The following is a 228,625-nucleotide window of genomic DNA, read 5'->3' on the forward strand; positions in this document are numbered from 1 at the left end:
GTCCTCCTGTAGAGCAGCACTCACTGTTCCATAGAACTTTGAACTGATGGGAATATTCTATAACTGTTGTCTAATGTGGTAGCCACTAGCTACACGTGTAGCTGACCCCTCCTCCAGTCTGTGTTTTCTTGGACTATGCCTCCTTGGTGCTAAGTATTCAAACTATAACCATGGCACAGTCTTGTTCTTTTTGGTTTTTGTTTTTTTTTAATTTGTTTTATTATTATTATTTTTTATTTTTAGGGAGAGAATGAGGGAGAGGGGCACAGGGGGGGAGAGAGAGAGAGAGAGAGAGAGAGAGAGAGAGAGAGAGAGAGAGAGAAAGAAAGAAAGGATCTTAAGCAGGCTCCATGCTCAGTGCAGAGCCTGATGTGGGGCTCAATCTCAGGACCCTGGGATCATGACCTGAGCTGAAATCAAGAGTTGGATGCTCAACCAACTGAGCCACCCAACTGAGCCACAGCCTTTTTTTATTTAAAAAAGAAATTTTTTTAATGTTTGTTTTGAGAGCACATGTTTGCTCGTGACTGAATGGGGAAGAGGCAGAGAGAGTGAGGGAGGGGGAGAGAGAGAGACATCCCAAGCAGGCTCTGTGCTGCTAGCGTAGAGCCCAAATGCAGGGCTCTACCTCCCGAACCACAGGATCATGACCTGGGCCAAAATCAAGAGTCAGCTGCTCGCACAACTGAATGAGGCTTTCAGGCACCCCATCCATGGCACAGTCTCTTAGGCAGGCCCATTTGGTTTCACCAATCCTGAAAGCACTAACTTCTTCCTTGGGCACTTTTAAGATTGAACTTGGAATTGCTGATTTTGAGAGATTTGGTAGAGCTCTCACAGATCAACTCTTCGTGCTGCTCTGCTGTGAGAGTGACTTGATGGCAGAAGAGAGTGCTTATACCTTCTGTTCCTTAGGTTACTTGTGTATACCTACTCCTGAGGCTGACTCAGTAAGCATTTGTTAAATGGTTTTCTTTGGGAATGGTCAAATCTACTTATCCATCATTGGGACTGATTCCAGGAAATTCGTAAGAGAGGAAATACGCAAATTCCTATTTTGAGAGGCTTCAAAGGGGGAGGGAGATAATCATAAAATCTCTTTAAGGGGCTCCGATCTATTCAGTATTGGAGTTGAAGAAGGAACTAGTGTTGAGAGCCTGAAGATGAGGGTCCTTGGGTCTCCTCATAAACCCCAGGGTGTGCTCAGCATTGGACTGTTGGAGAGTAATTGATGGGTGGGGTCTTAGGAGAATGAGATGTTGGGGTTCATCTTAGATTCATTCCTCTGAGTCACAAGATGAGGATGATGAAGCTAGGAGGAGGATTGTTCACTATCGTTTGGGTGATTCACCTAGTGAAATAGGCCAGTTTGGGAAATCTGTTAAGGGTTGGATTTAGAACATGTGGGGAATGGAGAGAAAACAAAAGTGGGTGTGGGGGGGCTTTTCAGGTTTGTAAGGCTTATGTCGTCTTTTAGGGTGTACACTCGGAGTTCAGCGCCTTGGGAATTAGAACAGAAAAAGGAATGTAGCTGAGTTTACCCAACTCAGATTTAACTGCTCAAGGTGTCCATTCTAATACCTGTCCTACACTTCTCAGTCCATGAATTGGATGAAGAATGACAGAGACCAACAGAGGGTATTCGCTTTTGTCCTTTTTAACCATGTACAGCAATGGCCCCATATTTCAGATGAGACCATTGAGGCCAGAAAGTTAGGAAACAGTGAAGCACAGGAAGGGTGATCTGTTAAAGGCAGGACGGCCCTGCACGGGGTCTGGAAAGGACCAACTGGAAGGCGTTTGCCTGCTACCCTCCTCACCCCAGCACTTGGGCCACGTCCAAGAGCGATCTTAGGATGGCCTCAGGCAAGGTGCAAGCCATGCTCTCGGGCCTGAAGCCAATCTCGCCGCTCCCAGGAGGCCGTGCGGCTTGTCTCTGGCCCGCCCAATTCAGTCCTAGTCAGGTGCCCAGTGTTGGTAATAAAGGGCCAACATCCGGGCCTCTCCTAACCGACACCCACCATCGAACGCTAAAGAAGCCCCGGCTACCGAGCAACCGCCGGCGTCGGGCAGGCAGGCCCCGCCCCTGCCCGTGCCCTCGCTGATTGGAGGGTGACGTGAGCGCTGGTGAGTGATTGGTAGGCGGTGGCACAAAGGGGCGGGGGCGCGGCGGCGGCGGCGGCGGTGTGTTTCTCGTCAGTGCCTGCCGCGGCGTCGCTCGCGGGGCCGCGCCTCTCTGTAGGCCTGCGGGCGGGCGAGCCAGTGGACGAGACAGACGGGGAGGGCGCCCGGGGAGGGCGCCCTGGGCTGCGGGCCGCTGAGCGGGTTCGCGCTGCTGCCGCCGGCCTCCGCGGGCCGGAGAGGAGCGCCGGCCGCTCGGCAGCCGGGCCCCGCCCCCTCCGCAGCCGCTGCCCTGAGACCGGCGCGGCGCGACGCCTTGCCTGAGGAGTCTCCACTTTTCGTCCCTCCGCCGAAGCGACGCGGGTGTCCCGCCCCGTCCCGTCCGACGGGTGCTGAGCCGCCAGTCGCCGATTCTGACGCGGAGCTTGTGCACTACCCCCCAGATCAGGCCCGTACGTGTGGGTAGCCGGAGTTTATCCTGGAGGAGTACGGGCTGCGCAGGTGACCCAGTGGGCTTGGAGTGTGTACTTTGAAGGCTGGAGTAGACGTTGGCCTCCAAGGATTTCCAAGACCCACTAGAAAGAAGTTTAGAGTACAAATGCATTTAAGTGGTGGATATAATTCTGTAGCGTTATTTATTTATTTAAGAGCGAGCTTAAGCGGGGGGAGGGGCAGAGACAGAGGGGGGTGGGGTGGGGGAGAGAGAATCCCAAGCTGGCTGCCTGCCCAGACAGCAGGGAGCCTGACTGGGGGCTTAAAATCGTGAACTGTGAGATCATGACCTGAGCCAAAATCAAGAGTCGGATGTGTAGCTTCTATTTAAAACAGGGGTGTTTTTCACCTAATTAGTAAAAGGCAGTTTGTTAAAAGCCAGTGTTTTAAAAGGTTGCATAACATTTTGGATCTCTTTGTGTTGGGGGAAATTTTTAAAAGATAAACGGCTCTCCTCTGGCTAATAATCTTTAGAACAGGGTAAAGCTGATTGCTAGTGAAATTACTTACTTCAGTGCTATTATTGCCTTACCTATCTTTAACTTCTCTCTTATCTTTGGTAATGTTTTTTAGAACTTTTTCAGAAGAAAGAAATATTTTTGGAATGAATTTAGGAATTTTTTTTTTGATGCCATTACTCTTACTAGCTAAGTATGTTTTTTAATTGGTAAAAATTCTGGAAGTACTTTTTTTTTTTTCTCTACTCACCTGTTTTTTTTCCTTTTGCTCTTGTATAATTTAGCTGTTCACTTTCTTGCAACATTTCCCATCCTGTCTCTGAATCTTCATTGCCTTTCGTTTTCCAACAACATAGCGTTCCATAATATGTTTAGTTGAGAATGACCACACGGTTATTGTGTGTTAATACTGTTAGGTCTTTGGTCTGCTGGAACTTTTCATTTGCTCCTTTGCCATCATCTAGTCCTCCAGGCTGGCTTAACCAGATTTCATGGCCTCATTTTGTCCTCTGTTACTGTGATTTCTACTGCTCAGGAGAGGTATAACTATTTTTGAGTCATACATTTCAGGTTTTTTGAGTTGGCTGCATACGTCCCAACACAGGGCTTGAACTCACGACTCTGAGATCAAGATCTGAGCTGAGATCAAGAGTCAGCCGCGTAAGTGACTGAGCCACCTAGGCACCCCACATTTTAGTTTTGAATTTGGTTACCTGCCTTGCTCCTTTATGGATTTTAGAAGTTTCTCCATTGATTACGGCCCAAACTTACAGTAGGTGTCCCAGTGCAGTGTAGTGCTGCACTGGGTTGCTGTTTTTCCTTTAGCCCATAGTTGCTTTATCCATTCTCATTATAGATGAGGGACTTCCAAATCTGTTACCCTCCCCCAGCCCCAGCTTTTTTTTTTTTTTTTTAAGTCGTTCTTATTTTTGTTTAATGTTTATTTATTTTTGAGAGAGAGAGCGTGTGTGCGGGAGAGGAGCAGAGAGAGAGAGGGAGACGCGGAATCCAAAGCAGGCTCCAGGCTCTGAGCTGTCAGCACAGAGCCTGGCTCAGGGCTCAAACTCATGGACCTACAGATCTTGACGTGAGCAGAAGTCAGATGCCTAACCGACTGAGCCACCCAGGCCCCCCCCCCCCCCCCACCCCGCACTAGCTTGTTTATTATATTCAGGGTATTGTGGAAGAGTACTGTGGTGAAGGAAATGCTCCTTAGATCTTCTGTCTCTAAATTCCTTGGGCAGACACTGGTTACCCATGCCTTTATTTCTGTAATGTTCATTTCAGCATTCCTGACCTCTGACTTCTGTTGCTAGAGCTGCTACTATGTAGGTAGGAGTGCTGTTGATTTTGGGGAAACAGACACAGGTAATTCTTCAATACGCTGTTTAATGTAGCATGATAAGTATGTTTTTAAGAATACACATGTAACCCAGAAGCACATTATAAAAGCAGTTGGTTCAGAGGTTACGGGTTAGCTTCATAAAAAGTTATTTTTCCTAAAAGCATTTCAGTGTATTTAAGATATAACGAAACAAAACCTGAACAATACAGCCACTTATTTGGCTTATATTTAAGAGTAATGGCCTTTTACCACTACCACGAGCAATGTTACTAGCACAGTATTTTGTATTATCATATTTATTACTCATTGTTTTGATAAATAGTGTGATAGCACTCCTAGCATCTGTGCTTCCAGCATCAGGTTTTCTTTCTGTGATGCCATCTCTTTAGGATCATTAGCAGTCTTTACAGTGTAATTCAGGTTCCCTAATTGATTCTGCATCCAGTTACTGTTATAAAAATTCACCCTATAGCAGAAATCACTGTATGTGCATGTATGTTATCTGTTGGACAAACTTTGGTGGACTTACTGTGGAGTGAATCATAACAGGATTCTCATGGGAAAGCAGCATTCCCCCAAACTTTTGGAGCATATCCAAATATTTCTTCATCTCTAAAACAGGGATTATATATATATATATTTGTGTGTGTGTATGTGTGTGTGTGTGTAAAATAAATAAATATATTTTTTTATTTTATATATATATTTATTACAGATTTGTTCTAAGGATCATTTGAGAGAGTGAATATTCATTGCTGTTTCGTTGAACAAACTTATTAATGAGTACCAATATATGCAAAACACTGTGCTAGGTGATGGGGTGGCAAATCAGATGTGGTCTCCCCCTTAAGTAGCTTATTGTTTAGGAGAATAAGAAAGCCATGTAAAAAGTGAAATTGATTGTTCTGGGTACAATATATGATGGAGGTTGGGGTACAAAGCCATAAAAGGTTTTGTGGAATAGTTGCTATTTGAGCTGAGTCTTGAAAGATGATTAGGTGCTTGTCAGGTAGCCAAGTGTGGGGATGGCAGAGAGTAGAGCAAAGCAGGAGCAATGAGATAGAAGTGGATGTATTCTGAAGCTGCAGGTGCACATGATTAGAGGATAGAAGTACAGAGGTATTGCCAGGTGGGATGACATAGATGTATAAATAGAATGGGGCTGGAAGGTGAGATGTACGATCTTAGGGTCTTTCTCAGAAGTCTGAATTTTGTTCCTCTTCTTTTTTTTTTTTAATTTTATTTTGAGAGAGAGCGTTTGCAAGAGAGCAAGTGGGGGAGGGACAGAGAGAGAGAGAGACTTCCAAGCAGGCTCTGCACTTTGAGCACAGAGCCCGTTGCAGGGCTTGATCCCACAAACCATGAGATCATGACCTGAGCCTATATCAAGAGCTAAGATGCTCAACCGACTGAGCCACCCAGGGGCCCCTGAATTTTATTCCTACATACAGTGAATTTAATTTTGTAATTTTGTTCTATTGGCATTCTGTTCTGTAGAAGCCATCATAGGACCTGGAGCTAAGAAGTAACATGATCAGTTCTATACCAGTTAAAAAAATAACTATGCTCCACTCCATATATCATTAGGAAATGCAAATTAAAGAGATACCACTACACAACTATTAGAATCCAGAACACTGACAACATCAAATGCTGACAAGGATATGGAGCAGTAAGCACTCTTCTTCATTGCTGATGTGAATGCAGAGTGGTACAGCCACACTGGAAGACACTTTGGCAGTTTCTTATAAATCTAAACACATTGTTAAGATCCAGCAGTCACTCTCATTGGTATTTACCAAAAGAGTTAAAAACATAGCCACACAAAAACCTGCACACAGATGTTTATAGCAGTAATATTCATAATTGCTCAAGTTTGGAAGCAACCAAGATGTATCCTTCAGTAGGTGAATGGATAAATTGTGGAACATTTAGACAATATGGAGTATTCAGTGTCATAAAGAAATGACCTATCAATCCATGAAAGGACATGGAGGAAACGTAAATGCATATTACTAAATGAAAGAAGCCAATTTGAAAAGGCTACATAGTGTATAATTGCAGCTATATGATATTCTGGAAAAGGCAACCTATGTGGATGGGATTTGGGAGGGTTGTAGGATGAATAGGTGAGCCACAGGATATTTTTAGGGCAGTGAAACTATTCTGTATGATACTGTAATGGTGGATACACGTCATTATATGTTTGTGAAAACCAATAGAATGTACAACAGCAAGAATGAACTCTAATGTAAATTATGGATGTTAGGTGATAATGATGTGTCATTGCAGTTTCTTCAGTTGTAACAAATACACCATTCTGGTGTAGGATGCTGACAGTGGGGGAAGTGGTGCATGCGTGAGGACGGAGTATATGAGAAAATATATCTCTACTTTTTGTTTAATTTTGTTCCTATTACCTTGATACCAAAACCAGACAAAGATATATTAAGAACACTAGATCACTATTTCCTATGCATATAGATAGAAAAATTTTCAAAAAATATTAATCATATATAGCAACATATATAATTATACACCATATACAGATGAGATTTAGCTTAGGAATGCAAGGTTGGTTCAACATATAAAAACCAATGTTCTATTAAACACCATATTAATAGAATAAGAGACAAAAACCACATGATCATCCCAATAGACATTGGACAGAAAGGCATCTGGCAAAATCCAACACACTTCATGATTTAAAAAAAAAAACAAACAAAAAACAAAAAAAACCCAGTTAAAGTAGTAGAGTAGATTATGTATGGAAACCCCACAGCTAAAATCATACCTTTGTAGTGAAAGACTGAATGCTTTTCCCCTACAGTCAGGAATAAGACAAGAATGTCTACTCTCACCACCAAAATCCAACCCTGTATTAGAGATTTTAGACCAAGTAATTAGGTAAGAAAAGGTAGTAAAGAGTGTCTTACTGGAATGTTCAAGATTGGAAATGAAGAAGTAAAACATTTCTCTTTGCAGATGACATAATCTTTTAAGGAAAAAATCCCAAGGAATCCACTAAAAAATTACTGGAACTAATAGATGAATTCTGCATGGTTGCAATGTACAAGATCAATATATTAGAATCAATTTTTTAAAAATTTTTTAATTTATTATTTTTTAAAGAGAGACAGAGAGCAGTCGGGGAAAGGGCAGAGAGAGAGGGAGACACAGAATCCGAAGCAGGCTCCAGGCTCTGAGCTCTTAGGACAGAACCCAATGCAGTGCTCCAACTCACAGACCGAGAGATCATGACCTGAGCTGTAGTCGGCCGCCCCACTGACTGAGCCACTCAGGTGCCCAAATATATTAGAATCAATTTTATTTCTCTATGCTAGCAATGAACAAATTGAAAATGACACCAACAATAACTTCATTTATAGTAGCATCAAAAAGAGTATAGTTCTTAGGAATACTTTTTTAAAGCAAAACTCATACTCTTAAAAACTAGAAAACATTGTTGAAAGCAATTTAAGAAATTTAAATAAAGTGAAAGGCATTGCATGTTCATATTTATAAGACTTCATATTGTTGGGGCACCTGGGTGACTCAGTCGGTTGAGCGTCTGACTTCAGCTCAGGTCATGTTCTCACAGTTTGTGGGTTCGAGCCCCACATCAAGCTCTGTGCTGACCGCTTGCTCAGAGCCTGGAGCCTGTTTCAGATTTTGTGTCTCCTCTCTCTGCCCCTCTCCCACTCACGCTTTGTCTCACTATGTTTCTCAAAAATCAATAAATGTAAAAAAAAATAAAATAAAGACAATATTGCCAAGATGGTAATATTCACCAAATCTGCATACTTAACACAGTGCTTATTCAAAAGTCCAACTGGTGTTTTTGCAAAATAGACAAGTTGATCCTAAACTTCATATGGAAATTCAAAGGACCCAGGATAACCAAGAATCATGAAAGAGAAGAACAAATTAGAGAACTTACACTTCCTGGTTTCAAAACTTACTACAAAGGTGAAAAGACAACGTGGTACTGTTATAATGATAGACATGTAACAGATCAATGGAATAGAGTTGAGGGACCACAAGTAAACCCCCACATTCCCGGTCAGTTGGTTTTTGACAAGGATATCAAGACAATTCAATGGGAACAGAATAGTTTTTCCAGCAAATACTGCTTGGACATCTTGCAAAAACTTGCAACAACTTGCAAAAGAATAAAAGTGGATCCTTATTTTATACCATCTACAAAAATTCAAAATGGATAGATCTATATGTAAGGCTAAAACTATATAATTCTCAGCAAAATGTGTATCCAAGTAAATCTTTATTCCTTTTTTTTTTGTTTATTTTTGAGAGAGGAAGAGACAGAGCATTAGTAGGGGAGGGATAGAGAAAGAATCCACAAATCCAAATCCACATCCACACATCCAGGCTCCAGGTTTTGAGCTGTCAACACAGGGCCAGACATGGGACTTGAACCCAGGAACCACGAGATCATGATCTGAGCCAAAGTCAGATGCTTAACTGACTGAGCTGCCCAGGCACCCCAAAATCTTTATTACTTTGGATTAGGCCAGGCGTTTTTGTTTTGTTTTAAGTTTATTTATTTATTTAGAGAGAGGGAGGGAGAGAGAAGCCCAAACGGATTCTGCATTGCTCTACATGGGGCTCCATCTCATGAACCATGAGATCATGACTGGAGCTGAAACCAAGAGTCAGTCGCTCACCCAACTGAGCCATCCAGGTGCCCCTAGGCCAGGGTTTTAAAATGTGATGCCAAAAGCACAAGCAGCAGAAGAAAAATAGCCAAATTGGATGTCACTAAAATAAACTTAGGCTTTGAAGAACACTGTCAAAGTTAAAAGGCAGCCTACAAAATTACAGAAAATATTTGGAATCATGTATCTTTAAGAGGCTTGTGTCTAAAAACGCATTAAAAACCCTTTTACAATTCAGTAATAAAAAGACAACCAGAGTAAAAATGGACAAAGGATTTGAATACATTTTCTGAATATAGATATTTCTGTGTAGAAGGTATTCAAATAGCCAATAAGCATCTAAAAAGATGCTCAATAGTCTTAGTCATTAGAAAAAGGAAGTCACAATCACAATAAAATACTACTTTGCACCCACTAGGATGGCTTTAATCAAAAAAGCAAAAAAAAAAAAAAAAAGTATTGGCAAGGATGTGGAGAAATCAGTGTCCTGGGAATGTAAAATGGCTCAGACCCCTTTTGAGAACAGTTGGCAGTTCCACAAATTGCTAAATGTGGAGTCCCTACCTAACCCAACAATTCCACTCCCAGACATACATGGGAGAGAAAGGAAAACGTATGTCCACACAAAAACTTGTAATCCAATGTTCATGTAGCATTATTCATAATAGCCCCACATTGGAAACAAGCCAATATGCCCATCAGCTGATGACTGGATAAATATGTGGTGTATCCATATGATAGGATGGACTTTTATTCAGCTATAAAAAAAGAATGAAGTACTGATGCATCCTAAAATGGATGAACTTTGAAAACGTTATGCTAAGTGATAGAAGCTAATCACAAAATACAATCATAAAATCACACTGTATGATTCTGTTTACGTGAAATGATCAGAATGGGCAAAATGACAGAAAGTAGATAAGTGGTTGCGTAGGGCAGAGAGGGAAAGAATTTGGGAGTGATGTCTAAAGAGGATGGGGTTCCTTTTTGGGGTGATGAAAATGTTCTAAAGATGATTGTGATGGTTGTACAATTCTGTGATTGTAATAAAACCCAGTAAATTTTAGATTTTAAATAGGTGAATTTTATGGTGTGTAAATTATATTTCAATAAAGCCATTAAAAAGATATACTTACCTGTCCCGGAAGATGTGTATCACCTGTCCTATTAACTTCTCTCCTTACAAAGTTTTCACATTTCTAATAACTATTGATTTGATTATTCCTATTATCCTAATTATACACTTCTAATTTATCTTAGGACTTTGTTGCATTTGCCTCTCATATTCATTAGCCATTGTATGTTTGTGTGTAAAGATTATATCTAATGTCTGTTACCAGTATTGTCATCTCAGTGCTGTACTGATAGATAACTTCTGGAAATCCAAATGCTTATTGATTATTTAGTGAGTCTTATTTTTAAGGAACCTATTAACATGGTTGCTATGCTTTTCTTCAGTGTGATTCAAAGGTACAGTGGTATAAAGTTATATTTTGTATGGGTTAAAAACATAATTTACATGTTTTAGTAAAGGATGTGCATAAAATTTTCAAAGTCTTGCAGATATATACCTCCATGCTGAGTTTGCTGGTTTAAATATTATTAACAACAATAATATACTTGTTGAGTATGCACTGTATATAAATAACTGTGCTGAGCTTTAGTAAGATACAGAAAAGTATTGTAAATATACCTGTTCTTAATAATCTTACAATCTAGGCGTGCCTGGGTGGCTCAGTTGGTTAAGTGTCCAACTTTGGCTCAGGTCGTGATCTCACAGCTGGTGAGTTTGAGCTCTGCGTTGGGCTCTCGGCTGACAGCTCAGAGGCTAGAGCCTGCTTTGGATTCTGTTTCCCTCTCTGCCCCTTCCCTGCTCACGCTCTGTCTCTCTCTCTCTCTCTCTCTCTCTCTCTCTCTCTCTCTCTCTCTCTCAAAAAAATAATAATCTTACGGTCTAATTGGGAGAGTGGTTTCAGAGACAACCGTGAAAGGTTTAGGATTAGACAAATTAAGTAATAAAATGAATTCTGGGGCTGTCTGGAAGATTATGGGCCAGAGTTGTTCAGAGAGTATGACAGGATGAACTTTCAGATTCGCTTGTTAAAAAAATTATTCTTGTTTTTTAGGTACAAAACTCAAAACATGAACAGCATTACATATTACCAATGTTCAAAGCTGATTTGGCTAGAACTGGAATACGGTTGCATACCACACATTCCAGAGGAATTAGGAAAGTCAAAGTAATGGATAACAGAAAAGATCCTCCATTCTTCAATGAAGATAACCTGGGAACATTTTACTACAAACTTCCTTTCTGTGAAACCATGGAGCTCTTCATTGAAACATTGACTGGAACGTGTTTTGAGTTGAGAGTTTCACCCTTTGAAGCTGTTATTTCTGTGAAAGCAAAAATTCAAAGATTGGAAGGTACTAGTTTTTCTTTGTTTTTAGGGTAAGAGGATTACATTTGTTCATCAAGAGCATATAATAACTAACTTTTCTTATGGGGAAAATATCACACATGCATGGAATTAGAAAGAATAGGGTAGTGCACCCCCATCTATCCCTTACTTAGCTTTAATAGTTATCAATTTATGGTCTATCTTGTTTCCATTCCTACATTCTTCCCATCCGCTTCCCCTTCTACCAGATTCTTTTGAAGGAAGTCCCTGGCATCATGTTAATGGTGTGTAAAATAATATTTTAAAATAAATTTTCAACAGATTATGATGACATGCAAAATCTGCCACAACTACGTCACACTTACTTTCAACGGGAAATTGTAATTGAGTTCCCTTTTAGTGACCTTCTTTACCTACTTGTCAGATACTTTTCTTTTTTCAATGTGGAGATTTTCTAAGGGGTTTGGCTTATATTTTTGTAATTTGAAGTTTTCTTAGTATAGCAGGGATGCTGAATATTGTGCAGTGTCTCTTTGCTGTTTGCGTATTTGTGAAAGGTGTCATAGAGTACATTGTGTTAAAATTAGAGTCTTTTTTTTTGTACTTTGAAGATTCCTAAATTAAGTGATATTTGCCATTACAGTTGTTAAAATCCAGTATTGACTAGAAAATTAAGTTGTTCTATATAACACTAAATGGATCTTTGCTTTTTGAGCCAGCTGGAACTTGCTATAATTTAGAGGTAGTAACTAGCATTGCCCTCTAGTCCAGTTTAGGTTCAGAATTATAGAAGGATGAGTAGGATTGGAATTTTTTATCTTTATAAAGCCAAGAATCCTGGTATCCGAGCTTCTAAATATTTGCTGTGTCTCCACTAACTTCTATTAAGTTAGTGATCAGCTGCGTCCAGTGATCACATCAGTATATACACTAATGGTACATGAAACATTTTTCCCCCAAGTGATTTGCTGAGACATGGAGTCAGAATAGGTTATTTTGACATTGTTCTGCTTTTTTATTACGTGATGGTGTAATGGTATCTTTTTAGGAGCAGGAAGACAAAACCCTCTTGTGTTCTAAATAATCTCTGTATTTTCCCCCCTTTCATGCATTTTGAATAATCTCCATGCAACAAAAGCACTTTAGGGAGAATGTTACTTAGGTACTTAATATCAAAAGTAAATTTGAGGTTAGAGAGATTAGGGACTCATCCAAGGGAAATGTTTAGTTACTAACAGAGTTGGGTTCATAGCTAAGGTGTGGACTCCTTGTCCTCTGTAGGAGTAGGCATTGCCAGTGTAAAAACAGTGACTTTGTAGTTATTGGATAGTTGAAAACAAATAGACATTTATAAAACAGATAGAGTTATTGGGAAATTAAATGAGGTAATGTAAATATAAATGCAAATCCCACTGTCCTAACAAAATACCATAGACTGGGTGGCTTAAACAACAGGAATTTATTGTCTCACAGTTCTGGATCTGGAAAGTCTGAGATCAGGGTACTAGCATGGTCAGATTCTACTAAGAATCTTTCTGATTACAGACTTACTGACTTACAGATTTTCTTCCTGACTTAAAGACTCCCTTCTTGTTATATTCTCCTATGGCAGACAGAGAGAGAGAGCTCTCTGGCTTCTCTTCTTATAAGGGCACTGATCCCACCAGGAGGGTCTCACCATTATGACCTTATTTAAACCTAATTACCTCTCAAAGGTCATATCTCCAAATACCAGCACATTCGAGTTTGGGCTTTAAGATAACACATTGGGTGTGGGGACACAGTTCAGTCCATAGCACCTACAACAAGTTGTCAATAGATCTCAATTCCTGTTCCCATTCCTGACCCTCCTATCCCACACCCCTTTTCTTTTGTCCTAGTTGCCATACTTTTTTGTAACTTCTGCACCCATGGGCACTGACAGTCATTCTCTTCTTAAGGAGGCTTCAAGTAGGCATCTTTCATAAACAGTGAATTTTGATTTTTTTTCTGGGTTGTCTTTCTTTTTCTACCCAGGAAGACATTGGGGCTAAATTATCGGGTAAGACTCCCCAAGATAGAAGGATATGGAGTAGGGAGGATAGGAAGGCAGAGGTGACAGCACTCAGTTCATCCTTGAGGGAAGTGGCTCCTCTGTCCGACTGCTTTTCCTTTTTGGGTAGGTTTTGGTAAGTTCAGAACTAGAGCTTAGTAAGAGAAAGGAGGGTAGATGGGAGGGGTCTGCAGACAGAGCTCAAGGAATATTCTGGGTTAGGAACGATGAGGCTGTAGCAAGAAAGGAGCAGAACCAGCAATAGAACTTTAAATGGGCCTTGAAGGGACAGGAGCACTGAAGCCAGACTGCCTGATTTCATATTTCAAGTTGAGCAGATTACTTAACCCCTATTTATCTCAGTTGTGCTAATTTAAAACAGGAATACTGATAGTACCAATCTCAAAGAGTTGTTCTTAGGATTATTAGTTAATAAATGTAAAGCATTTAACATGTTCTTTATCAGGGGAAAATGGTCAGTCTGTGGAGATAGTGCAGTATGTACCCAAGGATATAAGAACTATGCCGTTGGGAGAAGATGTAATTTAGGTCTCTGAGTTTTTCAGAGGAAGCGAAATTTTTGGAGCTTTTCATTACCTAGAGCATTGGTATGCAAAGAATAGTACATACTTAGAGGATATGAAAAATAATCCAGTGGAATTTGGAAAGGAAAAATGTGCCAAGAAATGTAAGGGATTATTGTCATTTGGTTCTTTATTGCCGTGGGCAGTGGATTTCCTAGATTTACCATCCAGTCCTTGGCATTACTGCTGCCTAGTAAAGATTTCTCTTCTATGCATGGGATAGGATGATCTTCCCGGCCTTCTTATGAGTGTTATTAGTTCTGTGTTATTAGTTCTGACCAATGAACTATGTTCATTGTCTGTGTTATTAGTTCTGACCAATGAATTATGAATAGAAGTCTCCATTAGCCTGAGCCCCTGAGTAACTGTAGGGAGCAGAAGCACCCTGCTGACCTGCAGCGGACATGTCTAAGAAATCAATTTTTGCTTTAAGGCACTGATGTCTTTGGAGTGGTTTGGGGAGGGTTCAGCATAACTTACTTTATTCTGACTGATACAGTATCAAATAGGGATCATTTTTTTTTTCCCTACATAGATAACTGGTCTTCTAAATACCATTTATTGAATTACTCTAATCTTTTCTCACCAAAGTAACTTCATACCTGTCACGTATGACAGTTTTATGTGCACACTCAACTCTTTGGATCATCTAATCTATGTCTGTCTCTTCATATGCCAATATCACACTGTCTTATTTATTATAACTTAACAGGTTTTGATAGCTGATGATATCCATTCACATTAAGGATCATTATATGTCTTTAGAGAATTGACCTCTTTATCACTATGTAATGCCTCTCTTTATCCCTGATAACTTTACTTGCTCTGAAGTTTGCTCTGTCTACAATCAATATAATTATTCCAGCTTTCTTCTGGTGAGTGTTAGCATAATGTATCTTTCTCCATCCCTTTACTTTTCCCCCAGCTTTATTGAGGTACAATTAACAAATAAAATTGTATCTATCTCTATACTTTTAACCTATGTATTTAAACTTTGTATTTAAAGTGGATTTCTTATAGACATTATGTAGTTGGGTCTTGGTTTTTCATCCAGTCTGATGATCTCTTTTTTAATTGGTTTATTTAGGCATTTGATGTTTAAAATGATTATTTATATGGTTGGATTAATAGCTACCATATTTGTTACTGTTTTGTATTCATCCTCCTGGTTCTTTATTCCTTTATTTACACTCTTTTCTGCCTTTTGTGGTTTTAATTAATCCTTTTATATGGCTCTGTTTTCTCTCTTCTTAACATCAGTAGTACTTCTTTTTAACTTATTTTAGTGGTTGCAATAAAGTTTACAATATATATTTATAGAAAAGCCAAGTCCACCTTTCAAATAATGCTATACTTTTTCATGAGTATTGCAACTACTTAATAAAAACTATTCCTAGGGCACCTGGCCGGCTCAGTAGGTACAGCATGGGACTCTTGATCTCAGGGTTGTGAGTCTGAGCCCCACATTGGGTGTAGAGATTACTTAAAAACAAAATCTTGGGGTGCCTAGGTGCCTAAGTCAGCTAAGTGTCCGACTTTGGCTCAGGTCATGATCTCACGGTTCATGGGTTTGAGCCCTGTGTTGGGCTCTGTGCTGACAGCTCAGAGCCTGGAGCCTGCTTCAGATTGTGTGTGTGTGTGTGTGTGTGTGTGTGTGTGTGTGTATGTGTGTGTTTGTGTGTGTGTGTGTGTGTGTGTGTCTGTCTGTCTGTCTCTCTCTCTGTTCCTCCTCCACTCATACCCTCTGTCTCTCTCTCAAAATAAATAAATAAACATTAAAAGAAAATCTTAGAACAACCCCCCCAAACCTAAGTATTCCTAATTCTTCTCTTTGTCCCTTATCTCATTGTTATCATTCATTTCATTTATGCATAAGCCATAATTGTTAGTGTTATTATTCTGAACAAACTATTATCTGTTAGATCAATTAAGAGTAAGAAAATGAATAGTTTTTATTTTACTTTAGTCCTTCTTTGATACTTTTCCTTTATGTAGATCCAAGTTTCTAACTGTATCATTTCTTTCTGAAGAACTTCTTTTGATATTTCTTGTAAGGCAGGTGTATTGTGCCCAGTTTTTATTTATCTGAGAAAGTCCATTTCTCCTTCATTTTTTTTTCCTCCTTTACTTTTGAAGGATAATTTTATAGGCTACAGAATTCCAGGTTGGTTGTCTTTTTCTTTCAACATTTTATTATTAAAAAAAATTTTTTTTTAGTTTATATAAGTAATGTCTATACCCAATGGTGGGGCTTGAACTCATGGCCCTGAGATCAAGAGCCTTATGCTCCACTGAGCCACCCAGGTGCCCCATTTTTCTTTCAACATTTTAAATAGTTCCTCTACTCCTTGCTTATAGGATTTCTCATGAAAAGTTCCCTATAATTATTATTTAGGTTTTTCCTCTGCCTTCATTAAAGAGTTTTGTCTTGGGGCACCTGGGTGGCTCAGTCAGTTGAGCATCCGACTTTGGCTCAGGTCATGATCTCATGGCTTATGGGTTAGAGCCCCACATTGGGCTCTCTGCTGACAGCTGGGAGCCTGGAGCCTGCTTTGTATTCTGTGCTTCCCTCTCTCTCTGCCCCTGCCACTTGCGCTCCGACTCTCTCTCTCTCTCTCAAAAATAAACATTAAAAAAATGTAAAAAAAAACCTTTAAAAAAGATTTTTCTTTTTGTTTTTGCTTTTCTGAAGTTTGATATGATATGCCTAGGTGTAGATTTAAAATTTTTTATCCTGTTTGATGTTCTTTGAGCTTACTGATCTATGATTTGGTATATATCGTTAATTTTGGAAATTTCTGGGGCATTATTATTTTTCTTCTGTTCTATTTTCTTTTAGTATTCCAGTTATATGCCTTTTGAAATTTTTTCACAGTTCTTGGATGTTCTGGTTGTTTTCATTCTTTATTTTCTCTTTATATTTCAATTTGGGAAGTTTATAAAAAGAACTTTTTTTTTTTTTAAAGCAGGCTTCATGCCCAATGTGGAGCTTGAACTCACAACCCTGAGATCAAGAATTAGATGCTCTATTGACTGAGCCACTCAGGATCCCCTCTATCTACATTTCTTTAAGCTCAATGATTCTTTCCTTGCCATATCCAGTTGGCTGATAAGCAGGCCCATCAAAGGCATTTTTAATTTCTGTTATTGTTTTTTTTTATTTAAAATTTTTAAAAAATGTTTTAATTTATTTTTGAGACAGAGAGAGACAGAGCATGAGCAGGGGAGGGGCAGAGAGAGAGGGAGACACAGAATCTGAAGCGGGCTCCAGGCTCTGAGCTGACAGCACAGAGCCCTACGCGGGGCTCGAACTCACAGAGTATGAGATCATGACCTGAGCCGAAGTTGGACGCTCAACCGGCTGAGCCACCCAGGCACCCCTCTGTTACTGTTTTTTTTTAAGTTGAGTTCTAAGAATATTTTTTCCCTTAATTTTAAGTTTTGTTTATTTAAAAAATTTTTAAGTCATTTACATGCAAGTTAGTTAACATACAGTGTAATAATGGTTTCAGGAGTAGAATTTAGTGATTCATTGCTTACGTATAACACTCGGTGCTCATCCCAACAAATGCCCTCCTTAATGCCCATGACCCATTTAGCCCATCCCCTCACACAACATCCCTCCAGCAACCCTCAGTTTATTCTCTATATTTAAGCGTCTTTGATGGTTTGCTTCTCTCTCAGTTTTTATCTTATTTTTCCTTCCCTTCCCCTGTGTTCATCTGTTGTGTTTCTTAATACATATGAGCGAAATCGTATGATATCTTTCTCTGCCTTACTTCCCTTAGCATAATACCTCTAGTTCCATCCATGTTGTTGCAGATGGCAAGATTTCATTCTTTTTGATTGCTGAGTAATACTCTATTCGTGTGTGTGTGTGTGTGTGTGTGTGTGTGTGTGTGTATACATACATCTATACCACATCTTCTTTATCCATTCATCTGTTGATGGACATAATTTGGCTATTGTTGATAGTGCTCTTATAAACATTGGGGTACATGTACCCCTTTGAATCAGCATTTTTGTATCCTTTGGATAAATACCTACTAGTGCAATTGCTGGGTTGTAGGGTAGTTCTATTTTTAATTTTTTGAGGAACCTCCATACCGTTCTTCAGAGTGGCTGCACCAGTTTGCATTCCTACCAACAGTGTGAAAGTGTTCCTCTTTCTCTGCATCCTTGCCAACATCTGTTGTTTCCTGAGTTGTTAACTTTAGCCATTCTGACAGGTGTGAGGTGGTATTTCTTCACTGGATTATTGTTTCTTGGGTGTTGAGTTTGATAAGTTCTTTATAGAGTTTGGATAGTAACCCTTTATCAGATATGTCATTTGCAAATATCTTCTCCCATTCCATCTATTGCCTTTTAGTTTTGTTGATTGTTTCCTTCACTGTGCAGAAGGTTTTTATCTTGATGAGGTTCCAATAGTTCATTTTTGCTTTTGTTTCTTTTGCCTCTGGAGACGTGCGAATTAAGAAGTTGCTGCTGCCTAGGTCAAAGAGGTTGCCTGTTTTCTCCTCTAGGATTTTGATGGTTTTCTGCCTTACATTTAGGTCTTTCATCCATTTTGAGTTTATTTTTGTGTATGGTGTAAGAAAGTGGTCTAGATTCATTCTTCTGTGTGTCACTGTCCAGTTTTCACAACACCGTTTTCTGAATAAACTGCCTTTTTTCCATTGGAGACTCCTCCTGCTTTGTCTAAGATTAGTTGGCCATATATTTGTGGGTCCATTTCTGGGTTCTCTATTCTGTTCCCTTGATCTATGTGTCTGTTTTTGTGCCAATATGCCAATACCATACTGTCTTGATTACGGCTTTGTAATACATCTTGAAGTCCAGGATTGTGATGCCTGCAGCTTTAGTTTTGTTTTTCAGCATTTGACTATTCAGGGTCTTTTCTGGTTCCATACAAGTTTTAGGATTGTTTGTTCTAGTTCTGTGAAGAATGCTGGTGTTATTTGGATAGGGATTGCATTGAATGTGTAGATTGCTTTGGGTAGTATAGATTCTGTTATTGTTTTTTACTTCTGGCATCTACTTTTAATTCTTTCTTACACTTTCAATCTCTCTGTCTCCATTACCCATCATTACCCATCTATTTTTTCATGTTGTCTACTTTTTATTAGATTTTTATTAAATTTCTTAACATATCAATCAGTTATTTTAGTCTCCCTGTCCAATAATTACAAAATCTGTCATATCTGAGTCTGGTTCTGATGTTTGTTTTCTTTGTATATACTGTGGTTTTCTTTTACCATGCCTTGTAATTTTTGTGTTGAAACCCAGATGTAATGTATTAGGTAGTGGTAACTGAAGTAAATAGGTCTTTAATGTGAGTTTTTGTATTAAACTAGCTAGGAGATGGGGTTTGTTTAATGTTTGTTGTAGCTGTAAGTGCCAGAGGCTTCAAATTTCTCTGGTTTTCCTGTTTTGTCTCTTATCTTTGGGTTTCCCTAAGAACTCCTCCTTCGAAAGAATTTGTGTCTTATAATTCACCTATAACCTGCTGCTATTCTACTAGAGCCCTGTTAGTGTAGTGGTAAAGTGTTGGGGACCAGAAACCATCTATAGTCTTACAATTCAGTCTCAGTTTTCTGGTGGGCCTGTGTCCCTGGGCCATGACCTTCAATGTGTTTGTTAGTGTCTCCCACCTATAATCACTTGGGTGTTATAGGAAGACTAGAGGGGTCTGGATTTTCCTATCTCTGTAGATTTTGGGGGTGATGGTTTGCCTTCCTACTTTATGTCTCCAGTAGATCAAAGAAAAGTTGATGGTTTTCAATGTGCTCAGCTTTTTTTTTATTGCTTTAAGTATGGAAGTGGCAACTTACAAGCTCTTTACATGTAGTGTCTGAAACTGGAAGTCTCAATATTGTTTTAAAGGTAACTGATGAGGTTTTGGGGTGATGGTGGGGTTTGTGGGGTTGGGAGCCGATGGCCAAGAAAGAATTCTTGAAGATGTCCTTGGTGCAAGAAGGTGATCTTATTAAAGCATGGGGCGGCGGGGGGTGGCGCCTGGGTACCTCAGTCGGTTAGGCGTCCGACTTTGGCTCAGGTCGTGATCTTGTGGTCCGTGAGTTGGAGCCCTGCTTCGGATTCTGTGTCTCCCTCTCTCTCTGCCCCTCCCCCGTTCATGTTCTGTCTCTCTCTGTCTCAAAAATAAATAAACATTAAAAAAAAATTTTTTTTAAAAAAGCATGGGACAGGACCCAGTGGCGGGAAGAGCTGCCCTGGGGTTGTGCAGAGTGACTCCTTATGTACTGTGGAGTTTTGGGGGAGATAAAGTCAAGAGGAAGTTTCTTAAAGGGATTTCCACATGCTAAAGAGGATTTACAGATTACTGGAGGCCTAGCTGTTGTCAAGCTAAGGTTGTTTTTCTTTCTAGCAAAGCATTTAAGATAGTAGGGAGTTCCTGATGAGGCTATTGATGAGATATTTGTTAACTAATGGAGACTGTCAGGTTAACCTTTTGTTTTCTGTCCTTTCCTTTGTTCTTGGGCAGCCAGGAGTGCCTGAGGAATATCACACATATCCCACCTTGGGGGGCGGTGTTGTGCTAGCTTGTGCTTGGCCCTCAGCTTGCCTTATGGTACTCATCAGTAACCATTTATGATTTAAGATTTTTTCCAAGAACTGTGTTACCTATATCCTATAAGTTTTTAAGTTGACTTTCATTGTTATTAAATTTAAGTGCTTTTTTGTCAAAAATACTTATTCTGTTGTTTAAATAATATTATACTCAGGTGCTCTGCAGCCATAGCAATACATAGGATTAGATACATTTGATCATTTCTTGTAGTTTATACATACTCCGAATATTCTGACTAATAATATTGAACATGTTTTCATTGGTCTCCAAGTTTAGAAAACTCTTTCCATTTTTTCGTCAAGGTACAATTTATATATTATAAAATTCACCATTTTTAGTATTGTATTAGTTTCCTAGGGCTGCCATCACAAGGTACCACAAACCTAGTGGCTTAAAAAACAGAAATTCATTATCACACAGTTGTAGAGGCTAGAAGTTCAAAGTCAAGGTGTTGACATTGTTGGTTCCTTCTGAGTGCTCTTGGAGAAAATCTGTACAATGTTTTTTTGCCTAGCTTTGGTTTGCTGGCAGTCTTTCTTGTTCCTTGGCATGCAGAAGCACCATCCCAGTTTCCTTACTTATCATCTCCCTAGGTATGTGCATATTTGTCTCCAAATTTCCCTTACTTACTTACTTATTATTTTTTTAAGTTTATTTCTTTTGAGAGAGAAAGCACAAGCAGTGGAGGGGCAGGGAGAGAGGGAGAATCCCAAACAGGCTCCATCAGAGCCCAATGTGGGGCTCAGGGCTCAGACTCCTGAACCACAAGATCATGACCTGAGCTGAAATCAGATGCTTAATTAACCAACTGAGCCACCCAGGCACCCTTCCCCTTTTTATAAGGATACCAGTCATATTGGATTAGGACTCTCCCTAATGACCTCATTTTAACTTGGTTGCATCTGTCAATACCCTATTTCTGAATGAGGTCACATCCTAAGGTATTGAGGGTTAGGGTTAAGACTTTTAACATATGAACCTTTGGGAGATAGTTCAACCCATAACTCATACATGGTTTTATCATTATTGGCAAACGTTGCTGTCATGTAACTACCACCACAGTCAAGATAAAGAACAGTCCCATTGCTCACCAAAATTCTGTGCCTTTGTGGTTAACCTTTTATGTAAACCCAGCTCCTGGCACTTACTGATCTGTTTCTGTCTGTATAATTTTGCCTTTTCCAGAATTTCATATTAATGAAATCACACTGTATGTAGGCTTTTGAGTCTGGTTTCTTTCACTTATGTATAATACATAGTGCATTTGAGATTTATCAATATTGTTACATGTATCAATAATTTATTCTCTTTATGGCCAAGCAGTGTTCCACTCTATGACTATAGCATCCTTATTCTCAAATTTAGGGACATTTGGGTTGTTTTCAGTTCGTGGTGATTATGAGTAAAGCCATTATAAACTTTGAAGTAGTTTCATTTCACTTGGGTAAATACCTAGGTGTGGATTTGCTGAGTTTACAGTAAGTGTACATTTAATTTAATAAGAAACTGCCAAACTTCTTTTGCCAGAGTGGCAGTACCGTTTTGTATTTTTTGGGAGTAATGTCTAAAAGTTCTAGTTGCTCTGCATCCTCATCAGCACATGGTATTGTTTGGGTTGTTTTTGATTTTGTTTTTTGCAATTCTAATAGATACTGGTGATATCTCATTGCACTTTTACTTTGCATCTCCCTAATGGCTAATGATATTGAGCATCTTTTTCTTTGCTTATTGGTCATCTGTTTGTCTTTTTTCGTCAAGTGTCTGTTTAGTGCTTGCCCATTTTTCATTAAGTTGTTCGTTTTCTTACTGTGTTTTAAAAATCCCAGTAGTTTAAAATTTTTCATTATGGTTCTTAAGTTTCTTTGACTCCAAGTTATTCAGGAGTATATTCCTATTTCCATTATTAGAATTCAAAAATGTTCATTTTATTATTAATCACTAATTTAATTGCAGGTGGTCTGAATAAATAGAATACTTATGGTAAATAGAGTATTCTTACGTATAATTGTCTTTGAGTCTCATAGTAGCCTGGGGCTCTTTAAAGATTCATGTGTGGTATAGAAGAAACAGGAAGAAAAAACCTGAGGAGCTGAATTATTGTTGTAACAAGTTCCATTGTAACTTGTCCAGAAGTAGAATCAAACAGACTTCTGATTCTGGCCATATGGTAGAAACCCTTTTTAGTACAGAACACATAAATTCTGGGTAAGAGTTAAAAAAATTTTTTTCCCAATTTTTTTTCCAATTTTTTTCCACTTGTATTAATATAATGGAAACAATAAGAGGCCTGAAATGACAAAATGCAGTTTTGGAGCAGATGTTTGTTTCAAAAACATCTCCCAATCTCTGAAGACCCCACAGCCTTGAAGCAAAGGGGAAAGGAGAGAAAATCTGGTGTACAGTGGAAGGTTGGCTCAGAGATAAATACGTTCCCCAAATCCTGTGACCACCTTGGTTTGGTTTTGTTTTGCCACCTACTTTCTGGCACTACAAGATGTGTTCAGATCATCTTGTATATGCACTGCACTGTCTTAGAATCAGCCATTTCTCCAAAGAGTCCTGGTTCCTTTTATTGGAGTAGTATTAGAAACCAAGATCTGGGCATGACAGTCGATTTTTCAGGTACAGTAATAGAAACCAGAAGACATTGGAATATTATCTTTAGAAGGCTGAGAGAAATAGCAATCTCTATCTAGAATTGAGTTGGTCTTTCCAGGATGAGGACAAAATAAAGATATTTCCAGAAAAAACAAAACTTGCATTTTTAAACAGAAGACCCTTGCAAAAGGAACTGCTGAAGGATATATCTCGGAAGGCAAATGATCTCTAAAGGAAGTTGGTGATGTAGGATGGAATGGTTACCAAAGTGGTACACTTCTGGGTAAATCTAAATAAACATTTACTTAATAAAACAGTAATGTATAGAGGTTTGAAAAAAGCAAATTAAAATCCTGGTAACAATGACATTAAAAGTCAAGAAAGAGTTGTTTGCACAGTGCTAATAACGCTCTTAGCATTGTTCATGAAGAGGATAAAGATGTGATTAGCTCTAGACTTCATTTTATCAAATATGATAATTGAATTTCTAGAGTAATCACTAGAGATTAGAAATAGAGTTATATAATTTCCAAATGGTAGCAATGCCTTAACCTTCTTCTATTTATTTAAATTAATACATGAAAGAGGTAGGCAATTAAAGCAGAACAAGTGAAAGGCACACAATAAGATGGTAAAAATAAATAGGAATATATCAGTAATCCCAAAAATGTAAAACGTATTAAAAAAACCTCTCTAATTGAATGACTACAATTGATAGATTGGTTAAAAAAAAAAAAAACAAAAAAAAAAAAACCAAAAAAAAAAAACCTATGTGAAATGCTATTTACCAGAGACTCAATCTAAAATGTAAGAACCTCAAATGTTGAAAGGACTGAAAAAGATTCATTAGGCAAATACACCTGATGAAAGCTGGTGTTTCTGTATTAATAATTATGTAAAATACATTTTAAAGTGAAACATGAACAAATCATGTAGAGGGATGTTCATAGTAGTGGTGTTGGTTATGTTAAAATTCTAGAAAGGGACTGGTTAAGCAAGCAAGTTGTTTAACCATCTGACTATTGATTTTGGCTTAGGTCATGATCCCAAGGTCATGGGTTTGAGCCCTGCATCTGGCTCTGCACTGACAGTGTGGAGCCTGCTTGGGATTCTATAGTATATTGGGATCATATTCAGTATTATTTTTTATGTATCTTTTAAAAAATTTTTTTATGTTTATTTTTGAGAGAGAGAGACACACATACAGTGTGAGCGGGGGAGGGGCAGAGAGGGAAGGAGACACAGAATCTGAAGCAAGCTCTAGGCTTTGAGCTGTCAGCACAGAGCCCAGTGTGGGGCTCGAACCCATGAACAGTGAGATCATGACCTGAGCCAAAGTTGGACGTGTAACCGACTGAGCTACCCAGGTGCCTCTATATTTTATGCATCTTAAGTAAACTTCAAGCTTTGTGAGGGCAGGGTCTTCTTTCTTACTCACTTTTATATTTCAGCTCAAAGAATAATATTTGATATAGAATAGGCGTTCAGATATTTGATGAATGAATGAGAGAAAGAAATCCAGAGCGATGCTTAATACTTCTTAACTGTATCTAATTGAAAGGTTGGTTGTCTTCTGGTGTTATTTTCCTGTTTATGAAATTAAAATATGCAATCCTTTCTATGTATATACTGTTCCTTCTGTAATTCACTTTCATAATCTTCTTTCTTTTCTGTTTTTTGAGAGAGACAGTGTGCACACAGGGGGACAGAGCACAGGGAGGAGCAGAGGGACAGAGAGAATCTTAAGCCACCCATGCACCCATTTTTGCTTTTTCTGAAATGACTACATTTCCTACAGTGTTTTCAAAATTGCTTTCAAGATCTTTGTTTTAAAAGTTTGCGTGTCGGGGTGCCTGGGCAGCCCAGTTGGTTGAACGTCGGATTCTGGATTTTGGCTCAGGTTGTGTTCCCAAGGTTGTGGGATCGAGCCCTGTGTTGGGCTCCACACTGAGCATGGAGCTTGCCTAAGATTCTCTCTTTCCCCCCTCCCCTGCCCTTCTCCCCCACTCGTACTCACTCTCCCTCAAAAAAAAAAAGTTTGCATGTAATATATGTGCTTATCATATAATGTAACCTTAAGAATTAAAATAGTAATTATCAGTGTTGAATAGATACATGTGTATTTAATATTAAGAAACCAGGAATGGACATAATTTTTGGTGTATTTTTCTCTTTTTTTTTTAATATATGTTTTTGAGAAAGAGTATGAGTGGGGGAGGGGCAGAGAGAGAGGGAGACGTAGAATCTGAAGCAGGCTCCAGGCTCTGAGCTGTCAGCACAGATGTGGGGCTGATGTGGGGCTCAAACTCATGAGCCACAAGATTGTGACCTGAGGTGAAGTCAGACACTTAACCCGACTGAGCTACCCAGGCACCCATTGATTTTCTCATTTTAAAAAAGCAAGCTTTTTAAAAATTAATAAATTTTGTTAGAGCAATTTTAAGTTCACCAAAAATTGGGCAAAACATAGAGTTTCCAAATACAACCATGCCCACCCCCCAGCCTCTCCCATTGTGAACATTCCACACCAGTGTAGGGCATTTGTTATAGCTGATGAACCTACACTGACACATCGTTTTCACCTAAAGTATGTAGTTTGTATTAGGGTTCACTCTTGGATGTTTTACATTCTTTGGGTTTTCACAAATGTGTAATAACATGTGTTCACCATTATATTATTATATAGAATAATTTCATTGCCCTAAAAAATCCTTAGTGCTCTGCCTTTTTCATTCTTTCTTCCTTATAACCACTGGCAACCACAGTCTTTTTATTGTCTATTCCATAGTTTTGCATTTTCCAGAATGTCATATGGTTGGAATCCTACAGTATGTAGGCTTTTGAGATTGGATTCTTGACCTTAAAAGTAGGCATTTAAGTTTCTTCCATGTCTTTTCATGGCTTGATAGTTCATTTCTTTATAGTACTGAGTAATATTCCATTATCTGCGTGTACCACAGTTTATCCATTCACCTAGTGAAAGACATTTTGGTTGCTTCCAGGTTTGGATCATTATGAATAAAGATCCTGTAAATATTTATGTGAAGGCTTTTATGTAGGCATAAGTTTTTAACTTTTTTGGATGGACACCAAGGAGTGTAATTGCTGGATCATATGGTTAAGTGTATGTTTAGTTTTGTGAGAAACTGCCAAAGTGGCTGTACTATTTTGTATTCCCACCAGTAATGAATGAAGTTTCCTGTTGTTGCACATCCTTTGCCAGCATTTAATGATGTCAGTGTTTTGGATTTGGGCCATTCTAATAGGTGTATGGTAGTAACTTGTTTTAATTTGCATTTCTCTAATGACATATGATGTCGAACGTTTTATAAATGCTTGCTTGCCGTCTATATCTTCTTTAATGAAATGTCTGTTCCGGTCTTTTAACTCTTTTTTGTAAGTTTATTTATTTTGAGAGAGAGAGAGCGTGTGCGCACATGTGCCTGTGCAAGTGGGGGAGGGGCAGAGAGAGGAAGAGAGAATCTCAAGCAGCAAGCAAGAATCTCAAGCAAGGCTTGAACTCACAACCTCAGGATCAAGAGTTGCATGCTCTTCTGAGTGAGCCAGTTAAGTGCCCCAGAAGTTTTTAATTTTAATGAAATCTAGCTTATCATTTGTTTCTTTCATGGATCATGCTTTTGGTATTGTATTTAAAAAGTCATCATCATACTTAAGGTCAGCTAGGTTTTTTAGCATGTTATCATTTATAGTTGGCATTTTACATGTAGGTCTCCAGTGTATTTTGTTTTATTTATTTTTGAGACAGAGAGAGACAGAGTGTGAGCAGGGGAGGGGCAGAGAGACAGCGAGACACAGAATCTAAAGCAGGCTCCAGGCTTTGAGCTGTCAGCACAGAGCCCAACGCAGGGCTTGAACTCACAAACCGTGAGATCATGACCTGAGCTGAAGTCGGATGCTTAACTGACTGAGCCACCCAGGTGCCCCTCGAATGTATTTTGAATTAATTTTTGTGAAGGATGTAAGATTCGTGTCTAGATTAATTTTTTTTGCATGTGGATGTTCAGTTGCTATAGCACCATTTGTGGAAAAGACTGTGGGCTCCATTATATTGCCTTTGCTCCTTTGTCAAAGATCAGTTGACTATATTTATGTGGGTTTATTTCTGTTTATTACTCTGTTGGTCTGTTTATTCTTTCATAATTACCCCACTGTACTGATTACTGTAGCTTTATAGTAAGTCTTGAAGTCAGGTAGTGTCAATCCTCCAGCTCTGTTCTTCCATATTTAGTTGGCTCCGGAGCTTTTTGCCTCAGTTTGTTGATATCCATAACATAACTTTTTTGGATTTTGATGGGATTGTGTTGAATCTACAGATCAAGTTGTGAAGAACTGATGTGAATCCTCCTATCCATGAACATGGAATCTCTCTCCATTTATTTAGTTCTTCTTTGAAATCTTTCCTCAGAGTTTTATGGTTTTCCACATATGTGCCATATACATATTTTGTTAGATTTATACCTATTTTTCAGTAGATGCTAATGTAAATGGTGATAAATATATATATTTTTTAAGATACAGGTGTTTTTATCAAATAGTAATATATTTTTAATTTCAGATTCTACTTGGTCATCACTGGAATATAAATAAGTGATTGACTTTAGTATATTAACCTTGTATCCTGCAATTTTGCTCTAATTGCTTATTAGTTCCAGTGGTTTGTTGTTGTTGTTGTTGTTGATTCTTTTAGATTTTCTGCGCAATCATGTCATATACAAACAAAGACAGTTTTATTTCTTCCTTTCCAATCTGTATGTCTTGTATTTACTTTTATTGTTTTAGGTAGGGCTTTAGCTAGTCCTTGCATTAGCTAAGGACTTCCAGTACGATATTCAAAAGCAGTAGTAGGAAGGGGACATCCTTGCCTTGTCCGTGATCTTAGTGGGAAAGCTTTAAATTTCAAATCATTAACTTTATAGTGTTTTCGTCAAGTTGAAGAAGCTCCCCTCTATTTGTAGTTTGCTGTGAATTTTTGTCATGAATGAATTTTGGATTTTGTCAAATGCTTTTTCTGCATCTGTTGATATGATCATGGGATTTTTCTTCTTTAGCTTGGTGAGGTGGTAGACTACATTGATTTTTCAATGATCCACAAGCCTTGCATAATTGGGATATATCCACTTGGTAATAGTGCATAATTCTTTTTTATACCTGTTGAATTGATCTGCTAATATTTTGTTGAGGCGTTTTTTCATCTGTGTTCATAAGAGATATTGGTCTGTAGTTTTCTTTGTCTAGTTTTGGTATTAGGGTAATGTTGGCCTCATAGAATGAAAATTACGAAGTATTCTATCTGCTTCTGTCTTCTGCAATCACTTGTAGAGAATTGGATGATTTCTTTCTTTAAATATCTGGTAGAATTCACCAGTGAAACAATTTGTCCTCAGTGCTTTTTGTTTTGGAAGGTTATTAATTTTTGACTCTATTTCTTTAATAGATAAAGGCACATTGAGACTGTTTGTTTCTTGCGTATGTTGTGTGGACAGAATTGGTCCTTTCATCTAGACCATCAAATTTGTGGGCATGGAGTTGTTCATAGCATTCCTTTATTATTCTTGAGCTCAGATATTCTTTCCTTAGCTGTGTCCATTCTACTGATGAGCTTATCAAAGGCATTCTTCCTTTCTGTTACAGTGTTATTGATCTCTCTAGCATTTCCTTTTCTTTCTTAGAATTTTCATTTTTCTGCTTACATTGCCCATCTACTCTTACATGCTGTCTCCTTTATTTGTTAGAGCTTTTAGTTTAATAATCATAGTTTTTTTATATTTCCTGTCTGATAGTTCTTTGCTCTATGTGAGCTTCGTTCTGATGCTTGCTCGATCTCTTCAAACTGTTTTTTGCCTTTTAGTAGGCTTTGGTCTTTCTTGATAGCCAGACCTGATATGCTTGGTAAAAAGACTGCTGTTAATAGGCCTTTAGTAATATGTGGTAAAGTGTGGAGTAAGATGGGGCATAGGGAAACTTTCTACAGTCCTATGATTAGGTCTCAGTCTTCTATTGAACCTGTGCCCCTGGACTGAGGACTTGACGAAGGCCTGTTATTACCTTCCACCCTGTGCTTCTCCCCTGCTTTAGGTGGCACAGGAGGGCTAGACTGAGCTGAAGTTGAATATTTCCCTTCCTCTACAAGGAATGCTAGAGCAGGCTGGAGTTAGGTGTTTCCCTTACCCTCCCATGCAAGGCTAGAATGGATTGAAGTTATTTACTTCCTTTCCCTCAGGTCAGTTGGGTCTTATAAAACCCCAGCAGATTAGGCTGTGGTAAAATAGTTTCTCCTGAGGGGAAGAATATAATGCTCTGGCATATTTCAGACTAGTTACTTTTTCTCTCCCCTACTGGAAGCAGTAAGATATTTTTCTCTGATAGTCACTGTAAAAACCTGGTCAAGCTCCTGGAAGTAATACTCACAAAGTGTGGGGCCCACCATGCCTGGGTTTCCTGGAGTTTTTAACTCTCATACTTATCCACACTGAGCCTCCAGTAATTCATCAAGAATAGTTAAGGTTTTCTTTCTTTCTTTCTTTCTTTCTTTCTTTCTTTCTTTCTTTCTTTCTTTCTTTCTTTTTTTTTTTATGTTTATTTATTTTTGAGAGAGAGAGAAAGTGCGAGCAGGGGAGGGGCAGAGAGAGAGGGAGACACAGAATCTAAAGCAGGCTCTAGACTCTGAGCTGTCAGGAACAGAGCGTGATGCAGGGCTCGAACTCACGAACCACGAGATCATGACCTGAGCCGAAATTGGATGCTTAACTGACTGAGCCACCCAGGTGCCCCTATTGTTTATTTATTTGAAGGCTATTGATTTTGTATGTTAATTGTATATACTGTTAATTTATTGAATTATCTTTTTTTGTAATTTTCTCATAAATTCACTGGTGTTTCAGGTATATTATCTACCATATCATCTGCACTATAAATAGGTTCATTACTTTTTTAACTATTCTTTGGCCTGTCATCGATTTCTCTTGTCTAATAATAACTCTAATGCTGTGTTCAACAGATATATTGAACATCCTTGCCTTGCTCCTGATCTGAGTGGAAATACTTCTGGTATTTATTCATTCAATTAGATACTCTCTTTAGGTCTATTTGGTAGCATTTTAACATGTTAAGAGGATATCTCTCAATTCCTGTTTCCGTGTTTTTTAAAAAATATTATGAAGGGATATTGAATTTTGTCAAAGATTTTCTGATCTTCACGGTTTTTTTTTTCCCTCTCAGAAATGTTAATGTGATGATATTAATAGATTTCTGGGGTGCCTGGGTGGCTCAGTTGGTTAGACGTCCAACTTCGGCTCAGGTTCATGATCTCATGGTTCGTGGGTTTGAGCCCCGTGTTGGGCTTTGTGCTGACAGCTCAGAGCCTGGAGCCTGCTTCAGATTCTGTGTCTCTTCTCTCTCTGCCCCTCTCCCGCTCATGATCTGTCTCTCAAAAATAAATAGATTTCTTACTATTGAACCAACCTGCAGTCCTGAAATATATCCTACTTGTTCACAGTAAATTCTTCAATTGTGTTATTGGATTCGGTTTGCTAATGTTTAGATTTTTATATCAGTATGAATGAGTGATACTGGTCTGTAGGAGTTTTTTTATTTGTTTTTATTTTGTTTTTTGGTAAACTATTAGATTTAGGAGTTGATGCTATACTTGCTTTTTTAAAGAAATTAGGAAATTTTTATTTATTTAAAAAATTAAGACATTTTCATTCATTTTCAGTGCTCTGGAAAAATTTGTAGATCATAGGATTTATTTTGTCTTTAAAGATTTGGTTAATTCCTGTGAATCCATCTGGACTGGTGCTTCTTATTGTGTAGTAGTTTTTGAGTAACATTCCCTAGTTCTTTGGAAATTTGTCTGCTTAAGCTTTCTAATTTTAATGACATCCATTTTGTTAATCTGTTGTTCCCTAGAAAATTATCCTTGCCATTTATTTTTGCATATTTGTGATTTCCTTCTTTTTTTCTTGGTAAAGTTAATTAGCAGTTTATGTCTTTGCTAATGTTTGTTACAAACTGTTGTTTTTATTTATTACTATTCTATTTTTCTGCATTTTTTCATTTATTTATTTATTTATTTATTTATGATATTTATTTATTTTTGAGAGAGAGAGAGAGCGCGCAAAGCAAAGCGTGAGGGGGAGAAGGCAGATAGAGAGGGAGACACAGATTCCGAAGCAGGCTCGAGTCTCCGAGCCGTTAGCACAGAGCCAATGCGGGGCTCGAACCCACAAACTACAAGATCGTGACCCAAGCCGAAGTCGAACGCTTAACTGACTGAGCCACCCAGGCACTCCTTTTCTGCTATTATTTTTATTTATTCTTTTTTTTTCAATATATGAAATTTATTGTCAAATTGGTTTCCATACATCACCTAGTGCTCATCCCAAAAGGTGCCCTCCTCAATACCCATCACTCACCCTCCCCTTCCTCCCACCCCCCATCAACCCTCAGTTTGTTCTCAGTTTTTAAGAGTCTCTTATGCTTTGGCTCTCTCCCACTCTAACCTCTTTTTTTTTTTTTTTTCCCTTCCCCTCCCCCGTTTGTTTCTGTTAAGTTTCTCAGGATCCACATAAGAGTGAAAACATACGGTATCTGTCTTTCTCTGTATGGCTTATTTCACTTAGCATCACACTCTCCAGTTCCATCCACGTTGGTACAAAGGGCCATATTTCATTCTTTCTCATTGCCACGTAGTACTCCATTGTGTATATAAACCACAATTTCTTTATTCATCAGTTGATGGACATTTAGGCTCTTTCCATAATTTGGCTATTGTTGAGAGTGCTGCTATAACCATTGGGGTACAAGTGCCCCTATGCATCAGTACTCCTGTATCTCTTGGGTAAATTCCTAGCAGTGCTATTGCTGGGTCATAGGGTAGGTCTATTTTTAATTTTTTGAGGAACCTCCACACTGTTTTCCAGAGTGGCTGCACCAGTTTGCATTCCCACCAACAGTGCAAGAGGGTTCCCGTTTCTCCACATCCTCTCCAGCATCTATAGTCTCCTGATTTGTTCATTTTGTCCCCTCTGACTGGCGTGAGGTGATACCTGAGTGTGGTTTTGATTTGTATTTCCCTGATGAGGAGCGACGTTGAGCATCTTTTCATGTGCCTGTTGGCCATCTGGATGTCTTCTTTAGAGAAGTGTCTATTCATGTTTTCTTCCCATTTCTTCACTGGGTTGTTTTTCGGGTGTGGAGTTTGGTGAGCTCTTTATAGATTTTGGATACTAGCCCTTTGTCTGATATGTCATTTGCAAATATCTTTTCCCATTCCGTTGGTTGCCTTTTAGTTTTGTTGGTTGTTTCCTTTGCTGTGCAGAAGCTTTTTATCTTCATAAGGTCCCAGTAGTTCATTTTTGCTTTTAATTCCCTTGCCTTTGGGGATCTGTCAAGTAAGAAATTGCTACGACTGAGGTCAGAGAGGTCTTTTTCTGCTTTCTTCTCGAGGGTTTTGATGGTTTCCTGTCTCACATTCAGGTCCTTTATCCATTTTGAGTTTATTTTTGCGAATGGTGTGAGAAAGGGGTCTAGTTTCAATCTTCTGCATGTTGCTGTCCAGTTCTCCCAGCACCATTTGTTAAAGAGACTGTCTTTTTTCCATTGGATGTTCTTTCCTGCTTTGTCAAAGATTAGTTGGCCATACGTTCGTGGGTCTAGTTCTGGGGTTTCTATTTTATTCCATTGGTCTATGTGTCTGTTTTTGTGCCAATACCATGCTGTCTTGATGATGACAGCTTTGTAGTAGAGGCTAAAGTCTGGGATTGTGGTGCCTCCTGCTTTGGTCTTCTTCTTCAAAATTACTTTGGCTATTCGGGGCCTTTTGTGGTTCCATATGAATTTTAGGATTGCTTGTTCTAGTTTCGAGAAGAATGCTGGTGCAATTTTGATTGGGATTGCATTGAATGTGTAGATAGCTTTGGGTAGTATTGACATTTTGACAATATTTATTCTTCTAATCCATGAGCACGGAATGTTTTTCCATTTCTTTATATCTTCTTCAATTTCCTTCATAAGCTTTCTATAGTTTTCAGCATACAGATCTTTTACATCTTTGGTTAGATTTATTCCTAGGTATTTTATGCTTCTTGGTGCAATTGTGAATGGGATCGGTTTCTTTATTTGTCTTTCTGTTGCTTCATTGTTAGTATATAAGAATGCAACTGATTTCTGTACATTGATTTTGTATCCTGCAACTTTGCTGAATTCATGTATCAGTTCTAGCAGACTTTTGGTGGAGTCTATCGGATTTTCCATGTATAATATCATGTCATCTGCAAAAAGTGAAAGCTTGACTCCATCTTTGCCAATTTTGATGCCTTTGATTTCCTTTTGTTGTCTGATTGCTGATGCTAGAACTTCCAACACTATGTTAAACAACAGCGGTGAGAGTGGACATCCTGTCGTGTTCCTGATCTCAGGGAAAAAGCTCTCAGTTTTTCCCCATTGAGGATGACGTTAGCTGTGAGCTTTTCATAAATGGCTTTTATGATCTTTAAGTATGTTCCTTCTATCTCGACTTTCTGAAGGGTTTTTATTAAGAAAGGTTGCTGAATTTTGTCAAAGGCCTTTTCTGCATCGATTGACAGGATCATATGGTTCTTATCTTTTCTTTTATTAATGTGATGTATCACGTTGATTGATTTGCAAATGTTGAACCAGCCCTGCATCCCAGGAATGAATTTCACTTGGTCATGGTGAATAATTCTTTTTATATGCTGTTGAATTCGATTTGCTAGTATCTTATTGAGAATTTTTGCATCCATATTCATCAGGGATATTAGCCTGTAGTTCTCTTTTTTTACTGGGTCTCTGTCTGGTTTAGGAATCAAAGTAATACTGGCTTCATAGAATGAGTCTGGAAGTTTTCCTTCCCTTTCTATTTTTTGGAATAGCTTGAGAAGGATAGGTATTATTTCTGCTTTAAATGTCTGGTAGAACTCCCCTGGGAAGCCATCTGGTCCTGGACTCTTACTTGTTGGGAGATTTTTGATAACTGATTCAATTTCTTCGCTGGTTATGGGTCTGTTCAAGCTTTCTATTTCCTCCTGATTGAGTTTTGGAAGTGTGTGGGTGTTTAGGAATTTGTCCATTTCTTCCAGGTTGTCCAGTTTATTGGCATATAATTTTTCATAGTATTCCCTGATAATTGCTTGTATCTCTGAGGGATTGGTTGTAGTAATTCCATTTTCAATCATGATTTTATCTATTCGGGTCATCTCCCTTTTCTTTTTGAGAAGCCTGGCTAGAGGTTTATCAATTTTGTTTATTTTTTCAAAAAACCAACTCTTGGTTTCGTTATCTGCTTTACAGTTTTTTTAGATTCTATATTGTTTATTTCTGCTCTGATCTTTATTATTTCTCTTCTACTGCTGGGTTTAGGCTGTCTTTGCTGTTATGCTTCTATTTCCTTTAGGTGTGGTGTTAGATTTTTGTATTTGGGATTTTTCTTGTTTCTTGAGATAGGCCTGGATTGCAATGTATTTTCCTCTCAGGACTGCCTTAGCTGCATCCCAAAGCATTTGGATTGTTGTATTTTCATTTTTGTTTGTTTCCATATATTTTTTAATTTCTTCTCTAATTGCCTGGTTGACCCACTCATTCTTTAGTAGGGTGTTCTTTAACCTCCATGCTTTTGGAGGTTTTCCAGACTTTTTCCTGTGGTTGACTTCAAGCTTCATAGCATTGTGGTCTGAAAGTATGCATGGTATGATTTCGATTCTTGTATACTTATGAAGGGCTGTTTTGTGACCCAGTATGTGATCTATCTTGGAGAATGTTCCATGTGCACTCGAGAAGAAAGTATATTCTGTTGCTTTGGGATGCAGAGTTCTAAATATATCTGTCAAGTCCATCTGATCCAATGTATCATTCAGGGCATGATGTTTCTATATTGACCATGTGTCTAGATGATCTATCCATTTCTGTAAGTGGAGTGTTAAAGTCCCCTGCAATTACCACATTCTTATCAATAAGGTTGCTTATGTTTGTGAGTAATTGTTTTATATATTTGGGGGCTCCCGTATTCGGCGCATAGACATTTATAATTTTTAGCTCTTCCTGATGGATAGACCCTGTAATTATTATATAATGCCCTTCTTCATCTCTTGTTACAGCCTTTAGTTTAAAGTCTAGTTTTTCTGATATAAGTATGGCTACTCCAGCTTTCTTTTGACTTCCAGTAGCATGATAAATAGTTCTCCATCCCCTCACTCTCAATCTGAAGGTGTCCTCAGGTCTAAAATGAGTCTCTTGTAGACAGCAAATAGATGGGTCTTGTCTTTTTATCCATTCTGATACCCTATGTCTTTTGGTTGGCACATTTAGTCCATTTACATTCAGTGTTATTATAGAAAGATATTATAGAGTCATTGTGATGTCTGTATGTTTTATGCTTGTAGCGGTGTCACTGGTACTTTGTCTCACAGCATCCCCCTTAGGATCTCTTGTAGGGCTGGTTTAGTGGTGACGAATTCCTTCAGTTTTTGTTTGTTTGGGAAGACCTTTATCTCTTCTTCTATTCTAAATGACAGACTTGCTGGATAAAGGATTCTTGGCTGCATATTTTTCCTGTTCATCACATTGAAGATCTCCTGGCATTCCTTTCTGGCCTGCCAAGTTTCAGAAGAGAGATCGGTCACGAGTCTTATAGATCTCCCTTTATACATTAGAGCACGTTTATCCCTCGCTGCTTTCAGAATTTTCTCTTTATCCTTGTATTTTGCCAGTTTCACTATGATATGTCGTGCAGAAGATCGATTCAAGTTACGTCTGAAGGGAGTTCTCTGTGCCTCTTGGATTTCAGTGCCTTTTTCCTTCTCCAGAACAGGGAAGTTCTCAGCTATTATTTCTTCAAGTACACCTTCAGCACCTTTCCCTCTCTCTTCCTCCTCTGGAAAACAAATTATGCGTAGATTATTTCTCTTTAGTGCATCACTTAGTTCTCTAATTTTCCCCTTATGCTTCTGGATTTTTTTGTCTTTTTCTCAGCTTCTTTTTCCATAATTTTATCTTCTAGTTCACCTCTTCTCTCCTCTGCCTCTTCAATCTGAGCTGTGGTTGTTTCCATTTTATTTTGCAGCTCGTTTATTGCATTTTTTAGCTCCTCCTGACTATTCCTTAGTCCCTTGATCTCTGTAGAAATAGATTCTCTGCTGTCCTCTATACTGTTTTCAAGCCCAGCGATTAATTTTATGACTATTATTCTAAATTCACTTTCTGTTATATTGTTTAAATCCTTTTTGATCAGTTCGTTAGCTGTTGTTATTTCCTGGAGATTCTTTTGAGGGGAATTCTTCCGTTTGGTCATTTTGGATAGTTCCTGGAGTGGTGCAGAACTGCAAGGCACTTTCCCTGTGCTGTCTTGAATAACTCGTGTTGGTGGGTGGGGCCGCATTCAGACCCGATGTCTGCCCCGAGCCCACCGCTGGGGCCACAGTCAGACTGGTGTGTGCCTTCTCTTTCCCTCTCCTAGGGGCGGGATTCACTGTGGGGTGGCGTGGCCCGTCTGGGCTACTTGCACACTGCCAGGCTTGTGGTGCTGGGGATCTGGCGTATTAGCTGGGGTGGGTAGGCAAGGTGCACAGCGGCAGGAGGGGCAGGCTTAGCTCACTTCTCCTTTGCTGATCTGCTTCCGGAAGGGCCCTGCGGCAGCGGGAGGGAGTCAGACCCGCTGCTGGAGGTGTGGATCCGCAGAAGAACAGCGTTTGGGTGTTTGCGCGAGCAAGCAAGTTCCCAGCAGAAACTGGTTCCCTTTGGGATTTTGGCTGGGGGATGAGAGAGGGAGATGGCACTGGTGAGCGCCTTCATTCCCCACCAAACTGAGCTCTGTCATCTGGGGCTCAACAACTCTCCCTCCCGTTGTCCTCCAGCCTTCCCGCTCTCCGAGCAGAGCTGTTAACTTATAACCTTCCAGATGTTAAGTCCCGCTGGCTGTTGGAACACACTCTGTCCAGCCCCTCTGCTTTTGCAAGCCAGACTCGGGGGTCTCTGCTTGGCCAGCGGGCCGCCCCTCCGCCCCGGCTCCCTCCCACCAGTCCGTGGAGCGCGCACCGCCTCGCCGCCCTTCCTACCCTCTTCCATGGGCCTCTCGTCTGTGCTTGGCTCCGGAGACTCCGTTCTGCTAGTCTTCTGGCAGTTTTCTGGGTTATTTAGGCAGGTGTAGGTGGAATCGAAGTGATCAGCAGGACGCGGTGAGCCCAGCATCCTCCTACGCCGCCATCTTCCCCCCTCTATTTTTATTTACTCTTATAACTTCCTTTGATTTACTATGTTCTTTTTCTTTTTTTGAGATGAGAATTTATTTTTATCCTTGTATTGATTTTTATGTGTATGGTGCTATGAATCTTCATCTAATAACTGATTTAACTGTATTCCTTAGATTATTATTGTCGTTGCTTTTAAAAATTATGTAATTTTTGTATTTTCCCCTTCACCCAAGAGTTCTTTACCAGAAGGTGTTTTAATTTCCAGATGGAAGGATCTTTCTGTTTTTGTTGTTGTTTTTGTTAGTAATTTTTAGGTTTATTGCATTGCAAGCAGAAAGTGTTGTTTGCAGTATTTCCATTTATGAAAAGTAATATTTTTCTTTACCTAATATATGACCAGTTTTTTTTTTTTTTATAAGTGCCATGAACTCTCTTGAGTAGGTGTATTCTTATTATTTAGGGATAATAAAGATCTATCTCATTGATTATGTTGTTTAGGTAGTTCTATCTCTATATATATTTTGTCACACTTGATCTGTATATTGTACTGAAAGGTATATAAAAGTCTCTTATTGTGTTTCTCTCTGTCTCTCTGCATCTTCTAGTTTTTGTTTCATAAAGGTGGTTATGTCTGTTATTTGATACATAAAAAAATCTGTTAAGTGTTAATGTCTTCATTATGAATTTTAGCATTAAAAAATATCACTTGGTCTCCTGGGTGGCTCAGTCAGTTAGGCATCAGACTTGATTTCAGCTCAGATCATGATCTCACCTTTCCTGAGTTCAAGCCCCGCATCAGGCTCTGCATGCTGATAGCGGGTCCTGTTTGGGATTCTTCCTCTTTTTCTGCCCCTCCCCTGTTTGTGCTCTCTCTATCTCTCAAAATAAATAAATAAAAACTTTGAAAAAAATAAAAAAAAATATGACTCATTGTTACATTTATTCTTTGGGGTGTGAATTCTACTTTTTCCGGTAATCAGGATCACCACCACAACTCCCTTTTGGATTCTCTTAGCTTGTTTACTCCTGTTCATCCCTTCAGTTTAGCCTTTCCAAATCCCTTTATTTTAAGGTGTATATCTTATCTACAGCCTATAGTTTGGTGTTATTTTTTTGTGACAAATTGAAAATCTTTTCTACTTTGTCACAATATATAACATTTCTATATTAGCCTTAATCTTTCAGTATTCCACCATTTATGTATTTTAAAATGCTGGTTGGTAATCTTTTGACTGAAGATTTTCTGACCTTATCTTGATTGGATGAAGTTCATGCTCTTATCGCATTCCTCAATTGGTGTGTGGTGCAGCAATGGATGCATCTCACGAATGCATAATTCTCTGGTAAGTTCTTCTAAGTTGAGAATTTTTTCTGTAACTTTGTTAGGCAGCCTCTATCCAGACCCATCAAACAAGTTCACTTCCCTCAACTTCTTCCAGCCCCTGGCAAGCATCATTCTACTTTCTAAGAGTTTGACTACTTTAGATACCGCATATAAATGGAATCGTGCAATATTTGTCTTTTTGTGATTTGTTTATTTCATTTACCATAGTGCCTTCAAGGTTCATCCATGTCATAGCATGTGACAGGATTTCCCTCTATTTATTTACTTATTTATTTATTTACTTATTTACTTATTTACTTACTTAATTTACTTATTATTCAAGTATAGTAAACATACAGTGTTATATTAGTTTCAGGTGTACAATATAATGATTCAACAATTCTACATGTTTCTCACTGCTCATTGAGATAAGCATACCTTTTAATGTTTATGTATTTATTTTTTTTGAGAGAGACAGATAAAGAGAGACAGAGACAGAGAGAGCAGGGGAGGGGCAGAGGGACAGGGAGAGAGAATCCCCAGCAGTGGAGCCCAACTTGGGGCTTGATTTCGTGACTGTGAGATCATGAGCTGAGTTGAAATCAAGTTGGCTGCTTAACAGACTGAGTCACCCAGGCGCCTCGAGATAAGTGTACTCTTAACCCCTGCTAGCAACCACCAGTATGTTCTTTATATTTAAGAGTCAGGGTTTTCTGTTTGTTTGTTTGTTTATTTTCTTTGTTTGCTTTATTTCTTAAATTCCACATATAACTGAAACCCTATGGTATTTGTCTTTCTTTGACTTATTTCACTTAGCATTATACCCTCTAGGTCCATCTGTGGTGTTGCAAATGGCAAGCTCTCTTTTTTTTTTTTATGTCTCAATAATGTTCCATCCTATACATACATACACACATATACACATACACAACAGATCTTCTTTATTTATCCATCAGTGGACACTTGGGTTGCTTCCATATCTTGGCTATTGTAAATAATGCTGCAATAAACATAGGGGTGCATGTATTTCTTTGAATTAGCATTTTCACTCTCTTTAGGTAAATACCCAGTAGCAGAATTACTGGATCACATAACAATTCTATTTCTAATTTTGAGGGGAACCTCCATATTGGTTTCCACAGTGGTTGGACCAGTTCACATTCTTACCAACAGTGCATTAGGGTTCTTTTTTCTTGACATTCTTGCCAAAGTGGTATTTCTTGTATTTTTTATTTTAGCAATCTGACAGTTGTAAAATGATACCTTATTGTGGATTTAATTTGCATTTCCCTTATGATTAATGATGTTGAGAATCTTTTTATGTGATTTTGGCCATCTGTATGTCTTTGGAAAAATGTCTCTTCGTGTCTTCTGCCCATTTTTAAATTGGATTATATAGATTTTATGGTGTTGAATTGTATAAGCTCTTTATATAATTCAGATATTAACCCCTTATTGGATATATCATTTGCAAATGTCTTTTCTCATTCAGTAGGTAGCTGTTTTGTTGTGTTGCTGGTTTCCTTTGCCGTAGAAAAGCTTTTTATTTTGGTGTCATCCCAATAGTTTTTTTTTTTAATTTATTGAAATTCAAGTTAGTCAACATACCGTGTAGCATTGGTTTGAGGAATAGAACCCAGTGATTCATCACTTACATATAACGTATAACACCCAGTGCTCATCCCAACAAGTGCTCTCCTTGATGTCCATCACCATTCAGCCCAGCCCTTCACCTACCTCCTCTCCATCAACCCTCGGTTGGTTGTCTGTATTTATGAGTCTCTTACGGTTTGCCTCTCTATTTTTATCTTATTTTTCCTTCCCTTCCCCTATGTTCATCTCTTGTGTTTCTTAAATTCCACATATGAGTAAAATCATATAATATTTGTCTTTCTCTGACTTATTTCTGTTAGCATAATACACTCTAGTTCCATCCACATTGTTGCAAATGACAAGATTTCATTCTTTTTGATTACTGAGTAATATTCCATTGTATACATATACCACATCTTCTTTATCCAGTAGTTTAATTTAGCTTTTGTTTATCTTTGTTGGAGGAGACCTATCTAGAAAGATATTTCTATGACCAGTGTCAATGAAATTTCTACCTGTTTTATTTTAGGAATTTTATGGTTTCAGGTCTCACATTTAGGTCTTTAATCTATTTTGAGTTTATTTCCATGTATGTTGTAAGAAAGTGGTCCACTTTTATTCTTTTGCATATAACTGTCCAGTTTTCCCCACACTATTGAACAGACTGTCTTTTTCCCATTGTTTATTCTTTTGTCATAAATTAATTGACCATAAAAACATGAGTTTATTTCTGGACTCTGTATTCTGTTCTGTTCCATTGATCTGTGTGTTTATTTTTGTGCCAGTACCATACTGTTTTGATTGTTGTATATGTTGAAATCTGGGATTGTGATACCTCCAGCTTTGTTCTTTTTCAAGATTACTTTGTCTACCAGGTCATTTGTGGTCCCATACAAATTTTAGGATTATTTGTTCCAGTCTGTGACAGATCCTGTTAGTATTTTGATAGGGATTGCATTAAATTTGTAGATTACTTTGGGTGATGTGGACATTTTAACAATGGTGGTTCTCCCAGTTCATGACCATGGAATATCTTTCCATTTGTTTGTGTGATCATTTTGAATGTGTTTTCATCATTTTTAATTTTTTTCATCATTGTTTTGTAGGTTTTGGAGTACAAGTCTATCACCTTTGTGGTTAAGTTTATTAAATATTTTCTTTTTGGTACAATTGTAAATGAGATTGTTTTCTTGATTTCTGTTCCTGCTGCTTCATTATTAGTATATAAAAATGCAACAGATCTCTGGATACTTTGTATCCTGTGACTGAATTAATTTATTAGTTCTAATAGTTTTTTGGTGTAGTCTTTAGGGTTTCTTTGTATAGTATCATGTCATCTGCAAATAGTGAAAGTTTAACTTTTTCCTTACCAATTTGGGTGCCTTTTTTCATGATTATGGTACCTAGGACTTCCAGTACTATGTTGAAGTAAAGTGGTAAGAGTGAACATCTTGTCTTGTTCCTGATCTTAGAGGAAAAACTCAGTTTTTCACCATTGAATATGACCTTTGCTGTGAGGTTTTCATATATGGCCTATTATGTTAAGGTATGTTACTTCTTGAGGGCTGCCTGGGTGGCTCAGTTTGTTGAGCATCTGACTCTTGACTTCATCTTGGGTTATGGTGTCGCAGTTCATGGGTTCGAGCCCTACATTGGGCTCTGCACTGGCAGCATGGAGCCTGCTTGGGATTCTCTCTCCCTCTCTCTCTCCCCCTCCCCTGCTGGTGCTGTTTCTCTCTCTCTCTCAAAAGTAATAAACTTAATAAAAAAAAGTGTTTAAACTTACTTTGTTGAAAGTTTTTATCATGAATGGATGTTATATTTATTCGTATGCTTTTACTGAATCTATCGAGATGATCATGTGGTTTTTATCCTTTCTCTTGTTATTGTGGTGTATCATTTTGATTGACTTGTGAATATTGAACAACACTTACATCTTGGCAATAAATCCCCCTGGGTTTTGGTGAATGATTTTTTTAATGTATTGTTGGATTTGGTTTGCTGTTTTGTTGAGGATTTTTGCATCTATAATCAACAGAGATACTAACCTATAGTTTTCTTTTTTTTTAGAATCTTTATCTGGTGTTGGTATCAATATATGTGATGCTGAAGCGAGCACCTCTGGTGTTGGTAACAGTTTAATGCTGACCTTGTAGAAAGTATATGGAAGCCGTCCTTCCTTTTCTGTTTTTTGGGGAATAGTTTGGGAGGAATAGGTATTAACATTTCTTTAAATGTTTGGCAGAATTCACCTGTGAAGCGATCTGGTCCTGGACTTTGTTTTTTGGGAGGTTTTTTTTTTTTTTTTAATTTATTATCATTTTTTTAATTAAAAAAAATTTAAAGTTTATTTATTTTGAGAGAGAGAGAGAGAGAGAGAGAAAACAAACCAGTGGGGGAGGGGCAGAGAGAGGGGGACAGAGGATCCGAAGTGGGCTCTGTGCAGATAGCAGTGAGCCCCATGTGGCACTCAAACTCACAAACTGTGAGATCATGACCTGAGCCAAAGTTGGGCACTTAACTGACTGAGCCACCCAGGTGCCCCTGTTGGGAATTTTTAAATTACTGGTTCAGTTTCATTGTAATCTGTTCACATTTTCTGTTTCTTTCTGATTTAGTTTTGGAAGGTTATATATTTCTAGGAATTTATCCATTTAATGTAGGTTGTCCAATTTGTTGGCATATAATTTTTCATAATCTCTTATGATCTTTTGTATTTCTTTGGTATGGGTTGTTAATTTTCCTCCTTTTCTGGTTTTACTTATTTTTGTTGATCTTTTGTTGATCTTTTCAAAGATCTTTTTGTTGATCTTTTCGAAGAAACAGCTCTTGGTTTCATTGATCTATCATTTTTTTAGTCTCTTTCTCATTTATTTCTGCTCTAGTTTTATTATTTTCTTCATTCTACTGGCTTTGGGGTTTGTTCTTCTTTATCTACACCTCTAGGCATAAAGTTAGGTTGTTTATTTTAGATTTTTCTTGTGTCCTGAGGTAGGCCTCTATTACTACAATCTGGCCTCTTAGAACAGCTTTTGCTTCATCCCAGAGATTTTGGACTATTGTGTTTTTATTTTCTTTTGCGTCCATATATTTTTTTATTTCCTCTTTGATTTTTTGGTTGACCCATTCATGTTTAGTAGCATTTTACTTAGCCCTCATGTATTTGTGGTCTTTTTAGATTAAAAAAAATTTTTTTTAACGTTTGTTTATTTTTGAGAGAGAGGCAGAGTGTGAGCCGGGGAGGGGTAGAGAGAGGGAGAGACACAGAATCCAAAGCAGGCTCCAGGCTCTGAGCTGTCAGCACAGAGCCTGATATGGGGCTCGAACTCACAAACTGTGAGATCATGACCTGAGCTGAAGTTGGACACTTAACCAACTGAGCCACGCAGGCACCCCTTAAAAAAATTTTTTTAATGTTTATTTAATTTTGAGAGTGAGAGAGAGAGAGGGAGAGAGAGAGGGAGGGGAGGGAGGGAGAGAGATAGCGTGAGCAGGGGAGTGGCAGAGAGAGAGAGAGACACAGAATCCGAAGCAGGCCCCAGTCTCTGTCTGAGCTGTCAGCACATAGCCCAGTGCGGGGCTTGAACCTGTGAACCATGAGATCATGACCTAAGGCAAAGTCGGACACTTAACTGATTGAGCCATCCACGTGTCCCTCCAGATTTTTTTCTTGTGGTTGATTTCCTAATTTTATACTGTTATGCTTGGAAAAGATGCATGATATGATTTCAGATTTTTTGAATTTATGAGACTTGTTTTGTGGCCTATAATGTGATCTGGAGAATGTTCCATGTGTGCTTAAAGGAATGTAGATTCTGCTATTTTTGGATGGAATGTTCCGAATATATTTATTAGTCTGTCTCATCCAATGTGTCATTCAAAGCCACTGTTTCCTTACTGTCTTTCTGTCTGGTTGATCTATCCATTGATGTGAGAGGGGTGTTACTGTATTGTCAATTTCTTCCTTTATGTCTGTTAATAGTTGCTGTATGTATTTAGGTTCTTTTCATGTTGGGTGCATAATTATTTACAATTGTTATATTCTCTTATTAGTTTGTTCCTTTTCTTAGTATGTAGTACTGTTCTTTGTCTATCGTTACAGTCTTTATTTTAAAGTCTATTTTGTTTGATACAAGCATTGCTACCTGTCGTTCTTTTCACTTCTATTTCCATGATAAATATTTTTCCATCTCTTCACTTTCAATCTGCATGTGTCTTTAGTCTCTAGCAGGCAGCATATAGATAGGTCTTGCCTTTTTATTCATTTAATCACCTTATGTCTTATTAATTAATTAATTAATTTATTTATTTATTTTGAGACAGCACAAGTTGGGGTGGGGCAGAGAGGGAGAGAGAGAATCCTAAGCAGTCCTCGCACTGTCAGCGAAGAGCCTGATGCAGTGCTCAAACTCACAAACTGAGATCATGACCTGACCGAAAACCCAGAGTCAGACACTTAATGGACGGAGTCACCAACGTGCCCCCATACCTTTCCTTTCTTGCTCTCTTTATGGTTTCATGGCTTTCTATAGTGATGTGCTTAGATTTCTTTCTCTTTATTGTTTGCATTTCTATTGCAGGTTTTTGATTATGGTTACCATTAGGCCCATATGTAACATCTTACACATATAGTTGTTTGTATTAAGTTGATGGTCATTTAAGTTTGAACCAATTCTAAAGACACTAAACTTCTACTCCCTGTCCGTGTTTATGTATGTGATGTCATACTTTACATCCTTTTATTTTGTGAATCCCTTGACTTTCATATATAATTGATTCTACTGGTTTTGTGCTTTAACCTCCTTACTGGTTTTATAACTGATTAATCCACTACTTTTATTATGTTTGTATTTACCTGTGAAATTTTTTTCCTTTTGTAATTTTCTCATTCCTGATTATGGCCTTTTCTTTCCACTCAAAGAATCTCTTTCATGTTTTTTGTAGGACTGATTTAATGGTGATGAACTCCTTTAACTTTGTTTAGAAAACTATCTCTCCTATTCTGAGTGATAGCCTTGCTAGGTAGAATGTTTTTGGTTGTAGGTTTTCTCCTTTCAGCACTTTGAATATGTCATGGCTTGCAGTTTCTGCTGAAAAATCAACTGATGGCTTTATGGGGGTTCCCATGTATGTAACTGCTTTTTCTTTCTGCTTTTAAATTCCTTCCTTTATCAGTAATTGCCATTTTAATTATTATGCATCTTGGTATGAACTTCCTTGGGTTGATTTTTGGGGGGCTCTCTGTGCCTCCTTGATTTGGATGTCTGTTTCCATCTCCAGATTAGGGAAGTTTTCACATATTATTTTTTCAGACAGATTTTCTGCCCTCTTTTCTCTCTCTTCTATAGCATGAACGTTATTATTATTACACTTGATGATGTCACTGAGTTTTCTTAACCTATTCTCATTTTTTATTCTTTTTTTTCCCCTACTATTCAGCTTGGTTGCTTTCTATTACACTGACTTTCAGCTTGCTGATCTGTTCCTCTGCCTCTTCTAATCTACTATTGATTCCTCTATTGTATTTTTAATATCAGTTATTGAGTTCTTCATCTCTGATTGGTTCTTTTTTATATTTTTTATCTCGTTATTGAAGATCTCACTAAGATCCTCCACTTTTTTCTCAAGTCCAGTAAGTATCTTTATGGCAATTAAATTGAATTCTCTATCAGGCATTTTGCTTATTTCCATTTCATTTAGATTTTTTTGCAGTGAGGTTGTCCTGTTCTTTCATTCAGCACATATTCTCCTGTCTCCTCATTTGTCCAATTCTCTGTGTTTGTTTGTAGATATTAGGAAAGTCGGTTACATCTCCTGACCTTGAAAGTAGTAGTCCTATGAAGAAGAGGTCCTGTAGTGACCTATAGTACAGTGTCCCATGATCACTGGAACAGGTGCTGCTGGAGCATCTCCTGTATGGGTTGCATGTGCCCTGCTGTTGTAGCTGAGCCTTGCTTGGCTTCAGTCCAGTTAGCTACAATGACCCATTTTGCCCTTGGTGGGCAGGGTTTGGTCCCTTTGCTATTCAGGGACCAGAATGGGGCCACCGTTAGCTTATAATTGGGTAGTGTCTGCAGTCAGACCAGATGCCTGCCCCTTTGCTGTGGCTGCGGTAGCACTGAACTGCTGGGCGCTCTCCCTGTGTTGTCCTGAGAAGCTTTTGTTGGTGAATGGGGCCTGTAGACAAACTTGATGTCTTCCCTCTATCTGTTGGGGCTGCAGTAACCCCAAACTGCGGTGCTTTCTCCCTGTGCTGCCCCCTGAGAGGCTTTTTGTTGATAGGCAGCACTGCTGGTCAGGTCAGATACCTGTCTCCGGATTATCTCCTGGGGCTGTAAATGCACTGATCAGCGGGGCACTCTGCACTGGCAGTCATAAGGTTCAGCTGCTGGGGCTGCTGGTATGTTTGGCTATCTTTCCTTCTCCCCAGGGCAAGAGTCACTTTGGATTGATGTCGGTCCCTGGCAGGGCTGCTTGCAGGATGAGACACAGCAAGTGTGCCTTTGGAAGGACTCTTGGCTAGTGGGGTAGGTTGGATGGGTGGATCCACAGGAGAACTTGCATAATGTTAGGAAGTTAAGTGGATAGTGTTCACGCTGGTTCCTGCACATCTCTGGCTATGTAGGCCAAGGAAGGGGAAGAGAAATGGTGCTAGCCAATTCTTTTGTCCTTGAAGAAGGATCCTAAAGATACTCCTTCAGCATGTGGTCTGGGATTAATAAATGAATCTCCTCCATGTATATCCCAGGCACTTAAAAAAAATTATTTATTTATTTATTTTTAACATTTTTTTAATGTTTTTATTTTATTTTTGAGAGAGAGAGAGAGTGTGTATGTGTGAGTGGGGGAGGGGCAGAGAGAGAGGGAGACAGAAACTGAAGCAGGCTCTGTGCTCTGAGCTGTCAGTGCAGAGGCTGACACAGGGCTCGAACTCAGACTGTGAGATCATGACCTGAGCCAAAGTCAGATGACCAACTGACTGAGCCACCCAGGCACCCCTAAAATAAATTTTTTTGATTTAACTTTATTTTTTATTTTTTAAAATTTACATCCAAATTGGCTAGTATATAGTGAAGCAATGATTTCAGTAGATTCCTTAATGCCCCTTACCCATTTAGCCCATCCCCCCTCCCACAACCCCTCCAGCAACTCTCAGTTTGTTCTCCATATTTATGAGTCTCTTTTGTCCCCCTCCCTGTTTTTATATTATTTTTGTTTCCCTTCCCTATGTTCATGTGTTTTGTCTTTTAAAGTCCTCATATGAGTGAAGTCATATGATTTTTGTCTTTCTCTGACTAATTTCACTTAGCATAATACCCTCCAGTTCCATCCACATAGTTGCAAATGGCAAGATTTCATTCTTTTTGATTGCTGAGTAATACTCCATTGTGTGTGTGTGTGTGTGTGTGTATGTGTATATATACACACACACACACATATATATATATATATATATATTTTTTTTTTTTTTTTTTCTTTATCCGTTCATCCATCAATGGGCATTTGGGCTCTTTCCATACTTTGGCTATTGTGGATAGTGCTGCTATAAACATGGGGGTGCGTGTGTCCGTTCGAAACAGCACACCTATATCCTGTGGATAAATGCCTAGTAGTGCAATTGCTGGGCTGTAGGGTAGTTCTATTTTTAGTTTTTTGAGAAACCTCCATAGTGTTTTCCAGAGTGGCTGCACCAGCTTGCATTCCCACCGCAGTGCAAAAGAGATCCTCTTTCTCTGCATCCTTGCCAACATCTGTTATTTCCTGAGTTGTTAATGTTAGCCATTCTGACAGGTGTAAGGTGGTATCTCACTGTGGTTTTGATTTGTATTTCCCTGATGATGAGTGATGTTGAGCATTTTTTCATGTGTCAGTTGGCCATCTGGATGTCTTTGGAAAAGTGTCTATTCATGTGTTTTGCCCATTTCTTCACTGGATTATTTGTTTTTTGGGTGTTGAGTTTGATAAGTTCTTTGTAGATTTTGGATACTAACCCTTTATCTGATATATCGTTTGCAAATATCTTCTCCCATTCTGTCGGTTGCCTTTTAGTTTTGCTGATTGTTTCCTTCACTGTGCAGAAGCTTTTTATTTTGATGAGGTCCCAATAGTTCATTGTTGCTTTTGTTTTCCTTGCCTCCGGAGACTGTGTTGAGTAAGAAATTGCTGCGGGCAAGATCAGAGAAGTTTTTGCCTGCTTTCTCCTTCAGGATAAAAAAATTGTTTTTAATATTTGTTTATTTTTGAGAGAGAAAGAGAGAGAGAGAGAAGGGGCAGAGGGAGAGGGAGACAGAATCCAAAGCAGGCTCCAGGCTCTGAGCTGTCAGCACCCAGTGTCATGCACCCATGAACCTCGGGATCATGACCTGAGCTGAAGTTGGAACCCACTGAGCCACCCAGGCGCCCCACCCCAGGCACTTTTCAAACTGCTTCTTTTATGCTGTATCTCCATGAGATTGCTTGTTATACTGTCTCTTTACGGGTGGGGATTCAGTTTTTTATTGCCGCTCAGCTCCGGGAAAGCTGGAGCTTTAAAGTACCTGGCTGTTAAGCCCCGCTGGTAGGAAAAAAATGAAGTTAAGCCCCACTGTTTTTCAAAGCCAAATGTTATAGAGACTTATCTTCCCAGTGAGGGTCCCTGTGCCTGGGATACCTGGCGTGGAGTCTGCTTCCCTTCCTTCTCTGTGCTTGTGGTGTCCCTCCCAGTTGTTTTCTCCTCAGGAGTTTGGTTCTCCACTACGTCTTTGCTCTTCCTACTGTTTTTGATGTGGCTTCCTCTCTACAATTAACTGAAAAGTCTGTTTTGCCAGTCTTGAGATTGTTCTCTGGGTTGGTTGCACTGAGGTGATTGCTATCTAGGTGTGTCTGTGGAGCAAGGTGAACTTAGGATTTTCCTTACCAGCCATCTTTACACAAGTCTACAGGATTTCCTTCTTTTTTAAGGCTGAATAACATTCCATTGTAAGTTTATACCACATTTTCTTTACCTATTTATCTGTTGATAAACATTTAGGTTGCTTCCATCTCTTGGCTATTATGAATAATGCTGCAGTGAACATGGGCATGCGTAATCTGTTCCAGATCCTGATTTCTTTTGAATATATACCCAGAAGTGGAATTAATAGATCATATGGTAATTCTATTCTTAATGTTTCAAGGATCTTCCATACTGTTTTCTGTTGCAGCTGCACAATTTTGTATTCTCACCAGTAGTGCACAAGGCACCAGTGTAGATTTTTCCACATCCTTGCCAATATGCTGTTTTCTGTTTTCTGTTTTTTTATGGACATCTTAATGGGTGTGATGATGTCTTACTGTGGTTTTGATTTGTACTTCCCTGATGATTAGTGATGTTGACCATCTTTCCATGTGCTTATTGTCCATATCCCTATGTCTTTTTTAAGAGAAATGTCTACTCAAATCCTTTTGCTCATTTTAAAGTCAGATTATTTTTGTTGTTGTTCAGTCCAGTCTAAGTCCTTTGCCTTATAAGTTCTTTGATTTTTTTTTCCATGTAACTCTTGAGGATTTTATCTTTATTATTGAAATTGAATAATTTTATTACTAGAGACTAAGTCTTGGACTTAATAATTCTAGGTTAATTTTCCCAGGTACCTATTGGGTCCTTTCCATTTGTAGATTCAGATTTTTTCTGTTTCTGGAAGCTTTTTAGGATTATTATTCTCAGTATTAGTTCTGTTCCAGTATTTTCTTTTTTTCTTTTTTTTGGATTTTGATAATGTGAATATTATTCCTTCTTGGCCTGTCTTCCTTTTTCACTACTTTCTCTCTGACCCTTCTTCCTTCTTTATGTCCTTCTCATCCTCTTGGTTGTTTTCTTGCCTTGTCCTTTACTAAATGTGTATTTAAGTCTGTTATCTCTTGGTATCTTGTAATTTGTTCTTCATTTTGAGGTAATTTTGTCTTTTTCCTTCATTTCTTTTCTGAGTCTAGTTTGCTTTTTTTTTTTTTTTTTTTGCAATTTCTTCCTTTTTTGTTTTTGTTTTTAGTGTTAGACATTTTCTGTTCTTAATTTTTGAAGTTCTGATTCAAAGTGCTCTTTCATATCTTCAAATGCTTGACTATGTTTAACTCTGTTGCAGGTGTGGCCTTACAGTTTTCTTCTGCTTTATAGTTATTTTTCTGGGTGAAATTTACTTTAGTTGATAGGTTTGGAATAAAATTAGAAATTAAAATTATATATTTAATATAGAAGTATATATTTACATACTGTATACTATATATGTTATACAACGTAAAGTGATATAATTTTTAAAATTATTATATAACTTAATTATCATTATCATTAGCTCTGTATGGATTTATAAATTTTTCTCCTGTTGGATTTTGTGGTATGGAGTGTTTCATAGATACTGTTTAATGGTGCTCTCTTATGTTGTTACGGCCATGTCCAGATATTTTAGTAGATGTTTTATGTTTGTTTTGTGCTGATGTGAGTTGGAGGGAGTTAAGAGTTTTCCAGTTTTGTGGTTCTTTTTTTGTCTTGCAAGACTCTTTTCACCACTTGCTCCTTCCCCACCCCACACTGAATTACTCAAAGACGCTCCTCCTCTTTTGTTTTTCTTGCCTCTCACAGAAGCTTCTTCAAATTGCTTGGCTTTAAAGTCCCTTGCTTATAGTCAGTGTTCTGATCTACCTGAGTCCTTTTTGTAGACTTTTCAGTCTTAGAATGGTTTCTTTTTCCTCATTATGATTTTATATTGGGCTTAATATAATGTCACTAGTTTCCATCTGTGTCTTCTCTGAAATTTTTCTCAGTCAGCCCTGCAGGGGCAGGAGCGTGATACTTCACTCATAAGGATTGGGTGATTGTCCCCTCTTATTCCCATTTATTTTGAAGATTGGACATTTTCTGTCTTCACGATAGGAGAGTGAAGGGCATGGCTTTTGTGTAGAATCATTTCGTTTCTTGTTGTTCTGTATTGTTTTGGGAGGAAATATTGGGAGATGGGAGCAGGGGTCCACCAGTGTCTTTAATTATCCATAGGTCCTATTGATTCTAGTTTATTTCCTACATGCAGATATGACTATGTTCTCAACTACATAGTATCTGTGAAAACTCTAAAAAAAAGACTAAAGAAACATGTGACTCATTAGGGTTAGATGAGGTACCCTCTGATGGGATTAGTGCCTTTGTAAGAAGAGACACCAACGAGCTGAGCTCCCTTTCTTGTGCACACTCACAAGGAAGTCATATGAGTACACAGGAAGCCAAGAGAAATGGCCTTAAAATGAAACCTACTTTGCCAGAACCTTGATCTTGACTTCCCAGCCTCCAGAGCCTTGAGAAGTAAATTTCTATTGTTTAAGCCACCAGTCTGTGGTATTTGTTAGGGCAACCCAACCAGATTAACACACATACACACATTTACAAAAACACTCATACTCGTATATCACTTCTCACAGATTTATTTAGAATAGTGAACAATTGGATAGGTGAAAATATCTCTTATTAGGGGACTGTGTAAATAAGTTATGACAGAAAAATATTAGAGTACCATTCAGTCATTAAACACATAAATGTATGGGTTTTTTTTATTGATGTGAAAAATGCACATAATATATTAATTGAAAAAAGTAGTTTATGATACAGCTCACAAAATTTGTTCCCATTTCTGGTAAAATAAAAAAAAAGTTTTAAAAGGAAATATACCCAAAATGTTAAGAATAGATTCTACTGGGTTTAGGATGACATGTAGTTTTTATTTTCTTTTCTATATCTCCAAGTTGTCTACTTTTCACAAATGACTATTATTTTTATAATATTTTAATTTGTAAAATGTTTTAGAACACTTAATAAAACATTTTTATATATGTAATCTTTATTTTTTAAGAATATGTGTTTTATAGGAATTAATTTTTCTGGATTTAGTTGTATGAGAAATAAGAGTTGAAGTTTAAAGAGTTGAGATTTAAAAGCAAACCTTAAATGGGGTTGCCAGATTTTTATTTATTAAATCTGGCAACGCTGTCTTAAAGCAAAGTTGGTTAGCTCTGTGTATTTGAGATTTTTAAAGTGTGTCTGTTAGAAAGAACCCTAGTGGTTTTTTAAATTTTTGTTTTTATTTTTTTAAGTTTATTTATTTTGAGAGGGAGAGAGAGAACACGTGCTCAGGGGAGAGGCAGAGAGAGAGACACGATCCCAAGCAGGCTCTGCACTGTCAGTGTGGAGCCTGATGCAGGGCTCAAACTCACGAACCATGAGATCATCATGACCTGAGCCAAAACCAAGAGCCAGCCACTTAACCAACAGAGCCACCTAGGTGTCCCAAGAATCCTAGTGTTTTTTAATGTGCAAGAGAGGACACTGAGGCTCACAGAGGTTGATATTCTCCTCAAAGTCATTCAGCAACTCAAGTAGCCATTAGGATCACAGCTCAGTTTTGGATGTTTCTTTCACACTGTCTTGCCTGCCTGCCATCCTTATAATATTTATTTTAGCCTGATAAATGTTGGCTCAGTTCATTTAAAGTGTTTGCAGGAGTTGTACCTAAGTAGTGTTATTACTGTGTCTTTAATCCAGTTCTAAAGTTTCCATTAAAAATAATACCCGTATGATGTGGGTTGAATGTAAACGGGGTAGTACCTGGCCAAATTGCTTTATCTAATTATGCTAGAGAAATCCTATAGTTTTGATTGAAAAGTTGACCTAGGCAAATTTCCAGTTTGTTAAAATAATTTGTGAAATAATTTCTAGTTTTAAAGCCTTTCCTTACCTGACACTAATTTTTAGCTGGAAGAAAAAGAACTAAACTGTTTGATTTGAGAGATATAATTGTGTCCTTCCCACTTAGGGCCTCCTCCTTCTGTGACTGTATTCCATGATGATCTTTTGGAACATTTGGTAAACATTTAGTAGATACCAGGTCTTCTAACAGGCAGTACTACTGAAACATCACCAGACAGCGACTTTTGCTTTATGAAAACTGATTTTGTAGAGACTGATTAGCATAAAGGTTAAGCATGCAGTTTCTGGAGTTGGCCTTCGGGGGGCTTCACATCTCTAATCTATCTACTCTGTGTCAATCTCTCGATACTTCAGTTTTATAGCCTGTGAAATGAACATAATATTGATGCCTACTTCACAAGATTGTGGTCGCAGTTAAATTATGATAATTGTGGTTGCAGTGAATTTATGATAATACAGGTCAAGCACTTTTAACAATGTTTAGCTTATAATAAATGCTAGTATACATACCACTGTTATTATTCTAGTCAAGTTTTAGTATCATAAGAAAAAGTAATTTGAGAAGACCGTGTAGGAGGTATTGAAGAAAGTTTTTCATCAACATCAGTGTCCATTAAATGTCCTATTGAATAGATAATACTCTGGCTAGAATGGTACAGATATTCTTTGGGTGTTTAAATTTATACTTTGCAAAAGTATAATATTCCTTATTAATATATCTTTAACATCACAGAAATGCAAATAAACTCTCTTGTAGACTATAATTTTTAGCATTGAAAATGGTCTACAGCATACTTTTTTTTTTTTCAATGTTGAGTTATTCTGTAATTAGTGTTCAGGCTCTACAAAAGAACATGTTAATATGCAATCACATATAAACACCGAGGTAGAAGGAATTTTCTAATACATTAAGGTTTATTGGAAATTATATTTTCTGTCCTTCTTTTAATATTATTGACTTTTCCACTTAGGAGACATATGAAAGACGCCATGTTAGTCACTAAATAATATTACTCTGGGAACACATTTCAGGGATATGACCCACCTTCCCCCATAACTAAATGAAGATTGTACTTCACAGCATTAACAAACATAAACTAAATTAGTTTAATTTCGTAAGCTAAATTAAATGTTCTATACTTTTAAACTTAGATAAAATTGACGTACTAGTTTCAGGTATACAACATAGTGATTCAATGTTTGTATTTATTGCAAAGTGATCACTGTAATGAGTCTTGTTCACATCCATCACCATACCTAGTTACAAAAGTTTTTTCTTGTGATGAAAACTTTAAGGTCTACTCTCTTAGCAACTTTCAGGTATACAATACAATACAATACAATACAATATTATTAATTATAGTCTGCATGTTATACATTATTTTATATATTTTATGACCTAATCATTTTATAGATGAGAGTTTGTACATTTTAACCCCTTTCACCCCTTTCATGCCCCCATAATATACTTTGAACAAACTGCACATAAATGAATGAAGACTGTACTTTGCAGCATTAACAACTGTCTTCAATTTTTTTTTTTTTTTTGAGAGAGAGAGAATGTGAGCAGGGAAAGGGCAGAAGGAGAGGGAGGAAGAGAATCTTAAGCAGACTCCACACCCAATGTGGAGCCCGATGCAGGGCTCAGTCTCACGACCATGATATCATGACCTGGGCCGAAATCAAGGGTTGGGTGCTGAACCGACTGAGCCAGCCAGGAGCCCTTAGGCCTTAAATGTTAAACTCTTCAGGGCTGATTTTGTGATATTTGTTTTTTAGTGGGCTCCCTAATGTTATACTTTAGCTCAGGGTAGACAGTTATTAAAACATACCATTCTAAAGTGAGTGGGGTGGACTCCATCTACTTTCAGTCATTCTCTTGATTTTAGCTAAGCACCTAGCATTCAATCTAGAAGTGTGTTTGATTTATTATTAGTAGTAGTTCTTTAATAAAATAGATTTGAATCATACTTTTTTGAAGATTCTATTGAATTTTTAACCGTATTTTTATAACCTTCCCCTAAGGTATACTCATCTGTCAGCAGCACTTAATTTGGAATAACATGGAACTTGAAGATGATTATTGCTTGAGTGATTACAAGTGAGTGTAATTACATATTAGCTGTTTTATAGATGCTCAGTATTACAACTCCGTATATTAGTGTTTTCCTTCTGAATCCTTGGATCCTGTCTCTTCTGAATAGTTCTGACCCCTAGATTTAAAAAAAAAAAATTTTTTTAATGTTTGTTAATTTTTGAGAGGAAGAGAGAGACAAAGCACAAGTGGGGGAGGGGCAGAGAGAGAGAGGGAGACACAGGCTGTGAAGCTGGCTCCAGGCTTCAAGCTGTCAGCAAGAGCCTGATGTTGGGGCTCAAACTCACAAACCATGAGATCATGACCTGAGCCGAAGTCAGACGCCCAACCAACTGAACCACCCAGGCACCCCCTGACCTCTAGATTTAAGTGTAAATCCTGAACCTTAAGATGTGTTAGCTCATTACTGCATACTGCGTGATCTTTATCCTTTGATTCTGTTTTACTTTTTCATTATTTACACCAAGTTCCATATCCTCTGTCTTTTTAGATCTCTCTCTTTTGATCTTGTCTTCTGTTCTCCTTTCTTTTAATATTGGCCCATTCCCACCTAACTACTTTCTTTTTTCCCCATTTTTACAAGAGTATTGGGTGAGAATAAAAATCCTAGAAGATAGCACAGGCAGTAATTTCTCTGACATTGGCTGTAGCAACATTTCTAGGTATGTCTCCTGAGGCAAGCGGAATAAAATCAAAAATAAACTTTTGGGACTACATCAAAATAAAAAGCTTTTTTAAAAAATGTTTATTTATTTTTGAGAGAGAGAGAGTGCGAGTGGCAGAGAAAGAGGGGGAGAGAAGATCTGAAGCAGGCTCTGCGCCGACAGCAGTGAGCCCGATGTGGGGCTCAAACTCACGAACTGTGAGATCCTGACCTGAGCTGAAGTTGATGCTCAACAGACTAAGCCACCCAAATGCCCCAAAATAAAAAGCTTCTGTACAGAGAAGAAAACAGTCAACAAAACTAAAAGGGAACCTACTGAATGGGAGAAGATGTTTGCAATAATATCCAATAAAGGATGTATATATATCCAAAACATATAAAAACTGATAGGGTCACCTGGGTGGCTCAGTTGGTTAAGCATCCAACTCTTGGTTTAGGTTCAGGTCATGATCATGGTTTGTGAGTTCGAGCCCTGCTTTGGGCTCCATGCTGATAGAGCAGAGCCTGTTTGACTCTCTCTCTCTCCTTTTTGTCTGCCCTTCCCCTGCTCTCTCTCTGTCTCTCTCAGAATAAATGAATAAATAAATTAAAAAAAAAACAGGGGTGTCTGGATGGCTCAGTCGGTTAAGCTCCGACTTCTCGAGATTTCGTGGTTCATGGGCCTGAGCCCCACATTGGGCTCTGTGCTGACAGCCTGGAGCCCACTTCAGATTCTGTGTCTCCCTCTCTTTCTGCCTGTCCCTGCTCACACTCCGCCTCTCTCTGTCTCTCTCAAAAATAAATAAACATTAAAAAAAATTTAAAAATACTTATACAACTCAACACCCCAAAACCAAATGATCCAATTAAAAAATCAGCAGAAAAAAATAAATAAATAAATAAATAAAAAAAATAAAAAATCAGCAGAAGATATGAACAGGCATTTCTCCAAAGAAGACATCCAGATGGCCAACAGATACATGAAAAGATGATCAACATCCCTCATCATCAGGGAAATACAAATCAAAACTACAGTGAAATATCACCTCACACTTGTTAGAATGGCTAAAATTGGCACAAGAAATAATAGGTGTTGGTGAGGATGTGGAGAGAAAGGAACCCTCTTGCACTGTTGGTGGGAATGCGAACTGGTGCAGCCACTGTGGAAGACAGTATGGAGATTCCTCAAAAAATTAAAAATAGAACTACCCTATAAGCCAGTAATTACATTACTGGGAATTTGGTCAAGGAATAAAAAAAACACATATTCAAAGGAATATGTGCACCCCTGTGTTTATAGCAGTATTATTTACAATAGCCAAATTATGGAAGCAGCCTAAGTGTCCATCAGTAGATGAATGGATACACACACACACACACACACACACACACACACACACGAATAGTATTCAGCCATTAAAAGAACAAAATCTTGCCATTTGCAACAACATAGATAGAGCTAGAGAGTATAATGGTAAGTGACATAAGAGAACGACAAATACCATATGATCTCACTCATATGTGGAATTTAAGAACAAAACAAGTGAGCAAAAGAAAAAAGAGACAAAATAAATAGGTTCTTAACTATAGAGAACAAATTGATGGTTACCAGAGGGGAGGTGGGTAGGGGAATGGGTGAAATGGTGAGGGGAATTAAGAGTATACTTATCATAATGAGCGCCAAGTAATATATAGAATTGGTGAATTCACTATATTGGACACCTGAAACGAATATAATACTATATATTGTACTGGAATTAAAAAATTTAATTAAGGGGCACCTGGGTGGCTCAGTCGGTTGGGTGTCTGACTTTGGCTCAGGTCATGACCTCACATTTCATGGGTTCAAGCCTGTGCTGTCAGCACAGAGCCTGGAGCCTGCTTGGGATTCTGTGTCTCCCTCTCTGTCTGCTCCTCCTCTGCTCATGCTCTGTCTCTCTCTCTCCCCTTCAAAAATAAATAAGAAAACATTAAATTTTTTTTTAAATTTTTTTATTTAATTAAAAAATAATGAGAAATTAAAGAGAAAAACACTTGATAAAGATAAAGAGTATTGGGGAAGAGAGTTTTGTTCTTCACCAAATCTTTAATTTTTCATTAAGCCCTCCTTCTGCTGCTAAGTGACACTGTGTGCACCAGTGATTACAGATACACCATTTGCTTTGGTCTCTCTTGCTCTCTTCTCTTACATAATTCTTCATTCTTAAGAACAAAAGGGTCAGAGGCCATGTAGAATATCTAGAATAACACTGGGATTCTGGAGCTCTTATAGATTTGCTATTTTTCAATTTTCTATCTTATTGAATAGATCTGTTTTCTAACACTTTGGGTCTTGGACAAACTTCTTTTTTACTTAGGGCCTTGATTTCTTTACATGTGAAACGAAGGGATTAAACTACATGATCACAGAGGTCCTTTACAGTATTTTTATTCTGAGTTGTCGTGTCATATTTAAAGATTATGAGAACTTCTTCACTTTTTCATTATTTATGCAAGTAATTAACATTTTGCATTTATGCATATTGCTATATATATATTTTTTATTACAGAGGGTAAGTACTATGCCTGATAACCTAGCACATAATTATGTGTATATGTAACACCGAATACACTTCGATGATTATGGTTTGTTTTTGTGTTAACTATCCACAGCATTTCAGAAGGTTGTACCTTGAAGCTGGTATTGGCTATGCGTGGTGGACCTATAAATACTCGAAGAGGTAGGCATTTGTTAATTATGTATATTAAAGCAAGTTGACAATAATAATTTTTAAGCCAGTTGGTATTTTTGTAGTCCCAAGTTTTATCAGGTTCTCTTTCTGCTATCAGGTCTTAGAAGAATGACATTTGTTTTTCTAACTATTGTTCTTTAAAGCCTAAATGCCCAGACGCAGGAACCAGGGATATTAAAAAAAAATCTCACCAGTATAGGGAAAGGAAATGGAATAGCATAGTGTAAATATGTTGTTATCATTGTGTTTAGGTGGATACCAGTTTGTGCTTTTTTACCCACTGAGTCTTCAGCTCTGGATGTAATGGTTGTTATAGAAAATTCTAAAGTTGCCTGTTAGCCTGGTTTGTGCTGCGCTTGGGTTTCATGGATATTATTGTGGCCCTATTGAATCCTTTTTCAGAATGTGGGCGGTCTCTGGAAGTCATTCATTCATTTAACAAGTATATTTTATGCATCTACTAGGTGTTCAGTACAGTGTTCCATGGAAGAAAACGTTTCTGCTTTCTGACAGTGCTCACAATAAAGATGTAAAGACTTGATGTCATTCCAGGCAGTTACAAGTGCTGTGGAGGAAATAGGGAAGTGTGACAGTGTCTGTGGAAATAGGTTAGTAGGAGGATGATTGTGGAAAAGATGACATGAGCAGATATGTGATTAACAAGAGAGTTCTAAGCATGGGAAGAACTGGGAGTATTCACATTGGCTTCTGATTCAGGTTTGTCACATGAATTCCCACGAAGAAGCGGGATCCTTAGACTGCTCAGAGTACTCCTGCTCTGTGGACCTCATTTGGGGAAGGCCTTCATATTTGTTTGATCCTTTACTAATCCTGAAGACCGAGGTTAAGTATTGATTCCACTGCTGGTTTACATTTTCCATGAGTCGGATTTTATCTCTGTGTATCATAATTTGGGTTAGATTAGGGATATTATCATCTTTTTCCTAGCTGCTTCAGGAGGACTTTCTGAGATATGTTACTTTAGTTGTTCAACTATTTTGGATATGTTAGAAAAAAAGCAAAGGTAGCAATGTTAGAGTTGGTTAACTAGCACTCCTAATATCAGGGACTTTCTATAAATTGGGCTTGTAAAATTATCCTGTGTGACATAAGGCACTGTTTACAGTACCAACTCTGATGGTAGTGTAAGAACCCTAAAGTGTTTATGGAGCCATTATGGTAAGATAGAATTATGCAGTGTTTAGTGCCATGTGAATTCCACTGTATTAAAATTTGGAAAGTTGGTTATTTTGTATAGCATTGTCTTCAAACCAGGGTATTTTATCAGAACATCTACTTTTATTAGGACCAGAATTAGTTTATGTTTATGAGAAGTGTAGGTGCTATAGATTTTGAGTTAAGAATATATGTATGTGGGTTTTATTTTGTTTTATTTACCTTTTGAGAAAATGTAAATAAAAAGCATCACTACCCTTAGGTAGTGGAAGCTGTGTAATACTTTTTTCCCCACAACTTTCTTTGCCTTCTTTATAAATCTGAAAAATCAGCACCTAGAACTTGTCTTTTTTTCATATTTTAAATTATATGTTTAATAATTTTGCCTTTGTTGAATCGACTTCTTTAAAATTAAAAGCTTGCTGTTGTCTCCCTACATCCTTGAGAACTTTGTTAAGAAGAAAAACTATATATACCCAGGTCTAGAATTTTTCCATATTGTATTTGAGAAACCATATTTATAGTTATTTAGTCTTACTTAAAAATTATGGTTTAGAAAATAGCTTTATTGTGTGAGTTTCAGTAATGGTTAGCTTTTAAAATTATGTTTGAATTAATCATTTTCAAAACAACATAGAAAATCCTTTCTAAAACTAAATTGTATCCTATATATAACAATGTCTTATACCTGGTGAAATCAAAGTGGTTTTCCTGTTATGAAAGGTGTATGCATACACACACATAGATGCACACACATATTCAATCTCAGTGGCTCCTTAAATAAGGCACACTATATTGATTTAAGTAAGGCTTTCTCATGGCTTTAGTAATGGCAGTAGCATTGTTTTTATTTCTTATTCATGTAATGTGGAAAGTGTAGCATTAACTTAAAAATGGCAAGAACTTGTTATAAACATGTCTTTTAATATTGCACATTTTGTGCCTATGCAAGAGTTGATCAAAACATCCAAATGTTTTTATGAAATAAACTAAACTTTATTATTTCTGGTTTTTGTGTTTAAGCAGTGGTCATTTTTGGATTTAGGGTATGAGAATGTCTTTAATATTTTTACCTTACTTTCACAACTTAAAGTTTCTTATTGCTATAACTCATTGCTATAACTTTTGTAGAGGGTAGCACAACACTGTGATTCTGTTAATAAATAAGCTGTTTTTATTAAAGTCAGGGAATTTAAGAAATTGTTGCCCTTTTAGGAAAGAGAAAATGTTTCTGCAGCTTGAAATGAGAGTTTTTGGGAGCAAACTTTTTTCCCTGTAATCATTACTTAAGTCAGAATCTTTTAGAACATTTACTCCATGAACTAGAAATCTCTTGAGGCCCTTCCCACCACAGGAGCAGCATCTGTGGCTGCTGTGGACAAGAGCAAGTTGTAATGATGGCTGCAGTATCAAACCTGAGGACCATTACAGGCCACGAGAGCCTATAGTAGTGGGGCTCCCCTGTAATCCTTATGCTCTGGACACATGGATACCTACCAAGACAGTGGGGTCCTGGGAGGATGCTTTCAAGAAGCAACATACTGACCATAACACACACTGCAGTTTTAGTATACTCAGTGGCCCCCTTGTGTTCTAAATTGTTGTTGCATTTAGCTAACTTCATGTCAAGAAACAGCTCTAAGAAGAATCTAAAACCAGAATCAAAGAAGAATCTAAAACCAGAAAGAAAAAGAAGGATTTATTTGCTTCTGATTTCTAACATATGTCTCCCAGTTATGTGTATGTGTTTATTTTTTAATGTAAAGTAAATGGAATTTATATTGCTTTTAAATTACTGATATAACCAATATTGGAAAATATGGGAAGCAGACGTGTGAAATGAAAATAGTCATAAGTAATTATGTCCTAGAATCAGCAAATATACAGACTCTCGTGGTACTGGAAAGTACTGATGTATTTGGTTAAGCCCTGTATGTAACATCCTAATAATGCATTTTATTTATTTCATATTAGTTCAACATAGGGAATGTTGTATTAACTACAAAAAGACCAGAAACTTACTTAAAGAATATCATGTACTCTATGTTATATGCACACGATTGTTCCAATTCAGCACATTATATCCTGTCACTGTACTAACATGCATTAAACTTGATATAAATTGAAAGCTTGTTTATCGATTTTTCCATTTGTAGTTCCTATGGAAGATCCACTTAGGGAGATGGCTGAGTACATGGATTCCAGTCGAGATGAGGTCTGGGAGAAGACCTCCTGCAACAAACAAGTTACATTTTTGGTATACCGAGAAGGAGATCAGTTGAATTTCTTTCGTGTAGTAGATAGGGGAGATGGCACTTTAACACCATTATCTGAATCTTTAAGGTAAATAGGTTTTCATTTGCTTGTCTCACTTAGAAAAGGAAAACATTGTATGATATGCTCATAAACCTCAGTATTTGTGTTGTCAAAATAGTCTTATATCCACAAGATTGACTAAATTTCATGCGTTCTTGCCACCCCCCCCCCCCCCGCCCCAGGTATGTAATTCCGAAATTGTTCTTCATTATGATTGATATTTAGAGAGTCACTTATAAAACTGAAATTTGTTTACGGAGTAGGATTTTTTCATATAAAAATTGATTTCTGTCACTTTATGAAACTGTAAGATGCCTACCTACCTAGATGACAGAGTTTTGTTATAATTGTGTGTTATTGTACAACCTTGGCATAATAGAAAGGGTTGACCTAGAGTTGCTGGTTTTGTTTTGTTTTGTTTTTTCAAAATTTAACTCTACTGCTTAAAGGTAGTTAAATGTCTTTACTTCTCTGGTCTTATTTTCCTATTCTGTAAAAGGAGGAGTTGTTACATTCTTTTTTTTTTTTTAATTTTTTAAAATGTTTATTTATTTTTGAAGGAGAGAGAGACAGAGTGTGAGTGGGGGAGGGGCAGAGAGAGAGGGAGACACAGAATCCGAAGCAGGCTCCAGGGTCCGAGCTGTCAGCACAGAGTCCGACGCGGGGCTCAAACTCACAAACCGTGAGATCATGACCTGAGCTGAAGTCGGACCTCAACCGACTGAGCCACCCAGGTGCCCCAGGAGTTGTTACATTCTAAACTCAGAAGGAAACAACTTAAAGGTACTTAGCTAGGCAATAGAACAGTTAGGAAATCTTACAAGGTAACCTGTGAGTTTCTGTGTATTCTGTCTTACTTTGCATTCTTTATTGCCTCTCACTTTAAGTCACTAAACATTTAATGAACTTTTATAGCCAGTCTGTAGACTAGCCCTGGCTTACAGAGATAATTGTCCCTCCCTTCATAGAGCATGCAGTCTGCTATAACTAGTGTCAATAATATAATCTTTCCAGTTGTTATCAAAAGATATCAACATCTTTGGAAAGCCAGATGAGAGGACCTTCATTTTGCCTGAAAGGTAGGGAGTTAGGGACAATCTCTGAGAAGAAGCACCTTAAAAGAGGAGTAGGTGTTTACTAACCAGACAAAGGAAGGAAAAGTATTACAGGTCATTAAATTTAATTACATTAGTTGTGTTTTTTGGGTGTTGAATTATATAACTTCTTTAATATATTTTGGATACTCACCCCTTATCGGATATGTCATTTGCAAATGTCTTCCCCCATTCAGTAGGTTGCCTTTTCATTTTGTAGAAGGTTTCTTTTGCTATTCAAAAGTTTTCTATTTTAGTGTAATCCCAATAGTTTATTTTTGCTTTGTTTCCTTGCCAGAGAAGACATATCTAGAAAAATTTTGCTAAGGCTGATGTCAGAGAAATTACTGCCGATGTTTTCTTCTAGAAGTTTTATGGTTTCAGGTCTCACATTTAGGTCTTTAACCCATTTTGAGAAATGGTATAAGAAAGTGGTCTAGTTTCATTCTTTTGCATGTAGCTATCCAGTTTTTCCAGCACCATTTATTGAAGAGACTGCTTTTTTCCCATTGTATATATTTGCCTCCTTTGTTGTAGATTAATTGACCGTTTAAGCATGAGTTTATTTCTGGGCTCTGTATTCTGTTCCATTGATCTATGTGTCTATTTTTGTGAGCACCATAATGTTTTGATTATTATAGCTTTGTAGTATATCTTGAATTCTGACATTGTGATACTTCCAGCTTTGTTCTTCTTTCTTAAGATTGCTTTGGCTTTTGGAAGGTCTTTTGTGGCACAAGTACCTAAATTTAATCCCATAGTATAAAAAGCTAGTGACAAAACCATGCATAGAAAAAATAACTGGTAGTCTGGATCTGGAGTACAGTTTTTGTGGCTCAGGAGTCCAGGCACAGTTTAGCTGGTTGCTCTGCTTTGGGTCTCCCAAAGCTGCAATCAGGGTGTTGGCAAAGATGGGCTTTTATCCAGAGGCTTGATTGAGGGAAGCAAATCTGCTTTCAAGTTATTCATGTTGTTGGCGTAATTCATTTCCTGGCAGTTGTATGACTGAAGGCCCTGTTGTCGTTGTGTTGGGTTTTTTGGTTTTTTTGTGTGTTTTTTTTTGCTTTTTTCCCCCTGGCTTTTGGTTAGAGGTTGCCCTCAGCTCCCTTCTGATTAACTCAGAATCAACTGATTTGGGGCCTAAATTACTTCTGAAAAATCCCTTTTGCCACATATTCTATTGACTAGAAGCAAGTCCTAGGTCATGTTCACCCTCAAGCGTAGGGGAGTATCCTAGGTATGAGCACCAGGGATTGGGAATCATGGCAATTTCTTTAGATTCTGCCCACCACAAGTTATGTGGAAGAGGGATTAGACTTATCATTTATTTGAAAGCGGACTGTGACAAATGGGTATTGACTGTTGACTCTAATTTGTTAGGATCTGGTTAGCATTACAAAGCACAGTAGTAACCATGTAGTAACCAGAACCATATAGGCCAGAAGTATAGAAGAGGGAGAGATGAAGCCTACAGCCTTAATCCAGTATCTCTTACTTGGACCATGAATAGAATTTTTTTCAAAACGTTTATTTATTTTTGAGAGAGAGCGCAAGCAGGGGAGGGGCAGAGAGACAGGGAGACACAGAATCCAAAGTAGGCTCCAGGTTCTGAGCTGTCAACACAGAGCCCGACGTGGGGCTCAACCTCACAAACCGCAAGATCATGACCTGAGCTGAAGTCAGATGCTTAACCGACTGAGCCACCCAGGCACTCCTGAATAGAATTTTTTCATACCAGTCTCTCCGTGTGCTAGCGTACTGTTATTTTGGTTTCCTTCCTTAGAACATCCTCTTTTGACTCTTCCCTAAAGGAGAAAATCTAAGCCCCTTAACTTAGTATGTAAGGCCCTTTACAACCGGTCATCATCAGTTTCTCAGGTCTCCTTTGTGCCATGTTTTTGTACATCTTTTACCATTTGCTAGAAATGTCATTTTCTCCTTTATCCCAATTTCTCCTCAGTCAGCTTCTATTTATAAAGGACATAGCCCAAATGTTGCTGAGGATTTTGATTAAAATTGTATTATTGTTCCTCTCAAGATATTTTTTAATTTTTCTCTTCCTTTCTACTCACCTACCAGAACTGGACAAGGAATAGGGTACAGAGAAAGAGGAGTAGAAATCTTTTTCTGGTTATACCTTGAATGGCATTTATCTTGACTATTGTAGGGGAGCCTTTCTTACTCTACAATAGGGGGCAGCAAAAATTGTTTGTAAAGGACCAAATAGTAACTGTTTTAGGATTTTAAGGTCAAGAGATAAAATCAAGGATACTATGTAGACACATAACAAGAGAGAAAACAAATTTCCACAAAATTCTTACTGACAAAATTCAAAATATAAGAATAATTGAGTACGTGTGTGTGTGTGTGTGTGTGTGTGTGTGTGTGTGTGTGTGTGTGTAATTCGGGTCCACTAAAGAGAATTGAATGGTTTTTTTGTGGGAGTAATATCTTACTTGAGGTTGCAAGCTGGTGTTATCTATCAAATTTGCAAAATTAGTTGCAAAAGTTCATCTGTTAATATGGATCTGTAATGAGATTTTATGTATTTTATCTTTGAAAAATTTTTTCATACAGATAGGCATCGCCAACTAGTGATATCATGTATGATTTTAATTGAGCATGTTTCATTGTTTAGAAGGCATTTGTAGAATTCTATTACAGTGCTCACTGGCTGTTTGCCTTTAGCATGGCAGTATATTGCATATTAATCACTTCAAGATATGTGGAGCTCCTCAATCGCTCATTTAAATAGATTTTGAAATAGGGAAATTTCCTTTAACTTGCAATGAGATACGAAAGCACTGCTGGGAATTTAGAAAGTATGCCCACTATAAATTCGTGTGGGAATGTTCTTGCTTTGTTTTAACTTTTGAAAGCTTGCCATTACGTGTGGTTCAAAGTAATGTTGATGTTGTCAGAATGACAGTACTGCAGCATGAGTTTCTTATAGGAACACGTTTTACCTTGTGATTTTAGGTAGAATTCAGTAAGAAACATTATCAAGTCCACAGCAAAAACTCATTTTCAAAGGCATTCCTTGTTTTATGTTAGCAGTTAAAGGCGGTTCTTCTTCAGAAGAATTCAGTGTTAGTCCTGAGCTAATAGAATCATAGTAAAACTACTGTCAAGACATTGAACTTATGGTTAAGTCCATGAGCCAGAAATGGTTACTACCGTGGACCCTACTGGTTCAGTAACACATGATAGATTCAAATATTTACTCCTGAATACCTGCTGGTGAAGAATAGAGTAACCATCGTCTCTAAACACCTTACATTTTCATTAACTTTGTAAATTTTTTTTCCCTGTTCCACACATATTTTTACTTCATTAATTGTAGGAGACTTCACTTCAAGTTGTTTTAGCCATTTGTTTGAACCTCTTTTTACCTGTAGTTGTTGCATGCAGACTATTCATAGAGGCTGGTTCTTCACTAACTTCAAAGTTGATGCCCTGATAAGCAAAAACAACTGAACGGTACTCATAACTTATGTCAACTCATCAAAAGCCAAGGGAAAGAAATCTAAATCATTTGCTTTATTTTTTAGTTGACTGTTGTCAGTTCTTCAAGAAATTGTTCTTGCCAAAGCAGTAATGTTTAAACAAGTTTATTTTTTCTGGACACATTCCTTCAATTGCTGTGATCAAACCCAATTTAATTAATTCACTTTTGGCAAACAGATTTTCTTGCTTAGTTCATAAATAAGCCACTCAGAAACTTACTTTGGGTGCAGTCTCATTTTCATTTTTTATTTTTGTGAAGAAATTCTACTTTGATGAAATATTTCATTTTTAATTTTCTGATTTTTCTGACTCTTTTCCAGCAAGTTGGGAATAGTGTGATGAGTCCTTAGTGTGGTAATGCCCAAATAAGTTGTTTTTCTTTAACATGGCCAAATGTCACTGCATAATACACATGGGGCTTTGCCATTTAATTGAGTGAAATAATCCATTCTCTACTGTGCCTAAAAACTGTAGCATTCAAAGTCCACTCTTGTTTTGACAAGTTAGGTATGTGTATGTGCCTGTGCCTGTGCCTGTGTGTGTGTGTGTGTGTGTGTATATATGTCATTGTACAGTTATACACATGGCACTCAAAATGCTGTTGAATTATGACTGTGCCACTGTGATTTGTAGTGTGCCAAACCACAGTGCCAAGCTGTGAGAGAGCCACATACAATTCTGTTGTGGCTACTCAACTCTACCATTGTAGTACAAAAGCAGCCTTCTGTAATATGTGATCAGTGGTGTGGCAGTGTTCCAGTAAAACTTTATTTGTGGACACAAATGTGAATTTCATATAATTTAACATTATGAAATGTTATTTTGATTTTTTTCAACTATTTAAAAGTGTCAAAACCATTCTGTGGACCGCACAAGAATAAGTGGTAGACTGAATTTGGCCTGTGCCCATGGTTTGCCAACTCTTACTCTAAGAAGAAACAATGAGAATTGCGTGCTAATTTAATTCATTTGATAGAAAATCTAGTATCAATCGTGTTGAGTCTTAAATCTTTATAGTTAATCATGCCACCTTACTTCTTATTTAAGTGGGAAGAAATCAAAGGAGGCAAGGCGAGACTTAATTAAATGGTAACTTGTCTGTGAAAGTCATGTGAGGACTTGGCTTTGGGGTGAACAATATTCATGTTGGGAAAGATATTCATTTGTTCAATATTTTATTCTTTAATCACAATATTAGATTAAAATGTTTAGAAAAAATATAGCATTCAAGAAAATATCTAGAAATTTAAGAAAATACTTACAGTTTTTAAGTACAAAGAAAGATATTTGTAGATTGAATTTATAAATGACTGTTATCCTAGTCTAGTAACCTTTTTCTATTTTGAAAGAAATTGTGATTGGCTTTTCATTGCTCTCCTGAGTCTATGCTTTGTGAGAGAAAACACAGTAATGTGGTTCTTTGAAAAAAATTAGGTGAATTTAGAAGTGTATTTTTACTTGAAAATGGATCCAATGAAATAGTTATCATGACTCTACTTTTTAGAATACATATATGTACACAGTGTGCAGGCAAACACAGACACAGTGTTCTCTGTGGAAAACAGTAAAGGACCAATTTTTTATGACAGGAAAGTTGAGTCAGAAACCTCTTTCAGTATTCAGTATGGGTACTTAAAATAACCATAGAATGTATGACAGAGCACTTAAAATACTGCAAGATGACCAAGGATAGAATATACTTGAGTCATTTCTTCCATCTCCAAGGGTGCACTGGCAAAAATCTTCACTCCTTCCGCCTTTTCAGGTATAGTTAACTTCAAGACAAGAGCCCTCACATGTTGTAAGTTCTGTTCACTTTTGGGGGTTCACAGCATGATGCAGTAAGGTCTGTTGTTTGGTGCCTGAAGAAGCAACAGGAAATAGTATAAAGAATAGGTTTTGGAACCAGGGGATTTGAATGTTAAGTCTACCATTTAGTAAAACCTCTCTGAACTGCAGCTTCTTCATTTATAAAATGAGATATGATGTCACCATATATAGTTTTGTGAGGATTAGAAATGACATGTAGAAAGAGTCTGGCGGAGTAGCGTTCAGTAAATGATAGCAGTGTTAATTTAGTGTTGTTCCCATTGTGGCAGTTTTCATACTGTGGCATCTGCAGTAGGGAGAAGTGATGGTCACAGGTCAAACACTAGGGACTAAATTGCTTATGGAGACCTATTCCCACCATCCTTCCTTCTGCTACCCATACCTGCTGTGCATGTAATTAATCCATGTTTTCAAAATGTCGTCATTGTCACTATGTAAAGTTTTAAGAAAGGGGCTTTCCATTCTCGACTTTGCCTTTATGTGGTGGAGTATGTGTTTGTGAAGTGTTAGGGAATATGCCCTTATTTTTAAGGCCATCCTAAATTGTTTCCATTTCTTAAAACCGTATAGAACAGGAAATTTTGTTAACCCTCATACTTTTTTAGCTAAGATACATACTTTAGTTTTCCTATAGGTAAATCAGGCATGGTGATCAATACACATTCTTTTTTTTTTTTTTTTTTTTTTTTTTTACATTTTTTAAGATTTATTTTTGAGAGACAGAGAGAGACAGAGCACAAGTGGGGGAGGGGCAGAGAGAGAAGGAGACACAGAATGCGAAGCAGGTTCCAGGCTCTGAGCTGTCAGCACAGAGCCTGACATGGGGCTCGAACTCACAAACTGTCAGATCATGACCTGAGCCGAAGTCGGACGCTTAACTGACTGAGCTACCCAGGCACCCTGACCAATACACATTCTTAATCTTCTCTATTTAAAATCTTAGTCATTCCATAAATATGCTGAGCTTGTGTTTTTCCCAAACCCTTATCATTGTAATTTTGCTTTATTGAAAAAGCTGAATGAAATTCACTAATGTTTGTGTTCAGTTCAACAAATATTTATTGGCTATGTGTCAAGCACTGCGCTAGGCACTGAGACTAGGAAGATGAACAAGGCCTAATATCTGCTTTCACCTTGCTTACATAGTGGGGAGTGAGAGGGAAAGATAGACACAAAGTATAAATATGAGGATCGTGTAACAAGTGCCATTATATTATGCAGTCAAAGAGATGGGGCTCCAAATAATAATTACGTTATGAATAAATGTCATGGTGACTGGTCAGTAGTTCAGATGTTTTACATGTTTAATAATTTGTGTTATGACTTGACCGGAGTTTCTTTTTTTCATTTTAAAATATATGCTGTTCTAGGTGGTTATATTTCCAAATACTGAGAAAAATATTAAGTCATTCTTATTTTTTCATTGTTCTTTAAAACAGATATTTTCTGAAGACAACAATGTGTGTTCCTTTTTTAGTGAAAATCCTCTCGGGATGAATTTAAAAATCTGGACTTTGGTGTATTAATTTGTTTTTCATTATGGTTAATGGAATTCGGATCATCCTTTGGTCTAGGTTTCAAGATGATCAGCTTTGGCTGATAAAATGAAATCAGTGCAGTTTTGTGGAAATGGAGTTTGCTCTTGTGGGAGTAGATACAGGTGCCAGAAGACCTTCACTTGTTGTATACTGACTTCAGAAAAGCTTAGCTGTGCTAGATTTTCAGTAATGCTGGATCATGATATTTCACCCTATTTAATTTTTTTTCGAAGAAGTACATTGTTTGAAATACATTTGCCTTGAATTTACATTGATAAGATTTACTCATCTGTCATTAGCAGCATCTGTAGTTTCTACTGCACATAAAGCATTTTTAGTCATTGGGCAGGAATCAGACACATCTCAATAGTAATTATTGTTTTCTTTGCAGTGGTGGTTCTGTGTATAATCTGTATACTGATGAGGATGAAGAAACTGAGCCTTCTCCTTCTGGGCAACAGATCATTGAAAATTCAATAACTATGAATAAGATGAAGCTGCTGAAGGCTAAGATGGAGAACATGAATCTCAGCAAAAAGGTGAAGCTGTCGGCATTTGGCCAGGCTTTTCTCTAGTTTATCCCTGCGGGGCTCACAGCGTTGAGGTCTGTGGGTAATTGTGAAAACAAATTATTGATAAAATACTACTCATTTCAAGTTTCTGGCCTCAGTTATTTATTGAGATATTAAAAGCAATGAATTGTTTTTTTAGGCCACCAATACATTTACTATGATATGCTGCACTTAAACTAATTCATGTTTTTTTTTTTAAATTTCAGAGGTCTGGTGCTAAGAAAGATAATAGAAAATAGCCTAATCTCAATCTTCCCATAGTTACTTTTTGAAATGCTCTGTTAATATTTGCTTATTATGGATATCTCTCCTATTTGGGTTTTGATAAAGAATATACCTATGTTCAGCTTTACTGGATACTGTCAGTTTTCCAAAGTGATTCCAAAGTAATTGAACCAATTAGCATTCTTCCTGGTGGTGAATGAGAGTTGCACATATTCTTACCAACATTTGGCATGATCCTTCTTTTTTTCTTTTTGTCATTCTGGTTGATGTGTAGTGGCCTCACATTGTGGTTTTAATTTACATTTCTTTGACTAATGAAGTTGAGCACTTTTCACATGTTTATGGGTATTTGGATATCCCTTTTTATAAAATGCCCATTCAGATTTCTTGTGTATTTTTCTATTGAGTGTTATGTTTTTACTTACTGAATTTTTTTTAGATCTTTATATATTCTAGATATAAGTCCTTTGCTATACACACACACACACACACACACACACACACACACACGCATACACACACACACACACACACACACACATATATATATATATATATATGTATCACTACTCTGTTACTTTGCTTTTCACTGTATTAATAGACCATCCCTTTTTCTTTTTTGAAATATATATATATATAATAAGGTTTACAAATCTTTAATGTATAGCTTGATGAATTTTTACATTTATATATACTCAGGTAGGTACAACCTAGATTAAAATAAGACCTATCTTTCTCTCCAGATTTTCTCATAACTTTTCCCTACTTCCAGAAATAACTACTATTCTTATACATGTCACCATAAATTAGTTTTCTAGTTGTTGAACTTTGTATAAACGAAATCATATAGAATAGACTTTTAATGTTTATTTATTTTGGGAGAGAGCAGGAGCGGGGGAGGGGCAGAGAGAGGGAGAAAGAGAGAGAAAATTTTTAGCAGGATCCACACTCTGCCTGGAGCCTGACATGGGGCTTGATCTCACGCCTGTGAGATTATGACCTGAGCCAAAATCAGTAGTTGGATGCTTAACCGACTAAGCCACCTAGGTGCCCCTCTTTTTTATTTTTTATCTGGTTTCTTGTGCTCAGCATAACACTTTTGCAATTCATCCATGTTGTGAGTATCAATTCTTTCTTTTTTACTGCTTTGTACTATTCCATTGTATGACTATGTTTCTCTCCTCTTTTTGACACGTTGGGTTTTTTCTAGTGTTTGCCTTTCAACAGTAGAGATGCTGTGGACATTCTTATACATGTTTTTGGTGGACATATGCATTCTTTTATTTGGGTTATAAACCTAGGAATGGACTTGCAGAGTATTTGTGTAGCTTTAGTCACAATGCCAAACAGTTTTGGAAAAGTTCTGTAATTGTTCCTTTCTCATTTAGGTATATGGTCCATCCTTTTTAAAAAAAGTATAATGTGGGGGCACCTGGGTGGCTCAGTCAGTTAAGTGACCGACTTCAGCTCAGGTCATGATCTCATAGTTTATGAGTTTGAGCCCCTCTTCAGGCTGTGTCCTGATAGCTCAGAATCTGGAGCCTACGTTGGATTCTGTGTCTCCCTGTCTCTCTTCCTCTCCCCTGCTCACACTCTTTCTCTCTCTCAAAAAATAAATGAACATTAAAAAAAAATAAAAAACATAATGTGAAGTAGGGAAAAGATAATTTTTTCTAGATGGAGAACAGTTGATCTAGCTGTATTGAAAAAAATCTTTCCTCACAATCTTAAATTTTTATGCACCTAATAACAGAACTTCAAATACATAAAGCAAAAGCTACAAAGAGAAATAGACAAATCCATAGTTATTTTAGAAGAATTCCACACACTCTCAAAAAACTGGTGGAAAAGATGGAAAAATCAGAGGATGTAAGACTTGAACAACACTATCAGCCTACCTTCCCCAATTGACATTTATAGAATGCTGCATCAAAGAACAGCAGGGTACACATTCTTGTTCAGTGCACTCAGAACCATATTGTGTGCTGTCACACAAGTCCCAATGAATTTTAAAATATTCAAATTATACAAAAAGTTCTTACTCTAATGGAATAAAGTAAAGAATCAATAACAGATATCTGGAAAGTCGAATATTTTGGAAATAACACACTTCTAAGTAATTGATGAGTCAAAGAGACATTGAAAATCATTTTGCACTAAATAAAAATCTTCTGATAATATGATGAATTTGTTTTTTTAATGTGAAATCATTCTTACATTCTTAGAATGAACTACTCTTGGTTGTGATGAATTTTTTTTTTTTATATCTTTATCTTTAATTTGCTAATGTTGTATTTAGGAGTCTTGTTTATCCGGGGAATTGGTCTGTAATTTTTTTCTAACATGCAGCAAAGTTGGAAGAATTTTACAGTGAACACCCATTTATCCACACATAGATTTTATAATTAAAATTTTTAAATTGTTTTTAATTGTGGTAAAAATGTACATTTTTAAGTTTAATACAGTTCACTAGTGTTATGTATATTTGTATTATTTTACAACCAAGTTTTATTTTTTATTTTTTGAAGTTTTATTTTTCTTCTAAGATTTTATTAAATTTAAGTTAATTAACATACAGTGTAGGATTGGTTTCAGGAGTAGAATTTAGTGATTCTACTTACATATAACACATATAACACTCAGTGCTTATCACAAGCACTCTTCTTAATGTCCATCACTCATCAGGCTCGTGTCCCACTCCCCTCCTCTCCAGCAACTCTCAGTTTGTTCTCTATAGTTAAGGGTCTCTTATGGTTTACCTCCATCTCTGTTTTTATCTTATTTTATTTTCCTTCCCTTCCCCTATGGTCATCTGCTTTCTTAAATTCCACATATGAATGAAATCATATGGTATTTTTCTTTCTCTACCTGACTTATTTCATTTAGCATAATACACTCTAGTTCCATCCCACATCATTGTAAATGGCAGGATTTCATTATTTTTGATGGCTGAGTAGTATTCCATTGTATACATATATCACATCTTCTTTATCCATCAGTCAATGGACATTTGGTCTCTTTCCATACTTTGACTATTGTTGATAGTGCTGCTATAAAGATGGGGGTACATATGCCCCTTTGAATCAGTATTTTTGTATCCTTTGGATAAATACCTAATAGTGCAATTGCTGGGTCACAGTGTAGTTCTATCTGTAACTTTCTGAGGAACCTCCATACTGTTTTCCAGAGTGGCCTCACCAGTTTGCATTCCCACCAACAATGCAAGTGGGTTCCTCTTTCTCGGCATCCTCACCAATACCTGTTGTTTCTTGTGTTGTTAATTTTAGCCATCTGACAGATATATGGTGGTATCTCATCATGGTTTTAATTTGTATTAACCTGATGATGAGTGATGTTGAGCATCTTTTCATGTGTCTGTTAGCCATTTGTATGTCTTTGGAGAAATGTCTGTTCATGTCTTCTGCCCATTTCTTAACTGGGTTGTTTGTTTTTTGAGTGTTGAGTTTGGTAAGTTCTTTATAGATTTTGGATACTACCCCATTATCTGATATCTCATTTGCAAGTATCTTCCCCCATTCTGTAGGTTGCCTTTTTGTTTTGTTGATTGTTTCCTTCCCTGTAAAGAAGCTTTTTATCTTGATGAAGTCCTAATAGTTTTTGCTTGCCTCTGGAGATGTGCCCAGTAAGAAGTTGCTACAGCCAAGTTCAAAGAGGTAAATGAAATCTTGTCATTTGCTTCTCTAGGATTTTGATGGTTTCCTGTCACACATTTAGGTCTTTCATCCATTTTGAATTTATTTTTGTATATGGTGTAAGAACGTGGCCTAGTTTTATTCTTCTGTAAGTTGTTATCCAGTTTTCCCAACACCATTTGTTGAAGAGACTGTCTTTTTTTTCCATCAGATATCCTTTCCAACTTTGTCAAAGATTAGTTGACCATGCAGTTGTGGGTCCATTTCTGGGGTTTTCTGTTCTGTTCCATTGATTTGTATGCCTGTTTTTGTGCCAGTACCATGCTGTCTTGATTACTACAGCTTTGTAATATAGCTTGAGGTTCAGAACTGTGACGCCTCCAGTTTTTTGTTTTTCAGGATTGCTTTGGCTATTCAGGGTCTTTTGTGGTCCCATCCAAATTTTAGGATTGTTTGTTTTAGCTCTGCAAAAGATTCTGGTGGTATTTTGATGATTGCATTAAACGTGTAGATTGCTTTGGGTAGTATAGACATTTTAATGATGTTTGTTCTTCCAACCTGTGAGTAGAGAATGGTTTTCCATTTCTTTGTGTCCTCTTTTTTCTTTTAATGTTTATTTATTTTAAGAGAGAAAGCATGTGTGGGAGGGACAAAGAGATGGGGAGAGAATCCTAAGCAGGGTCTTTGCAGTCAGCACAGAGCCCAACTTGATCCCATGAACCATGAGATCATGACAGGAATGAAAATCAACAGTTGGGTGCTTAACCGACTGAGCCACCCAGGTGCCCCATGTGTCCTCTTCAATTTCTTTTGTAAGTCTTCTATAGTTTTCAGAGTACAGATCTTTTACCTCTTTAGTTGGGTTTATTCTTTATTTTTTAAATTTTTATTTGAATCCAAGTTAGTTAATGTATAGTATAGTAATAATTTCAGGAATAGAATTTAGTGATTCATCACTTACATATAAAACCCTGTGCTCATCCCAACAAGTGCCCTCTGTAATGCCCATCCCCCACACCCAACACCCCTGCCAGCAACCCTCAGTTTGTTCTCTGTATTTAAACAGAGTCTCTTATGGTTTGTCTCCCTCTCCATTTTTATCTTAGTTTTGCTTCCCTTCCCCTATGTTCATCTGTTTTGTTTCTTAAATTCACTCTTAAATGAGTGAAATCATATATTTGTCTTTCTCTGACTTTTTATGCTTAGGATAATACCCTCTAGTTCCATCCATCTTGTTGCAAATGTCAAGATTTCATTCCTTTTGATTGCCAAGTAATACTCCGTTGTATATATATACCTACCATATCTTCTTTATCCATTTATCTGTTGATGGACATTTGGGCTCTTTCCATACTTTGACTATTGTCAGTAGTGTGGCTATAAACATTGGGGTGCATGTGCCCCTTCAAATCAGCATTTTTGTATCCTTTGGATAAATACCTAGTAGTCCAGTTGCTAGGTTGTAGGGTAGTTCTATTTTTAATTTTTTGAGGAATCTTCATATTATTTTCCAGAGTGGCTGCACCTGTTTGCATTCCCATCAGCAGTGCAAAAGAGTTCCTCTTTCTTCACATCCTCGCCAACATCTGTTGCCCAAGTTGTTAACTTTTAGCCATTCTGAAAGGTGTGAGGTGGTATCTCATTGTGGTTTGATTTGTAGTTCCCTGATGATGAGTGATGTTGAGCATCTTTTCATGTGTAGTTAGGTTTATTCTTAGGTATCTTCTTGGTTTTGGTACAGTTGTAAATGGGATTGATTTCTTGATTTCTTTTTCTGCTTCTTTGTTATTGGTGTATAGAAATGCAACAGATTTCTGCATGTTGATTTTATATCCTGCAACATTGCTGAATATTTACCTTTTCAGTTGCTCTTTATTCTTTCCTGCGATTACATGCTTCCTTCAAGGATTATTTTCCTTCTGAATCATTTCTTTTAGTACTTCTTTTCATTTAGTAAAGGTTTCTAACAGTGGATTCTCTCAGCATTTGTCTGAATACTTATTTTACCTTTTGTGTTTTGAAAAATGTTCAGTCTTTCAGAAATGTGGTAAGAGTAGCACAGCAGACCTGCATAGGCACTTTAGCTTGACCCATCAATTAACATTTTTTCACATTTGCTTTCTCCCTATTTTTTCACCATTCCATTTGGGAATTAGTTGCAGATATCATTTCCCCCTAAATACTTCATTCTGCATATATCTCTGCAGAACAAGGGTCTTCTCCTACATAACCACAATACAGTTACCATACACATGATTTATCATTGATACACATTCTGTCATCTATATTCTAATTTCTCTTTGTCCCAGTGGAATATCCTCAGTTTGAATTTGTCTGATTGTTTCATCATGATTGGATGCAGGTTAAACATTGTTGGCAGGAATATTACTTATATGATGCATTCTTCTCAGTGCAAAACATCAGGAGGCACATGTCAGTTTGCAGTAATTTTACTTTTTTTAAAGAAAATTTGCAATTTTAGTTGATATTCCCCTTTTATCCAAGAGTTGTTTAATAGCATTTAGAAAAATTCTTGGTGAGAGAAGCTTTTTGCTTTGTCATTGTTTTTGATTTCTAGTTTTATTGAAATTAAAAACAATGATTTTATGGAAATCAGATAATGTTGCTTATATTTCTACTTAATAAAACCTGATTATTTGTGATCTAATATCACTCTGCATGAATATTCCATGTATACTTCAGAAGATGATTCATTCTCTATCATCAGGGTAAAAGTTTGATAGATAACTATAAGATTGACCTTGTTGGTCAGTTGTTTGGATTCCCCATTTCCTTTGTTTTGGTCAGCTTAATGTTTCTTTGATAAAAATAATGATACCTGAAAGTCCATTATTGGTGGACGTTGGTGTATTTCCTTTTTCATCTTCCATAGTTTTTTGCTTTAAGAAGGTACTTGTGTTACTGTTTCATAAACTTTTATTTTATTTATTAAAAAAAGGTTTTTTAATGTTTATTTTTGAGTGAGAGAGAAAAAGAGACAGAGTACAAGTGGGGGAGGGGCAGAGAGCAAGAGAGAGACAGATAGACAGACAAACAGAAAGACAGAATCGAAGCAGGCTCCAGGCTCCAACCCGTCAGTACAGAGCCCAATGCAGAGCTTGAACTCAACGACCTCGAGATCATGACCTGAGCAGAATTTGGACGCTTAACTGACTGAGCCACCCAGGCGCCCCTACACCGTTACATTTTAATTATACTGCTTACTGCAGCTGTTATAAAGTGTTCCATCCCTTTCAGCTTAAATTTTCCTTGCCAGATATCAGGCCCATAACCCTTGATAACTTACTGTCTTCATTTACTTGGTATACCTTTTCCCATGTCTTTTAGAATTCACTTATAGGCACACTTTTTTTTTCTCCAAGTAATCTCTACCCTCATTGTGGGATTCAGACTCACAACCTCAAGATTAAGAGCTTACCCTCGTTAGATGTAGAGATTACATAAAAATAAAATCTTTAAAAATTTTAAAAATCAAATAAAGTTAACTTTTATTTAAAAAAAAATTTTTTTTAACGTTTATTTATTTTTTTTGAGACAGAGAGAGACAGAGCATGAACGGGGGAGGGTCAGAGAGAGGGAGACACAGAGTCTGAGACAGGCTTCAGGCTCTGAGCTGTCAGCACAGAGCCTGACGCGGGGCTCAAACTCACGGACTGCGAAATTATGACCTGAGCCGAAGTCGGCTGCTTAACCAACTGAGCCACCCAGGTGCCCCAAAGTTAACTTTTAAATTGCTTTTTGGTGTATCTTTTATATACATTATAGAGTTGGCTTTTTGCTTTGTGAACCAGTTTGAAATTTAAAAAAGTAGGTAACTTAATCACATTTATATTTAGCAGTATGACTTTCATATATGGTCTCAAATGTCTTATTTTGATATATTTACAGTATTCTAATGGTCTCTTTTCTTTTGTGTATGTATGGATATGTGTGTGTATGAGTGTGTACTTTTTGGTACTTCAGAAGCCTTTTGTTCTATTGTTTAACTTTATTAAAAAAAATTTTTTTAATGTTTATTTATTATTTTTTTTTGAGGGAGAGAGAGACAGAGACAGAGCATGGGCAGGGAAGGGGCAGGGGCAGAGACAGAGGGAAACACAGAATCCAAAGCAGGCTCTAGGCTCTGAGCTGTTAGCACAGAGCCCAATGCGGAGCTTGAACTCACGAACTCTGAGATCATGACCTGGGCCAAAGTCAGGCACTTAACCAACTGAGCCACCCAGGTGCCCCATCTATTGTTTAACTTTAGATTAATATTTATTATCATGTCCTTTATCTGCTTTTTCCTTACTTAACCTTCTACTCTTTTATTTTCCATTTTTGAGAGATATCTTTTGACTCTTACTTATTACTTATAATCAATGAACTTATTTTGCTTTCTTTTTTTTTTAAATTTTTTTTTAACGTTTATTTATCTTTGAGACAGAGAGAGACAGAGCATGAACGGGGGAGGGTGAGAGAGAGAGAGAGAGAGAGAGAGAGAGACACAGAATCTGAAACAGGCTCCAGGCTGTGAGCTGTCAGCACAGAGCCCGACGCAGGGCTTGAACTCACAGACCACGAGATCATGACCTGAGCCGAAGTCGGCCAGTTAACCGACTGAGCCACCCAGGCGCCCCTTATTTTGCTTTCTTTATCTCTCCATTAACTTTTTTTTTTAAATTGAAATATAGTTGACACACAATGTTACATTAGTTTCAGGTGTATGGCATAGTGTTTGCACAGCTCTGTATATTCTGCTGTTATGCTCACCCCAAGTGCAGCTACCATCTGTCACCCCAGAACGCTATTGACTGTATTCCCTATGCTGTACCTTTTATCCTCCTGACTGAGTCATTCTGGAAACCTGTATCTCCCACTCCTCTTCATCCCCTTTTGCCTATCCCCCTACCTCTCTCCCTCTGGCAAATGCCAGTTTGGTCTCTAAATTTATGGATCTGTTTCTGCTTTTTCTGTTAGTTTTATTTTTTAAATTCCATATGTAAGTAAATCATGTTGTATTTCACTTTTTCTGACTTAGTTTACTTAGCATGATACCTCAAAGTCTATGTGTATTGTCACAAATGACAAGATTTCATTCTTTTTATGCCCGAGTAATATTCCGTTATACATACATCGCACATCTTCTTTATCCATTTATCTATTGATGGGCATTTAGGTTGCTACTTTATCCTTCCATTTTTAAATTTATCCATAACATCATAAATTGTTGTGATACTTTTATTAAAACTTACTATATTGAGGACCCCTAGACCACTCTACAGTTTGATGATTTGGTAGGAAGACTCACAGGACCAGCATATAGTTGGATTCATGGATAAGATTTATTACGGCAAGAGGGTACAAAGTAAAATCATCAAAGGGGAAAGGCTTATGGCTCAAGTCCAGAGAAAACCAAGCACAAGCTTCCCAGAATCCCGTTCCCAGTGGAGTCTCATAGGACATGCTTTATCCCTCTGTCAATGAGCTGTGTCAGTACATATGGAATATTATTGTCTGCCAGGGAACGTTATTAGAGAGTCTGTGCCCAGGGGTTTTATTTGGGGCAGTTCATGTAGGCACCCTCTGTCTAGGATGTACCAGTACCAAAAGGCCAGACACCCAGAAGGAAAGGCAGTGTTTAGCATAAACCATAGTGCTTGCACAAACAAGTTAGGCACCTTTTCTGCTAGGGTGGTGGGAACCCTCTTGAAATACAAGTTCCCAGAAGCTAGCCAAGGGCCATCCTGGAAGGCAGGCCTTTTCAAGGATAGCAGTGTAGGCCTGTTAACTCTTTTCTGTAGTACCTATGTAGCTGACACTTACTCATCTTACTAGGAAAAATTGTTGGGGACCTAAAATAGGTGAGTAACATCATATCTAGTATACTCAGTGAATTTTCTTCTCAGCAAAACTCTGGAAAATAATCAGTAGTGAGGAAGATAAATAAAATTATTTTTAATATTTTCAGAAAATTATACTCCGTGGAGGAAGAGAGCAAAATTCATCTCAGTTTTAAACTTCAGATTTTAATCTTTTAAGACGTTTTAGATTGAGGTAATCAAAATGCCAGTGCTGCAGTAAATGACATTTTCCTCCTTCATTAATTTTTGTTAATGGGTAGACAAAAATGACTGTAAGGAATTATATATTCACTCTTTTTTTTAGCCTAAGAAAGCTGTCAAGGTAAAACCTCGTCCACCTATAGCTCCTCGACCTTCTGGTAGTTCCACGGCAGCTGCTCGCCACAGATTGTTAAGGGTTCTCCCCCACATTGGGCAGTCTTGTTTACCTTCTGCTGGGAATGCATGTCTACCTGAAACTTCCAGCAATGCCGTTTCAAGTTTGGCAACTGTGCCCCCCACTGATAGACCCATATCATCTATTGCTAGCGATTTTCTTAAGGAAGAGGATAACTGGGAGATGAACGCACTGTCTCATTCCAATGGTAGCATCAAACTACCACCTCGGATACCCCATACCGAGTTGGAAAATGACAAGGAGCTTGCTGATTCTGTTCTCCATCTTGGATCATTCCTGCCTAGGCGGACGAAACACTTTTCAGGAAATTTGTCATCCAATAAAGAGGATGACACTACCTTATTTCCAACTTCAGAAGAATGTGTAACTGAAGAATCACTTCCACCTGAAGTGGGTTCATTTGCTTTATTTACAGAAGGAAACACCGATGAACAGAGCATTGGCTTAGAAGGCACACAGAAGGTAAATCCAGAGTTCTTACTCTGTAATGATGATAAAGGGTTGAAAGCTGCAGAACAGCATCTTAAACATGTTGCAAGAATATTGAGCAGTGAATCAGTAGAAACTACAGTTCTCAACCACCATGAATTAAGTCCTCACAAGAATAGACTCTTGTCACCTCTTCGCTGTTCTACACCAATGTCACTCCATAATTCTCTGGTGAAACCACAGAGACAGTCCAAATGTTTTGAGTCTGGGAATCTCCAGTCTTCTGCTTCACAAAATGTGCTTCGGTCGCTAGATGTTCGAAATATAACTGATTCTTCTTTCTCTAGGACTACTCGCTTTCGTGCTGTTAAAGTTGATTCACCTGGGAAAAGAGCTGATATTATTTCTAAAGTTGAGGCTCGGGATATCACAGAAATGGCAAACAAGGCTTCCAAAGAGCCTGTTGGTTGTGTAAATAATATAGGTTTTCTTGCTTCGCTGGGCCGGAGTGCAAGCAGAGATAGCTTACAGAGCATGCGTGGGGCAGGCAGGATTCGGACCTCTGGAATGGGGCTGTCTACAAGTCTCCAGCATTCTCAGGAAGAAAGCTTTAGGAAAAATTCTCCCCTGTTAGAACCTACAGATTTTTTTCTAGTAAGTATTTGTTTGCAATATGTTCTACTAGTTAACCTTGTAGTTACTCATCATATTACATGTTTGTTTTTTGTTTACTTAAGGGAGGAGGCTGAAGGTTGAATTCTTTTTATAAGTTTCTCTTAAAATGTTAATCTAGTTTGTAGAAAATCTTTTTGATAGTTGAATTTTAAATAAGGTGTTAGCCCTAAATTGAGAATTGTAATTTGAAAAATAATTTTGTGTCAACAATTTATCATCTATTTTTAACACTAAATATTTTTAAAAAATTTTAATGTTTATTTATTTTGAGAGAGAGAGAGAGAGAGACTAAGCATAAGTGGGGGAGAGGCAGAGGGAGAGAGACACAGAATCTAAAACAGGCTTCACGCTCTGAGCTGTCAGCACAGAGCCCAACGTGGGGCTTGAACTCACAAACTGTGAGATCATAACCTGAGCCGAAGTTGGACACTTAACTGACTGAGCCACCCAGGTGCCCCTAACATAAATATTTTTAATTTTTTCCATAACTGACTGAGCCACCCAGGTGCCCCTAACATAAATATTTTTAATTTTTTCCATATAAGAACTTTTATTTACACCATCAAATTTTCTTCTCTTAAAGAAAAATACGTACAGTATTGCTGCATGTGAGAATCAGATGTCAAATTAATTTAATTAAATGAAAGCCCAACAGCAGTTCCATAATAAAATACAAGTATTTCATGTTTAGTGATCTTTTCTTCTGTTCTCCATTAACTTACCTCTGTAGATGTTTTGTGTTTTGATTATAGTCTGCCCGTGGCATTGGAATGAATGGAAATAACACAGCAGCAGGGAAAAGAGTAGGTAAGCTACAGATAATTGTGAAAATATAAGCCTAACAATCACTTCATTATGCATACTGTTTTTTTCAGAGAGAAATAAGAGGAAGGTTCTTTGTGGTATGTATGGAGTAAACTCTCCCTAAACTTTGTTCCACTGAGGAAAATGGCTATTAGAACTGACTGTAGAACATACTTGAAGAATAAAACAAAAATTGAAATTGAGGTCTCTGTTGCCTGGGGAAAGATATAGTCTAAGTGAAAAGACAGGAAGGATGAAGAATTAATGTGTAATTCCACAACCCTCTGTCACTGGCCACTCTAGAGCCATGCTGGGCTGCTGGTTGGGTTTCGAAAGAGTATCCTAGAGAGGTGTTTCTTGACATCATAATCCAATATAAAGGAGAGTAGGAAGAGCTCCTTTTGATGAACTAATTATTTCTGGATAAAAGAAAAAGACGGTCCTTGAATCAGCCCTTTCCAAAGCACAGTAGCAGAAGTAGCTGCAACATTGGCACTCCTTTCTGCCAATAACACCTTAAAGGTGCATTGGCCAGTCCTAATCTCCAAGGAAGCCATTATGATCATCATCTTTTGAAATTTTAGACTCAGACTAGGGGTGGGAGCTCATTACCAAAGATGTACCACCTTTCTAGCCTCAGGGTTCTAAAGGATACTTTATATGAAAGTATATAAAACTGATGTCACAACCAATGTAATATATATTATGGTTATCACATGAGTTTTATGCCTTTAAAGAGTACTTAGGGTTTATTTTTCATTTCTACATAAGGCCCAGAGTTTTAAAGTCTTAATATATCCATGTTTTTTCAATTTTTTAATTGTGGTAAAATATACATAACATAAAATTTACCGTCTTAACCATTTTTAAGTGTATAACTCAATGCCATTATATAAAACATTCACATTGTTGGGCAACCATCACCACCATCCATCTCCAGAATTCTTTTTATCTTGAAAACTTGTACCCATTTTTAAGTCCTCATCCCCCCGCCCCGCTCACCCCAGCCTCTAGCAGCCATGATTCTATTTTCTGTCTAATTCTAATTCCTTGAAGTACCTCATATAAGTGGAATCATACAGCATTTGTTATTTTGTGTGTACCTGACTTCACTTAGCACTGTGTCCCCAAGGTTCATCCATATTGTAGCATGTGTCAGAGTTTCCATACTTTTTAAGACTGAATAATATTTCATTGTATGTGTATACAGCATTTTGCTTATCCATGTATCTGTGGATGGAGACTTGTGTTGCTTCCACATTTCAGCTCTTGTGAATACTGCTGTTATGAACATGGGTGCCCCAATATCTCTTTGAGACCCTGCTTTTCATTTTTTTGAGTATATACTCAGAAGTGGAATTGCTGGCTCACATGTTTATTCAATTTTTAATTTTTTGAGTAACTGCCATACAGTTTTCCATAGTGGCTGCACTATTTTACATTACCACCAACAGTGTATTAGGTTTCCAGTTTCTCCATATTCTTACCAATACTTGTTATCTTCTGTTTTGCTTGTTTGTTTGTTTGTTTTTGATAATTGACATCCCAATAGGTATGAGGTAGTATCTCACTGTGGTCTTGGTTTGCATTTCCCTGATGATTAGTGATGTTGAGTATATTTTTATGTGCTTGCCTTTTGTACATCTTCGGAGAAATGTCTGTTCAAATATGTTGCCCATTTTTAAATTGGGTTGTTTCATTTTTTATTGCTGAGTTTTAGGTGTTCTCATTCTGGATACTGGTCTCTTTATCAGATATGTGATTGGCAAATATTTTCTTCTAAATATTTCTCCCTTTTTTATTCTACTGATAATGTCTTTTGATGCACAATAGTTTTTAATTTTCATGCAGTCCATGTTGTTGGTGTTTTCCTTTGTTGCCTGTGCCTATGGTATTGTGTCCAATAAATCATTGCCAAGTCCAACTTCATGAAGTTTTCCTCCTATATATTACTCTAAGAGTTTTATGTATGTCTTCCAGGTAGGTCTTTGATACATTTTGAATTAATTTTTTAATGTATATATTTTTGTATATATGGTGTAATATAAGGGTCCAACTTTATTCTTTTTCATGTGTATATCCAGTTTTCCCAGTGCCATTCATTATGTGTATATCCAGTTTTCCCAGTGCCATTCGTTAAAAAGACTGTCCTTTCCCCATTGTCTTGGGTATCCTTGTCAAAAATCATTTCATCCTATATGTGAGGGTTTATTTCTGGGTTCTTTATTGCCTGTCTTTATGCCAATACCACACACTATAATTTATCTACTTTTAACTCTAATTTGAGCTTCTGTGCTTTTTCATTTCTCTTCTCACCCTTCCTCTGAAATAGTTGATGCTGTGGTCACCAAAGATAACCACAATTTCAATCCAGTGGATGCTTCTGTATCCTCACCTTGTTTGATTCTTGTGGGCCTCCTTCTTGAAATAGTTTCTTTTCCTTTGTTTCTCTCTGTTTCATTTCTTTCTTTCTTTCTTTCTTTCTTTCTTTCTTCTTCTTCTTCTTCTTCTTCTTCTTCTTCTTCTTCTTCTTTTTCTTCTTCTTCTTTTATTCTGGGCTATCATATTGCTGTAGAGTTTTGTTTTTGTTTCATTTTGTTAAACCTGATTTTCTTTTTCTTTACTTGTTTTACCATCCCTCTGCTTGTCCCCAGGTATACATTCTTTTGGTTAATTTTGTTTAAGTCAAGCCATCAACTACTGCCTGCAGTGATGATTACCCAAACAAGGGCCATGTAACTTGCTGCCATTTCCTTTCAGTAATAACTGTATCATTCTGAATGTCCTTGAAGAGTCCATGAGAGTTTTGGTATACATTTTATTTAATTAATTTGTTAAATTCTTCCACTGGTTTTCTTTGCTTTTTACTATAGGGTCTCCCTTGGAAATCTTACCCATCCTCATAGTTCCAGTTATCATTTTTAGACATATGATTACCAAATTTTAGACATATGATTTTAGACATATGATTGCACCTGGAAATGAAATAGAGGTTGAAATAGAGCATTTTATTTTATTTTATTTTATTTTATTTTATTTTATTTATTTTTAAATTTATTTATTTGAGTTCAAGTTAGTTAACATACAGTGTAATATTGGTTTCTGGAGTAGAACCCAGTGATTCAAACTTACGTATAACACCCAGTTCTCATCCCAACAAGTGCCCTCCTTAATGCACATCACCCATTTAGAATTTTTAGAAGCAATTGCACCTGTGAATGGGTCTAGTGCTTCATTCAGAGTGGGTATGATGTGGTAAGTGACAGAAAACAACTCTGGAAAGTTGGAAAGGTATCATATTGGACATACAAACCCTGAATGCCAGTCTGAAGAATAGTAGCAAACCTATATATTAGTGATGGGTCCTGACTTGGAGTAGGTAACTAATAAATGGTTTTCTCCGGTAGGTAGAAGCACGTATAGAAACTATTCTTGTAGGAGAAGACTGCAGTTGTGTGTCTGTGCCAACTCGTACTGTGTCTTGTGTTTCTGCACATTCAAAAAGAGTTCTTGAATGAAAAAAGTTTGGGAAACATTGAGTTAAGCAGTTCCAAGGAAAGAAAAAAGGAAAATATGACTACACTGAACTAATTAAATAATTATCATTAGATTATTCCATTGAGGAAGAATATCCTAAACCTGAATTTCGAAGATAATTACAATCAGATGAGCTTCCAGAAGATATCTGGTATTATATGCCTTTCCTCTGTGACCTGTGCAAATGCTTATTTTCGTTTTTTAAGAAGTGGAAAGTACCCCATCACCTTTGTTCTTGATAACTCTTAAGTGCACTTGAAGAAGAAAGTGCTAATTGAGTTGGTGCCAGGGCACCACTGGGAATCATTCACTTAGTTGTTCTCAATTTTGTTTCTACCATTAGGAGTCATTCAGTTAGTTTCCAATTTGGGGCAAGATCTAGGAAATGGGAAGGTATTTCAGACTGGTAATAAAGCTGACTTAAAGTTACTGGGTTTGTATATCCAGCATCCTTTCTGGATGGCAAAAGGCATAGCACCAATTCATTGTAATTCCAGTTTTTTGAACCCTTGAAGGATCTTCAAAGACTTTTAGCTGCCATATAAACATTAAGCCGAGGTCTCTCAAACCTTTTTTAAATAGTGGAGAATAGGCACCAGTACCACCTAGACCCAGCATTTTTCTTCTCATTCCTTCCCCTTGTTCTGTTTTCTTTGTTTGCCTTTTGCTTCTTGGCCTTTTAGTGCCACCAAGCACCATGTGCTTGTACTGTTATTATAACAACTGTGGATGGTGACTTTGAGCCTCTCTGCTTGAGTCAGGTTTGTTGGAATTTTGCTCAGTTGTAAGAGAATTTCACCTAGTAGTTAAAGAAATTGATTTAATTATTCTTATGTAATAACAGATATGCTGTTTTTTAAACATAAAATCATTACAGTAGTACAAAATTCAGTAACTATTTTTTGGAAAGGTAGTACTGTGAAATTGAGCAGTGCACCATGTTAGTCACTATTGATAATATGGTATTTTATATAATTACAACATTTAAAAATTTCAGGATGCTTTTTACATGTGAGAACTGAATTGACCTTAAAACACTTAGAAACATAAGGGAGAAAACCACGTTATGTTATCTTAAAAATGGGGGTGCCTAGGTAGCTCAGTTGGTTAAGCATCCGATTTCATCTCAGGTCATGATCTCATGGTTCGTGGGTTTGAGTCCCGCGTCGGGCTCTGTGCTGACAACTCTAGAGCCTGGAGCCTGCTTCGGATCCTGTGTCTCCCTGTCTCTCTGCTCTTCCCCACTTGTGCTCTGTCTCTCTCTGTCTCTCAAAAATGAATAAATGTTAAAAAAAATTTTTTTAAAGAACAAATTGGAGTTTTGAAAGAATAAATAACTTGTCTGTGGTTTGACAACTGTAATTTCAATGATGTAATCAGGACTAAAAGACCAGTTTCTTGATACTCTGGTGCTCCTTCTTGGCGTAAAAGAATAGGGTGTTTGTATTACATATACATTGTTTCTCAGAGGCCTGATAAGAATGATTTTGAACCAGACTTTTTCTTAATTCTCTGTCAAGGTTTGGTGTACTTTACAATTACTGATTGCCCTTAGAAATAATCAGAAAAATACTGGTGTGTACAGAAGCCCTAAAAATGTAAGTCTCAGTCAGTAGAAACCCACCTCATCTTTAAAAATATAACAGTTCTACTGTATCCTTACTTGTAGATTTTGTAGATAATTTTGGATATAAATATAGCACAAATTAATTTTTTATGGCCAAGAAATTTGTTGTGATGGGGTTGTGTTTTGTGTTTTGCTTAATACTATTTCACATTTAACATTTTATGCCTGTAGTAATCAAGGTGTCCTTTCATTAATCAGGAGAATGTACTCATCACCTCCCACCTGTGAAAGCCCCAGTTCAAACAAAGAAGAAAGCAGCAAAGCATTGTTTTCTCTGTGGAAAGAAAACTGGACTGGCTACTAGCTACGAATGCAGGCAGGTTGGCTGACTGGAAAAGCTGAGATGCTTTTTTTGTGGTGACCCAGCATGGGGATACAATATAAAACCTTCTTTAAATTGGCTATTCGTAACATCATTAAGATGATGTTCAGATGGTAGCCCTTATTTGAGCTCCTAAGTGGCTGAAGTAAGGGCGAAGTAGACAGCTCATGAGTTTATAAATCATGAGATCCTCTCCTGCCCTCCAAGTTGGGAGATTTAAACCAGTGGCAGAGTGTACTTTGTCTTATGATAGATATGCGTGGTTTTTGTTTGAATGCAACTTGGAAGAATCCCTCCTCCAAGGTTCTTTTTTAAATTGAACAACAACAAAAAAATTTAAAGTAAATGTACTATTAATTTTAATGATTATATGGTACAGTTCTATTTCAAAACAGGAATAATCTATTCACAAAAAGTAATGAATTTTCTCATAATTATTTCTTTCATTAGCATTGATTAATATCAATCAATCACTCTGGGGATCGTGTCTGCCCTTAGTTTGAGTCCAGGCATTAAAAACAACTGCTGCTTTTTAGAGTGCATTCTGTTCAGATAGAAACAGTTCATCTTGTTGCGAGAAACATTTTAAAAATCCTTTTATGACATAGTTAGGTTTTACGTAATTTTTTTTTGAGACCGAATTTGTTAGAAATTCAGTTCTCCCAGGTTTACTAGATACAAGAGAAATGGTAGATATATCTATCAGCTTTTGCAATTTTACCATTTCATAAAAATCTATATCCTGTTTCATTTCATAATAGATCCTTTATTTTAAACTTTCATATTCATGGACAGTTAATTCTCTTTGGGGGGCACTTGTGCTGGTTTATGAGTGCAAGGGAAATGTCAGTGCTGAAAATTGCTAAAGAGAACCACAGGGCTCCTGTTGGATACTGGAAGTCAAGCTCTCATCTCCCAAGGAGATGAGCCTCTCTAAAATGTGACTATTCACATGAACTTTTTTGTGCTTTAGATGTGGAAACAACTTCTGTGCATCTCATCGTTATGCAGAAACTCACGGCTGCACCTATGATTACAAGAGTGCAGGGAGGAGATACTTACAGGAGGCAAATCCTGTGGTTAACGCACCCAAACTTCCAAAAATCTAGCTCTTGCTCTGCGCCTGGGAATTGTATTACAGTGACAGAAGAAATACTGTTCAGACTGCATTATATCTGTTCGACTCCAAAAGATTTGCCAAATGAAAAAAGCATACGGTGCTCACTGTTGGAGAAAGAATGCTACTATATTTGACATCTTTATTCTTTGGTCAATCAAATGTTTTAAAAGTAGTTTTAAAAACTTTAAACTATAATGATTTAACTTTGTTACTGCATGTCTTGTGTTAAGTATTTTATATTTGACATTGCAATTTTACTAGACAAGTCTTCAAAAGATGCACTTTAGGAAGTTATCACTGACTATGTAAACCAGCTTCCACAGTGTACAGAAATGTGCCGTCACGTAATGGCTCTACTCAAATCCACCACTTTTTTGAGGGGGGTGGGTGGGTGGTGGAGATTTTTTTTTTTAAATCCCATGTGAAAATTTATTGAATTTACTAACAAGTTCCTTTTATTTCAAACTACTTTTTATAAAAACATTTCATTTCCCAGTGTAGTTTTAACACACATATTTCTTCCATATTCAGATTGGCATTCAGATATGTATCCATTCATAAAACACATCATGTTAAACATACTATATATTTCTTAAAAGATACTTTTTTGAATGGCAGTTTTACAATAGAAGGCGTCTCACTTGTTGCCATTAAATATAGAATCCACCTTTTCACTTTTTGAAAAATGGCTATATTTAAAACAAAATCTCATATTTTGGTTTGTTTTTCTTATATGTTGAGTGCTATTACCAGGAGAAATTCAAATAAATATTCAATTTCATTATGAGTTTGATTATTTGATTATGTACAATACTTTTTTCTTTTATAAAGACCTAAAAAAATGTTTTTTTATGTTTATCTTTGAGAGAAAGAGAGAGCACGAGCAGGGGAGGGGTAGAGAGCAAGGCAGACAGAGAATCTGAAGCAGGCTCCAGGCTCTGAGCTATCAGCACAGAGCCCGACCCGGGGCTTGCACTCATGAGCAGTGAGATCATGACCCGAGCCGAAGTTGGACACTCAACCAACTGAGCTACCCAGGTGCCCTAAGACTTTTTTAAAGAAAACTGTTAAATAAATCAATAATTTATTCTACTTGGAAAAAGTGACTCTTAAGAATAAAGGTATTCGTTTAAGGTATAAGGGCCCTGCTCCCCAGATGTAACCAATACACTGTTCAAACTTTTGGGAGTTCACTTGCTTCATGGAAGCTTAGTTGAATCTGATCCTGAACCCTGGTAAACAGCTGGCAGGCAACCCAGATAGACTTTGCAACTCTAGCCCAACCCCAGTGGGATCTGAAGTGGTTCCAGAAAGCTAATTTAGGGTGCTCGACAGGGTTTCTTTCTCCATGCAAAGCTGAATGAACTAGACATTACCTCCATACTCCCAATTTTTATTAGTATGCTAGTCTGCTGAGACTGCCCTACCAAAGTATGCTTAGACTGGGTGGCTTAAACAACAGAAATTAATTTTCTCACAGTTTCTAGAGGCTGGAAGTCCCAGATCAAGGTTCCTCAGGGTGGTTTCCTGGTAAGATTGCTTCTTCCTGGCTTTTGGAGGGGTGTCTTCTCATTGTGTGCCTTTCCTTGGTGTGCAGACACGTGGAGCTCTCTGGTGTCTCTTCTTTTAAGGACACTAATCCTATGGGATCAGGGCCCCACTCATATGACTTCCCTTAATCTCAATTACTTCCTTAAATCCAGATACAGCCATACTGGGGGTTAAGGTTTAACATACGAATTTGGAGGACACATACATTTAGTCCATACCAGTCCATTCTTTTTAGTTATATCACTTATCTGAAATTCACCTACTCCTCTGCAGTTACCCTAGTCCATATTACCATAGGCTTCACCTGACCTATTGTAACTGCTGCCTAACTAGACTTCTTGAATTAGTTCTGTGGTCCTTTATATGATCCCATATTCTACACTTCAACTGTAGTAAGCTTGAAAAAATTGAGCATATCAATGCTTGAAATATATCAGTAACTTCTTCTTTTCTTAGATTAAAATGACCCAAATTCTTAATCATTCTTCCTAGTAAGGCCCCTGTGATCTGGCCCCCATCAATTTCTCCAGCCTCAAATTGCACTCTTTCTCCCAACTTTCTGGAATTTGCCCACAATGACTTTCTTTTAGTTTTCTCAGCCAGTTTCTCCTTAATGACTACTGGTTTTTCAGATGCTGACTCCATCACTACTTTTGGAAGAAAGCCTTCCCTCATGTATTCTTGTCTAGTACCCTTCCTCATCCTACCATATACTTTTCCTTCATGGAACCTGCCACAGTATCATTTTGACTTTGAATTGCACAAGATGGCAAGTCCATTGGAGCATCTGTTAGGTGTCAGGCACCATTGTTAAGTGCTGTAGATGTAGTGCTCCACTAAACATCCCTGCTTTTATTGCATGCTTACATTCTAGGGGAAAAATAAATACAAGAATATTCCAGACGGAGTATCAGTATGTTAGGATGCTGTATTCATTTACTAGTGCTACCATAACAAAGTACCACAGACTGGGGGGCTTACACAACAGATCTATTTTCTCACAATTCTGGAGGCTAGAAGTCAGAGATCCAGGAGTTGGCAGGGTCGGTTTCTTCTGAGAGTGTCTTCGGTTTGCAGATAGCCAGCCACCTTCTCCCTGTGACATCACATGGTCTTCCCTCTATGCACAGCTGTGTTCTAGTCTCTTCTTATGTGGACACCAATCTTACTGGATCAGGACCACCCTAATGACCTTATCTTGCGGGCACACAGCACAGCAGATGAGTAATGGAAACAGGAAAGTTTGTTAAAGCGGAAACTGTATGATGAGATATGAGAGCCGGCAAGGTAGAGAGCTATGTGCTCTGAGGGTTGGGTTTATTGACAGTTCTTAACTAGGGGGCGGAATCGTTGTTACTTTGGGTGAGAAGCAGAGTTTCTCACTTTTTCTTTCTAATTTGGTCATGGGTTTCCTGTCACAGCATCCTCCATCTTGGGTCTGTCTGGTTTGATCTGGTTTCTTGTGGAGTGCTGCCAGGACAAGCCTCTGACTTTCCCTGATAGCTGGTCAGGACTTCCTTTTTGCTGGCCTCCAGGTATCCTGTTAGAACCTAACTGCCTATTCTAACACTGTCTCCAGTACAGTCCCAATATGAGGTACTGGGGGTTAGGAGTTCAACGTATAAATTTTATGGAAACCTGAACCAGACCAGAATAGATTCTATATATTGCTGTGATAACAAATTAACCCCCAAAGTTCTGTGGTTTAGCACAACAAAGTTTATTCCTCACCCACGCAAAATTGTGAGTCAGGCAACTTCCCAGGGTAGCTGATGAGGAGATTCAGGCTGATTCTCTAAGATTGCTGCAGCTGGGGGGGGGGGGGCGGTGGGGGGGGGAAAGCTAGAGGTTTCACATTGACTTTTAAATGATTTTATCTAGAAGTGTATTATATTCTGCTCCTAGCCCATTGGTTAGAACTAGTCTTATGGCTTTACCCATTTGCCAGAGTTATGGTGGTGGGGAATGGATATTTAATGAGCTGTAAAGGCTCTGCCACAGATGGTAATAAGTGCTAAGAACAAAAACCAAGCACAATAGGGTGACATAGATAGGACTGTTGTTTTAGAAAGGGTAGTCAGAAACATCCTGTGGGATGACCCTATTGAGTAGAGGCAGACGGAGATAGAAGTTTTTTGAATACATGGCAAGGGAGGTGGGCAGGACAGTAAGAGAGAGACTGCCACAAGGCAGTGCTGGGGGGCTGTTGTTAAGGGGAAGGTGAGGAGGTATCGAAATGTATGGAATTTTCCTTTTTTGGTACCTGTGTCCTGGTGTAAGTAACCCATTGGTCAACTAGGGCTTATGGATATTTTGAGGTGGGTCACCTAATGGGCCTGTTTGTATTCGGCTTACTCAGGTTTCCATTGCTCAAGCTGGTTGCCTAAAGGCACCCTCTGTACATCCACTGTGAGAAAGTTACACTTAAGTAAAGTCACAAAGGAAGTGAGGAAATGGGAGAAAGTGTTCCATATCTGAGGAAACCAAGAAATAGCAAGGAAGCTAGGCAGCTGGAGCAAAGCAAGTGAGAGGGACAACAGGAAATAAGGGGCTACATCATGGAGGATGTGATAGGCATGAACTTTGGATTTTATTCTGAATTAGGAAAATACTGGGGGGTTACGTAATTGGACTCTCACTCTCATGATTGTGTAAAGAAAAGACTGGATGGAAGTCTTCCAAAGATGGAAGTCAGGAGACAGTGATCATCCATGTGGGAAATCATGGGGCTGGAGCTTGGGCTGATGCTGGGATACAGCACTCTCCTGGATGGTTTTTACCCCTTCTCTCCTCAAACCACCAGCACTCCTCTCCCTGTCCTCACTCTCAGCTTCTTGTTTTATTAAACTGGCAACAATTGGAAAATAAATTCTATATGCATCTAACAGCAAATGTACTGTGCCTTTCCATTCCCCTTGCTTGCCTGTCTATGGATGACCCCACCAGCCAACTCAAGGACTTCCTTCCTACAGTGGTCACTGTCTCCTGCATTGATATTTTCTCATCACTGGACCATTTCTATTAGCATATAAATATTTAAGCAAAACTTTAACCCCCACATCTCTTGCTTGCTGATGTCTCATTCCCGTGCTCGTCTTTACAGCAAAATCTGCTTGCTGTCACCAGTTACTATCTCTGCAATAAGGCTTGTATCCGCACCACTTTATCTTAATTGCTCCGTTCTCAAGCTCTCAAAGATCTCTCCACTGGCAAATCCAAAGGTCAGTTCTCATTTTACTCAACTTCTCAGCAGCAAAGGAAATGACATGCTGAGGCACTTCCTTCTCCCTAAAAAATTGTCTTCGCTTAGACTTTAGGACTCCTCTGTTTTGTTTCTCCTTTTATCTCTGGCTGCTCCTACTATGTTTCCTTTGCTTACTCTTCCCTTCTCTGAAGTGCTACACAAGCAGCCTTTGGATCTTTTCTTTTTCCTCCAGTTATGCAATCAATGTCCTAGGTCAGCAACTTTCAGTGATTTTCAAACTGTAAGGCCACACTGTTACTTGGTTAAAAAGTCAATTGAGTTGGGAGAAGTTTTTAAAAAGTGGAACAGAATAAAGTGGAAAAGAAATAGCGAATTATACATTGGGAGGTGAATTTGCTTCTTGAAACTTTTTAAGTTATCTACATGTATTTGGTCAGTATGGGAACTATTCTGTATCCTGGGTTGAGGTCAGAAGGTATAAAGTTACTGCTCTGTGTGATCTCATTTAATTTTGTGGCTTTAAATACCACTGACCAATCAATTTATGTCTCTGTATCTCTCCCCAGAATTTTAGTGTCTTCTATGCATTTTCTAACTGTACATCTCTATTTGGATGGCTAATGGGCATGCCAAATTTAGCATGTCCAAAATAAAATTCTTGATTCCCCCCCCCCCAAGTCTGCACATATCCTTTGTTGATTTTAAAAATAAAAGCCAGTTACTTTACCAGCAAAAATAAATTTATTTGGGAATAGCAGAGAATTGAAATTCAGGACAAACAAGATACAGCAGAAATCTTAGGGTAGTCTAGCGAAGGAGAGGAACATTATTTTATGGAGATGAAGGAGGAAGCTAGGAGGGGTTGTTTTGAACAAAAATCCATTGGAGAAAAGAAAGAATTCAGGGTGACAAGGGTTTCTCATTGGCTGAATTTCTGGTTTAGTCAATTTCTCATAGGAGATGCACTGTTCATCTTTTCCTACTGGGACCTGTAACTGATGATTCTTTCTTGTTATCCCTTCTTCTATTGATTATTCTTCCAGTAATTGATGAGGAGTCATATGGCACAAGAGCTCCCCCTTCTGGTCTCCCAACTCCATTTTAGTGAGGTTTCCCTTTATTAATTTTCACACCTTTCTCCATCTAAGTAAATGACAGTTCCATTTTTTTGGTTGCACAGGCCAAAAACCTTGGAGTTCCTTCACTCTCTTCTCTTAGTATACATCTAATCAATCTGAATATCTCATTGGTCCTACTTTGGAATATATCAAACACTATGTGAAGCAAAATTGTCATTTAGCATAGCATAGGAAGGCCAAAATCAAAGAATAAACAGATATAGTGAAACCACATTTTTATGGTTATTAATAAAAAGGAAAGGCATTTACACTTGGAATCAGGAAACGGAATTCAAGACTGGCTCTACCACATCATAGCTCTGTAACACCTTAGCAGGTTATTATCCACCTCTTTCTCTGTTTGCAGATCCCCTGTTATTCCTTACATTCATCATTCTAGTGAGAACACTAGTACACCCACTGTGTTGCATGATATGCTGTTACAGAGTCGTATATAATTAAAGTATATCTTATCCTACTTACCAATGTATTTTGTTTGCCAGGAGACCCTAACTGAAAAACTAGAAATGGTTAGATATGTTCAGCCATTTGGTGGGGACTTCTTTCTTTCCTACAAACTCTCAGAGAGGGTAGGCAATTTCCTTCCCCATGTGGGCTGGAGCAGTAGAGAGCCCAGTAGTATATACTAGGAATCCCCATCACCACAAACAGGATGTGGAATTAACCTGCTGTCATAAAGCCAGTACACCCCTTGGGGTGAGTACCTGGTACCCATGAACAGTTGCCTTATTGGTAGCCGTCCATTCTAAGTGCAAAGATTTCTTTTTGGTTGTGCTTAGTTTCCTTGCTGACAATGATCAACTCCAGTCCAGGTGGTGAGAATCCAGACCCAGGACCTGAACAAGTTCAAGTTGTCATTTCTCCTTCCCTCAGGACTCTGACCTCCTCTATCACTACCCTGTTGCCAAAGGTCATATATGGTTAACATTTATTGAGCACTGTATGTATTGGGCACTTTAAGGTGCCAGCATTATTTCATTTCATCTTCATAACGATTCAGTAGATACTATCTTTTAAGTAGATGAAGAGGTTCAGAAAGGTTAAGTAAATTGCCTAGATAGTATGGCTGAGCCAGGACTCATCCTAGCATTGTTTCCATGAGTTCTGCCTAACTGCAGATCCCTCTGGATCTATGAAGGGTCTTTGCCACTTCCTACAGATTCACATTGATAGGTTAACCAACTTTTTTGCTTCTCCAGCATGGTCTAGGCATAAGGTATACCACTGAAAGATACTATCCTGCCTTCACAGAACATTTGCTTCCAGAAGCAGCAGAAAAAGTCAAGCAGGCTGTGGCAACTGGACTTGTAACCTATTTTCCATAGTAAAAGATGAGTATGGAGAAAAACTCATCACTGTATTTTCTACTATTTGTATTATTGCATTCTAGGTGTGTTAAAGAAGAGGATACTTGACCTTGTACTGACCTGGAGGATATTTTGAGCCCACTGTTCTGACCCTGTCAATTTGCTCTTAGCCAGGTATGCAAAGTGATCAGGATTGTATGGAAGAGTTAATTATGCAACAGATCACTCCTGGACAACAGAACAATTCTGAAATATTTGAAGGTATTTGCGAATAAGTCAGTCATGAATTTACGAAGAAATTGTACAAATTATTAGTCTCTTAGGCAATTAATAATGAATACTCTGAGAGAAATTGCCAGTGGCTGAAACTTTATTTATGTAAAGTCTGATGTAGGAAAACGACTTGGTAGAAATAGTTACTAAAGACAAAGTAAAAGCTATAATCGGGAAAGTCTGATGTGGACAAAGCTGAATGCTGAATAAAATGCTTATTTAGATGTTTGTATTTACACATACCAAGTCTGAGCCTCATGAAAATTATAGTACAATAGAATTTAAAATAAAAGTTGAAAGTCCCACAAGCCTTCCTCACACCCTTTGTTTGATGGGGGTGAGGATGGAGTACGCTGTGGAATAGCCATTCACTCCAGATTAGGGAGCGAAAGCAAACCAAAGAGTTCGTTAGGGTAAACAAAACTATTGCCTATGCTCTTCTGGGCATTCGTTTGCTACCGTTACCTAAGGTAGTATTTTCATTTTTCCCTCCAAGTTCAACATCAGAATACCGGACTGAAATAATATACGCGGTCAAGCCCAGGGGTCACAAAGGGACGAAGCCGGAGTGGTGGGGGGGCTTCCCTCTTCCGCGTCCGGACTGGGGAGGACGCGCCGGGTCTTGCCCCCACACCACTGTAAGACCAGAAGAGCGCAGAAGATCCGCTCCACCGCCGCTGCCGCCCACCCCTTAGCGCGGCGTCGTTGCCGGGCAACACCTCCACAACTCCGCCCCTTGGCGGACACGTGACGCGCGTGTCACGTGACGGGCCAGCAGCGTCCTCCCGCAGAGGGGTGTAAACAGGCCCGGTGGTGGCCGAGCTGCGGCCCTGCTGTGTCCTGGTGTCCGGCATGCTTCAGGCGAGGCGGGGCGGCCCAGCCGCGAGCTCAGCGCCCACCTGAGGTAACCCTTGCGGCCTTGGGACGGGCGTACCTTACGCCGCGCGCAGTCGCTGCTGCCCGCCGCCGACAAGGCCGGCCGAGCCCCGGACCCCGGCAGGGGGTGTGGCTGCCGGCGGTGCCGTCCACGACAGGTGGGTTGGGCAGGGGCGGCCGCCGAGCTCTGCACGGCTCTGGGTCGCGGCCTCCGCGCGGAGCCGGCCGAAAAGTGGCAGCGACCCCGGGCTGTGGGCCCTTCCGCCCCGGCTGCTCGAGGCTGCCCGAGGCTACTCTCCGGGCCGCGCCGAACCGAGGGCCGCAGGATCCGTGGGGGCGCTGAGGACCCTGGGCTGCCAGCGTGGAGTCCCAGTTGAAGCCTGGCCTGGCCCTTGCGGGCTGTGAGACCTTGGCCAAGTCAGCCTCAGCCCTCGCCCTGGCCTGAGTTTCCACATCTGTAATGAATGTCTGGACTAGATGATCTGTGAGGACCTGCCACTTCTGACGTGTGTGATCTCGAGACACCCGCATACTTTGGAAGCTGCCAGAGGGAACACTTAGGTAGATATTTGTCTTTTAATTGCTAAGTTCCTGTTTGTCTTTAAATTTTCCACCTGACACGATTTGGATTCTTACTCACCTGGGTGAAGTTTTTAATAGAAAACTTACTAGACAAAGTCGTAATGGTTTATGTTACTGCGTTTCTTTTCAGGCGTTTTTGATGCAACAAACCCTTTTTTGAACCTCTTCTGGAAGCCCAGTTAGTTAAAAAAAAAAAAAAAAAAAGATAAAAACGAAACCTTTTTTCTGCCTCGCTGTCTTCCTGTTCCACTGCACCACCTCTAAGGGCCCCCAGGGATCACAGGCTGAGAAGCATTGGTATACTGTTGGGGAAATGTTTTGAGTGTTAATTTGATAGGCTCTGGATGGATCTTTTGCTTATGTGGAGTTTTCTATTATTTTTCCTTCGATTTTGTTCGACTGTATGTCATGCAATTAGAGAGACAATTTAGTATATTCCTCATATAGATTTGGGAAAGGCCCTCCCAAATTTCCAATGGACGTTTCCCTTTCCATCTTTTCTTGCATTCCAGGCCCAAGGCAAGTAAGTGTGTGTTTATAATAGTGAGACCTTATGCGCATTGCTCGTTGTTGCTCAGGTGTAGAATGGGAGCGGAAGGCTTTTTTTTTTTTTTTTTTTTTTTTTTTTTTGGCCAAGACTTTTTTTTTTAGACCCAACTGAATGGATTAGGACATTACCTCTGAAAAATACAAAAGTTGAGAGGGTGCATGACTTAAAATCGTAGAGTCATGGAATGATATGAATGTATTACAAATTTTGAAACCCTGGAGCAAGAGAATTTTGGATTTTGAGAGAACTGAGTTTAGGAGAAAAGGAGGTCATGTTTCATATGGTGCGTGAACATATAAACAGAATATGAAGGGGTGGTCGGTAGACCAAAAATTATAAGGATGATTTTGTTTAAGAGAAATGCTTACTTTTTTGGATTGTTGTTTTCAAGGACTGGGATTGATGAGAGATTTACTGAAACTTGAAGTTTTATATTGAAAGAGGAAAACCATAAACTTTTACAAGTTGTCCACTTGGTGCTTCTGTGAAGTGAGCAAGATTGGAGGTTGAATGGACTATGAATGGAACCCAAGGTGACCTAGCAGAATATGTTTTCTCTTTTCTTTTTTTTTTTTTTAATTTTTTTTTAACGTTTTATTTATTTTTGAGACAGGGAGAGACAGAGCATGAACGGGGAGGGTCAGAGAGAGAGGGAGACACAGAATCTGAAACAGGCTCCAGGTTCTGAGCAGTCAGCACAGAGCCCGATGCGGGGCTCGAACTCACGGACAGTGAGATCGTGACCTGAGCTGAAGTCGGACGCTTAACGGACTGAGCCACCCAGGCGCCCCTGTTTTCTCTTTTCAAAGTAGACCTACTTCCTTGATCTTTGGTGTAGGTCTAGGTAGGTTACTTCTTTCCATCGGGGCTCAGTTTCTATCACAAAGTGAGGAAATTGGATTGATTACAGCTCCATTTTTTTTGGCTTCAATTAGGGTTGCCAGATGAAATACAGCTAACCTAGTTTAAATTTTAATTTCAGATTAACAATGAATAAGTTTTTAGTATAAATATTTCATAAGGCATGCGTTACTAAAAAAAAAATTGTTTATTTGAAGTTCAAGTTTAACTGGGCTTACTGCATTTTTATTTGCTAAATCTGGCGGCAGCCCTCCTTCCAACATTTTTTGTCTTCTTTAACTTAGCTCCAGGAAGGAATTATAGATGCATAGACAGAAATGAATTGATTCAACCAGTTAAGACTCCCTATTTGTTATCAGCAGTAGTGCCTAGTTTTTGAGAAACAGCTGTTTCACTTGTGGTTTCCATCCCCCCCCAAGCCCCACCCCCCCATGTATGTCCCTTTTCTGCCGTAAGCACATGATGTTTAGGTTTATACTTTTTGTAGGAAACAATTTAAATATCTGAAAGCAAAAAAAAAAAAAAGTTGTCAAAATTTCTAAAAGTAACAAATTTAGGTCATGAAATAGCATGCACTATTTTTTTTTTCTATAAAAGATAGAACTCTACCTGTTCTCCAGTTACATGATTGACTTCAAGACATGGTCTAAGGCAGTGGACTGTTCAGGAAGTTCTTACGCCTCTGATTTGGCCCCCTGTGATTATGGAATGTTAATCAGTATATGCACTATAAACATTTTATATTTTAACCGACCATTGTTAATCTTATCTTTGCTATATTTTGAAGAGTTTCAATGTTGAAATTCTTTTTCAAGGAGTATAATTATTTAATTCCTCAGTTTTTGAGAATTTTAAAGAAGACTAGGCCAGATCTTTACTCACCTCATCTTGAAATTCCTGAATTTTCAGATTCATTCATTCATTCGTTCAATAGTCAACAAAAAACTGAGTGCCTTCTATGAGCAGACTGATGTAATCAGTGTTCTGAATCTTCAGGTACTTATCTTTGACAGAGGAGTTAAATCACATGCATTCCAGGGATAATGTGATGAGGGCCTTGAAGTGATACAAATACTATGGAAATTGAGAGGAGGATGTGCACGCATCAGGCTGATGGATTGAATGGCAGAACCTCCTAGAGGAGATGGTATTTAATCCAGATTGCTGTGGTAAAGGTGGGATCAGGAAGGCAGGCTGACAGAAAGGGAGAAGCAGGAAAAGGCAGAGAATCCATCTTTTCTGTTCTACAAAGCATACACTTCATTGGATTAAAAATAATTGATGATCTTGTTTATATGTAGTTTTTGGTTCACTACGATACTCCTCATCTGCATGAAGTATATTGGGATGAAACTTCTTCAGTGTGTATCTATATTAGAGAGATATTCAGATATTAGTGTAGCTCTCTGAAAAAAATGTTTATGAAATAAGTCACACATACAGAAATAAGTAATTTGCATATACAAAGCTCAAAAAATGGAATATTATCAATACCATTGAAACTGTGTGCCTTTTCCTGATTAGACACCTCCCCTTCCATCCCTTTGGAAGTAACCACCAGACTGAATTCTACCATTTCTTTGCTTTTCTTCATAAACTTATTTTATGTGTATACACCCCCCAGAACGTTTACTTTTGAATGTTTTTGAACTTTATATAAATGGCATTGTAGTATGTGGATTTTTTTCTGCGTCTTTTCCACTGAGGTTTCTATGTTTCATTCATGTTTTTTCCTCCAAGTTTCCACCCATGCTAGTTTTTACCAAGTGTAAGCGTTTTGCTGAGGTAAACACCTATGATTGGGATTGTTGCTTGTAGGGGATGGGCCTCTGTAATTTTCCAAGTATTGCCAAATTACTTTCCCTTGTAGTTGTGCTGTTTTACTTTCCTATCCTCATTGTATGAGAGTTCCTACTGATACCCTATCCACATGCTCTCTAGTGTTTACTGTGAGCAAATCATATATCTAATAATAAATTTCTAATGGGAGTGTGTAAGGAAGTCTTACACCTCAACAATAAAAGAAGAACTCAATTTAAAAACAAAGGATTTGAATAGACATTTCTTCCGACACGGCATACAAATGACCAATAAGCACCCGAAAAATAGCTTGATCTCATTAGCCACCAAGGAAATGCAAATCAATATCACAGTAAATTACTGTGTTGTACCCACTGGGATGACTATAATCTAAAAGACAGATAATAACAGGTGTTGTAGAGATTGTGGAGAGACTGGAATCTTCATACTCTGTTATTGGGAATGGAAAGGGATGTAGCTCCCTTGGGAAACAGTCCAATAGTTCCTTAAACAGCTGAACACAGGGATAGCAAATGACATAGCAACCCCACTCCTAGGTTTATACCCAAAGAAAAATGAGAATATATATTTACACCAAAACTTGTATGCAAATGTTTACAGTATCAGTATGCATAGTAGCCAAAAATAAAAGTAACTTAAATGTATACCAGTTGATAAATGGATAAATAAATGGTGGTTTATACATACAGTGGAATGTTACTCAACCATTAAAAGAAACGAAGTACAGATTCGTGCTACAACATAGATAAACTTTGAAGACATTATGCTAAATAATAAAAGCCAGTCACAAAAGGCCACGTTATTTTATGGCTATGTTTATATGAAATGTCCAGAATACACAAATCTATAGAGTCAGAAAATAGATTGGTGATTGCCCAGATCTGGGCATTTGGGGTGGGGGAAGAGGGAAGATTTGCTGCATAATGGATTTCTTTTATGATGATCAATGTCCTAAAATTGATTGTGGTGGTGGTTGCACAATTCTGTGAGTATGCTAAAAGCCGTTGAATTGTACACCTAAAAAAGTCATTGGTGGAAAGAAAGATATTGAAATAAAACACAAAAAAGGTTGCCATGTTGTGAACAGCCCTAAGGCCCATGCAATAAAGGATCAAGGCTTGGCCACAGCCACATGAACTTAGAAGCAAATTCCTCCTTCCTTCCTTTTATATAGAGCCAAGCCTTCAGATGATCCTATAGTCTGGCCAACATTTTTTTTTCTTTCCAAGATTTTCTTTAAATTCAAGTTAACATATAGTGTAGTATTGGTTTCACGAGTAGAATTTAGTGATCCACCCCCTACGAATCATCCCCAGTGCTTATCCCAAGTGCCCTCCTTAATGCCCATCACTCATTTAGCCCATACTCCCACCCACAACCCTCAAGCAACCCTCAGTTCTCTATAGTTAAGAGTCTCTTATGGTTTGCCTCCCTCTCTATTTTTGTTTTATTTTGTTTTTCCTTCCCTTTCCTTGTGGTCATCTCTTTTGTTTCTTAAATTCTACATATGAGTGAAATAATATGGCATTTGTCTTTCTCTGACTTCTTTCACTTAACATAATACACTCTAGTTCCATCCCATCTGATTGCAAATGGCAAGATCTCATTCTTTTTGATGGCTGAGTAATATTGTGTGTGTGTGTGTGTGTGTGTGTGTGTGTGTGTGTGTGTGTGTGTGTGTGTGTATATATATATATATATATATATATATATATATATATATATATATACTGCACCTTCTTTATCCATTATCAATTGATGGACATTTGGGCTCTTTCCATAATTTGGCTGTTGTTGATAGTGCTGCTATAAACATTGGGGTGCATATGCCTCTTCAAATCAGTATTTTTATATCCTTTGGATAAATACCTGGTAGTGCAATTGCTAGGTGGTAACTTTCTGAGGAACCTCCAGACTTCCAGAGTAGCTACATCAGTTTGCATTCCCACCAACAGTGCAAGAGGGTTCCCCTTTCTCCGCATCCTTGCCAACATCTGTTGTCTGCTGAGTTGTTAATTTTAGCCATTTTGACAGGTGTGAGATGGTATCTCATTGTGGTTTTGATTTGTATTTTCCTGATGATGATGTTGAACATTTTTTCATGTGTCAGTCATGTGTATGTCTTTGGAGAAATGTCTGTTTATGTCTTCTGCCCCTTTCTTAACTGGATTATCTATTTTTTGGGTGTTAAGTTTGGTAAGTTCTTTATAGATTTTGGATACTAACCCTTTATCTGATATGGCATTTGCAAATATCTTCTCCTATTCTGTAGGTTGCCCTTTTGTTTTGTTTTGTTTTCGTTTTGTTGATTGTTTCCTTCGCTGTGCAGAAGCTTTTTATCTTGATGAAGTCCCAATAGTTCATTTTTGCTTTTGTTTCCCTTGCCTCCAGACATATCTAGTAAGAAGTTGCTCCACTACCCAGCAGTTTTGACTGCAGCCTCATGCAAACGATGAGCTAAGCTGTCTAAATTCCTGACCCAGACTAATTGTTAGATAGTAAATGTTTATTGTTTTAAATGAGTTTTGGGGTACTTTGTTTTGTGCACAATAAATAATACGTGGGCAGTGATTTTGCATTATGTGTTGCCTTTCATTTTGGTGTTGTGGAAAGCTGTGATGGTTAAATTAATAAACTATAATGGACTCTTTTATCATCATTCTGTTAACCACAACTTGTGACTAAGAGTAATTAGTACATTTCTTTAAAAAATTTTTTTAAATGTTTATTATTTTTTGAGAGAGAGAGACAGAGATAGAGAGCAAGCAGGGGAGGGGCAGACAGAGAGGGAGACACAGAATCCGAAGCAGGCTCCAGGTTCTGAGCTGTCAGCACAGAGCCTGACGCAGGGCTTGAACTCACAGACTGCGAAATCACGACCTGAGCTGAAGTCACTTAACCGACTGAGCCACCCAGGCGCCCCAAGGGTAATACATTTCTTGAGATATCCTCTAAATTATTGGGGGGGAGGAATTTATGCTTAGAATAGTTTAAATTTGTTTTATTATAGTTTTCTTGTTTTATTATAATTCCCAAACTTTGTAATCCTATGTGATAAATTAATAATCTTTATCAACTAGGACAGGGCACTTCCAAACCATATATCAGTACAGAGTATTTCTCATATTGTCATGATCTTCTGGTAACCATTTTATAAAAATTATGGATGGTATTAATATATTTTAGGCAGATTTGTTTTATTATTTATGGCTTTAGAAAAGCACTCAAAAAATAGTTATTGAGGCAAACTTGAGTTCCCTAGAAGCAGCCTCATTTTACTGAAACCATATGAAAGGAGGTTGAAGAAGACTTTTTTTCTTTTCCTTTGAATATTTCTGAATTTCAGTTGAAGAAAGATTGTTTGTATGGGTAAGGAATTCACAGTGGGTTTTGAAATTTTATTTTATTTTATTTTATTTTATTTTATTTTATTTTATTTTATTTTATTTTATTTTATTTTATTTTATTTATGCTTATTTGTTTTTTGAGAGAGAGAGAGCATGCGCAGTGCAGGGGCAGAGAGAGGGAGAAAGAGAGAGAGAGAATCTCAAGCAGTCTCTGCACTGTAAGCACCAAGCCTGATATGGGGCTCAAACTCACAAACTGTGAGATCATGACCTGAGCTGAAACCAAGAGTTGGACCCTTAACCAACTGATCCACCCAGACACCCCTGAAATTTGATTTTTAAAAATAATTACATGTATAAAAAATTTTAAGGATTCGCTGCTCTTTATTTGTCTTACTTTTTTAAAAAATATAAAAGATGTATATTTATTAATATACAAATATATCTGAAATATTATACGAAGAAAACAGACCACAGAATTTTTCCCTCAAAAGTTTTATAGTTTTAGCTCTTATAATAGGTCTCTGATCTATTTTTAGGGGTTAAAGGGTATGTGGTATGAGATAGGGGTCTAGGTTTGTTACTTTTCTTTATGAATTCACAGCTGTTTTAGTATCATTTATTGAAAAGATTATCCTTTCCCTATTGAATTTCTTGTCCTTTCTCCAGCCTTTGCCCATTGAATTATCTTGCCATTTTTTGTTGGAAATCAACTGATGGTATATGTGTGAATCTACTTTTGGACTCACTCTTCTGTTGATTTGTAGATCTGTCCTTATGTCAATACTGTACTGCTTTTCTTACTGTGGCTGTGTGGTTTGAAATTGGTTAGTATAAATCCTTTACCTTTGTTTTTTATTTTCAAAGATCTGTTTCAAAGGATTATTTTTAGTTTTGTAGTGTACATGTCCTATACATATTTTGTCAAATTTTTATCTTAATATTTTGTTTTTGATATTATAAATGAGATTAAAATTATTTTCCACTTGTTTATTGCCAATATGTAGAAATACAGTTGGTTTTGTATATTACCTTTATATCTGGTAGACTTTCTAAATTCGCTTACTACTTCTAGTAGTCTTTTGGTTACTTTTTAAAGAATTTTCTACAACTTTTCTTTCTACAACTTTTCTTTCTACAACTATTTCTTTCTCCCTGCCTGCTTGCCTTCTTTTTTTCCTTAATTTCTTTCTTTGGCCCATTACATTGTCTAGAATCTCAAATCCAACATTATGATAGAAGTGGTAAGGACATTCATGTTGTGGTCCTAGTCTGATGAAGAAAGCCTTCAGTCATATGAATGATACGAAAAGCATTCATGATAAAAATTTTTGAATGTTAAATTAGACTTAAGAAAAATTAAAAGCTTCTTCACTTTAAAAGACACTGCTAGGAAAAATACAAGATCTGCTACAGAATGGGAGCAAATATTTGCAATTCATATGTCTGACAAATTATCCAGTGTGTATAAAGAACCTCTACGAATCATTAATAAGAAGGCAGACAACTCAAATTATAAAATTGATAAAAGATTTGGACAGACACTTCACAAAGGCCAATATTTGAATTTACAATAGGCACGTTTTAAAATTCTCAGTATATTTAGGGAGGTGCAAATCAAAATTATAAACAACTCTTTGCCTACAATAATGCTTAAAATTGAAGACATTGATGATATCAAGGCTTGGGGAAGATGTAGAGCAACCGGAACTTACATAAATTGTTAGGAGTGTATCGTGATATAGGCACTTTGGAAGACAGTGTCGCAGTTTCCTGTTGACTTAAACATACACTTGTGGGATAACCCGGAATTCCACCCCCGGTTATAAAATAAAAGGTTATGTCACAAATGGTGTAATGACAATGTTTAGAGATCAAAGCTGGAAATTATTCCAAATGTCTGTCAACCATTAGACAATGGAACACTATTCCACAGTAAGAATGGAAATACTGATAATATCACGGCATGAAATTGGAAAACATTTTGCTGAGCAAAAGAAGCCAGGCACGAAAGAGTACATACTGGAGAATTTCATTCATCTTAGAGCCAGCAAAATTAATGTATAATAAAGGAGATTAGTAATTGCCTTGGGTCAGAGTGGGAAGAACTGACTGCAGAGGAGAAAGGGGATTTTTTTGCAGTGATAGAAATATTCTCTCTGAATTTTAAGTGGTTTGTGGTTACACTAAATTCGTCAAAACTTTTCTAGCATTACATTTAAAACGGGTGTATTTTAGGTAAGTTGTGGCTCAATACAGTTGACTTAAAAAAGCAAGGGTGTAAAGAGCACTTATAGAATAAGCATTTATGTGTTGTATACAGTAATTTTATGTATAATTTTTAAATGTATGTGTACACACATGCATAAGAAGTGTCTAGAAGGATGTTCAGCAAATTGTTACTGATTATGTCTACATGGTGGGATTTTAAGAGATATTGAAAATTGATTGGACTTTCTTATATTATTTGAATAATTTTTTTTTCAATGAACATGTTTTGACAAAAGCAAAAAAAATTGTGTTTTGGTTATCTGGAAGTTCTATTCTTAGATGTTTTCATCTTTTAAATATTGAATAAGCATTATAATAATTATGAAAAATGTTTAGAACTTAAATACTATTAGTTTGTAATCACCACCAGTTAGGAACAAAATCTTACATTATCTTTGGTGCCCCCTGGTCCCCTTCTCATCCTATCTTTTTACCTCCCCACAGAGATAACTGCTACCCTGAACTTGTTTTTATTGTTTCATTTTTTAAATAGTTTTATCACATTTGCATTTCTGTGCTGTGTTGTTTCTGTCTTGGTACCATTGAATGTAATAACTAGAATCATACTGTGTGTACACTTTCATCACTTGCTTTTTCATCCCACATAGTGAGACTTGAGACTCACCCATATTTCTGTATGTGGCTGTAGTTCACTGATGTCATTAATGTATTGCATTACATTATATGAATATTGCATAATTTGATCTTTGTACTCTTGGTGAATGGGTTGTCATTTTTTTTCTGTAATGAGTAGTGTTTATGCGAATGTTTTTTTAAGTTTATTTATTTTAATAATCTCTACACCCAATGTGGGGCTCGAACTCACAACCCCGAGATCAAGAGTCACATGATCTTCGGACTGAGCCAGCCAGGTGCCCTGGTTATGTGAACATTGTGTGCATGTCTTTTGGTGCACAAAGGCAGGACTTTCTCTGTATAGTTGGAGGTATAGATTTTAATTAGTGGACTAATGCATTTCTTTAACTTTTGTAGAAGTACTTGTTTTCTATTGCTGTGTAAGAAATTACCACAAACTTAGAATCTTAAACAACACAAATTTGTTATCTTGTAGTTCTGTAGATGAGAAGTGTGGTAGGCTTCCCTGGGTCACCTGCTCTGGATCTTACAAGGCTGAAATCAAGTTGGGCACATATATTCATAATTCATTCAACTCTTTCTCTATTAGTGGATATTTAGTGTGTTCTGATTTTTCTTTTTAAAAAATTTTTTAAAATATTGTTTAAAAATGTTTTGCATTTATTTTGAGAGAGAGAGAGAGAGCGTGCACACACACATATGAATGGGGAGGGGCAGAGAGAGAGGGAGAGAGAATCCCAAGCAGGCTGTGCTGTCAGTGCAGAGCCCTACAAGGAGCTCAGTCTCACACACCATGAGACCATGGCCTGAGCTGAAATCAGGAGTCAGAAGCCTAACTGATTGAGCCACCTAGACGCCCCTGATTTTTCTCTTTTATAACAGTGTTGAAGTGACTGTTTTTGTATGTATGTCTTTGAACATTCATGGAAAGTATTAGTGTGGTACAGAGTCCTAAAAGTGGAATCGTCTGGTCAATGAGATTTAAATTGTATAGTGGCGGTTGTTTCCCCAATTTTTATTTCAGCCTACACTTCCCCTAATAATGTGTAGGTACCCTTTTTTCCATTCCCTTGCCTGTATGGTCTGTTACCAATTCTCTATATTTTTCTGTATTTTATTTTTATTTAAAAAATTTTTTTAATGTTTTTTTTTTATTTTTTTATTTTTGAGAGAGACAAAGTGCGAGTGGGGGAGGGACAGAGAGAGAGGGAGACACAGAATCTGAAATATGCTCCAGGCTCTGAGCTGTCAGCACAGAGCTTGATGCGGGGCTCTAACTCATGAGCTGTGAGATCATGACCTGAGCTGAAGTTGGACCCTCAACTGATTGAGCCGCCTAGGTGGGCCTGTATTTTTCTGTATTTTAAAATTGACGTTTAAGTTTTCATCAAAATACTTAGATATTGTTTAAAAATAGTGAACACAGAGGGCTTATAATGAAAAACAGGTAACTTCTGTTTTCTTTTTTATAATTTTTTTTTTCATATAAGTTTGTTTATTTGCTTTGAGAGTAAGCACAAGCGGGGGAGGAGCAGAGAGAAGGAGAGACAGAATCCCAAGCAGGCTCTGCGCCATCAGTGCACAGCCCCATGCGGGGCTCAAACTCACAAACTGTGAGATCATGACCTGAGCCGAGATCAAGAGTCCGACACTTAACTGACTGAGCCACCCAGGCGGCCCGGCAACTTCTGTTTTCTTATTTCTATGGTAGTTATCGTCATAGTTCTAAACTTAATGCTTATACACATTATTGATTTATCAGTTTTAGATTATGCGTTGCTTTTTTGTTATTTGGATTTGGGCATCTTAAACTCCTCACTTACCTTTTCTGCGTTCCAACTATGGCTGGCTATATCCCTATTTTTATTGAAATCAGTAGTCAGTGACCACTCTGTTCTATAGAGCCAAGTAGTAGTCTGTGATTGCTTTTTCTTTCTTATGTGTCTTTTTAAAGTTACCTCATTTTTCAGTGGCATAACTTTTCATATACACATTCTTTTTATCATGTTCTCTCATATTATCCATATTTTTTCAGTCTCTATAATTTTCTGGAGGTCTTTCCTCCTAGAGCCTTCCATCAGCCTGCTTTAATGTGGACTGGAATTCTCTAGCTCAGTCACTATGTGGGAAACCTTTTTCCAGGCCAGTTTCTCCAGAGAATCATCTTTCCTCATTGTGTATTGATGTTGGTAATTTAAGCCCTTGCTCCTCAAAATTTAGTTCATAAACCAGCAATGTTGGTATCATCTTAGAGCTTATTAGAAATGTAGAATCTCAGGCTGCATCCCAGATCTACAGCATCAGAATAAGATGATTTGTATGCACCCCAAATTTTGAAACCCCTGGGCTGTGCTATACCGTGGTAACAGTTACAGTAGGAACAACAAAGATGGCGGTTGAAGAGAGAACTGGACGAAGGATCTTAATGAATGTTTTTAAGGGCCTAGAAGTGGAAAATATTACTGTCCTCTTATTAGGAATCAGTCACATGGACTCTCATAATTGCAAAAGAGACTGGAAAATGTAGTCTCCCATTTGCCCGGAAACAGGAAATGATGTAGTAGGTAAATTGCCTTGAGTCTGTTTCAGTTAGTCATTCTGGTCTCCAAACTGTTTCATTCTTTTTCCCACACCCAGAGCACACTAATCCCCTATCCAACCAGCCATTATCTTCAGTTCAAAGTACAGGATCTCTAAGTGATGCCTGGCCAGCTGTCAGGTCCACATCAGCCTTTCTTAGTCAAGTGAACTAAGAAGACACACCTTCTCCTCAACCCTCAAAAAGTATTACAGTAAGAACACAACATGACTTGTAAACTGTCCTATTTGGAAGGTGAAGCATAGAGGGACAGTAGTCACTCTTCTGTAACAGTTTTGTTTTTTTTTCTTAATGTTTATTTCTGAGCAGAGAGGGAGAGCGCACATGCGAGCAGGGCAGAGAAAGAGAGGGAGACAAAGAATTGGAAGCGGGCTCCAGGCTCTGAGTTGTCAGCACAGAGCCTGATGTGGGGCCCAAACTCACGAATGAACTGTGAGATCATGACCTGAGCCGAAGTCGTCGGACACTTAATGGACTGAGCCACCCAGGCGCTCCTGTAACAGTTCTTTAATCTTTATGGGCAGATATAATAAAGGAAGGCTCCCATCCTTGGAAGGAAAGGATGTTTCTTATTAGATTCTGATTTTGTTCCATGGGAGAAACTCTCACCTTCCTTTTTCTTCATGGCCCCAGGGATCAACCTTTAGGAAGTTCTTCTTTTTCCATGATCTTATTTGGCCTCATCACACATCCAGAATTGATGTTTGGCATGCAGTCTCCTTGGGTATTGTGAAGTTGGTCTTTTTATAGAAGGTTAGACTCCCAGAAATTGCTTTTAGGTCTTGAACAGTCAGAGACCTTCTAAATGTGGGCTTGTAGTTTCTCTGCCAGTGTATTTCCCTCGGAAACGTAAATTTTTTAAAAAATATGTATTTATTTTTGAGAGAGAGAGAGTGAGACAGAGTGTGAGCGGGGGAGGGCCAGAGAGAGGGAGACACAGAATTGGAAGCAGGCTCCAGGCTCTGAGCTGTCAGCACAGAGCCTGACGCGGGGCTCAAAACTCACGGAGCGCGAGTTGATGACCTGAGCTGAAGTCAGACGCCCAACTGACTGAGCCACCCAGGCACCCCTGTTTCCCTCAGAAACTTAGACTCGTTATCCATTTGCTTCCAGTCAATTCAGAGTACAAATAACCAAATTTATTTTTGAGAGATACTTTATTGCTTACCCGCCTCTATACCTCTATCTTGTTTCAGTGGAAGCCATCTGTAATGTCACACTATAATCTGATCTCTAAGTTTCTTTCTTTCTTGTAATACCTTTTGCTAGAAATAGCCACTAGGAACCAGTACACACTGTAGTTTTCAATTTGCAGATTTTTGCCCCTTAGAGCTTAAAGTTCATCAGGTGTGTGGTTTGCCTTCTGAGTTACAGTCAGTCAGCAGAGTTCCTAAATATTTTACATTGCATAAAGTGGATCATCATCTTTTCATTCTATAGTATGAAGTTCCTCATTGCCTGCAAAGTGATGACTAAATAAATAAAAGTTATTTAGGTTTGTGTTATGACAGCACCCTACTTCCGGTAGCAGTTTCTGGTTGAGGATGTGTCCAGTGGACCAGTTGTTTTATTTACAGACTTTTATTGTATCTCTGTTTGGCCTGTTGCTTGCTCCCACTCCTAACATGAAGTGTGAGCCCCTTGATGTTTTATAGGCAAATTACTTCATTTTGTGTCTTTATCCATCATTGCATGTATTTTACATTGTGGCTTTCTCCACCTTGCTAAGTTATTAATATTTCCATATTTTCTGTCTTCAAAAACATGTTAAAATCTCTCATTTGCAGACTTATTTAAAATATCTTTTTTTCTTTAAATTAAAATTTTCATTTTGAGGTAACTAGGTGTATATGCAGTTGTAAGGGATCCTGTTTAACCTTTATTTAGTTTCCCCCAGAATTAACATGTGGTAAAGTTAACAGTACACTATCAGGAGCAGGACATTGACATTGCTACAGTCAAGATGCAGAATATTTCCATTTCCACAGGGATCCCTCATGTTGCCCTTTTTATAGTTATACTCACTTCTACCCACTCTCACTGCTTTCTTAACCCCTGGCAACCATTAATATGTTCTCCCATTGCAGTAATTTTGTCTTTCTTAAGAATGTCATATAAATGAAATTATGACCTTTTCGAATTGGCATTCTCTGGAGATTCATCCTGATTGTTGCATGTCCAAATAGTTCCTTTTTATTCCTTTTTTATTGCTGAGTAGTATTCTGTGGTATGTACCATAGATGTACCATAATTTGGTACATCTTCTTGTACCATAATTTGTTTGATCATTTACCTACTAAAGGACATCTGGTTGAATAAAGCTAATTCAGGCATTTGTGTGCAGGCTTTTGCATGACCAAATTACTTCATTTCTCTGGGATAAATGTCCTGGGGTACAATTGATGGGTTGTATGATAATCACAAGTTTAGTTTGTTTTTTTTTAACTTTATTTATTTTGACAGAGAGAGAGAGAGAGAGAGAGAGCGAGCGCACATGCACATGGGAGGGGCAGAGAGAGCGGGAGAAAGAAGAATCCCAAGCAGGTGCCACACTGCCAGCACAGAGCCTGATGCAGGGCCCAAACCCATGAACCATGAGATCATGACCTGAGCTGAAACCAAAAGCCAGACACTCAACTGACCGAGCCATCCAGGCACCCCCACACATTTAGGTTTTTTTTTTTGTTTGTTTGGTTTTTGTTTGTTTTTTAATGTTCATTTTTTGAGGCGGGGAGAGAGAGAGACAGAGTGCGAGTGGGGGAGGGGCAGAGAGAGAGGGAGACACAGAATCTGAAGCAGGCTCCAGGCTCTTAGCTATCGGCACAGACCCCGATGCGGGGCTTGAACTCATGAATGGTGAGATCATGACCTGCCCGAAGTCGGATGCTTAACCAACTGAGCCACCCAGGCGCTCCATCCCCTGCATTTAGTTTTTAAAGAAATTTTCAAAGTGTTTCCAGAGTGGATGTATCATTTTATATTCCTCCCAGTAATATAAGGGTGGTCCAGTTTCTCCTTAGCCTTGCCTATATTTGGGTGTTGGAACCATTTTTTATTTTATTTTATACCTATTATAGGTATGTGGTGATGTCTCATGGTGATTTTAATTTGCATTTCCCTAATGGCTAATGAGGTTGAATATCTTTTCATATGCTCTTTGCTACCATATATCCTCTCAGTGAAAGTCTTTTCATGTCCTTTGCCTTTTTGTTTTATTTGTTTTTAATTTACATCCAAGTTAGTTAGCATATAGTGCAATAATGATTTCAGGAATAGATTCCAGTGATTCATCCTCTATGAATCATCCCCAGTGCTCATCCCAACAAGTGTCTTCCTTAATGTCCCTTACCCATTTAGCCCATCCCCCCCCCCCACAACCCCTCCAGCAACCCTCAGTTTGTTCTCTATATTTAAGAGTCTCTTATGTTTTGTCCCCCTACCTGTTTTTATATTATTTTTGCTTCTCTTCCCTTATGTTTATCTGTTTTGTGTCTTAAATTCCACATATGAGTGAAGTCATATGATATTTGTCTTTCTCTGACTAATTTTGCTTAGCATAATACTCTCTAGTTCCATCCATGTTGTTGCAAATTTGTTTTGCTTTTTTTCTAATTGGATTTTTTAAATTGAGTTTGACAGTTGCTTATATATTCTGGATACTAGTTCTTTGTCAGATATGTGCTTTGTAAATATTTTCTTCCAGTCTGTAGTTTTTCCTTTCACTCTTTGCAGAGCAAAAGTTTTTATATTTATGCAATCCAGTTAGTAAATTTTTCTACTTGGGGATCATGACTTTAGTGTCAGGTTTAAGATCTCTTTGCCTAATCCTAAATCCTAGAGATTTTCTTCTATGCTTTTTTTTCTCCCTAAAAGTTTTATAGTTTTATGTTATACATGTACATCCATAAACTATTGAGTTAATAATTGTATAATGTGTGAAACTTAGGTCGAGGTTTATTATTTTTTTTTCCTGTTGCTCTGGTACTATTTGTTGAAAAGCTGCCTTTCCTCCATTGAACTGCTTTATCAAAAATCATTTGGGCATATTTGTGTGGGCGTGTTTATGTGTTCTCTCTCCTGTACCATTGATCTGTATGTCTGTTCCTCTGCCAATAGCACATGGTCTTGATTATGGTAACTCTGTAATTAAAGTCTTGAAATCAGTAGACTGGTTTCTCCCATTCTGTTTTTTTCTTTCAAAAGTGTTTTGGCTATTGTAAATCTTTTGTTTTTCCATACACATTTAAAAATAATCTTTCCTATATATACTAAAAATCTTGGTGAGATTTTGATAGGAATTTTGTAAAACTTGTTTATTAACTAGGGAAGAGTAGACATCTTCACTCTGTTGAGTTCTAGTCCATGTATTCAGTATGTGTCTTTATTAATTATCTAATTTCTTTTATCAGCATTTTATCCTTTTCAGCATAAAAGATCTTTGTTTTACACCTAAGTATGCATTTTTTATGATAAATGTTTTTATTTTTAATTTGTGTCTTTGTTTTCATTTCTAGTATGTACAAATAATTTGAGTAATGTTTATCTTATATCCCGCAATATTGCTGAACTTGCTTACTATGGGACTTTTTTGGTAGATTCCTTGGGATTTTTTATATAGACAATCAGGCCAACTGCAATAGGTACAGTTTTATTTCTTACTTTCCAGTCTGCGTGCTTTTTATTTCATTTTCTTGCCTTATTGCAGTGGTTAGAACTACCAGCACCATGTGAAACAAGAGTTGCCTTTTCCCCAGTCTTATGGGGAAATCAGTTGGTCTGTTATCATTAAATGCCATTTTAGGTGTAGGGTTTTTTTAATGTTTTGGTTTTTGGGGTTTTTTTTGGTTTTGGTTTTGGTAGATGCTTTTTATCAAATTAAGGAAATGTTTTACTTATTTTCCTGAGAGTTTTTATCATGAACAGGTGTTGAATTTTGTCAGATGTTTTTTCTGCATTCATTGATATGATCATGTGATTTTATTCATTAGCCTCTTCTTAAAAAAAAATTTTTTTTAATGTTTATTTCTGAGAGAGAGACAGAGCATGAGTGGGGGAGGGTCAGAGAGAGGGAGACACAGAATCAGAAGCAGGCTTCAGGCTTTGAGCTGGCAGCACAGAGCCCGATGCAGGTCTCGAACTCATAAACCGTGAGATCATGGCCTGAGCCAAAGTTGGTCGCTCAACTGACTGAGCCACCCGGGCTCCCCAAGCCTCTTAATGTTGTATATCAACATTATAGATTTCAAAAATTTAGCAAATCTTATATCCTTGGAATACTTCATTTGGTCATGGCTTATAATTCTTTTTATATTTGCTGAACTCTGTTTGTCAGTACTTTGTTAAAGTTCTCTTTCTTTTCTGTTTAGAGAACATCATGTAGCCATTCCATTCTTTTAGAGTACATGTGCTAGTGACACATTTTCATAGTTTCATTTCAGGATGTCTTTATTTTCCTTTTCTCTCTGAAGGATATTTTTGTTGGATATAGGGTTCTAAGGTGATAGTTCTTTTCTTTCAGCCCTTGAAAAGGTGTTGTGTCTCTTTCTGGCCTCTGTGGTTTCTGATGAAAAATTTGCTATCATTTAAATGATTTTTCCCTTGTAGGAAAAATCTCTCACTGCGTTCTCACTGCTCTCTCACTGTTTTCAAAATGTTTTCTCTTTTTGTAGTGTTCAAAAATTTGACTATGACATATCTTGGTGAGGAGTTCTTTAGGATTATCCTGTTTAGAGTTTGCTCAGAATCTTGAGTCTATAAGTATATACATCTGTGAAATTTGGGAATGAATTTTCAGCCATTATTTCAAGTGCTTTTTCAGCCTGGCACTCTGTGATGACATGATTATTAGCTTTTTAGTAACAGTCCTACAGGTACCTGAACTCTATTCATTTTTCAGTCAGCTTTTTCTCTGTCATTCAAATTGGGTAGTTTCTATTGTTTTGTCTTCTGGTTCACTGACTTTTCTCTGTCCCCACCATTCTGATCTTGAGTCCATCTATTGATTTTTGTATTTTGGTAATTATATTTTTCAGTTCTGAAATTGCCTTTTGGTTTTTCATTATATTCTGTATTTCTTTGCTGAGACTTTTTTTTTTTTTTTTTTCCACCGAGGCACAGCAATGGTGGGGATGAAAGTCCCAGCTAGTTAACTTGGCTTTTTCTAATACCATCCTGATGGGGATACTGGGATGCTTTGTTACATCTTGGTGGGAGTGGAAATCTAGTCTACCTTCTGTCTTTGCTGGACTGGGTAGGAGTGTAGCTGCAGTTTTTTTTCTGTGGTGTTTGGCTGGAGTAAGATGTCTAAAAGTTTTATTGTCTTAAAGTTTTTTTTTTTTTTTTAAATCTTTCTGGACTTACCCTTTTCTGGTTGTTGGGTTTGAAAGAGCTGGCTTTTCTTGGGGCTTCATTTTGGTCTGTACCCCTTGGTGTTTCTGAATTGCCAATTCTTCAGCTGTAAGTTTGGGTTGTGTGAAGCAAAAAGAAAACCCAGGAAACCCAACACTATGTTGTTCCTTGAATCTTGAGGTTCCTATCTGGTTTATCTTCTTCTCTGCCTTTCAGCATCTTATATTTGTTTTATATATAATGTCCAGGGTTTTTAGTTGTATATAGTGGGGACAGGTAGGGAAAAGAATATTTATTCTTCTTTTTTAAAAGTTGCATCACTGTCATTTTAATAGAGTCTTGATGGAAGAGGAGCTAATCTTAAATATTTAATCCATATTTTTATTACTTATTTATGTTTTATTACATTAGTATGAATTAGGCAGATGTAATATTTTATTTGCCTAGTGTTTGTTTTGTTTATGGCACACAATCTTAATTTGGGAGAGTCTTTGAGAAATGGTTGAGAGCATGGAACTCTGCTTGCCTAAGGTTTCTCAAAAAGCTCCATTCTGTAAATGGACCGCATCTGTGTTACCCAAGAAAGATTAGATTGCTTTTAGGTGAATCTCTTCAGGGTAGTTGATGTAGATGATGATACTTTAATACCATAACCTGATTTTTAAGTTAAAATGAAATTTTAGGGGCGCCTGGGTGGCTCAGTTGGTTAAGCATCCGACTTTGGCTCAGGTCATGATCTCACGGCTCGTGGGTTCGAGCCCTGTGTTGGTCTCTGTGCTGACAGCTCAGAGCCTGGAGCTTGCTTTGGATTTGGTGTGTCTCTCTCTCTGCCCCTCCTCCACTCGTGCTCTGTCTCTCTCTCTCAAAAATAAATAAATGTTACAGAGCGTTACTCATGCTCTGTCTCTCTCTCTCAAAAATAAATAAATGTTACAGAGCGTGAGTGGAGGAGGGGCAGAGAGAGAGACACACACCGAATCCAAAGCAGGCTCCAGGCTCTGAGCTGTCAGCACAGAGACCAACGCGGGGCTCGAACCCACGAGCCGTGAGATCATGACCTGAGCCAAAGTCGGATGCTTAACCAACTGAGCCACCCACGCACCCCAAACATTACAAAAATTAAAAAAAATAAAATGACATGCCAGGAATACTGGCATAATATATCGTTTAAATTTATAGCTTATCAATTATAATCCTTATGCTGTAATCCTTTACATTTATCATGAATTTTTAAAGAATAATTTTAATATGTTCTTAGGAAGGATAACTTTTATATTAAGTTCTATCAAAGCATTAAAATTTTAAAGAATTACCGGAAGTCTTAAGTTTATTAATTCAGATGAGATAATGTTAGAGATGTTCTAGTACTTACTCAGGTAGCATAGTTAAGAATATGGGCCCTGGAGCCAGCTGCAGTGCTTACTGTATGACCTTGGGCCTGGGTTTTCCATGCATCTTAGGGTGTTTGTGACAATGTGAGGTGTGAAGTTTTTTTTTTAACTTGTTAAAACTGAAAGTTATTTTTTTTATCATAAAACTTTAAAGAAATTATGTCAGTTCTGTTACTTAACACAGCATATTTTGCAACTTTGTATAGTTCTGAGAGCATTAGGCGTAAGAGTTAGGAAACCTGAGTTCCACTCCCGACTTTGTTTAAATAACTGCCTGACCTCTGGCAAGCAACCAACCTTGCTTTTTCTCTGCCTTACTTCATTCATTTATAAAAGTGGGTTTGGGTTTGAACTGGTTGATCTCTAAGATTGCTTCTAACTCTTCTATTTTGTTTGTTTTTTTGTCTCTCACTGAATCGTAATCAAGCTAGCTATAACACAGTTCATGAGGAGAGCACATTTTATAGCCTGGAGAAGAAAAGAAAAAGGCTTGGGATGGGGAGGGTATGATAATCTTACAGAAACAGTAAGGGCTGATGGATCAATAATTAGGTTTGTTTCACTGATTCTAACCTAGGGCAAAACTGACACTTGTAGATGGAAGGGAAGAGCTCTTGACTCAGCATAATGGACACATTTCTAACAGATACTCCTGTCCAAGTTTGAAATGGGCCACCTTAAGTCCTTCCTAACACTGAAAGGACAAAGGCCAAGTTCAGACCGGCAAATGATGCTTCAGAGTCAGGTCAAAGTGATTTATACCTCAGCCAGGGATAGTGCTGGATGACTTCTGTAACCTTCTGGCCTCCCATGGGTGGAAATCGTGACATGATAAAGTTGTTATAAAATAATCAAGAAAAGCCATATTGTAGTCTGGCAGAGTGGTCACAGACTTTAACTGAATTATAACAATGACATTCATATTCGAAATTCTTTTCTATCTGCAGTTTTATTTTTATTTATTTATTTTTTTTGGTAGAGTGTAGACTAAGTGTTATTTGTTCTCAGTTTTGAAAATGTCATTCCTAGGGCGCCTGGGTGGTTCAGTCAGTTGAGCATCCGACTTTGGCTCAGGTCATGATCTTCTGGTCTTTGAGTTCGAGCCCTGCGTCAGGCTCTGTGCTGACAGCTCAGAGCCTGGAGCCTGTTTCCGATTCTGTGTCTCCCCCTCTCCGTGCTCTGTCTCTCTCAAAAACTAAATAAACATAAAAAAATTAAAAAAAAATGTCATTCCTCCTAAGTCTTGTGTAGTTTTTTGATGATTCATGTGGGAAGAGCAGAACTGTTGTTTTCTTTGTTTTGACCGATCTGTGAATGTTTGCCACTTTTTTTAAGTATTTATTTATTTTGAGAGAGAGCAAGTTTGAGCGGGGGAGGGGCAGAGAGAAAGGGAGAGAGGAAGAATCCCAACTGCTAACAGAGAGAGAATTTGCCAACAGCACAGAGCCCTACGTGGGGCCTGATCCCATGAACTGTGAGATCATGACCTGAGCCAAAATCAAGAGTCAGACGTTTAACCCACTGAGCCACCCAGGCACCCCGCTATTTTCTTTCTTTCTTTCTTTCTTTCTTTTTTTCTTCTGAAGCTAAGCAGGGAACTTTGAGTTTGGGTTCTTAGATCTTGTTGAGATCTGCAGCTAAAGTTGTCATTGTGTGAGTGCATTGCCAACTTCTCTAGAGAGGTTTACCAGTCTGGATGGGCAATTTTGATAGTATTATCTTCTTACAGTTTCTGCTATGAAGTAGTCTTTGAAGAAATATACGTGGAGGAGCAAGCCCTTGGGGAAAAAGGTATTCTTACTACGTTTTTAAAATTATCATGCTCTTTTTCCTATTTCCTAAGGTAGAATTTTGGTCACCGAAGGAACAGTTCTCTCACCCTGACTTAGCATCTTGTTGAGGAAGTTGTGTGTGTGTATGTACGTTTCCTAACCTACCTGAGGTTTCCTTTACCCACTGAGTGCTGTTTTCCTTCTAAGTGGGGATTAGGCTGTACTAGTGGATAAATCAATTTACAGCAGGTGTCTCAGTGTTAGCACTAATGAGGTTTGGGGCTGCATACTTCTTTGTTGTGGGTGGCTGTCCTGTACATTATGGGATATTTAGCAGCATCCCTGCTCTCTTCTTACTAGATGCCAATAACACTACCACAGTTATGGCAATCAAAAATATCTCCAAAAGTCCCCTGGGTGGCAGAATTGCTCGGGCTGAGAACCACTGACTTATGGATGCTTCTCAGCCAGCCCTCTGCCACAGCTGTGGTCATCCTACTCCCATCTGGTTTCTCCATGTTGCTAGCCTTGCTCACGGCCTCCTCCCCTTGGCTGTGCTCTGCTCAGCTCAGCTAATTAGGTGGAAAGTTGCCAAGTGGAAGGTGGGGAATAGGGCAGAGGTAGTGGAGTCCATGGGGAATAGGTCAGAGTTGGAGTTAAGGTGTGGCCCTGGGTAGTGGCTGATCACTGCAACACACAGATGAGTGTGTTTTTTAGTGGCAGCTAATGATTAGACTTAAAAACAAATGTTCTCTGACATGAAAGTGAGCTGAAGTGACACTGGTATCAGGCTCATCAGGTATGTGATGTCTTAATGCTATCTGAAGCCTGCCTTGGGAGTGTGGGGTTTTGAAAGAAAGCTCCAGGGATGTTCTCTCTTTAATGTTTTTATTTGAAAGGAACAAAGAAGAGAGAAACTGCTTCTTGATGAACTTCCGTGTTCAATTTTAATTTCATTTTTGAGGTAAATTAAATAGCTAGAGTTAATAGTTTTTTGGGTTTTTTTTTACATATATGAGGTGAGAGAATTTGTAAATAAGAAGCAGCAAATGTTTAATGAGTGCAGTTAGGGATGGTGACATGTCTTTAAGAAAGGATGAGTGCTGAAAGAGCAAGGGAGGTAACCATGTAAGGAGCAGTAGCTCTGTCTTGGGTGGGGGCAGACAGTGAAGGGTGGGCAAGGAGAGCGCCCATAGATTAACTTGAGACTTGGAACAGGTGTTCACCGTCCTTGCTTATATATTCAGACAATTAGTGTTTGTTGTTAGTACTTTTATTCTGTGCTTTATGAATTTTTTTTTTTTTATCTAGTCAGGGTCATCCTGAATGCCTGTTTTTATAAACTTATTCCCTCTTTAAAAAAAAAATATTTATTTTGCATGTGAGTGGGGGAGGGGCAGAGAGAGAGGGACAGAAAGAATCTCAAGCTGGTTCCAGCTGTCAGTGCAAAGATTTGGGGCTCAGTCCCGCCCACCGTAAAATCATAACCTGAGCCAAAATTCAGAGTTGGATGCTTAACTGACTGAGCCACCCAGTCACCCCTTTATAAACTTTATTCTCTTAACATTCATTGCTCAACATTCCCCATTTTTGGGCGTCTGGGTGACTCAGTTGGTTAGGTGTCCATCTTCGGCTCAGGTCATGATCTCACGGTTTGTGAGTTTGAGCCCCACATTGGACTCTCTGCTCTCAGCTTAGAGCCTGCTTCAGAATCCTCTGTCCCCCTCTCTCTCTGTGCTCCTCCCCTGCTCACTTTCTCTCTCTCAAAAATGAATAAACATTAAAAAAATATTTTTTAAAAAATTTCCATGTTTAATAACTTTTAATGACTGCATATTGTGTTTATGGTTGTATCCTAATTACTTAGCCATTTTTCTGTTGTTGAACATATAGCTTGCTTCAAAGAATTTTGCTACTGTAAATATCCTTTGGTGTATATCTTTGGGCATACATTTTAAATCCACAGTTCAGATGATTTCTTCACGATAGTGTCATGAGCTAGAATCACTGGGTGAGATGGTGTGGATATTTTTAAGGCTGTTGATTTATATTACTGAACTGCTTTGCTTTACTGAAAGTTTTTTTTTTTTTTTTGAAAGGTTCTAATTAACACTCTCACTAGCAGGGTTTTGAGTGGCCATTTTAAGGCATCCTTGCCAACTATTTAAGAGATGGAAAACATCTTGTGTTTCTTTGCCTGTTTAAATTGTTAGCAAAGTAGCGAAGTTGATGTTTTTTCTTTTTCCTTTAAAAGTTTATTAGTTTCTTTTGTAAATCAATGGTATGTATCCTTTCCCAATAGTCTTTTGTTACTTTTTTTATTCCTTTATGAAGTTTCTTTATATATTATAGGAAGTAACCTTTTCTGTCATATTTGTCAAAACATTTTTCAGTTTTTCAGTTATATCTTTTATGTTATGTGTTACTTTTTTTATATGATTTTTAACTTATAGAAATATAAGAATACAAAGAATGACCACACATCTTTTATCAAGATTCCCCCATTGTTTATATTTTATCCCATTAGCTTTATCATGTTCTCTCTATGCATATATATAAATGCATGTTTTTCTGATTAATTTGAGTCTAATATGTATGTTTCTTAAGAATCACGGCATTCTCTTAAAATTTTTTTTTAATGTTTATTTATTTTTGAGAGGAGGGGGGGAAGGGGAAGAGAGAGAGGGAGACACAGAATCTGAATCAGGCTCCAGGCTCTGAGCTCTGAAAAGCACAGAGCCCGACATGGGGCTGGAACTCATGAACTGCGAGATCATGACCTGAGCTGAAGTCGGATGCTTAAGCCAACTGAGCCACTCAGGCGCCCCCCACCCCGGGGCATTCTCTTATGTAACTACAGGAAAATATTAGTCAGGAAACTTAATAATTGGTACAGTATTGTTACCTAATTCACAGTTCATACTGCATTTTGAACAATTGTCTCTATAATGTCCTTTTATTGTTCTTTTGTTTTCCCTGCCCAGTATGCAATTCAAAATCACACTGGAGGTTTTTTTTTTTTTTTTTTATCTGCATGCATCATTTTTATTACCTTTGCCAAGAATTATGTGACCATATGCCAAAACTAACACAGCCATTTGGAATGGGTGGAGATTGCGAACTCTTGTCCTTACAGTGTGGACACATGCTGTCCCTGTTTAGATGATATAAAAATACCAAGTTGGTTTAGTCGATAAAGTGAACTGTGATGTAAATGATAGTTAATAAGTCAAGCTGCTTGAACAAAATACCGTGAGATAGCTGAGTTATCGACATTGCTGGAATATGGGATGACAAATAGTGAGCTCATGTTTCTTTAGTCTCCTTTAATCTGGAGTATTTCAACCTGTCTTTGTCATTCTTGACACTGAATTTTTGAAAAGTACAAACCAGTTATTTTCTAGAGTGTCCCTCAATTTATGCTTATCTGAAGTTTCCTCATGATTAGATTCAGATTATACATTTTAGACAGGGAAAACACAAAAGAACAACAACAAAAAAACTTTATTTTTCTCAGTGCATCATATTAGGAGCCACTTGATGATAGTTTCAGTATTGGTGAGAAAATTGAAAACTTGGTTTAGTTGCTGTCTGCTAGATTTTTCCACTGCCAGGATACACTTTTTCCCTTTGAGGTTAATAATTATTGACACTTTGTGAATACCATGTTCCTCATCAAGCTTTTACCCACTGGTTTTAGCATCCGGTGATTTTCCAACTCCATACCTCCTTCTGTATTTATTGACATTCTGCTATAAAGAAGAGCTTTCCTTCTTTCCTCCACCCCTCATTTATTTGGTTGCTTACTTGAGTGAGTCATAGCTATATTCTTATTTAGTGGCCTATAACTTATTACTCTAATTATTTGGATACTCTAATTGTTCTGGATTTGGTCCATGTGAACCTTTTCCAATTGATGCCATTGTTCTTGTTACATGTCCGCAATTCTTTGAGTACTTATTTGCTTTTTGGTATGACAAGACTCTCTGGGCTCATTTTGTGTGCCTCAGCCTTCAAACTTTTCTCCAAGGAAAAGTGGGGAACAAGATTTGGGCACGTGATGTACTTACTGCAACTAGTGTGTTGTTACTTCTAGCCCCTTTTAATGGACAGAGCCAGGATGTTTGTGGGTGTATACACACATGCACACATATATCTGTATTTTTTACTTATGCATCTATGTATATGCATGTATATATATATTAAAAACAGATTTATGTTGATACTGACAATATTATCCAACACCATGAGGGTACATTCTAGTGTTCCTGCATATATTGAATTCTGTGAAATGCTTTTGCATCTTGCTTTCAGTCATGGTGCAAAGATATTCTCCTAAGTTTATTTTTAGGAATTTTGTAGTTTTGGCTTTTAGTTTTGATTTATGATCCATCTCAAATTATTTTTTGTTTATGGTGTGAGATAGGGATTGAAGTTTATCTTTTTGTTCTGATGTGGATATCCAGTTTCTCTAGCACCATTTGTTGAAAGGCTTTCTTTCTCTTCCCCCATTGAATTGCTTTGGTGCCTCTTTTAAAAATCAGTTGACCATATAAGTGTGTTCCTGGTGTGATTTGTTTGTCCTTAGACCAGAACCATAGTTTGTTGATTACTGAGCTTTATAACCATAGTTTGTTGATTACTGAGCTTACACTTACTGTGTAAGTCCTTCAACTTTATTCTTTTTCAAGATTGTTTTGCCTGTTCTAGATCTTTTTCATTTCCATATAAATTTTATAATCAATTGGCTGATTTCTGTAAAATGCCTGGTAGGAATGTGAATGGAATCCTCATTTGGGCAGAATCAACATCTTTTCAGTACTGAATCTTCCAAATTACAAACAAGGTATATGTCTCTATTTATTTAGATATTTAATTTTTCTCAGTATGTTTTAGTTTTCAGTATATGGGGCATGCATGACTTTTGTTAAAATTTTTCATAGTTACTGTGCTTTTGACATTATTTTAAGATAAATTTTTAACATTTTATTTTTGTTTTGCTGCTAGTATATATACATTTGAATTTTGTATATTGACCTTGCATCCTGCAGCCTTGCTAAATTGACCTAGATTAATCTTGCTAAACTGATTTAGATTTCTTAGGAATTTGTTAATATTATGTCATCTGTGAAAAGAGACAATTTTACATCATTCGTTCCAGTTTTTATATCTTATAATTCTTCTTTTTGCCTTGTTATATTGACTAGGATCTCCTCTGTGTTGTTAAGTATGGTGGTGAGAGTTGGCATACTTGTCCAGAGTGGGGAAATCCTGAGGATTTTGTTATGTTATTTGCCGTGGGTTTATATGATAAAGGAAATTTTTCTTTGTAGTGTTCTGAGAGGTTTTTTTTGTGTTTTTTTAATCGATGGATTTTTTTTTTTTTTAATGAATGGATGTTGATTTTTTTCAAATGCTTCTGTTTTATCTGTTGTTATATTAAAAGATAATGGGTTTGAAATGTTGACCCAGCTTTATATTCCTGGGATAAACCCCACTTGGTCATGATGTGTTACCCTTTTTCAAGTTACTGATTTTGATTTTTCCATTAGTTTGCCAAGAGTGTTTTCATCTGTATTTATAACCTGTATTCATGATTTTTGGTAGTTTTGTAATTTTTTTAGGTTTTGCTAATAGGTTTATGCAAGTCATCTAAAGTGTGTTGGGAAGTGTTTCCTCCTTAATTTTCTTTCTCACATGTTTGATAGCATTCACTGGTGAAACATTGGAGCTTTGAGCTTTCTTATTGCAAGAGTTGGCTAACCAATTCAATTATTTAATAGATACATGGCTATTCAGATTTTTACAATTTCATTTTGTGTCAGTTGTGAAAAGTTGTGGGTTTTTTTTTTATCATTAAGTATATCTTTTTCCATTCTATTTTTAAAATTTTTTAAGTTTTAAAAATTTTTAGAGACGGAGGGAGGGGAGAGGGACAGAGGGAAAGAGAGGATCTTAAGCAGGCTCTACACTCACCCTGGGATCGTGACCTGAGATGAAATCAACAGTTGGATGCTCAACCGACTGAACCACCCAGTCGCCCTTCCATCCTGCTTTTAACTTTTGTCTTTATATTCAAAGTGTATTTCTTACAGACATGGTATATTGGGTCTTGTTTGTTTGTTTCTTCCTCTTTTCCCCCAGTCTGACAATCTCAACCATTTAATTGGAATATTTAGTCCCTTTATACTTAATGTATTTACTAATACACAGTTGATCTTCATTATTAACGGATTCTATATTTTCAAGTTTGTCTGCTTACTAAAACTTATTATTTGTAACCCCCAAATCAGTACTCAGCAGCGCTCTTAAGGACATTCATGGATGTGCACAGGGCAGTGAAAAATTTGAGTCATCTGACATTCATGTTTCCAGCTGAGGTTGAGCAAGTCACACTCTGCTTTCTTGTTTCAACTTTCATACTGTAAGCATGTGTCCTTTTTGCAGTGTATTCAGTGCCTTTTCACATGACATGGTTCTTTTTTTTTTTTTTGGAGACATATTTTTATTTGCTGTTTGGTTTCTTATTTGGCCCATTGCTTATGCAGTAGTGTGTTGTTTAATATTTACATATTAAATATTTAATATTGACATTGTAGATTTTCTAGCTTTGTTTTATTGTTGATTTTTAGTTTTATACCACTGTGGTTGGAAAATATACTTGGTATGATTTCGATCTTCCTAAATTTGTAATGTTTGTTATGTCATATGTAATTTTTAAAAATATTTTTATTTATTTTTAAATATAATTAATTGTAAAGTTGGCTAACATACAGTGCATACTGTGTATGTCTTATGGGATTTAACAAGGGGATTCTTCTGTGTGTACTTGAAGAAAATGTGTTCTATTTTTCTTGGATGGATGTATTATATATATCTTTTAGAACCATGTGTTTTGAAGTATGCTTCAAGTAAAAAATATTTTTGTTGAAAAAAATGAATTTTTTAAAATTTATTTTTATTTAAAAATTTTATTTATGAAAAAAAAAGTAGTCCCTAAACACAATGTGAGGTGCTATGTAGTGTTCCTTGGTGCAAGAGGCTGTGATGTGCCTTACAGAGAAAATAGACATGTTAGATAAATTTCCTTTTAGATGTGAGTTACAGTGCTATTGGTCTTGGGTTCTGTGTTAATGAATCAACAGTATATTTTTGCTAAATAAGGTGTTTTGAAACAGAAACAAACATAAAACGAGGTTATATATTGATTGGTTGACCAAAGTGTAGTTGCCAAAGGCTTGCAGGAACCTAATTCTGGATTTCACCTAGGAGTAATGGTTGTGTATTTGCTAATTCAGTACTCATGGCAAGTTTAAAAACATAACTAATGTGAATAATGAGAATTGACTATAGTTGGGTTTAGATCTCTCTCTCTCTCTCTCTTTTTTTCTTTTTCTGTTACCTTTTCCCCCCTTTATGGGGCAAATTGACTGTTTTTTAGTATTCCATTTAAGAACATTTTTTAGCAGTTACATTTGCAATTGCAATGTACATCCTTAGCTTTCCCAATCTATTCCTACTCTTAGAGTTAGTATTATACCACTTCCTGTAAAATATAAGAACCTTGTAAAAATATAATTCTATTCCTGTCCCATTCATCGTGATGTTATTGTCATATATCTTACATATACCTATATTATAAGCCCCAGTGTTAAACTTGTATTCAATAGCCTGTGTCTTCTAAAGAAATTAAAGGGAGAAAATGAAAGGTAGTTCTTTATATTTACCACATATTTACCGTTTCTGGAACCCTTCATTCCTTTTTATAGATCCTGGTTTTTATCAGGTGTCATTTACTGGGGATGAATTTCCTTAGTTTTCATTTATCTGAATATCTTGTCTTTCATTTTTGGAAGATTTTTTGCTGCGTGTGGAATTATGAACTGACGGTTTTTTCTTTTCAGCATTATAGATGTTGTTTCATTGTTTTTTGGCTGCTTTTTTAGTGATAAAGTCAGCTGTCATATTGTTTATTATTGTTCTTTCTTTCTAGGCATTTTCAAGATTTTTCTCTTTATTTTTGTTTTGCAGTAGGTCATGACATGCTGTAGTGTAATTCTGTTTATGTTGATCCTAACTTAGTATCCACTAGTTTCTTGGATTTACAATTCAGTGTTTTTCATCAAATGTTAGAAGTTTTTGGCTATCGTATTTTCATGTACTTTTTATGCCTGCAGTTTCACAGTTTTCCTTATCTGTGTCTCCAATTATATATATATTATACTTCTTGAAATTATCTCACAGATTTGTGAGAGTTTGTTCATTTTTTTTTTTGCAACTTTCCCTCCCATTTCTCATCTTGGATAATTTCTTTTGGTCTTTTATCCAGTTCACTGACTCTTTCTGTCATCTTCAGCCTACTGTTAAGATCATCCAGCGATTTTTTTAAAAGAGATTTTTAAACAAGTTTCTATTTATTTATTTATTTAGAGCACAAGCAGGGGAGGAGCAGAGAGAGGGGGAGAGAGAGAATTCCCAACAGGCTCTGCACTGTCAGTCTCACCAACTGTGAGATCATGACCTGAGCAGATACCAAGAGTCAGACACTTAACCAACTGAGCTACCCACGCACCCTCGCCCCCATCCAGTGAGTTTTTAATTTGAATTTTCATCCTTTTCATTTCTACGATTTCTGTTTGGCTCCATTTATTTTTTCTTTCTTTTTTTAAAAGCTTATTCTTGAGAGAGAAAGCATGAGTAGGGGAGGGACAGAGAGGGAGGGAGACAGAATCGGAAGCAGGCTCCAGGCTCCAAGCTGTCAGCACAGAGCCCAATATGGGTCTCGAACCCACAAACTGTGAGATCATGACCTGAGCCAAAGTCAGGCACCCAACTGACTGAGCCACCCAGGCGCCCCTGTTTGGCTCCATTTCTTAATTTTCACTTCTCAGTTGAGAAATGAGTGTTAACATTTTTAATTCTTTTACTTTCAACTTTTATTTATGTTTTTCTTGAATCTTGATCTAAGGCTTTTGTATGTTTTTGAAAATCTCAGCTTTTATCACTTCAAATATTATTTCTGGTATTTGTTCTTTCTGCTCTCACTCACAGAGACCTATTTCTTCATGTGTAAAGTAAAATTTGATTGTGAGCTTATATATATTTTTTCAATGTTAGTATGTTAGACTGCAAAGAACCTCAGTTGAAGATATTTTCATTACGAGTCATTAAAAGACATTATCATTAACAAAATTGTTTCTTTTCATTAAGAGATATTTTCATTGAATTTATAATTCAATATGAATTATACCAGGAAGTAGGGAGATGTACTAAACTGAGGAAACTAAGTGATTCAGAACACACACTCTAGGACTAGGCTTGCTGCTGACCATCTGGGCTAGTCCTCACCAGATGAGGGACTCTTAGCACAGCAGTCCAGTTCTCTGTATTAATTCCCAGTTGGTAAAATGGACATAACAGTAGGATCCATATCATAGGGTTATGAGGATTGATTTATTTAGTATATGTAGAGTACGTGGAACTGGTCTTTGGTACAGTAAGCTCTCTATTAATGTTTGTTCTGGCACAGGCTCACTAGCAGTGGTAGCAGACCCAGGACTGAGACCAGGTTCCCTGACTTTGAATCTTGTACTTTTATATTGTGCTTCCTCTGATGGCCTGTTAAGTTTATGATCTATTCAGTAGCTTATCATCTCTAGATAATTAGAACAGACTAAAATTATTCATTCCTTTCCTAAAATTTATGTTCTTCTTGAATTGAAATTTCCAGAAAGTTATTACTTTTTAAACCACACCTTTTCTTCTTAAAGATATATTCACTTAGAATATTTGATTTTAAAAGGCGAGAATTGGGGCGCCTGGGTGGCTCAGTTGGTTGGGCATCTGACTTTGGCTCAGGTCATGGCCTTGCATTTTGTGGGTTTGAGCCCCACGTTGGGCTCTGTGCTCACAGCTCAGAGCCTGGAGCCTGCTTCAGACTCTGTGTCTCCCTCTCTCTCTGCCCCTCCCCTGCTCATACTCTGTCTCTCTCTGTCTTTCAACAATAAATAAATGTTAAGGCAAGAATTGTCAAAGTATGAATGGGGCTTTTTCATAAATTCTGTATTAAATTTTACTGATTTTACTACATATTTTTTTCCCTTTAGGCCTTGAAATGTTCTACTTTATGTAGGTATCATTTCTTCACAATGGAAGTTTTATTTGTGGTACAGCATAACGGGAAAAAAAATCAATCTGTATAGCAAAAGTGAAAATTCCCTTGTGATTCCACTCTCATTCTCTTTCTGGATGCTCTCCAATTGCACTGTTAATAGTTGGATGTTACACAGACATTTACATATGTATATATGCACACATACCCACACACAAAACCTGCTGGTGCTGGAGGCAGAACCAAGAGCTCCCACTCCTGTGCCTGGCATTGGCAATGCAGTCACTGTTATAGTGCAAATGTCATTATGTTGATAGGGCAGCCATCGTGGCTAGGGCACCAAGATGGTCATTATCATCCATAGTGCTATCAGATTTGTGGCTAACTGATGTTACTTCCTGTGCTGCCAACTCCTTGAAATTTTATTGTTGCACAGAGCCTTTTTGAAAATGGAGTTAAAGACTCTATTTACAGCTCCCCTGTTTTATGCAGCATAGTGTGAATGATGCACACCATGTTGTCCTCCAAGCCACCACTCTGTAGTCATGCTCTGTGGCTTTATATGGATTAAACCTGGGCTCTTGCTTTACAGTGAATTGTCATTCCTTCCTCCCCTCTCCTCAACCCACCCATGGAGATTTCTTGGTCCTCTTGGTCCCTTTTGTAAACAGCCCTTTGGGAAGTCTGGTCCTGCCAATGTCCCCAGTCACGTGCAAGATCTCTCTGTCTTTCCTAGAGTGGTCCCAAGACAGGCTCAGCTGGTAGTTGTGCTTCAGAAGAATAATATTGTATAAAAGTGATTTTCAAAGGTGGTGATTGATTCAGGTTAATCTTTCTAATACAGAAATGCCAAAGTTAATTAGAACTATAATAACAGGTAGAAAAGTTATCAGTGATTCTTTTTACATATTTGTTAGACACACTACAGTAGGTTATTGTTATCAAATTTATAACTGCCTTTATTGTTATTATTGTAAGCCTGAATAGACTAAAAGTGTCGAGTCTTGACACAGTGTGAAGAGGTGAGGCAAGCCCCGCTCTGGTTTCTCCACTTTACTGCAGTACGTAGAGAAGGTGCTTGCTCCAGCCTGAGATGATAGCTGGCTGGTGCGGGGCTGTCTCACAGCAGCATTATATGCTATATTGTATGATGTGAAAAGAATTCCTTTTGTAGGAAGCACTTTAAATGAATTATAACTGCGTCAGATTTTTCTGTTATAAAATGTGTTCCTCTATCAATGTAATAAAGATGCTTCAAAAGATCCGTGTGTTTTTGAAGAAACATGGTAACTTCATATGTGTATTGCTGTCAGAAGGAATTCTAGTCTTTAAGCCTTGAAATATTTTTGGATCCATTATTCTGAAATAGATATGGAACCCAGTAACTTTTTTTTTTCACCTTACATATTACGTAATCTAATTGATTTTTAGATTTAATAGATATAAAAACACTTTATAGTAAAAAAATCTCTACCAATAAAAATAATAATTGTTTTCAGAGAGAAAAATAGCACAAATAGTATGTGGTGGTTTGGTACAAAATGGCCCCTGATGAAACACCTCCTGTCCATATCTCTGCCTTTTTGCAACATGAGTCTGTTTGTTTCTTCCATCAAGTGATACAGTCTGTTTCCCCACTCCTGATGCTGGGCTTTGCCATGTGTCTTGAACTGGCCAGTGTGATATCAGCAGGCACAAGGCAAGCAGAGGCACCATGTGCAGTGAGCCAGCCCTTTTGAGCCTCCCCTCTTGGAGTGCTGCTTGCCATTACACAAAGAAGCTTAGGAGGGAGGCCACAGGGAAAGGGAGGCTCAGCCTTCCCCACTGGGTCCAATCCCCAGCTGACCTGGGCCCAATGCAGCAGCATGAGTAAGTCAGGTAAGGGCAACAGAAGAGCTGCCCAGCCAACCCATGGAATTGTGAGAAATAGGAAAGCATTGCTGTGGAAGCAATTAAGTTTTGGGTAGTTTGTTACCCAGAAATAGCAAACAGAAACATCTGTTTGCATTTGCTAAATGGCTGGAATCTGTCTCTGTATTCTAATTATAGCCCCATAGTACTGAACCCTCAAGTTGCCTTTAGTCCGGTGAAAATGTAAGCAGGTCACTTTGTTATTGTGTGGTGAATGCCCAGAAAAGGCTCTGGCTGCTGTGACCTTGATGTTTCCTCTGTCCCCCTTTCCTCTAAGGATCAGGCACTGTTCTCTGTAGGACGAACATTGAGGAGCACTTGGAGGAACTAGAGGAAGTAGACTATTTCTGTACTTCATTGAAAGCGTTTTCTATCCCTAAAGTCAGTCAGACTCACACTTCCGTTTCTTAGAAGTGAAATGCTGAAAGAACCACAATAGATCTCTTTCCCTTTTGTTAACTAAGTGTTTTCGGTATTCTTGTATTTGTCCCGTGAACAAACGATTGCCCATGAGTATTCCTCCTTGTCTTTCCTCAGGTTCAGAATCTTTTGCAGAATCCAGATGTGAGTCCAGGTCCTTCACCCCAGTCATCATTCTTGGCTCATCTAATTCACACACACGATGGAGTGGTTCTGCTGAGCTCTCCCAGGGTCATTGGAGAAGATGGTGTGCACTGTCTTGAGCTGTGTCGCACTGCCCCACATTATTTTCTTCCTTACTTGCTCCGTTGCTCTGCGCCTTGGCATTCTAAACTACACCCACTGGCCTTCAAGTCTGCAGCATGTCTCCACTTTCTTGCCTGTGACTCCTTTTAGCTAAGAACTTAACCCCAGGTTCTGTCAGTTTTCCTTAGGGGCCCATTCTCCTCTCATTGGGCAGCATTGTTGGGTGTATGTGGAGTCCACTCTGCCCCTCTTCTTGAATAATTCAGTGGAATAGTTTAAAGATACGGTTCTAAGTTTTATATAGTTGTAATGGTGTAAGGATATAACGTTATATACGTAATATATATAACATGTAGTTAAAATAGTTTAAAGATATGGACTGTATTTCTAAAATGCAGTATTTTGGGGTGCCTAGGTGGTTCAGTTGGTTGAGCGCCAACTTCGGCTCAGGGCATGATCTCACAGTTGCTGAGTTCGAGCCCCGCATCAGGCTCTGTGCTGACAGCTCAGAACCTGCAGCCTACTTCAGGTTCTGTGTCTCCCTCTCTCTGTCCCTCCCCTGCTCATGCTCTGTCTGTCTGTCTGTCTCTCTCTCTCTCTCTCAAAAATAAAATCAACATAAAATGCAGTATTTTTCTGTGGTTTGTGATACAAATTTGCAAGTGAACTCAAAATGATAGTTAAATGTCTTAAAAGTTAGACCCAACTATCGAAGTACATCTTACTGCTTTAAAATAACCACTTTTGAAATATCTAGATTATTATCTTTCTTGAATTTTTGGCAAATATACCCATTACTTTGATCAATTGATACTTAATATACACAACAGTGCAGGAAAAAGCAGTGTTACTATTTACTACTTAAATGTGGATTCCATGTTATCTTTTGTATCCATGGTGATTGTAACTGTTTTGTACCACAAGGAAGCCACCAATACACCTGGTTTTATCTTTGTCTTTCCAACAGCAGTGCCACAGGGAGATAAAAAAGAGAAAATCTACATATTTTAGGTTCACCTTATAAGTCACCACAGGCTACCGTGTTTGGTGAAATACAGCTATGAAACTTTAGGCAAATTGCTTAACCTTCTCTAAGCCACGTGTGGAATGGAGATAAAATAGTTTCCCTGCCTCCTGGCACTGTTGTGAGAATTAAATGAATTAATGCATGTGAAGCACTGAAGATTTGCAGGTGCTCATCTGTTGTGTTTTTCCTGCAGCATATTATCCATAGGTGTTATATCTATACTTTTGTTTCTCTTGTTTTATCATGTTTACAGGGCTTATACTTTGAATTTCATTTTCTACTTGAGCATTGCTTTTGTACCTTTTTAAATGTAACTTCATTGATGTTACTCTTTATTACCTATAGTCTCATGCTCTGAATTATTTTAGGAGATTTATTTATTTTTTTTTAGGAGATTTAAAAGTTAACAAACTACCATCTTTAATTGTTTCTGAGTTTCTGAGTAAACTTGAATCTGTGGAATATGTTTGTGTGTTTATGATTTTTTTTTCACTTTTGGTAATTGCATATAAATTTTCTGTCAGTTATTGCCTTATTGTGTTGCATTTAAAACTTTTATTTATTTATTTATTTATTTATTTATTTATTTATTTATTTAATGTTTATTTTCCACTCTGGAAAATAGTATGGAGGTTCCTCAAAAAGTTAAAAATAGAACTACCATACTCTCCAGTAAGCACACTACTGGGTATTTACCCCCAAAATACAAAAACACTAAATCAGAGGGATGCATGCATCCCTATGTTTATAGCAGCATTATTTACAATAGTCAAACTATGGAAGCAGCCCAAGTGTCCATTAATAGATGAATATACAAAGAAGATGTAATGTGTATGTGTACAATGGAATATTATACGGCCATAAAAAAGAATGAAATCTTAACCATTTGCAATGACATGGATGAGGTAGAGATTATAGTGCTAAGTGAACGAAGTCACTCAGAGAAAGACAAATACCATTCAGTTTACTCATGAAATTTAAGAAACAAAACAAATGAGCAAAGGAAAAAAATAACACAGAAAAACCAAGAAACAGGCTCTTAATAATACAGAACAAACTGATGGCTGCCAGAGGGGAGGTGGGTCAGAGGGATAGGTGAAATAGGAGATGAGATTAAGAGAGTGTGCTTGAGAAGAGCACTGGGTGATGTATGTAATTGCTGAATCACTATATTATATACCTGAAACTGATATAACACTGTATTTAACTATGCTTGAATTAAAATAAAAAAAAAAAAATAACGCAAGGGCTACGAAATGTCCTTTAGGTTTAGCAGCATAGAGAACATTGTTGACTTCACTGTATTGAAGCCAGATTGCAGTGAGCTGAAATGTGCATAGAAAATGAAGAAATCTCAGTTCAGAAGAGCTCTAGAATATATAAGAGGTTTGTTTTGCTGTCAAAAAGCAGGATATATGGGATAATCCCAAGAGGTGAATAAAGAATCAAGTGAAATTTTCTCCCCCCTTCCCCTCTTTTTTCTTAAAAAAATTTTTTGTAATGATTATTTATTTTTGATGGAGACAGAGGGTAAGTGGGGGAGGGCCAGAGAGAGAGAGGGAGACACAGAATCCAAAGCAGGCTTCAGGCTCTGAGTTGTCAGAAATTGAATTTCTAATTTTGCTTATAATTTTGAATTTTCAAGGGTACTTTTTTCTTTTTCATATTATCATATTTTAGCTTTCTGGTTGGTATGTACCATCTGTACATCTAAGAGGATGTTGACTGACTTATTTAAAAGGGTTTTAAAAACTTTAGAAAATTATCTTTATTTCCCCTAGTTGTTGTTGTGGCTTTGTATTATTATTTTGGTAACTTTCATTTGGAGCTCTTCTTCCAAATTTGATCAGTGATTCAGAAAGGCCAAGAACATTTTCTGTGAAATGGGGGAACAGAGGTTGGATTGCATTGAAGTGAGTTTTGAAAGGCAAGAAAGTAAAGAACATTGTACATGGCTCAGAAAGTTTGGCTATAGAGGGAAAGAAGATAGGAGAATTGAAAGCATTTTTAGTTTTGTTTTTTAAAAAATGGGAGATCCACAAAATACTTTAAAATTCTTTATTGGTATGGAATTTCATAATTCTTTAATAGCATCTAGTGACATAATGACATAAAATTTATGCATATTTCTTGGAAAACTCTTACTTTGTTGGTGTGAAGGAGCCTTTAGAAAGGAGAGGATGAAAATATGAGGTAGGAGGATGGCTGATAAAGTGAGGCCACTGAATAGCCAGATGAAGAAAAGGGCAGAGAGCCCAGGTATAGTCCCAGAGCTGGGGTCTCCTTTTCCTTTGAACCACATAATATAATTTACATAATTCATGAAAGGGTTGGGGACAGTGGGCAAGTTTATGTGATTGGTGGTAGGAAATTGAGGAACTTTCACAGTAAATACTGTTTGACCAGCAAAAGTACCCAATCTCATGGTCAGATCCTAGGCATGCGGGCTTTTCTTCACACACGGAAATCTCTTGAGAGAGAACAGTCCATTCTCCTGGTGGAAAAAAGGCATTCACTATTTTGGAACAGGATATGACCATGATTAAAAGGAAGAAACATTTATTGATTGTCCATGTTTATTATCGTTTTCTGTGTTCTTTGAAAGATGATGGTTCCTTCCACAGATATGTTTCTGCCATAGTTACAGGGACAAACATTTCCTGGAAAAAAAAAGAAGTATAAGCAACACATAGCTTTCTAAGTGCTGGGCAGATGCTCAGATTTATTGATAGTTTGCTGTATTATAATACTAGACTCCTATTTGCCACATGTTCATGTTCTGAGTCTCCATTTCTGTTGGTGTGTAATGGCCATTCCATTTCGTGAGAAATATACAAACTAAAAATAGTATGAGATGACACTATTAATAAAGTCTTATATGTAAGATATCAAATAATGCAGTCTCCAAAATTAATAACTGTAGCTTGAAAGTCAGATGTCATAAAACATAGTGAAAGTGAGGGGCACCTGGGTGGCTCAGTCGGTTAAGCGGCTGACTTCGGCTCAGGTCATGATCTCGTGGTCAGTGAGTTCAAGCCCCGCGTCGGGCTCTGTGCTGACAGCTCAGAGCCTGGAGCCTGTTTCAGATTCTGTGTCTCTCTCTCTCTGACCCTCCCCCATTCATGCTCTGTCTCTCTCTGTCTCAAAAATAAATAAACGTTAAAAAAAAAAACAAAAAAAACATAGTGAAAGTGAACTGTTCCCATGATGCATTATGCTGTTTTTAAAGGGTTAGTGCTTTGCAAAAATATGACACGAAATGCTGAAAAAATTGAGAAGGAGCATAAAATAAACACCATAGTGCTTGGAAACATCTGTGTCCTGAGAATGCATTTTCCTACTTTATTCCTGTAGGAAGATTAGGCTTGAATTCTGTGAGGCCTTCAGAAATGTACTTCTCACAGAAAAGAGCCCTTTTATGGTTGTATATCTTCATTGATAACATAAGTCTCTGTTGACAACCTAAGTGGAATGACTTGAGCTTTTAATTTTAGCGCTTCAAATATTTAAACTGTAAAAGTAATATATCGTCACTAAAGGTTTAAAAAATAGAGAAATGAAAAGTCATTTATATTGCCACATCATTAAACCACTGTTAGCATTTTTAATGAGTTTCCTTCCTAGCATTTTTACATGTGTATATATTAACAGAGTCATAATTACAATGCGTGTATAATTTATATCATTTGCTTTTTATCAAATCCATGTTTCTCTTGCTTCTAATGCCCACATAATATTCCTTTTATTGTACTAGCACTGCAGTTTACTTAGCTTTTTCCCAGTTATGGGAAATTAAAGGAACTGTCTGTTTTTCTTTATTGTAAATAACGTTATGGTGGAAATCTTGGGGCTTATAAATTTTTGTGTATTTTCTCAGGCTAAGCTTCCCACAGGTAAGCTCTTCCACGTCTTTTCAGCCCTGTTGCTCAACATTTTTCTTGATAGGCATTCTGAGTTTATGATACTGCCAGGGGGTCATAAGGACACAGGTTCAGCGCTGATTGGTCAATGATAGATTTCATCATATTTTTGTAGACTTTTGTAAAGGGAAAAAATGGTTCCCTGAGCTGTTGCTTTTCCCTGATTATTAAAATATTAAGTGAGGACCTGTGTTATGTCCTTATTTGTAAAGTGGCTGTTCCTAGATTTTAATGTTTTTGAAACCTATTTGTGTTGACTTCTTACATATAAAAGATACTGATTTTCTGTCCCATATTCTACATTTTCCAGTCTTTTTTTTTTTTTTTTTGCCTGTTTATTTTTACTTATAGGGTCATATCTATAAATCTTTTATAACTTTTTTTCCTGTTAATTTGAGGCTTAGGAAATCAATCTCCCTTTAGTTCCTTAATATATTCGTTTGCAATTGCATCTTATGTGGTTTTTTTTTAACATTTAACTTGTATATGTATGAGGATTTATTTCAGTAAATGAAATATGAGTCTTTTAAAAAAAATATTTATTTGTTTATTTAAATATTTATTTGTTTTGAGAGAGAGACCATGTGCACACATGAGCTGGGGAGGAGCAGAGAGAGAGGGAGAGAGAGAGAGAGAGAATCCCAAGCAGGCTCCATGCTGTCTGTATAGAGCCCAATGCAGGGCTCAGTCTAACAAACTGTGAGATCATGACCTGAGCCAAAATCAAGAGTCAGATACTTAACTGACTGAGCCATCCAGGCACCCCTGAAGTGTGAGTCTTAATTGATATAATTTTTCCTACCAAATTCCTTTTTTTTAAAAATTCTTGTTTATTTTGAGACCTGGGGTGGGGGTGGGGAGGGGCAGAGAGAGAGGGAGAGAGAGAGAATCCCAAGAAGGCTCCACACTGTCAGTGCAGAGCCCGATGTGGGCTTGAACCCATGAACTGTGAGATCATGACCTGAGCTGAAATCAAGAGTCTGATGGTTACGCGACTGAGCCACCCAGGTGCCCCTTCCCTTCCAAATTCTTGTCCAATTGTCCCAGCATCAGTTAAGAAGAAACTTGTCCCTTTCCTATAATTTTGGGCAGCTATTTTACTCTTCTGTATAATTCAGTCAGTTTTTGGACTGTCTTTTTTAGTCTTGGACCTGTAACTTTGCTTTTTTAATAATTATTGCGTAGTTATGTCTATATTTCAAGAGGACTCATCTCTCTGTTGATTCTTGCTCAACATTTTTATTTGATTGTCTCATTAATGCTTATGCATAATTTTAGAATAATTTTGTCAAGTAGAAAATCTTGCTTAGACTTTGGAATCACATTAAATATATGCTTTAATTCTGGAGAACACATATTATTATTGTAACACAAACTATTATTATAGTTTTCAAATATACTCTAAAATCGCTGAATGTTTTTCATTAAAAGTTCTTAAGTAGCTTTTAAATCATTTATCTCTATTTCATGATTTTTGTTTTGTTGGTGTATAGGAATGTTGGTGACATTATATATTTATATACTTTTTTCTTACACTAGAATACATTACTTATTTTATGTAAATGTTTATGTTAACTGATTCTAGTAGTTCTTAGAAATTCCTTTGGGTTGAAGACATCCACATGGCTAAAAGACACATGAAAAGATGCTCAACATCGCTCATCATCAGGGAAATACAAATCAAAACCACAATGAGATACCACCTCACACCTGTTAGAATAGCTAAAATGAACAACTCAGGAAACAATAGATGTTGGTGAGGATGCGGAGAAAGGGGAACCCTTTTGCATTGCTGGTGGGAATGCAGACTGGTACAGCCACTCTGGAAAACAGTATGGAGGTTCCTAAAAAAATAAAAATAGAACTATCCTACGACCCAGCAATTGCACTACTAGGTATTTATCCAGAGGATACAAAAATGTTGATTCAAAGGGGCACCTGCACCCCAGTGTTTATAGCAGCACTATCAACAATAGCCAAATTATGGAAAGGGCCCAAATGTCCATTGACTGATGAATGGATGAAGATGTGGCATAGGGGCACCTGGGTGGCTCAGTTGGTTAAGTGTCTGACTTGGCTCAGGTAATGATCTCATGGTTCACGAGTTGGAGGCGTGCATCGGGTTCTGTGCTGACAGCTCAGAGCCTGGAGCCTGCTTCAGATTCTGTGTCTCTGGTCTCTATCTGTACCTCCCCTGCTCAAGCTCTGTCTCTCTCTCTCTCTCTCTCAAAAATGAATAAAAACATTTAAAAAATAAAAAATGATGTGGTACACACACACACACACACACACACACACACACACACACACAATGGAATATTATTACTCAGCCATCAAAAAAAATGAAATCTTGCCATTTGCAATGAGGTGGGATGGAACTAGAGTGTATTACGCTAAGTGAAATGAGTCCGAGAAAGACAGATACCTTATGATTTCACTCATGTGTGGAATTTAAGGAAACAAAAGGGATGACCATAGGGGAAGGGAAGGAAAAATAAAATAAGATAAAAATAGTGAGGGAGGCAAACCATAAGAGACTCTTAACTATAGAGAATAAACAGGGTTGCTGGAGGGGAGGTGGGGGGGATGGGCTAAATGGGTGATGAGCGTTAAGGAGGGCACTTGTGATGAGCACTGGGTATTATATGTTAGTGATGAATCCTAAATTCTACTCCTGAAACCGATACTACACTATATGTTAACTAACTTGAATTTAAATTTTAAAAGAAATTAAAAAAAAAATAAAATTCCTTTGGGCTCTCTTTCATTATACTATAAAGTTCTCTTTTTGTCTTATTACAGAAAAAAGTCTTATCTAGAAAAAATCCAACTGTAAAATAAGAGCAGTGATAATGTATTTATTTTCCTTCTTTGTTTAATTAGATTGACTCTTAAGAGTTTGCCACGTGAGCATAAAGTTAAATTTTGTTTGAGATAGATGTTTTTTTTAAAGTTAGGGATTCATCATTGCTGTTTAAGAATTCTGTGTTGATACTGGATTTTATCATTTGTTGACAGCACCTAATGACATAAACTACTGATTCCGAGGGTTTTGTCAGAAAATGGATTCTATTCCTGTGTGTTCTGGTGTCATGGTGTGTTGGTGACTCCCATTGTACACTGTGTACATACATATCTTGAGGTTCCCACAGGCATGTCAAGCTCAGTGTCCATGATGAGCTTTCCTTTACCCCCCACTCCTCTGTGCATCCTGGTCTTTTGAATGCACACCCAGAAACCAGGGTACAGTTGAGTCCCTTCACTAGATTATGTCGGTCCTCCTTTTCACATGTTCTCTCTCATTCCTCCGTATTCCCAACTTTAAGTCCTGCTTTGATCCTTCAGTGCTGTGTACTGCAGCTGGTCTCCTCACTCCTCTTACTGCTTTTTTTTCCTTTCTGTATCTGCTAGCTGTTGTGCACAGGCTTCTCGTTTTTATATGAAATGTGCTTCTGATAAAAACACGCTTAATTTAAAGTTGTTTATTCTGAGTGCCATTCAAGATGTTGGCATTCAGCTCCGCACAATGGTGAGGAGAAGGGTGCTGCTGGAGCCTGGCACCCTGTGTGCAGGGGTGCAGGGAGGCAAGCAGACCTGGGGTGACTGTCCCTCAGGGAAGCTGCGACTGGCATCTTTGTCTTCTCCTGGCTGCCTCCTTGTTGTCTGTATTTGTCTCATCATTGTTGGAATGGACAGAATCTTTCATTTATCTTGACCATTTGGAAAGCACATAGAACAGCTTAATTGTTATGCCACGCTGGTCATATTTTGCATCAGGCCTTCCTACCTCTCCCCTTGTAGGGATAGTGTGATCAGCCTTGCTTCTCCTTAGAGTCATGCTACTAAAGATCCTTAAAAAACGTCAGAAAGAATTTGAGGTCTCAGTTGTGTAAATTTTGTGTCAGAATGAGGGGCAGGAAGACAGAAAATGGTACTGGAAAGACAAAGCAAACACCTGGCCTTTGTGAGGCACTGAGGGGAATCATTGCAGATGCCTGAAAAAGGAGGCTGGAAAATGTGCTGATGTTAAGAACCCTTACATTTGTGCACATGGACACAGTCTTCTTTGGTCTTCACATTAACCCTGTGAACGGAGTAGAGATTATTACCTTTCTGTTTTACAGCTGAAGAAACAGAGCCTTTGAAATTCCTCAGTTTGCCCAACATCACACAGTATTCAAGAGTCAAGTCTTGAACTTAAATTTCTAATTGCTGATTTTGCACTCTTCCTGTTACCTCTTTCTCAAAACTGGAAGCGTGATAGGATAACAGTGACCATCTCCTTGTCATCCAGATACATTATATTGGGATAGCACTAAGGAAAAATACAGTTTTATCGATCTTAGTCCATATCAATTATTTACATATTTTTAAAAAAGTTTTGTTGAGATATAATTCACATTCATTCAAATCCACTTATTTAAACTATATAATTCTATGGCTTTTAGTATACTTAAGAGTTATGTGCCATTACCATAATACATTTTAGAGCATATTCATAACTCTAAAAAGAAACCCTTTTAGCCATCATCCCCCCCATCATCCCCCATCCCAGTCCTTGGCAAACCAGTAATCTACTTTATGTTTCTATATATTTGCCTATTCTGCACACTTAATACAAATGTAATCATATAATATGTAGTCCTTTCACTTTATAATGCCTTCAATCTTCATCCATGTTGTAGCATGTATTCATATTTCTTTTTTTGTTGCTAAATAATTCCATTTTATAGATAACACATTTTATTTATCCATTCATTAATTTATGGACATTTGTGTGATTTCCACATTTTAAGGAAGATTCAGACAGTTTTCCAAAGCAGCTGCATATATTTCCACTGGCACTGTATGAGGGTTTCAGTGTCTCCACATCCTTGCCAACACTTACCTGTCTTTAAATATAGCCATAATTGAAGTGATATCTCATGGTGTTGATTTGCATTCTCCTGTTGGCTAATGATGTTGAACAACCCATTTTTCTTTTTTTTTAAGTTTTAGTTGTAATTCGGTTACATTACATTAGTTACATTAGTTTCAGGTATATAATATAGTAATTCAGCACTGGCATGCATCACCCTGTGGTTATCTCCACAAGCGCATTCCTTAATCCCTGTCACCTATTTGACCCATTTTCCCACCTCCCTCTCCTCTGGTAACCATCAGTTCTGTATAATTAAGATTGTGTTGAACAACCCATTTTTTCATTGGGTTATTTGTGTATTCATTGTTGAGTCGTGACAGCCCCTTTATGTATTCAACATACAAATCCCTTATTGTATCTTTTGCGAAAAGATTCATTCTGTTCTGTGGTTGACTTTTCACTTTTTTGGTGATATCTGTTGAAGCACAGATGTTTTTATTTTGGTGATGTTTAGTTTATTTTTTTATTTGTGTGAGATAGGAGTCTAAATTCATTCTTTTGCATGTTGAAAAGACTGTTCTTTCCCCATTGAATGGTCTTGGAACCCTTGTTGAAAAACCAATTGACCATAGTTACACGGGCTTATTTCTTGACTCTAAATTTTATCTAAAGTCTTCTAATCCATTGACATGACATATCCATTTCCATACTCTTAAACAACCAGTTTGTCCATTTCTTCTAGATATGGATGTTCATATTAGCTGTGCTGTATTTTTGAAGTTAGCATTAGTGGGATTGAAGTTCTCATGCCTGGATTCTCAGACATAGTGCAAAGGTTTAACTATTGTTCTTCATTACAGACGAATTGGTATAGATATTTGGAAACTATGCAAAGAAAATAGTATGAGTAATACCTGCTTTATGCTTTTCACATGAACCTTCGGAAAAAAAAAAGTGGCATGGTCAGTTTTGTAGTTTGGCTTTTAAGATTATCATTTTTATCCTAAATATGACATAGGAGAAGGATTGCTTTAGGGTGACTTTCAGGTCTATAACCTGGAGATAGGGGTTCATATCAGAAGAGTAGCTTAAATGGCTGTAAGAAGGAGAGGTCCTTTAAAATTCTCCAAAATATTTAAAACCCTCTCTCAGATTTGTGTTTATCTGGCATAAATAGTCCTCATCAGTCTTGTCATGGTCATGTACCAATGATGTAATAATGATTATTATACCAGAAGCACCAAAGGAAGCTATTGGCATGATGTATGGTGGGACTCTGGACATGGTTGGTTTGAGTTAGGTATTCCAAGAGACCACATGGAGTTTGTCATCTCTGACAGAGGACTTTGATGTATGAGTGATGAAATGATGAAAAAACTGCTCACCAGTGACGGTTGTGATCTCCCAGAGAGTATAAGACAACTAAGCTGTAAGTGCCTCTTATCTTGTGTAATATGAACATAAACATTCAGACCATTCGTTGGGCACAGTGCTCCATCTTGTATCAGTTTTATCAAAGGCTTGAGATAGAGTAGATGATATATAACATGTAGACACTGACATTCTAGTAATTGATTAGAGTATCTAGACATTAATATCACCTACTGTATTTTCCTGTTTTATGGGTATCAGTGATCACTCACCTATTATAAAACTAGACTTTTAAAAACAATATTCTTTTAGCTCATTTTCTCATAGTGTTGATCCCTTCCAGCTTCTTATTCCTTCTTGTTGCTTGTTGATCAGAGAATCTTACGAGGGGAATTAATTTTGTGAGTTCTGTTGCTCTTTAATTTGGTTAAGTAACACTATCAGAGATGAAACCAGCCACACAAACACCTACCTTTGGTCCAGAGCAGAGTTTGGGGAGGGAGAGGTGGAATAAATGGCTGCCCTTCCTATGTGACCTTAGGGTTGGGTGGAATAAATGGCTACTCATCAAATATGACCTCAAGGTTGCCAGGCCCTCTTGTTTACACTCCCTGCCTATTGTCCCAACCTCCAGTGCATGGTTAATAAGTGAAGACCCCAAATTAGAGATTCATTGTTTTAGTTTAATGTTTCCATCCTTTGTTAAAATTCAGATAGCATGAAACATTACTAGATTAAATGTTATGGATAATTTGGATACATAATTGGTTTTGTGTACTGAGTTTGATAGATTTCAGCAGGGGTGGGTGAGGGGATAGAGAGCACACAATTCAATTACCAGGAACTTTGGAGGAATGTAGGAGAAAACCAGAAAAAAGGCAGGTGTGCATGGAATCATTGAATCAAGCTTATTTAGAAACTATTATTTTACCTAAGGGCAGCCTTTTTAGGATCCCAGGAATATCCATGATGGCTCTAATCTTCCCTGAAAAATTCTTTAGAAAGGGGTTAGCAAACTACAGGCCATGGGCCAAATCTAGCCTGCCACCTGTTTCTGTAAATAAAGTTTTATTGAAACATAACCATTTTCATTCATTTGCACACTTACTGTGGCTGCTTTCACTCTGCAACAGCAGAATTATTTTTTTAAATGTTCATTTATTTTTTGAGAGAGAGCATGTGCATGCGTGCATGTGAGTGGGGGAGGGGCAGAGAGAGAGAGGGAGGGAGGGAGAGAGAATCCCAACCAGGCTCTGTGCTGTTAGTGCAGAGCCCGACGAGGGGCTTGATCTCATGAACCATGAGATCATGACTTGAGCTGAAATTAAGAGTCAGATACTCAACTGACTGAGCCACCCAGGCACCCCACAGAATTCAGTAGTTTTAAAAAAATATGGCCCACAGTGCCTAAAATATTTACTTTCTGGCCCTTTATAGGAAAAGTTTGCCCACAACTGGTCTAGAGAGTCTAGACTTTCAGAAGGTTAAGCATAGATCATACATACCTTAAATTTATTTTAGACTTTTAAGCCTTTAATCTTACCATTGTGTGGATTCAGGGGCAGTGGTTTTAAGGAAAGATCACTACTTCTATCAGAATGAATGCTTGTTCAAGGAAAAAAATTAACTTTAAAAATATTCTTAAAGGATGACACTGCTGTATTTAAAACCTAACAGCCAATGGAAAATTAATACGTGATTATACATGTACATGCCTCTTTCAGGTGTGCCCATCTTATTACATGAGAAAAATGTTAAAATTTCTCCTATAAACATTTATCTTGTTGTTTATGAAGACCAGGTATTTGTGTCAGATACTGTAACTGGTTCACATATGAACATAAATATAAAATGCTAATCTCACTGTTGGAAATTTGAAGTGTTATGTCTTGTCTTCTCTCTCTCAGCTTGAAGTCCATGGCCCAAAATGACTCTACCACTGGAGACTCTGTTCAGTAGAGAAGACACCCAGACAGGAGGCTGGGATGAGCATGCCACTGCATCAGATCTCTGCCATTCCAACCCAGGATGCCACCTCTGCTAGAGTCTACAGAAGTAAGACCAAAGAAAAGGAGAGGGAAGAGCAGGTATTAGGAGGATGCCTTTTTTAGTTTCATGATTTTTGTTGTTTTCATTAAACACAGCCTAGAATGATAAACTCTGATGATCAAGGTTTTCTCTGCTAACATACTAAAATGCGTGTGGTGTAAATATTAGTTGGGCTCAGAAATTCTGTATAGGTTTCTAGGTTTTCAGACTTTGATATCCCCTTATTCTGCCATGGTTATACATGACTTACTTATCTTCATTGCCTAAAATTATATAATTTTTTTCTGGTAAATCTCTGAGTAAAAGTTCTTTGAATTCTCAGAACATGATGCAAAAGGATAAATTAATCTGAACCAAGATTTTGTAAATACCTCGTACATACTAGTCTCTGCTTGCTTTAAGGGTATCATAGTTAACATCACAGAGCCTGTCTCTGCCTTCGTATGGCTCTTGATCTGGCCTGACAATTAAAATGAATTAGAGTCTAATGACAAGGTCAGTAATAGAGGAATTCAGGGCCACCAAATTCCAGCCCAAGGGGTCAGGCAGGAATGGCTTCCTGGAAAAGATGACATTTACATAGAGAACCTGAACGGTGACCTGGAGTTAGCTCAGAGAAAGTAGAATGTTCCAGTTAGGAGAAATATTATATGCTGAAAGCCCAAAGGTTTAAAGCAAGATGAGTTTGAAGAGATTAAAATAGAGTAACAGGAACATAAAGGGCAGTGGCAAGATAGGAGGTTGGAAAAGTTACAGGAGGTACCGTAAGGAGTTTGGATGTATTTTTGCAGAATGAATGATCAAATTTGCATTCTTAAAACTTTCACTCAGACTGCAGTTTGGAGAGTGAATTGAATCAGTGGTAAGAGACTAGTTAGAGGATCATTTAATAGCCTACTTAGGCCAAGTTTGGCAAACTTTTTCTGTAAAGGGTCAGATAATAAATGTTTTAGACTTTGTGGGCCAGTCACATCTCCTCAGTTCTGCCACTGCAGTGTGAAAATAGTCAAAGACAATATATAAACGAATGGTCATGACTGTGTTCCAATAAAACTTGACTTGCAAAATCTGGTAACAGGCCAGATTTGGCCTGCAGGCTGTAGTTTGCCAATCCCTGGCCTGAGGAAAAGGTGATGGTGACTTCGTCTGGGATGGGGTAGTGGGGATAGAGAGATATTTAGTTTATTAATCCACTGGGCTTGATAATTGCATGGGGGGTGAATAGGGGGGAATCATGGATATCTCCTACTTTCTCCTTGCCTTTACCATGTGCTGCACAAACATGTGCTGATTAGTTCTCACAGCATTCCTATTCCGTAGTAAATCTTTCCTGATGACTCTAAAGAATCCTTGTTAAATCAGAAAGTAATAAGTCTTGTTTGAAGGTGAGTGATTATAGTTGATGGGATACCATTCTTTGCTTTATTTCATAAATAATTAGAAAAAAACCAAATCTGTTGGGGGACCTGGGTGGCAGTCTGTTAAGCATCCAACTCTTGATTTTGGTTCAGATCATGATCTTATGGCCCTGAGATCAAGCCCCGTGTTGGGCTCTACGCTGCCAGTGGAGCCTGCTTGGGATTCTTTCTCCCTCTCTCTCTGCGTCTCCCTCACTCATGCGCACACTCTCTCTCACTCTCAAAATAAATGAACTTATTAGAAAAAAACAAAGAAATCTGTTATATCATAGTTCTTGAAGTACATGGACTATGGAAAATGAAAAGGTACAATATAAATTAAAAGGGGTCTCCAGGGGCGCCTGGGTGGCTCAGTTGGTTAAGTATCCGACTTCGGCTCAGGTCATGATCTGACCTGCGTCAGGCTCTGTGCTGACAGCTTGGAGCCTGGAGCCTGCCTCAGATTCTGTGTCTCCCTCTCTCTCTGCTCCTCTCCAACTTGTGCTCTCTGTCTCTCAAAAATGAATAAATGTAAAAAAAAAAAATTTAAAGGGCTCTCCATATTCTTCGTTTGTGTTTTCCTTTTTTCAGTTGTTTGTATTGTCAGTCTGCACCCTTTCTATTTTGCTGAGCTCCTGGGAGGAGTGTGGTCAGCATTGATTGAAAGGCTGGCCAGGGCGGTAATGGAGTAGATGGGTTTTGGATGTAGTATTTTCAGTATTTCAGTTTTTCCTCAAGTTGCTGGAGATGGGAGAATACCCCCCAAATAATCTTTCCTATATTCTTTCAGTTTTCACTTAAGTTAATAGTCTTCATTTAAGATTCATTTAAATTAATGGTCTTTTCTTAGAACCCTTTAGTCCAAATGGATTTTTAATTTTTAAAAAAAAATTTTAAAATATTTATTTATTTACATTCAAGTTAGTTAGCATATAGTGCAATAATGATTTCAGGAGTAGATTGCTTAATGTCCCTTACCCATTTAGCCCATCCCCCCTCCTACAACCCCTCCAGCAACCTTCTGTTTTTTCTCTATATTTAAGAGTCTTATATTTCGTCCCTCTCCCTGTTATTATATTATTTTTGTTTCCCTTCCCTTATGTTCATCTGTTTTGTATCTTAAATTCCTTATATGAGTGAAGTTATAAGATATTTGTCTTTCTCTGACTAATTTCACTTAGCATAATACCCTCTATTTCCATGCACATAGTTGCAAATGGCAGGATTTCATTCTTTTTGACTGCCAGGTAATACTCCATTGTACATATGTACCACATCTTTATCCATTCATCACTCGATGGACATTTGGGCTTTTTCCATACTTTGGCTATTGTCAATAGTGCTGCTATAAACATTGGGGTGCATGTGCCCCTTTGAAACAGCATATCCCTTGGTTAAATACCTAGTAGTGCAATTGCTGGGTTGTAGGGTAGTTCTATTTTTAGTTTTTTGAGGAACCTCCATACTGTTTTCCAGGGTGGCTGCAACAGTTTGCATTCCCACCAGCAGGGCAAAAGAGATCCTCTTTCTCCACATCCTCACCAACATCTGCTGTTGCCTGAATTGTTAATGTTGGCCATTCTGACTGGTGTGAGGTGGTATCTGTGGTATTGATTTGTATTTCCCTGATGATGAGTGATGTTGAGCATTTTTTCATGTGTCAGTTGGCCATCTGGATGTCTTCTTTGGAGAAGTGACTATTCATGTCTTTTGCCCATTTCTTCACTGGATTATTTGTCTTTTGGGTGTTGTGTTTGATAAGTTCTTTAAAGATTTTGGATACTAACCCTTTATCTGATATATCATTTGCAAATATCTTCTCCCATTCCATCAATTGCCTTTTAGTTTTGCTGATTGTTCCCTTCACTGTGCAGAAGCTTTTTACCTTGATGAGGTCCCAGTAGTTCGTTTTTGCTTTTTTTCCCCTTACCTCCGGAGACATGTTGAATAAGAAGGTCCTATGGCCGGAGGTCAAAGAGGTTTTTGCCTGCTTTGTCCTCTAGGACTTTGGTAGCTTCCTGTCTTACGTTTAGGTCTTCCATCCATTTTGAATTTTTTGTGTGTGAATGGTGTAAGAAAGTGGTCCAGGTTCATTTTTCTACATCGCTGTCCAGTTTTCCCAGTACCATTTGCTGAAGAGACTGTCTTTATTCCATTGGATATTCCTCCTGCTTTGTCAAAGATGAGTTGGCCATATGTTTCTGGGTCCATTTCTGGGTTCTCTGTTCTGTTCCATTGATCTGAGTGTCTGTTTTGGGGGCCAGTACTATACTATCTCGATAATTACAGCTTTGTAATACAGCTTCAAGTCCGGGATTGTGATGCCTCCAGCTTTGGTTTTCTTTTTCAAGATTGCTTTGGCTATTCGGGGTCTTTTCTGGTTCCGTACAAATTTTAAGATTGTTTGTTCTAGCTCTGTGAAGAATGCTGGTGTTATTTTCATAGGGATTGCATTCAATATGTAGATTGCTTTGGATAGTATTGACATTTAAAAAAATGTTTTTTAATATTTATTCTTCAGAGAGAGAGAGGGTGTAAGCACAGGAGGAGCATAGAGAGAGGGAGACAGAGAATCTGAAGCAGGCTCCAGGCTCTGAGCTGTCAGCACAGAGCCCGATGCAGGGCTTGAACCCACAAACTGTGAGATCATGACCTGAGCTGAAGTCAGACACTTAACCGACTAAGCCACCCAGGTGCCCCCCAAATGGATTTTTAAATACCACTAAATAGTACATTTTTTTAGTCTAGGGTGCTTGCCTGCCTATACCAAGCTGAGGTTGCTTGGTCCCTATTCATTGCAGTATTGAATTTGGACACCAGATGGCAGGAATTTCTTGGAGTATATATGTGCAAGCTATACTTGTTAGGAGTAAAGGAAGAAGTCCAACATTTTAGCCCAGGAAGAGAGATTCTTTTTGATATAAAACCCTATTACAGATTTGTTGTGGTGGATGTTCAGTAAATACTTATTGAATTGATCTATTTAATGGGGGTTTTTAAGGTTTGGATAAGTAATATTAATGGCTATATTCATGGAACTGGGATTTTTTTTTAAAAATATAACTTATTGTCAAATTGGCTAACATACAGTGTGTAAAGTGTGCTCTTTGTTTTGGGGGTAGATTCCTGTGGTTCATTGTATACATATAACACCCAGTGCTCATCCCAGCAAGTGGCCTCTTCAATGCCCATCACCCATTTTCCCCTCTCCCCTCACTCCCCTATCAGCCCTCAGTTTGTTCTCTGTATTTAAGAGTCTCTTATGGTTTGCCTTCCTCCCTCTGTGATTTGGGATTTTTTTATAAGTTCATTTGTTTTTGAGAGAGAGAGAGAGAAAGCTCAGGTGGGGGAGGGGTAGAGAGAGGGAAAGAGAGAATCCCAAGCAGGCTCCACACTGTCAATACGAAGCCTGATGTGGGACTCAAACCCACAAACATTGAGATCATGACCTAAACTGAAATTGGACACTTAACCAATTGAGCCACCCAGGTGCTCCTGGAATCGGGATTTTAATTGGTATTGGGAAGAGGGACCATTCTGTTTCACTTTAGCGTGGGGAATAGTTGGAACACCTGATGGCAGTGTGACAGTTTTGGGAATCAGGGAGCCAAGGTGAGGGGACAGATACTGGAATTGCAGCTGAGACAGGAGCTTTGAAGGGCCCCATGAGTTTTGGCAGCAACTGGCATATTGCTGAAAATGATTTTTGTAGGTGTCAGAGTTCTGAAATGTGGTATCAGAATTGGTTTGGAAGGCACATTTTTGTCCATTAGAGTTTTCCTTTATCCAGTTTCCTTGGTATGGTGAGTTCAAAACAGAATCCTTTGGTGTGATTTCTGATGGCTTGTGTTTGGGAGAGGAGGAGAGGGGAGGGTAAGAGAAGCTCTGCAGAGAGAGGCATTCCTTCCTTCCCTCCCATCATTTGTTCTTCTTAGAGCCGCAAAGGTGAACTTTATCTCACAACCTCCTGGTAGGATAACATGAGATGGCTCATTACATCAATAAGAATTTTATTCCTTTTGAATCTTGTGAGAAGAGAGACATTGCAGTTTACGGAATCAAATAATCCAGCTGTTAACATTGACAGTTTGTCATGTTTATAGATGCGTGGTTCTCTAACGCCCATTGCATGAGCCCATATCTGTACAGTTCTAAGAAGAGTTCATGACATTTACAGAGTAGTCAATTCAGTTGATGAATAAATGAATGAATTTAGTTTTAATGGTATGGGAACCACTATGGAAACAAGAGGATTGTTTTATAATTCATCAAAGGATTTCTGCTCCTATTGCTTATGAACTGGGTAGCTGTTTCTTGAGTATTTTTTTTCTTAGTGTTTTCTAAGTATTGATCCATTACTTTCCAGACTCTGGTCTGCATTTAGAAACCTGATATGGAGGTGGTTTGCATTCCTTCTAAACAAACATTTTCTACATACTGTTTTGGGGAGATATTTTCTTTTTCTTTATAGTTTAGAGAGTTATCAGTTAATTTCTTATCTAGACCTAACTGTGTTTTGTGGTTTGATAGGTCCCTCTACGTTTTTCTTTCTCTATTTTTTTTTTAAGGAGACTCCACACCCAGTGTGGGCCTCAAACTCACAACCCTGAGATCAGGAGTCAGATGGTCCATCAACTGAGCCACCCAGGTGCCCCCACCTTTACATTTTTCAAGATTATTTTTTATGTTTTATTTCATTAAAAACATTTTTTTAAAAATATTTATTTTTGGGGGGGAGGAGAGAGAGAGAGAGAGAGAGAGAGAGAGAGAAGACGTGAGTGGGGGAGGGGCAGAGACAGAGGGAGACACAAACTCTGAAGCAGACTCCAGGCTCTGAGCTGTCAGCACAGAGCCCAATGTGGGGCTTGAACCCATGAACCGTGAGATCCTGACATGAGCTGAAGTAAGACACTTAAGTGACTGAGCCACCCAGGCACCCCTTATTTCATTTTTAACAACTGTATTAAGGTAAAATTGACATACAATAAATAGAACATATGCATTATTATTATTATTATTATCATTATTATTATTACTATTATTATTTTTTAAAGCTTATTTATTTTCAGAGAGAGACAGAGTATGAGTGGGGGAGTGGCAGAGAGAGAGGGAGACACAGAATCCGAAGCAGGCTCCAGGCTCTGAGCTGTCAGCACAGAGCCTGATATGAAGCTCGAACCATGAACCGCAAGATCATGACCTGAGCTGATGTCGGATGCTTAACCAACCGAACCACCCAGGCACCCCTAAACAGTACATATTTAAGGTGTACAGTACCTTCACAAGCAAGATTGTGAACATATCCATCACTCCCAAAAGTTTCCTCATGCCCTTTGTAATCATTCCCTCCCACCCTTCTCTAACCCCTTCCTCAAGCAGTCACTGATCTGCTTTATTTCACTCTAGATTAGTTTGTGTTTTGTAGAGTTTTATATAGATGGAGTTATATACTTTTTGTACTCTTTTTGTCTCTTTGTACGTATTTTTTGTCTCTTTTTAAAGGTTAATTCTTTCAAGATTCATCCAAGTTGTGTGTATCAGTAGTTATGTCCTTTACTTGCTGAGTAGTATTCATTGTATGGATATACTACAATTTGTTTATTCATTCTCCTGTTGATGGACATTTGGATTGTTAACCAGATTGTGGTTGTTATAAATAAGGCTCCTGTTAACATTCGTACAAGCCCTTGTATGGACATATATTTCCTTTCCCTTGGGTAAATACCTAGGGTGGAATCATATGGTAGATGTATGTTTAACTTTTTGAGATACTGCCATACTGTTTTCCAAAAGCGATTGCACCACTTTACATTCCTACTAGACGTGGAGAGTTCCAGTTCTTCTGTATCTCTGCTAACATTTGCTACGGCTGTCTTTCATTTTAGTATCTAACAGGTGTATACTGGCATCTCATTGTGGTTTTAATTTGCATTTCCCTCATGAGTAATGATGTTGAACATCTTTTCATGTACTTATTTACCATCCTTACGTTTTTATTGTTGAAGAGCCTTTTTAAATCTTTTGTCCATTTAAAAAATATGGTGTTTTTTTCTTATTTTTGAATTTTGTACTCTAGATATAAGTCCTTTATCAGATACGTGCTTTACAAATGTTTTCTCCCAATGTCTGAATTGTCTTTTTATGCTCCTGCCTATGTCTTTTGAAGACTAAAGTTTGGTTTTAAATTTTTTAATTTTGATGAAGTCAAATTTATCCTTTTTTTCCCTTGTACATATTGTACTTTTGGTATTCTATTAAGAAAGCTTTACCTAGCCCAAAGTTGCAAATAGCATCTTAGAACTTTTATACTTTTGGTTTTACACATATGTCTAAGATCTGTTTTGAATTAATTTTTGTATATTGTATGAGGTATATATCTAGTATCATTTTCTGTATATATGAATGCCCAATTGTTCCAGTACCACTTGTTGAATAGACTGGACTGTCTTTTCTCCATTGCATTATCTTAAATCAGTTGCCCATTATGTGTGTGCATATTTCTTGACTCTCTTCTGTTTCAGTGATGTATTGACTATCTTTATACCAATACCACATTGTCATAAACACTACAGTTTAACTTTTGAAAATCAGATAGTGTTCTTTTTCAAACTTGTTTTGCCTATTTTAGTTTTTTTGTACTTCCATATGAATTTAAGAATCAGATTGTCAGTTTCTACACACACACACACACACACACACACACACACACACACACACGTCTTCTGAGATTTTTATTGGGACTATTGAATCTGTAGTTCACTTTGAGGGAGAACCGACACTTAAGAAGATTGAGTCTTGGGGCGCCTGGGTGGCTCAGTCAGTTAAGCGTCTGACTTTGGTTAAGGCTGTGATCTCATGGTTCATGAGTTTGAGCCCTGCATCAGGCTCTGTACTGACATCTCAGAGCCTGGAGCCTGCTTAAGATTCTGTGTCTCCCTCTCTCTCTGCCCCTCCCCCACTCACACTCTGTCTCTCTCTTTCAAAAAATAAACATTAAAAAAAATTAAAAAAAAATATTGAGTCTTGACCCATGAACAAGGTATGCCTCCTCTTTAAGTCTTATCTAATTTCTCTCAGCAATGTTTTCTAGATTTCAGTGTGTAGATAGGTCTTACATACCTTTTTGTCAGATTTATCCCTGTTTAATTGGTATTTTTGATTTGTTGTAAATGGTGCTGTTTTTTAGAATTTTAGTTTCTTATTGCTTGTTGCTAGTACATAAAAATAAAATAGATTTTTGTGTATTGATATTTATATCTTGTGTCTTGTTTGCAATTTTGGCAAACTCACTTACTAGGTTCCAGTAGCTTTGATTCCGTTAAATTTTCTACATAGGCAATTGTATCATTTGTGAATAAAGTTTTACCCTGCCCTTTTCTACCTGGATGCCTCCCTGCTTTTTGGTCCTAGTGAAAACCTCCAATCCTTGTGTTGTTCTTGATCTTAGGAGAAAGGCATTTATTCTTTCAGCATTAAGTATGATGTTAGCTGTATGTTTTTAGTAGATACCCTGTGTTGGGTTGAAGAAGTTCCCTTCTATTTCTGGTTTGCTGAGAGTTTGATTAGGAATGGATCATGGGTTTTGTCAAATGTTTTTTTGTGTCTTATCAAAGATAAAGCTGTATTCTTAAATTTTTTTAATGTGTATTTTTAGAGAGCAAGCATACAAGTGGGGGAGGGCAGAGAGAGATGGGGACAGAGAATCTGAAGTGGGCTCTGTCTCGATGTGGGGCTCAAACTCAGGAACCGCAAGGTCATGACCTGGGCTGAAGTCAGACGCTTAACTGACTGAGCCATCCAGGTACCCCTCTTTTTTTAAATTTATTTATTTTGAGAGAGACAGTACAAGTTGGGGAGTGGCAGAGAGAGCTAGAATCTCAAGCAGGCTCTGCACTGTCAGCACAGAGCCCGATACAGGGCTCAAACCCATGAATCATAAGATCATGACCCAAGCCAAAATCAAGAGTTGGGTGCTTAACCGACTGAACCACTCAGGTGCCCCATAGGTAAATCTGTATTCTAGTTAAAGCAGCAAGGGCAGATTTTATTCAGTAATAACTATTGTGATAGGGAGGAAAGTCCAGTGTGAACTGAACCCCACTTCTTTTTGTGTGGAGGTGACTAGGATGTTTTAAAAGGATAATGAAGGAGTAGAAAGGAGGAACAAATGGGAAATGAGTAGGGGCTTGAGTAGAGTCAGGGATGTAGAAATTTACAAAAAGCTGGAAGAGAATTTGGTCATTGTGATTAAGCCAGCTGGGTTTGCTACCTCATGCCTATTCAAGTTAGGCTTGTACTCGCCCATAAAGATTGGGAGATAGGGGCTCTGTTTTCAGGGATTGGCTGGAACAAACAGTAAATACTTTTGGCAATTTTGAGTTTTCCCAGGCAGGAACTTAAGAGGGTTGGAATCATCATCCTAGGAACACAGCCATGAGAAGTTAGAAACTACACTAGTGTTTGTTCAAGTCTTTTAATGCAGAGGTTTGGATGGAGTCATATGTACCAAAGAGTTCTTACAGTTTTTAGTCTACTGAGGTGATCATAATGGTTATTATTATTTTGTGTATTTGTCAATGATCTCCAGAGAGAACCAATAGGATATCTTTATCTATAGATATAGGTATGAGATTTATTATGGGAATTGGCTCACATGATTATGGAGGCTGAGAAATCTGACCAGGCTGCTGTTATTTGCAGCTTGGAGAATCAGGAAGTTTGGTGGTATAATTTAGTATACATCCAACGGCCCAAGAATCAGGGAAGTAGATGATATAAGTCTCAGTTTGATTCCAAAGGCTGGAGTCTGAAGGCCTGAGAACCAGGAGTGCTGATATCCAAGGGCAGTATAAGATGGATGTTCTAACACAAGCAGAGAAAATCCACTCTTCCTCTATCTTTCTGTTTTATTCAGGCCCTCATTGGATTGTATGATGCATTGGGGGCATTGAAATATGAACACCTTCTGGAAATGCCTTCATAGAAGCACCCAGAAATAATGTTTTATCAGCTATCTGGGAATCCATTAGCTCAGTCAAGTTGACACATAAAAGTAACCATCACAGTTTGCTAATATGGCAAAGTACCCTGGTTGGTGTTTTTTTGTTTTTGTTTTTGTTTTATTTTTAATGTTAAACCAACCCTACATTTCTGGAATAAAGCATACTTGGTTATAATGTATTAATATGTTTATAAATTATTGGATTTGAATTGCTAAAATTCTTGTCTAGAATTTTTGCATCTGTGTTCAAAAGGAATATTGGTCCATAGTTTTCTTTGATTGTAATGTTTTTGTCCGATTTTGTCATAGGGACAGTACCGGCCTCATTCAATGATTAGGGAATTATTTCCTCCTCTTCAGTATTTTAGAAGAGTTTAGAGTTGGCATTACTATTTCTTCCTTAAGGTTGGTAGAATTAACCAGTGAAGCCATCTGGGTCTGGAAATTTTTTGTGAAAAAGTTTTAAACTACAGTCTCAATGTCTTTAATATAAGGCTATTTAAGTTAGCTGTTTTTTCTTGAATGCACTTTGATAGTTTGTGTCTTTCATGGAATTGGTCAGTTTCATTGTTTATTGGTATAGAATTGTTTACAATGTTTATTATTGTCTTAGTCCATTCTGGTTTGTTATAACAAAATACCTCAGACTTGGTGGCTTATAAACAATAGAAAATTATTTCCCATAGTTCTGTAGTCCCAGATCAAGGTGCCCGCATGATCCAGGGTGAGGGCTTTCTTCTGGGTTGCAGACATCTCATTATATCCTCACATGGCAGAAATGGTGAGGGATATCTCTAAGACTTCTATAAGGACATTAATTCACGCGTGAGAGCTCTGCCATCTGACCTAATTGCATGCAAAGCCCCCACTTCCTAATACAACCACATTGGGCCTTAGGATTTCAACATATGAATATGAATTTTGGGGAGACACAGACATTCAGCCTGTAGCACCGATTATCCTTTTTTCTTGATCATCTGGTCATAGGTTTATCAATTTAAGTGAACTCAAAGAATTCTTTCATAGATTTTCTCTGTCATTTTTTTTTTCTTTATTTTTTGGCTTTTGCTTTGATATTCATCATTTGTTTTCTTTGTTTCCTTTGAGTTTAATTTGCTCTTCTTTTCCTAGCTTCTTAAGGTAGAAGCCAAGGTTATTTATTTGAGATCTTTCTTATTTTCTAATGTAGGTATTTAGCAATTAGAAATTTCCTAATTTCTGCTTTTGTGGCATCCAGAAAATTTTGCTTTGAGTTTCATTTTTATTCAGTTCAAAATACTTTCTAACTTCCTTTTGATTTCTTCTTTGATCCATGGTATTTTTAAGTATGTTATATAATTTTCAAAATTTCTGGACTTTCCGAGATCTTGCTCTTATTTATTGTTAATTTAATTGCATTTTGTCTGTGGACATATTTTAAATAAGTTAAATCCTTTAAAATTTATCAAGGCTTGTTTTATGGCACAGAACATTGTCTCTTTTGGTAAATGTGCTATGTACACTTTAGAAGAATGTGTATTCCTCTGTTGTTGGATGCTGTGTCCTATAAATGTCAGGTCAAATTCATAGTGTTTTCCAAGTTTACTCTATCCTTGAATCTAGTTGTTCTATTAGTTGAAAGAGTGATGAAATTGCTGATGGTAATTATGGACTTGTCTTATTTTTCCCAGTTTTGCTACATGTATTTGATGCTCTGTTATTAGATGCATAAACACTTAAGATTGTTTGAGCTTCTTGATAAATTAACCCCTTATTATTATGAAACGATTATTTTTATTGTGGTGATAATATTTTTTGCTCTGAAATCTACTTTGATAATAATACAGGCATTGCAACTTTCTTTTGATAAGTGTTAGTATGGTATCATCTTTTCTGTCTTTCTACTTTTAATCTATTTGTGCCTTTATATTTAAAGTGCTCTTGTATAAGCAGCATGTGGTTGGGTCTTTTTTATCCAGTGTGGTAGTCTCTGCTCTTTATTTAGATGTTTGGGCCATTTATATCTAATGCCATTATTGATACATTATTCATAGGTTAAATCTTCCTATTCATTTTCTATTTGTCTCATCTGCCTTTGTTTCTCCTTTTCATCTCCTTCAGGCTTTGTTAATTATTTTTTAAGATTTAATTTTTTATTCTTTTTTTTAAGTTTATCTATTTTTGAGAGAGAGCGCATGCACGCATGTGCAAGTGGGGTAGGGGTGGAGAGAGGGGGAGAAAGAGAGAATCCCAAGAGTCTCCGTGCCTCTGTCAGTGCAGAACCAGATGTGGGGCTTGATCTCACAAACTATGAGATCATGACCTGAGCTGAAATCAAGACTCAGTCACTCAACTGACTGAGCCACCAGGTGCCCCAGATTTTTATTCTTTGTTGGCTTGTAAGCTATAACTTTGTTTTAGTCATTTTTAATTTAATTTATTTTTTATTTCTTATCAGGGTTTATAATAGTATACATTTTTAACTTATCACAGTCTACCTTCAAGTGATAGTACTTACGTATACTATAAAAACCTTACAATAGTATACTTTCATTTCTCTCCTCCTGGCTTTCATGGTATTGTTGTCATACATTTTTCATATATATATGTTATGAACCCCAGAATTACAGTATCAGCATTTTAAAACATTTTTAAAGAGATTAAAATATTAAAAAATATCTATTTACCCTTATAAATAACATTTCTGGTGTTCATTGTCTCTTTGTGAAGGACTTTAACATTTCTTGTAGTGTGAGTTGGCTGGTAATGAATTTTTCAGCTTCCTTTATTTTTCTTTCTTTCTTTTTCTTTTTTTTCATGTATCTGGGGTTTGTTGAGCTTTGTGGATCTGTGAGTTTACAGTTACCTTTGAATTTGAAATATATTTTTCTGTTCCCTCCCTTCTTTGGGGACTTCATTTCACACATTAACTCTTATAGTTATCCATTGTTATGTTTGTAATTTTAAAAAATTTTATATCTTCTTTCTGTGTTTATTTTGCTAATTCTCATTGCTATGTTTGTAAGTTTGTTAATCTTTTCTTTTTTGTTCTCTAACCTGTTAATCTTTCGGGTGTATTTTTCATCTCAGTTCGGTTTGGATCCTTTATGTCTTTCATGTCTCTGTTCAACTTTTTGATCATAAGATCCATATTGAACTTTAAAACATTTATTTAAAAATAAAACTCAGGGACGCTTGGTTGGCTCAGTCGGTTAAGCATCTGACTTCAGCCTCAGTCATGATTTGGCAGTTTGTGAGTTCAAGCTCTGCCTCGGCCTTTGTGCTGACAGCTCAGATCCTGGAGCCTGCTTTGGATTCTGTTTCCCTCTCTCTCTGCCCCTCCCCTGCTCATGCTCTGTCTCTCTCAAAAATAAATAAACACTAAAAAATTTTTTTAAAAAACTCAGTTAAGATATCAGGTAGTAGATATTTTTGTAGACTTTTTTTCTTCTCTAATTTCAGCATAATTGTATATCTTGCATACGTTTCCATTTGATTAATCTGAGTTTTTTCCGTATTTCTTCACCAGTTCTCTATTTATTAACCAGTTCTCTTTTCTTTTTCACGCAAATAATTTCACCATTTAAAAAAAAATCCATGTTTTTCTCATTCCTTTGTTGCATTTTCCCATTATATGATGTTTTTCCTGTGTTCACGCCTGTTTTAAAATATCCTTCTGGGGGCACCTGTGTGGCTCAGTCGGTTGAGCAGCCGAGTTCAGCTCAGGTCATGTTCTCACGGTTCGTGAGTTCAAGCCCCACATTGGGCTCTGTGCTGACAGCTTGGAACCTGGAGCCTGCTTCAGATTCTGTGTCTCCCTCTCTCTGTTCCTCCCCGCTCGCACTCTGTCTCTCTCAAAAATAAATAAAGATTAAAATATCCTTCTGTGCACATAAGTAGGATTATTAATATGTATTTTTAAAAGTCTAAAAGACAGTTTTGTATTTGGCCAACAAATCAATGTTTAGAAATACACATTTCATTTGACAGTATTTGTAAATTATTTTCCAGAATAATGTCCATTTTAGCCTGTTACTAACAGGGTCCATTGCATTATTTCCAATTAGTGTGAGGAAAGGGATTTCATACAGGGAAGTAGTAGACGCTTACAGGGTAATTCAAGGGCTGGAGGAGCAAGCTGGGTTTCCAGGAACAGTTAATCCCAGCACCCTTGGACTGCTCTGCTGAGATCCGCTGACAAATCAGAAAGTTGCTATTGCCACTTCTTGTGGAAAAAATCACTATCTTTACATAGTTGAAAAAGCTGCCACATTGCCGCAGACTTTGCTGAGATAGTAAGAAGCTCTTGGCTCTAGAATCACTCGCTTTTGCCATGATCTAGGTGAGCAAAGTGGATGCTCTGCCCTCTTCTTTCCTGCCCGCTGCCCACCCGCCCCCCTCCACTGCCATGTGTCATCTTCAAACCAGAGCTTTGAGCACTAGTGCATTGAGTAAGCACACCCTAATTATTCCTAGAACACATATTACAAGGTTGTTCAGAAAATACATTTTTGGGGGTGCCTGGGTGGCTCAGACGGTTGAGCATCTGACTATTAATTTTGGCTCAAGTCATGATCCCAGGGTCATGGGATCGAGCCCTGCATTGGGGTCTGCACTGAGCGCGGAGCCTGCTTGGGATATGCTCTCTCTGTCTCTCTTTCTCTTTCTCTACAAGAAAAAAAAAGGAAATACATTTTTTAGCTTTCTTTTTCATACCCCGTTAACATGAAATGGATCTGGATGGAATGAACAGGCCCACATCAAGGTAATTCAGCAATTAGCTTACATTGAGATAGTAAGCTCCATGGAAAAAGAAAAGTGGTATTTTCTTTTATATATTTATAAACAATTTGTTACTATCCCCATTGGCCTCAACATCTTGGTTCTAATTTTACTATGAAGCATCAGGATGATGCTCATCTTTTTTTTTTTTTTTTAATGCTTCTATTGATAAACACTTGTATCTTAGTAAGATGTTCCTGGAAAGGTGGTTTATATATACTTTAGTTTCAGTAAATTAAGCACACAGCTATTCCACTTGCTTTTACACATAAGTTTACATGCACTTATAGAATGATGATCATCTAACCACATTTATATTTGCTATGAAAACATATGAATGTTGGCAGCTAATACTGTGCTCACCTTTACCTGACATATTCTGAAAAGATGACCTCTCAATTGGTAACAAGTATTTTGAGGCATAATCACTACACTTTTACCTCTTAATTATTCTCTTTTTTCTATTTGATAAGTCATTCCCTTTTAAATCATAAAAGCTTAATATAGGGAACCTGGAGAAAGCAGTCTGTGTTTTAACATCCCTGAATCTTCAGATTCTAGCCTAACTCCCAGTTGAATGCTCCCAGGATCCCTCTAAACCAACTCCCAGTTTAATGCTTGAACCTGCTCTGTATCATTGTGGTTTACTTGTTCTTGGGGCAGCATTAGGGCATCTCCCATGGCACTGACCTTGTACGTCCAAAAGCAGTTCCCTTCTTTTTTGGGTGACCGGTGATTTGAGATACAATATTAAGAACAAGCTCTGTATAGCTTTCTTTTATTGGTGGTCTTACTTTTTTCTTCAGGAACCATCAGTCTTACTCTGCAACATAAAAATCATTGTTTAATTTATTACGAAGTTAAGTCTCTCAACATTCTAATTGTTCTCTTCTGGACCATTCCTAGTTTCTTTATATAAGTGTGTTTAAATGAAGAGATAAATATGCATCTTTAAAATATAGTGTCCCAAATTACTGTCTCTGGTTAGGTATCACTTTCTGTGAGATCATTTGTGTGACTTCTTGAATAATCTGTCTGCATTATCTGCAAGAGCCCAGAGATTAATATTCTCTTACCTAGAAACAAGGATTTCTTTTGTCATCTGTTTGTCTTTCCTTGATCCCTGGAGTGTTTTTAAAAAATCTCCTTCCTAGCATGTTTTTCCTGTCTGGTAATCAAATCTATCACTGTAACTCCTAGTTTGGTCAAGCACTCGCAGAAAGTTGTAGCACACTCACTAAGAAACAAATTCTGACTAACTCTTTTCTAAATGATTGTTTTCTACCTTATAAGGCTTGTCTTCTTTAAGAATGAAGAAATAAGCTTACATGTGTTTTTCTAGAGATAAAAAAGCATACCGTTATCAAATATCGAATACAAGTTGATCAGTTTGAACTATTACATTTTCTTTTGCATACATTAATTTTGAAGCTTGAATGCAGATAAAATTACAATTTTGAGATCCTGCCATTTTAAATATTCTTAGTCAAAAGCCAACAGTATTGGTTCTAGCTATTTCTTGTATTAAAGGCTTACTTTTTTCCAGCCAATTCTCACACAAGTCTTGGACTGGTAATGGTTTGCTGTTTACTTATTTAGGTCTGGAGATGGAAGAATGCACAGAATGACTGTAGCAGACCTCTGTGATGTTGACCTATGACCTGTGAGAGTTTGTTAGGTGAGAGTCTATGTCATATAGGTAAAAAGCAAGAGTCTAGTTTGGTTATGAAACATAACATTTGCAGTTGGCTTTAATATGTTGCATATAAATTGAATGAGGATAGTGCATGAATATATTTGTCTAGGTCATACTTTGTGGTTTGTTGGTTGTCACTATTCTCTTACAGCTGTCCTACCTGCATTAAACAACTAGGAGGCAGATCACTTTTCAGATTTTTCTGTCAGTAACCCTGTTGAAAACCACTCAAATTTGTTTTTAAATGCAGAAATGAAAAAAAAAATACTATAGCCATAGTAACCTATAATATTTGTTAGTGGCTTTTATATCTGACATCATTGAGATGACTCCTTTATTTTACACAAATGAAGAAGCAGGTCCAAAGAGAAATGCCTTACCTATGGACACTTGAATTTGTATATTTCTTCCATATTATTTTGTTTCCTCTTAAAAATGTTTTCACATGAATATAACTCCATGCACACATTTATACTTTTCTTCATTTCTTCATCTGCAACAAGCAGATATTAACAATATGTTAATGTACTGGAAAGAATTCTGCCCTTTGAGGAGCCTATAATGTAGCAGAGAGATGGGAAGAGCCATGTCACAGAATGCAGTGAACGCTATGACAGCAGCTTTCCCAGTGTATTCCAATTGGAGATTTTTTGATGATGTGGCTAGTTGTGTTTTTGTTTTTGTTTATTCCCTTTCTGCTTGGAATTTAGGTGTGCTTTACAGTTTTTCAAGTTGAGGAACTGGGGCACCTGTGTGGCTCAGTTAGTTAAGTGTCCAACGTCAGCTCAGATCATGATCTCATGGTTCGTGGGTTCAAGCCCCACATCGGGCTCTGTGCCGACAGTTCAGAGCTTGGAGCCTGCTTCAGATTGTGTCTCCCTCTCTCTCTGCCCCTCCCTTGCTCGTGCTCTGTCTCTCTCTCAAAAATAAAAAAAAAACATTAAAAAAAAAGTTGAGGATACAGGCCTTTCTTCACTTTTGGAAAACCCTCACTCATTATTTCCTCAAATATTGCCGCTCCCCCATTTTCTTGGTTCTCCCTTTTTGGGAGTAAAGCTCACTGTCTTCTTCCATGCTTCCTGTCTGTCTGTCTGTCTCTGTGTGCCTCACTCTGGGGATTTCTTCAGCATTGTCTTTCTGTTCACTCACCTTCTCTGCTGCCAGGCCTACTTGTGCCACCGAGAATATAATTTCAATATCTACATGTTTTTATTTCATAAATTTTTAAAATAAGTTCCTGTCTTTGCATTATGTTATTTTTTGTTTATCTCTGTGAACATATAAGAGTTTCATATTCATATTCAAGTTTATTTCCTTAGACTTTAGGCTCTTGTCTAATGTTTTGACTTTACATTTTTTGCTTGCTCTTGGGCCCTGAGAATTTTTTCTTCTGGCTTTTGAGCTTGGCTGTATATTAAAAATTACTTTGCTGTGAGCCTGAGTGGCTCAGTCAGTTGGGCGTCCGACTCTTGATTTCGCCTGAGGTCTTGATCCCAGGGTTGTGGAATGGAACTCACGTTGGGCTCTGTGCTGAGTGTGGAGCCTGCTTAAGATTTTCTTGCTGTTTCCCTCGCTCTCTCTCTCTCTCTCTCTCTCTCTGTCTCAAAAAATTTTTTTTACTTTGTTGTATTTTTTCTAGGATTTGTACGTGACTGGAGATGGGAATAGGGTGTTGTATTTTTTGGTGTAGCTCAGAAGTACCAGTCTCCCCAATGGACTATGAATTGTGTGTATATGTATAAAAACAATTCTGCTGTGTTACCTAAACCTCTAGTTAAAAAAATTCTTCACATTTTACAGTAAATATTGTTGATACATCTCCTTCCAGTAAGTGGAGGTATGCAGTCGTCCATTAATTATTCACTTCACATGTGGCCGTTTTTACTGCATCTATTTTTTTAAAAAATTTTTTAATGTTTATTTATTTTAGAGAGAGACAGACAGAATGTGAGTGTGGGAAGGGCAGAGAGAGAGAGGGAGACACAGAATCTGAAGCAGGCTCCAGGCTCTGAACTGTCAGCACAGAGCCTGACATGGGGCTTGAACTCATGAACCACAAGATCATGACCTGAGCCAAAGTCAGATGCTCAACCTACTGAGCCACCCAGGCACACCAATTTCTACTGCATCTAAATAGGTCGAGCTACTACTAAGGATTTATTTTATTTAACTTAATGTAGCATATACTTATATCATGATTATTCTGTGCAAGGCACTGTTCTTAGGACTTTACACATAGTAACTCTGAATTCATTTGATCCTTGTTCGAATACTATTAGGTGTTATCATTGCGTCCTAATTTTATAGATGAAGCACACCGAGTAGTTAGAGGAGTTGCCAAGGGTTCCCCTGTTGGCGGTTGGCGAGTATTGGAATTGGTATTCAGACCCAACCTCCACACTGATACTCTTCATTTACTTGCTTTTGGCATGCTGCTCTGCCAGCCACTGGCCTTTATCTTTGCAAACCACATGTCCCTCATAATGAAACTCACCCAGCTCCACTCGCTCTGTGTCTTCATCCCTGCCGCACTCAGTAAGTCTATACTGAGCTCAATTCAGGTGCTTTTCTGTTTGCTTCCTTATGTCTTTATCTTCTGTCTTCATTTATTTGTTCATTTTTGGGGAACAAATATATATTAAGCACCCATTACATGGTGCGTGCCTTTAGGCGTTGAGCATAAATGCTGCCTAACACAGAGACGCCCTCCGTGCTGCCCGGATCTCTCCCAAGCCTTGTGCTTCTGTCAGCCACGCCTCAACTGTAGTCCCGGTCCTGGTCGGCTCCACTGCTGCAGCGGCCTGCGCGTTGGTCTCCAGGCTTCAGCCTCCCTCTTCCTGCTCTGCACACTGCTGGCCGGGAAAATAGGCAGTTACCCAGTTCGGTGTGGTAAGTGCCATGATCCAGAGAAGTATCCCGACCCAGTCTCGTGGTGACAAGGAAGCTTTTCTGGAAGAAGAGATGGTCAAAGATGAGTCTTAAGAAGTAAGAGTTAGTTGAAGATAGAGGAGAAGAGTGTTTGGTACAGTACAAGGCAAAAATTCCAAGGGAAGAGAAGAGCATGTGCTATGTTTGAGGTACTGAGAAAAACTCATTATGCTAGAACTTGAAGTGTCAGATGGGTGCGGTGAGAAGAGGTGGGAGCACCCACGGTGGTGCTAAGGGAACTGAAACAGTACAGGGTAGAGCTCTATTTTAATAAGGTGACTGTGGTTTGGTGAAGGCGACCAGTGGGGAGACCGCTCAGAAAGCTAATGCTAAGGTCTGTGTGAGAATGGCCTAAACCCAGGGGAGTGGTATTGGGGATGAGAGAAGTGAGCAGATCACAAGGAGATGGACAGGAGGTGGGATCGACGCCATGCTGGTGGCTGATGGATTGTGGTGGTCATGGGAAGGGGACATCGGGTCGAGACATTCACTTTGACATAGGAAGGGCAGCTGATTAGCTGGAAGGATGGTGAATTTGATGGTGAACTTGAGGAACATGCAAGTGTGAGGTAGCGGTGGGTGGGCCACCTAGAGATATTCAGAATTCTCAATCTCTAGAGAGAAATCTAATCTATCTAAGCAAGAGAGAGAAAGAGAGAAATTTGAGAGTTGGATAGCATGTGGATGGTAAAGGATGCCCTAGGAATAGAAAAAAATGTCAGAATGAATAGCCTCAGAAGAAAAAAGTGTGTGTGACAGGACACCGAGGAAGGGCAGTCACCATCTTGAGTCACTGTGTCACAGACACCCCTTATCATGACAGCAAGCACCCCATGCTGACTTCTGGTGCTTGCTGTATTTCAGAATATTTTATCTTTTTTCCATACAACTTTTGCATAGGCCATGATATATTGCCCATTTTATTCAGTCATCTTAGTGCTGAGTTTGGGTGTTTAGCCTATAAAGAATTTAATTTACTACATTTCAAAAGCCTATCTTTTTTAAATAGCAGGGAGGACTGCTGTTGGATTCACAGTATTTAGGTAATATGTGAATAACTAGTAGTGATTACAGTTACAAGAAAGTCTAAATAGTATATTTTTCCTTGGGGCTTTGGTTTTGAAGTAGACTTAGGCTAATGGAGGCATAATGCTTGTGTATTATTAGCTGGGTGATTAGCGTTTATAAGCAGAGTCACACACCCAGATTGTGAAAGACATGCACAAGTGATTCATTCATACTGTACCCCAAGATTCATTGATGGCTGTTCTGTGAGAGCAGAGGTCTTTCTCTTCATATACACCGTGTGACCTAGGATTCTGCTGAACTGGGAGGAGCCTCTGCTTTGATCAGCATAGTTCTTGTGGTCACTCAGTGTCACTGTCCTCCTGTCTTGGCCTCAGTGGCCTTCCCATACCAGTGGACCGATAGCAGTTGTCATCTCACAGGTAACTTGGAGACACAGAGACTAGAGCCTTTCAGTAAGTGAACTTACATAACTTCACAAAAATTATTCCATTAAGCTCAAGATAATACTAAGAGTGTTTTGAGGAAAATTAGAACTTTGAGCCCTTCACTTTAAAAAAATTATTTATTATGAAAAACAAAAATATGAGGGGACTATTTTAGATCTTAAGAGGCTTAACAATCAAATGGAACCTGCTAGGTAGACTCCATTTGAAAGTGCATATTCTAAACTCCTATTATGGATAGATTGATGAAAGTGACTTCATCTCTTCCACCCCCCAATTTACTGTTCTTTAATGAAGAGCTTTTGAGGGAGAAACCTTTGAGAGTTTCAAGTGATAAAAATGCTTTTTTTTTTTTAAAGTAACGTATTTAAAGATAAGCTATTTTTTTTTTTTTTTTTTTAGCTCTTCTCAGTTCCTAGTTTCTACGATGGGTCATAGCCATAGAGTAATGCATATTTGAACAGCTGAAGCAGTACTCGTTCGTGAAGCAGCTTGTTTTAAATGTGACTAGAATATTTTCCTGGACTATATGGTTTTGCAAGGTATTTCAGGTAAAATATGAGTATAAAAATATTCTGATTTCTTTCACATAAAGTGTGTATCATTCAACACACTTAATGCCTCTTTATTGAATCATATCATGAAATATTTACTCTAGTTACATTTAATTCTCAAAATATTTTGTATTTGCTACCTTCTGTTAATAAAAATTGAAATTCTGTTCTTGCCGCCAGGCTGGTTTATTTTTTGCAGTACAGTAATCACAGTCGGTTTTAGTAATCTCACCTTGGTATTTGCTCCACATCGTCTCGTGTGGTGGAATGGGATTCATAGCCTACATCGGTCTTTAGGACATCACAAAAGCACATGATTGAATTCCCTCGGAAACCTGGTGACTGGTCCAGGTCTGAATCCTACTTGACACCTATTTTAGACCCTGGTCCCATTCTGAATCCTAAGTCTGATATTACTTTATCCAAACCACACAGATCTTCATTTGTACTTTCTATCCTGGCCTATACTACTTGAGCATTAATTTTTCTAGTATTGAAAATCTAATGGATATAATTTGGCTTACTAAATTATAAGTTTATAATATACTGTGTATTGTGCCAAGTATTCAAGGACTGCTTCCATGTTTAAGAATGTTATTGTGAGTACTATGTTTTTTTCTATATTTAAGTAGGTCTGCATAAGGTATTTATAAATTATCTAACTTACATGCCCATTAGGGACTCCATTCTTCCTCTCCATTCTCTATTCTCTTCCTCCGTGAATGGGTGGTAGTGGGTAGAAATGTAAAAGAAAGAAATTAGCACCTGTATCTCTGATGTAGCACTTAAAAAATTCTACCACGTGTTTGTTACCTGTTAGTTATTTGTTTATATCCCATAATAGAGTATGAATTCCTTCCTGGTAGGGATGATTTTCTTTTCCTGAGGCCACAGCTTTAATTGGAGGGAGGAGGGAAAATATAGAGGGGACCACAGAGGAGGGAGTTACCCAGGACCCATGAAGCACCCAGCCTCAATAGGGGGGAGTGTAAATGAAGTGGACTTCTAGCTTTGGAAGCAGTACTGGGACTGAGGACATGTGGTGTGGGGGTTCTGGGAACTCCAGGGGAGCCAAGCTGCACACCAGCACTAGGATGCAAAGGTCCTGGAAATGGATGATATTTTATTCATCAACAGGAGTCTCTTGTAGCATATAGTTATGCAGGTTCGAATGAAGACATACTCAATCTTTTGTAAATGGTAATGGTAGTTTTACTCAGATGTTTGTATTTTCATGTTAAGAGCAGGCCAAAAAAGTATACAGTGGCATTTGGAAAAATCTGGGAAAGATTTTCTTGTGCAGACATTTTCCCTGCACATCTCTTAGAGCTTCTGTGGCTGTGGGGTTCCTAATGCTTCCGTTATAAAACTGACACCATCCTCAGGTACTCTGATAAGTCCAGTGGTTTGAAAACTGTGTTGTTTTAATTAGTGTATGATACATGCTTTGTAGAAGCTTTGTGTTCTAGAGCAATGTTATGATACTGGTAGCTTCAAGAATGCTCTTGCATGTGGCAGATAAGTGAGAAGGGGGCTCTAGGTAGAAAACTATCCCAGTGTCTGAGGGCACAGTTTGCTGCTGAACTGTTATCAGCAGGCCAGGCTAGGACTGGCATTACAGAGATAATGTAGAAAGGTCTACTAGGTTCCCACACAGGGTGCTCTCTTGGGTAACTTTTTAGTAACGGAGGAAGACCAGTCCTTCTGAAAGGCCCAAACAAGCATACAGTAGAGGTCAGAGCAAACCAGATAACTAGTCCAGAGTATTAGGCAACATTTGAAGGAGCAGGTTTTAAGATCATGGCAAGCCAAGAGTTCATCAGGTCAAGGTCTTCGGAACAGCAGTACTGGCAGAGAAAAGCCATGAATGGTTGTTGACTACAGGCAGTCAGGGTTATAGGTACTTTCCTTTTATAGTTCCTGCTGCTTCAGGAACACGTCATTGTAATGGTCTTAAGAATTTGAAGGTCTTGGTTGGAGCATCGTCAGTGGGGGGGGCCATACATGTGTACTGTAATCAAACTGCAAACTCTGCATTCTGTTTCACCTAGGGCTGTCTTTTCTGCATTTCGTGTGGCACTGTCAGCACAGAATTGAAAGTACCGTGGGGCAGTTCAGTTTTGATGCGGAGTTTTTATGAAAATTGGAACTACCATCTTGCCCTATTTCAGAATAGTTACGAAAGCCAGGTCCTCCATAATCAGACCTTTCACCTCAGGCACCCAAAAGGAATCAGAATGCTTTATCAGATACCTGAAATATGCTGTGAGTCCGTCACCTGTTGTTTCAGCTGCTAGACAATGTAACCTTTGGAGAAATAACCTTTACCAGAAAATATGTATGTTTTAAAGTCCTCAAGAATGGTTCTGTCAGTGGGAATTTTAAACCCAGAGCATAGAGATACTTGAAAAGAGGAAGGAAGTCAAGGGATAAATGACAGTACTTGGGAGACAATGAGAGAAATAAAAATGATAATAAAAAATTTGTTATACTTTTAAAATATATTAAAAAACAATAGATTGATGACTGAAGTGATGATTATCGTAAAATTGGGGAATTAGTTTATCATGTGGAATTAATATATTACCCAACAACCCTTTATGCTTCTCTGTTTGTTGTGGGAAAAATGCTGAAAACCCTTGCCTGTTGTGTATTTAAGATGTGTTCCAGTCTGCTAAAGAGGGCGTGGAAAATACAAGAAAATTTGAATGACTCTGTGTTCCAGAATCTTCCCTTGTAGTTTTAGTTTCTTACAGCAGTTACAGGCCTTTTTTATAGAAGGGGTTCTCCTTTAACATTATATTAACATTATCATTCTTGCAGTGGGGAGTTGAAAGATAGGGTAGAATTTGTACATGTGGTAGTCCATAAGAAAGAGTTTTTAAAATTTTTTTTTATTAAAAAATTTTTTGATGTTTTTATGAGAGACAGAGTGTGAGCAAGTGAGGGGCAGAGAGAGAGGGAGACACAGAATCCAAAGCAGGCTCCAGGCTCTGAGCTGTCAGCACAGAGCCCGATGCGGGGCTCGAACCCACGAGCCATGAGATCATGACCTGAGCGGAAGTCAGACGCTCAACTGACTGAACCACCCAGGTGCCCCCATAAAAAAGAGTTTTAATAATGAATTCACAACTCTGCCACCTGATACTCTGGGGGAGATTGGTGTCCATGGTGTGCCTTGTTCATGCCCTCACTGTACCACTGCTGCCACCATTGCACCAAACTGCTTACCCTCTTTTTAATTTGCTCTTAAAATCTTGTGTTCCTATAGACACCTCAGGCCAAAGGATGATGAGTCTGCCAGTAATAAGGAGTTATTTTTCAGCAGAATGAATCGAATTGGCTGCCTTGGGAGGTGGCTGGAGAACTCTCTGTTATTGGGGTTGTTAAAGAGAAAGAGCCAGAGCTGCAATATTATACAAGGATTCAGGCTCTGTGTTGGGTTGGAATAGATGATCTTTATGTTTCTGCTAAATCTGAGAATCATTGATTTTTTTTGAATATCCTTAATAATCAGTTTAAAGTTCTGAATTAATTTAAAAAATATACAGGCTAACTAAAGAGGACTTAATCATGTAAACAGTCCAAATGCCATCTCTGAGGATGCTTTCAGCTGCAGGTAACAGAACAGCCAACCCAACCTGGCTTAAACAATGAAAAGCTTTACTAGCTCATATAAAAGGAGGTCTATATTAAAGAGAAGGATGGGCCTCAGGGTGGTTGATCCAGCATATCCAAGCCATTCCCAAGGACCCAGGTTCTTTCTCACTGATTGCTCTACCATTCATGGGGTATACTTCATCTCAGGGCAGATTTCCCCTGATGTAGGTGGTTGTCAGTAACATTCAGGGCTGTATATGGCCTTGTGAATGGGAGGAGGAGAGGAAGAAAAGCTTGTTGCTCTCTCTAAACATGAGTAGGTATTTCCCAGATACTTCCAGCACATATCACCTCCTGAGCCGCAAGTGGGCTCTTGCCAGTCAACCTGCTTTAGGGACAAGGGGTGAAGTCAGCATCCTGAGATACATGGTAACTCTGGGGAGAGAGAAATACTGAAGAGAATTGGGGGTTCTGTTAAAAGGAAGAAGAGAGGGCAACCAACAGTATCCACTGTAGTCATTTTGTTATGATCTACTGTTTTGATGTCTATTATGCCATAAGTCTTTGACTTACTTTTTGATGTGGCCATATCAGATTATTAATTTTTTTTAAAGTGGTGTGATTTCTATTTTAAGATGGAAGAGTGAAGCTAAATTTCAGAATATCCATTCTTTTTTTTTTTTTTTTTGATGTTTATTTATTTTGAGAGAGAGAGCAAGCAGGGGAGGGGCAGAGAGAGAGGGAGAGAGAGGCTCCCAAGCAGGGTCTGCACTGTCAATGCAGAGCCTGACATGGGGCTCAAAGTCATGAACTGTAGGATCATGACCTGAGTCAACATCAAGAGTAGGATGCTTAACCGACTGAGCCACCCAGGGCACCCCTCAAAATATCCATTCTTTTAGACTTAAGGATATGAACAGCAAATAGATAAAAACTGGCAGAAATAGGGGCGCCTGGGTGGCTCAGTCGGTTGAGCGTCCGACTTCAGCTCAGGTCACGATCTCGTGGTCCCTGAGTTCGAGCCCCGCGTCGGGCTCTGGGCTGATGGCTCGGAGCCTGGAGCCTGCTTCCGATTCTGTGTCTCCCTCTCTCTCTGCCCCTCCCCCGTTCATGCTCTGTCTCTCTCTGTCTCAAAAATAAATAAAAAAATGTTTAAAAAAAATTTAAAAAATAAAATAAAAAAACTGGCAGAAATATACCAACAGCTATTCAAAGAAAACAGCTGATGGGTGGTGAGAGAAATGAAAGTTTCCAAGTATTCAAAGGGTTTGGCTCAGTCATTCTTGTTTTCTATTATTAAAAAAATATTTTTTAATGTTTATTTTTGAGAGTGAGAGAGAGAGCATGAGCAGGGGAGTGGCAGAGGAAAAGGGAGACAGAATCCAAAGGAGGCTCCAGGCTCTGAGCTGTCAGCACAGAGCCTAATGGGGAGCTCAAACTTCACAAGCTGTGAGATCATGACCTGAGCTAAAGTCGGATGCTTAACCCACTGAGCCACCCAGACACCCCAGCTCATTCTTAGTCCCACACTATGCAGAGGCTCTATGAGAGAAAGGATAGTGAGCCAAATATTGCAAAATCCCTAATGTCTGTGTCAAGGAGCATGAGTATGTGTTGGCAGTGCTGTAGGAGCACTGGGAATTCCAAGTTACTGGAAGTCATTCCCTGTGGGTTTCTCTTGTGTGATAAAGAAAGACACATTGGAGATTACTATTCTGGAATACTCAGACTGGGAAAGAGGTAGAGAAGAAAGGTAGAATAATCAAACCTTAGAGCTGATTATCTTCATCAGTAAACTGGGAGGTAGCAGAACACCTGGCAGGAGGGAACATCAATAATGCAAGTTTCTTTGGAGAACAGTAAGTGGAAGAAGGGGCATAACTATAGTAAGCTACAGGTGACAGGGTGCTCGGGATTTGGGTCAAAGGAATGACTGCAGAGGAAGAAGAGAACAGCCTGCGCTGGACTCTGATGGAGATGAAATCTCTCAAGGATTGAAGGAATTAATGTTGGGGAGGAAAATAATAGCTCCCAGGGAGAGGAGCTTAGAGTTACAGCTGCTTGTAGCTCTAGTCCCAGCTGAGCTGGTTCTCTTTTCCCTTTTTCACACTCTGTAAACACCAGTTAGAATGAATCTGTAAGGGGAGAGGCTCCCCTAGACTACACAGTAACACATGCAGAAGCACTCCACAGAACACACCAGTGAAGCTTGAGCCAACAGGAAGGCCTCACAAGCCCTCTGCACTCACAACAGGATGGAGAGAAAGGCATGGTACATGCAGAAGAAGGATACAGAGTCTATTACTATTATTTTTTAATATAATTTATCATCAAATTGGTTTCCATACAAAACCCAATGCTCATCCCAACAGGTGCCCTCCTCATTGCTCATCACCCACTTTCCTCTCCTCCCCGCTCCCCATCAACACTCATTTCTCTGTATTTAAGAGTCTCTTATGGTTTGCCTCCCTCCCTCTCTGTTTGTAACTTTTTTTGCCCCCTTTCCTTCCCCCATGGCCTTCTGTTAAGTTTCTCAAAGTCCACAAATGAGTGAAAACATATGATACCTGTCTTTCTCTGACTGACTTATTTCACTTACCACAATACCCTCCAGTTCCATCCATGTTGCTGCAAATGGCCAGATTTCATTCTTTCTCAATGCCAAATAGTATTCCATTGTATATATAAACCACATCTTTATCCATTCATCAGTTGATGGACATTTAGGCTCTTTCCATAATTTGACTATTGTTGAAAGTGCTGCTGTAAACATTGGAGTACATGTGCCCCTATGCTTCAGCACTCCTGTATCCCTTGGGTGAATTCCTAGCAGTGCTATTGCTGGGTCATAGGGTAGTTCTATTTTTAATTTTTTGAGGAACCTCCACACTGTTTTCCAGAACAGCTGCACCAGTTTGTATTCCCACCAGCAGTGCAAGAGGGTTCCCGTTTCTCCACATCCTCGCCAGCATCTGTAGCCTCCTGATTTGTTCGTTTTAGCCATACAGAGTCTATTCTGGAAGAAAAGCTAATTTCCCTTCAAAATGGGAGCAGATTCCTGAGTAAGCTATTAAGGAGTAAGCTATTAAGAACCTGAGTTTCATAAAACACAGACTCAGAAATGATACAATAAAATAACAGAATGAAAAAAAAAATAACAGAATGAGGTGAAAAGGGAAGAATACAGGGCCAGGGAGTCACATGGGGAGCCAATTTGCAGAACAAATAAATTCGAAGTAGCTAGGAACTGAACAGTCATGGCTGGAAGATGAACTTACTGAGAGTACAAAGCTTGAGATATTCACAGTGAATGCAGAAGAAGAGGAAAGAAAGAAGCAGTTAGGTAAAAATGATAGGGGGAGGATTGGACTTTCTGGAGGTGGAGCTGAGATAAAAGGAGTATGGGCCTTCTGTTTTTTGTTCAGGTTCCTCTTGGAATCATGTTTTTGGTTGCAGAGGATTGACGATTTTAGATAACACTCATTTGAAAATATGTAAGCACTGACAAATTGGTGAAAACAAATGTTCATGTTCTTTTTAGAAGAATATCAGTGAGATGAAAGTTATATTTTTAGCCTGAGAGACCAGGAAAATTCCCCTTTGAAGCATTTTGTTTCCTGGCATTGTTACTGAAAACTCCCCTCCCCACAACATGATTTTCTGTGCTCTGCTGGAACTGGTCTTTTGCTAAATGTAAATACTGACCTGCTGATCTTAGAGCAAGCACTTTGCTGCTTTCCTACCACCAGAAACCATTTTGTAGGGCAGGTTTTATGGAGAAAAAAAATTTGTGGGTGTAGTGTTAGACATCTGTGGTTAATCATTTACCTTTTCTACATTTTAAAAAATCTCTTAAGTAAGTCTGGGTAATAGGTTAGCCTGAAAAAAGAGCAAACAGATCTACTAACATTTACTGTCATTGACTAGAAAAGTGAACTTTCATTCTTTGCCTTCCAGCAAGTATATGCTTTAGAATCTTTACATTGCAAATTGCTGTGGGGAGTAGACCATAGAGCAGAAATGGGTTGCTGGAATGGACTTGTCATGAATTATTCATTCACTATCTAGTTCCTTGGAAATCAGCTGGAGGAAGTAGTTAGTCCAGTTTGATCACAGGAGTGGTATGCCAAGGGCTCCAGCAAGCCCTTACAAGTCCAGCCTCAAGGATGTGCTTCTGCTGTCTGCTGCTGTAGGGCGGCAGCTGCTGTGTAGACGAACCCAGGAACATGCTGCTGGGGAGAGTTGCACTGAGGACTCCCCAATGCCTCTTGCTGGGAAATGAAGCTTCAGGTAGGAGAAGTGCTCTGTCAGCAGTGGCCGGATTTCTCATTGATTTTAGGGATGCCATTAGGCCTTATGGAATAAATATATGTAGAACCAGAATTGTGCCAGGATACCTCACTATTGAGGTTCTCAACCAGAGAAGCTTAGCAATTTAATTCCATTTTCAAGGTTGTACTTTGTTTGTAATAAAACTGTTCCTTGAAATTGTGAAAAGTATTCTTAAGCCAAATAAGCATTTAAGTGTATAAATTGTAGCAATTTTTTTTCATGCTGTCCTCCTGTTGGTGTAAAAAATGTCTCTTTAATTGACAGGATTTTGCCCATGTAAACTTAAATCATGGAATTAATGGCTTTGGAAAGTCCTGAAAAAGACAACTTAGTTTATAATTTGAATGAGCACAGCTGCAGGCTCCATTGCATTTTCTGGAGGAATTATTGTTTTCAGAAGCCTCCTGGCTTGGTTCTTTCTGCTAGAGCATTCATTATTCATTCTGGGAAGATTTTTTAGCTTCTTATAGGATGGAAAATGCATAAAAGATGGAGCAGTAACAAAGGCTCTTAGTTCTGTTTGTCGGTATTACCGTGTGTGTGTGTGTGTGTGTGTGTGTGTGTGTGTGTGTGTGTGTGTGTGTCTCTAAGTGTCTAAGCCAGACATGTAATTTCATTTGGCAGGGACATTCTAATGTTTCCATTTGCATGTCTGTCTTATTTCCTATGGATGCTATCTCTGTTAATTTTGGTGAGGCTATGAGATGCTCTTGAGCTATAAGGGACAAAGATAGTAATGAAAAGAATCAGAGCCTCAAGGCATCTGGGCCAAATTGGATGTATGCATTTCACCATGAAATATCATTTATAGTTTTGAAACTCTTCAGTGAACCAACATCTTATGAACAGATATATTCTGAACTCTGAGACAGAGAAGAACAAGTCTCCTCCTGCACCATTTTCTTAAGCTCCACAAGAGTAGGAATCTTTGTTTTGTTCATTCATCATTCCCAAGGGTTTAGAACAGTATCTGGCACATAGTATATGGTTAATAAATGTGTCCCCTGATGAATGAGAATATAGTCTATACTAAAGAAATTGAATAGTTTTTCTATAAAGGTTATTTGCTTATACAGCACTGTAGGAAGTATTTACAGTGTTACAGTTTCTATAGTAACTTTTATAGCTAATGTATTCTGATTTGTATTGATAAAGATTTTTCAGCTAACCTCAAGGGTTATTGGATATATAAAGAGTTATATATAAAGGATTTATTGGATATAGAAAGAGTTTTTAAATGGCAGAAGTTAAAATCTGTTTATTTTACTGCTTGTATAATTAAGGTTTTAAAAATATAAATGAATAGAAAGACCTTTATGTTTTTCATAACTTTATTTCATGTTCAAAAAGTAAAAATGAAAATTCGTAGGAAACTCATTTGAAAAAGATTGTATTTATCAATACATTACTAGGAAGATCATCATTCTAATCATACCATGTTACATGTAGCATTTTAAAAAGCATTTATCAGTCTGTGTCAGGAGGGTTTTGGAACTCTAACCCATTTATTCATAAGTTCGGTGATGAGTTTAAAACTGCAGTATGTGTGGTGCTGAGCAGAACTAAATAGGGCAACATGTTCCCCATATATATACCACATTTGGGAGCTCAGAGGAACCAAAGGGGTCATCTCTGTTAATGTCTCTGCCCCGCCCCCTTCCATACAAACCCACTTCATAAAGGAGGAAACTAACGTCCAGAGAATATGGATGAATGGCCAGGAGAAAATGGTTAGCTGTTACTGTCTTAAGCTTGATCATCTCATATATTTTCTAGCTTCTTGTTACTTCATTATCACCATGTTAAAGCTAGAAAAAAATGAAGCAGATAATCACATTTTTCATAAATTTGAACTGTATTGTTTTATTGAAGACAACCATTGATGCATTTTGCATAACTTTAAATAAATTGCCCAGTCTGTGTGTGGAAGTAGCTTTATAAATTGTAGGCTTTCCCCCTGAATTTTTGTGATATGATTGGTTTTTTTTCCTGAGTTATAATTGTAATGACTGTGCCTTGAATTTTATTTCAAATTTGAACTTTTTATAAGATGATATTTCTGTGCCATTTTTGTTATTCCTTAAAACTACCAGAGGTTTGCATTTATATTTGAGATAGAAGTAGATTACTTCATACTTTTTCTGAACCCTTTTTTACCAATTTTATTAGTCTGCTTGGGCAGCCATAACAAAATGGTACATATGTGTGGAGACAGAAATTGCTTGCTCTCCCTCCCTCTTCTCATAAGGCCACCACTCCTGTTGGATGAGGGCTGCTTATGACCTCGTTTAATCTTGCCTGCTTTCTAAAGCCCCACCAAATACAGTCACATTGGAGTTTAGGGCTTCAACATAAGAACTTTGGTGGTGTCATAGTTCAGTCCATTGCACTGACCAAGGCCTTATTTTTTAAAGCAAAATTTCCAGTAAGTTTTTTTGTTTGTTTATCCAGTTTAGAGTTTACTCAGCTTCTTTAATCTGCAGGTTTATGTCTTTCTATAAACTTGGGAACTTTTAGCTCAACTTGGGGACATTTTGTCAAGTTTTTCTTCAGGTATTTTCTAGCACTGTATTCTTTCTCCTTTTTTAGATTCCAGTGACATGACTGTTAAGCCATTTGGTTTTATTTCACAGGTCCCTGATATTTTGTCCATATTAAAATTTTTTTTAAGTTTATTTATTTATTTTGAGAGAGAGAAAGAGAGAATGAGCAGGCGAGGGGTAGAGAGAGGGAGAAAGAGAATCCCAGGCAGGCTCTATGTTGTCAGCACAGAACCGGATGCAGGGCTTGAACTCACGAACCATGTAATCATGACCTGAGCTGAAACCAAGAGCCGGATGCTTAACCAGCTGAGCCCTTGTCCGTATTTTGTAAATCTTTTTTTCCTCTCTGTTGTTTCAGATTGAATACTTTGTATTATTATATCAAGTTCTTTTCTTCTGTCATTACTATTGAGTCCAGTTTCTATAAGAATTGTGAATGGTCATTTGAGCTGCCTACAGTCTTTGCTAGATAATTTCAACATCTCTCTTGTTATTAGTGTCATCTAGTTATTGGTGTCCTATGCTTTATTTGTAATTTGTTTGTGTTTATTAAAGTATTTTTCTTATATGTAGCATGTAGTTATATCTTGTTTTTATATCTCATCTAAAAATCTCTGCCTTTTAGTTGTGGTGTTTAATTCATATATACCACAAACCCACATACACGTAAATACATAAATACATACACATTGGTTGTGGTACTGATTCCAATATGGGGAGTGGGGCTTCCCACATAGCACCAAGCAATTCTCTGAACACCAGCAGAGTATCTGAGAATTCAACTCAATTCTGACTCTGTCTACCTGTTGATAGCATCAGATTCCACAAGTTAAAGGGTTCAGTTCTGCAAGACTAACCCCCTTCACCTCCACTGTCCCTTTTAGATGTCACAAGCCTAGGCTGTTACCTGTGCTTCTGACTAGCTACACATTGGAGGTTCCCATGACCCCTTCTTTGGATTTCAGACACCAGTGACAAGTCTAGGTTGTTACTTATACTTCTGACCTACTGTCTATATGTCAGTGGTTCCCACAACCCCCTCTTTGGATTTGATTACTTTGCTAGAGTGGCTCACAAGTCTCAGAAACATTTTACTTACTAGATCACCAGTTATTGAAAAAGAATGCAACTCAGGAACAGCCTGGTAGATGGAAATGTTGCATAGGGCAAGGTACGGGGAAAGGGCACAGAGCTTCTGTGTCCTCTGCAGGAGCACCACTTACCCTACATCTGCATATGTTCACTAACCTGGAAGTTCCTCTGACTGTCCTTTTGGGTTTTTATGGAGGCTTCATTACATAGGTGTGATTGATTGATTAAATCATTACCATCGGCAATTGATTCAACCTCCAGCCCCTCTCCCTTAAAAGTTCCAACTCTAATCACAAGGCCGCATCCTTAGGTGCTTTCCCAAGTCAACCTCATTAACATAACAAGAGACACCTTTATCACTCTCAGGGTTAGGAAATTCCAAGGGTTTGGGGAGCTATGAGCCAGGAACTATGGATGAAAACCAAATTATATTTTGGTTACCTGAATGACCAAATAAACATTTCTTATAATCACAATAGCACAGATACACAGTTGTAAAAAATGATACAGAAAGATCTCATGTGCGCTTCCCTACTGTCACCCAGTGGTAACATCTTACAAAGCTCTAGTAAAATATCACAGTCAGGATATTGACATTGATGTAGTCAAGATGCATAATATTTCCATCACCACAAGGATCCTTCAGTTGCCCTTTATAGCCACACCTACTACCTTCCTTAACCACTGACAGCCATTAATCTATTCTCATTTTCTATAGTTTTGTCAATTAAAGAATGCTATATAAATGGAATCCTACAATTTGTAAACTTTTTTTTTTTTTTACTACATATAATTTCTTGTGATTTCCTTTTTATTGTTGAATCGTATTCCATGGTATGGATATAGCATAGTGTTCAAGTATTCACCTGTTGAATTTGTTTGGATTAAGCTACTATAAACACCTGTGTACAAGTTTTTATGTGAACATGTTTCCATTTCTCTAGGATAAATGCCCAGAAGAGCAGTGACTGTTTCATGTGGTAATTGCATGTTTAATTTTTAAAGAAAGTTCCAGTGTTTTTCACAGCAAGTCACAGTTTATATTCCTGTGCAAGCAACATATGCATGATCCAACTTCTCTGTATCCTCAACCAGAATTTAGTGATGTCACTATTTTCTATTCTAGTCATTCTGATAGATGTGTAGTGATATCTCATTATGGTTTACTTTCTGTTTCCCTAATGGCTAATGATGTTAAACATATTTTCATATGCTTATTTGCCATCTGCATATCTTCTTCATTCAAGTGTCTTTTGCCCATTTTCTGATTGAAGTTTTTTTGCTGTTGAGTTTTCAGTTTTTATATATTCTAGTTACTAGTATTTAGTTGGGTATGTGGTTTGCAAATATCTTCTCTCAGCTGGTAGCTTTTATTTTCATCCTTTTACCGGAGCAAAAGGTTTAAATTTTAGTTTGATTTATCAGTTATTTCTTTCATGCATCAATCATATTTTAGATGTCAAGTATAAGAACTCTTCACCTAATCCTAAATATTTTCTTCTGTTTTTTTTCCTAAAAGTTTTACAGTTTTATGTTGCATATTTAAGTCTCTTTAAGTAATTTTGAGTTAATATTAGGTTTAAGACTCAAGTTGGGTTTTTTTTTTTTTTTTTTTGCTTTTGCTTATTGTCCAATGGCTCCAGCACCATTTGTTGAAGATTCTTTCTCTAAAGTCAGCTGGGCACATTGTTTATGTGGGTCTGTTTCTGAATTCTCTATCCTGTTCCATTGATCTGTGTGTCTGTTTCTCTGCCAATACCACAGTCTTGATTACTGTAGCTATGTAATAGGTCTTGAAATCATGTAGACTTATTATTCCTGCCTTAATATTCTTTTATGAAATTTTTTAGGTATTCTAATTCCTTTACCTATTCTCATATATTTTAGAATAATTTTCTCTGTATCTACAAAAGAATTTCTGGGATTTTGATAGGAACTGCATTAAAACTGTCTATCAGTTTGGGGAAGAGTTAACAGCTTTCCTATCCTGAGTCATCTAACCCATGAATACAGTATGTCTCTGTTTACTTAGATCTTCTATGATTTCTTTCATTAGCATTTTAGTTTTAGCATTCACGTCTGGTTTTGTTAGATTTGCACCTAAACACTTTAGTTTTTTACAATGACTGTAAGTAATAATTTTCATGTCCTGTCTGATATACATAGAAATGCAATTAATTTTTTTGTGTTTATCTTGTGTCTTGTGACTTTGCAGAACTCATATATACTAGGAATTTTTTTGTTGATTAACCAAGGAGATGAAAGACATGGACTCTGAAAATTGTAAAGTTCCGCTGAAAGAAATGAAATCAGACATAGATAGATGTAAAGACATTCTGTGTTCATGGAATGAACACAAGACTTAATATTGTTAAAAGTTCAATACTACCTAAAGTAAAACATTTATCATAAAATTCATATGGAGTGCTTGCTTTTACAGCACATATTCTAAAATTCATATGGAATCTCAAGGGACCCAGAATAGCCAAAACAATACTGAAAAAAAAGGACAAAGTTGGAAGTCTCACACTTCCTGATTTCAGAACTTGTTACAAAGCAATAGTAATCAAAACACGGTCGCACTGGCCATGGTACAGACATTTAGGCCAATGTAATAGGATAGAAAGCCTAGATATAAACCTTCACATGTGTGCTCAAATGATTTTTGAGTGCTAAGTGATTTAAAAGTACTAAGACTATCAGGGGGGAATGGGCATTCTTTTCAGCAAATGGTGCTGGGAAAAACTAAATATCCACATGCAAAAGAAGAAAGTGGGACTCTTACACTGCCTACAAAAGTTAACTCAAAATGTATCAAAGTCCTAACTAAAATAAACTGCAAAACTCTTGGAAAAACAAAATATAGGAGGAAAGGCTTCATGACATTGGATTTGGCAATGATTTCTTGACACTAAAAGCATAGGCAGCAAAAGTAAAAATAGATACATTGGACTGCATCAAAATTAAAAACTTGTGTGCATCAAAGCACATAATCAACAGAGTGAAAAGGCAATCTGTGAAATAGGAGAAAACATTTGCAAATCATATATCTGATAAGGGGTTAATATTCAGAAATATATAGAACTCCTACAACTTGTGCCTGGGTGGCTCAGTCTGTTGAGTGTTCAGCTGTTAATTTCGGCTTGGGTCATGGTCCCAGCGTCATGGGATCAGGCCCTGCACTGGGATCTGCCCTGAGCATGGAGCCTGCTTAGGATTCTGTCTTTCTCTCTCTCACTGCCCCTCTCCCCCACTCGTGCATGCTCTCTCTCTCTCTCTCTCTCTCTCAAAAAAACAACAAGAACAACAACAAAAACCTACAACTTAACAACAGATAACCTAATTAAAATGGGGAAAGGACTTGAATGGATTAGACATTTCTGCAAAGAAGATACATAAATGACCAACAAGTATATGAAAAGATACTCACCATCACTAGTCATTAGGGAATTGCAGTTCAAAACCACAATGAGATATCAGCTTATACACATCAGGATACCTACTTGAAAAAGTGTTTTGGTGAGGATGTGGAGAAATTGGAATCCTTGTGCCTTGTTGCTGGAAATGTAAAATGGTACAGCTGCTATGGAAAACAGTATGATGGTTTCTCAAAAATTAACAATAGAATATGATCCAGCATATCCCATTTTTGGGTATATATCCAAAAGAATTGAAAGCAGGGTCTTGAAGAGATATTTGGACACTTATATTCATAATAGTATTATTCATGATGGCCAAAAGGTGAAGCAGCACAGTTGACCATTGACGGATGATTAGGTAAACAAAATATAGGATTTTATTTAGCCTTTAAAAGGAAATGAAATTCTGACGTATGCTACAACATGGATGAACCTTGAGGACATCATGCTAGGTAATGATTCCACTTACCTGATGTATCTAAGGTAGTCATTGGATCAGAAAGTAGAATGGTGGTTGCTAGGCGTTGGAGAGACAATGAAATGGGGATTGTTGTTTAATGTGTATAGAGTTTCAGTTTTGCAAGATGAAAAGTTCTGGAGATTGGTTTCCCAACAACATAAATATACTTAACAATACTGAACTTTACACTTAAGAATGGTTAAAATGATAAATTTTATGTTACATGTATTTTACTCCAATTAAATTAGAAAAGAGGGAGGAGGAGGAGGGGGAGAAAGGGGAGGGGAAGGTGGGGGGGGGAGGAGGAGGAGGAGGAAGAGGAGGACAACGACGACAACTGACATCATTGCCTTTTTCATAATCTTAGGGAAGAAGCAGTCTTTCATCATTAGATGTAATGTTACCTGTAGTTTTTTTGTGGATGCTCTTTATCAAACGGAGGAAATTCCTTTCTATTATTTTCCTTTTTTTTTTTTTTTTTGCCATTGTAGATCTATTCTGGAGGAATGTCTGTTGAGAGCCTTTGCTTATTTTAGAAGTTATTTTTTATTGTTGTAAGCATTGTTTATTCTAGATATAAGTCCCTTATTAAATGTATGATTTGCAAATATTTCCTCCCATTCTGTTTCATTCTGTTCCTCCCATTTATTTTCATTTTTTGATGTTGTACTTTATATTTTTTAAGTTAGAATTTTCCTTTAAAGTTTATTTATTTTTGGGGGGGGGCAGGGCACAGAGAGTGGGGGAAGTGGAGAGACAATCCCAAGCAGGTTCTGTCAGTGCAGAGCCCAGAGTCTAATGTGGGTGGGGCTCGATCTCATGAACCGTGAGATCATGACCTGAGCTGGAACTGCGAGTTAGATGCTTAACTGACTGAGCCACCCAGGCACCCCTTGATGTTTTACTTTAAATCACAGAAGTCTTTAATTTTGATGAAGTCCAGTTTACCTTTTTCTTTTGCCACTGTGTGTCTTTTGCTGCTGTGTGTCTAAGAAGGCTTTGCTTGTTAACTCAGGGTCATTAAGATTTACTCCTATATTATATTGTAAGAGTTGTATAGTTTTAGTTCTTATATTGGTTTTGTGATCCATTTTGAGTTAATTTTTGTTTATAGGATGAGGAAGGAGTCCACCTTCATTCTTTTGCATGTAGATGTCCAGATGTCCCAGCCTTATGTGTTGAAAAAAACTATTTTTCCAGTGACTTGTCTTACACTCATACTGAAAACTAGGTAACCAAAAATGGAAAGCCTTACTTCTGGACTTTCAGTCTTATTCCATTGATTCTTGTACCATTCTAATACCAATGTCACCTGTTTTGATTATTATAGCTTTGTACCAAGTTGTGGTATCAGTATAGCTTTGTTCTTCCTTTTCAAGATTAGTCTGGCTGTTGCTGGTCCCATGTAATGAATGTTATGATCAGCTTGTTAGTTGCTCTAAAAAAAAGTCAACTGGGATGTTCATGGGGATTTCCTTCAGTCTGTAGGTCAAAAGGAAAAGTTTTGCTATCTTAAAAATTTTAAGTCATCTGGATCATTAAGAAAGGATGTTCCATTTATTTAGGTCTTTGATTTCTTTCAAAAATATTTTGTAGTTTCAAGGTATAAATTTTGCACTTGCCATGCTGAAGTTATTCCTAACCATTTTTTTTTTTTTTGACAATACTGTAAATGACTTTTCTAAATTTTGGTTTGGTGTTCATTTACAATGTATATAAGTGGACTTTATTTTTGTATATTGTTTTTGTCTTCAGGATTTTCTATATACAATCTCATGTCATCTACAAACAAAGATACTTTTACCTTCCTTTCCAAGCTGGATGTCTTTTTTTCTTTCTTTCTTTTTCTTGCCTAATTACCCTACCTAGAATCATCACTACAGTGTTGGATAGAAGTTGAAAGAGTGAACTGTTTGTCTTGTTCCTAATCTTACTGTAAAAACATTTATTCTTTGATCACTGAGTGTGATGTTAACTAACTACTGTGGATTTATTGTAGATGCTCTTTGTCAGGTTGAGGAAATTCAGTTCCTAGTTTGTTGAGAGTTTTTATCAGGAAAGGTGCAAGATTTTGTCAGATGTTTATTGTGTCTTTTTTTAAATTTTTTTATTATGAAATTTATTGTCAAATTGGTTTCCATACAACACCCAGTGCTCATCCCAACAGGTGCCCTCCTCAATACCCATCACCCACCCACCCCTCCCTCCCACCCCCCATAAACCCTCAGTTTATTCTCAGCTTTTAAGAGTCTCTTATGGTTTGGCTCCCTCCCTCTCTTTTTTTTTCCTTCCCCTCCCCCATGGTCTTCTGTTAAGTTTCTCAGGATCCACATAGGAGTGAAAACATATGGAATCTGTCCTTCTCTGTATGACTTATTTCACTTAGCATAACACTCTCCAGTTCCATCCACGTTGCTACAAAAGGCCATATTTCATTCTTTCTCATTGCCACGTAGTATTCCATTGTGTGTATAAACCACAATTTCTTTATCCATTCGTCAGTTGATGGACATTTAGGCTCTTTCCATAATTTAGCTATTGTTGAGAGTGCTGCTATAAACATTGGGGTACACGTGCCCCTATGCATCAGTACTCCTGTATCCCTTGGGTAAATTCCTAGCAGTGCTACTGCTGGGTCATAGGGTAGGTCTATTTTTAATTTTTTGAGGAACCTCCACACTGTTTTCCAGAGCGGCTGCACCAGTTTGCATTCCCACCAACAGTGCAAGAGGGTTCCCATTTTTCCACATCCTCTCCAGCATCTACAGTCTCCTGTTTTGTTCATTTTAGCCACTCTGACCAGCGTGAGGTGACATCTGAGTGTGGTTTTGATTTGTATTTCCCTGATGAGGAGCGACGTTGAACATCTTTTCATGTGGCTGTTGGCCATCTGGATGTCTTCTTTAGAGAAGTGTCTATTCATGTTTTCTGCCCATTTCTTCACTGCCCATTTCTTCTTTATAGATTTTGGATACTAGCCCTTTGTCCGATATGTCATTTGCAAATATCTTTTCCCATTCCATTGGTTGCCTTTTAGTTTTGTTGATTGTTTCCTTTGCTGTGCAGAAGATTTTTATCTTCATGAGGTCCCAATAGTTCATTTTTGCTTTTAATTCCCTTGCCTTTGGGGATGTGTCAAGTAAGAAATTGCTGTGGCTGAGGTCAGAGAGGTTTTTCCCTGCTTTCTCTAGGGTTTTGATGGTTTCCTGTCTCACATTCACGTCCTTTATCCATTTTGAGTTTGTTAAAGTTCTTTTGATCTTGTGTGTTATGTTCAGTTTCATCTATTTCAACCTTGCCTTCCTAGTATAAATGCCACTTAGTCATAGTGTATATCCTTTTTATCTGTTGCTGGATTTGGTTTAATATTTTGCTGAGAATTCTTGATTCTGTATTTATAAGAAATATTGATGTGCTGTTTTCTATTCTTGTGCTATCTTTGGTCTTCTTTTTTTTTCTTAAGTGATATTGGCCTCACAGAATGAGTTGGAAATTGTTCTTTTCTCTTATTCTGTTTTTAATTTTTTGGAAGAGCTTTTGAGGAATTGGTATTTTTCTTCCTTAAATGGTGGAATTAACCAGTGATGTCATCTGTGCTTAAGTCTTTTATTTGTGGGAAATTTTTACATAAGTAATTCAATCTGGCTTATTCAGATTTTTTATTTCTTCATGAGTCACTTTTGCTGGTTTGTGTCTGTCTCTGTAGGAATTTTCCTATTTAACTTCTCTCTCTGTCTCTCTTATTTTGTTATAAAATTGTTCATAGCATTCGTTTATAATCCTTTATATTTCTGTAAGGTTGGTAATACAAACTCTTTTATTCCTAATTTTAGTAATTTGAGTTGTATTTCATTTTTTACTTGGTGAAGCTACATAAAGGTTCTTGGTTTTTTGTTTTGTTTTGTTAGTGTTGTCAAAGAACCAACTTTTGGTTTTGTTGATTTTTCTCCATCCAATTTCTAATCCTTATTAACATGTTCATGTAATGTTTCCCTCTGTTTGCTAATTAGGTGTAGTTTACTCTTTTTTTTTTTTAACCAGTGTCTTGTTGCAGAAGTAATGTATTTGAGCTTATTCTTTATATCTATCAGTGTTTACAGCTCTAAGTATCTTTCTAAGCACAGTTTTAGCTGCATTGGATAAGTTTGGTATTTTGTGTTTTCATTTTTATTAGTCTCATATTTTCTCATTTTCTTTGTGAGTTCTTTGATGAACTGGTTATTTCAGATTTTGTTAATTTCCATTTAATTGTGAATTTTTCTTATTCTGTTAATGACATCTAATTTAACTCTGTTGTGAGATATCATACTTTGTATTATTTCAGATCTTTTGAATTTATTGAGGCTGGTTTTATGGTATGCTTAGTAGTGCCATCCTGGAGAGAGTTCCATGTGCACTTGAGAAGAAGTTGTATTCTCTCATAGGGGTTAGTGTTTCTGTAGAGATCTGTTAGGTCTAGTTGGTTTACAGCGCTGTTCCAGTCTTATCTTTTGTTGGTCTTCTACCTGGTTGTTCTGTCCATTGTTGAATATGGGGAGTTGAGGTCTGCCAGTATTGTTGAATTGCCTGGTTTTTACTTTGTCAGTTTTTGCTTCCTATAATTTTTGGCTCTCTTATGAGGTTATATTTTCATGATGGATTGACTGTCTTATAATAAATCTCCCTCTTTATCTCTAGTATAATTTTCTTAAGTGTGTTTTGTCTGATATTGGTATGGTTTTTCCAGCTTTCTTATGGTTACCTTTTTTTGCAATATTTATCTTTTTCCTTCTTTTAACTTTAATCCTGTTTGTAATTTTCAGTGTAAAATGTGTCTTCTCTAGACATTGTAGACTTGCATTTTATGTTTTTATCCACTGTGACAACTCCTTTTGATTGGGTTGTTAATATTTATTGCTGTTAATACGGTTTGATTTGTCAGTCATTTCACTTTTTGTTTTCTATATATCTTGTGCTTTTTCTCTCTGTTTCTCCTTTACTGGCTTCTTTTGCATTAATTGAATTTTTAAAGTTGTCTTCTTAGTGTTTGCTCCAGGGTTTAGTGTATATATTTTTAAAAACAAAATTTAACTTCAGATTCATCATATTAATTTAATTCCAGATATATCCAGTAAGATATAAAATCATGCCTCTTATGTAAGTCTTCCCTCTTTGCCTTTCTTGCTAATGTTGTTACCATGTTACATCTATATATGTTACAAATCCAATAATACATTGTTGCAGTTATTAATTTCTCTTTAAAAAAAATTTTTTTAATGTTTATGTCTGAGAGAGAGAGAGAGAGAGAGAGAGAGAGAGAGTGAGTGAGCAGGGGAGGGGCAGAGGGAGGGGGAGACGCAGAATCCAAAGCAGGCTCCAGTGAGCTGTCAGCACAGAGCCCAACATGGGGCTTGAACTCATGAACCACAATATCATGGCCTGAGCTCAAGTCAGACACTTAACCAACTGAGCCATCCAGTCACCCCTAATTTCTCTTTTAAAGAAGTAAAAGAAAGGAGAGAACTTACAGAGTTTGTTGTTTTAAAGTTATTTAGCATTTCTTGTTCTTACTTATTTCTATGGATTTGAGCTGCCATCGGCATCACTTCCTTTTGCCAGTACAGTTCTGTACCCACTCACCTCTTTTGTTTGTTTTTGTCAGATATATCACATTTTTTTGTGTTATCATTTCAACAATACAATATGTGCATGTTTTTATGTAATTCCTTTTAAAATCATTTAACAGATGAATGGACGGGATACATGTATGTAAACTGGCTTTTATTTTTATATAATTAGCTTTTCTGGCATTCTTTTTTTTTTTTTTTTTCCATGTGGTTTCTGGTTATTGTTTGGTGTTAACTTGTTTTTAGCCTGAATAACTTCTCTTTGCATTTCTTTTATGGGGTATCTGCCCGCATCGCATTCTGTCAGTTTTTGTCATTCTTGGTATCTTCTTCTTATCTTCATTTTACACTTCATTATTGAAGATAGGTGTGCTGGAATAATATTCTTGGTTGAAATTCCTTTCCTTTCAGTTCTCCAAGTATGCCCCCCTCAGTCTTCTGGCTTCCATGGTTTCTGATGAGAAGTCACCTAGTAATCTTTTCAGGGTCTTGTTGTATATAACTAGTGATTTGTCCCTTGCTGCTTTCAAGGTTTTCAAGGTTTTCTCTTTGTCTTTCAGCATGTTGATTTGATGTGTTTGGGTGTGGATTCTTTTGCTTTTATCCTACTAGGTTTAATTTAGCTTCTTGGATGTGGAGATAAATGCTTTTATCAAATTTGAGAGTTTTCAGCCATTATTTCTTTGAATATTTTTTATCTTCCTTTCTTTTCTTTCTCCTGTACTCACATTATGGATATAGTAGTGTACTTAATCATGTTCCATGTTTCTCTAAGGCTCCATTTAGTTTTCTTTATTGTTTTTGATCTCTGTTCTTTAGATTGCATAATCTTTTAGGATCTGTCTACATGTTTACTGACTCTTTCCTCTGCTAGCTCAAGTCTGTTGAATGTCTGTAATGAATTTTTCATTTCAGTTGTGCTTTTCAATTCCACATTTTCCATGTTTACTTTTTTTTTTTTTTTTACAATTTCTATCTCTTTATTGCTTTCATCAATTGGATAAGATAATGTCATCATATCTTCCTTTGCCTCTTTAAGTATGGCTTCCTTTAGTTCTGTGAACATATTTATAATAGTTACTTTGAAGCCTTTGTGTACTAAAGATGATTTGTGGGCACGCTCAAGGGACTTTTCTGTTAACTGCCTTTTTTTCCTCTTTGGGTTATACTTTCCTCTTTCTCTGCAGGTCTTGTAATTTTTTTACTCAATGCTGTATATTTTAGATAATACCTTTTAGCATCTCTGAAATAAATTTTTCTATAGCCCTCCCCCCCTACCTCCTGGGGGTTGTTCTTTGTTTAGTAACTTGTAAAAGTTACAGTAAAACTTACAGATTTTTACAGTAAAATCGGTTTTCCTCACAATATATAGTTTGATTTTGCTTTTCGGAGAGGTGAGCCTTGGGCTTGCATTCTCTCAAGTTGAGATGACTGTTTATAGCAGTGTTCTTTTTGACTGTGCCTTTCCCTGATATGTTAAGTTTTCATGTCTCTGTTGATTTCACACTGAGTTTTTAGTTCCATTAACTGCTGGCTGATTGCTCTGCTATTTTGGACAGTTTCATAGGGCATTGTTCCATGGTCTGATCCAAGTAAATTCAGATCCCTTTGCTGCAGTTGTTTTCTTTAAAAAAGAAAAAAAAATTAATGTTGATTTTTGAGAGAGAGAGAGAGCATAGGAGAGAGAGCAGAGGTGGGTGGGGGGAGACATAGAATCTAAAGCAGACTCCAGGACCTGAGCTGTCAGCACAGAGCCTGATGTGGGGCTTGAACTCCTGAGCCCAAGATCATGACCTGAGCTCAAGTCACGATGCTTCACCATCTGAGCCATCCCAGTGCCCCTGCTGCTGTTTTCAAGACCAGTATTTGAGGTTTCTTCCATCCTCTGGAGGACCTTCTTAGTTGTCTCTGCCCCTGCTTTTCTGTGGTACACTTTTAGTTGTTTTGTGATTTTGCTTGTTGCTCTCTTGGAGCTACCAGTCTCCTCATAAAATGTCATCGTTTTTGCCAGCACCATTAGCCTTGAATTTCTACGTATTCTATTATAGTTAATGTTTGTTTCCTTGGAGATAGCAGAGGAGCTCTCTTCTCTTGGCCTGCCTTTCCACCTTTGCAAAATCAAAGCTTACGCTCCAGAGCTGGGGGCAGGTAAGGTGACCCACATCTTTTGAAGTGCCACACCTGCTTTATGAGCCGTACATTGGTAGGGCAGTAGCCTGTGGCTTTCTTGTTTTGCCTTTCTTGGTGTGGAACTTCCACCCTATTAGTCTGTGGGGCCAAGCAAAGTTGGGACCACATTACACTCAGTCTGCCATGCCTGGAGTAGAGCTTCTGCTTTGCCAGTGGGCATTGTGCAGGAGAGAGCCCAGACCTACTTCTAATCACTTTTGCCTGGAACATGGCTTCTACAATATGGAGATGGTGGAGTAGGATGTGTAATGCTTGGGGCCTGCCTCTCTCCTGGAGATACCATTCTGTGCTCTTGGGAGCTGGGGAGAAATAGAGCCATTTTCTCTTGGCTGCACCCTCCCAGAGTAGAGCTTCTGTCAGCCTGAGGATGGACTGGGTTGTGGTTCAGATGCCACAGATCCCCAGTGTTCTTACCAAGGTGTAGTCAGTTTTCTTGAATAAATGTTTCTCTATTTGCTCTACGCCCCTAGGATAGTTTCTGATACTTTAGGAATTAAGGGTGCCATTTTACTTTTTATTTTCTGTTCTACTGTTTTGTTCTCTCTCCCTCTCGCTCTCTCCCCATCTCTCTCTCCCCATCTCTCTCTCCCCATCTCTCTCTCCCCATCTCTCTTACTTCTCTTTTTCTTACCATCATGTGGGCTAGTCGAAAACTTTTAAGAATTTCTTTTTATTTTATGTATGGTGTTAGCAAGTGTATCTCTTTGTGTAGCTTTTTTAGTGCTTGCTTATCTTTGGAAGTTTGATATATTTCTTATACCTTACATCTCTTTAACGTTGGGAACATTTCAAAGACAGTTGTAACAATACTTTGACTTCATTTTCTACTAATTTTAATATGTGTGTCATTTTTAATTGACTGTTCTCCTCATTATAGATTATGTGTTTTATTCCATCTTTGCATATCTGGTATAAATCATTTCTACTGCATGCCAGCGTGCAGCGATTGCCTCAGGGTAAAGCACGTCTATGATTGAGTTGCTAAGTTAACTAGTCAGTGTTTTTAATGGAATATAATTTTTATTTGAAAGAATTACTGGCAAATTCTAGTTATTCTGACTTGGAGATTTGTCAGACATTTTGTCTAAATTGAATGAATGAGCCAGTTTTTCTTTTCAAGGAAAGCAAGTAACAGTTTTTGTTGCCAATGAAAAAAATTGACATCTCTAAGCAAAAATTAGAATTTTGGAAAACTCGTATCCATCACTGTGAGCTTGGTAACTTTTCAATAGTTAAAGATGCTGGTTGTCATATTAATGAGTGATTTTTTTTCATGTTGCATAACGGATTGTGTCAGTATTGAAAGAGTTGTATAACTCAGTGAACCAATAATTTCTAAATGGCCAAGGGTGTGATGTTATAGAGTCATACATGATTAAGAGAGAAAATCAAAGTAAAAGATGGCCAGTTGATTTTAATGGAGTATTAAAAATTTATTAATGTCACTTTAGAGTTTACATCACAGCTAATTACTTGAGTTTTTGTGTAGTACAAAGAATATCCAGTTACCTCAAATAGTTTTTAAATACACATTCCTTTTATAAATACCTAACTGTATAAGGCCAAATTTTCTTCATTTACTTCAGTTAAAAACAACAGAGGAGATTGAATGTACAAGCACATATGAGAATCCAGCTGTCTTCTATTAATTGGACAATAACTTTATAAATCCAAAAGATTTACAAAAATATAAAACTGTGTTACTCTGTGCACTTATTTTTCTTCAGAAAGATAGTTATTTTCGTGGAAATGTTATTTATATTAACTGGGCTTATTATTCTAATTGAATTAAGAGATTCATATTGTAAACATTCTTTTCTTTTTTTTAAGTTTTATTTTGAGAGAGGGAGAGCACATGAGTGGGGGTGGGGAAGGCTGAGAGAGAGAGAAAGAGAGAGAGAGAGAATCCCAAGCAGGCTCTGTGCTACTCATGCAGAGCCTGGTGTGAGGCTTGATCCTGTGAACCGTGAGATCATGACCTGAGCCCAGATCAAAAGTCAGACGCTTAGCCAACTGAGCCACCCAGGTGCCCCTGTTTTAATTTGTAATGTGGAAAATATAAATATATATAACCCCCATGCTCAAAATGTTAGGAGTCTTCAGTAACTTACATTGTAAAGGTGCCCTAAGACTAAAAAGTTGGAGACCTGTGCGTATACTTTTTCTCCTCACTGTCCCACCATGATTGCTGCACCTCCTGGCATGCTATCTTTATTCCAGCGTGACTGAGGTAAGGAGGAATGCTGGAGAAAGGAGCAATGCCTATATCAGGAAAGCAAAATGTTGTCCCAGAAAACCTCAAGTTTAATGTCTAGGGAGAACTTTCTTACATATTTAGCCTTAACTGCAAAAGAGAGTGAGAGAGTCTTTGGGTTGGGTCCATTCCTGCTCAGAACAAATTTGTTCTGTTGGCAGGGATGAGTATTGGGTAGATACATAGTTATCTGTTACACAGAGTGTTTTTGTTTTGTTTTGTTTTTTCCTTGTTTGTTTCTTGTGTTTTTAATCACTGGTCCTGGTCAGAGTTTCAGGGAAGCTCCCACATGAAGTTTAATTGTTTGACTCCTTTATACAAAATCCTTAAAACTTGCTTAGACATCTCACCTCATTGTCTTCTTGTTAATTCTTGGCTTCTACTTTCTAGAGCGTATTTGGTCTCTGTGGGCTCTGCATCTCTGTTCTACCCGCAAGGTACATGCTATTGGAGCCACACATGGACTTGGAAAACGCCATTGACAGGACTGATTAAGTTGTGAAATGTCCCTTATTCTTCAACAGAGCTTCTCTTTATCTTTGTGATTTGGTAACATCTTACATTAATAAAACTTCTCTTTCTCACACCCTCAGACTCCTTTCCCAGTGTATGTATCAGTCATACACTGATTGATTTATTTGTATTAACTCAGTTGTGAGCTCACTGCCATATTGTATGCAGAAATTCACTTTTATATTAGTCATGGTTTGCTTTTTAAAAAAATGAATCCAAAGCATAAGAGACTCTTAAAAACTGAGAACAAACTGAGGGTAGATGGGGGGTGGGAGGGAGGGGAGGGTGGGTGATGGGTATTGAGGAGGGCACCTTTTGGGATGAGCACTGGGTGTTGTATGGAAACCAATTTGACAATAAATTTCATATTTAAAAAAACTGAAAAAAATTATATTCAGTTATACTTCAATTAAAAAAATGAATCATAGCCTTTATGGATTATGCTCGCCCAGGATTTGGAATGAAATTTGCATCTTAAAGTGTAGTCTGGGGACCAATAGCATGGGAGTCACCTGGGAACTTATGGAAATGCAGAATCTCAACCCACCTCGAACCTAACAAATCACAATCTGCATTTTTACTAAAGTCCTTAAATGATTCAAGTGCACAAAGTTTCAGAAGCACTGCTCTAGGGGAGACCACAAATGAGAAGAGGATATGGAACTGTGTTCTGAGGAGCTCTTGCTTAACGTAGACAAAAAGAGCCCACCAGAGACACATGGAGAGGAGAGAAGGCCAGGGGAGCGGGTGGTATCACAGTGTGGCATCACCTGGTGCCTTCTCGGAGGAAGGAAGGTAACAGTTTTTGCTACCAGCAGTGAGGCTTTTCTCTCTCCCAGGATTACAACGTGGTGGACCCATTAAGTGGTGACTAAGCATATTAAAGATTTATAAAAATAGTTTGCTGAAGTCTGTATGACTTGGGCATTGAAGCTTAGTCTTGGCTTAAACTGGAATGGAACTCTTTTTCTCTTTGGTATGCCTAATTCCCGTTCTTAACGTTGATGTTTGGTAAACTTTACTTCTTTTTATTCCGAAGCGTACCAGTGTACCCTGCTATAATTCATGTATGTGCTTTTTAACGTTCTTAAAAATGTTTTTGTTCATTTTCCCCCCTGGTTGTATATTTCTCATCAAAACACAATTTCAAAGCAGTTCTGTGGTGACATCGTCATTAGAACAGGCCTAGGAGCGAGATTCATTTTTGTCCATGTTTTGTGCCTAATATGGTTGTTTGCATGTGGTAGTCGGATGGTAAATAAGTATGGAATGAATGAGTCACTGGTTTGAATGCATGCTGGGATTTGCTTCCTGAAAAATAGTTCTGTTATGGTCCTGAACTTCTTAGATTTTCAGTAAGTCCGAATAAATGTAGCAGCATTTAAGGGAAATTACAATGGTCTGTTGGAACTGAATTGTTAATCTGCCAGGCAGTGGAGAAGCAATTCTAAATATTGACAGATTTCAGTCTTTATAACATCTGTATCTGCTGGGGCTGGTTAAGTTGTTTGATTTTTACCAATGTAAAATATTGAATTGTTCTTTTTTTTTAAGTTTTTATAAGCCTTTTAAAAAATATTTACTTAAATTCAGGTTAGTTGAATTGTTCTAACAAGGGAAACAGGGCACAGGCTTATATCATTAAATTTATTTCTCAAGTTCATAAGGTAATAAGCAACTTTTCTATCTCAGTCTGGATTTATAAAGTTACCTAGCTTAACCGTGAGACCCACCCTAATAACCCTGTCTATGGAATGGTAAGTGTCAAAAAAAGTCAGGGAAAGGAATTACTGCTTCTCTTAGTACCTCAGAACGTCTTTGTGGATTTCCAGGTAGTGTTAAACTGGCCATTTCTTGAAAGGTAGTGGGTAATGTCATAGCAGTTGTAATGGTTTTCTGTACCGATAATCCAGGACGTGTGGTATCTTTGTTTTAGTTTAGTAAACTAAATTAAAATTTAGTGGTAAATTGCCAGTAGATGAGCCTCTAAGCCTGGATTCACAGCAGTGCCCTGTGTTTGTCCATAGTACATTCTTGACTCATGAATGAAACTTGAATGGTTACAGATTTACCTGTTCTGTGGACAGACTCTCCATTCCCCGTGAGTGAAGGCACGAATAAGATGAATGAATGAAATTCCTAATTCATCTGGTCTCTTAGAAATAGTCTTTGGTGACATTGCCAACACTTTAACCATACTTTATAATTTTGTTCTTTTCTTTTGTAACTATCTGATTGACTTGCTTAAGACCAAGAAACATTCCATTGAGGCTATGCACTTAGTAACAGTGTCTGTATTGTATTATACTCAAGAGTTTGAACTTCTGTTTTCACTCAGATTTATAAAATAAGAATATATAGAAAATAATTAAAAAATTGCACATTTACATTGCTGTGAAGACAAGACAACATTGTCAAAACAAGCGCCAGCTGGCAGGCCACTTGGGAGCTCTTGAAATGTTTCTGTGCTAACATTTTAGGGATGTTGAGTGTTCAAAAGCCAAGTGTATACCAAAGTCAAGGCAGTATGTAATTTGGTGGGTTGAGGGAAAGGGGAAAGTTAACACTTTCTTGATTGCTAGTTCTCTTTTGGCGGAGCCTTGGTGGCATGGAATCCACTCTTTCAAAGCAGTTTTAGATCTACTGGCTCCTTTGTACTTCTGACTGACCAAAAGAATTTTACCTGCTAATTGTGTCTCACCCTTTTCTAGTCTTCCCTATGGTTATTGTGAAATGTGAGATGAATAGAGAATATATAATCTTAAAAATGGAAATGAGATCATCTCTTCCATTAATAGTTTTTTTGTTTTGTTTTATTTTACTCATTTGGGCTTAGAGCAAGGCCAGTTGGAATCAAGAAGAGTTACTTTCTTATTTTTAGAAAATCAGACTTACATTTGGAATGTTCACTGATTTTTTTTTTAAGAAAATTATAGTGTGGAAGATTACTGTACTCATTTGCTGTGGCTGCTATAACAAAATCACCACGGAGTGAGTGCTTAAGCAACAGGAGTTAATTTTCTCATGGTTCTAGAGGCTAGAAGTCCAAGATTAAGGTGTCAGCAGGTTTGGTTTCATCTGAGGCCTCTCTCCTTGGCGTGCAGATGGCCGCCCCTGCCTTCTCCCATGTCTTCACCTGGTATTCTCTCTGTGTGTACCTTTGTCTGAATTTCAGCTTCTTTAGAAGAACACCATTCATATTGGGTCAAGTCCCACCCTGATTACCTCATTTTATCATAATTACCTCTTTAAAGACCCTATCTCCAAATACAGTCACCTTCTGAGTACTAGGGGTTAGAATTTCAACATATGGATTTGGGGGACACAATACAATCCAGTCCATAGCAGTTCTGGGTCGGGGAGGTCATTTTCAAGGAAGAAAGATAAGGTAGGAGGTTATTCAAGAATTCGAAGTGAAAATGAAAACCTAAACCTAAAGCATTGACAGTAGAAATGCAAATGAGTTGGAGACTGAGACATTACAGAGGAAGAATTTGTTATAAGACTTTGTGACTAAAGATGGAGGAGGCTAGCATGACTCTCCGATTTCTCTAACCCAGGAGGAGAAACAAGGGAACAGATGTGAGTGGTGGGATGTCCCTTTTGAGTACTCAACACTTGACAGCCAGACCAGCTGGGTGGTGTCAGCTGTCCTGCTTTCTTCTTCCTCATCCTACAGTGGCTCCTCATAGCATGGACCACATCACAGTAAACTGAACATGCTATTTCTCACCTCTGAACCTCCATTCGAATGTGCCTTAAGACACTTGTAGCCCTCTTATTTTTTGTTAATTCCAAATTCCTGTTCTTGGTAACTTAAGTTCCTTTAGGGCAGGGACTATTGTTTTATTCATTTTTGCTGGCACATAGTACTTTACGCTCAGCAAATTCTAATTGAGGGAATGATTGCCAGGATTATTATGATTAATGGTCTGTGCACATTTTAATCACCTGTTTCATTTTCTTGATACTTAACACCTGTTTGGTTTTCTTGCAGAATGAGAAGACTTTGGGACATTCCATGAGTCATTCAAGTAACATTTCTAAGGTAGAGTGCCAGAAGTATGTTATTTGGGGTTTTGGTTTGGTTTCTCCTAGCTTAAATGTGATTATACTCCTTTCTTTTCAAGATGCAGAGTTATTTATACAGTTCTCAGTCTGCTCTAGGACCATACAACAAGGTGTGTGGCAGTTATGTTTTTCTAGTGAGGCGATTCTGAATGTGTGTTACGGTTAGCGACTAATAGGAGAAAAACCTATTTCTCCCAGTAGAAATCATTTACTCTCAGGTAAAAAAAAAATCTCAGAGAGTCACCAGAGAATCTGCCCCCTCCATTAGGAGCACATTTGATCTTAACAAATAGCCAACTCTGGTGACTTAAATAATTATGGATTTATGTGGTTCTAATTGTGTCTGGAGATAGGTGGTCCAAGGCTGATGTAGTTGCTCAAAAATGTTGTCAGTGATACAGGAATTTTCTGTCCTCTCCGTGCCACCTTCTTGGCACATTGTCGTCATCCTTATGCTTTCTGTTACCTCATGGCCTCAAGATGGGAGCTGGACCTCCAGGTACCACGGCTGTGGCCTTGGCAGGAATGAGAAAAATGATGAAGGATGGAGGGGTCTGTCAGCTGAGAGTGACCCTTTTCAGCAGGAAGTGCTTTCCCGGAAGCCCTAGCCAGCTGCCTGACATGTGCTTACATTTCACTGCCCAGAACTGGATCCAGAGCCACCTCAAGTTGGAAAGTGGCTAGGAAAATGAGGGCTGACAGGGTGAATTGGCCATCCTACAGCACGTGGCACACCTGTGGTGTAGTCGCTCGACTAGCCTGTCAGGAGCATGTCAGCTGCTGTGGGGTGACCCAGGAGCCAGCGGACAGTGTCTCGCACTCAGCAACTTTGTTTGCATGCCCTGCTCATCTTGGCCCATCCTGGGCTCTGGCCAACCTGTTGTCCATGCAGTATGTCCTTGTAGGCTCCTTGAAGAGATGGGCCTTCTCCCCATGTCTGTGTCAGCTGACCAGACACTGGCACAGATCCTCACAGGAAGATCTGAACAATGTGACAGATCCTCTTCTGCTGTCTCCAGCCTCCCAAGTAGTCAGAAATAAACACATTATATGCCATTTTAATTTACAAACTGTATACCTATTCTCACTTGTATCACCCCCTTTTTAAAATTAAAAGTAGAATCTAGCAAGTCCTTTGAGACAATTAGTCTGTTCCTAGGCATATTTCTGACCTCACCATATATCATTCATTCACTTCATGATGCATAAAAAGTAGGGGCGCCTGGGTGGCTTGGTTGGTTAAGCGTCTGACTTCGGCTCAGGTCATGATCTAATGGTCCGTGAGTTCGAGCCCCGCTTTGGGGTCTGTGCTGATAGCTCAGAGCCTGGAGCCTGTTTCAGATTCTGTGTCTCCCTCTCTCTCTGCCCCTCCCCTGTTCATGCTCTGTCTCTCTCTGTCTCAAAAATAAATAAAACGTTAAAAAAAATTAAAAAAAAAAAGTAAAGTCCATATGCTCTATGTGATATCGAAGGCCATTTAGAGTACTTCTCGGTGCATTCCTGACCTGACCTTCCCCGCAGAACAGTCATTCAAAAGCCACAGGCTTCATCCACTTCACATGAATACCTTTCAGTGAATCCTTCTTGTTCCAACCTCCATTTCTTTTCTTCTGCTGTTTGTTCAGCTAGGAATGCGGGAGTTAATAGAACTGTACAGTGGTAGATCATTACTGTCTGAGTGAGATGGCAAGTTTTGCCTTACCACTTTTTTTTTTTTTAACGTTTATTTATTTTTGAAAGAATGCAAGCAGGGGAGGGGCAGAGAGAAAGGGAGACACCGAATCTGAAGCAGGCTCCAGGCTCCAAGCTGTCAGCACAGAGCCCGATGCGGCACTTGAACTCATGAACTGCGAGATCATGACCTGAGCCGAAGTCGGATGCTTAACCGATGAAGCCACCCGGGCACCCCATTACCCTACCACTTTTGAAGGTGCTGCCCAATGTTTAAGCACTGAGAAAAGTAAGAAGATGCAAATCCAGATGGCCTGTCTGGTTAAGTTGAATGTAACATTATTATTATTATTTTTATTTTTATTATTATTATTTTATTTGAGGGAGAGTAGGGGAGGGGCAGAGTGAGAGAGAGAGAGAGAGAGAGAGAGAGAGAAAATAATCTTAAGCAGGCTTCACGCTCAGTGCATAGCCTGACATGGGACTTGATCCCACAACCCAGGGATCGTGTCCAGAATTAAAAAAAAAACAGAGTTAAAGTGTGGAGCAGAGTTTTGTTTTCTGTTTTTTTTTTTTGTTTTTTTTTTTTTTTCAATATGTGAAATTTATTGTCAAATTGGTTTCCTGGAGCAGAGTTTTCTGCCACAGAGGAGGGCCAAGAAGTTGTGGGCCTCTTCCATTTTCAAAGCAGAGGTTCCTCCTGCACGCGGGAAATCCTGGTTCCTCCAGGAAAATCGCTCGAGAGGTGTGTGCACACATTGCTTCCCGGTGTGCCATCAGCCTGAAATTTTGTTGCAAGATGTACCCTCTGTAATAAGAACAGTTGTCTGATGTAGAGTTGTTAGGCATGAACCAGATACATGGTGCTGGGGGAGGGAGGGCAGGACTGCTCTGAAAGATAACTTTGTTTTTGAGACTGCATTTCTTTCTTGCAGTATTTATAAAATGAGCCTGTTGTTCGATGCCCCTTTAGGCCATGGCGCGTAAAACTCCATCTTCAGTGTAGCAGACATACTCAAGCAGATACTTAGTACCCTTGAGATAGAAGATACAAACAAGGGTTAGAACACAGACATGTTTTATGCTGCCTGGAATCTCCCTTGTGTCTCTCAGGAGACTTTTTCTGTTGACTCAGCCTCCAGCTGGGTTCAGCGCTGGTTTGTCAGCGCTGGTCGTCAGTCACCTGCAGAGCGCATTATGCTCATGCAGTTTACCGATTACAGGTAACTGAAGTTACTTGAAGTTAGAAGTTGAGAGCAGGTAAACATAAACCTTCTGTCTGTCTCTTTGTATCCCAGCTAGATAGATTTTGTTACAGAGTGATTTGTTACAGGGGGTGTTTCAGTGTTTGTTGGAGGCACCCCATGTTTTCTTGAAGCCTCAGAAACCTAACTCCCCTTACAGGAAACAGGAAGGTTAGATGGGATGTGTGAGAGGCAGCTAGGTGGCTCATCTGTTTTTAAAATGGGCATCCAAGTGTGATCCTCTTAGAGAGTTAATTAAGGAAGAATATTGAGACATTTAAGCAGTTTCGATCACAGAGTCTTTACCCAGTACTTGGTTTTGTATCAATGGTAATGACGTTAAGTGGGTATCATTTATTGATTCTAAGTGCAAGTTTTCATGAAATTTGTTATCTCATCCTAGTGGTCCATCCTGACCCCCTAAGTGGTCCCCTAGTCACCTTTCCCTGTTTTCAACAGAGCACCTGTCACTCACTGCCTGAGTTTTTATTGATGTTTTTTGTTTGTTTGTTTGTTTGTTTTTTTACTGTTGCCCCTTTGCCCCACAAGTAAGTAAGTTCCATGAGGCTAGGGTTATATCTTGTTTGCCCGTAAAACTTCAGAGCCCTGGAGTTGCTTAGTACATGTTTGTTGAGCAAATGTTTGCATAGCGTTGTGCTAGACATTATGTCTAGCTCATCGTTCTCTCCATCGTCACAGCTGTGTCCTGGGCCCAAGCCTCCTGGATTACTGCAGTAACTTTCTAAGAATCTGCCTGACTTCTTGCAGCCTCCCAAATCAGCTACCACCCAGCAACTAGGTAAATAGAATCCTAATGCTTCTCTTGTTAAGCCTTCAGTGGCTTCTTACTGCATTTAGAATAAGATTCAAACCCTCTACTTTGATGTGCCAGATCTAAGGTGATCTGGTCCTGGCCACTTGCAAACTCATTCATTTAAAGCACTTATCATAGTTTATAATGATACTGCAGCAATGTGTAGCAAATCATTATTTTTTTTTTAAAGAAGTAGTAGAATTGCCCCCTAGTAAAAGACCTGTTCTGTTGACGGAGTGCCTAGAGAAGCTGAGGTAGGGTGAGACCCTGAAGGCATGCTTATGGAAAGAGGGGCACTTGAATGCAGCTCTCCATGCAGCCTCACCCTGACCTTTGTCCTGCTGAGGGGTCCTAGGGTGTGGGTCAGCAGGGTTCCCCAGGCATGACCATCTACACCCCACCCTCACCCTGTGCATTACCTGTGCTGTTTGTGTAATCATTTTCTTTAAACGGGCTTACTGTATTTAATTACGTTTTGTATCACTGTATGGTATCTGAAATCACATTTTTGATTTGCTAGTTTTCTGATGTGAAATTAAAACATAGCTATGAAAAATATGTTCTTCAGTATGTCAACTAAACTCTTATTCTGTCACCCACCACTTCTCCTGATTCTGCCCTTTGTGAATTAGCACTGTGACAGACAAGGGGATTTGGGAGGCCATGTGGTGAGGGAGAAGGGAGGGTGGAGGGGGGTGTCTGCTGCAGGAATGTGATGTGCAGCACCTGGCTGTCAGATGGCCCTCACTCCCAGGGTAATTTGGAGCTCGGGCTGGTGAAGGGAATGCGGCGAGGTACAGAATACAGCCTCGGAGTGGTGATTGCTTGTGGCACATCAGGGTGAAGTGATACGCTTCCCTGTTCAGGGGAATTGTACCACAATTGCCCCCTGCCTAAAGGCTGTCTCCTCACTCAGCATAGGGTATCCTCGGCATGAGGTGTCCTTATCTGTAACATAGACAAGGGGGCCCAGTGCAGCATATGTGAGGATTATATGAGTTCAGATTTTGTCCCACACTTAACTCTATGTCTGATGTTGTGCTCTGAACGCTGAACCAAACAGAAAAGAGAGGAGTAAGCAGACCTCCATAAAGTACCTGGCAGATGAAGAGAATTATTATGAAGGTAAAAGACAAGGAGCTGAGGTAGGGAATGAAAAGAACCAAAGTTTAGAAGGGCTGCTTGGGAGAGGTGTAGCTCAGGAGGAGGCACATAAAGCAGAACATAAACAGTGAAAAGGAGCCAGCCAGGATAGGATTAAACTGTTGAAAACTGGTTGTCCCCTCCTTGGGAAATCCGGGACATTAGGCATATGTACTGGGAGTGATGACTGTTATAGTTGCCTAATTGCAGGGTGCCTGTAAACTGTGGGGCCATGTTGGCTGGGGGCCAACACTGAGGACCACTGTACGTTGCCCTAAAATCTTTTAGAAGAAGGTTGGAATTCCCTGTGGGATGCTTGAACTCAGTCCCACTAGAATTTTTTTTTTTTAATGTTTATTTTAGAGAGAAAGAGAAAGAGAGTACAAGCATGCGCAGGGGAGCGTCAGAGAGAGAGGGAGAGAAAGAATCCTAGGCCGCCTTCTTACTGTTGGTACGGAGCCTGATGTGAGGCTGCATCCCACCAACTGTGAGATCATGACCTGAGCTGAAATCAAGAGGCAGATGCCTACCCAACTGAGCTACACCCAGGCGCCACTGGAGTTTTTTTTAGATACCAGGAATTTGCTTAGGTCAGGCTCATCCTAAGGGCTGGACTTTCCAGAGCCTCTGCTCAGGCCTCTCATAACACCCAGATAAGGCATTAATTTACAATGAGGGAAGCATTCTCATTTGACCCTGGGAATAGGACTTGGTCCAGGTGACACAATTTCTTAAGCAAGTTCATGATTGGTAGCACTTACAGGAAGATGGCAGTGGTAAGCTAGACCTGTATCATGAAGCCTGGAGCATGGGTATTGTCCTCTCTGCAGCCAGGCAGCTAGTCTTACTAGGCTGACATTGCTGAAGGCTGGTACCTAGTAGAATATTTTAGAGCTCTGCATAATTTTATTCAGATACCATGAGCATTATGTGCCTCTGGTTGATCAAATGTTCCTGGGTAGAAGTCAGACTGGACATGTGTAACAAGCCCTTAAAATTATTGCTGTTCTGTTTTTTTGGCAAGCAAATCTCAGTGAATTTAAGCATTGACTCTCCTAGATCTCTCAAGTATTTTCTAGTTTTGACTGCCATCAGATAGGAATGAGTTATAGGAGGATGTCGTGTGTAGATGTAAACACAGCCCTAGGAGGGAGGCCACACACTGTGCTATGGTTGTCAAGACCAGTGTCTGCTTCTCTGTGTTTCTGAGTGCAAAGTTGATTGGAGACAGACTTAGGTTGCTCAGACTTACAGGTTAAGTACAAGGCAAAATATGCCTTTCCTAATTTATTCTGAAGAAAACATTTATCCCAAAGACAAGATACTTACTTTCCTGTGGCAGGAGCAGGGGAATGACTTGGAGGAGTTGAGTGGCATCATCAACACAGTGTAGCCTCACTTGGGATCCTGATGGAGCGTCATGGGCAGTGTTTTGCTATTGGCTCCCCTTTTGCAGAGACCATATTTGCATTTATTGTTTTCTTCTGACTGGTTACAGTTTAGTTTTGGGCTACAGCTTGGTCTCCAGTGGTCTCTTTTCAAAATTTGGTTCCGAGTCTTCTTGTGGGGGGAAAAGGCAGGGTTAAAACCAGTGTCGAATAACACCAACAGGTTATTTATTTGCCTTTTCACTCTTGCTCTCTCATGAATGCACAGTGGAGCTTCCAGTGCGAGAGATGGCATCTTCTCTCAGACACTAGTGGAATATGTGCTGGTGGCCTTGTGGTTTAAGGTCATCAAGTATAGTAAAGATTGATTGATGTCACCCACATAAACACAAGCTCTTTGGGGACCTCAGTAATTTTTTAGAGCATAAAGGGGTCCTAAGACCAACAAGTTTGAGAACCTGTTTAAACCTACGAATAGGCAGTCACTCCAGAGTGTACTTGTTTTATTCATTCAGCTGTACGCGAACACCTACTGTGTGCCAGGCACTACACTAGGCTAAACAGCAGCAGCTTCTGAGTTAGCATATTATTACAGAAACGTCTTTTTATGAACCTTGATAACTGCTATGACAGAATTGGACCAGGGTAACAAGTACAGTAAAAACCACTTTTTGAGGAGCAACCTGTGGAGGGGCCAGTCACGCAGCGTGAGGTGTTGGAGCGGCCCCAGGAGGGGCAAGGGGGGAGGGTGGAGTGCTGGGTGACCCAGTACCATGATTTTGGATCTTTATATGGTTATACTTGCACGTTCTGGGAATGTGAAACCATCTTTGCTCAGAAATCATTGCCATCAGCGTAGTTTATTGAAAGCAAGCTATATTTGTAAGGTTCCCAGCAGTAGCTGGAAGCCTACTTTAGAAGATGAGCCATGAGAAGGTTCCTTCAGCTGTTGCTTTGCCTCTACAGTACTGTGATATATGCCCCTCATTGTGCTGGGGACATAGTAGTATTCACGTAGTTCTAACTGTCTCTAAAAGGCCACCGAAGAAAAGAATTCAGTGTTAGTGTTACTTGCTAGGCAGTGCTGAGAGTCGTTTATAATGGAACTCATTTTAGAATTCAGTAGTTTCTAGTGCATACTCTCCTCCATGAATCCTATATTGTATATATTCTATATTTACTTTCTTAGTGGTCAGTTTTAATTAATTGCCGTTGTGAAAGCTTGTTCTTGGCACAGCCCTTCATCAAGAGTCAACATGTATTTATCAGAGCAGCTACAGAACTGGCCTCTCCTTCAATGGTAGCTCATTTTTGCAGTTGAATACAACTGGGTGTTTATTTATAGAAATCAGAGTCTGTTATAAGGAAGCATTTGTTTTCACAGAGCAACTTCTGTGCTGAGCAGAAAGTTTACTGAAATGCAGTCGCAGCCTGTACTGCAGAGTACAAACACCAAGTGAGACTCTATTTGGCTTTATTATGTGAAGTCAGGCCTGCTGAGGTGGCAGTAAGGGACAGATTATTATCTCGTGGTTTGAGAGGGAGTGAGGATGGGCAGTAGCCTTTAGTAACGTACCGAGCAATAAGTGAACGTAAGCTGGTCTGATAAGCACGATTTCTAAAATGCCCCGTCCTAATGTCCAGAACCTGTGAATGATGAGACGTCATTCCCACGATGTTATATTGTATAAGTGGAATCATGTGAGCTCTTAAAAGCAGAGTACTTTCTCTGGCTGGTGGCAGAAGAGGACACGAGAGATTAGAAGTAAGAATGGACTTGAACATGGGAGGGATCGATGGGGCGTGCAGGTGGCCCCCGACTTGGGACAGCCTGCAGGGAACTGGATCTTGCCAACAATGAATGAATGTGAAGTGTATTCTTCCCCAGAGCCTCCAGAAAGGTGGGAGGCCCTGAGCAGAGGATCCCGTCACACTGTGTGCCAGATTATAAATTCATGTGGTTTTAAGCCACTAAGTTTGTGGCAATTTGTTACACAGCAATAGAAACCTAACACAGCTGGCAAATGCTGTCCTTGTAAAGGAAAGCCCCTCTCTCTTGGGTGCTGTCAGAGCCCTCACCTCTGAAATCTCTGTGCTGATGGTATAAATTGCTCTCTTGATTAGCCATCTTCTTCTCTAACTTGTTTTGATATTTTGTATTTTCTTTGTGGAAATACAGTAATGACTTCAAATTATTTTGACCATGATCCTTGGTAAGAAATAGTTTTTATGTTGAAACTCAGTTCACTCACAAACACAACTGAAAGAAAAATTTCCTCCAAAAGACTTCATCCTTGTGATGTCAGATGCATTCTGACATCATCTATTTTATTTCTTGTTTTAAAAATGTAGATTATGACTCACTAGACCAGTTTCTTTACTGGTTTTCTCAGAGTTGGAAATCGATACAGTTGGTTGTGCTTCTTCTGTAGTTTTATTTTACTTCTTAAACTTTTAATCACATGCTATTTTTTAAAAATCAATTTGTAGGTAGTAAATGCCTACTGATGGTAAAAGTGGTGTCATGGTTGGGAAGGGTCTCCATTGAAGTACTTGTTTCTCCTGCCCAGGGTCCCTGGTCTCCTTCCACATGTCAGAGCAAACCACTGTTAGGAGCCTTGAAGTGTGCACCCTTCCCTGATAAATAGTCTGCACAGGCCCACACAGAGCATGGCCCTCCCCTCTGCCCATTCCCTCCTTGTGGCCAGTATGGACTCCGCTCCAAGCCCAGGGGCACTGAGGTTATGGCAGGCGACTGTTCCCACAAACAATGCTGAGCAAACCTCTCTGTATATATGTGTGAGGATGGATTCCTGAAAGGAGAATTGCTGGGCCCAAGTGAACGTGCATTTGCAATTTAGAATCTAATTGCCACATTGCTATCTTGTGAAGTTTAGCCGTTTGCTTTGCCACCGGCGGTGTATAGGCATGGCTGTTTTCCCGCACTTTTGCCAACACAGGTATTCTGTGATTTAAAAAAAAAACCAGACTTTTGTTGTTGATAGTACATTTTGTTATAGTTTTAATTTGTATTTCTCACTGTAAGAGAGGGTAAGGTAAGCATCTTTTTATGTTTTAAGAGCCATCTGTACTTTCCCAATTTTTTCTGTTAAGTTTGAGGTCAATTGTAAATAGGGGCCTTACTTGTCTCTTACCCTCCTTATCCAGTCTTTCTTCAAATTGCTCCTGGCTTAAAATCAAATGAACCTAGAGGCTCCTGGCTGGCTCGGTCAGTTAAGCGGCTGACTCTTGATCTTGGCTCAGGTCATGGTTTCATGATGGGGTGGAGTCCTGAGTTGGGCTGTGTGCTGACAGCAGATTCTCTCTACCCCTCTCCCCCGCTCGGGATTCTCTCCCTGTCTCCCTCTCTGTCTCCGTCTCTCTCTCCCTCTCTCTGCCCCTCTCCCTTTGCCCTTCTTCCACTCTCTCAAAATATAAATAAATAAACTTAAAAAAAAAAAAAAGCAAATGAACCCAACCAGACCATTTCTTGTGGCCCTGTACCTGTTGATGTAAATCAGAGAGTGAATTTACTTTTGTTAGGAGCCTGAGACCTCAGATGTTTAAAAGAAGCTTTGCTGATAAAAGAAGGCCCAGTGGAAGTTTGCAGCAGAGAAGAAAGAGGAGGTGGCAGAGAAGGGGGTTGGGAAGCAACCTAGTGGAAGGAGCGAGGGAAGGAAGTGAAGCAGGAGAGCTGGGAAAGGTACGGCTGGTGTCTTGCAGAGGGAAAGTCCCTCTGATGTAAAATTGGTAAGTTCCTGCCACGGACTGAGAAGTGTACTCGCTGAGTCTGCCCTTTGAATGGCAGTAAGTTCTAGCAAAAAGAAACAGGGAGAATGAAGTGCCAGCTTCTACCGAGGCTACATGGGAAGTTTTCTTTTGGTTGTTTCTGACAGCCTTGATGAAATCATTTAAAACAGTGAATTATATGATAGGGAAGGGCAACCACTGAGTGACTTGAGTAGTGCAAAACAAATTGTCTAAAATTGTCATTCCTAAGAAATAAAATCAACTGGGAATGGAATCTCTATGTAATCCAGAGGTTTATTTTGTGTAGTTGATTATGACATCTTAAGAAGAGGGGTTTTTATGAAATTTTTTTTTGTGGTGAGATTGCTTTACATTCTTTTTTTCTTTTCTTTCTCCAAAATCTGTTTATTGGGATAGTTTCCCATTCATGTCGATTCAGGGTGCTTTCAGTGCTGCTTCCGTCTGAAGGAGTGTCCTTCTGTGAGCCTTGCCGATCCTCTGTGGGCTGGCACAGGACGGTGGAGCAACCCACACACAACACCACTTTGCACGTGTCTGAACACATGGTGATTTTGTAGCACCCTGGGCACCTCACGTCCAGGAAGTAGGAGCTGGGGCTCTGCACCAGGCACTTCTTGTGCTTCCTCTTGTCTTCTGAGGGCGGATGCAGGAGGCCCTTCGCCGAGGGGCCTGTTCTCCAGGGCAGGTCATCACTGCAGGAAGCTGTTTTACACTCCTTTCCATGACCACAAAGTCTCTTGTTTGAGGACGGACAGAGAGCTCCAGGAGCACGCGGCTTTAATCTTGTTGACACGTAATTTTCTCATTATGAACATTTACACATACTTTCATCAACAGCAGTCCTGTGTGGTCTGATCTTGTGGAGGAGAAAGGGTGTTCTCCTTTTCCCTTAAGGTGAGTGCTGTTGCCCCATAACCTCCCCCATGCCACCAGCCTGCTGCCTCGGGAAGAGTGAAAGAGCTGTCCAGGGGACTGCCAGCCCCTTGACTTACCTTGACTCCCCTGGTTGGACCCTGGCGCTGTATTTGAACTGTATTTGTAGGCTTCCTTTTGTCCTTGCTGTTGACGATCAGTCCAGCCTTTGAAATCCTCGTTGGTAGGTTGATAGATGTTTTATTCAGCTGGATACCAGCTACGAGTTAAGCTCTGTAAAGTTGTTGATGCTATGCTTTGGTGATCGTTTTACACGAGGACTGGTCCTGAGCTTCAACAGGTGCTCCTCTTCAGCTGATAACAGCTGGAACCTCTTATGGAAGCTCTCATGGCCCCACGAATCTTGCTAGTTTTCTCATTCAGCTGGCATAAGGCATTTGTTGGTTTGTATTCATATAAAACAGCAGTAAGTAGATAGTTAAAATTTCCTTGAAAATCATGATCTAATAAGAGAAAAATTTTCTCTGTACTTGGGAGGCTTGTTGAGGCTTGGACATTTATCATCTTGCTGAAAAGTGTCTCATGATATTTTTTGTGGCATTGGAGAGAATGAAATGAGGACAGGGGCCCAGACAGAGGATGCTGAGCCTGTTCCTGTTTCCCAGATAAGCAGACAAGGGTCTTGGGACCATTGTCAACATCTCATAGGTGTGACGCTCTGCTCTAAGTACAGACGTGACTGTGTGCATTCCCAGGAGTCCACCTGAGACACGAAATTCGTGGGGAAGTGATCCCAGGTCCTGTTGTGTGTGCGGACTGTCCGGCTGCCTACTTGGTGCAGGCCTTGTTCTCCTCTGAGGCTCTTCGCCCCTGCCTCCAAGCACTCCCCCGTTGCGGGTGTGTAATGATGCAGTCACCACCCAGACTTCCCTTTTGGACATGGATCACTTGAATTCAGAGCAGGAATGAGAGGCCATTTTCCCTTGATTTCAGCTCCTTGTCTGAGACCCATCTCTTCCCAGGACGCTGAATATTTTCCACATTTAGTTAGAACATGTGGATACTTCGGTGACTCAGAAGAGGTGCTGGTTGAGTAACACTGCATGATTTTAGCATATACATGCTGTATGATATCATGTAACTGCCTGGACCAGGTTTCAGGCTGAGCTGGATTTGAAGTGACATTTAATTCTCTTGCTCGGGAGCAGGAATAGTGGTCCATTGAAGCCCTCAATCAGAGTGCCAGTCCTGGCTCTCTTCGGGTGGGTGCATTTGCTGGAGAAGGCGGATGGGGAGAGCTTCTGGACAGTGGTGCTGCCTGTCTTGGTGGCTGGCCCGTGGCAGGGGTTCTGTAACTTGAGTGCCAGGATGAGAGCACACCCGTGGAGATCGCACTTAGCAAGAGTGGAGGCTAAGCCTCAGCTGGGGAATTGTGGGCCAGAGTGGGGCTCTTCAAAACAAGGAGCAGTACTGAAGGCTACTTGGGGGGCCTGGGGAAGGTAGGGAGGTGATGTGGGCTTGCTCTTAGTAATGGACTCCTAGTACTGTTTTCATGTGGCCGTTTGGGTTGTGTTGTGTGGGGCACATGCTCACTCAGGCTGACTGTCTGAGGAGGGAGGAACGCATTTATATGAATATGTATGGTGCTCTGAGGGCTATAGGAACGCAGGAATTGGCAGCCTAGAGAAGGCAAGGACCACACAGAGGTTGTAGGAGGCTGGGGGACCCTTTAGCAGTGGCTCTGCTTCCTCAGCTCAGGTACACCCTTATATTCTTGTTCCTCTCCTTCCACTTCTCTTCTTATTATGGTGCTTTCTCACCTTCCTAGAGCTCTTGTCTCATTTTGGGTTATTCACAGCCCCTCAGTACTCCTGGTCTATGCCATGACTTTGTGCTATATGTTCTTTCGAATTTAAGTTTTCTTATTTTTCTTAATTCCCAATCCCATGACTAGGACTCTTGGGAGCCTTCTGCGCTCAGCCCCCTTCTGGGCCCTGGGTTGAGCTGTGGATTGGTGGCTCTGTGGTTAGCTAGTCTCTTTTTTGTGTAAAGAGCTCTGATAGGGTAGCAAGGTTTCACGGACCCAGTGTGAGGTGAGTAGTAGAGAGCACTCACAGCCTGCTATACCCTTGATTAGGCTCATCCCCAGAACCAGGTTAAATAAAGAGGGCCAGGTGCAAAAGGTGAGCACTGGCATTGTCGGCACCTCACATTTCTTTTGCATTTGCATATACCATCTAGTACTTGGTTCCTCCCTCCCTCCCTCCCTCCCTTCCTTCTCTCTTACCCCCCTCCCCCCGCCTCATGCCCAGCCTGGGGCTTGAACTCACAACCCTGAGATCAAGAGTCACATGCTCTACCTGCTGAGCCAGCCAGGAGCCCCTCTGTCTAGTACTTGGTTTCTTGATTTATGTATGAACTAATTAAATTTAGATGCTCAGGAAATAAAGGACCACTGAATCTGCAGGAGATCGGTATTACTGCTCTGAAGTCTTAAATATTTCTTGGCTACACTTTGACCCACATAAAGGGAAAGAGTGCTGTTTGATTTGTTTGGTCTCAACTCATAGGGACCTAATGGATGTTATTCACTGAACAGTAGGAAGGACAGATGTTCTTAGATTCTCCATCCATTGCCGTTCAGAAGGGGATGGTGTTCACTGTCCCCTTTACTCTTTCCTCTGAAACTGACTGGAGGTGTGTCGTTGCAGGCTGGGGGTTCTTCGTTGGCGTCGGCTCCAGTGTCCGCCTTCTCTCGCACTTCTGTCACGCCATCCAATCAGGACATCTGCAGGTAACGCTCTGCTTCAGATGTTGCCGTGGTTCACGTGACATCCCAGAAATAAGCATTAGTGCCTGTAGGTTCTCGATTTTCCATTTGCTTGGTCAGAATGCCTTTGCTCTAAACAGCTGGCCCAATTTTATGTGCTGTTTGCTCACCAAGTTACCACATGAGTCTCATTTCTTCACTTTGATGTCTATTCTCTTTTAAGATTGTTTTTTACTTTCTGTGCTTTTATTCCACTGTTCTCTGCATGCAGTTCCAGTGCAGTGTGTTCTGAGTGTTGTCACCAAAGTCCCGTGCAGTCTGCCGTTGTCTTGAAAGCTCCTCAATGCCAGAGTTCTCTGACACAAGGGCTCACTGTGACAGTTATCTGTAAAGACACATTGTCAAAGAGAAATTCCTGTGGTTCAGAATGGACCCAGGCCTTGAAGCCTGCTGACAATACCAAAGCCAGAAGAATACTAAAGTTCTCAAAATCCCTAAACGATGTGGGTGAGAAGCCCCAGAACACTTCGGAAAGTTTTGACTATGTGGAAAGAACTCGCTCCGAAGGGAAATTGATACTCCCTCAAGATCCAGGTCTCAGGATTAACAGGTTCCATCAGAAGGAAAAAAAAGCACAGCATCACAAACCTCTTGGCAGTTCCAAACATTCTTGCGTTTCATCCCTTTCTGCCAACCGTTCAGTTGCCTCAGAGGTGGAAGCTGGCAAGGGGGGCATCCACGTCCCTCTTTTGGAAGAGAGAGCGGATGCTGAAGCTGTGTCTAGGAGCCGGCGACTGCTCCGGTACCTGTTCTCGCTCTCGCACGGCTCGAGCGCCAGCAGCCTGCACAGGTTCCATGAGCTGGAGGGCTGTGCCGCGCCCCTGCACACCGCCAAGTCCTCCAGCGGGCTGGCAGGGAGCATGGGCTTCTGCTCTGATGAAATGGGAGACGACGATGTCTTTGAGGACAGCGCATCTGCAAAATGGAAGAACAAGGTCCTGCGGGCACCCCTCTGCTCAGTGGAGAAGGACAGTGACCTGGATTGTCCTTCTCCCCCCTCTGAAAAATGCCCCCCCATATCTCCTGTATCCACATCAGGGGATGCCTGCAGGTTGGTTTGCCAAGAACCATCATTCTGGCCATCTCTGCTCCCCATACCTCTGTGGCCTCATCTTGCTTTAATATGTGAAGTTTCAGGAAAATGAAGTAATGGGTGGTTATAGACAATTGTGGGTTAATAATTTTCTCCAGAAGAATGGAGTATTGGTATCATTTGAAAAACCAATTTTTATGACATGGGTCCCAAGGTAGTTTCACAGATGATAAAAGAGGGAGAAGCTACACATATTAAAGGCCAAGCTGACTCTTCTCAACCAAAACTAAGTAGACTTTGCTTAAGGAGATTGGAAGAAAGAAAATAGTATCTCCAGTTTTCCAGCTTGATGATCTAGACGTTAAGCCTTGCCGGCCCCTCCCAGCCTCATTTTTGCCCTTTGTTCCACTTGCAACACAGTGTGCATGGGAAGAGGCCGTTCTTCAGTACCATCTGCCTTCCTTCTTTTTAACTTGGATGCAGCCACCTCTGCCCTCATCCTTTCTCCACTTCCACCCTTTGTCTTCCTGTGTGCAAGCATCCTTGTCTGGCCTCCGGAACCTTTCAGAATTTGCTTTTTGTCACCAGGCTCATCCTTTCCCCATTCTAGCCTTTCCCTAGGCGCCCCTTCTCCAGGCCAGCTGGTACATTTCTAACAGTTGTCTCCGAAACCTCTCTCACAGAAACAAAGAGCTGAGAGTCTGGCCAGGGCCAGGACCTGGCTCCCCCCAGGTCAGGTGTCCCTACCTGCTCTCCAGCTGTTGGAAGAGACCCTTCTGTTTCTCACAAGTCTAAGTTCTTTGAGGTTAGTAGCTATATCCTCTTGTATGCACCCTTAGAAGCCATGAATGGTTTAAAATTCTCATTTCCTCAAAAAAGAAATAAAATTGTAGCCCCTTATCATGGGGTTTTTGGGTCCAAGAGAGGTTCTGTGTTTTCTCTGTTTACTCTCTGAGGGAGGACGGAGACGTGTAGTTGTGTGTGAAGGTGAAATTAGTGATTATAGATAAAAGCAGATTTGTCATCTTTTTAAGTCACCGGTAATTTTGGAAGGTAGAGTGCTGGTTTTGTTTCACACAGAAATTTTTTCCCCTAATTATTTTAACATGTTCTGAAAGATGCTTCCATGTTGCCTTAAATTCGTCTCTCAGTGACATTTTTAAATCTTCCCAAAAATGGCTGCTTTGTCATTTCTTATATCATTTTTTCCTCTCTGATGCCAAATGCCATCCAGACTTTCCATGTTGGTGCGGTAAGCTAGAAGTTCTTAGCTTGTAGTAATCATTCTCATCCGTGTCTGTGCGTTTTTGTGCTTGTAGTCGTTTCTGTGATGTTTGTCGCTGAAAGTTTTCTTTGGGGGGGGATTGACCTTCCCCCGAAGCGTCCTCTTCCCCTGTCGTGTGGCCCTCCCGGTAACGACTGGCCTTCCTTTGCTGCAGGATCTGCCACTGTGAAGGGGATGACGAGAGCCCTCTGATCACCCCCTGCCGCTGCACAGGGAGCCTCCACTTCGTGCACCAGACCTGCCTGCAACAGTGGATCAAGAGCTCCGACACACGCTGCTGTGAGCTCTGCAAGTACGAGTTCATCATGGAGGTCAAGCTGAAGCCTTTGAGAAAAGTACGTGTGAGGACACGTTCAGAAGTGCTCTCGCCTTGCTGAGACGAGGGCCCTGGGAAGAGTTAGCACCTTGGACTGGATGGAGCCGTAGCTTGCTTGTGTTCATTTCTGTAAGAAGTGGGGGCTGTGCATACATTCGTGCTACAGAAGTCATCGTTTCCGTTTCTGATTTCCCACTCCCTCCTCTCAGGAAGAAGCTCTTTCTGACCATTCAGTCCTAATGTGTTTTTCCGTCAAACTAAGACTGGTTGCTTATCTGTGTCAGTCATTTGGCCGTTGGCCACAGACTGTTTTGTGACATCTTAGGAGTTAACTTTGTACATATTAACTGCTCATGTCTTGCCTCTGAGTAGGACTGTACATCAGACATCAATTAGTATCTCTCTCTGACACAGAGCACAGAATGAAATAGTAAATTTATTTGTATATATTGTGATAAATATTTGCTAGTTGGCACGGTGAGAGTGGATGGGAAAAGAAAGGAACCTCAGGCCTTACATAAAATGCACCTCTCTTCAGGCCCCAGGTCACTGCCCCCTCTGAGCGAGCCTGATCTGGCAGCTGCCGCCTGTGTAATGGTTTTCAGTGTGTCTTTCTATATGCCCAGCATACAAGGTTTTGTTTGGAAGAATGAAAGACTTGTTCTTATCTCGGAATCTCAATATGTCAGTTCAAGGAAAATCACATGATCACATCGAAACACCTGACAGTGCGAAGGGAACGAAGATTAAGTCGCGGCGGAGCATGTCCAACAGTTCAAGGAGGAAGCATTGGTTGTGGGCTGGAGCGCTGGGGGAGGGGAGCGGTGGTAGCTTCACAGAATGTTTGGGTGTTGAAGCCGTTCTTGAAGGAGCAGTAGGATTTGGAGTACAGCGAAAGGAGTTTAGAGAGGTCACATTGTCTGTGAAGAAAAGCATACACCGAAAAGGTGAGGGTGAGCATTTCAGGACCGTGTGAAAGGCTTGGACTGAGTGTGTCTTGGGGAATAGCCGGAAATCAGGGAGCAGAGAGCATTTTAGGAGGGAAGCCAAATGAAGATACCGTATAAAACCACAGCAGAAAGCCATCTGGATGTTGGAGAAGACAGCTGCAAACTACTTAAAAAATGTTTTGCCCCATAAAAATAATAGAATTTGTTGGATACCTACTCTGTGCTGGCCTCTCAGGTGAGATGTGTAGCCTTTGACCAATATAAACAATCTAGGAGGCTGTACTTTCAGCTTATCCTATATAGAACCATCTGGAAAGTGGCTGTGATTAGGGCTGGCCAAGGATATGCAGAGTGTTTATGCTTTGTTCTTTCTCTCTACCCTTATATGTTTTCTTCTGATTTGGAAAGCAGTAAATGAAAAAGAAAATCTGGCTATTTGGAGCAAATTAATGAGCTCCTAGAGGAGATGGGACTGGCAGAGCCTGCTTATACCAGGAACTCTTAGCATCGATTTCAAGCTGTTGCTGCCAAAGTAGCAAAGGACCAAAGAGTGAGCGCCTTCCGCCATCACTGTCACGATGTAGTGTGACCATCTGCTAGTGTGTTGTGGCGTCATCAACCCTCTTCCCCTCACTCATGCAAGTCAGCAAGGCAGGGAGGTCTCATGTGTGCCACCTGGGTCTGGGGCCAACATGCCGTTTTCATCAGGCCGAAACCTAGAGTCCTTTAGCTAGCCATTAGTTGTTTGCCTGCAAGAATAAGCAGACAAAAGGATTGATTGGTGGTTGTGGTTCATAGCTCATCTTGATCCCAGCTTCTTTTCATTGCATACAAAGTTGGCTGTCGACAGAATACCAGTGCCTGGTACCTAGTTGAAGCCAAGTGGTTTAAAGAGAATGACTTGTAGTATTTGGGGAAATTCATCTAGATTGGGGAAAGGGGAGGGGGGAAAAGCCAGTCTTACCCATCTACAATGCTGTCACCTTCATTGTAGCCCTTTACATTTGGGGGCCTACACCTCATGCTCTGCGTGTTGTCTTTCCAGTGGGAGAAGCTGCAGATGACGGCCAGCGAGCGCAGGAAGATCATGTGCTCAGTGACGTTTCATGTCATCGCCATCACCTGTGTGGTCTGGTCCTTGTACGTGCTCATCGACCGTACCACTGAGGAGATCAAACATGGACAGGCAACAGGTATGTGCTCAGAGTGACAGGTGAGCTCGGTATGGAGATCGGGTAACACGCTGGGGTCATAGGATTGGAGGGTTACTCCAGATTGGTATTTAAGTCAGACTTCAGATGTCTGGGTTTCTGGAGTGAGAGCATTAATTATGAGGTACCAAGCATCCTTTTCGGATGATTCTCTTGCTGTGGTGAGTAGTTTTAAAAAAACCCAGTCAGAAGAGATCAAATCAGGGAAGGAGAGAATCTCTGCAGACTGTTTCCTAGAAGAGCACGAGGATGAGAGAGAGTGGACACCAAGGACACCCTGCCTTTGGTGAAGCTAGATGGATGAGTGAAGAATCCATTGGTTACGGGAAGGTCAGCAGTTGTGTTTAATTACTTCAGATCTTAAATTAGGTGTGCTGATAGACTAACTGGGTTTTTCCCCTTCCAGGAATCCTAGAATGGCCCTTTTGGACTAAATTGGTGGTTGTGGCCATCGGGTTTACTGGCGGACTTCTTTTCATGTACGTTCAGTGCAAAGTATACATACAATTATGGAAGAGACTCAAGGCTTATAACAGAGTAATCTATGTTCAAAACTGTCCAGAGACCAGCAAAACGAATATTTTTGAAAAATCTGCACTAACAGAGCCCAACTTTGAAAATAAAGATGGACCTGGAACCTGTCATTCCGACACAAACTCTTCTTGTTGGACAGAACCTGAAGACACTGGAACTGAAATCGTTCATGTCTGATTTTGTGGAGGGTGTAGTTTTCCTGGACATCGATGAACAGCTGAAGGAAATTGTTTACTGCCAATTCTGTACCTTTTTTTATGTCCTTTAATAGCATAGACCAGGCAGGCGACTGTTTTTTTAATGGCTTCTCTTTTTCTAAACCCTCCTTAGTGAATCTCCCAGAAAGCCCTCACATTGGCTGTGCGCGGCGGGGTCCCACTTCTGCCCGCACTTCCACGGGAAGGGAGGTCCCCGTGACACTGCGAGGGGGAGCTGGCTGGGTTCTGGCCCACGAAGCCTTGAGCAGTGAGAGAATAAAATGCCGGACCCTGAGAAGAGCAGGAGCCGGGTGGCACCCTGGCCTCAGCGCCCTGCCTCTCCCGGTCAGCAGCAGTCCCCCCACTGGAGCAGAATGTGTGGGAATGTCTAGTCATGCCAGAGGATTTCCTCCTCACCAAGAAGAGCCTGGGGAGTTGATGCTGCCACTGACGTTTCTCCCGAGCAGACCGGGCAGTGGTGCTCTGTGCGTGGTGGCGAGCGATTCACTGAGCAAACAGCACTTTACAAAAAGAGAATCTTTATTTTGTAGTATGTGTGTCCAGCGGGATTGACATTTAAAAGAACGTCTCATTTAGAAGCCTTCCCTTCATGACCCTGATTACCTATCTCTTTTACGTTATGATAGATCTAAAACCCTTTTTGCCTTATATATTCTAAGAAACCTGACATCTGCTCTGTGTCCATAAAAGGAACTTGTGGCTATAAAACAGGATAAACAGGCCTGAGGCTTTTTCATAATGTTTCATGAGAATTAATGAACACCAGATGGCAATTTGAGCATAGTTCCTGTGGTTTCAGGCCTATTATATGGCAAGTCTTCATGTCACAGGCCTGCCCCAAATATTTTTTTTTTGTCAACACTGAAAAAGAAGGTTTTGTGAGATCTAAACAAAAGGAAGGAAGTGAGTAATTAGAACAAAACTGAATGTTTAAAAATGATTCCTTTATGGACAACCTCTCCGGTTCGTGCTGGCTTCACACTGACGGAGTGAGCACACACCGCCCTGGTCTGGGGCACGCACACTGCAGGCACTCCTGGGCGCCGGCCACCTTGGACAGCTTCTCCTGGGTGGCTCTGTGGATCACTGCTCAGGGCAGAGAGACAGACGGGCTGGCTCTGGGACAAAGGCCAGGAGCGAGTAGCAAACTGCCATGGCCCCACTGGGTCACTGCCCCCAGCCACACCTCCACCCATTTATCGCCTTAACTGGACTGGACAGCGAGGACCCTTTAGGGGCCCCTGGCCCTGTAATCAGTTCGTTCTGTCATCAGGGATTATCTCCTGTACCATTTTCATAAGACAAAACCAAAATCACCACCATCAAATGGCCTTTGTCCCTTTAAAAAGTCTGCTTAAAGTTCTGTTTTTAAAAACCCATTTCTCTGCACCAGGTAAATAAGAGTCATCTCCAGAAAAATAGGCCAAGAGGGTCTGCAGTGTAACATCATCATGCCCAGAATACTTCCTCTCCAGGTGACTCTGCATCTGCAGAGCCTCCTATAAGGGGAAGGCTGCTTGGGCGGGGGAGGGGGTGTCCTGCCCTCAGTCCTCTGAACCTTAGGTGCCCCACCTGTCCTGTTTTGAGGATGAAGCAAGCACAAGATGATTCCTTTGCCTTTCAGACTGGAAGTGCTGTGGTTAGTTTTGAAAGCCAGGACGAGGCCGAAGTGTGTCTAAGCTCTGGGAAGGGCGTGTGGTAGCAGGCTTTGCCCTGCCACCTCCTCCCACCCAAAGTCTGACTCATCAGGATCACGGATCCCTGTCTAAGGATCTGCTCTGCCGTGGCCTTCCTCTGGTTGGGCAGGCACTATCCAACCATGGCAACCCCTGAAAATAGGTCAGCCTGCTCTCGCTCTCTCGCGGTCTCTATCGCGCTCTCTCTCGCTCTCTTATCTCCCAGGCCGCATCCGGTCCGCGCCTGTGTTCACTGTGCCCCAAGTGCAATTACCCACACCCCTTCTCAGCCTGGGGACTCCAGGCAGCTACACGCTGTCCACTCAGGGGAGCTGAGTCCTGGTCGGCCCTGCCTCTACCCCTTAGAAACTGCCCAGGCAAGGCCTCTTGTCCCTGCCATCTTCTTACAGCGAATGAGTAGTCACGTGAAGACTGGGATAGAATTTTAAGTGAGAATCCTTCCCCTCTCCCCTGATGGAGGCCCTTATGCTGAAGCTGAAAGTCACTGAGACTTCCTGCAGATGGGAAAGTGTGCTTTAGGTAAGGGTAGCTGCTGGGCCGCCCACCCGTCATGGCTGGCACCCCGTAGAGCAAAGGTGCCTTTATAACCATGACCGCTGTGTTGCTCCCATGCCTGACCAGGTTGTCACGTGAAACCCTTACTTCTTTTCAGGAAGGCCTAACACCATCTCATCACCTCCACCAAACTCCTTAAAGCCTTCTGCCTGGGGACAGTCCATCCCACGTCCTTCTTTCCTGTTCTGGGATGGCACACAGATGTCCCCTTGCCTTTCTCTTTTCTTGTAGGTTCTAGTTGAGCTCCTCTCACCCCTTTCTTAGTCCCGGCCTTATTCCCCACCTACTGAACTGGGAAGCCAGAAGCCCTGGAAAGGTGCTGTGCTGCCATCTAGTGGGGGAAGCAGATCTGCCAGGTGTACCTTTAATCCACATCAGCTTGCCCTCTAGTTTTTTGGGGGTTATTTATTCCCTAGGCTCCCCGCCCCCTCCCATTCTGCACCTGGCTTTGTGGGAGGATGACACTTGGCTGAACCAGAAATGTGGGATGAGCCTGTGGGTCTCAGGGCCAGGACGGCTGATACTTGGGGGCCAGGCAAAGGGGAGAGGGAAGTGGCTCAGGGGTGTGGCCAGCTAGCTCTCTCTGATTTGGCCTTTGCTTCCCCAAAAGTTACAGTATGGCTCGAGGGCTTCTGACTTTGGCCGCCAGCAATAATTTGGTTTTTTTTTTTGTGCCCGAGTTGATTTTAAGAATTCCTGGAAACCATAAAAAGGTCTCATCCTGCTCCAGGCCTCTATGTCTCCTCCTTTTTCACCTCCTTCCACCGTTTTCAATCTTATGGGTCTAGTTTTCAACCTTGCTGGCGTGCCCTCCCTGGCTCCAGACATGCAGGCCCCAGGCAGTGGGCCAGCGCAAGCGCATCAGGTAGTACCTGCACAGTTAGGGCTGCTTCTGCTGCCTGGTGGGTCAGCCACACGGCTGGCGGAGGCCTGCAAACAGCAGGGCCGAGATCCACGATGCTGTGCATTTGGCCTGATGCAAAGACACTTTTTGAATACTTTCCCTTTTAGATCTGATTTGAAACATGCAGCTTCCCTCTCCAGCCCAAGGAAAGACCGAAACATAAGGGAAGAAAAGGATTTATCTTTGTTTCGGAAGTAATTAAGTTGTGCAGCTATTTACCTATTTAGATGCAACGTTTATAGAAAGCTGATTGTTAATAAAAACCAAATTTACACTGGCATGTGTGGTGTAGTTTCTAAAAGGCACTTCACATTTGAAGATTTTCTTAACTTGGAAACTTTCTAGTTCTCTAAATGTCTGGTTTTGTATCCTTTTGTGTATGTTCACTGTTTCTCAGTATTACCACTTGAATAATTCTCTGGGGGGTTGTTTCTGTTATATACGGGGTGTCTAATTGCAGCAATAAAGCATCTCTTTAAAAAGGAGTTTTGCCATGAAAGTATTTTCCTGCAAAAAGCCTGGGAACACTGGCAGGCATTCCAGTGGTTCTGATCCCCTTTCCCCATTCCTCTGGCTTGCACGTTGGGAAAGAAAATCACACAACCTCTGGAGGTATCTGTTTTCCTCAGCCTGTCCCTGCAAGGGGGGACGATTCCCCCAGACGCTGGTGGTTGGTGAGGACAGGGTGGTTTCAGGGGTGCAAGCATGGGAGTGAAGACCGAAGTAGCTCACACAGATGTGCTGCTTTCAAACATCCAGGCTCTACTTGGACTCCATTCCCTATGAGAAGCCAGATTCAAGTTCAGGATGGGTATGCTAGTGGGACCATTGGAACAGATTATTGCCTTACTGGCCTTATCTGTTGAAACAGTTACTGAGCCACAGCCTAGCTGAGGAAGGGGACCCAGGGAGGACCAGCAGGATCTCTGGCAATAGTTTGGCCTGGCTGCCTCTCCCGGCCTCCAACAGAGCTTCCTGTGTTGTGGTGTTGCCTCCGGGTCTCGAGACTGCAAACTGCCCACAGGGCTGTAAGCGCTGAGGACAGCACCTGCCTTTACCTGTGTGCGTGAGGTGAAAACAGGCCAGGATTGCCCTGTATATACTGTACCCTAGGCGAGCCCAGAGGATTCGTCCACCGGTTAAGGGTACCGTAGTACCTACCAGGAGACTTTGGAGCTAAGCAGGAAGATATTTGGCCAAGTGTCCTTGCCAGTCTTCTGGAGCTGTTGAGACTTCTGGAGGAGGATACGACCACGTAACAGCTGAACAGGTACGTGCTTGTGGGAGAGGGGGGAGCCGGGAGGACCCCTGAGCTAAAGTGGTCAACTATTGGCTGGAGGGGTTGTAGCAGGATTCTCACCCAGAGAGTCCTGACACTGAGACTTTTCTTTCTAGGAAGCAACTTTATTCGTGCCAGCACCGCTCAGTTGGGTTCGTACCCAAAGGACTGAGCCCCGAGTGCCATATGGCATAGTTTTTCATATATTTTTTACTTCTTTGTCTCCCATATGAGGTAACACACAAACATGTAGTCTGATTAAGTGGTCTCAGGTTACAGGGTCGGGAGCAATGTTGTCAAGTATGTGAATAGCAAGGTTGCCTTTTGGGTTTTGTTTGTGGTTTTTTTTTGCCTTTAGGGAGGGGACCCTACCACCGGGTGAAGAGGGTGGAGCTGAAAGAAGAATCTGCTTTTGTAAGAATGTGAGGTGGGGGACACTGAGGGGAGCCTCTATTCTTTGGGGGATCCACTGAATTTGATGAGTTTGGTTGCAGAGATGCCTTGTTGCGCACAGGTTTGATGATGCTGTCCCCAGGCCTTTCTGCCCTTTAACACCAGCCACAAAGTGGGGGCGTGAGGGGCTGCAGGCACACTTCCAGGGAGCATTTGCATCCTTGGTCAGGGCAAACCCCTTGCAGGCCAGCCTCTTGTTACATAAATAAACTCACAGGGGTACAGCTTTGCCCGTTAATTTACATATTGACATACTTACTGTTCCTCATTACTCAGGATGTCAGGCTGGCCAGAGGAGGATCCATGACTCATGGTGCTAAAACAGAACTTCCCAGATGACCAGGGGTGACTGGCCTCTCTTTGGGAAAGATGTCTGATTAAACATTCAGGGGCGGGGAGGGGCCAGGGGAGGCGTACAACCATCAAAGCTGTCGGCACGGTAAAAAACAAAAACGAAACCAGAACAGAAAATCAAACACAGCCCTTGTCTCAGGGAAAGGCCTTGAGCAGGAATAGCACTGGGAGGCAGGGGGTTCTGGGCCACAGTCATGCAGTCAAGGCGTCACATACTTTTTACGTATCTGAAATACACAGGAAACGCATGTTCCTTACTGCAGTCATCACCTCACATCTTGCTTTTTTCACCTAACAACTGGATTTAGGCAGAGATTTTAAGGTTGCTAACTTGACTTTTGAGGTTAGAAACAAAGCTGAAACACCACATCCATGACATTTATCTTTGTACACTTGGGGGGGGGGCAGTTCTGAACATAAGTTCCTAGAAGTAGAAAAAGGGGTAAAAGTTGCAAAACTGACCTCCACAAAATTATTCACTTACCTTCCCACTGTGAGAATCTTAGTCTTCCTCCCTTACATTGTATCATGTGGGTGTTAGTTTTTTAATTGTTACTAAAATGATTGCCATTCCCTTTTCTCTCATTGATGTTTTACTTTGCATTTCTTAGATAAATGAGGTTGAGCATCTTTTGTTTACTGTGCATGTCTGCTTATGTGAATTTCCATCCCTTGGCCATTTCTCTTGGATTTTTTGGTATATTTTATGTTGAATCATAGGTGCTTGGTGCCTTCAAAAAAATTTTTTTTTAATTTTTTTAAGTTTATTTATTTTGAGAGAAAGAATGAGCAGGGGGAGGGGCAGAGAGAGAGGGAGACAGAGAATCCCAAGCAGGCTCTGCACTGTCAGCGCAGAGCCCAATGTGAGGCTCGAACCCATGAACTGTGAGATCATGATCTGAGCCAAAAGAAATCGAGTCAGACCTTTAATCAACTGAACCACCAGGCACCCTTGAATCATAGGTGCTTTTTATTTTATTTTTCATTTTATTTTTAATGTTTATTTTTGAGAGAGAGAGAGTGAGCGTGAGTGGGGTGAGGGGCAGAGAGAGGGAGACACAGAGTCTGAAGCAGGCTCCAGGTTCTGAGCTGTCAGCAGAGAGCCCGACGTGGGGCTTGAACTCACGAGCTGTGAGATCATAACCTGAGCCAAAGTCAGATGCTTAACCGACTGAGCCACCCAGGCGCCCCTATAGGTGCTTTTTATGATGAAAGAACATTAACTTCAGTTTAAGTAACTGGCAAAGAAGTGCAGTTTGTGAATTTTTAAAACATTTTATTATGAAATTAAAAAAATGTTTATCTTGAGAGAGAGAGAGAGAGAGATTGAGCCAGAGAGGGGCAGAGGGAGAGGGAGAAAGAGAATCCTAAGTAGGCTCTGCTCAGCACAGAGCCCCAAGTGGGGCTCGATCCCATGAACTGTGAGATCATGACGTGAGTTGAAATCAAGAGGTGGCCACTTAACCGACTGAGCCACCCAGGTGCCTCTGAAATTTTTTTAATATAAAATTTTAAATAATTGCATAGTATTCATATACCTTAGTGTTGCATAGAATTCATATACTTTAGATTCTACAGTTAACATTTGGCTATATATGCTTTACCACATATTTTCATCTATTAATCATGCTGTTCTTCCATCAGCTTACTTTTTTAATGCATTTCAGAGTAAACTGCAGCCAGAAGTACACTTAACTTCAGTTTGCCTTTTGTTAACTAGAATTCAACATTTGTTTATGGTTCTTTTTGTTCGTAGGAAAAATTTACATACAGTGAAATGTATAAATCTTACGTGTACCATCTGATGAGTTTTGGCATGCATGCCAAATGTATGCATCTGTATAACCCCAAACCAGATGTTCTGTATCAAAATGTGGAACATTATCTCAATCCTGAAAATTCTGATGCCCCTTTCCTGTTCACCCCTGTTCCCATACCCTCCAAAGCAAACATTGTGCTGATATTTGGGGTTTAGCTTGTCCTGGAACTTAATTTTAATTTTAATGAGGTTGTGTAGTTTATACTTTTGTGTAAGGGTTCTTTATGTCAGCACAATGTTTTTGAGTTTCATCTATGCTCCTGTATCAGCACATTCCTGTTTTATGCTGCATGATGTTCCATTGTATAAATGTAGTCGTAGACTTGCGCTGTTTCCAGTTTTGGGTTATTATGAGTAGAATAGTAAGATTATTTTTGTGGACATATGTTTTCATTTCTCTTGAGTAAATACCTAGGCATGAAATGCTAGTTCAGACAGGATAGAAATATGTTAGTTTTAGAAGGAACAAACGTTTTTTTGAAGCAGGTGTACCATTTTACATCCCCACCAGCAAGGTGTGAGGGTTCCAATTACTTCACATCCTTGGTCCAACATTTGGTGTTGTCAGTCACTAACCTGAAATACAAGAATTTTACTTTTCTCATAGATGTGTAGTTGCATTGTGGTTTTAATTTGCATTTGTGGTTTTAATTTGCATCTTCCCAATGACTAATGATGTTGAACATCTTTTTATGTGCCTCTTGTCATTTGTTTATTTGCCATTCCTGTCTATCTCTTTGTGTAAGGGGAGGCAGACTATAGTCCACTGACCAAATCCAGCCCATGACCTATTTTTGTAAGGCTTCTTGAGCTAGGAATGTGTTTTACAATTTTAAAAGGTGGTTTAAAAAAACTGAAAAAAAAAGTTTGTTTTAAAAAAATGCAGCAGATTGGGGGCACCTGGGTGGCTCAGTTAGTTAAGCCTCTGACTTCTGCTCAGGTCGTGATCTCACCGTTCGTGAGTTTGAGCCCTGTGTCGGCCTCTGTGCTGATGGCTCAGAGCCTGGAGCCTGCTTCGGATTCTGTGTCTCCCTCTCTCTCTATCCCTCCCTGACTAGTGCTGTGTCTCTCTCTGTCTCTCAAAAATAAATAAATGTAAAAAAAAAATGCACAGATTGTATGTGGTCTACCAAACCTAAAATATTTTACAGGAAAACATGTGCTTGACACTGCTATGGATTTAAAGTGTGTATCTTTTATATTGCATGTTGTTGGATATTGATTTTTAAAATTATTATGCTAATCTCTGCCTCTTAGTTGGAGTTTTTAGTCCGTAAACATTTGATGTAATTACTAAGTTGTGTCTACCATTTTATTATTTGATTTTTTTGTCCTTTCTGTTTTTTAATTTTTTTTTAATGTCTATTTGTCTTTGAGAGAGACAGAGACAGAATGCGAGTGGGTTAGGGGCATAGAGAGAGGGAGACACAGAATCCGACGCAGGCTCCAGGCTCCGAGCTGTCAGCACAGAGCCCAACGCAGGACTCGAACTCACGAGCTGTGAGATCATGACCTGAGCCAAAGTTTGACGCTCAACCGACTGAGCCACCCAGCCGCCCAGTCCTTTCTGTTTTTGTTTCTCCGTTCCTCTTTTTCTGCTTTCTTTTAAATTATTTATATATTTTCACAATTCCATTTTAAGTCCTCTCTTGGTTTTTCACTATACTTCTTTACATTATTTTTAGTGGTTGATCTAGGGATTATAATCTACTACTTAAAATTTCACAAACTACTTAGAATTAATATTTGACCATTTGATATAAGACGTAGAAACCACATGGCTGAAAAAGTCCATTAATATCCATTGCCTTTTATGTTATCTTCATATTGTGCTTACATGCATTATAAATGCCACATGACAATGCTATAACACTTGCTTTAAATAATCATATATGTTGAAGGAAGAGGGGGGAAAGTCTCTTAAATTTACCAAATATTTGCCATATCGGACACTCTCCCGTCCTTCCTGAAGATCTGAGTTTCCATGAGAGCATTTCTTGTAGTGTAGATCTGCTGGCAGTAGATTCTCTTTATTTTACTTGAAAATTTCTTTATTTCATTTTCATACTTGAGGAACATATCTGAGAATTCTGTGTTGGTGATTGTTTTCTTTCAGTGCTTTACTTTTTTTTTTTTTTTTAAAGTTTATTTTGAGAGAAAGAGCATGAGCGAGGTAGGGGCAGAGAGAGAGGGGAGAGAGAGAATCCCAAGCATGCTCTGCATTGTCCACACAGAGCTCAAGGCAGGGCTTGAATTTATGAACCATGAGATCATGACCTGAGTCAAAACCAAGAGTTGGTTGCTTAAGAGACTGAGTCACCAGGCGCCCCCTTTTAGCGCTAAAAAATGTTGTCTCAGGGGCACCTGGGTGTCTCAGTCAGTTAAGCGTAGGACTCTTGATCTCAGTTCAGGTCTTGATCTCATGGTTGTCAGTTTCAGCCCTGCCTTGGGCTCTGCACTGGGCATGGAGCCTACTTAAAAAAAAAAAAAAAAATGTTGTTTTGTTGTCTTTTGGCCCCCACAGTTTCTACAAATTTAAAAAAATTTTTTTAATGTTTATTCATTTTTTTGAGAGAGACAGAGCGTGAGTGGGGGAGGGGAAGAGAAAGAGGGAGACACAGAATCTGAAGCAGGCTCCAGGCTCTGAGCTGTCAGCACAGAGCCTGATGCAGGGCTCAGACCCATGAACCATGAGATCATGACCTAAGCTGAAGTCAGACGCTTAGCTCACTGAGCCACCCAGGTACCCCTGGCCCCCATAGTTTCTGATGAAAAGTCATTTGTAATTCAGATCATTGTTTCATTGTATGTCACCTGTTACTGCTTTCAAGGTATCTCTTTAATCTCTCCTTTTGAGGAGTTTGACTCCTCAGGTATGGGTTTCTTTGTATTTATTCTGCTTAGTTTTGAGCTTCTTGGAGCTATAAGTTGTTCTCTCACCAAACTTGGGAAATTTTTGGCTTTTATTTCTTCAAATACTTGTTCTGCCCCATAGTCTTTCACCTTCCCTCTCCTTCTGGGACTCCAATTACATGTATGTTAAACCTTTTTTTTTTTTTTAACACATTTATTTTTGCGACACAGAGAGACAGAGCATGAGGAGGGTAGGGGCAGAGAGAGAGGAGACACAGAATCTGAAGCAGGCTCCAGGATCTGAGCTGTCAGCACAGAGCCCAACGCGGAGCTTGAACTCACAAACCGTGAGATCATGACCTGAGCTGAAGTAGGACGCTTAACCAACAGAGCCATCAGGTACCCCTGTTAAACCTTTTGATATCGTCCCATAGGTCTCTGCGGATCTGTTCATGTAAACACATTCTCTTTTTGCTTCAGATTGGATCATTTCTATTGATCTGTCTTCAAGTCACTCTTTGCTCTGTTCTGCTGTATTAGTTATTTTTTCCAGATAGTTTTCAGTTCTATCTAGAAATTCCATCTGATGATTCTTTTTCCTCCTCTTCCCAGTCTTCTCCTCTTCCCCTCCTCCTCCTGCTCCATTCTCTTTTACAATGTGTACTTCTCTGCTGAGATTTCCCATCCTTTCATGAATTGGTAACATATTTCCTGTAACCCACAGAGCATAGGTATAAAAGCTTCGTTGAAATTATTCTCTATTAAGTTCAACATCTGTGTCATTATATGGCAGTTTCTGTCAGTTGTCTTTTCCCTGAGAGTAGATCACATTTTCCTAATTCTTTGCATGTTGAATAATTTTGGATTGTGCTCTGGCTAATGCGAATGTTCTTTTTTTAGAGATTCTGAGTTCTCTTATATTCCTCTGAAAAGGATTTTTTTAAAGCAAGCAGTTAACTTGGTTGAGCTTAAATGGAAAACGGTTTAAAAGCCCAAATCTTGGGGTGCCTGGGTGGCTCAGTCAATTAGGTGACCGACTCTTGTTTTGGCTCAGGTCATGATCTCACGGTTTGTGAGTTCAAGTCCCACATCAGGCTCTGTACTGTGACAGCACAGAGCCCACTTGGAAGTCTCTCTCCTTCTCCTTCTGTCCCTACCCCACATTTGTGTGTGTGCTCTCTCTCTCTCTCTCTCAAAATAAATAAACTTAAAAAAATTAAAAGCCCAGATCTCACGATAGTTGTTTCATCCTCCATTGAGCTGTCTGCAGTTTGCCCCCTGCCTGCTCGCTTAGGGGTCCGCTGGAGGTTTGCACAGAAGTGGGGCTTCCTGAAACGCCCCTGTGGCAGCACTGGAGTGGTGCTACTGAATATCCAGCTGCAGGGGAACTGACAGGGCCAGGTGCAGAGAACATATTTCACTGACAGCTCCAGCTGCCACACCTTTGGATTTATTGTGACCTTCATTCGTGTCAAGACCATTTTTGTCATTCCTGCCTGAAGCAAGATTTCTATAATGGGCCACTTTTGCTTGAGGACTCCATATTAGCTGGAGCGAGGCTTTCATGGAGGTGCCCTGCAGTCTGGAGCCCATTCTACCCAGTCCTTCCTTCCCTGTCCCCTGCCCTCCACAGGGTTGGACCTGCATCACCCTTCCTCTCCCTTCCTTTGCTCACGTGGCCTTGCTGATTCTAAAGGTTGGTGTGTTGGACATGGAGCCGAGTGAGTGCCTTTATCACAACCGTAGTTTATGAAGTCCATCACCAAGGTCACTCACAGTGTGGACAGTTCTCAGAGGGATGGAAGGGAGTTTGGGGTCTGGGCCTCACTCTGGT

At 38.8% G+C, this 228,625-nt stretch overlaps 2 protein-coding genes across 12 annotated transcripts; both read left to right on the forward strand.

The window, feature by feature from the left end:
• Positions 1 to 2,056: 2,056 nt before the first annotated feature.
• Positions 2,057 to 89,504, forward strand: ZFAND4 (zinc finger AN1-type containing 4). Of its 4 annotated transcripts, none has more exons than XM_007080043.3 (10): positions 2,057 to 2,127; positions 11,219 to 11,519; positions 55,171 to 55,246; positions 58,536 to 58,603; positions 61,948 to 62,134; positions 70,468 to 70,615; positions 80,695 to 81,870; positions 82,644 to 82,698; positions 88,058 to 88,175; positions 89,155 to 89,504. In XM_007080043.3, exons 2-10 carry the CDS (start codon positions 11,258 to 11,260, stop codon positions 89,288 to 89,290), a joined length of 2,226 nt encoding a protein of 741 aa, XP_007080105.1. In that variant the 5' UTR covers positions 2,057 to 2,127; positions 11,219 to 11,257; the 3' UTR covers positions 89,291 to 89,504. The 4 variants fall into 4 exon arrangements, with proteins under 4 accessions (XP_007080105.1, XP_042816498.1, XP_007080103.1 ...); XM_007080041.2 differs by lacking the exon at positions 2,057 to 2,127 and adding an exon at positions 2,341 to 2,622; XM_007080042.2 differs by lacking the exon at positions 2,057 to 2,127 and adding an exon at positions 2,495 to 2,573.
• Positions 89,505 to 97,559: 8,055 nt separating this feature from the next.
• MARCHF8 (membrane associated ring-CH-type finger 8) lies at positions 97,560 to 220,515 on the forward strand. 8 transcript variants are annotated; one of them, XM_042960273.1, is made up of 10 exons: positions 97,819 to 98,213; positions 119,749 to 119,810; positions 145,566 to 145,745; positions 197,523 to 197,573; positions 197,656 to 197,706; positions 211,212 to 211,294; positions 211,542 to 212,381; positions 213,803 to 213,983; positions 215,960 to 216,107; positions 216,532 to 220,515. In XM_042960273.1, exons 3-10 carry the CDS (start codon positions 145,644 to 145,646, stop codon positions 216,834 to 216,836), a joined length of 1,761 nt encoding a protein of 586 aa, XP_042816207.1. In that variant the 5' UTR covers positions 97,819 to 98,213; positions 119,749 to 119,810; positions 145,566 to 145,643; the 3' UTR covers positions 216,837 to 220,515. The 8 variants fall into 8 exon arrangements, with proteins under 8 accessions (XP_042816209.1, XP_042816208.1, XP_042816207.1 ...); XM_042960275.1 differs by lacking the exons at positions 97,819 to 98,213; positions 119,749 to 119,810 and adding an exon at positions 97,560 to 97,680; XM_042960274.1 differs by lacking the exons at positions 97,819 to 98,213; positions 119,749 to 119,810 and adding an exon at positions 97,687 to 97,810.
• The last annotated feature ends 8,110 nt before the right edge of the window (positions 220,516 to 228,625 follow it).

This window comes from Panthera tigris, chromosome D2 (genome assembly GCF_018350195.1).
Source record: "Panthera tigris isolate Pti1 chromosome D2, P.tigris_Pti1_mat1.1, whole genome shotgun sequence".
Classification (NCBI taxonomy): domain Eukaryota; kingdom Metazoa; phylum Chordata; class Mammalia; order Carnivora; family Felidae; genus Panthera; species Panthera tigris.

What these genes read in the sequence shown, in the direction of transcription:
- ZFAND4 (XM_007080043.3), top strand. Translation starts at nt 11,258, where the DNA reads ATGTTCAAAGCTGATTTGGCTAGAACTGGAATACGGTTGCATACCACA. An exon ending in CCATTATCTGAATCTTTAAG is followed by an intron (nt 62,135 to 70,467) that starts GTAAATAGGTTT and finishes TTTTCTTTGCAG; the next exon opens with TGGTGGTTCTGTGTATAATC. An exon ending in AACCTACAGATTTTTTTCTA is followed by an intron (nt 81,871 to 82,643) that starts GTAAGTATTTGT and finishes TTTTGATTATAG; the next exon opens with TCTGCCCGTGGCATTGGAAT.
- MARCHF8 (XM_042960275.1), top strand. Translation starts at nt 145,644, where the DNA reads ATGAGCATGCCACTGCATCAGATCTCTGCCATTCCAACCCAGGATGCC. An exon ending in ATTCAAGTAACATTTCTAAG is followed by an intron (nt 197,574 to 197,655) that starts GTAGAGTGCCAG and finishes TTTCTTTTCAAG; the next exon opens with ATGCAGAGTTATTTATACAG. An exon ending in TCCAATCAGGACATCTGCAG is followed by an intron (nt 211,295 to 211,541) that starts GTAACGCTCTGC and finishes CTCTGCATGCAG; the next exon opens with TTCCAGTGCAGTGTGTTCTG.